At 43.0% G+C, this 233,624-nt stretch overlaps 2 protein-coding genes across 7 annotated transcripts; one reads left to right on the top strand and one right to left on the bottom strand.

Annotated features, from left to right (window-relative positions):
- The first annotated feature begins 34,325 nt into the window (after positions 1-34,325).
- NSD2 (nuclear receptor binding SET domain protein 2) lies at positions 34,326-186,061 on the top strand. 6 transcript variants are annotated; one of them, XM_073342742.1, is made up of 24 exons: positions 34,326-34,482; positions 37,813-37,948; positions 53,520-54,148; positions 80,775-80,940; positions 89,123-89,289; positions 89,698-90,189; positions 110,495-110,639; positions 111,684-111,761; positions 113,263-113,381; positions 116,084-116,156; positions 117,203-117,327; positions 132,789-132,920; positions 139,177-139,300; positions 140,290-140,490; positions 142,981-143,160; positions 145,498-145,654; positions 152,261-152,466; positions 157,671-157,774; positions 161,138-161,407; positions 161,659-161,775; positions 168,495-168,636; positions 169,378-169,484; positions 172,595-172,799; positions 182,301-186,061. In XM_073342742.1, exons 3-24 carry the CDS (start codon positions 53,549-53,551, stop codon positions 182,567-182,569), a joined length of 4,179 nt encoding a protein of 1,392 aa, XP_073198843.1. In that variant the 5' UTR covers positions 34,326-34,482; positions 37,813-37,948; positions 53,520-53,548; the 3' UTR covers positions 182,570-186,061. The 6 variants fall into 6 exon arrangements, with proteins under 6 accessions (XP_073198843.1, XP_073198842.1, XP_073198845.1 ...); XM_073342741.1 differs by lacking the exon at positions 37,813-37,948; XM_073342744.1 differs by lacking the exons at positions 37,813-37,948; positions 182,301-186,061 and adding an exon at positions 173,996-174,326.
- Positions 186,062-189,902: 3,841 nt separating this feature from the next.
- Positions 189,903-216,841, bottom strand: LOC140910822 (uncharacterized). The gene is made up of 9 exons (XM_073342748.1): positions 216,770-216,841; positions 207,350-207,808; positions 205,330-205,465; positions 199,094-199,182; positions 198,090-198,153; positions 196,805-196,893; positions 195,152-195,264; positions 194,086-194,242; positions 189,903-190,566 (listed from the first exon to the last, which is right to left on the bottom strand). Exons 1-9 carry the CDS (start codon positions 216,822-216,824, stop codon positions 190,415-190,417), a joined length of 1,314 nt encoding a protein of 437 aa, XP_073198849.1. The 5' UTR covers positions 216,825-216,841; the 3' UTR covers positions 189,903-190,414.
- Positions 216,842-233,624: the final 16,783 nt, after the last annotated feature.

The following is a 233,624-nucleotide window of genomic DNA, read 5'->3' as shown; positions in this document are numbered from 1 at the left end:
AATGACTGATGTTTTTAAAAGAAAGATTTTTCATTCAGATCACATCTACAGTTTTTGGAGGAGATTCCCAGAATACAGAGGCAACTTGCTTGTAAATATTAAAGGCAAAAGTTCATATTATACCTGGGTTGTAGAATTACTCTCCATATACAACCATGTTGTGAATGGCAGCGGACTCACTTAGGCCTTGTCTGTGCCAAGCAAAATTATCTGTGTATATCAGCTAAGCAGGCGCTGACCACAGTTTAGCTGAAAGTCTAGATGAGGATAAACTGTGTCCTTGACCACTTTAGAGATTGTGAGCAAAACCTGCTGGTTTCCATGCTGATAGACATAAACAGTAAACAATCACTCATCACATAAGCACACTGATTTGTTAAAGTGCCAAACTGCAACATTTTTTAAAAAGTTTATATAGATTTGACCTGAATCTCCACATAGAGCAGCTGAGTGTTGTCAGTACTGACATCTTACAAATGAGCAAGGAAAGAGAATATAATTGAGGGGGTATAAACATGCATGCTGTTAAAATCCTTTCAAACTGGGGGGAAAAAATGTGTTCATGCTGACATTTAGCTGTGTGTGGAAAATCGGACAGATTCCACTTCTGACCAGAAGGCGGAGTCTAAGGGAGCAAACAGAAGAGAGTAAGAGACATCATTGTGTGGAGCATTCTCATCCTAGCAACACCCTCTGCGTGAGTGGAAGAGGGAGTGGTGAAAGAACTAGAAGCAGATACTGTAGTTGAGCAAGAGTGGAGCAGCAGGGAAGGAGAAGAGGGTACCAGGCTAGATCGCTAGCAAGGAAGCAAGAATGTGGCAGTGATGACCACACTGATTTAGACCAGTGGTTCTCAACCTATTTACCATTGTGGTCTGCACACAACATATATTCTATGTTGCTACCTATACATCTACCCCCTCTCCCTCAAAAAAGGTTTAGTATTTATTATATGACAGCAATACAATTCAAATCGATATAGTATCTTTCATTTCAACACTTGCAAATATCTACCACAAGCATTTTAAATTGGCAAAATTAAGTCAAAACATTAACTGTTAAAATTAATTAATTTACTGTAAGGGCAGCATGGCATGGTGTATTGCCACCCTCACTTCCGCACTGCTTCTGGCGCTGTGGCTGGGCTGAGTGCCCAGAGAGTGCATCTGCAGAGCCTGCCTGCAAAGATGGGGAGCCTGGACTGCCTCCCATGCACGCAGCCCCCCTCCTAGAGACTGCCCCCCAGCACGCAACACCCACATCCAGGGACTATGTCCCAGTATCTAGCCCCCCATCCAGGGACTGCCCCCGGCCACCAGTCACCTGCCCCCAGCCACCTAGAGCCTGTCCCCATGCACCGGCTGCACCACCCTTCCTATGCCTCATCCCGCTGTACCCCACGCCTCTAGCCTCCTGCACCCCCATCCCTGCTGGTCTCCTACCTCAGCTGCAGGTAGCTCAGCCATGCAGCCCGCCCTGCCCGCCTGCCGCTGGGGTCACTGGACCCACGATTGTGCAAGGTGGATGGCCTCCTGACGATGCTGCTGGGCCCCATCCTGCTGGTGGGGAAGGGTTGACACAGGGCCTGATACTGCGCCACCCCATTTTTGCACACACCCCTGCTGGCTCTGTGCCCTGGGGAAGTGCTCCTCCCACCCTACCCTAGATACAGCTCTAAGAGTGTCACATGGGCCGCAGCTGTGTGCTGATCGGACCACAAGCAGGCCACAGGTTGAGAACCACCGATTCAGACTTTGAGAACAAAACAAGCTTCTTTAGTGATAAAAATCTACCCATTAGTTCTAGATGATAGGAGGAAGTCTGAGACTCAGGCAGTATTGCCAGCACTAAGCATTCAAATATCATCATCCAGGCCCAAAATATCATGAAATTGGCTTAATAATTGTGAGATTTAAAAATATAAGGGGTTTTTTTGTTTTGTTTTTTTTTATTTGCCTTCTGATTTTTTGAGTCTTTAGGGGTCAGGTTTGCAAACTTTTATCTGCAATCATGAGGACTAGAAACCTACTTTTTTAAAGAAAGCTGATATTCTCATGTAGTCCCTTGACTCTAGGAGATGGTACTTTAAGAAAAAGCACTTACTACCATGAGACTCGCAATAAAATCGTGACAGTTGGCAACACTGCTTAAATCCATCCTGAAGCAGGACTGGAAAAGGGAACAAATACCAAAAAAAAAAAGGGGGGGCGGGAATCTAACTCTGAGACTAAAAGAAGCCTATGGAACCCGTAGACACAGGGTCTGATTCTGCATTCCTTGCACCCGAAACTTCAGTGAAGCCATGAGGGGTGTTAGGGATGCATGGAAAGTAGGATGGGGCCTGCATACAGGAAGGGGGATGCGTGTGAGCCTGTGTTGGTTGAAGCAGCAGCAGAGATGTACCACACCAAGTTAAGAGGATTTTCACCATTGTCCAGGGCTATTCCAGAACTGGAAAGATGGAGAAAATGAGGTACTCCCCAGAGTCATCCCTGTAGCAGTGACGGACTGGGACTATCAGCATGAGGCAAGGAGAATTTTCCTAAACTGACTGGCAAGGACTGAGGCTGTTTATGACAGAAGGGAGGCAGAACAAAGCCAGACTAAACATTTTTGTTAAAATTACAAGTAAGGGAAACCTTAAGTATGGTTTTATTTGCTGAAGCTGGACAGCTAAAACACTTGTCCATGTCTCAGTTACTGTTACCTCCTCCTCGCTGGCTTCCCTGATGTCCTTATCACTCCTTACCAATCAGTCCAAAACACCACAGTCAAAATGACCTTCCTTGCCCAATCAGATCATGTCACTCTTTCCTTTGATCCATTGCATGGGTGTCCCCTTGTTCATCTTGTCAGGGTTAATTTTCAAATGCTAAATAACTCAGATGAAACCTACGTACATCAAAGATCTCATATTTTTATCTTGTCCCCCTGGAACTATCTAAGAATCCCCATCTTCTTCCATGCTCCCTCCAGCCCATGGAATGACCTCCCATTCCCCATCTGCAAGCCCTCCTTCCTCCCTCCTTATTCAAGTCAAAGATCTGCTTTTCCTAGAGACACCCTCCCCCGCAAGATAATGAAAAGCAGATTAACGAGATTTTAAAAACCACAGCAATGCTTCCTTTGGATTGTCCAATGTGTTTTGCCTTTCTGTGTCCATCTTCTAGATTGTAAACTGTCTAGGCCAGGGGCTGTCTGGATATCTGTGTCCTGTCCCCAGCAGTGAGCACACTGTTGTGTGGCAGATCTTGCAAACACTATTATGTACACTTCACTTTACTACTGTGAATATCAATGGAACTATTTGTGCTTGCAAAGATAAGCATGTGTGCAGGTATTTGTGGGATCAAGGTCTTGCTGCTTGGCAAATAAATTATAAGTGCTAGGTTGGGCTGGAGATAGAGTGAAATACTTTATCTTTGTACTTGAGACATGGAGAAAGTGATAGGCTAAGAGGTAGGTACATTATGGTAATTTTGAGGAGAAATCATTGGCAAGATAGGTCATGATTCAATAGCAAAATAATGAACAGGCATCACCACATCTAAGTCTTAGTGGTGTCTTGCCAGTGTCGTTTTTGTGGCTTATGTGGCTGCATTTCATGCCTTGCACACATGGGACACTTTGTCTGGCTTCTTCCCACTATCACCAACCTCTGTTCTCTCCTTTTCTCTCCCCATTGATTTTATTCCTTTGACTCTTAGTGGGTTAATAGCATGTGAGATTATAACCCCCATCTGTACCATTGCACTTACACCTGCACGCACCCTCTACAAACAATGGAGTAAAATTCTTCCTTCGGCTCATTTGTTCTCTAATTACCAGTATTAATTCCTAGTTATGCGACCACGAGCAACTGTCCTTTGCAGTGATACCTACACAAAATGTGACAACTGTTAAGCTGCTGGTATGCTAAGGCCACTGCCTGTCACACTGACCATTGTTTCCTTGTACTCCCTTATCTTTCTTTGTCCATCTGTCTCTTGTCTTAAGCTTTGATTGCCAGCTCTTTGAGACAGAGACCATCTTTTTGTTCTGGGTTTGTAGCGCAGTGGGGTCTTGGTCCATAAGTAGGGCTCCTAGGCACTATGGTAATACAAATAATTAAATAATAATGATTTATTTTGTCTACGAACTTTTATCCAAGATGGCAAGATTATAGTTGGAAGAAGATTGTTGTCATTGCCGATAGAGACAAGACACGCTCAGTAGGCACATGTGAGGTCCCAGTGAAGCATTCACCTAGAGATAGACTAGCCAGTCTTTGTAAGGGCTGAAGTCTGCTCTGAAAATGTGCAAAAGCTGGGAGCCCTACTGTAGGCAAGGCATCAGACCATAGCCAGCATTTTAAGCATTACCTGATTAGGGCAGTTCTAAATGACATGGTGGCAAACACACGAGTCACAACCCCGCACTTCGCTCTCATTGTTGTTACCACCAGCAGAGCAGCAAGGGTGGGAGATTTTTCAAACAGAAGCCTAGTGGAAGCAAGGCTGGAAAGGGGAAAAGTGTTTGTTCAATTAATAGCTTATGCTGAGAACACTGCAGCACTAAGCTACCCCTTAGTAGGGGTAAGGAACTTACAGTTTCCAGGACTTTCCAATCGCAGCTACCCCTTTGCATCATTTATGCAGACCACAGACCAGACTTCAGTACCATAATTTGCCTGGCAACAAGCTACCCTTTATCTCCCCCTAGTGGGTCATCACCATGAAAACAGTGAAGATATATAAAATTGCATTATGGTATACACAGAAATTTCTCTCTCTCTTGCTCCTGCCACTGGCTTTTGCTTGTCAGCATCTTTTACCTCTTTTGCTTTTATGTTGTAATCTGTCTCCCCAAACCAATTCAGTGTTGTCTCACTGCCCTTCTTCCTCATTCAACATTATCTTCTCTGCTTCTGTGTTCTTGTAGCTGTCAAGTTAAGAGCAGGATTTCAGTCATCGTTCACCTGCACATCCACCAATGTGATATATGCCATCATGTGCCAGCAATGCCCCTCTGTCATGTACATTGGCCAAACTGGACAGTCTCTATGTAAAAGAATAAATGGACACAAATCAGACGTCAAGAATTATAACATTAAAAAACCAGTGGGAGAACACTTCAATCTCTTTGAAGTTGATTACAGTCGATTAGGTCGATTAGAGACCTAAAAGTGGCAATTCTTCAACAAAAAGCTTCAAAAACAGACTCCAACAAGAGACTGCTGAATTGGAATTAATTTGCAAACTGGATACAATTAACTTAGGCTTGAATAAAGACTGGGAGTGGATGGGTCATTACACAAAGTAAAACTATTTCCCCATGTTTATCTCTCCCCCCTGCCGTTCCTCAGACATTCTTGTCAACTGCTGGAAATGGCCCACCTTGATTATCACTATAAAAGGTTTCCCCCTCCTCTCCCCCGCTGGTAATAGCTCATCTTACGTGATCACTCTCCTTACAGTGTGTATGGTAACACCCATTGTTTCATGTTCTCTGTGTATATAAATCTCCCCACTGTATTTTCCACTGAATGCATCCGATGAAGTGAGCTGCAGCTCATGAAAGCTTATGCTCAAATCAATTTGTTAGTCTCTAAGGTGCCACAAGTCCTCCTTTTCTTTTTGCGGATACAGACTAACACGGCTGCTACTCTGAAATCAGTCATCTATGTCTGACTGCCAGCATGCTGACATGAGAGCAGAGAAGTATGGCTGGGAAGAGCAATATAAGAATGGATCCAAAGCAAAGTATCCCAAGAAAGCTGGCCCTCTAAAATGGCCATCCTGTGCAGCCCTCAGATGTTCAAGAGACTTAGGAATTTGGGTGCATGGAAGCTCATAAGCCCTGAGCTAGATTTTTTTCCTGTGGTTGGAAATTTGGTCAACCTTAAAACTGAGTTCATCTGCCTAAGAAAATATTCCGGATTCTATCTTGTTGCTTGATTGATTTTAAAATTTGCTCTTCTGTCGCTGTGATGGGGTGTTCACACCACACCTGACGGGGTTAAGGTAGTGCAGATAGGGTCAATTAACCTTATAGGTTGCACTTGAAGGACAGTCTGGGCTGATAAGGTTTAATTGATGATGAAGCCCAGCTGAGCAGAAACAGTGAGGTAGGTAGACAAAAACCTGTGAGGTGCAAAAGCTATGGAATCCTGTCCCTGAGAGGGGTTGTAGGAGAGAAAGCCTATTGAAGGCAGAAGAAGAAGAAGCCCAGGGAATGAGTAGCAAGGGTTGAATCTGCGTGGACCTTAGCTGATGATGATAGGGTCCATGGACTACTCTGGGTTCCAATGAGCAGGCCTGGGTTCCCCTACCAGACACTGAGGAAGTGGCCCAGGATGGGAATAGGCATGGAAGACTGTCTGAGATGGTGACTGGAGGGACTGTGATACCCCAGAAGGGAAAGACTATATAGTGAGCTGGCTGGAGGGCTAAGTCATGAAGATTGAGCACACTGAGTTGAGAGAGACACACCATGGGATGAACAACTGAAGGAGGGGATGCCAGACCAGGATAAAGCTAGTCCCCAGTGTACCCAAATGGAGGTGAGGTGCCACTGGTGAGTGAACTCTGTTACAGTCACCAAAAAATTAATAGCAAAATACACTAGCCATCAGGGTCATGTCTAAAGTTGACTCTGCAGCAGCAACAGTTAATTACCAAAGACTATTCCCAGAACCATACTGATGCTAATTGGGAATGATGGATCTCTCAAATATCTCAAGACAAGATGCTATAGAAATTGATTTATCCGGAGCATGTTTTCTGTCAGTGAGACTGTATTCTACCCTTGCATAGTGATGCACAGTCGAAAGACCTCATTGGTGTAACTCCACGGAAGCCAACAGAGTTACACTAGGGATAAATCTGACCCTATGACATCAAGGGTCTTGCCCTTCTGTAACTACTATGATGCTGTTCTAAGTTTAACACTACTTGAAATGCAAGGTGAAGGTGTCAATGTTTGCCAAATAGAAAACAGGAATAACTTGGAAAGATTTGCTTTTCAAGCTTCTAAGGTATGACAGGAAGAGACTTAAAGAAACCGCCAACATTTTTTTATCAGTTCCCTATGTGTCTACAGAATCCTATCTACTTACTTCAGTGACAACCGATTCTTTATTGCTTTTTGCTCCTTTTATCACTAAAAAGTCATCATCCAATAAATAGATTCTAATCCTTGTTCATCTGCAGCAAAATAGTGTTTAGTTCCAGCTTTTTACACTTGTGCAAACCTATTGAGCTACACAGGTGTCACTGGGGGCAGTGACAGTGAAGACAGTGGTATTGCACAAAATAAATGAGGAGATAATCTGGCTTGCAGAACCTTTATTTCTCGTAGTGATGTGCAAGAAAGAAAGAAAGAGCCCAATTTGTCTGTTGGTTCCCAGGTTGTGTTGGTTGAGTTTGTAGTTAGAAAGACATACTCTTGCTTCCTTTTGAGAACATTTAATCTGGAAATCATTGCATAACTATACATATGGAAGCCTACATTGCTGATACAGGCCCTTTGATTAGATTGTATGTGAGCTTAGTTTTATTCCATCATTACTGAGAGAGAGAGAGAGAGAGAGAACGAGAGAAGTACTGTAGTCTAGTTGCCTGAGCACAGGAATGGGACCCAAGAATTTAAGTGTTCTAATCCGGCTCTGTCGCTAACATAAATTGTGGCCTTGAGAAAGTCACTTAACCTCTTTGTGAAATGAGACACAATCTGTTGAAATGGCTATCTATCATATAGGCATCTTGTGGTGATTAATGTTTGTGAAACATTTTGAATATGAATATGAGCTCTCTCAAGTATTAGCCATTATTATAGAGGTAACAATTATGGCTCCTGAGTTAAGACTGCACCAGGATTCATTATTACATTGATTAGTAAAATAGCTATAAAAAAAAAGAGTACTATGCTCTGCTCTTCCTACTGCAAGAATTTTCTTTTATTAAATGTTCTCCCGGGAATAATTCTATTTTTTCAAAACCAACCTCATCTCTAGAATGTTATAACTTGGCAATTTCAAGGCATATTAATACAAATCCAAATGCATGTGTCATAACGCATTGCAGATTTCATCCAACAGTAGAAAATGTATTCAGAATGCAATATCATCTTATCAGTATTCTAACACCATAAGCTTTCTAGCAACGAGCAGGGTACTGCTCATTATAGTACAACTGAAAATGGAATAACAAAGATTGATTTATATGACCCTCACTCAGCAATGTCTTAATTCTGAAATAATCTCTTAATGAAATCTTAAACATTGTGTAATGTTGATTTATTACTCTTAAAGGAAGATGCTCAGATCTATACATCAACAGACTAAACAGCTTGTAACAGAATGGTGCAACAGATCATGAAGACTGCAAGAAAATGCAGGTTGATCATGTGACTGTGCTCCAAACATTGTCTTACGCAGCCAATCCACAAATTGGGCTGCTCTGAAAGCAAGTGAAAAGCATTATGCAGACGTATTCTCTCAACTGCTCAGAAATCCACATTGACTATATATAATATTGGTGGGTTTAAGGGCACAGTACTAAATTAAACTACAAACCAATTGCTTACTATAAATCACAGGAAAACGTTTAGAAAAATCAGTCTTTAGGAAAACTGGGCCAGATCCTGATCCCTGCTATGCCCCTTTTACAGCCTCTTTGTGCCAATGAGCAGCACAAAATTGCTATCACAGATAGCTAAGAATTCTCCCCACTGTAGCTCACTCTATATGTTATCCCCACTTCACCACCGTGGCATGGGGTGCACGTTGGGAGGGCCTTCCTTGGGGGTGGGAGGACATGGTCAGAATGCTACAGTGATCTGACAGCCCTTACCATTGAGTGTTAAAACAACCATGCAAGCGATTTGAATCATTTTTAAAAAGGTTATGAGCTGAATGAAACCTTATTATGGGTTGAGTTAAAACCTCAGTGAGATGATGGGTATGAACACACCCTTCAATTAACATTACTGTAAAGATAAGTTAATCATAATCCTCCACATAAGACAAAAGGGTTATATGAACCCACCAGATGTTTTGGACTGTATAGACAGAGGGGTGTTTACTGAGTTTTTGTTTGTTTGTTTGTGTTTTTGGAAGGGTGGGGGAAAGAAGAGGCAGAACACAGAACCAGAAAGAAACAGACAGCCTGAAGAAATCCAGGCAGAATCCTATAAGCATGGTGTGACCATGAGAGAACCCTAGATACAGTTTCTGCCTTGGGAGGTACTGGTGTAAGCTAAGAAACTTGTCCTTTTGTTTTTGGTTCCTCCTGCATTTGGAGAAGCAGGACTTTGTACATTCCTTGTAAATAAGCAAGACTTCATCAGAGAAAATACCAGATTCCATCAATTTCTACTCCTAACTGGGACATCCATAGGGCTCCAAACTTTGACTAACTGCTTTGGTCAAAAAGGGTAACTATTATAACTGCTCGTGAAGCAGCTGGGTTTTTAAAAAACAGATAAAATTGATATTGGTTGGGATGGAAAGAAGGCTGGGGTTTTTAGTTTTTTTGTTTTGTTTGGGGAGGGAATGGGGAAAGGAATGTACTGACTCTCACAAAGGGAAACATCAACTAGATACACTGTTGGGGTGGATACCGGGGTCTAAGTTTGTTGCTTACAGCAAAGTAGAAACTGTCTGACTCTCTTTTATGTATTTGTTGAAAGGAAAAAAGAAACTGAGGGTGAATCAAAGTTAGGATACTTGTTCTCTTTAGCGATATGTAAACCGGTCACAAGAGTAAGATAAAACAGGACATTGTGTATTGATAGACACTAAATACTCTCCTACCAGGAAAAGATTAAGATCTCCACCAGCCCTAAATACAGAAGAAAATAAGAAAATTACTTTTATTCATTACTTAAATAGCACTGTAAGTGAATATGGCACATACCAATGCACATGAATACAATACGGCTAAACACAGATTCTCGGCTCTGTAAAACACTATCTAAACTAAAGCCCTGGTTCTGCAAACACTTACGTGTGTGCTTAACTCTAAGATGGAGAGTAGTCTACTGAAGACAATCCCATCCTAATTTAGCTGTTTAAAAAAAAAAAAATCACAAAAGCACTCCAACCTCTCAATAGTGCACACGTAAGTCAGGCCACTGCAGCATCCACTGTGTGATGCGGCCTTTGGAATGTAATTAATGAGACAAAGTGAATGAGTGTCTAATATCCAGGGACAAACACAGCTACAACATTGCATACAATAACATAATTAATGATTGTGCTAGGAGGTGCTGATAAAACAGGGACATATATCTTCCAACCTACCACCTAAACACAGTGAAGAATTGGAGAGTAGAACCAGAATTTATTATTATGATCATCAACAATGATTAACAGTATCTACTAACCCAAACAATCCAGATCCACTCATTGGGTTGCACCAGCTTCCGTTGAAGAAATCCAGCCTGTGGGCCAGGAGTGGTGGAAAGACCCCAAGGACTAGGGGTACAGCAGTACTGGCCACTAGCAATCCCCAGTCCACTAGGGGACATGGAGCCAGCTGATGAAAACCACAAAAGGGATGAACTATCTGGGAAGGAGGCAAGAACATTCATTACCCAATTTGGCATGTCTTCTGGGCAGCCTCCAGTGGCAGTACCACATTCGTTGCCCTTCCCTATTCGTTGATTTCTCCTCTGGCACAGGTCCTGGGTGCACAGAGGTGCAATTTTCACCCATGTCTCTACAGGAGTGAATCTGACCCAGTTTTGATAAAGCAATGTCGATCTACGCAGGGTCTGAATGAGCTCTCCCCTGATGAACTGGAGGAAAAAGACTTCATGAGCTGATCATATTTGAATAGACACACTTACTCTGCCTAGGTGCTTAGCAGATGGAACTGTTTTGGTTTTGGGTTATTGCTGATTATGTACTATATATATTGTATTACTTTTAAAAAAACCTTTGTACTTTGGGAAAATTTATGCACTATACCCAGATGTACAGACATTCTTTCCTTAACCTGCTGTGACAGGGTCGGGCCAGATGGCTACAGGAGAGTAATTTTTTTTTTTTGAAGCAAAAAAAAGGTATTTTTTTTATTTGCATAACATACTTACAAAACAAAACAACAGCATATGCAATGTGTAACACAGGAACCAATCACAATTGTTTTCTCATTAGCTTCAGGGGAGGGAAGTGTTCAAGCTTGCCTGGGCTCAGAGCGGGGGGCTTCCTCGACTCTCGTGGTCTTCCACCCTTCCGAGTTACCTGGTGGTCCAGAGCGAGGGGGCTTCATAGACTCTCAAGGTCTGCCACCCCCTCGAGTTACCTGGTGCCACACCCAAGTGTCACCAGCAATTCCCTCCTCTGAAAGCACCCAAAAAAAGGGGCAGGCTGTGGGATGGACAACCCAGGGGAGGGCATGTGCACCCACGTGTGAAAGGACCCCTTCAAGGTGGTGGGGTCCACAGCAGCAATGGCTGGGGCTAGGGTCCCTTACTCTCTCCCTCAATCAAAGGGTCAAAACAAAGGGAGCCGGACGGGGACACCGAGTAGAGAGCCTTGGACAGCGCCCACTGCTCCTCAAAAGCATCAAGGGAGTCGGTGGACGCCACCCAGAGGAACTCCGCTTGGATACGTAAACGGACCGAGGATCGGAAAACGGCCCCACAGTCACAGGAAACTCCATTGGCCAACCTCCTCTTTCTGGTTTTATAGATGGCCGTTTTAGCCAGGGCCAGGAGGAGGTTAACTAGGAGATCCCGTGACTTTGTGAGGCCACGGATGGGGAGTGCATAAATAAAAAAGTGAGGGGAAAAATGCAACCAAAAACGTAATAAAAGATTTGTGAGGAGCCGGAACAGGGGCTGCAGCCTGGCGCACTCCAAATATACGTGAGCCAGGGTTTCCCTCACACCGCAAAAGGGACAAGTATCTGGGATGGGGTTGAACCACGTCAAGTATGTGCCCGTGCTCACAGCTCCGTGAAGGAGCCACCAACTGATCTCCCCGACGGGCCTCGGAACCAAGGTGGAAATAGGCTGGCCCACCGGGGCTGCTCACCCTCCAAAGGTGGCAGAAGGTCTCGCAACTTTGTGTCAGGGCAGGACACTAGGGTGAGGGCATGAAGGGTGTGGAGCACAAGTGTGTATAGATGTTTCCTTGCGCGGTTTGGAAGCGTACCGGCTGCAGTTCATGCAGCCAGCTCGCCGTAAAGGAGTGAGGGGGTCGATTGGGTCTACGGGGCAGGGGTCCAATTAAAAGGTCTGGTGGGCTTGGGGTAGAGGGTGGGCGGGGTGTGCCCTCGAGCAGGACCCGATCGAGTTAAGCTCTGGCAGCGGGCGGCAAAGTGGCCTTCACCTCCTGAAGTACGCGCCGGGGGGTATGAGGTCTGGAGAGTCCCATGCGCCGAGCGAGCGTCAGGGGATCCAGCCAGTTTCCCTGGTCATAGTCCAGGAGGTCTGACTCTTGTGACTTCTGCCAGGATCAAGCTCTGGCACACCGAGAGGGACTCCGCCACCTGCACACGAAGCTAGGGGTTGTGTAGCAGCGGCTCCGTGAGGAGATCTGCCCCCTCGGTGGCCGCCACGGACCTGGTCGTTACAAACTGTTTCCAAGTCCAGAGGAGGTCCTGGTAGAAGACCGGCAGCCCAGAGAGGTCTCGCGTAAGACCTCCCGGACAGAGATAAAAGATCTGCCGGTCATATCGGAGCCCTCGGATGCGGCGCAGGATGGTGTGCGCCAGTATGCTCCACGCCGAACTGCCTGCACTATAAAGGCGCCTCTGTAGGGCCTGGAGGAGGAAGACGCAGACCTGAGTGTGCAGACACTTCAGGCCCTGTCCTCCTTCCTTCAGGGGTAGATGAAGAACCCCTACAGGGGCCCAGTGCATTCCTGACCAAAAGAACCCCAGAATCGATGTCTGGAGGTTGGTCAGGAAACCCGGGGCCGGGACCAGGGTGTTGAGCCGGTACCAGAGCTTGGACAGGACTAGTTGATTAAGCACCAGCGCTCTCCCACAAAGGGAGAGACATCGGAGTTGTCCCGTCCATTTCCGGAGCTGCTCTATCACCCTGCCCTCTAAATTTTCCCAGTTCTCTGGCGGAGAGGGATGCGTGGCAGAAAGGTAAACGCTGAGGTAGAGCAGCAGACCTACGCTCCACCGGATGGTCTGAAGAGCGGGTGGGAGGGAGCTCGCCTGCTGCCAGTCTCCTACTGCCAAGCCAGAGCTCTTGACCCAGTTGACCCGGGCAGAGGAGGCTGCTGAATAGATGGCCTGGCAAGCCTCCACCCGTGCCAAGTCGCCCGAGTCCTGGATCATGAGGAGCACGTGATCAGCCTACGCCGACAGGACCAGCTGCAGCTCCGGCTCCTGCAGCACCAACCCTGTCAACCTTCTGCGGAGGAGGCAGAGGAAGGGCTTGATCGCCAGAGCGTACAGCTGGCCCGAGAGGGAGCACCCCTGCCATACTCCTCGCCCGAAGCTGACCGGTTTGATCAGGGTCCAGTTGAGCTTAATCAGACACTCTGCGGAGGCGTACAGCACCCGGAGAAAACTCACAAACTGGGGTCCAGAGCCAAACGCTCGCAGAGTGTTCAGGAGGTATCCGTGATCCATCCTATCGAACGCCTTCTCTTGATCTAGGGACAGGAGGGCGAATGACAGACCGTCTCTACGTCCGAGTTTCAAAAGTTCCCGAACAGAAATAGTTTATCAAAGATACTGCGGTCCGGGATGGTGTAGGTCTGGTCTGGTCTGGGTGGATCACGTCCGTCAGCACAGACTCTAGCCGCAGCGAGATTGCTTTCGCTACGATTTTGTAGTCTGTGCTGAGGAGCGAGACAGGACGTCAATTTCGTAAATCGCGGAGGTCCCCCTTCTTCGGCAGTAAGGCAAGCACAGCTCACCTGCACGAAAGAGGGAAGACCCCGTTCTGCAGAGACTCGGCCCAGACGGTGACTAGGTCTGGGCCGAAGACGTCCCAAAACACGCAGTACAACTCCATGGTCAGCCCGTCCATGCCTGGAGACTTATTAGTGGGCATACGACGGAGGGCTTCCGAGAACTCGGCCAGAGTGAGAGGCAACTCTAGCCGGTCTTGGTCGCTCGCGCTGACCGTAGGGAGCTCTTCCCAGAGCACTCTGCAAGTGCCAGGGTCAGTCGGATCTGGGGAGAAAAGACTTGCGTAGAAAGCACGGGCCCTCCCGCACATCTCCACTGGTTCCATGAGGGGGTGCCGTCTTCTGCCAGGAGGCAGGTGACGTGTTTCTTGGCCCCCCTTGTTTTCTCCAGGGCATAGAAGAAGCGGGAGCCACAATCCATCTCCCGAAGGACGCGTATGCGGGATCGAACAAAGGCGCCCCAGGCCCAATGGTCCTCGAGGGCCCGGAGCGCCTCCTGCTTCTCCCGGCACGCTCCGCAGAGGAGCGGGTCCTCGGGGCTGGTGGCCAGACACCTCTCCAGCTCTAAGACCTCCCGTTCCAACTGCTCTATCGCCGCGTTTCTCCGTCGGCTGGTGCCCCGGGTGTAGTCGCAGCAAAAAAGTCTGGCGCGCACCTTCCCCAGGTCCCACCATCACCACGCCGAGGGAAAGGCACGCCGCTGCCCTCGCCAGGCCAGCCGGAATTCCTGGAAGGACGTCACGAAGCCCTCCTCCTCCAACAGGCTGTTATTAAAATGCCAGTAGGCCGGCCCCGGCCTCTCCGCACAGAGGGAGGCTGTCACAGTGGCTAGATGATGGTCAGAAAATGGGGCCAGCCGAATGCTGGAGGAGTGGGCTCATGAGAGATGGAAGTGTGATAAATAAATGCGGTCCAACCGGGAGTGGCTCGACCGATGGGCCTCCACCTGGACAAAGGTGAAAGTGGAAGTGTCATCCGGGTGGTGGTTGCGCCAGATGTCCACTAGGGGGTGATGTTCGACTATCTCCCGGAGGGTGTCCACAGCAGCCGGGCTCTGCTCGGTCCCCGAGCGGTCCTGTTCCTTGAGGGTGGTATTAAAGTCCCCTCCCAGGACCAGGCACTCGTGAGAATCTAAGGTGCTGAGGAAGGCGGACGCCCGCTGGTAGAATTGCAGCCGCTCCGGGCCTGATGTTGGGGCATAGACGTTAACTAGGTTAACCACAAGCGCCTCCATACGGACCCAGAGATGCAGCAGGCGACCCGGCACAGCCTCGGCGACACCTAGCACCTCGGGCCGTAGGTCGGGGGAGAACAGGGTCGCCACTCCAGCCTGTCAAACCGTGGCATGGCTAAAATAGACCCTGTCCCCCCACTCCAGCCGTCAACTGTTTTCGGCGGTCGGGTCCGTATGGGTCTCCTGCAGGAAAACCACAGAGTACCCTCCCTCCCGAAGGAAGGAGAGCACCTGGGACCCCCAGAGAGCCATCCTACTTTCACCCTACAACCCCAGGTGTTCAATGTTGTGATGGTCAGAGGTGTCATGGGGAGGGTCGGGGGGGTCCTCCCTGGCAGGGACGCTCGCATCTCCCAGCGGGCCGTGCAGCAGTCCGTGACCCATCCCGTAGGTGAGTAATTGTTCACGGAAGACGCGGACCCACCAGTAGGCCGCGGCATCCTGCTTCCCCATCCCTTTACCTTCCTCCATGAGGGCCCTTGTGGCCCAGAGGATTTGAGAAAAGTCCCCCCATCGCTGGAGAGCAAGTTGTACCTTGTTGCGGGAGCCACGGACATCCTCTAAACACTTCTGCAGCTCTCCTCACAGTTCATGGGGGGGGGGGGCAGTTTACGGTTTCCCGGTTGTTCCCCAGCGGGGCCCTTGTTGCAGCCCTGTGGTCCACTAAAACGGACAAGCAGGGTGCGGACCCCCGACGGGGTGCCTGATGGGCTGGAGCTTCTAGGCCCACCTCAAGCTCTGGGGTGATAGGGGGTAGTGGAGGGAAAATAGCAGCTCCTAATGGGTCGGGGCAGGAGAACACAAAGGCCACTCCCTGGGGTCATCAGTTGGGAAAGGGAAGGAGACAGTCCCGGGGGCGGCAATGACATTGCAGGAGGTAAACTGGATAGGGGTGGGGCAGGAGCAGGGGCAGGGGCGAGGTTCTGGGTTTCGGGAGGCAAGCAGCTAGATGGTGGTGCCACCCGATCAGGTTCAAGGGGGTGGGGAGGGAGCTCTCAGTGACACTGGGCGCGCGCTCTGTGGTGGATTTAGCGGCCACAGCATCAGCAGGTGGATTATCTTCTGTAGGGCCCCCGCCCGGGAAGGAAGTCAATTGCTCCGCACCAACAGGGGGTGCCCCTGGCGACTCGTGCCCTGGCCGCGTGGCGCCGACTGTCACCTGAGCAGGTTCGGTGGTTGTCAGCAGGGTGCCATCAGCGGCTGGGTCGGTGGAGGAGTCCAGGGGCTTCTCGGAGGTGGGATCGGGAGCAGCAGTTAAGGGGAGGGAGCATGGGGAAAAGAAGGGTGGAGTGAGGTCGCCCAGATAGAGATTTGCTGGCAAAAGGTCGTCCTCCCCCTGGGTGACCAGGGTCAGATCTAAGGCCTTGATCTCCTCAAACATGGAGGAGAGGACACTTTCCGCCGCCCCGGCGTTCTCCCTGCTGGCACCCGCCACGACGGTTGCCTCGGGGTTCATGGGGGCTTCGGGTAGCATCAGGACAGAAGGGGCTTCCTTGAGGGTCTCGGAAGGGAGGGTCTCCCTTGGAGGGGAGATACTACTCTCTGGTGCTGCCACGTCTTTCCCGGCTGACACCGATGGATGGGATGCACTCGTAGGCAAAGTGGAAGGTTCGGCATCGGTGCCTCCCTTCCTGGTCTTCCGGGGGCCTCCGCCTCGGGTAGATGAGGTGGAGCTCGAGCCCTCCGCTTGCCTCACTTCCCCTGGACTAGGGCCCAGCCCTCCATGGCATCATCTGGGGGCTGGTTAGCAGGGGTCGTGTCAGGGGGTAAAGGCGATGGCTCAGGGACTTGGGGGGGGGGAACAGTGGGGCGGCATAAGGGAGGGAGGATTCTCCCTGGGGCAGGCTCTCTCCTATGCCTGGTATCTCTGCCACACCCTCCTCCATAGGCCCCGCTAGATTGTCAGCAGCGAAGGCGGAGCTCTCCCGCTCGTCTGGGTGTTGTAGGGAGGTACCCCTTGGGCCTGAGCGGGAGTAGCGGTGGTCCGAAGAGGAGGGGGGCGGGTTCGGGTACCGGGCGGCCAGGGGCGTTGGCAATGATGGGGCCGATGTCCTGCCAGTTCTCAGGGATCCCAGGTGCCCCTCCTTGCCGGGCTAAGGGGCAGTCTCTCTGGACATGCCCCATCGCCCCGCAGAGGTAGCATCGGGCTTCCCCTGTGGAAAAGTACACCCGGTAACGGGCCCCCTGGTGGGGGACTAGGAAGGACCCTTCGAGTGCCACTCCGTCACGTGCTGCTGACGGCAGTAAAAGTTGCACTTGCTGGTGGAAGGAAAAAATGTGACGGAAGGTGGGGTCCTTGCAGCCCAACGGGAGAGGGCTGATAACAGAAACAGGTTTCCCCAGGGTGGAAAGGGCGGATAGCAAGGCAGCACTGGGGACAAAAGGAGGGACAGAGGTCAGGACCAGGCGGACACCCAGGTCCTCTAGCGGCTCTAGGGGGACAAACACCCCCCACACCGCCAGGCCCCTCTCCACTGCTTCCTGGGCGGCAGCCTCCGATGCTAAGAAGAAAACGACCTTCCCGCACATTTTGGAGGCTGCCACAATGGCCGAGGGCCTCACCACCCTCACCAACGCCCGCATGTAGATCTCCACGTGGGGTGAGGTGGGCACCAGGAGGCATCGGACACCGTGCTTCCTTGTCATGGTGGGAAAGGGGCACCGGCAACTATTGATGGTATTGGAGGCGGTGGGTGGGAGAGATGACGAGGCAGCAGGCGGGGGGACTGCCGCCGCCCGGGCATACATCCTGGGGGCTGAGGGAGGGACATCCCCAGAGCTGGTGGCGATGGCAGCGGGGGAGGACACTGTGGTCGGTGGCAGGGCTGCTGCAGTGGGGGTGGCCCCTGCCATGGAGGACCCGGTGGTTTTAGCGGGGCCCTTCCCCTTCTTCTTGCCCTGGCCTTTCCCGCCAGCTGGGGGGGCTTCCCTAGAGTCTGGGGAGGCGATGGGCATGGCAGCAGCGGAGGTCACCCCGGTGCCCTCCATTGCCGATGCCCCAGCAGGGGCGGTGGCAGGTGATTAACAGGAGTTGGGGTTAGGTAGAAAGGGACAAGCTGTGGGGTGGACAATTTGGAGGGGAGGGGGGCACATGAACCACCGTATGCTTGTCTACAGAGTCCTGTTTGGTTGGCTGGTGCTTCTGGCCCACACGGTGGAATCGGGGCGAGCAGCTGAGTCCAGAGGCAGATGTTAAACAGCCAGCAAAGACGGTGGAGGGGCCAGTGGTGAAGATCGTAGTGTGGGGGTTGGAGGACACAGATGGATCGGGGGGCAGCTCCGTGCCGCAGCCCGTGTCCCTACAAACACAGTTAAGACACGGTCAAGGCCTCCCCCAACGCGAGAACACAGTTAGAAAGTTACTCAGTCTTAGGCCCTCTCCACAGCGATTTCTAGATTCCCCGGGCGGTGTTCCTCAAGTGGATGGCTTTTTCTCTGTCTGTTCCGGGCTTTCTTTTTTGCATTCCAGAAATGCCGGAGCAAGTGATAAGAATCCACTCGATCGGAGATGGGTCCGCAGACAAACAGCACGCAGCTGGGTCTGGATCCTTCCACTCCCCCCCTCCAGGGAAGCGGGCTGGCAGGGCCCCCTCTCTCGGGGGGGGGGGTTTTCAGCTAGAGTGGCAGCAGCATCTGAGAGTGGGGGCCTAACAGCTGGCCGGCAGCCAGCCAGCACTCTAGCAACAGCAGAGAAAGAAAAAAAAAACAACAAAAAGAAAAGAAAGGGGGGAGAGCATCTGGCCTGGTCGGGGGGGAAGCCGAAAGCAGAGGCAAAAAGCAAGGAAAGCCCAGGCCAGAGGGCAGCAGTAGACAAGCAGGCTAAGTATGTCCCTTTTCCCTGGGTAAGAACAATCAGGAACCTTCTGCAGACAATTAAGACAGGCTGATTAGAACACCTGCAGCCAATCAAGAAGCTGCTAGAATCAATTAAGGCAGGCTAATTAGGGCATCTGGGTTTTAAAAAGGAGCTCACTTCAGTTTGTGGTGTGCCTGTGAGGCGCTGAGAGTGAGAATGTGGACTGTTGGAGGACTGAGGCATACAAGCATTATCAGACACCAGGAGGAAGGTCCTATGGTGAGGATAAAGAAGGTGTTGGGAGGAGGCCATGGGGAAGTAGCCCAGGGAGTTGTAGCTGTCACACAGCTGTTCCAGGTGGCACTCTAGACAGCTGCATTCCACAGTGCCCTGGGCTGGAACCCAGAATACAGGACGGGACCGGGTTCCCCCCAAATCCTCCCATCTCCTGGTCAGACACAGGAGTCGTCAACCTGGACTGTGAATTCAGAAAAATGGCCAAGCTGAGGGCTGCCGTGAAGTTCCAAGGCGAACAAATCCGCCAATAAGCGCAAGACCCACCAAGGTAGAGCAGAAACTTTGTCACACTGCATATATCATTTTAACATTAGCATTTAACATTAATAACAAATTTTAAATTTGAATGCAGGGGTAATGTTATCCTTATTTTATGAGTAAAGGGCAACAGAACTGTACTTAGCATGCCCCAATTGAGAGGTCACCTAAACAGAATCTCACTTGCTAAGTGGGGGTTAGAGATGCCAAACAAATGCCAGTGAAAGAAAGAGGGGGTGAAAAGGGATGCTCCTATCTGGTGGTATGGACTCTGCTTAAAGAGTCTCAGACCAGGTCTATACTACACATCTTTATCGGTATAACTACATTGCTCAGGAATGTGAAAAATCCACATAGTGACATAGTTATACCAACGTAACTCGCTATGTAGATAGCACTCGGTCAATGGGAGACCTTGTCCCATTGACATACCTCCACCTCTCAGGTAGGTGGAGCAACTCCATTGACGGGAGAAGCTGCACTGCTGTATGTGAAGACAAGCCCTCAGATACCATTTGACCTTCTCCTCACCAGTGTTTGAAGACATCTGTTTAGATTGATTAGAGATGAATCACTGATGAGCAGGTCTACGGCCTAAGCCTGAGACCTGGTGTGGGAACAGAGGTTAGCTTAAATAAGGTATTTTATACACACCATCACCTAATGTCCAAACAGTATAATACAGTTTTTAGCATTGTATTACAACAGTGGTGGCAGAGAATGAAGTGGCAGAGATAACAGAAGTAATAAGCCAGTTGCTGAGGCACATGGGAGCAGCAGAAATGTCACTTGATGCCTGCCCCCTCTTTCAGAGAAGGGAGGTGAACCCAACATGAGGGCAGTTCTGAACTCTGGGTCTTTGCTGACCAAGGACAACCAACTGTGAGTGGAGTGCCATGGAGGGAAAGGGGAGTGGTATGTAAAAGGGACATTCATTCATCAGACTTTCACACCACGATGTGGGAAACTGAGGCAAAGGACACTACCCAACATACTGTGTGGTGAGTGTTTGCTTATGGTTACATGCATGATGCTTTCGAATCATAGTTATGGTGCTTTTGCAAATAAGGGTTCTTTTTCAATAAGTTTTTTTATACACAGACTCAGTGCTTGTGCGCCGGGAAGTATTGCCTCTTAGAGGTGCCCAGGCATGGTGTTTAGTTTTCCCACATTACTAGGTAGGATCTTGAGTCAGTTATTAAGAGGCAAGTCCTAGGTACTGAATCCAGCTCTTGTTGCTGCCAACCAACTGGCAGAAGAGTAACATCCATTAAAATTTTAAAACCCCACTAGGATGTTTTACAAAACCTGTCCTGTGAGGAAAGTGTTTATAACCCTAGTTTGTGAGGGTAGCATGAGAATAAATAAAGTAATTTTTATAAAGTAAATGTTAAATGTGCTCATTTTTATCATTATTGCACCCTTAAAACAGAGTGGATATCCGAACTGCAAGAAAAGCCAGGCTTGTGAATAGGTAGAAGAGCGAGACGCTGATTTTCAGAGGTGCTGAGCTCCCACAACTTGCATAGGAGGGCACTGGGAGCTGCAAGTACTCAATGCCTCTACAAATCAGGCCTAAAAGCATGGAGATGTGTGAATGGAGCCCTCCCAAAGGCAGCCAGAGATTGAAGGATTTGCCCCCAGAGAATGCGTGAGTGAGAACTCAGAACAAACCTGTAAAGTACCAGTAAAAGAATACTTGATACAGAATATACATAGTAAACAGGTATATTTGCAACAGAATGATTTTTTTGAAAGAATATTTTACTCATACCTTTCAAAGGAGGAACAGAAATAGGCAGTTGGAGTTACAGGAAGTTTAAATGTGATTTCTTAAATGGGTAACTTATTAAGAACAGATATTGCTTTCTATTGTTTTTTAACTTTGGAATTATGTAAAGTGTGGCACTTTATATAAAGCATGTTCTATATTACATATAGTCACAGTCACAATTCATAGATGTCTTCACTTCACTAGAAGAGTAGGCAATTTTATTGTTTCCATCTTAGAATTCCTGCAAAAGAGTTTTGGTGAGTTTTAAAGAGAATGGGAGTTGGAACAGGCCCAATGAATACAAGTAGCAGCACTCAGAGGATGCATAGTTATCATTTGAAGCTAGTCTCAAATCTCTCAGTCCTGTGATCAGTGTGTTACATGAGGGTTGGGCTACTGATCAGATATCTGGTCTCCTCTTACAACTTTAACCTGATCTTCTGCACATAGTGCAGAATTTCATTTGAGCTTCTGGGAATCCATTCTATTACACAGAAAATAATTTCCCTTGATTCTATAACCTTAGTGAGAGTTGTAGCAAACTGGCAGTTCTCTCCTGCCTCAGACTCTTTTTGCCCAAAGAGAATAGTTTTTAGATGCTGCTGCTGCAGTTCCTCCCTGAAGTTGTATCTTGCTTCCACATCAACCAGGATATAGCTCTACCCAGTTTCTTTTCCAATCTTAAGCCAGAAAAAAGAAAAGCTCCCATTCCCTCAACATGCAGAACAGAGAAATGCCCTTCTGTAGTCTTTGTATACTCTGCTAGGGGCAAAATTCAAAGCATTAACAAAGAATTCTTCCATCTATCTAATGACAGGTTTCAGAGTAGCAGCCGTGTTATTCTGTATTCACAAAAAAAAGAGTACTTGTGATACCTTAGAGACTAACCGATTTATTTGGTGCCACAAGTACTCCTTTTCTTTATCCATCTATCTACTGCATCTCACTAGTTATGGAAAAACCTCTTCTGTCACTATAAAAGTGTCTGCATTACAGCACTGCTGCAGCACTGCATATGTAGTGCTTGTAGGGTAGACAGATCCACAGTCAGGCCAAAGTGAAAAGGAATTGGAGAGAAAAGGCAGAGAGCAAAAGGAGAAACCACCAGGGGAAAAATGATAGAAATGGATAGAGAAAAAGAAAGATCACTCCAAACTACACTGAATCTGAATCACTCCAAACTACATCTGAATTTCTGCCTCACGCATCTTTTAAGGCGTTCCATTGTCCCACCTTGGGGGTGGTGTGAAGCCACAGGGGGTAGCTCCAGCAGAGGATCCAGATAACCAAACCCGTTCAGCAAATGCAACATAAATTTGTTAGTCTCTAAGGTGCCACAAGTATTCCTCATTCTTTTAGCCAGATACTCTGGCCATTACAGAAGAGTTGAGAATCATGACCATACCCCTTTGGGTTGCTAGTGCCAATGAGGGTGATAGGAGGAACTGCAATTGTCCCCAGAGCCTGTGTGAAGAAGAGCAAGGTGTGGAGTCTTCTTGTGCACTCTCCTCCATAAGCACCCAAACAACGGCTGGGCACATTGACCCTAAAACTTTTTCTCTATTGAAAGAACGAGGAGTACTTGTGACAAGCACTCCTACTTCTTTTTGCTGATACAGACTAACACGGCTACCACTCTGAAACCTTTTTCTCTGTTGAGTACATTCTTAACTTTGATAGTAATTAGTTCTGCTGCTGGGTAAATGGGGGTCAGAGGCAATTTTTTTTGTAGTGGTGTATTTATATCACATGGCTATAGATTTGGAGTTACCAACACAACTATCATGCATCCAACGAAGTGGGTATTCACCCACGAAAGCTCATGCGCCAATACGTCTGTTAGTCTATAAGGTGCCACAGGACTCTTTGCCGCTTTTACAGATCCAGACTAACATGGCTACCCCTCTGAAGCTTAATTATCATAATAGATGCCTGCGGGTCATTCCTACAGCCCCTTACAGAGAGTGACCAGTAGCATAACCTGACTGGCTAACTCATTGCAGTTTTGTTGTAGCTGTGTGTGTCAGTCCCAGGATCTCTCTAATGGACACAGATACAACACTCCACCTTGTCTCTCTAACTCACTGGAGGCAGATTAGTGAGTGCTAAAATCCTAATCACCAGACAAGGATGGCTGGCAATATGCCTGCAGTGATTTGCAAAGAACAGGCTATGGCATACCTACTGTCATTGAAACAAACCAATATAGTTCAGAGGATTTAAAAACATCTAGGGTGAAGATGGGGATAGTAACATTTGGGGGGAAAGAGAAGAAAAATCCTACTTTATTCAGTAGTCACACCAAGAGGGAAAAAATGTCAGCAGTGGTGACCTTTCTACGGTATGGCCTACGTTCTCAAAAATGTCTGCCCTTCCACTTTGGGTGCCTAAATTTAAGATATCTTGAGCCAGATGTGATATCCACAGTTCCCATTAAAGTCAACTGTTTATGGAGGGTCTTGGTACTGCTGCAGAACAGGCCATAGGCATCTCAAATTGGGCCCCCAAATATTGAAGCACCCAAACATAGTGGATTCACTTGAAAATACCTGCCAAGACATCCTCCTAAGAAGAAAACAAACAGATTGAGGGAATGAGCAGCAAACCCTCAAAACAGGAAATTGATCAACATAACTACAACCAGTTAAATCTGATCATAACAACGCAAAGAACAATTACCGTTAACAGGGCACTGGCATGCTTAAAAGAAGAGTGAAATTAACCCTTACAATGGGTATACTCATCCTCACCATTCAGCACTGAGATAGCAAGGATGAACATATTTGCAAAATGAAGAGTTGCTCAACATCATTAAGGATTGCAGAAGATTGTAAGACAATACTATTGTCTTACAATCTATTTAACCCTTAATGTTTTATTCTTTGGCAATGGTATACAGTGGAAATACTGGTAGTCTCTTCTACTGATATAAAAAAGCAAAATTTTTCTCAATTACTTGTACGTGGAATTCACCCTGACTTATTTATTGCTAGACAAATACTATATTAAAATTAAAAGTGAGAGCATGTGTGTCAATAATTTAAAGTAAAATACATTATTAGGATGTAATGATCAAAACTACTGTTATAAATCCAGGAAATCCAGAGTTAAGGTTAAATTTAAAATAAATCCACACAAGCTACGGTATAGAAATGCTCAGTTAGGGCACCTAAACTGTCTTATTTTTGTCCTATAAAAGTGATGCCATGTAATAACCATTTTGATTGTTAATGCAAATAAACAATCATATGCATTGTTATTATTAGAGAATATTATTTTTCAGACTGAAGAAACTTTGTTATTAAGAATAATAGAAAAAAACTACCATTATTCCTATGCATGAGATAAAGGTGAATTTTAACTATATGAAATGTTTGAAGAGTATGTGTGATCTCACTACTGAGATCACTTGAGACTATAAAAAGATTTCATACCTAATGCTAAATTTCTTAAAATATTGATTTCTGGCTGAGTAAAGTGAGGTCTTACACTAGTTGGCATTTCTCTGGCTGTCATATGGTGACTTAACACTGCACGAAATTATCCCGAAGTGTACCATGGCCTCACCCACTCCCTCTGCACCTTTGTAAGGGATGGTGCAGTGTATATACAATTCCTTCTAGTGGTCTCACTGTGGCAGTGAAACTCTGCACCACCCATAGCATAGACCAATTTATTTTTTTAATGTTTCCAGAAAAATACGCAATCATTACACTTGTTTAAATCGGTTACTTCAATTGAACAAAGGAATACCTAGCGTCATACTGTCTTTATACAGTATAGCCATAAAACTGAAAGTAAGGAGTAATGAAACAGCAGATACTAACAAACAAAAGAGTAATTAGCAAATGAATGCTATTGCCTACTCAAGTCAGAAACCATTTAGCTCCAATGATCTGTTCTGCCACCAGAACATCAACCTGTTTTAAAAAAAAGATTGGCTAATTCAGAATCATAAGAAATGCAAATGAAAGAATGAAAACACTGAGAGCTCTGATCTGGAAACTACAGGAACTTGCAACTACTGAAAACAGATCAGGGGCCTTTTGCGTCAAGTATTTTAACCTCACCATTGAAAAACATACATACTATGCATCAGATTTGATTGACAATACCAAGAGCCTCTTCTGCATTGCTCTGTGTAGTGATTTAAGCCTGTGCAAAGTGAGTTCAAAATTCCTTTGAGCTCATTTTGCACAAGTGTAAATGACTATACAAGGCAGATGGCAGTGGAGAATCAGGCTGAACATCTATTGTATAATTGTATATTGTATAATTAGTGGGGGAAGCAAAAGTGGATGGGAATCTGGGAGGCAGTGACCATGAGTTGGTTGAGTTCAGGATCCTGACGCAGGGAACAAAGGTAAGCAGCAGGATACGGACCCTGGACTTCAGGAAAGCAGACTTCGACTCCCTCAGGGAACGGATGGCCAGGATCCCCTGGGGGACTAACTTGAAGGGGAAAGGAGTCCAGGAGAGCTGGCTGTATTTCAAGGAATCCCTGTTGAGGTTACAGGGACAAACCATCCCGATGAGTCGAAAGAATAGTAAATATGGCAGGCGACCAACTTGGCTTAATGGTGAAATCCTAGCGGATCTTAAACATAAAAAAGAAGCTTACAAGAAGTGGAAGGTTGGACATATGACCAGGGAAGAGTATAAAAATATTGCTCGGGCATGTAGGAATGTTATCAGGAGGGCCAAATCGCACCTGGAGCTGCAGCTAGCCAGAGATGTCAAGAGTAACAAGAAGGGTTTCTTCAGGTATGTTGGCAACAAGAAGAAAGCCAAGGAATGTGTGGGCCCCTTACTGAATGAGGGAGGCAACCTAGTGACAGAGGATGTGGAAAAAGCTAATGTACTCAATGCTTTTTTTGCCTCTGTTTTCACTAACAAGGTCAGCTCCCAGACTGCTGCGCTGGGCATCACAAAATGCGGAAGAGATGGCCAGCCCTCTGTGGAGATAGAGGCGGTTAGGGACTATTTAGAAAAGCTGGACGTGCACAAGTCCATGGGGCCGGACGAGTTGCATCCGAGAGTGCTGAAGGAATTGGCGGCTGTGATTGCAGAGCCACTGGCCATTATCTTTGAAAACTCGTGGCGAACCGGGGGAGTCCCGGATGACTGGAAAAAGGCTAATGTAGTGCCAATCTTTAAAAAAGGGAAGAAGGAAGATCCTGGGAACTACAGGCCAGTCAGCCTCACCTCAGTCCCTGGAAAAATCATGGAGCAGGTCCTCAAAGAATCAATCCTGAAGCACTTGCATGAGAGGAAAGTGATCAGGAACAGCCAGCATGGATTCACCAAGGGAAGGTCATGCCTGACTAATCTAATCGCCTTTTATGATGAGATTACTGGTTCTGTGGATGAAGGGAAAGCAGTGGATGTATTGTTTCTTGACTTTAGCAAAGCTTTTGACACGGTCTCCCATAGTATTCTTGTCAGCAAGTTAAGGAAGTATGGGCTGGATGAATGCACCATAAGGTGGGTAGAAAGCTGGCTAAATTGTCGGGCTCAACGGGTAGTGATCAATGGCTCCATGTCTAGTTGGCAGCCGGTATCAAGTGGAGTGCCCCAGGGGTCGGTCCTGGGGCCGGTTTTATTCAATATCTTCATAAATGATCTGGAGGATGGTGTGGATTGCACTCTCAGCAAATTTGCGGATGATACTAAACTGGGAGGAGTGGTAGATACGCTGGAGGGGAGGGATAGGATACAGAAGGACCTAGACCAATTGGAAGATTGGGCCAAAAGGAATCTGATGAGGTTCAATAAGGATAAGTGCAGGGTCCTGCACTTAGGACGGAAGAACCCAATGCACAGCTACAGACTAGGGACCGAATGGCTAGGCAGCAGTTCTGCGGAAAAGGACCTAGGGGTGAAAGTGGACGAGAAGCTGGATATGAGTCAGCAGTGTGCCCTTGTTGCCAAGAAGGCCAATGGCATTTTGGGATGTATAAGTAGGGGCATAGCGAGCAGATCGAGGGACGTGATCGTTCCCCTCTATTCGACATTGGTGAGGCCTCATCTGGAGTACTGTGTCCAGTTTTGGGCCCCACACTTCAAGAAGGATGTGGATAAATTGGAGAGAGTCCAGCGAAGGGCAACAAAAATGATTAGGGGACTGGAACACATGAGTTATGAGGAGAGGCTGAGGGAGCTGGGATTGTTTAGCCTGCAGAAGAGAAGAATGAGGGGGGATTTTATAGCTGCTTTCAACTACCTGAAAGGGGGTTCCAAAGAGGATGGCTCTAGACTGTTCTCAATGGTAGCAGATGACAGAACGAGGAGTAATGGTCTCAAGTTGCAGTGGGGGAGGTTTAGATTGGATATTAGGAAAAACTTTTTCACTAAGAGGGTGGTGAAACACTGGAATGCGTTACCTAGGGAGGTGGTAGAATCTCCTTCCTTAGAGGTTTTTAAGGTCAGGCTTGACAAAGCCCTGGCTGGGATGATTTAACTGGGAATTGGTCCTGCTTTGAGCAGGGGGTTGGACTAGATGACCTTCTGGGGTCCCTTCCAACCCTGATATTCTATGATTCTATGATTCTATGTATAGAGAAATGGAAGGATTTGCTTGTATGGTATAAGCTAAAAAAACCAGACTTTTCTTTTTAACATAAAATTTGTTGCATTCATTTATTAGGCAAATGGATTATATATTATCTAATCTACATTAGAGAAATTTGCACCAGTGTTAACTACACCTATGTAGACATATTACACAGCTGTGAAGTGAGGCTTCCATTGGTGCAGTTTACTCACATACCCAGATTACAGCCAAACTATACAGATATAATTAACACTGGCGCAAATTTCTCTAATATAGACCAGGCCTATGATTTGAATAAGTGCATACAACATTTTTGTTATAAGAAGTATCTCTCTATCTTCTTGAGCTTATCTTATGAAAGTAAAAATCCTTTCACCAAATCTTATACTGACAGAAGAGGGGGGAAAAAAACAAATGTAAGAATCACATTGACTGTAATGATCTTGTACATTTTAATACGTGCAGTATAAAAATGTGATTCTCTTGCTGTCAAGGTTCCTCCCCCACTCTGAACTCTAGGGTACAGATGTGGGGACCTGCATGAAAAACCTCCTAAGCTTATCTTTACCAGCTTAGGTCAAAACTTCCCCAAGGTACAAAATATTACACCTTGGACAGGCCGCTACCACCACCAAACTAATACTGGTTACTGGGGAAGAGCTGTTTGGACGCGTCCTTCCCCCCAAAATACTTCCCAAAACCTTGCACCCCACTTCCTGGACAAGGTTTGGTAAAAAGCCTCACCAATTTGTCTAGGTGACTACAGACCCAGACCCTTGGATCTTAACAATAATGAACAATCCTCCCAACACTTGCACCCCCCCTTTCCTGGGAAATGTTGGATAAAAAGCCTCACCAATTTGCATAGGTGACCACAAACCCAAACCCTTGGATCTGAGAACAATGAAAAAGCATTCAGTGTTTTACAAGAAGACTTTTAATAAAAAATAGAAGTAAATAGAAATAAAGAAATTCCCCCTGTAAAATCAGGATGGTATATATCTTACAGGGTAATTAGATTAAAAAACATAGAGAACCCCTCTAGGCAAAACCTTAAGTTACAAAAAAGATACACAGACAGAAATAGTTATTCTATTCAGCACAATTCTTTTCTCAGCCATTTAAAGAAATCATAATCTAACACATACCTAGCTAGATTACTTACTAAAAGTTCTAAGACTCCATTCCTGTTCTGTCCCCGGCCAAGACAACTACAGACAGACACAGCCCCTTTGTTTCTCTCCCTCCTCCCAGCTTTTGAAAGTATCTTGTCTCCTCATTGGTCATTTTGGTCAGGTGCCAGCGAGGTTACCTTTAGCTTCTTAACCCTTTACAGGTGAGAGGAGCTTTCCCCTGGCCAGGAGGGATTTCAAAGGGGTTTACCCTTCCCTTTATATTTATGACACTTGCATATCAATCTAGGTCTATGTCTGCAACTTACTAGTGTAACTGAGCACAGAATTTGCCCCCAAGAGTAGGTAGGCAATTTATTTGTAGAATTCCACTTACTGGTAAAAAGAAAAGGAGTACTTGTGGCACCTTTAGAGACTAACCAATTTATTTGAGCATAAGCTTTCGTGAGCTACAGCTCACTTCATCACGAAAGCTTATGCTCAAATAAATTGGTTAGTCTCTAAGGTGCCACAAGTACTCCTTTTCTTTTTGCGAATACAGACTAACACGGCTGTTACTCTGAAACTTACTGGTAAGTAACCTAGTTTTCCCACTTCAGTGTTTTCCTGTAGGAATCACCAGTGTGTTTCATCTCTCAAAAAATAATATTGTTTGGGAGTTTTATATTTCCATGTAATATTGTACAAAACTGAAGACACAAGAAAAGAGATGAGGAAATTCTATGTGTAAATACACAGATTGGGAGCATGGCAGTTATGTTAGGGTTGCATTCAGACTTCCATTTTAAGTCCTACTTTCTACTCAGCTGTAATAATTTTAAATTTGGAAGAAATTATTTGACTGAAAACATGCTATTAATATATGCTAGGAGATCTTGAAAATTACAAACAAACCCTTTCAGGTGGTACTTAATCCAAATTTAGCTATATTAAAATTTTACAACAGTGTCATGTTCCTTTGGCCACTTTTTTCTCAGCACAGGAAATGTTTAAGAACTCCAAATTTCATACTCGTAGGCAGGGCTCTATACACTTGATCATAGGGTAGTTTTCATAGAAAAGTCATTAAAAAGTTATTAATCTTCATCTTTATGGACAGGACCCCTCCAGCCACTTTGAAATTAAAGCTTTAATTGTTGAGTGATTAAAGCTTTAATCACCTGATGATTAAAAGAAAGGGAGTACTTGTGGCACCTTAGACTAATTTATTTGAGCATAAGCTTTCGTGAGCTACAGCTCACTTCATCGGATGCATATTCCACAGTATGCATCCGATGAAGTGAGCTGTAGCTCACGAAAGCTTATGCTCAAATAAATTCGTTAGTCTCTAAGGTGCCACAAGTACTCCTTTTCTTTTTGCGAATACAGACTAACACAGCTGTTACTCTGAAACCTGATGATTAAAGTTACCATTACTAAGCAATTAGCACTTAAAACTTTAAGTGCTAACTACTTAACTGCTAAATGCATTTCAAGTGAAGATGTACCATTAAACACATCTGTAAAAACTCCCACGAACATTAAAAGCTATAGAAATACAAAGTTAAGAGTTATATAAACTAGTGGTTCTCAACCTTTTTTGGACCAGGATCCATTTGTAAACATAGATGGTGAGGCCTGACCAGTGAATAGCTTAAGTAGAAAATATGCAACTGTTTTGGCCCCAACATCCTTATTACCCATTACACAGCAGCATCATCCCCTCCTACCTGCTGCTTTGTATACGCAGCCTTAGCCCTGTCACGAACCTTGCAATTGCTGTAACCTCTCCCATGGTTTACTTCCTCACCCATGGTTTGGTGCTCTGTGCATCCTCCCCAGGAGCAGGGTACCAGACCGCAGCAGAACACAGACCCAGAGCCTCCACCTCTGCATCCAGTTCTCTGTGGGGTACTGAGCCCAGCTGTCCCTGAGCTGTCCAACTTTACCAACTTTTCTGGAAAGGCCAAACGTGGTGTGCCAACCCCCCAGCTTCGTAGCACGCCTTGCTCAGCCCCCAAGAGAGCCCAGTGATTCTGCTAGCATGGGCAGTTCCGGCCCCACCACAAGCACCCAGTGTGCAAGGTGAAGTTTGCATGGGCACATGCAGGGTGCCAGAGGGCCAGGTGCAGTGGCTGCAAAGGCGCCCTGCACAGACTCTCCCCTTTACACAGCTCCTCTGGGACTCTAGCCCTTCAGGACTTTGCTTTTCAAGGCAGGAATAATCCCCCTTCCTACCCTGAAGTGCTTACCAGCTGCCCCAGGTCAGGAAGGAGCTGCTTGGGGGCAGCCCCCCTCTCAGAGTTGCTGCAGCCCAAGGCCAGGTGATGAACCCAGAGTGCTGAAAGTTGCCCAGCAGCATTTGTGGGACAGTGCTGGGGCTGGGCAGAAAACCTTGGCAGCTCCCTCTTGCCTGTGCTTGCCTTCCTCGCCTGCAGATTTCCATCTCAAGCTCTCTCACCTGCTTCCCGCCCAGAGTTGCAACATGTCCTCTGACAAGAGCAGTGGTCCGCTTGCAATGCAACTGGGTGCCAGGAGAGGCCACCACGCACATGACAGAAATAGGTGGGTGGGCCAGTAGTCCCTGCTACATCCCTTTCTGAGGCAGTCAGCTGCGGGGGCAAGGATGTGAGACCCCGGCTTTCCAGTGCAGTCTTTCCCAGAACTCTTTGTGCGTTGCATTCGATTGGCTAATCGGTGGCACCTGCATATTCAAATAACTTCATTGGTATGCATAGTGTTAACATTCAGTGAAGCACAAGCAGCATTTATTTAAAAAAATTAAATGAAAAATATGATCTATTTTTAAAGTTTGGTTGCAACCCTTTTATATATTCTTGCGACCCACTTTTGGATCGTGACCCATAGGTTGAGAAACACTGATATAAACCACTGACACCAACTTTAACATCCAGTTCACAGACCATTAAAAGAGGTAGATTCTCCTTGACTAGCAAACATTAAGGCCCCAATTCTGAAAAGACCTACAAGGTGCTTAATGTTATAACTTTGTGTCTGGATTTATGTTTCTACTTGAAAAACCAATCCAAACTTACATCAAAGTCATAGATTTTAAGGCCAAAAAGGACCATTAGATCATTTAGCCCAACAGTTCTCAGCTGAGGGGAAAAATGCATCCAACTTTCTAGGGTGCATTGGCAAGCCTTCTCACTCATTCACAGGATCACAATGCCACTCATTCCAATTTGGCACAGCTGGCTCGCTGACATGAGGGAGGTGGCAGCTGGGCTAACTTGAGTGAGTGGTATTGTGACCTGGCACAAGAGTTGTAATGTCTGTTCACACTCTTCAATGCTAATATTGAGAAATACTGTCCTGAAAACTTTGTGGCTATTAAGGTATGCGCTTTTAAAAGATAGACAGCAGTATCAGCAAGACTGATTTATTTAAAGTAGAATCCCTTTTATTGGAATCAATGTTTTACTGACTCCAGTTCCATCTTGATTACATTGGAAAGACCCATTTTATTAGGAGGAGGTGCCTCCTACTAAAATAAATAAATAGGGAGTGGGGTGTGATTCAAAAAAGGCTGAGAACCCCAATCTAGTCTGATCTTCCATATAACACAGGACACAGAATTGCATCTAGTTATTCCTGTAGTGTAGTTCTTACATGTTTTTTCTCCCTGTCAAGCTTTTTCTTGGAGTTTAATGGGAGTTGTGTATGACCTTTTAAATAATAATATAAATTTGTGCAAAATTTTACTTACAATTCCCACTGAGTTACATAGCAGCTGTGGGTTCTCAGCACCTTTGAAATTCATGTTGCTTTTATTTAGGTGTCTAAACTCAGGCAACCAAAGTTTGAAAATTTTGACCTGGGATAAACAAGTACTATGTGCTTTGCATCATCAAGTTTGATGGTTTATTACATTAATTCCTGTTTTGAGGTAATGGACATATTTATGATCTGGTATCAAGATTAGCTTTGTCTCCAATTATATTTTTCTAGCTAGAGGTAGAATTATTTTGTACCCCAAGGAAAGAAAAGAAAAGAAAAGAAAAAAAAAAAAAGGATAGCCGGATGTGCTTATATAGTACCGTGATAGGCAATATGGATACATTTTAGATAGTCATGAGTGCTTAAAATGTCTTGGATTTTTTTAAAATTAGTTGTACAGAAGGCAAGAATGTTTCTAATCTTTGTAGGAGTAAAAGTTAGGTAATACTGTTTTTGTGTACAATTCTCAAAAGAAACTATGCAATGAATGCTCATTCACACTTCGCAATTACTGCGACTGTTAGGCCTTGTCCACACTAGGATTTAAAAGGTGATGTTAGCCCTTAGTTAATATGTTTTAAAAGTCTAAGGTAGGGAAGTAGGGTTGCCAACTCTGACTGAAGTTATTCTGGGAGATTTCCCCCCCCCCCCCCAAACAGGAGTCATTTTCTTAAAATATCCTATTAAAATCTACCTGATTGCTTTCAATAGTCACTAGGAGATTGATGCTGATGCTGGGAGACTCCAGGTCAATCCATGCTGTCTTTAAGGTGTTAAATAGGTCAAGTTAAAGCGCAGGGACAGACTAGCTAACACAACATCCCACCTTTAAATCCTAGTCTAGACAAAGACAAAAAGGTAGAGTTAAGGTTGTTTGGATTCAAATGATGGAGACGATGCCTTCTACTTACTATTTACACCCAAATCCTCCACAGCTGTAGACTGATGTCTAAATGTTGGGAAAGGCAAGGCCTCAGGTATGAAATGGAGTGAATTTATAACCAAGGGTGAGAGGCAGCAGAGTGTTTACAACTCTTGATCTACAAGAGGATCCAGAAGAGGAGGAAATAGTAGGGAGGGAGCCAGAGCATCTGTCCTGGCAGGCTGAGCCGTGGGTAGCCACAGGAACGTTTAAAAGGGAAAGACTCCCTCCATCCCGCAGCAGAGAGGGAAACACTGTACGGGACTCAGCGCAGCCGCCGCCCAGAGGCCCAGCCTAGACAGGGACGGCAGCGCCTGGGGCCACCCCTTAGCGCGGTTTGAGGGCGCAGGAAGTGTGCGTGGGGGAGGCTATGGGGTGCTGAGGGGAGTCGCCCTGCCTTTGGCGGGCGGGGGGTGAACGCGTATGGGGGTTTCACAAGGGCAGCTCCTCAGGTCTATTGAGCCGTGACTCATGAGGTAGGCAAGACACCGCCCCTCCCCGGTTCTCGGGAGTCCCCACCCCCCGCACTCAGGGGTGCCCTGCGGCAGCTTCCCTATCCTTCCGTCCTCCAGGCCCCCGCCGTTTGCGAGCAAGGTCCCCTTACCGCCTGTCGCGGGGACTAGCGGCCTGAGGCAGAGCCTAACCCCGCTCCCGGCCGCTGGGCTGCGTATGCGGGCGGTTCCGTGCGGGGGGATTTGAAACAGCCGCTCCAAGGGCCGCGCGGCGGCGGCATCCAATCAGCGGCGGGGATTTTTCGCGCTGGTTCTGGCCGGAGGAGGGGGCGGGGCCGCCGCGCAGGATTCCCGGAGCCGCCGCCGCCGCCGCTGCCGTCGTTACTGCTGCTGCGTCTTCTCGGCTGCCGCCGTTCGCGGGTATCGAGCCACCGCCTCTCTCCTCGCCCGGCTCCTGTGCGAGAGGATGCGCCAGAGCACAGGTCAGCTGGCCGCAGCCCGGCCGGTGTCCCTGGGGCGGGGGGAGGCCCCGGGCACGCTACCGCAGGCCCCGGCTGGAGGCGGGAGCGGCGGCGAGGTTGCCTTGCTTGCTCGCGGGGATGCTGTGCCCTGGCCCCGTGCGCTGCCGTGGGGAGCGGCTGGCAGCGGGGGTGGCCCGCGGCGCTGAGGCGAGGCCCCCAGCTTCTCCATCACCCAGCGGCGTTATCCCCCCGGTCTCCCGATCCTCGGGAGAGCCCAGCTTTCTCCCGCTTAGCCGGCTCTCCCAGCCGCCTCCTGGGCTGAGGGGGAGGCTCCCCTAACCTCCCCGGTCCCCCTCGCTCAGCTCCCGCCTCCGGGTGGCTCTCGGGGCCCCCTGCAAGCACCCCCCGGCTTCCCCCCCGGTGCCTGCCCATCCTCCCGCCGGAGGCTGCAGCGGGATTACTGGTGTTAGCTGGGCCTCTGATTCTTGGGTGTTGGAGGAGCGGAAAGGGGCAATGCCGAGGCTGGAGTCCCGGCTGTTGCTGCTTCATTCTTTTTCTGGTTACCCCCCACCCTATCTCTTCATCGCTGCTGCAGGAGGCGAGAGAAAATGTGACGGGATGGGGTAAGGCGCCTGTCGGTGTCACCTCCCTTCCCAGGGTGAAAATCAATCAGTGCAATATATATGCACGCACGCACCAATGGGAGAAAGATCTACTCGGAGGCTTTAAAATACTTCGTTAAATGGTGGTGGTGGGTATAAATGTACCCCCCATTGCACTGACTGTGAGTGGAGTAATCATCTGAGGGCTGCTACTGCTGCCTTCCCTGTGGGTAGAACTAGGATTCCATGGCAGCAGGAGTGAGAGAGTAACTCTGGAAATGTATGGAGGGGGAAGCCATGTTTGATTTATTCCTCTACCAAAGACTGGTGTGATGATCCTTATACTTACCCCTGCTGCGGTTCATTCCGGACCTGTATGGGAGGCGAAGGCGATCCCTATTAGAGACGAGGAAATAAAATGTTACTGCCAAGACTTACATGCTCATTGGCTCAGTCTTTATTAAGTATAAGAGGATAGGTCTCTCGTAATTTGAATTGATACTTGTGTGTTAAAAGGGGCAGTGGAACTTGTGTTTCCAAGGCCATAGTTATAGCTCATCCGTTGTGGGTTATAGCTCTGGGAGTGGGGGAGGGAATTCACCACACTTCTTGATTTTATTCATACTTGGTTCTTTCAAAATATGTCTGCTAAAAGGAGGGACAAATACTATCAAAAGTATAGGAGCAGTAAATAGATATTGTATTAAAACAGATTTAAGGAAAAAAGGGCCATTTGCTAACAGACCAGTTAGACAAACATGAGGTAGGTATAAGGCACTGCCTGTTTCTTGAATATTTTCCTATTGCTTTGTGCATTAAAATTGGTTTAGAATTATTCTTAAATTTAAGATTGAATGCTGCCTATGCTGAGTAAACAGGGTCTCTTATGAAAGGGAGATTGAGTCTCTTCAAACCTAAGACAGCAGCCCCATAGTGTAAGTTACCTATGAAGTGTTTGTGTGGATTTTGCAAGATCAACTTGCTGGTAGTTCATGTATCATTGTTGTGCTTAGTAAAGGTCCCTTAAATGTGGGAAATACTATTAAATCTGATCAAATAAATTTGCTCTTCTTCAGTATCTAAATACTGTTGTAGTGGAATCTTTATAAACTAATTGTTGTAATTATTATTTATTGTGGTAGTGCCTTGGAAACAGAACAAATGTACCTGAATAAACTCTCCAGTACCATTTAATGAAATTATTTGACCTGTTGGATGTGCTTGGTGAATAAAACTGCTTTGGAGCAGTACTAGTCAGTGCTCAAATATGCACTAAAAACTAAAATGTGACTTATGTTGGATTTATGTGCCAGTGTAGAGCCACAAGGAGTGTTGATGAAATTTTTTAGGTCATATTAATTTATAATTAAATAGTCTTCACCTCTTGGGTAGAAATAAGTTATTTCTTGTTAAGAATATGGGAATAAACATTCACTGCCACCATTACACTCTCTTAGAAATATGCAAATATTGACAGGTTAATAAAACATACATTTATCCAATACCTTAATTAAATGGAAATGTCAAAAAGGTAGAAGTACCATTTTATTTCTGGTAATTGGAGTGTAGGGGAAGTACTAATACTGACAGTTCATAGTAGTTTTTAGAGTTGAAATTAGTCAAATTAAAAATATAACTATATTTAAACTACTCTCAAATAACTAAGAATCCAACAGTAATGATGTTCCAGAAAATGAAAAATGATAGCGTTTAATATCTTTACAATTATGTAAAGTTTCTTTGTCTTGGTATCATTTCAAATATCAGAATATTACCTTAAAAATTGTGTTAGGCCTATGAGACTCTGGCTTCTAAGACATGGGGTTTAATTATTTTAGGCTGGGAACTTAAAAGGGGCTATGATGTATCTTGCTTAAAAGGCTTACTGAGTTCTAAAATTATGCATTCAACAAAACAGTGCAGGCCTGAAAGAGAGAGCTGTTACTATGTCCCATTGTTTGTGGCTCATTCAACTTCTCACTTTTGCTTTGAATGTATTGTGTTTCTTTCATGCCACTAGTATTAATATGTATCTAAATCTAGGCCTCAGTCCTGCAATCTGATGTATGTGGACCCTTGTGCTCAAGTAAAAATACTTTATTGGTACTCCGTAGAGGCAAAAGGCTCCACCTGCCTTGGTCGGATTGCTGGAGAGTTGTGTGTGTTGCAAATATTATAGCAGCCCTGCCATCTCCAGTCATTTCTTCTTTCTGATGCTTACATAATTGCACAACAGAATTTTAAATTTAAAGTATGAATATTAAAGACTTGCAAACTTATGCAAATTGCAGGCATTTCCTCCACAGAACTCTGTAAAACATCTGACTTCTTATAGGGAAAAAACTCAAATCCCCAGAAGAGCTGAGCACTGCACTGTGGAACGCTTCTTAGCTGGTGCCAATGTAAGCAATATGCATACCCTGATATTCAAGAAGTCTTTCTAATGGAATAAATTTGGTATTCAATAGAAAATTTGACTGTTGGCGTATTTGTCTAAGCTTTTGTGCCACACTCATCGCTGTACTGTCCTGTGCCTATTTAAATCTTTTAACTTCATTACATTTTTGTAAGGAATAACAGGCTAAGACAAATGAGATGGCTGTGTGGCTTGGTGTATGTTCACCTGCGTAAGAGATCTGAATGTATAGGTGTCTTTTACCTTTTGACCAATGAAGAGTGGACATATTTAGGCAGAATAAAGTGGATAAGCACATCTAATTTTCTAACAAACATCTTATTTTCTTGTCAGTGGAGTGGCTTTGAAGCCTATGTGTGTCCTCACTGAAGAAAGCTTGACATCTCTGCTGTATAGTTGGCGAAGAGAAGGTGAAATATGGCACCCAAGGATGAATGGCCAAATGGGGAGGAGAACCAAATTAAAAAATGTACATATCTAGCAAATTGTGAATGGGTGGGTTTCATTTTATAGTTAAAGTAGAAAATGAATAGTTGGGAGGCCTTTGTGATTGACAACAGAAAGAAAACGGAAGAAAAGTGTATTGAAATGTAAGAAATGCCCCTTCAATCCATAGAGATATTGTCAACTTCAAAATCATACTTCTCTCACTTTTTTAACCTATAGTTATTACAAGTAGCACCTAAGATAAAGTATAATTATACAAAAATCAATTTTTATTTCAGATTACTTTGTGCATTTGACAAAAATTGAGAAAATAATAAAAATGGGAAAATGTGATAGTAAAAATTTTAAACTAGTTTTAACGTTTTGTTTGGCTGACTAGATTTCAAGTTGATAGTGACCCTTTTGAAATGAGCATATAGACTTTACCCTATTAACATAGGGGAACTTAACTTTTTTTTTTTAAAGGGGGGCTGTAATATATATGAAATTTTAGGATAGGTGGCATGCACTTGCAAACTGAATGCTGGGCTTTGTGTCATGTGTTCCTATTCTATACCCTACATTCTCAAAACAAAAAGGACAGACAGACAAAGTACTGAGATACCCAAGAATTATGGAGTGCAGATGTCTTGCACATCTCAATACCCTGTGCCTGTTGATGATAAATGAATGCGTACAATGTGCATCAGTGTGCTCACCATCAAATATCTTACCTGATAAATGTCAATTTCAATGTTAGGCTTAAGAAATCAATGTTTCTATAGTGTATATAAAAAGCTACCTCTTACTATGAAGGGAAAAATATAATAAGAGTATCCAATAAAAGAATAAATATTTTAAATATGTTTTCTCTTTGCCATAAACCAATAACTGTTAACTGTATTGCACCAAAAGTAAGTCTTCTGTGGTTGTGTTTTTTAGTGATTAAAAATAACAGAGTTGTATGGGAGTTATTTAGATAGGCCATGCTATAATGGGCCATAGCATTGAACGTAGACATTTTAAAGCATCTGCCTGAACATTTCATAGCAGTGTATTCTGTAATTACTTTGACTGGCTAAAAGGTCTGGAAAGGTAACATGTTAGCTTATATGTATTTCAAAGCTTTCTAATGTTGGGCAGAATTCCTTAGCCTTGGAGCACAGTTGACATATAAGCACTGGTGGTTGACATAATTTGAAACTAAGCAATAAACTATATAGGTGGTTAAAAGAGTGTAAAGTTACAAGGTTTCCCCAACAGGTTGTTGTCCTGTTTCTATTGTTTTTTCCCCCCTACACTTCAACTAACCTTTCTTTAACTTAACATAAGGTGATGTTTGGTACTAAAAATCAATTGAACTTCCACTTCTGTAGCACAGACTGTAGCTATTTGGTGTAATTCCTCCCATGGCAAACATTGGAGGGATGGGAGGAAAGCGAAAAATTATATGCATAGGGAGATATAAAGCATCAAATAGTGATCATATTAAAGATACCCAGATAGAAAGCCAAAGGGCTACTTGCCCCCATAACTGATTTTTTTTTTTTTAATTTTTTTTAAACTGCATGCTCTCTCATGGTGCCTGCTTAAGAAATAGCTACTAACTGAAAAATACAGAAGTCTTTTCTTAAGTCTGACTATTTAAACTTCTTCATAAAGAACTCTTAGGTTAAAAGGACCTTACATAATGGCCTTAGAATCTATAACCTGCTTTGTGTGTCTGTAGAAGCTACCTTCAATTTGTCTGCTGAGTGAAGTCTTTAAAGTAGCCACAAGTTCGATGCCTCTGTTATCTCAACAGAGAAACTGGCCTGCCTCTGAAACTTGCTTCAGTCTGTACCCCTTGTCAAAATTTTTTGTGGCAAGCTTATGTTAAGTGTTTACATCTCTAGTCAATAATTAAAAACATACACGACAAATTACAAACTTACACTTGAAAACAATAAACGATGTAGTTTTATTCAACATTCGAAGTACTGAGATCAAGAGTCCATTTTTCTTTTGCAACAATTGATAATATCACAAACAGAAAAATGAGCATTATCCTTTTGTCTTCGTCCTGTCTGTGTTTTATAATGAACCAGTGTTCAAGGAATAGAAGATGAGGGCTAAGTGAGATCTTAAAAAATAATATTTAAAATCAATTTGAAATATTATGGAAAAACTGATGTGATAGAAGAATAAAGGAATTGACTCTTAATTTTAAGAATCCTGGTAAACAAACCAGTACATACATATAATCTCCTGTCATAGTGTACAGACCCTGAATGATTTACTGCCAGGTTTGTGATAAGTAGTGAACAAATGTTTTTTGAAATGTTATTCTAGTGTGTATTAGTTTGAGGAGCAAAGGTTTGAGATCATGAAACTTGCCACCTTGATGATATACTATTGAAGCACTGTCCACACTGGCATTCAGAAAAGGCTAAATCAGAGTGTTATCTCTATAGAACTGAATGCCCAGGTTATAGTCTCATAATGGAGACAAGAAGCAGCATATAAATCCTTAAGAGATCAAAGCCAGTATGGGCCTTGATGAACAGTACAGAATATAAGGTTAGAATATGGATCACTACACTGTAAGTTCAAAAGTGGTAGCACCACAAACTTTGAATCAAATACTTTAGAAAAATTACAGCTCTAATTGAAGAATTTCCTATGAGAAATATGGATTGCCAAAAGTTGTGTTTTGGTAGTTTTTATGAGTGAACGGAAAACACATTTTTTTTTTTTTTCAACAGGCAAAATACTGCTGAACAAAAAACTGAGTATGATCAGTATAGTATTTGGGTTTTATAAAGGCATAATATAAAATCCCTGTGTAAGCTTCGAGATACTTCATTGTCAAAAGTTGTTAGGCATCACAGATCTTAATCTTACTGGGGTAGGGTCTTGAAGCAAGTTCTGAAGAAAACGTTCTCAGTACTTGTTAATGGAAATCAATTTTACTTTCTAAATTATCCTTTTTGCTGATGATGTAACCCATACTGAAAACAGACTATCTTAATAATGTATTTACAGATTTGTCAAACATTAGGAACAAGAGAGGAACAAAGTGTAGATCCACTACTTAGTGAGGAAGGAGAGCTAATAATGGACAGCACCAAGAAGTGTGAGATGTTCAGTGCCTGTTCTGCTTCATTCTCTGCTAAAAAGGTTAATTGTGTTAACGCAAGGGGAAGGAATATACACCAGAATAGGGGAAGAAGGGGTTAAAGAATATTTTGATAAGTTAGATGTATTCAAGTCAGCAGAGCCTGACAAAATTCACTCTCAGGTCCTTACAGAACTAGCTGAAACAATCTCAGAACCATTAGTAATTATCTCTGAGAACTTACGGAGGACGGGAGAGGTCCCAGAGGACGGGAGAGGTCCCAGAGGACTGTAGAAGGGCAAACATAGTATCTACTATTCATTTAGGAAGTTTTGACCAGTTTACAAAACCTTGCCATATAAATACCAGAAACGAAGCAATCATTACAACAATTAGCTTTTCTTTGAAGAGACATTATAAAGGAATATAGTCAGTGCTTTCTATTTACTAGAGTATTACCATATTACAAAGTGAGCATCATTACAACACGTGTGGTGTTTCTGGTGGCTTTATTAGATAGAGTGAAATCTCTATACACACATTTAACAGACCAGGCATGTATGTAAAATGTTAATTTTTAAAAAATAATTGGACAGATGTGCTGGGTTTTTGCAAGTGAATTACTTTGCCTGAGTATTGAATAAAAGGTAACCATGTATTTATCTGTCCTCTGCCTATTTTGCTGAGTACATAATTAGTGTGTTAACTTTTCCATTACAACTTCCTGTAGTGTGTGTGTGTATTTAATTTTGAACCATTCCTCTATGGTTGGGCTGTTTTATTTTCCCCGTGAGAGGCTCTCAGTAGTTGAACAACTCATAGTATCTATCTTGAAAAACAGGAACAAAGAGGACCCAGGGATTTATAGACCAGTCAGCCTAACTTGGGTTCCTGAAAACGTACTGGAAGAAATGATCAAACAATTAATTTGTAAGTACCTAGAGGATAATAGGCTGAAAAGTAATAGCCAGCATGGATTTGTCAAGAGCAAATTATACTAAATCAACCTAATTTCCTTTAATGATAGGGTTGCAGGCCTAGTAGATGTGGGGGGTGGAGAGGGGAGAAGCAGTAGGTGGGATAGATCATGATTTTGGTTACGCTTTTGACCCGGTCCCTTATGGCATTCTCATAAGAAAACTAGGGAAATGTGGTTTGGAGATGAAATTACTGTAAGGTGGCTGTACAACTGCTTGAAGAACCATACTCAGAATAGTTATCAATAGTTTGCTATCAACTGGAGGCCATATCTAGTGGGATCCTGCAGGGGTCTGTCTTGTCTGGTACAACTGTATTTAGTATTTTCATTAATGACTTGCAATATGGAATGAAGAGTCTGCTTATAAAATTATGGATGACTCCAAGCTGGGAGGGGTTGCTTGCACTTTGCACTTGCACATTCAAAATAACCTTGATAAATTGAAGAATTGATCTGAAATCAACAAGATGAAATTCAGTAAAGAAAAGTGCAAAGTACTACACTTGAGAAGAAAAAAGATCAAATGCACAACTACAAAATGGGGAATATCTGGCTCGGCAGCAGTACTGCAGAAAAGGATGTGGGGATTATGTGAATCACATATTGAACATGAGCTAACAATGTAATGCAGTTGTGAAAAAAGGTACTGTCATTTTGGGGTGACAGGCATGTCATATGTAAGACATGGAAGGTAACTGTTCTGCTCTTCTTGGCACTGGTGAGCTCTCAGCTGGAGTTCTATCCCATTCTGGACACCACACTTGAAGAAAGATATTGGGTATTACAAAGAAGATGATGATCAGTTGTTCTCTGTGTCCATTTGAATGTAGGACACAAGAAGTTATTGGCTTAATCTGCAGCAAAGGAGACTTAGGCTAGATATTAGGAAATCTTTCTAACTATAAGGGTAGTTAAGTAGTGGAACAGGTTACCCAGGTAGGTGGTGGAATCTTCACCAATGGAGGTTTTTAAGAACAGATTGAACAAACACCTGTCAGGGTGGTCTCAGTGTACTTGGTCCTGGACTATTAGATATCACTTTTCTTATTGGTTAGTAATGAGAGGTAAGTATGTTTGTGAATTTGAGGTACTTGTGTAAAAACCTACTCTGTTCATGTTGACAAGTATTAGAGAGCCCCAGTCAACAGCCTGATGGAAGTTAAGCAATAGTAAAAGAACAAGGGGGATAATCAATTAAATTATTAGAGCAGATTTAAAATTTATAAAAGGAAATGCATATACAATGTGTATTTGCCATTGGAAATCCCTGGTATAGGATGTTACTGATGGAAAACGCTTAGATTCCAAGAACTAAGCAAATAGAAATGTCATTCAGCAGTTGCATAACAAGACATGTATTAAGAGAAGGAGCTGCACCAATAGGATAACTCAGGGGTCCCCAGCGCGGTGCCCGTGGGTGCCATGGTTCCTGCCAGGGCATTTTTGTGCACCCGCAGGACACCATGCCACTGAGAAGCGTTGCCGTTTCTTGGTGGCATTTAGGCGGCAGCGCTTCTTGCCACTGCTTCTTCTCGGTGGCGGCATTTCAGCGGCGGGGTGTCAGGCGCCTGCTGCAGTCTTCTGTTGTTGAAATGTTGGAGACCACTGGGATGACTAATTTGAGATTAAATTTGTCTGTCATCCAAGGACCGGTAGAGGTTTAGCAATATGGCAGACACAATACTTGGAGCCCTTGTGAGAGAGTCACCTCATTGAATTCACTAGCGATCTCTTGACAACTGGAGGAGCGTCATTAGTGGGCTATATTATCCAACCCTCCTTTGCTAGAGGAAGGGCCGCTGTCATGTGGTGCTATTGTGGATGCCCAGAAAATAAGGGAAGCTTCAAGTACAGTCTTGAAAAATGTAGCAGATACAGTTATTTTGGGAGGTTATGGTGGGGAGAGAGAGAGGAGACTTCATAGTGTTTATCAGGTGCTGTACCCTAATAAGAAATCCAGTGTAGTTGCTCCCATGTAGCTTTGGGTGGCCAGGAATTAGGGGGGGAAATGGCATGCTGGTGTTGCCGCCAGAATGCGATGCTTGGATCCTGCAGGAGATGCCCACATCTTCAGTGTATGCCTTGTTTGGTATGAGTGTGTGGTCAATTTGAAGTTCCTTTGCTGGGCTGGAAAAGAGTAGTTCTCCTCACTCTCTTCTTGCTGTGTGGGTGTGATTGGGAGGTTCAGCTGTTTCACTATTGGTATTTAGAGTGGAGATGGGGCTCCTCTTTCCTTCCATTGTTTTATGGTCCGCTCCCTGGATTGTGCTGGTACCACTGTTGCTGTCCAGAGTCTTTCCTTTCTCTACAATATGGAGAATCTGATCAGTTTCAGTCAAGCTTCCTGTTGTTTTGAGCAGCAGGAGTTAAACTTAGAAGACTTTCTTAAGCAAAGTGAGAGAGAACTCTTCTTCCTTGTGATTTTGCAGAGATTATATTTAATCTTTCCTATCACACACTCTTCCAGTTCCACCCCCAGCAGTGGTTCTTTTGTTGCAATTGGTCAGGAAAACTTTGGGCAAAGTGACATTGATCAGATTTGTGTAATTATCTTTGCTGCACCAGAAAAGCAGTGTTAGTACTTGCAGAAGAACCCCCGCTTGCCATCAGTGCTTATTGATTCTGGGACTTAGTGTGGTCCCTCCTGTCAGTATAAGGAAATTAAGTTTCCAGTTTCTCCTTGCTTTTCATTGTGGGAATAGGTCTTGAGTCTCCTGAGTTAGGAGGAAATCTGAGCACTCTTTCCCCTTCTCTCTCAGGAAGTATCTTCTTCTTTTTATAGCTTCCTTACTTAAGCATAGCTGTTGTTAGGTTACTGAGACATGTAGCCTAACAGGCCACAGCTGTCAGCTCCTTCTCTCCAAGCTAGGCAGCTCTGGCAGTCACTTAAAAGGCTGTTTTTCTCTTGTCACATAGAGAAGGGTTTCAGCCCCTTTTTTGTTCAGGCAGGGATAAGCCGCATGTAAACCTTATTTCTCTTAAATGAAAATATACTTTCATATTAGGGTTTGAAACTCTGCTCCTTTTTTAAAAACAAAAAATTGGGGCCAGAACTGTATTGCTAGAACTACTTTCAATATTGCTTAGTACATCTTAGCACTTTTGATGAATATACTGTACTGTATATGTGCATATATTGGCCATTCAAACGTTCTTTTAAAAAAGGACTAAAAGACTTAATCTTTCTATGTAAATGCAACTTATAAAGAGAGTTTGGTAAACTTCAGTGTCTTATGCCTTCATAAGATTCAATTATCCCAGTTTTTATTAGGTTTTTTAATATAACCGGGCATTGCATCTCAAATACATTAGTGTTGTATGGTTCTGGTTAAGGATGAACTTTAAAATTCTTGCATTTAGGTGCCTATAACTTTCTTAGAACTTAACCCTTTGGACTAAAGTTTCCCATGTTTGTTTTCAGACAAATGGCACATTTCTTTTTTTGGTAAAATTTGTTTTGACTGTCTTATTTATCAGTGTGTGTCATGCTCTTTAACTTTTTAATGCATTGATTTGCATTTAGATAACTCAGATTATATTTAAAACATCAGTCTTGCATATATTTAGTATTCAATGGGTCAAATGCTTTTGTTGTGACAGGATAAATTTGGGTTAGAAAGAAATTGGCCAGTCTGGTGGGTTAGTTTTTTTTTTTTTTTTTTTGGTGTGTGTGCAAAGTAATTTCTATTGAAGTTAGCAGTAATTTTGCCTTCCTAACAATTGGGGAACGAGGTCCTATGTTAAAAATGTCCTGAGCTGCACACTAGTGCTGTACTGCAAGAAACATGGAAGTCTAAATGTTTCTTTGGCATCATGATTTTATATAGAAGAGAATCTGAACGAACACGTGTCCAGGATATTCAAATTTAGTATTTAGAAGAAAGTCTTATCCCATCCCTAATCCTTTTATTTCTACATGAATCATGTATGGATTCGTTTAATTCTGATCTGAGAACAAGCACAAATTTTGGATGATTTCAAGATGGACGAAAGAGGAAGAGAGAGAAATCTCTTAGGATTACAAAACTAGCTTCATCTTATGTTTTCCCTCTCAAAAGACTTCCTACAGAAAATCTGCCATCTGTTGGCTTTTTTTCAACTTCAATTCAAAGCCTGATTTGTAGATGATAAAGGTGGTGTTTGTGGATAAATGTTTTTAAAAGTTTATACACACTGATATATTAGAGGGCAGACAGTTTTTGTGTTGTTCATCTTAGAAGTTTACCTGAAGCTTTTGAGGAAGTTCAAGTGAAGTTTTCTTTTGATAACTTTCTTCCATTTCCTTGATTTGGCAGAAAAACAATCCCACTTGGCTAGCTCATAATTTCAGTGACACAGAAAAAGCATCTCTGAGATTGCTGCCAAGGTGGTAGAAAGAAATAATAAATAATACCATATAAATGCTCTTAACAATCTGGACAGTAAAACACAGGAATGTGTCTTTGACATGCAGAATAACCACATTTGGCACCTGACTTGCTGTCATATAATAGATGCTCAGCTAGTTAATAAAACTATTAAAATATACACAAAATAACTTACTCCATGTATGCAGAAACATTCCATTAATTATAAACGGTATATACAAAGCCTTTGCAAGAACATGCATTTGTCCCATTAAAATATGCAGAGACCTGTTTCTCTGTCCAAATCCCACTTAAAACAAACAAAAAACAAAAAAAAATCTCACTTCATTCAAAGAAAATGGTGTGTTCAGATACCAAAAATGGGTTCCTGTGAAAATAAGTATCCATTGTTTTCATACAGCAAACTACTAGGCCCCGGACTTTCCTGTCTTTCCTCCTTGCTGATGTGCTTGGTGGGTCATTGGTCAGTATCATATTAAGGCATTGACTTGAGCTTATTAGCTATTATTGACTTTTGTTTCAACCTCTCCAGTCTTCCTTTTCTACCCTATGCAGAGCACTCCAAGTTAGAGGTTGGGCTTGTAGCTGTGCTTGTACAACATGGTTTTCCAACAGGAGCAGAGTGATGGTAACCCTAATCACTGTATCGTATTATATTCCTTTAACATTGCTCAATCGGGTAACTCTTTCTGACCATCTCATTTCATTTAATATTATTACACTCTCATTCATAACCTCTAAGATCACAGCATTCCTGATGTATCTGCTACTGTTGACCCTCTCCTGTCCCTCCTTTTCTTCTTCCTCCAAAATGGATTCTGTGGTCACCTCCCTCAAGTCTTCTCAATTAATTGTTCTTCTCTCCATTATGCACATTGTTCCACTTAACTCCATCCCTGGCTAACACCTTAGATCTTGCTTCCTTGCTTCATCTATTCCTTAGCTGCTGAAAACCTCTGAATGGAAACTGGACACTAAGCAGATGATTATATAGTGAATAAAGGCTTTTTCTTTAATTTTCTTCCATTTTTCTGACGAGTCTTTTTCCCCCCCTCTCCTTTGAGTTCAGGGTTCACACACTTTGCCTCCTGTATGCTACCTTTTGACGTCCTCCTTCTCACCTTTTATCCCTATGTGCTGACTTTCTCAAGGCTTGTCTGCTTGGTGCTATAATGCACGCTGCAAAAAAGGGAGGGAAGATTTCTAAAATGCACCCTGAGCTCCCCTCTCCAGAAACCCCCAACAACCTGCAGGGTGGATTGGATTTAAATCATGATTTAAATCACTAGTCCGGAAGACTCAATTTAATAATGGTTTTCCACATAAAAGTGCGTTCTTGTTGGTTGTTATAACCTTAATACATATTCTTCACAACTCAGATAGATGTAGGTTTCATTTTTAGAAGGTACTCACTATACATTTTTAAAGTGATTTATTTTGAAAACTTTTCAAATGAGTTTTACAGCTATAACAGAAAATGAATGATTTTTTGGTTATTTCATTTACCAACGGTAATTGAAGCAGATATTTATGAAGTCATTGGGAGGTGAACTATCTCCAATTCAACAGGTTAATCATTAATATTTGGAGGATTTTCTTGCCATGCTCTATTCGGAGGAGAACATCACCAAACAGACATTTAAATTGTTTTATTTAACTAAAACAACAACGTTAAGTATTGTGGATTTTTTTTCTTTCAACAACAAACATATAATATTTTAACAAAACAAGCATATGTCCCTTGCGTCTCACATTTATCTCCAGACTTGTTCTCCTTGTCCAGATCTATTCCACCCCCACTAATCTGTTCATTGAACTTTTTGAAACTTTGCACTTTTAGAGAGAGGTAAGGGATTGACTCTGTGTACACAGATTTGCAGAGTTGACAATAGAGTTGAGGTCTGTTATTTCTCACCTCTCTGTCTCTCTCTCTATTTATTTATTTATTTTATTTGAAACATTTTTGCTGTTAACAAGCATGTTACCTCTGGAAACACAAATCCACAGTTTGAGAACTGCAAAACTAAGCCTCTCTGATAGTATCTTCTAGATGAGCACTGAGTCCCATTGGGTTGATAGAAAGATTAACCTAAATAATCTATACAGAAGCCTGTGGAACCCCGTAAGATTGGAGCCCTAATCCATGAACTATTGGAACTCTTTTTTAAAAAACTTTTCTTAAACATTACATGAATATATTGTCTCATACTATAGAATTAGAATTTATAATCCCTATTCCATGATATATCTTTGAGCTATAATGTATCTGAATTAAAACTACCTTTAGATAGGTTTTTTCCTCAAAAAGCATTTTATAAAAAAAAAATCCAATTTAAATTTTTAAAAATCTGATTTTTTTTTAAATCATTGATTTTTATCCACCCTGACTACCTGTCCTTGAACCTGTGTCTCTCTCAAACTACTCTACTGTCTGTGCTGTCTCCTTTCCATTTGCCTCTAAACTGGTTACAGTGACTTCCTTTTGTCTAATTCACTCCTTGATCCAATATACACTTTTTGTATAAATTAAATATTGAGAGAGACTGACTCTGTATTACTCTGGTTAGGACACTCATGAGATGTGGTGGGCTCAGATTCAAGTCTTTGTATTGTGTCTCCTGTGTCCCATGTGGAGCACTAATCACTAGGATGGGTGCATGCTGTCTAGGTTTTGAGCGGAAATTCCGTTGTGGACCTAAAATGCTGTCCTGATGAAAGTTTGGTTGAAACTACTAAAAGCTTTGGTTTCAGAGAATTGGGATTTTCTGATGAAAAATTGTTTCATCGAAAATTCCCAAATTGCTGTACTTTTCAACCCTTTCTTCCAGTTCTTGCAATATTTATATTTAAGTGGTGTGATGTTCAGAGATCTATAGTTTTTCCCTCTGCTGATGTGCATAGGCTTACTAGAAAGACAGCATAGTTTAATTTGATTATTGAAATAATTTCGAGCTGTCTGGTTTTGTAGATTAAATTTCTTTTGTCAGATGACTTTCTAGTTTAGAAAAATAAGCGAGAATGAGAATCCATATGTTGTTAAAAGAAAAATGTTAATGAATTAGTAGTGAGAACAAAGACAACGGGGTTGTAAAATACAAACCTCTTAATCCAATAGGCTACGCTACATAGTTGTTGATCAGATCTTTGATTAGTCACCAGAGGGAGCTCTTAGCTTCATGAAGGTCTCTGTATATGGCAGGTTTTCAGAGACCTTTTTAGTATGCTAAGGCAATTTAGATGTTTCAAATAAACTACTGGCTTTTTGTGCTATACAATTAGACTAAGAATTTGGGTGGGAAGTACAAGGTTAGTCATTTATAGTAAAAATAAGTGCTCAAAAAGGAAACGTGCTCATTGCAATAACTTTAAATTTCATAGTTTATTCTGTGATTGTTGTCTCTTTACAGTGAGACTAAAAATCTGGCTAAATTCACTATTTGGCTAAAATCATTATTTTTTGTAGGAACAATTCATGCTAAAAATTCCATTGAATCTGAGTATGACAGACTGAAAACCTAATTCACGTTAGTAAATTCCAGTTTCATTTTTCTGTCAAAAATTGAATCACTGTTTTTAGAGGAGAGTTTCTGACATGGTTTGGTTTTGTGTGTTTTCACAAATTTCCTGTACGGTTACCAACTCTTTAAATTTGCCTTGCAAATACTGCTTGCAGCAGCACTGATCATTCTAATAATTTATCAGGTACTATACTTAATTTGTTTGTTCACAGTAGTGCTTTCCAAATTGTCAGTTTCAAATTATAGCATTGGGAGAGTGCTTCTGTAGAGGAGCACTCTAGGGCTAGGAATTGATGTGTAGCTTTAGGGTTTACCTACACGCATAGCGGTACAGTTGCAACGCGTCTGGTGAAGACGCTCTCTGCCAGTGGGTGAGAAGCTCTCCTGCCGACATACAGCTGTCCCCGCAACATAAATTATGCCAACATAAGCTGTAGTGTAGATATACTCTTCAGACTCTGTCACTTGGAGTCGTACAGTGAGAGAGGTTATGGAGTATGAAATGGGGTGAAAACACAGCATTTCCCCTGACCTTAGGTGAATTTAACTTCCTGATTAATATAATTATTTTTAAATCTTTACACATGGAGTTTGCTTTTTTTAACCTTAAAAATTCTGTTGCCGTCCAAATCTGTACTGATTCTCACATCTCTCCTTCATCTTACTCCTGACACTTCTTTCTGGGTGTCCCACTACCATCTTATTTACAATGAGAATTTATCTTTTTGGATCATGTAGTCCAGCTAGTTCTTTGACTATAGTAGTAGAATGATGACTGTTCAGGTAGGCATAATTACAGTAGATTATCTGTACATTGGATTTATTCAAGAATGCTATAGCTTTTTAAAAAAGTTGTTTAGACACAAGAGATGGCATTCCTTTGTGTAGCCTAAATCAGGGGTTCTCTCAGCAAATTTTTTGGTGGCTTCAGAGTGCGGCCACCAACACTTGCTGGTGGCCGCTCTGAAAATTTTTCCTAAAATAATTAATTAATTTAGTAAAAACAAATAAATATGTACATACACATGTCCAAATCATATTAACTTACTTATGTAGGGTTTTTTTTCCAGACTCAATAATAAAGTACAGTGGTCTCTATTCTTTACTGGACCTAAATGGAATAAAAGCACAAATAAGGTGCTTTGCACATTTTTGTTTTTTTTTGTTGTTTCTTTCGCTTCTTTGGTTGCTTACTAGCTGGTAAGTCTGCTGGTATGAAACCTGATACTTGTATGTTAATATCACTTTGCACAGCCTCCAAGCTAGCTACTAAATCTGCTGTGAAAAGTGATATTAACAAACATACAAATATCACTTTTCACAACAGATTTACTCAACCCCAGCAAGCCCAGGGACAAATTAAGCCCTGGATGGGGAGGTGCTCCTCCAGCATTTGTGTCTCCAGAGGGGGGCCTTGTGGGAGGGGCCACTGCTTTGTCCAACCCCCCCCAATCACCACCCAAGAGGCTGTGGCCACAAGAAAAGCCTCTGCTGGCCACATGCGGCCATTGTGGCTGCATTTGAGAAACACTGGCCTAAATTATCTGTGCAAAAGGCCTCCAGTCCACACTGTCTTTATTTTTGCTAACTGTGGTATAACACTGACGGAATCAGAGACATCTACAACAAACAAAACAGTAAAAATGTGACTCAGTTCCACATGTAAACTGGCGAAACATCCCATAAAGACGAGATTTAGAGAAACAGTTTCTTGATACCTTAAACTATTGTTTCAGGGAACAGCTAGCTCTGCAGCACACAAGAGGAAAGGCTGTTCTCAGTGTAATCATAAGTGACATAAGTAATAGTGACCTCAGTATAACTCATCTCAACATCTTTGAGGAAAAAATCCCACTGAAAACTAGCACTATGGGACAGAATGTCACAAAGGAGGTATCTGCTGTCATGCATAAGTCCATCATTAATTGATCAGGGTTTAGACAAAAGTACTCTACGGTAGACCGCTATTCAGTGGTTGCCTATTATGGGTTTTCTTGCACCTTCTTTGAAGGTATCTGATACTGGGCTAGATGGATATGATGTGAATCTGATCTGTTATAGCAGTACCTATTTGATTTATGTCAAAGCAGAACTTGGTTACCTTGTGAATAGATGTTCTAATTCCATTCTTCATGAATTCATAGCTGTGTTGTGCTTTGCCTGTATTAATTATATATGAATCTATAGTTAGAATTCTGATCTGGGTTCTGCTAATGTTAAACTATGGTGTATGCATATAGAATAGCGGTCCCAAAACTGTAGGGTGGCCCAGGCCAACCCCCGGGGAGGTAGGGAGGGAGTGCCATCCAGCCCTTCTCCACTCCCAGCTCTGCTACGACCCTGCCCCCAGTCTCAGGCCCCAGCTCTGCACCCGGTCCCAGCCTTGGCCCCTGGATGTGGCTCCGTTCGCAGCCCCACTCCCAGCCCTGACGCCAACTGCAGCCCCAGCTTCGGTTCTCTTACCCCTGTCCGTGTCCACCCCCTCCTACCCCTTCCTCCTCGGGGGCTGTGGCCTGGCTCTGGCGAGGGAGAAGGGATGAGATGCTGAAAAGTTTGGGGACCACAGATATAGAGGTTTATGCTACAATAAAAGTATCTATTTCCCACTGTTCTCTAGAAAGAGAGAGAGAGAAAAGTAAAGACGGCGCAGATGGTTTGCCTGATGCTTTCTGTTTGAAAATGTAGGGGTTTTAACACTAAAGTATGCTGAGTTTTCCTTTTTAAATTAATTTTAAAAACATGTCAAAATCAGATTATGCAGCTGAAACTGCATTTGTGTATAAAATTCTTCAAATCTCCTTTGTTTTGGGGAATGGATGTAAAATCATCATTAAAAGCCTCATTTTAGCTATAGGTTGCTGGTTTAAATTTTGCAGTTTGGTCATTGGCCTGAGGGAAGTGATCTTATTGGCATCCATCCAGTTCCTAGTGGACAAATATCCACATCATAAAACCACCACCGTAAGTGGAATTAATTACTGGCAGTCTTAGCAGAGAAACCAAGGGTAAAGCATGAGGAATGAGCTACACTTTTTCCCAAGAGGGTGGTGCTTTGATGGCAGTGTTGGCCACCATTTGCAATGGCCACTAGTTTGTCCTTCCAATTCCCATGGTGTATCTGTTATGTGAATACACAGGCAAGTTGAGTCTATGGAACTTTTTAATCTGGCACACTTTACTAGAATTAAACAAATTTTTTTACATGGTTTTGTTACTAATACCATGTTATGTCTAAACTTTTATCTTTACACACTTTATAATGTTTTTGAAATAAATGGAACTGCTTGTGTAAAATATATGAGAAGGATTTGGGCTGTAGATGTTTAAAATTAATACTCTAAAATCACTTTGTTTTCCTATTTGGACTTTGTTAGAGAATGTTCAGTGAAATTAGAATGATTTATCGTCAATTACAACTTGTTAGAATTTTTGGTACTTAAGTACTGGCAATAAGTAATACATATTACAATGCTTAGGTTGCATATTCTGTAGAAACAAATCTACATTTTAAAAAAAGAATTATCTAAAAATATTTTGTAGGTTAAAACCTTACAGAAGCAGCTTTAACCAGACACTAAAAATGACAATTCTTTTAGCATATTCTTCTATATTTCTGTATTAAAAAAATCTTTTTTGTTTTTGTTTTGTTACAGCAGTGTAAGACTGGAAAGATCTGGGCTGAATGGACTTTAGCATCAAAAGAAGTTCTCCTCTGTTAACTCGAAAAATTGTTAACCACATAAAAATGAAGCAGGTACCAGAGATCCTTGGAAATGCCAATGGGAAAACGCAGAATTGTGAAGTGAATCGTGAGTGTTCTGTCTACTTAGGCAAAGCACAACTTTCTGCCACTCTGCAAGAGGGTGTCATGCAAAAATATAATGGCCATGATGCTCTTCCATTTATTCCAGCCGATAAATTGAAAGATCTAACTTCTCGTGTGTTTAATGGCGAGTCCGGGGCACAAGATGCCAAGCTGCACTTTGATCCCCAGGAAATAAAAGGAGTTGGAACACCACCCAACACTACTCCTATCAAGAATGGCTCTCCAGAGATTAAGCTGAAAATCACTAAAACCTACATGAATGGAAAGCCTCTTTTTGAATCTTCCATTTGTGGAGACAGTGGAGCAGCTGTGTCCCAGTCAGAGGAAAATGAACAAAAACCAGCAAACAAGGAGAGGAGAAATAGAAAAAGAAGCATAAAATATGACTCCTTACTTGAGCAGGGTCTTGTTGAAGCAGCGTTAGTATCAAAGACTTCAGGCCCCTCTGAAAAAAAGGTAGTAAGTGTTGTTTTTTAAAAAAAAAAAAAATCTTTTTGCCACTAGCCTTGTTTGTTAATCAGATTATTGCCGCTTGACCAATGAACGTACCAGGTATTTTTATTTCAAGTATTTTGAGTATGCACCTTCCCTTAAACAAGTGAGTCTTGTCGATGTTCTTAAACCCAGAGCCATTTAGATCTTTGGACCTTCACACTGTGCAAAGTTCCTAATACTCTGAATGTTTTCAGGCTATTACTCTTCTATTTTCCCTGGCTTCAAATGAAGTTGAATTACTTAAAAAGACAAATTTACTTGAAAAGACAAACTTAAAGACAAAAGCTTTCAATGGCTAATATAGAATTGTTTGTATAGAGAAATCAAGACTAACATTTATTAGCAGTATGGCCAAAAGACAGATGTTACTCTTTTTTTAAAAAATTCTTTTCAATTAAAGGTATAAAACTAAATGATTATATATAAACACTGAATAAATGATAGCTTTATTTTCTATCAAAGCCATGTTTGGGTCCTCTTTGCTGTCATCCTGGGCTTAAATCTGACTTTACAAGAACTTTTATATTTTGTTTCCTAAAAATTATTAAATTAACAGCATGAAAAGATTTACAAGTAATTTTTTTTTAAATTAGTATCAATTGGACTATTTTCATAAGTATCAGGAATGTTACTCGTGTTCATTTAAGAAATTTTAGATCTAATATACAGGATGAATAATAAACATTAGCACTAAAACATTTCTAAGAATTTTTGCTGACCAAAAAGCATAAAATAGCTTATTGTGTTATACAAGGAAGTACATAAATGTAGGTAAATCTACCAAATTAAGACTTGTAAATTCAGAGACTTAAAACTTTAAATTAAAATGTTACATTTCTCCAAAATACTATGTTAAAATGATCTCATTAGAAAGTTATTTCCAGCTACAAAAAATGCATAAAATGGTAAAATAAGACTGTAACTGGTATCTAACAATTAAGCACAAAGTGAGCACTGAATGCAATCTATCTTCTTGGCACAGTGATCGCTGTAGTTGTTTGGGACAGTGGGTCATGAGCCACTGATGGCTTTGAGTTTCTAGAAGTAGATTTGTGGACTACTTGAACGTATTCAGTAAGCATCTCGGTCTGAGAGAACCAAAAAATCTGACATTTCTTTCTTGTTGTAGCAGACCAACTGATGGCTTTTCTATAAACCATCTATACACAACACTTTGTGTCTATCAGCTGTAAATTTGGCCATTGGATCGTGTCCCCTGCAAATTTGATTCTGAAGTGATCCATTGATCATATTTGTGGATGACATTTAAAATTTGAGCTAGCAAAGCCAGGAGAACAGAACGAAATTGTAAAGTGACCTGGAGAGATTAAGAGCACTTCAGGCAACAAGGAACAGAATACTTAAGCTGGCTGGAATGGTTGCAGAAAGTGGCCCCTCGTACAGTTGAGCCCAGAGTCCCTTTTTTACTTGTCTTCACTTAACAATGCTTCCCATATTTAGTAAGCTGCCAATTAAATGTGCTGTTTAGTGTTTACCCCTTCTTACAGATAATTTAATGAAGATGTTCTTTAGGGTACTGAAGAGATGAGTTTTCTTTAACATCAGCTTGCTTCCTTCTCATCTCTCAATCAAATGTTACTGTTTTATAGCATGTTTCCTTTTAAAACTTATTATTTATGGTCCATAGTTCTGTTGTCCTATTGTAGGTTTTCTGTTCTTGAAATGTTAGATTCATTATTCTATTAGGAACTGAAATTGGATTTTTTTGAGTAGTTAACTGTCAATCACTTGCTTTAAAAAGTTTTTTTTTAACAATGGTATACTTCCTTTTTTCCAATCTGGTTCCACCACATCCTTGCCACTATTGTCCATGTATTAAAAAAGACTGTGGTTCAATAAGTTAACTAGCTAATACCCTTAACATCTTATGCGGAATATATAGACCAGGAGTTCTCAACTTTTTTTCATAATGTATCCAAATTCCATTCACATTTGTGATTCCCATAATCTGTCCTATTTGCAGCCCAATAATGTTCTCGTACCAACCACAGCAGTTGTTGAAAAGTAACACTAGAAAAGGATATGTGGCACGTTAGAGACTAACAAATTTATTTCAGCATAAGCTTTCGTGGGCTAAAGCCCATTTCATCAGATGCATGCAGTGGAAAATACAGTAGAAAGATATATACATACATAGAGAACATGAAAAAATGGGGGTTGCCATACCAACTCTAGCGAGAGTAATCGATTAAGGTGGGCTATTATCAGCAGGAGGAAAAAAAACTTTTGTAGTGATGATCAGGATGGCCCAGTTGACAAGTTGACCGTTGACAAGAAGGTATGAGTAACAGTAGGGGGAAAATTAGCATGGGGAAATTGTTTTTAGTTTGTGTAATAAGTCATCCATTCCCAGTCTTTATTCAAGCCTAATTTAATGGTGTCCAGTTTGCAAATTAATTCCAGTTCCGCAGTTTCTCGTTGGAGTCTGTTTTTGAAGTTTTTTTTGTTGAAATTTGTTAGTCACTAAGGTGCCACAAGTACTCCTTGTTCTTTTTGCTGATACAGACTAACACGGCTACCACTCTGAAACTAGAAAAGGATTGCATTTTTAGTTGACTTTAAGGTAGTGTAGCAGATTCAAACAAGGGGAGCCAGCCCCACATGACCAAATGGTTTTTGTGGACCACCAGAAATTGCTCCACAGGCCACTGTTGGTGTGGAGACCACTGATGGGGAATAACTCATGTGGACCTCACAATGAAAATATATTCAAATTTTCCATGTATTCCGTTACCTGCTTATAATCTATGTTGAACTTCTACAGTTATTTAATGTATGTACAGCACTTCACATTTTCCAAGTGCTAGTAAGTGCCGGCTGCTTGTTGTATAGAAGGTCTTGGAGGAAACAGATTGAACTGCTAAGAAATTACACTGTCTGGTGTTGCCCAGATAAATGGGACTTCAAAAGCAGTACTTCCCAACCATTATTTATTAACTACTGTTCAGAGGGCAGCATCAGAGCATCATAAAAGCAACTGGGCCAGATCTTATCACCATTGAGGTAATACCATTGACTTCAGTGGAGCTATGCCAGTTTACATCAGCTGAGGATTTGGCCCAGAGTATTTAACATAAAGTGACCTATCATGCATATGCAAAGTTCAAATGATTGCTTTGTGTAATTTGTGGAGAGGCTTCTGATTTAGTCACTGGTACTGTGACCTACCCCTTGTTAGAGTCCACCTTTAGTGCTGCAGAGTGTTTAAGACTCTAGGCTTCCCTAATAACTTTCTACTAAATAATTTGCTTTTCTCAAGGCCATCAAGCCTTTCTTGGTGGTTCCTAAGAAAAGCAACCTCTTGAAATAATGCTTCAGTGCCCTTTTTTTACACCGTGACTATGGAATGTCTTATGATTTTGAGGATTTAGGCACAAAGTGGCTATGGTTACTTGCTGACTTAGGTGGAACTGAAACAACACCTTAGGTAAGAAGTTAACAGTTGGTTCTTCTTCTAGTAGTGTCCCTATGGGTGCTCCATTGTCGGTGTGCCTGCGTCCCTCTGCTGCTGATCAGAGAACTTTGGTAGCAGTGTCTGTTCAGCCTATGCATACGCTCTGCCCTGGCTCTGCCATGAGACTGAACAGTGTGCCCAGGTGAATCCTTCTCAACTGTCCTTGGCTGGAGATGGAGCTTTAGCTGTCTGTTCGTGGATCGTTAACTTTTTTTAGAATCTGCAAATTTTTAGCTTTCTTCTGAAGCCTCTTTTCTTTCTTTACTTTGTTTACATTTTTATTTGGCTGTTGCTAAAAAAAGAAAAGACTTTGTTCTTTCATCAAGCCTGGTTGGGGGGACTCCCCTGGACATGGTATGCCCGGCTCCCTGGGCTTCAAGAAAAGTCTCAGTGGCAAGTAATCTATCCCTTTGACTGACGGACACTCTGTGTGTCCTCTGCCTGGGGGAGAAACACATCCCACAGAAGTGTGGTTTGTGGCAGCAACCGAAGCCCAGATCCAGAAGGGACAGAGAACTGAGGCTTAAACTCCCACTCATGGAGTCAGTCCTTCAACTAACCGAGCCATGGTGGGAGACCTCACCACAACTCTCTGCTTTGAAGGCAGGTGAGCCTAAAGGGATACCCGCCAGCCATTCACGTAAGGCCTCTAAGAAAAGGTCCGTGAGTCCCCATAGTGAGCCCTGATCGACCCGAAAACAATCAGTTCAATCAGTAATCCTGGGTACTGACGGCACTGTAACTGTCTAAATCCGGTACCTAGGATTCATGTGGTATTGTCCTGATAGAGTGTGTCGGATTGCCTAAGGACCCAGTGGGCAAGAGAAACAGAAAATCCATCCTAGGGAAGGCTCTTGCAGTATGGACATTGGTACTGCCTGTGGTACGCCAGGCACTATCAGGTCCATATCACTGGCTTCTTTGGTACGGGCATCTTGGCACCAACAACCACCACTGGTATTGATGCCTTTGGCGCCACCAGACTTCAGTGCATGACAGACTTTTCGGTGTCTGATGCTCCAGTACCGAGTTCACCTGGTGTCTTTGACTTGCCGACAACCTCTGCCGTGCACCCCACTTTTCGTTTTCTGATTCAGAAAGTGAGCAAGAGGATGTGGTCTCCCGCCACTCTTCTCACCTGCTGAATGATGCCCAATTTCACTGTGGACCTCAGTCATATCGTCATCCTGATCCACAGCCTCCCTGGTTTGGTCAGCTGTCGTACCAACCACTGCATCCTTTTCCATCACGGTGTCCCTATTGGGATCATTGGCAGGCTCAAAGACAACAGACCTCCCATAGTCCCAGTGTCACCTATCCGCAACCAGGGAGACACCCTCCTTCAGCTGCTGCTTCAAAGGCATCTGAACCCCCTGATCAGGCAAGAGAGAAACAGGAGGCTGAAGGTGAGGAGAAAATTACCCATCAAGCCCATTTCTCATCATCCTCACCAGATGAGACGGTGATGTCCCCTCTGCCATCTGTGGCAGACTGCTTTAAACTGTTGCAGGACCTGGCACAGCAGGTATCAGAGGCACTAAAGATACTACTACAAGAGGTGACCGAGTCACACCACAAGCTAGTGGATATTTTACGTTCTTCTGCCTCATCCAGAGTAGCCCTCCCTATTAACGAGACACTCTTGGACCCTGCCAAGATCATATGGCAGCCCCCTATGTCTGTCCCACAGACATGCAAGCAGGCTGACAAAAAAATATTATGTGCTGGCGAAAGACTCAGTTTCCTTTCTCCCACCCACCTCTCAATTCGTTCATAGTGGATGCGGTCAACTCAAAGGGCCCCCAATTTAAATCCACCCACTATGACCTGGACTGGAAGCACCTGGTTCTTTGGGGGAGGAAAACATACTCCTCGGCTGCTCTTCAGTTCCTCATTACAAACTATCAAGCCTTAATGGCAAAATACAATTACCAGAAAAATTTGAAACTGAACTCTTTTATAAAACAGCTTCCTGATTCGCATAAGGAACAATTCAAGGCCATAGTCAAAGCAGGCCAACTGGCGGCTAACACATCTCTCCAGTCTGCACTTGATGCAACAGCAGCACGCTCCATTTCTACTGCCATCATGATGAGACCAGCCTCCGCTCTAATGGGCGTATGAAGGAATGGGACCAACTGCCAGCACCAGTAATTCTTTATGCCGTGTTGTTGGGCACCACTAGGATGATCACTGGTAAGACTGATGTTTGAGGAAAAGGAGGAAAAATCTAAGCCAGCAAAAAATCTAGGGATTGTGGTCTGCATCTACTACGATGTTTGTCCATGAGGCTTTCAGATCCATGTGGGGAAAGTCCCAAACCTCTGACCTCAGTTGATATATTCTGGGATTGTGTCCTAATTTCCTGCTCTGTGGCTGACTGTGACTCTGCCACTTGATTCTTACATTCAGTGCTCCAGCAATGTTTCACCCAGTGGGAAAACTGCAATATTTTCAGATTCTAAGGCCGGAAGGGATCATTGTGATTATCTTGTGTGCCCTCCTGTACTGCACAGGCCATAGAATTTCCTCAAAATAATTCCTTGAGCATATCTTTTAGAAAAAACATCCAGTCTTGACTTAAAAATTGCCAGTGATGGAGAATCTACCATGACGCTTGGTAAATTGTTCCAAGGATAAATTATTGATAGTGAGAATAATTAATGCCCTATTTTCAGTCTGAATTTGTCTAGTTACAACTTCTAGCCTTTAGATTCTGTTACGACTTTCTCTGCTAAATTGAAGAGCCTATTATTAAATATTTGCTCCCCATATAGGTACTTATAAATTGTAATTGTCACTCCTTAACCTTCTCTTTGTTAAGCTATGTAGGTAGACTCGAGGAGCTCAGTCAGTATAATGTACTATTTTGTAATGGCCTTGCTTTGGGTGCTTTCCTGGTTAGGTAGTGGATGGTAATGACATCAACCATCTGTGGTTACTGACCATGTGCAACAGAGCTTATAGAATTTAGTATAGACAACTTTGTATGGATTCTTTCACCTGTAAGTAATGTCAGGCTGGATAAATTCTTGCAATTCAATTTCAGCCTCCTCTATTCAAGATAAACACTTCATTTTCTGGTGTCAAATGTGGTATTCAGTTAGAGCAGATGTTAGGGAGCTCTTGTAGCAGCATAGCTGTGGTAGCATACATGCAGTACACAATCATCAGCCATATGTAGCATGGGGAATAAAATCCCAGATCTTAATCCAAATCCCCCTACCCAAGGTTTTAATCACAGAATGAAGTGCAAATTTCTTTTGGTAGGTGGTAGTACTAGACCTTACTTGGTGTACACTGACTAACAATTAGAAGAAAGGTCTGGTTCCATGTGGGAGTGGTGAAGACCTGTAAGCCACTGTTACTCTTCTCCTGATGTTAACTTGGCCAGATTATCCCCGGAAGTTGAGAGGATGATAGACTTTTGGTCTTCCTCAGAATTTTCTCTCATCCATTCATCCATCTGTAACAGTATGAAAAGGTCTTACTGTCACAGAGATATGTCCAGTACTGCAGATACTTCGAAGATGTGATAGGTTTTTTTGGTTCTTGGGTTGTGGAAGAGTTTTTGTGTACTTTACTCATACTGTTTAATGCAGTTTTCCAGACTGTGGTTGTTTTCCCCCCAAACCTCCGCCCCTTAGTAGCCAAAGATGTAGCTTGCTGTGAAGAGGCACTTACTTCATATTTTCAAGGTTAACCATGCAGTCTGTAGAAATTTTTGAGGGGTAAAGTGTTCCATTCCTTTCAGAGGTGGTAATTTAGATGCCAGTGTTGGTACTTGAAATGTTAGCATTGTTAGCCATTTCACTGTTCATCAAAACAAAGAAGAGGAAGTATATTATATGGATCTACACAATCTACTCTTGAGTGACTGCTCATTTTGGGTAGGCCTTTAACAACACACAGCAAAATTTGGGCTGAGTGTAATAGATTTAATTTTCCTGAAGCGGGGCTCAGCTTTCAAAAGTTTGAGGAAATTCTGGTTTCGTGGATGTATTGTGATAACTATTGTTTTTGTGAATGCATCTAAAGATTGTTAATCTAATAAGCTCCTTTTATAAAAGGTTAACAATAATATGCTGTCTAAGTGGGGTTGGACTTCGGTTTCTCTGGAATCCTTCATTTGACCGGAAGGGATCAGTACAAAAGAGCATTGTTAATGACTTCACTAAATTCTGAATGTGTTGGCAGGAGAGTTAGGGTTAAAGTTTGTCCCTGAACTGTGCACTAATCTAGGTCACCAATCTAGGAAACCAGTTTTCTATTTTGGTCCCTTTTGACTATTCTTTCTATGACCACCTTAGGTTTTGCAGGTCTCTGTCTCCTTTTTCCGGCGCACCGACAGTGAAGGATCTTACCTATACTGTTCTTGTATTTTGTGCTTCTCCAGCAAAAGAAGCAGAGTGAAATTGATCTGAGGATCACAAGATGTTGCATTCAACTGCTGCTCTTGCTTGTACAGTACTTTAGGCATTAGCATTAAAGACAGGATCCTTCATAGAGAGGTTCTGGAATTGTATAGTTAAAAAAAATATAAAGGGATAAAATGAACAATGGTTCTTAGAGTGCTTGTCCATATATATTCCACTCTTGGTGATGCATTTGAGCTCCATGCTCTTGATCAAAGTCTTTTAGCCACCAGTGTCTGTTGAGACTGTGCCGCTTGTGCACTCATGCATATGTAAAACACCACCCCCCGCCCCTAAGGCATAAAGGGTGGAGTGGGGTCAGCAGGCACTCAGTTTCTTCTTTACTGTCTGTGACTGTGAGACAGAATTGAAAGCAATGTCCCTGTCTCTTGCGCTCTTGTGATTTAAAACTGATTTTTATATGTAGTTGCCTATTCAGTATAGATTACTAGTTAGTTTAGGATAGCTTTTCTTACTGGGTTTCTGTTCTTGATAGTTTTTCCTCTTTCATTACCTGGTACTAGGCTTCAGCCCTTACACCTGCTCAAAAGTTGCTGGGATTCAAATACAGCTGCTCACATGGGAGGCAGTCCCACTCTGTGGTGGATATAACATGTGCATGTTGTTTTTGGGTGAAGGATGTATCCGTGCCAAATGCTTGATTTGTTGTTCCTTTTTCTAAAAGAGCCCAAAACCTAAAGCAAACTCATTTAGGCTCTTTCTGCAGGACAAGTTGATGAGGCTAGCCTCTGATCTAGGTAAGCAAGATCCACCTGGATCTGAACAGTACTCCGCCAGAAGTGCTCTGTTGACTGAGTGCTATGATCTCCTCTAGACTCCCAGTTCCTGAGAAATATTTCTCTCCGGCTTCCACGTCTAAGCCTTTTTCATCAGCAGAAAGAGGTAGTATGCAGCTCCACTCTTGTAAAGGCCATCATCTGAGGAGACTGTTAAGCATGGGCCACCCCCTGGCTCCTCTCACAGAGGTAACACAAAGCCTGATGTAGGTCCTGCATTCCAATTTCTGTATACCAGTATTGGCCAAGGAGCACCCTCATGTTCTCAGCTACGGCCTGCTGGGCACTTGGTACCAAAGAGGTTCTGATGACCTCAGTATCAACCTTGTCTGCATAGTCTACCCTGGTACTGACCACCGTAAAATTCCTGCTTACGGTACTGACAATCTCAACACTGAGATTCAAAGTCCTGGGAGATCTGCCTTCTCTGAGTCTCCGCTGTTATGGACACAGTGAAAGTTCTCCAGAGGTACCAACCATGGATATTTCTCCAGCACTGAGTATGTCTGTGATATCTGAAATATTTTCCCAGCTCAGATCCTGGGACTCCGATGAAGTCGCTGCCTCCACTTAAGGTGGAATAGTTATTCTTCTTTGAGTGGATCCCTATGTGTGTTCCACTTCATGTCGGCATGTGCCTCTCAAGCTCTTAATCAGAGATGTTCAGCCTGCACATGCGCCTTAAATTACTTCATACAATATCAAGGTTGGAAGGGACCTCAGGCGGTCATCTAGTCCAACCCCCTGCCCAAAGCAGGGCCAGTCCCCAATTTTTGCCCCAGATCCCTAAATGGCCCTCTCAAGGGTTGAACTCACAACCCTGAGTTTAGCAGGCCAATACGCAAACCACTGAGCTATCCCTCCCCACATTGAGTTATCCCTCCCCGCATGCCACGTCATGCCAGACACCGAGGCTATGTAGGGGTGCATGAGTGAACCATCTTTGTCAACTACCTCAACCTGAGCCAGAGCCTTAGCGTGTCTGCCTTGAGCATTCCTTAGCCCAAAGATTCTCAATCTTTTTCTTTCTGAGGCCCCCCCATCATGCTATAAAAACTCCATGGCCCAGCTGTGCCACAACAACTGTTTTTCTGCATATAAAAGCTAGGGCCGGCTTCAGGAGGTAGCAAGTAGGGCAGTTGCCCAGGACACCACAGGGGGCCCCACAAGGCTAAGTAGCTCAGGCTTCAGCCCCACGTGGCAGGGCTTGGGGACCTGGGCTGCAGTCCTGTGTGGTGTGGCTTTGGCATTCTGCCCTGGGCCCTAGTGAGTCTAATGCCAGTCATGCTTGGAGGACCCCCTGAACCCTGCTCGTGTCCTGTCCAGGGGACTCCAGACCTCTGGTTGAGAACCACGGCCTTAGCCTATTTTTCCTTAGTTAAAATAATCTAGTAGCTGGTAACATAGTTGTTCATATAGTTAGTTTGTATAGGGGATTGTTGCATTGTTTTTGTTCTCTCCTCTTTGCCCCACCAGGAGACTGTTTTCTTGGAAGGACATGCCTGGCTCTCTGGGCTCCAAATGCTGCCTCTCCTGCCAAGAGGCTACTCCTGTAAGCCAGGGGTTCTCAACCTTTTTCCTTCTGAGACGCGCCCCCCCCCCCCCCCCAAACATGTTTAAAAACTCCACAGTCCACCTGTGCCACAACTGTTTTTCTACATATAAAAGCCAGGACCAGTGTTATGGGGTAGCAAGCAGGGCAATTGCCCTATGCCACAGGGGACCTGCAAAGCTAAGTTGCTCAGACTTTGGTTTCAGCCCCAGGTGTCGGGACTTGTTTTCAAAGTGGAATAAAATTTTTATCCTTTCTGCTGAGATGCAGTGTTACCATGGTTACCGAGATACCTGCTCATGAAGGATTTGTGCAGTAGCAAACTGGTGATTTAACAGCCTTGTCTTCTAAAAATAGAAACCGTTAAGAAAATGCTACTTGGCTACTGGAAGCTAAATACTGCAACAAAATTAAAACAAGGATAAACAAATGTATGTTGTTAAAATTTGATCATTGTTTGGTATAAAGTTCAAATTTGAGCAGCATTTGTGTTTTAAAAATATATTGTTTCATGGAATTCTCATTGTCACTTCTTAGTCACAGGATGATGATGGAGCAGCTCTCTCCTAGATCAGTTTTTTGAACCTCTGAAATGGTGGCAGCTTATTTTGACACAAGCTTTTGTGGGTCCTTTCCCCTGAAGAACTTACAGCCTAATCAAGAAGAGGAAGTGGATGAGATATTCTTCAAGTAGGTACAAAGATTAGCTAGCACACATGAGCTGGTATTAATGGGGGATTTTAACTTCCCAGATATGTGTTGGAAGATTAATACAGCAAAATGTAATATGTCCTGCAAGTTCTTAGCATGTCTAGGGGACAGTTTTCTGATTCAGAAAGTAGTGGAAACTAGAGGGTCATCCATTTTGAGTCTGGTTTTGACAAACAGGGATGAATTCATCGCGAATGTGAAGGTGGTCAGGAACATGGGATGAAGTGATCGTGATCTGATAGCATTCAAGATCCTAAGGAAAGGAGGACATGAGAACAGCAAAACAAGGACACTGGACTTCAGAAAAGCCGCTTTCAAACAACTCAGAGAAATAGTATGCGAGGTCCCATTGAGAAACCAGGTAGGAAGAATAGGAGTCGAAGTTGGCTGGCAGTTCCTAAAAGATGTAAACAAGAGGCTCAACATCAAGCTATTCTGATGCAAAGGAAAGACCAGAAGAGTCACAGGAGACCAATATGGCTGCAAAAGGAGCTTTTTAGCTATCTAAACATCAGAAGGGATACATACAGGAAATGGAAGGAGGGGCATGTCACCAAGGAAGTATACATGGGAATAGCACCAGTGTGTAGAGACAAAATCTGGAGAGGAATGAGTTTTAACATTTCTTGCCAGTTATGAGACAAGAAGGGGTTCTACAAAAATAACAGACTAAAAAGAAAGATGGTGTATGTCCACTGCTCAGTGAAGATGAGCTGGTAATGGAAGATAAAGTGGCGCTGCTCAGTGCCTACTTTGCTTCAGTCTTCACACAAAAAATAACTCTGCTAGTCTGATCACATGTTATAGATAAGTAAGGGGACGGGATGCAGATCAGGATAAGTAAAGAACACATCAGAGCTCTTCTAACTAATTTGACCAACTTAAGTCACAGGGCCTGATGCTGAAGGAATTAGCTGAAGAAATCTCTGAGCCACTGGCAATTATATTTGAAAACTGATGGATGAGAGGTCCTGGAAGACTGGAAAAGAGCTAATAGTATCCATCTTAAGAAGGGGGAGCCAGGGAACTATAGACCAGTCAGCCTGACGGTGATACCTGGGAAGCTACTAGACGGATGTGTAAAACATTCAGTTTGTGAATACTTGCAGGATGAAGGGGTGATCATTAGCAGCCAGCATGGATTTACTGAGAACAAATCGTTCCAAACCAGCTTGATTTCCTTCTTTGACGGGGTAACTGCAACATTTTGATACGGGGAAATGCAGCGGACATAATATACCTTGACTCCAGCAAGGGGTTTTGATACAGTCCCATATGACATTCTCATAAGTAAGCTGGAAAAAATGTGGACTCGACAGAACTACCATTAAGTGGATAAATAATTGGTTAAACAACTGCAAATGAAGAGTAATGATTAATGGAATGATGTCACTTTCGAAGGAGGTCTCAAGTGGGGCTCCACAGGTGTCTGTTCTGGGTCCAAACATCTTTATTAATGACTTGGATGTAGGAATAGAAAGCATAATGATCAAATTTTGGCAGAGGGTGGCAAACATTTTGAAGGATAGGGCTAAAATTCAAAAGGATCTTGATAAATTGGAGAACTGGACTGTAGACAATAAAATGAAATTCAACGAAGACAAATGTAAGGTGCTACACTTAAAAAAGAAAAAAACAAATGTGCAAATACAGAATGGGGGATAACTGGCTTGGCAGCAGTACTGCTGAGAAGGATCTGGGAGTTGTGGTGGATCACAACCTCAACACGAGTCAGCAATGTGATGCTGTTGCAAAAAAAAAAAAAAAAGGCAAAAGCAATTTTGGGTTGCATTAACAGCAATTCGTAGTGTGCAAGTTACAGGAGGTTATTGATAGCTTGTCGCTGGTTAGTCCTCTGCTGGAATACTGTGTCCAGGTTTGGTCACCAATGTATAGAAAGGATGTAGAGAAACTTGAAAGGATCCAGAGGCGAGTGACAAAGGTGATCAAAGGGGTGGAATGCCAGCCATATAAGTGAAGGCTGAAGGAACTGGGTATGTTTAGTTTGGAAAAGGGGGGACATAATAGTGGTCTTCAAGTACTTGAAAGGCTGCCATAAAAAAGATGGAGAAAAATTATTGTTCTTTGAGTGCTTGCTCATGTCCATTCCATATTAGGTGTGTGTGCTCGTTTTCCGTCAGTGGTGTACGTAGGGGACTGACGCCCCCAGGAGTGGCGCACACATGCTGTGATACAAGGCATGCCACCAGCTACCCCCACCCTCCATTCCTTCTTGCCGCCAGTGACGGTGCTGGAATGTCTGCTGCTTTGACTAGCTTTTCACTTCATTCAGTGTGTGTCTCAAACTTTTTCCCTGTAAAATATTGTATATAGTTAGTAGTTACCCTTAGTGTTAGTTCTAGTTAGTTGCTCCCAGACAGGACTCGGCCTAGGGACCGGGCATGTCCCGGTCCCCAGGCTTTAAGCCATGTGATTGTTGTAAGAGGCCTGTGCCCATCAGTGACCTGCATGTTAGTTGTTTAAGGTGTCTAGGCGAAGGACACACAAGCGACAAGTGTCACATCTGTAAATCATTTAAACCGCAAACAACAAAGGAGAGACACATCCTGATGGTGCCGGGGACCATGCCGACTCTGGAGTGGAGGTCTGACTCGTCCCCAAGCACTGCAGCATCGGTGCAGAGCTCCCCGTCAGGGCCATCTACAAGCTGACAGTGATCCCCGGCCAAGAAGCCCAAAAGGACTGCGTGGGGAAGATCTCTCACTTCCCATAAGGGAAAGAAGAGGGCCAAAGGAGAACCAAGACCTGTACTGGGCTACTCAACGCCTCAGTCAGGGAGTCAGCCCTCAGCTCAAGTCAAGCAGTCTAGCCCCTCTCATACTATGTCTGCCACACCGGACAGTGACGAGGGCCTCCATCAACTAGAAGTCCCGTCAAGCACAGGAGATCCTGACGCTACCGGTGCCACCCACACCGGCTCTGGCAGTACCCAAGTCTAGGGGTAAACCTGCCTTAGGACCGTTCTGCGTGCCCCGCCTCAGCGGCACCATTCCCAATTGCAGGGGATGTTCCACCAGCACTCACCTGCACAGAGCCGTCATGCCTCAGAAGTAGGGAGGCAGGCTCAGAGAAGCCCTCTTTGGTCTCTGGACCCTGGGAACCAACAGCGGGATTCGAGGCGAGGCTCACTGGTAATCTGGCACAGACCTGCAGAGGCACGCACCCCCCAGCATGAGCGTCAAGACACGGGTCGGTGTGTCTCCAATGCCTCGGCACCAATCATGCAACCGATTGGTTGCACAAACCCACTGGTCACTCGCCGGCACCTGTTGCCGAGACACGAATCCGCACGGTCGGTGAGATCCGACAACCAGCCTGCTCCTGCTCTCAGGCCTGCTCTAGGTCCTGGTACCAGTCGAGCCGCACAAGTCGTAGATTGCTGGTCTACTGACGCCGATATGCCGAAGATCCTCAAGGGCCCATGTGAGGCACTTGTCTTGATTGGACAGGTGGACGTCGAGGCACAGCAGCCAGCACTGTTTTAACTTCTGCGTATTTCTAATTTATTTTTTTAACATAAGTCTCATGGCCTTTATTATGCATAATAAAGTTGGACCTTTATTGTGCATCAAGATCCGTGTATTCTGTGGCTCTCTCCTAGAAACTTTGGAAATACTGCAGGAGCTTCAAAGATTTCTTTTTTTAATGGAAGTTTTATTGAGTAAAACAATAAACAGATATTTATATTCAGTTATTTGATATTCATTTTTCAGTATGTCATGGGTTATTTTTCTAGGTTTCAAAGTTGATATGCTCTTTAATATGATTGGGATTGTTTGTACCTCATAGCTGTTTTGGGCTATCTACAGACTTGGGAACTGATCACTATATTAGTTTTACACTCATTTATAAAGTTTTCTTCATAGCCATGAATGCTAGAAACATGCAGGTTTTTAAAAAGTGCAAGCTTGAGGTCTTGGGGAACAATTCTATGGCAAGGGATAAATTCTGGAACAAATTCACCAGCTACAAAATTAGGCAGGGGTAAAAAACAGGGCCCTTTATCTCTCACTTTTTAAATTGCCTTCTGTCTAAAACTAAACATGTTAATTATGAAAAAAGTCTCTCCTTTAAACAAAAATAAAAAAATAAAAATTCTAATCTTATATATTGTATTGTGTATCTTAAAAATGTTTAAGGAAGATTCCTCTGGGCCTGTATTTTTGTTTTTATTTCCATCAATACACATTTTTCATTCAGATCAAATCTCTAAGTGTTTTTTCATCGTTCCTTTCTGACCTTAAAATCTACAAATCTATTATCTGGTCTGATTTCCTATGTTCCACAGACCCTGCAATATCGCCCAGTATGAAGCCCATAATTTATGGTTGATCTAAAGTAGGGGTCTGCAACCTGTGGCACGCGTGCCAATTTTTACTGGCACGCTGCTGCCAGCCCCACTCAGCCCGCTGCCTGCCTGGGTGAACAGAACCCCAGGCCGGCAGCGGGCTGAGCGGGGCCTGTGGCTGGGACCCCAGCTGGCAGGAGCCAGGGGACGGAATCCCAGACCGCTGGCAGGCTGAGCCACTGCCAGTCTGGGGTTCTGTCTGCCACCCCACTCAGCCTGCTGACAGTCTGGGGTTCTGGCGGCCGGTCCCTTGCCAGCTGGGGTCCTAGCCATCGGCCCTGCTCAGCCTGCTGCCGGCCTGGGATACCAGCCGCCAGCCCCACTCACCTCGCTGCTGGTCTAGGGTTCTAGCTGCCCAGCCTCCTGCCAGCTGGGGTCCTGGCCGCCGCCCCGCCCAGCCCACTGCCAGTCTGAGGTTCCGTCGGGGGGCCCTGTAAATGTAAAATTTATTACTGGCACAGGAAACCTTAAAATTAATGAAGACTTGGCGCGCCACTTCTCAAAGGTTACCGACCCCTGATCTAGAGCATGTCTCTTAGAAGGGCCTCCAGTCTTGATTGAAAGACATTGTGATGGAGAATCCTGACCTCCCTGCCATTTTAGGAATTGGCTGGCTTTAGCCCTGCTTGGATACATGAACTACTTTGGATACAGATGTCTTTTGTTCCCATACTTATTTTTGTGTGGTGGTGTTGCCACATGATGATGTAATATCACATTCCCATATAATATCATTACCCTCGTGGACAAATTTGTTGATTTCTCTCCTCCTGTTTTCATCTACTTTAACAACTGTCTCTGACTAACTGGATATCCAGTACCAACTCTCTTTGCTTGGTGATGTTCTTTGCTGGGAGCAACTCGATTTCCTGCAGCATCTCTTATACCTAGGCATAGCCTTGTGCATTTTGTGGTCACAGAACTTGCTGTAGAATCCACTCATTGTTGCAGAATTGTGCTCCAGAATGTAAGTGTTCTCGTGTGTGTGTGTGTGTGTTGTTTTTAAATTATTTCTAAGCTCTTATGGTTGGAAAGGTCCTTTCTAAAAGTGAATGACAAAGTAATGAAATACTGGCTTTCTGATGCTGCAGTCAGCTTGAAACAATAGTTCTAAGGTGTCAGCTGGCCCATTCATATAACTTATGTAGACTCTGAAACCTAAGGACAATATAGATGTTAGCATTGTTAACTATGTCACTGCTCATCATTTTAGAAGAAACATTCAGACAGTATATTTATTCCACAATCCCAAACTACCTTTCATTCCTCTCTTGGTGTAAAAAAAGCTTTATTTGTCCCTTACTGGCTACTAATATGCTCAGTTTCCTCCCACCTCCACATACTCACAAGACAACTTAAATCATAGAATCATAGAATATCAGGGTTGGAAGGGACCTCAGGAGGTCATCTAGTCCAACCCCCTGCTCAAAGCAGGATCGATCCCCAATTAAATCATCCCAGCCAGGGCTTTGTCAAGCCTGACCTTAAAAACTTCTAAGGAAGGAGATTCCACCATCTCCCTAGGTAACACATTCCAGTGTTTCACCGCCCTCCTAGTGAAAAAGTTTTTCCTAATATCCAACCTAAATCTCTCCCACTGCAACTTGAGACCATTACTCTTTGTCCTGTCATCTGCTACCACTGAGAACAGTCTAGATCTATCCTCTTTGGAACCCCCTTTCAGGTAGTTGAAAGCAGCTATCAAATCCCCCCTCATTCTTCTCTTTTGAAGACTAAACATCCCCAGTTCCCTCAGCCTCTCCTCATAAGTCATGTGTTCCAGTCCCCTAATCATCTTTGTTGCCCTCTGCTGGATTCTTTCTAATTTTTCCACATCCTTCTTATAGTGTGGGGCCCAAAACTGGACACAGTACTCGAGATGAGGCCTCACCAGTGTCGAATAGAGGGGAACGATCACGTCCCTCAATCTGCTGGCAATGCCCCTACATATACATCCCAAAATGCCATTGGCCTTCTTGGCAACAAGGGCACACTGTTGACTCATATCCAGCTTCTTGTCCACTGTCACCCCTAGGTCCTTTTCTGCAGAACTGCTGCCTAGCCATTCGGTCCCTAGTCTTTAGCAGTGCATTGGATTCTTCCGTCCTAAGTGCAAGACCTAACTTCTGTGATAGTTTTATACATTTTGATACAAACATTTGTGATACTTCCAAAATTTAATATATATGAGCAGAATAAAATAATCTATCAAAAGTCAAAGAAAAACTAATTGGCATTATTACTTTTCAGATTATCCAAATTGCAGAATTTCCAGTCTCTTGCACAAGACTACTGCAGAAACTAGAACTAGAAGCCCTTGCCCATAGGTTAAAGGTGCAGCTTGGCATAGATTACACATGTCCACATGTTTATGATCATTTTATAAAGTAACATTTTCTATCCCATTGACATTCTGAAACAGAATTCTCCTATTTGGGAGTTGGACCAGATCCAGGTTAATACAGTGAGTGAAGTGTTACAGGTTGGATTCTTTACTCAACTGTAGCGTTAACTACATAGCAATGTCATCAAGTTGCAAGCTGTCATGTTTCACCTTTTCTGGGTTGAGAAAAAATAGCTAGTGATGTCACACATTCTTATGGATGAACCATAAGAATGGCAGTGGTTGCTTATCAAATTTCCGAGGAGTATAAAAACCAAGGTATTTGAAATGTGAAGGACTATGGGAGAAGGTAATTTAAAATTACAACTTTTACTTTTGAGCCCTCTCCTGCCCGTTTCTCTTCCATCTTTTTTTCATAAAGCTGGTACCCTTAAAGTATAACTTTCCACTTCAACTTAATTGTGATTATGGAGCAACTCTGTTTCTCTTAATTAAGAAAAAATGAATGAAAAGCAGCCCAACCACTTTTCAAATCAAAGGCTTCTCTTGGAGATTTATCCAGGAAGCAAGGTATATCTCTTTTGGGATTAGATGTCCACCATACCAGCTACTGGCCATCTGAAAGTGCTGCAGGACTTACCAGTACTGGGACAAAAGAGGCCCAGCGGGCAGCCATCTTCTGTATACTCCAAGCATCCTATTATCTTGTGATTTTTCCTCAGACTTCAAGTGCTTGCACATGTCCATTCCAATGTAGGTGTATGTGTGCCCTGAGCACAGCTGCCGGAATTTTTTCCCCAGAGGTATCCATTGGATCTGCTCCAGTGTCCTCTGGTGCCACGGACTCATAGCGCTGGTATAAAGGGCCCCGCCGACTCTGCTTTCCTTGTGTTCCTTCTTACTGCCTAAGACAGTTGCTGGAACCTCATTGCTCAGGCAGTCCTCCTAGTGGTTGTTTCTCCAGGTTTTTAGTGTAAACAATTGTTTTGTTTTAGTAATTTTTAGAACTTAGGCAGCTTTGGATGCCCCCACGCTTAGTGGGGTTGTCTGCTTCCCTGGTGCTGGGGCATGCCTCGGTCCCTGGCTTTCAAACCCTGCACCTCCTGAGCTATATCTATGCCTTTGAGCAACCCACATCCGAGCTGTCTCAATGGGGGAAGTTCATAGGAAAGATGCCTGCCAAGTCTGCAGGGACTTTAGGCCCCAGACCAAGAAGGACTAAGCTGCACGACCGAAGGTCCTCCTCCTGGAGGCAGCCTTAAGAACTGCCTCAGAGCCGTGTTTGGACTCCGCACCTAGCACCTCAGCCTTGGTGCAGAGCACTCTTCCAAAGGCTCTGGACTTTCGGCACCAATCGTCTTCCCCGGTGTCTAAGAAGAAACACTGTAAGCAGCAAGAGAAGAGCCAGAGTACGGAAGACAAAAGGAGATGGAGAGTGCAAGACCCGTGTCGGGCCGCTCTTAATCCCTGGCACCACATCATCAGGTGCCTGCAACTCTGGTGCCGCAGCAAGCCCCTTGGACACCTACTGGGAGCCACCTCTGAGCAGACAACACACCAGCCAGTTTGCAGTGCTGTCAACCCATGAAGCTTTTGCAGGGGCCAGGGACCTTCTTAACCTACTGGTACTGGGGTCCCTCGAGGATCAGGACTCAGGTGCCACTGAGCAACAGAGAGTTATCACCCAAACCTCAACCAGTGCTGCAGCTGCCGTCCAGGCGAAAACCCGTGTTGTCAGCCTCAGGGTCACCTCGGCGATCTTCTGTGGCATGGAGTGGCAACACACTCTCTCTGCACCGCAGCTCCTCATCTCCGTCTTGGAGCTTAGAGCGCCCCCAACATCATGCAGAGACACTAAAGACCTGGACTCTGGTACTGAGCACAGGACCAAGCCCCACAGGCTGCTGCACATGTCAAGGAATCAACAGAGGCTCCTCAGCCCATTTTAGCCGCCTCATTCTCCTCTCTGGACGAGGTGATAGTGAGACCAGGAATCTCCCCTCCACAAGACTACCACATGGCTTACCAGGACCTGTTAAAGCAGGTAGCTTTGAACTTGGGAGTCCAAGTGGAAATGGTCATGGAGACAACACAGTCTCCTGAACATTTTTTCACTGGTGGGGCCCTTTAGATTGACTCTCCCACTTAATGAAGCCATCATGGTCCCAATCAAGGCTCTGTGGTAAACCCCTGCTTCCCTCCCTCTGACAGCAAAGCACACAGAGCGCAAGTATTTCGTTCCCACCAAAGGGTTTGAATTCCTTTTCTTGCACCCTCCCCTGGGATCCCTGGTTGTAGCAGCGGCCAAAGAAAGGGATTGCCAAGGACAGGTGGGTCCTAGCCCAAAGCAAAGGATCCAAAGAAATTGGACATGTTCAGACAGAATGCATATTCCACATCCACTGGGGGCCTGCGGCTCCGCATAGAGAATTAGCAAGCCTTGTTGAGTTATGATTTTAATATGTGGGAGTCCATGTCATAATTCAAGGATGTACTCCCCCAAGACTCCAAACAGTTTTCCTCCCTAATTTGAGGAGGGGAAGACTGGCTCATGCCTCTCTGCAAGCAACCCCGAACGCTGCTGATTCAGTGGACAGATCAATGGTGAAAGTGGTAAAAGTGCGCAGGAGTTTTTGGTTGCAGTCCTCAGGGCTCCCTCATGAGGTGCGACAGACTATTCAGGACCTCCAAAGGCAACGTTGAAATTCCTGGGACTCTGTGTGCCAGCAGGGTTAAGGAAGCAGTATAGGCCACAGCAGACGGGCTGTTACTCTTCTCAACCAGCCAGATAAGACCAGCAGAGGAGAAAGAGCAGAGGGTTCAGGCGCAGACCTCTTCCCCCATGCTTCTTGGCAGGTCCTGCAAAGTCTGGCCCCAGACATTCAGGGTCTTTGAAATACTCATCCTCTTTCAAGTGCTTGTTCATGGTGTGTGACTTTTCTCCAGGGGTATCCATAGGGCCAGCTCTATTGCCTCTGGAGGTCCGTGCTCATGCACCGGAATAAGTAGTGCCGCTGGCCCTACGCCCTCTCACTTCCGTCTTACTACCCATGACAGTTGCTGGAACAATATTCTTTTGTGCTTCAGCAGTTTCTTCCATTGATTTTTTTCCAAACTCTTGTTGTAAATAGTTGGTAGTTCTAGTAGTGTGTCAGGTAGTTAGTCCCCTTTCAGGACTTTGTTCCCAGGATGGGGCATACCCTGGTCTCCGGGCTTCAAGCCATGTGCGTCCTGCACAAAACCTATGCCCACGAGTGATCACCACTCAAGTTGTCTAAAGTGCTTGGAGGAGACTCATGTAAAGGACAGGTGCAGGATCTGCAGGAGTTTCAGATCCTGCAGTCAAAAAGACAGGGACATTAGATTGAAAGCTCTGCTTATGGAAGCCACAGTGAGACTGGTCTCCAAGCCGAGCTGCTTGGACTTGGCACCGAGTACATCTGCCTCGGTGCATAGTGCACTGCCGGCATGGGCTCTCCCAACACCACTCTACTTCCCTGGTACCAGCAAAGCAGCACAGGAAGTATGCCTAAAGGAGACCAGGAAAGCTTGGGGGTGAGATGCGACCCACATTTGGGCCACTCACCAGCCCCTCAGAAGCATATGCCTGCAGAAGCTATGCCACCCACGGTACCTAGTCCGCTGAGAGATCCTCCAAGTACACCAGGCACTAGTAGAAGCAGAGCATACCTGAGGGAACCGTCCATGCCAAAAGCACCTCTGCTGCTTTTCTAGCATAAGTCCCAATTCAGGATATCTGCAGGGCAGCAACCTGGTTGTTGTTTCACACATTCACAACACACTATTCCATTTTCAGCAGGCTAGAGACAATGCTGGCTTTGGGTGCACAGTTTGTTAATCAACTTGAACTCCAACCCCACTTCCTGTACAACTGCTTGTGAGTCACCTTCATTGCAGGCACTGAAAGAAAAAATGGTTATTCACCTTTCTGTAACTGTTGTGCTTTGAGATATGTTGCACATGTCCATTCCAAAACCTTCGTCCCCTCTTTCAGAAGCGGTTGACAAGAAGAAACTGAAGGTGGATGGGGTCGGTGGGGCCTTTTATACTGGTGCTATGAGCACGTGGCCAGAGGGCGCTGGAGCTGACCCAACGGATACCACTAAGGGAAAAAATTCCAGCCGCTGTGCTCGGGGCATGCACACACCTACGTTGGAATGGACATGTGCAACAAATCTGGAAGAACAACACTTAGAGAAAGATTAGCAACTTTTATCCTGTCCCAAAACAGAAGAAAAGAAGTTTCTTCTGCTGTCTTCTTCCTACCTCCCTTAAAGGAGGAGGAAGGATCTAAGCATTTTTCCTCTGCAGGAAAGGCCAGTAACATCTTACTCAGGTGCTCCTTCTCTGCTCCACTCAGATAATTGGCAGAAAATTATTGGTGAAGATGAGCAGGGCAGTAAATTGTGCCTTACCTGTCCAGCTACAGGAGAACCTAAGGTACTTGCCCTGATACTCTGGGGGGAGGAGATGGTCTGAGCCCAGAGTGATGTATTAACTTTGCTCCTCTCAAAGGCAAAACAATGAGACCAATTTGGGGAGAAGGAGATCTCTGGTAGTCTCTCACTCTACACAGGTCCTTCTCCTTAGCAAAACAGAGAGTACACACTGCTCAAATTCAAGCTGCTTCTGCTTCAGTTGCTAATGTACTGGCTGTATGCCTATAAGAAATTAGATGGTAAGTTTGTGTCAAAGTACTTGAATTATTTTTCCCATACAAAATAAAATCATCTGGAAATAAAAGTTTTTACCTTTATTTTATTTTTGCGGCCCCCCCCCCATGTGCTTTTAAAAACACAAAAGCAACTTTGCCATTCTTCAGTTCTTTGTCAATATACTACCAATTTAAAAAACAGATTTTTGCTTGAGGAAAAACAGCTCAACTAAAATGTGAACTTCACGTATCCTTATCTCTTATATCAGAACACTAGGATTCCACAGATGTCAAGAATTTCACCTCGGTAGCAGTAGGAATGTTCATTATCATGACAGCCCTTTAAATACAGCCCTGTAACCATCTGAATGCCCAGACTAACTAAAATAGCATTAAGCTGGAATTATTAGGATGGAAATGAGTTAGACAGCTTGTGCCAATAATGTATGTTGTGTCTTAGGAGGTCTTGTAGAATTGCTGTTAACAAATATTACTCTGCTGTGCTTTCACACTGTTTTTTCTACTGATGTGATGTTAAAGAGAAGTCCTGGAGTGTTAGTTAAATTTATTTTAAAAAACTACAATGAGCTATACAGTTCATCCTTAAAGATACCATTACAGGATTTTGACTTTTGGATCTTGTGCCTTCAATCAGACTTATGCAAGAACTCTGGTCTTTTTTTGGACCTCCGAGGCACCTATAAGTTTTTTGTGGACTGGTCTGCTCCTCACCTTTGCCCAGCCCCCTGACCATGCTCCAATCAGAAGTGCTTCCAGAGGCTTCAGAATATTCTAGACCATTCTTTTTCCTTTCTGTAGTCAGTGAAGCAGCTCTCTGTAAGAACTGCCCAACAATAGCAGCTCTGGCTCTTGTTGCTCACTGCTGTTTAGGTGGACATGAGGTATCCTTTATCTATTTCCCTGGGCTATATCTACTGGCTGCTTAATACTCTAAGGCTGGGGCCATGTTTATACTATGGGGACTGTAGTGGCATAGCTACAGCACTGTAGCTAGTCAGATAGTGTGTACACAGCCTACAGTGATGGAAGGGGTTTTCCATTGCTGTAGGAACACCAGCTCCCCAAGCAGTAATAACTAGGCTTATGGAAGCATTCTTCCATTGACCTAGCTGTGCCTACACTGGAGGTTAGGTTGACATAGTTACAGCACTCAGGGATATAGATTTTTCACACCTCTAAGCACAATAACTGTGTTGACCTAAATTTTTGGTATAGACCAGGCCACAGAATCCTGTGTATCTGGTGCCTTTTAAGGAAGGGCAAACTAACTACCTTGTAATTTTACTTTTGAGATACTGGATACAGTTGTCAAAAGCACATTAAGTTCTATTTTTAAAGATTATTAGTAGGGCCCTACCAAATTCACAGCCATGAAAAACATGTCACTGACCATGAAATCTGGTCTTTGTGTGGCTTTTACCCAATACTATACTGGTTTTACAGGGGGGAGACCAGCATTTCTCAAATTGGGGGTTCTGACCCAAAAGGGAGTTGCATGGGGGTGGGGGAGGACAAGGTCATTATAGGGGGGTCATGGTATTGCCACCCTTACTTCCACGCTGCCTTTAGAGCTGGGCAGCTGGAGAGTGGCAGCTTCTGCCTGAGGGCCCTACTGTTCTGCAGGCCAGCAGCCGAACTCTGAAGTGCAGAAGTAAGGGTAGCAGTACCACAACATGCCCTACAATAACCTTGCAACCCCCCCACATCTCCTTTTTGGGTCAGGACCCCTACAATTACCACACTGTGAAATTTTAGATTTAAATAGCTGAAATAGTGAAATTTACTATTTTTAAATTCCTATGACTGTGAAATTGACCAAATGAACTGTGAATTTGGTAGGGCCCTAATTATTAAGCACTTACATCATTTTTGGAAATGGGTATTAGGTTTGTAAATCAGTTGCTTTTGAGAATTTTATCCATTATCTTTCAGGATTGCTATCCATCTACTTATTTTCAAATATTGAAATTGTATATTCTGGGTATTAACTCTTTCCTGCACCCGTTCTTTGGAATTTTGTACACATGTGGCTTTGATGTAATTTTTCATGTTGTTGTATTTAACTGCTAGGGAGCGCTTTTTATTTCTCACTTTTGAAAAATATCTGCTGGAATGTTCCAGGTCTTCTGAGATTTCTGGAGTTGAAGCATCCTCAGTGGGAGGGAACACTTGGGGCCGTCTTACAGGCCAAAAAGCTTGAGAGCAATGGGAACACAATTCTTACTGGAGGTATGGACCCAAAAGAGTTAGTCCTGAGATCTTCAGAAAAGCTTAATTAGAAAATGAGGAGCTATCCCGTTCATCACATGAAGGGTTCCCCTCCTCCCAACCCTGGAAAAGCTTTTCAAAAATAAGAAGCGTTAGGCATTATTTCACAACTAGACCAAAAAAAAAAAAATCAATAGTTGAAAAGTTAAGTATCATAATCTAAAATCATTATGGTGTAGCTAAGGTTTGTTAATGTTTGTGTTTAGGAAATCATGTCTTAGTCATAGATTTTTTAAAGCCAGAAGGTACTATTCTCATCTGACTTTCTATGAATATCCTGACTTAGTACTACATCTCAAAACACTAGGCTTCTTAATTCAATTTTAAACACCCTAGATACTTCATCTCATCTCTTCTCTCCCTTTTTGCTCAATTCTACAATCTAAAAGCCTAGAGCCTAGAAATTTTGGTCCACCTTCTGAACATTGGAATGGTGCTACAAAAGGCTAATGATGTCACATTTTACATAATTAAATAGTAACAGACCACTGGAAATGTGAATCAAAATGTAGCGTTTCTTTAAACATAGCTTTAGTTACTTATTATGCTAGATTTAAAAATGTGCACTAGATCTACACGTCTGTTGATACCGAATACAGGAGAATAATCTATTCTGGATAAAGTGAAAAGTTAGACACGGTAGAAATAAAACATGTAAAGAAAGGCTTATGCCAGCGTGTGAATAAATCTGTCTTTATTATAACTCGACTATACTATGATATGGCAAACCTGTTATATGTGTGTCATATAGTTACAAGGGGGAAATTGTTTTTAGTTTATTCTAAATGCTTTGCAGTTAACTTGGCAAAGAGCCTTAAACCAGAAGTATTTATGCTTTCCTCATATTATTTAAAATAAATAGCTTTGGGAGGGACCAGCTTAAATTCTAAAGATTTTACTTCTACCATTGAAAGCATTTTTTAAAAAAGTGACTAGCAAAAGGGGAAAAAACATGTAGGCTTTTGCTGTAGTTTGATGTTCTGACATATAAAGAAGACCTGATATATAGGAGTATTCTTTTTCCTTTTGCTTAGAAATGTAGGTCCTACGTCGGCTGGAAGAATCTACAGTAGTGTTTTGTTTTTTTTTAAACTTCATTTGACGTGCTTGTCTTAATATTTACTAAACTTTAGTGGACAACACTTTATACAAAGAAAGACTGTTGAAGATTTCACATCCTGTACTCTTCATTTAGGGTGTTAGAGCTCACAGTGAACATCCCTGGGTATATTTACATTGAAGCCTGGAGTGAGCTTCCCAGCCCACATACACAATCTCACGCTAACTCAGCTCAAGCTGGCATGCTAAAAACAATAGCATGGATGTTGTGGCTCTGGTGGAGACTCAGGCTAGCCACCTTAACTCAGACCCAGGGGACTGGGTGGGCTTGAAAGCCTGAGCTACTGCCCAAGCCACAATATCCACACTGCTATTTTTAGAATGCTAGCTCTAGCTGAACTAGCACAAGTCTGTCTATCTGGGCTGGGAGGTTTGCTCCTAGTTGCAGGGTAGACATAGTCTTTGAGGTGTCCCAGAGATCATCCAGCAAAACCAGGAAAGGAATAAATTTTACATTACTGATATTTCAGAGGTTTAAAAAAAATAATTCTGCAACCAACCAAAGTTCAGATTTTATTATATACAGAAAGGAAGAAAGAGAAACAAACAAAAATGCAAACGATTTAAAAAAAAATCCTTTTTCAATACCCTTTCTAATACATGTGAAATACTATCTATTTACTACCCTTTCGGGCAAACGTTATTGCTTTCTCTTCTGCCATGCTATTTTTTGTCACTGCTATCACCCCAATCTGCCTCTTTCACACAATAAAATTTACTTTATAAGCTGTGTTAGTTGATTAATTAGTATTTCTTATGTGTATACTATTTAATTAATCAAGGTACAGTTTTGAAGGGGGAAGTGTGGTAACACAGTGTATGTTTTTTCTTTTTTTAAAAGACTCCTGCTAAGAAAGATTCCACTCCAAGTACTGTGAAAGAAGACAAAGTCCATGTGTTGAAGTACAATATAGGGGATTTAGTGTGGTCTAAAGTGTCTGGTTACCCGTGGTGGCCGTGCATGGTTTCAGCTGATCCTGTTCTTCATTCCCACACTAAACTAAAAGGTACGTCTTCATTGCTGCACACATTTTCATGGACATAGAGACATTAAATTCTGGAAATTTCATTTCTTCATTTCGTCCATTCAGATAAATTGAGAAACCAAAATCCTTTGTGCTTCAGCACTTGTCTGGGCTACTTGTCAGTTAACGTCTTACTAGCTAGTAACATCAGATTGCATTGGAAAGAAGTGGTGTTCTGGGGAAGCTTAATTTAAACAGAAATTGGAAAAATAGTTTAGGGAATATGAAGGTAACACTTTCGATAACAATGAATTAATAGAAACAAAGGACTGAAGTAGGAGAGAAAATTCACAGTATAGCTCCTTATTTTGAAACTTGTTTTCAATATTTTAATGTTTGTGTTTTCAGTCAAATCAAAGAGAAGTTGATGTTATGACAGCAGTGAACAGGATAAATTCTTTTAGTGTCAGTATAATTATTTGTTGCTGCTTTTCATCAGGGCAGGAACATAGGTAAGGCCTTGCCTTGTAGCTTTTCTTATCAAACAATCTTCCTTTTCCCCGTGAAGCAAAAAAGGAAATCCTGTCTGCCTGCTAGAAGGATGGGTGGCTGGTTTGTCTCTTCCCTTACATTTTTCATTATGGAGTGACCAGTTCAGGCTCCTCTCTAAAATCCAGACAGTTTTATCAATCTCAAAACGGGTTGAAGTTTTAAAAAAAAAAATTCTATGGAATTCAAAATGAATTGGACAACAAGTTTCAGAATGATGTCACAAAAATTGTAGGGTTCAATAGAGTTTGAAAACATTCTAACTTTTGCTACTGTTCAGCAAGTTATGGAAAGGAGGAGAGAGAACCTAGTTTTACTAGGTTTCCCAGGCTGAGATCTGGTGTCCAGGACCAATTTTTAGTTGATTACAATATATTTGAAAAGTATTCAAGTCTCAGTAGAAACATTTTTGTAGGTTATAAATTTTCACAAGATTATATAGGAGACCTCTGAGGGAAGATTTAAAAAACTGGGTTTGTTTAGTCTAGAGAAGAGAACACTGAGGGGACTTAAGTTTTCAAGTACATAAAAGGTTGTTACAAGGAGGAGGGAGAAAAATTGTTCTCGTTAATCTTTGAGGATAGGATAAGAACCAATGGGCTTAAATTGCAACAAGGGCGGTTTAGGCTGGACATTAGGAAAAACTTTGTAACTGTCAGGGTAGTTATGTGCTGGAATAAATTGCCTAGGGAAGTTGTGGAATTTCCACCATTGGAGATTTTTAGGAGCAGGTTAGACAAACACCTGTCAAGGATGGGCTAGATAATACTTAATCCTGCCATGAGTACAGGAGATTGGACTAGATGACCTCTCGAGGTCCCTTCCAGTCCTATCTGTGATGTCAAATGGCTGCCGGAGGCCTATATTTTACATTATTGTTGGGCAGGGGGGGAATAGCCCTTTTTCTTGCACAAAGATGTCAAGTTTAAACCGAGAACTAAGATGTCTTGCCAGTAAAGAAGGAAAAGTTCTTTGAGTATGTTTTCAGCGTGGATCTCAGATTCCACTGTAGGTGTGCATACACCTGAGATCAAAATCTTTTGAATAGCAGTTTCTGTCAGGGGTGCATATGTCCTGTGCCACCTCATGCTTCTGGGTAAGAGCATAAAAAGCAGAGTGATCACAAACTTCCTTCTTACCGCTCAGGCAGTGAGGAAGAACACGAGTGCCTGACCTGCTACTCTCTTTAGAGACTTGAACTTGATTTTATCTATTGCAGAGGAACTTTACCTTCACATTTCCATTTGCTTTTTCCTCCAGTTGGACAAGTCAGTCCCCTCTGTATACATTCTTACAGCAGAGCCAGATGCTTTGTGCCCACTACCATGCTTCGTGGTAGATAGTAAATCCTAAGGGTTCAAACCCTTCCTTTCTGCAAAGGGCTGATTCCTTGAAGGATGAACATAGCTGATAACTCTTCTACTTAGGAGAGAGCCACATGCCAGATATATGGTCTGTGCACAAGTCTTTGTCCGCAAGGTCTGCAAATCCAGGGGATGTTCATGTTACCACCTGTTAGTAATCTGTGCAGGTCACTTCAGATCCAGAGGTAATTAACTATCAAAGTGAGGCTGAAAAAAATCACATCAGCCAGCACTCCCTCAAGCAGGCACCACACTCCAGGTTCAGTCAGTGAAAAGGCTAAGAGTACAGTGACCAAGCCAGATTTGGCAATAAAGCCAGCACCAGTTCCTCATGAAAAGGTGACTTGGTGAGACGCAGGCAGATGGAGCCTTAACATAGCTCCAGACAAGGACAGTCCCAGAAGGAGGACTTGAAACAAAACTCTTCCTATGTCCTCCACAAAAACTGGAGTAGCATGTGGGGTACAAGAATAGGTACTGACCTTGATTCCCCATGACTGTACCCTGCAGACGGCTGTTTTACAGCCTGGAGAACTCAGTGTTCTGTGTGGAGGACATCTTTTGCACTGAAGTGATGACTGGCACTGGAAATAATCACAATATGAGACAGCCGTTTGAAGAGATCTACTCCTCCTCTTGTTGAGCCACTCCTTTTCTCCAATGTCTAGTAGAGCTCCCTCTCCCACCTTTGAAGAGAGTCACTAGGGAGCACAGTAGGCTACTCTAACTGAGACATCCACCCATGAACGGCATTGGGCCAGCCAGCCTCAACCAGGCCAATATTCCTATAGCGTGCCACCTTGGCTATATTGGTCTTACTTTTGTCGCAAGTGTCTAGGAGCAAGACCGTTCACAGACATCCAGAAAGAGGAGGCGATATCATTCCCTAGTGGCATCAGTGGCTATACCACCAACACTTGAGCCAGACAATAGCTTCTGAAAACATGAGGCAAATGGAGTGACAGTGGCAATCCCCATCGCTACCCAAGGAGTCATCCTCATCATGAGATGAGGCATTGGCACTAGTCTTCATACCAGCAACTGACAACTTTAAAGTATTCCAGGACCTCCTGTCCCACACTGAGAACATCACATATGTTGAAGAAACACTCATATAGAAGTCCCATTGTTTTTTGATGTCTCAAGCTCTATAGCTCTGACCATGATCTCCTTTCTTATCAGCAAGATGTTCTTTGAGCTGGCTAAAGGACTGTGACAACCCCCTGCCATTCTTCCTCCCACTTCCAAATGAGTGGAGAAGAAATACCTGGTGCCTCCAAAAGACTTTGAAAACTTATGTACCCATCCAAATTGAGGGTCGCTCGCTGTGTTGTCACTGCAGGTAAATTCCAAGTTCACAGTGGCATAGTTAAGGACAATGATCTTTAAGAAGCTGGTCTTATTTGGATGCAAGACACATTCCTTGCCATATGGAGCTCCAGGCTGTGAACTACCAGGATATGTTTGCAAAACAACACTTTCTCATCTGGGAGAGGGTCATCCACTCCCTGTCAAAACTCCTGCAGGAAAGGAAAGTTATCAGAGAGGTCCAGATTGTTGCTAGAACATCTTTGCAGACCGTTATGGACACATTTGGCACAGCTACAAGATTGATGACCATGGCTGTCAAAATGAGCTCGGGCTCGTGGCTTCAAGTATCTGGCATACCATACAAGGTAGAAGCCACAGTAGAGGATTGGCCCTTTGATGGAATGGAGCTCGTTAGCCAAAGAACAAAGTACTTATTTCCTTAATGATTCAAGGGCCATCCTATTGTCCCTGAAAACCTATACACCTGGTCTCTATAGGAAACCATGGATTGAGGACACTGTGGTACTCCCATGGTTGACAGCCAGACTGCCCACAAAAGAAAAGGTCCAGGTATTCCACGCGATTAATCCAACACCATCTGAGGGAGCAGATTTGAGGGGAGCATCAAGAGTCACGTGTGCCAATCCAGAGCGTGTTTCCACCTCCATGAACCACCTTGCCCCTTTTCCACAGCACCCGGGTGTCCATCAAAGCTGACAAATGGGTAGTAGACGTCATTGACCAAGGCTACCATATCAGTTTCTGCCTCAGCTGGATCACTGGTTTTGGGGGGAGAGGGATATCTCAGTGGTTTGAGCACTGACCTGCTAAACCCAGGGTTGTGAGCCCAATCCTTGAGGAGGCCATTTAGGGATCTGGGGCAAAAATTGGGGATTGATCCTCCTTTGAGCAGTGGGTTGGACTAGATGACCTCCTGAGGTCCCTTCCAACCCTGATATTCTATGATTTCCCATCCTTTTTCAGTGATTCTTCTCATGAGAACCTATTACAAACAGAAGTGGCCTTTGCTTTATCTAGGAGCCATAGAAGAGATACTTACAGAATAGAAGGGAAGAGGCTGTTTCTCCTGGTATTTCTTTATCCTGAAGAAAAAAAGGAGTATTTATCCTATCCTAGACCTGAGAAGGCTGAATAATACATGTGCTACCTCAGATGCAGGATGATAGTGCCTGCCTTTGTCATTCCATATGTTCAGATTCAAGACTGGTTCGTGGCTTTCAGCTTACAGGATGTTTACTTCCACACAGCCATCCACCTGGCCCACAGGAAGTTACTAAGATTCACAGTGGGCATTAATCATTACCAGTGCTCTCCATGGCACTGAGAGTTTTCACAAAGTGCCTGTGAATAGTAGCAGCCTATCTGTGAAGGAAGAGCACTCACATCTACACTTGCCTGGACAGTTGGCTGATTGGAGGTGTATTTCAAAAGGAGACAATGGCAAGCTTCAAAAATGCCCTTTTCCTGTGTTAACAGCTAGATCTTCTGCTGAACTATGAAAATCATCTTATCTCATCACTGAGGATAAGATTGTCATGGAAGTCACAGATTCCGTGACTTTGAGACCTCCATGACATTTTTCTGCTTCAGCCCTGGGGTGACTGGGCTGGAGCTGTTAGCTGGTGGGGTCCCAGAGCTCTTTGGTGGTGGGGGCCTTAGAGCCTTCCCCTCCCTTGCAGCGGGGCTTGAGCTCTCAACTCCCGCATTCCCACAGGTTTCTATGAATTTTGTTTATTGCCCACGACCCGTCCATGACTTGTACTAAAAATAACTGACAAAATACTAACCCTGTTAATCACAAATGATAGTTCATTGGGGTCTTCAACTCCACATCAGTGAGAGCATACCTTCCCAAGACAGGTTCTTGTTAATGCAATCTCTGTTAATTGGGATAGATAAACCTGAGTATGATGGTACAGATACGTGTGGGGCTGTTTGGGCCATATGTCAGTGTGCATGCCACTGGCTAGGCTTCATCCTGTGACTCTGGCTCATATCAAGTCCATACTCCTGAAACACTCTATATGAGCAAAAAAGTCATGGTTCCCTCTTCCCATCATCACAGAACTGAGGTAGTAGCAGGAACCCAAGAACATACATGGAGGAGTGCCGGTGTCGGTTCCCTTCTTTATAGTGACTAATCACGACTATGTGAGGGAAAAATTGGGGAGCCAACTTGGACTACCTATGAATGCAAAGGACCTGGCCAATAGAGGACATGAAGCTTCCTGTAAAGGCCCTGAAGCTCAAGGCTATCAGGCAAGTTTGCATAGCCATACTGCCTGTTCTCCCGAACTCAAAAGTGCAGATCCTGGTGGCTAACATGTCCTGTTACGAATTACACCTGATAGGACACGCATACAAATGCTGCGAATTACACCTGATAGGTCATGCACAGTTCGAATCTAGGCTGAGGCACATAAAGTCCACAACTGCAGAGTTCCCAAAAGACACTAAGTTTATTATGCTCGAGCGTGGTGCCCCGCTGCTAGCCAGGAGGGGACCCTGAATACAGATTATACAAAGGTTATATACTTTTTAGCAAAGCATGTTGCCCTCGTGCATCGGAAACCTTAGCCAATAAACAAACCCTTGTCTTATCTACCACCTATCCCTGCTTGGTGGGGGATACTCGTGCTATACCAGTATGTTAATTACACAGCATGGTCATAAAGCCATGCATCAGTAACTTTTATTATCAGGATGGGAGGCCTCACATCAAGGCCAAGAGACAGGGAGTTAGAGACTGACAAAAACCAGATACTGGAAGTCAAGGCAGGCTAGAGACAAGGAGGATTTTCACAGGGATTCAGTATCTAAGGATCACTCCTCCTGGTGTATGATGTGCTGGCATTTAAACAATGGTGGGCCCCAAACCAAAATGGAGTCACATGTGCTAACTTTTCCTTAACAGTCCACAATGCACTACATAAATGAGGAGCTATATGCTTTTCTTCATTCTTTTGGTCTGGAAGCTATTGAACTGTGGTCATGCTGCCACTGAAATGGGATAACCCTAATGGCTCTTCACCTCTCACAAGATAGCAGCAAGTTGGTAGACTTTGTGAGAAGGCAGTCAGTTACCAGTCACGAGTGGTCACCGCAGAGCTCCATCATTGGAACAGATATTCCTTCATTGGGAAATTTCCAGGGTAGACATGTATGCCACCAACAACAATACCAAATGTCAGAACTCTTGTTCCAGATGGAGCATGAGCCTGGATTTGTTACTGGACTCCTTCTTTCTCAATGGTCCCAAGGCCTCCTTATGCCTTTCCACTGATTCCTCTGCTTCTCAGAGTGATATTCTAGATTAATTGAGACACATCAGCCTCATGACTCCCTACTGGTCATGGCAGTTTTGGTAGATGGATCTGGTATGTATGTCCATCTAACCGTCCATATAGCTCCCAGACTACCCACATCTGATTTCACAACACCACTGCAAGATACATCAACCAGACCTCAAATCACAGCTCAGGCGTTGGCTGGTTAAGTACCATGGACAGAGACTGTTCCCTGTCAATCCAGGAAATCCTGATAAAGAGCAGGAAGTAATCAACCAGAAAGACTTACTTATCAAAATAGGATTGATTCTCAATATGGACAGCCCAGCAGGGGCTGGACCCAGTGCAGGCATCTGTACTGAAGTTCCTCAACTACTTATTGCATTTTAAAGAGTTGGCTTTCACTTAGTTAAAGGTCTGTCTTGTAGTGATCTGTTTGCCATCGCTTAGTGCAGTCTTTTTCAATCATTTCCAGTGGTGTCCAAGTTTCTGAAAGGGCTCTTCCATACTTACCCATCAGTTAGAGAAGCTACTTCTGTTTGGGATCTCAGTATAGTTCTTCTGAGACTCTTGGAGCCTCCCTTTGACGATCTTTCAGAACGCTCCATCATCTCACTCTGAAGGCAATCTTCCTAGTTGCAATCCTGTTGGAGAGAAGAGCGAGCTATAGCAATTTGTTTGATTCTCTTTACACAACAGTCAATAGAGAGAAAGCGGTGCTGAAACTTCCCCCAAAATTCATCCCAAGCTGGCCTTGGAATTTCATCTGAATAATTGTTTACCTGTCTTCTTCCCAAAGCCACAGTTCCCAAAGCCTGCAAACTTAACTTCAGTTTAATAAAAGATTTGTGTGTCATCTGGGTGTAAGGAGAAACTTTCTATCCAGACCAATAACCCAGTGTTCTCTAGTTAAACTTATCCTACCTTATTTATTTTTAAACCAAACATTTTATTGTGGGAGGCAAAAGAAAGAGCCTTTCTAGCCTCTGTTTAGATCCTCTAAATTAATCTTAAAGTTAACACCTGGTTTATAACAGAAGAAACTGATTTTAACCCACTTATCTGGCACCCAAGTATGTGTGTCATACCTCTGGTTTTGAAGAGATCACCAAGTGCTATTCATTCAGTTACCATGTGACCAATTTACCCTTAACGTGTGTAGATAGATCAGCTCTCTGCTCTAAGTTTCCTGTGTGTTTGAGTGCCTCAGAAACATTAATTTAACCTCCAAGCATTCTTAAGGGGAGAAAAGTTAGAACTATGCACATTTTGTAGATGAGAAACTGGGATACAGAGACCAGCTTATTTGTCCAAGGTTACACAAGGAGTCTTTAGCAGTGCTGGGAAGAGAACCTAGATCTTTTGAGTCCCACTTTGGTGTCTTAAGCATAAGACCAACATTCCTTTTTCCAAAATAAATGGCCAGCACAATGATCATACTGCTGCTCTACCTGCGTCTGAAGGTTCTGTTTGGATTAACATAGGAATTGGAGTAATTTCTTTTACATGAAGCTTCATAGATTAGCTTACTAAGAGAGTCAAACTGTTAATCGGATTTTAGAATGAAAACTGGACAAACTATATTTGTCATTGCTCTTCATACTGCAATTTACTGAAGGATTTCAAAGTGTGAAAGTATTATAAACCAAAACCAACCCAGTAACTTGTATAAACTTACTGTTAAATTTTCAGGACAAAAAAAGAGTTTTCGTCAGTATCATGTACAGTTTTTTGGTGATGCCCCAGAACGAGCTTGGATATTTGAGAAGAGCCTTGTGTCATTCAAAGGAGAAGAACAGTTTGAACAATTATGCCAGGAAAGTGCAAAACAAGCCCTCATTAAAGCTGAGAAAATAAAGGTAAGAGGCTACATCCTACCCCCCCCCCCCTTTTTTTTTTTGCAGCCTTTTTACATTGTTATAGAAATGTCATCTGGTATCTAATCACTGGAGAAACACAATCTAGAGCGCTTTCATGACTGCTTGTTTTGTGGGATCTTCTAGTTTTGCATTTCACATTTAAAAACACAGAATGCATGATGGCTCAGTGAATGCTCATTACTTTTTGCAAATTGACAAATGTCACTGATTCACGCACAGAAAGATTTATTTAGTTCTTCCTCTATATCAGGACCATTCATACAGATGCTGGAATATTTGGAATATAGACATACTGTATACTCAACCTTCTTCTGATTGTTTTTAATTAGTATTGATGTTTTGTAATTAAAAGTAAACGTCTCAAACTGGCTTATATTTTTCTTGCAGATGTTAAAGCCTGTTTCTGGGAAACTGCGACCTCAGTGGGAGATGGGCATTAAGCAAGCTAGTGAAGCATTAGGCATGACAGTGGAAGAACGGAAAGCCAAGTTCACCTTTATCTACATTAGGGACAGGCCTCATCTTAATCCTCGAGTGGCAAAGGAGGCTGGTATTGCTGTGGAACCATTAGAGGAAATAGATGAGTCATGTTACTCGAATGAAGAAACCACTCAAAGTCTGAAATCGATGAAGGAGTCTGGCATTCCTGGCAAGAGAAGGAGGAGGACATCAAAATTGCTTGCGACTAATGACGCACAAGAAAGTGGTCAGTCAGAGACTAAGAATACTACCCCCCAAAAGGCATTTGAACAAGGAGAAGCCAAAAGAGGGATAGGCTCTCCCATCAGTAGAAAGAAAGCTGCAGCATCCACTCCACGAAGCAGAAAGGGAGATGCAGTGTCTCAGTTTTTGGTCTTTTGTCAGAAGCACAGAGATGAGGTTAGTGTTTTTTGTTACGCGAATAAGTGTAAGTGTTGTTCTATTTGTGTTCTGTTTTTTACACATATAGAAATCTCTTCCCTCTCTTAGTTGACCGAACACCTGAAAAGTAAGTTATATTTTTTTACAATGGCAGCCAAAACCTACAAGGAATTCCACAGATGTTTAAGAAGCTAATCCCTATTTCGAAAAGTTTCTAGTCTAAAGACACAGACAAAAAGTGGTGATGAGGTTAAGGAAGGAATAGAACATAAAATAAAGTGATTGTGATGGTATGTTTTGTTAGTGCCATTGTCTTAGTGCCGTTTTTTATTAATTTATGTTTAAATATTTATCCCCTACTGACCTTTTATTTAGTCATTGTTAGTTCCTCTTTACATTTATTTTTAATGCATAAACTCATGTTCCCAAGTACCCTTTCTGGCTTTCTGTTTATCCTTAACCCAACCATTCCCCATAAGTTAGTGGATTTATTCAATACTACTTGTACCCTTGTCTTCCAGTTTCCCAAATGCTCTACTTAGCTACCTAGGAGGAAAGGGAAATTGCAGTCTTTCACCCCACCCCACAAAAAAAAAGCTCTCAACAATTGTCCAAAGTCTGTGGAGGTCTGTAGTCTAATAGGATGTGGACAAAGGCCCTCCTTATACCCCTCTGGAGTAAGGATGATCTTGTGTTTAAATGATAATCTTGCCCAGCATCCCATAGGAAGTGTGGTGGAGCCAAAAATGAACCTAGCTCTCTTGGGTCCTAAGCTATTGCCTTAAACACATGAACATTATGTCTCTTCCTGCAACCCCTCTTCCTCATTCTGTTTGTTCTGTGCACTGAATGAGGCAGGTGTCCTCTAGGACAAATAATCTCTAATGTAATAAAGTTTTTATTATATTATCATAACATTTTATTTGACAGTTTTTTAAATGTAATTTCCTAAGCTTTTAAAAAATCAAAACACAAATTCCACTATGTGGAACCATATTGACCACCTGCAGTATGGGTCCTCACCAGGGCTTGAACCCAGGACCTTTATAGATCTCTACCATTTAAGATGAGGGAATAACTGTTGTCCTCTGTGTGGTCTAGCCGCTAGAGGGGAACATGACACACACTTTCCTAATGACTTAATCAGTTATTTGCTAGGCAGCTAAAGAATGCTGGGAATCCGAATTTCTGACTCTGGAGAGGAGAATACTCTAGTGCTTACAGGCAGCCTAATCAAGCACATAGATTTGGCACATTCATTCTGAAAGGCTAAGGGATGAGTCTTGGGTCTGCCATATTAGACAGCTGATTTCTATTTCCAGCTCTGCTAGAAATTCCCTTGTGCAACCTCTGTAAAATGGCAGGGAGACCTATTACTTTCCTTCCTCTTAAGGTTAGGGTGTGTGCCCTTGCCCAATAATAATAGGCTGTAAGGTGAATGAAATTAATAGCAAATCGGAAGAGCTGAGACTACAACTGATGGTCTTCTGATTCCCAGCAGAGCCCACCTTCCCATAGACTAAAAGATATTTAGCAGCTGCTGCTTTGTTTGTGTACCATCTAGAGCAGTTTAGGGAATGCCATGGCGATGTATAGGAAGCTCTGAGGAGATGGCAGCATGCTCAGTACAGCTGAAATCTTCAAAGATTTTAGCAGCAAGCAAAAGCTCTACTTAGTATGTGTAAATTATGATTATTTTTTTATCATCCCCCTGAGTTTTATAATTTGAACAAATCTGGTTAAATTTTTCACCAGAATAACAAAAGCACTCCTCTGACTTTAGGATCATCCTGAATGAGCATGAGAAAATTTAACCAGACAGTTAAAGTTCAGCAAAGTTTTATAAGTAACTGAAAACTGATTTATAAAGGAAATTGTTGGGCAACCTTAATTCTCTAGATGTTGCTACGAAATCTATCTAGAATATCTTAGCAACCAAATGGTTTTGGAATCCATTATATTGCAAATTACAACCATTTCTATATTTAGAGAAAGCCAACTGGGTTTTGAAAGCTTTTGATAGTGGGATGAAATAGTCTGCAGTTAGGAACATCTGGATTACTACTCTTTGAATGCTCTTTGAATCAGAAACATATTAAAAACAAACGCCCCCTTTCAAATAAAGCAGTTCTTCTTGGAGTGATAGTCCCAACTGTATTCCACTGAGGGTTTACGTATGTGCACCATGTGTCTGGAGCTGGAGGATTTGAAAGAAGTAGTGTCTGTTAGTCCATGCATGCGCCCTCGCTTTTCCTCATGGTTTCATCTGAGGTGATAAAGGGCAGGGCAGACCAACCGCATATTCTCACCATCACATGGCCTGGGTCAGCACTATAGTGTGCGTGTATATATAGAGCCCTACCAAATTCATAGCCATGAAGAATGCCTCACAGACTGTGAAATCAGATCTCCGTGAAATCTAACTATTGTAGGGGAAGGGGACAGGGCTGGGGGCATCCATCTGGGTGTTCCTACCGTGCCCTGGGGCCCAAGTAGTAGTCCCGGGGCTGGAGAGGAATGGGACTTCCTCTTCCCCTACCTGGCCGCTCTCAGACCCACCTCCAGGTACCTTTCCTGGCTGCAGGAAGTGCTGTGGCTGCACTACCTTCAGAGCCCAGCTTCAAAGGCAGCACAGAAGTAAGGGCAGCAGTCCCATGACCTCCCCCTCCCGTCCCCCAACATCTTTACGACCCCACCCCCACAATCCCTTTTGGATCAGGACCCCCACAGTTACAACACTGACATTTCAGATGTAAACATATGAAATCGTGAAATTGACTTTTTTAAAATACTACAACCATGAAATTGAGAAAATGGACCATGAATTTGGTAGGGACTTATGTGTATAGTGGGTTTTCTTTTTTTTTTTTTTGTAATGTTTAGCTGTTTTTACATAGTTTTTACTCATTTTAGTAGTTATTTAGAGTTGATTTGGGACTTCTGGCGGGAATCTGTTTATTTTTAAACCCTCCACCCCGTACCCATGCATGGGTACTGGACTATGCCAAAGATCCCAGGCTTTAAAATCTGAACCTTCTGCCAGCTGCACCTTCTTCCCATGTTCCGTCTTGATCAGCAACAAACATCAATGCTGGCTCTACTGCTTGGTAGAAGCCCATATTTCATCCTGGTGCAGAGTCTGCCAGTCCTTCCCAAGTCATACTCAAGAAGGCTAGGATCCCCGCCTCAAAAAGCACTTCATGGAAGTCACCATGAGACCTCAGTCAGACCCAGGCCAGGAAACCCGGTGCATGCATCAGCCTGAGATAGCCAGGAGCGTGTATCTGGCTACATAGATTCCGACTCCAGTGATACCACCACTATGGACCCCATGCCAGGGCCTAGTCAAGAAGTAAGGAAGCATTCACATAAGCATGGCACTAAGTCTTCCTCTAAACCAAAGAAGGGAGATGCGCCTTCCAGGAGTTCCAGCAATGGGGAAGCAGTGTGCTCCAAGACACACAAGCATTACAAGAAAATGCATGTACCAGCAGATCTGCCAGTGTCAGGTACCAAGCCATGACATTGCCGACAGTCTCCATTAAGGTATGGGACCTGTTGGCTCTGGGGAAGTCCACCGCTCCGGCTATGGAAAGGGTGCCGTTAATGCCAGAGAGGTCTGGAAAAGTGCCAGAGCCACACAAATTGTTTGCCCTGAGAGAACTGTGATCTCCATGCCTTCTACTCCCATCCACCTCTGCGGGATCAGATCTCCCACCCAAGACATACCACAGTCTCAAGGCATCTTTCATCACATCCTCCAGTGGTCCACACGCTTCCACCAGTTCCAACAGTACTGCCAATGGAACCGGGGTCTGAGCTTCTGTGCTCAGAGGATTCGGAAGAAGCACAGGGTCAGCCCATCCCTTACTGCCTCTCCGAGTACCTGAAGACACGGTCTACATTGTGGCAATATCCTCTTTTTCCAACCACAGAGGAGCCACTGGTTCCCTACACCCTGAGGCTTTGTGCAGCACCCACTGGATCCATCATGCTGGCCTTGTTGGGGATCCTATCCCCAATACTCATCCTCCGAATCTGCCTGTTCTGCAAGGGAGATGTCACCTCTCTCTCCATCTAGAGCACCCTCAATTAGGTGCGCCAAACTGATCATGGAGGAAGAACTGCTCAGTCCAGTTCCAGTGCATGGGCGCTTTCTGTCTTCCTCATCAGATGCTGCAGTGACTTCGGTTTCCTCTCACGCCCCAGATGACTTTCGGCAGTTCAAACATCTGTGTAGCGTGGCAGGTGACCTTCACGTCGCTCTGGAGGAAGTACAGAACACGCAACATCAGCTCCTGGACATGCTTCAGTCTTTGGTACCAGGTAGGATTGCCCTGCCAATCAACGATTCCATTCTTCAGCCAGCTCAAACAGTTTGGCATACTCCGGCCATGTGCACGTCTGCCCCCAAGGGGGTAGAAAAGCGATACTATGTACCAGCTAAGGGATCGGAGTTTTTTTTCTCATTTCCCCCACACCTTCCCCGCTCCCTCCATTCCCTTGTGATACAAGTTGCAACAGAACAGTCCAGACAGCAACACCCACGCTCCATTCTGGCTGATAAGGAGAGCAAAGAGTTGGACCTTCTGGGATACAAGGTCTTCTCCTCAGCAAGTCTCCAGTTTAGGATTTCAAACTATCAAGCAATATGACTTCTTGAATTATAGCAAACTGGAGGATTTAGTTGAGAAACTGCCATAACAAGATGAAACCCAGTTCCAGCCCATCTTGGAGGAAGGGAAACTATTAGAGAGGACAATGCTTCAATCAGCGGTAGATGTGGCAGACACTTCCTTATGCTCGATGGCTACGGGCATTTCATGTGGAGGAAATCATGGTATCATTGCTCTAGTTTCTCCAGGGAGGTACAAAATACCATTGAGGACCTCCCTTTCAATGAATCTCATCTTTTAAATCAGAAAACAGATGATTCCCTCCACACCCTAAAGGATTCAAAAGCCACACTTTTCTCTCTGGGTATCTACACACTTGCACCCAATCATAAATTTCTACCAACCACCACCCACACAACCATACAGGACTTCCCAGTTTTCCCCCATACAAGCTACCATGCAAATGCAGAAAGATTCAACAGTCTCACCTTCAAGTCTGCCTTCACAGCCTTCCTCCTCACACATGCAACCCTCTCAGAGAAGATATTTCTGAGGAACATTAGAGAGCTGTCAACTATCCCACTCTTCGGGGGGTCGGCTAGCACTCTTTCTACTAGCTTGGAGTTCAATAACGGACAAGTGGATGCTAAATATCCACTATGGCTATATGATCAAATTCATAAGGCAACCTCGTCTGCAACCCAATCTCTGGCACCTCTTCAGGGACCACTCTTACGACAGCATGCTCACCCCAGAGGTGGACTCTCTTTACTGCAAAGACGGGTAATAGAGCAGGTTCCTCTGGACTATCTAGGGACAGGCTACTACCTACTTTCTGAAAGGCAAAAAGAAGGGCAGTTGGAGACCAATCCTGGATTGCTGTTGTCTCGATCATTTCATATGAAACTTGGGTGAGTGGATGGTCACCTTAGCAGCCATCATTCCATTTTTGGAAGGAGGCATGTGGTTTACAGCTCTCTATATATAGGATACTTATTTTCACATCCACATCCATCTGGCCTACAGGACATCAAGCGATTCCTTATAACCATAGTAAGGAGTTGCTTGAAACTCCTAGGACGCATGTCATCTTGCACATATGTAGCACAACATGCGTGACTCAGATCTCTCCAAGCTTGGCTAGCATTTGTGTATCAACCGAGCAGGCACAGCCTAGACAAGGTAGTTACCCTTCCACCGGGGATTCTCAAGTCTCTTCATTGGTGGCTCAACCCACACTTGGTATGTGCAGGGGTCACTTTCTCCAGACTCCATCACTCCCTATGTCTGACCAACGATGCCTCGGCATGGGGTGAGGGGTACACCTTGGAGAGCACAGAATTCAGGGCCTCTGGTCTCTGGAAGAGCTGATGCTTAACATCAATGTGAGGGAGCTCAGGGCGGTCCAGCTGGCATGTCAGGCCTTTCACCCTCTCCTGGAGCGCAAGTGCATATCTGTCCTGACAGACCATACAACAGCAATGTTTTATATCAACAGACAGTGGGGAGCATGCTCCTCTCCCCTGTGTCAGGAAGACCTCAAACTCTGGGAGTTCTGCATAGCACACTCCATACTCTTGGAAGCGTCCTATCTCCCTGGGTCTCAGAACAAGCTAGCAGACCATCTCAGCAGGTCTTTTCACAATCACAAGTGGTCTGTTCGCCCAGACATAATAAACAGTATCTTCCAACAGTGGGGAGTTCTTTAGATGGATCTGTTTGCCACAAGGGGCAACAGGAAGTGCCTACAATTCTACTCCTTCCTGAACCACAGTCCGGGTTCGTTGGCAGGTGTGTTTCTTCTCTCCTTCCTACACTGTTGGTTCACAAGGTCCTCCTCAAGATCCAGAACAACGGAATCTCGGTGATCCTGGTGTCACCGGCCTGGCCATGTGAGCATGGTACACCATGCTACTTGAGCTATCGGTGGATACTCCAGTCACTCTACCGTTAGTTCTGGACCTCATCACTCAACATCACGGCGGTCTTCAGCATCCCAATCTCAAATCTCTCCACCTCACTGCTTGGAAGCTGCATGGTTAAACCCGCTAGAGCTCACATGCTCAGACCCCTTTGGGGAGGTTCTTCTGGGTAGCGGAAAACCTTCAACCAGAGCTACTTACCCAGCCAAGTGGAAAAGATTTGTGAATTGGTGCTTGCAGAGCCATATCTCTCCGACACAATCGTCGATCCCCTTTATCTTGGACTATCTCCTAAAGTTGAAACAGCAGGGCTTGTCTCGCTCCTCGATAAAAGGTTCATGTGGCTGCCATCTCAGCTTTTCACCGAGGAGAACATGGCCGCTCCATCTTCACTAACCAAATGGTGTGACAGTTCCTCAAAGGGTTGGACAGATTATATCCTCATATTCAGCGTCTCACCCTGGCTTGAGGCCTTAACCTGGAACTCTTGAGACTGATGGGGCACTCGTTCGAGCCCCTAGCGACATGCTCACTACTCTACCTTTCCTATAAGGTGGCCCTTTTGGTTGCAATAACATCAGCCAGAAAGGTGTCCGAGCTCAAGGCTCTCACATCTGACCCTCCATATACCATTTTTTTTACAAAGACAAGTTGCAACTGTGACCTCACCAGGCATTCTCCCGAAGGTGGTCTCTCATTTCCACGCCAACCAAGACCTATTCCTTCCGGTCTTTTCCCCGAAGCCTCATGCCAGTAGCTGCGAGCAGAGGCTCCACTCTCTGGATGTGCGGCATGCACTGGCATTTTATATTGAATGAACTAAGCCGTTCTGCAAGTCAAACCAGCTGATCTGTTGCAGTAGCAGACAGGATGAAAGGCCTCCCAGTGTCCACACAAAGGATATCATCGTGGATCACATCCTGTATCCAGGCTTGTTATGAGCTGGCAAAGGTCACTGCCCCCGCTCTGATTGCGCACTCCATCAGAGCTCAGGCATTGTCGGTGGTCTTCCTGGCCCAGGTCCCGATCCAGGAGATATGTAGAGCGGCAGTGTGGTCCTCAGTCCACACCTTCACTTCCTGTTACTCTAGATCACCCAGCAAGCCAGGGACGATGCAATGTTCGGCAGGGCTGCACTTCAGTCAGTGATTCCAGGAACTCCAACCGCAGTTCCTAGGTAAGGCTTGGGAGTCACCATATTGGAATTGATATGACCAAGCTTTCAAAGAAGAAAAAACGGTTACCTACCTTCTCGATGTGTTGCTTCTATCCATTCCAAACCCACCCGCCTTCTCCTCTGTCGGAGTATCTGGAAAGAAGGAACTGGGGAGGTGGCGGGTTAGCAGGGCCCTATTGCCATGCCATGAAGGTGCAACTCCAGGGGGCTGCAGAGCCAACCCAACGGATGCTGCTAGGGGAAAAAGTTTCTGGTGACACCTAATTGGAATAGACATGAGCAACACATCTCAAAAACAACAGTCACGAGAAGGTGAGTAACCATTTTTTCAGGATGATGAGCCTGGCTGCTGTAATCCCTTCAGTAGGGACAGGAGATAGGTTTTTGGCTCTTGACCTACAAGGAGTTTATTTCCACATAGCGATAAACCCATCTTACAGAAAATATTTACACTTTACTGTAGGAATGATATCAGTACAGAGTACTTCCCTTTGGCGTTTCCTTGGCCCCAACGGTGTTCTCAAAGCTCCTACTAGTAATCAATGTTTTCCCTTATTTTTTACGTCCGTGTGTGGAATGACTTTTGTTATGTGCACCAATATGGAAGTGGTGTGGTGGGGGTGAGGCTGAGGGGTTCGGAGTGTGGTGGAGGCTCAGGGCTGGGGCAGAGGGTTTGAGTGTGGTGGAGTGAAGGCTCTGGCTGGGGGTGCAGGCTCTGGAGTGGAGGCTCTGGGGTGGGGCCAGGGATGAGGGGTTTGGGGTGCAGGCTGCACCGGGCTGTGGCAGGGAGAGAGGACTCCCCCCAGCCCTCTCTCGCTGCAGCAGCCCGGGGTCGGGGGAGAGGCCCCTTTCCCCAGACATGGCAGCGCTTAGGCTGGGGCTGAGGCACCTCTCCCTGCCTGTGCAACCCTTGATAGCCTGCTGCCCAGCCCCGTGGCCACGCAGCTTAGAGGGAACTTAGTTGGTAATGGCCACTTACCTTCCTCAGGATTTTAGTCTTCCTGTACCTTGACACCTGGCTGCTCAGTGGTCTGTTCCATGAAGCAGTACTGTCATCCACTCAGATGGCCCTTTCTCTTTCCCAAGAATTAAGCTCAATGTAAGAGAGTCCATGTTGACCCCTGTACAGAGAATAGAGTTATTGACAGCCAGGGCATACCTTCCCACAGACAGATTCTGAACTTTCAGATCTAGTCAGGACCATTCAAGGGAGTCCTCGAACTTCAGAAAGAAACTGTCTGAAACCTGTCTGAAACTTAAAGGTCTACTTAAAGGTCTCACAAGATCTCAATTCAAAGCAGTGGCAATCTGTTCTTTGCTTCACTTATCCATGAAGACTACCTTTTTTTAGCTATCACGTCATCTTGTAGAATCAGAGAATTTGGGGCCTTGATATTAGATAGGCATTGGCTTTCTATGTAGATAGGACCAAGTAATTTTGGAAGTCTGTTAGACTGCTCGTTTCCATCACAAACAGATCCAGGAGGTCTCTGCCTAGAGACTGTCAAGGTGGATCTCTGTGTGTGTGTAGTTGCTTGTTATGATGTAGCTGGTGCTTAATCCCCACAGTGGAGTGGATACGTTCCAGTGTCCAAGGTATGTAAGGCTGCTACATGGGCATACAGTACATACATTTTCTAAACACTGTGCCTTGATCCATGCCTTTAATGCAGATGTAGTACTTGGTAATTCAGTCCTGTCTTCAGTTCTGGACTCAATTCTGAAGCTCCTTCCTCCCTATTGGGAGTCATCTGAAGTAGAACACCCATACAGATGCTACTTGAAAAAGAATATGAGGTTACTCAGCCTGTGCAGTAACTGTGGTTCTTTGATATGGGTTCTCCACTACCTGCCCTCCCTCCCTTCTGCTTTGCACTGTTCTCTGTGGGACATTGGATGGAGAAGCAACTGAGGGCAGTTCTGCGCAGTCCTGTGTAGCTTCAGTGTGCGATATGAGGATGTATATGCTGCATGTGCAGGCCAAACAGACACTGCTATTGGAAAACCTATGAAGGGTTCAAGAGGCACATGCGCACCTGAAGTGGCGCACCCATGGGAGGGACATCTTGAAGAACCACGGTTACTGCACAGCATGACTAACCTCTGCTTCCCCATTATAGTTACCTATAGACAGTAATCAAGTCACCCTTTAACCTTCTCTTTGTTAAGCGAAATAGATTAAACTTTGACATAACAAACATAACTCATAACAAGGCACGTCTTCTAATCCTGTAATCATTGTTTTTCTTCGAGTGCTGTCCCTGTGGGTGCTCCACTCTAGGTGTCTGTGCGTCCCAGCACCATTGATCGGAGATCGTAGCAGTGCTTGGTTGGGATGCAGGTGCTCAGTTGGTATCTCCTATCTCATTGGAATCTTCCTGAGCGCATGCATCCCGCACCCCCCTCAGTTCCTTCTCAACCATCCCCGGCTGAAGACGGGATTTGGGACAGTGCTACTTCTCTTCCCAGGTCTCTGTAGGAAAAAAGTAACAAAGAATATAGAAATAGTTACATCCCAGTTGTTTCCCTTCCTTTAGTATAGTTACATAGTCAGTTACTTAGTTTAAAAAAAAATAAAATTTCACTTCAGAATTGTCTCCTGCTGAGGCACTCTCCCCTGCCATTTCTAGTTCACAATGCCAGGGGCTTCAGGATTCAAAAAGTGTGTTTCTTCTCAGGACTCCATGCCACTTTCCGATGGGCACTCACATTGTGGGAATGTGGGTTTCCCTGGTGCACTTCACACAATGTGCCTCCATTGTATGAGCCTCAAGTCAAGGGCTTAACATGACAGGGACCTGCGGCTTAAAATGCTTCTGATGGAAAAATCCCTGCAGCCGCTTTCGGAGACGGGGAAAGTTAAACCCGCTCCTACGCGCTCCCCAGCCAGATCCGAGCCAGTGGGGAGTGTTGCTTCACCCTCTTTGGAGCAAAGGCAAGAAAGGACTCTGACAAGGGTAAAGGGTCTCCTGCGAGATCCTTACCCTCTGTGCTGACAGTGCCACAGGCGGGCGCCTCAGCTCTTTCTAAAGTCTCAGCCGCGGCTTCCGCAGAGGCAGGAACCCGACCTCCCGTACCGGGAAGGTTTCTGCGGCGCCGAGCGCCTCAGCGCTGAGAATAGCCTTGGTGCCAGCTGTGCACTCTGACCCGGTGCCGACAAGGACGTCCTCACCGACCCCCTCTGCGCTAAAAATAGCCACGGTGCCAGGAAGAATGTCGTCACTGAGCCTGCCTCCTACCTCAGCACCAGCAGCGGACCCCCTGCAGGGCACCTCCAACAGACCCGTGGCACCGCTGACACTTTCACTTACTAATGTGCCAGAGCACAGTCCAGGCTCAGCACAGCCCAGGGAGCAGGAGCAACAGTTCCTCACTCAGAGTGACTTCTCAGTGCCACCTGAGCCTAACTCTCCACTCCTGGATATGCAGGGCTCACTCTTCGAAAAGTCACTCTCACCACCTGAACTGGCTACCTTCACTGACAGCGAACCCGATATACAGCAGCAGGCGGAGTTCTCCCCACCTGCCTCTCCTCCTCCACTGGAACCTCTTCCACCTCAGGTTACGGTCCACAGCCACCTGCCTCAGTTTCCCTACTTCGCGCCCGCCCCCCCCCCCCCGTGGATGGCACCTGGGTTCTCCTACCCTATGCCTTTGCCACATCCTCCTACCACTCATCCTCAGGCCTCTTCTATGAAACCACTACCTGCTTCTGTGCCTCGATCTCCAGCTCCGTCCACTTCTAGAATACCTGAACCCCCTCCTTAGAACGTGAGCTACGAACCATATCCTGACTCACCGAACCCTAACTCTCCATCTGCTCCAGTCAGAGCCCTCTCCCCACCACCTCCACAGGATGTGGAGGACTGTAAACAATTTCAAGAGCTTTTCAAGAGTGAAGACATCCCCCTAGAAGAGGTTCAGGAGACACAACACAAACTCCTCAGAATCCTTCAACCCTCTGCACCCTCAGAGATCGCACTCCCTATAAATGAAGCACTCTTGCAACCAGCTGACACTCTCTGGCAAACTCCAGCTTCTTTATTACCTACCTGCAGAAAGGCCGAATGTAAATACTATGTTCCTGCTAAGAATGCTGACTTCCTGTTTTCTCACCCACAGCTGAACTCTCTCGTCATGGATGCAGTCGCACAAAGGGCGAAACAGCCACAATATCGGCCCACCCCGCAAGACAAGGACCTAAAACGCCTTGACGTCTTGGGTCACAAGGTTTACACGTCCTCCACTCTACAATTCAGAATTGCAAACTACTCTGTACTCCTCGCCAGCTATGACTTTGATAACAACAATAAACTTTTTGAATTTGCCTCCTACATTTCAGAAGATAGGAGAGCAGACTTTAAATTAACTCTGAGAGAGGGCCAATTGATTTCCAGAACGGCCCTACAAGCCTCTGTAGACATGGTGGACACAGCAGCCCGTACTACTGCAACTGCTGCGGTTTTGCTGTGGTTATGATCTTTATGACTTCCTGCATCTGGTGTCCCTAAAGATCTGCAGACCAAAGTGGAGGACCTCCCCTTTGATAAAGACAAACTGTTTTCCCAAAAAAGGATGAACTACTTCACACCATGAAAGATTCTAGTGCAACACTGCACACCCCGGGTATTCACCCATCTCTTCCCAGGAGACAACGATACAAACCTTACCGAAGACTGCACACACAACAATATTTTCGGCCTCAACCCAAACCATATGACTTAAATAAGAATCGCTGTAGACCCCCTAAGCGCAGACAAAATCAAGCTCAAGCAACCACCTCCCACCCATCCGGGAATAAACAACAATTTTGAAACGTTGGTCGAGGGTCTGCGTGACCACCCCTTGATTCCACAGCCTACTTGCCCATTTGGCCACCGCCACCAGAGTTTCCAATGCCTGGCAGCGTATTACACAGGATCTCTGGGTCCTCGAAATAGTTCAATCCGGTTACTCTATCCTATCCTTCCCCCTTTCCCGTCCCTCTTCAGGGACTCCTCTCACGAGCACCTACTTCGCGTAGAAGTGGCTCACCTTCTCCAGCTAGGCGCAGTGGAACCTGTGCCGACGCAACATCGAGGGAAAGGGTTCTACTCCCATTACTTACTGACCCAGAAAAAGACCAGGGGATGGAGGCCTATGCTAGATCTCCGCCAACTGAACAAATTTGTGAGGATACAAAAATTCAAGATGGTCACACTGGGCACAGTAATTCCTGCAGTGGCTCAAGGGAACTGGTTCACAGCCCTTGACCTACAGGAAGCTTATTTTCATAATAATTCATCCAGCTCACAGAAGCTTCCTATGATTCACAATCGGTCATGACATTTTTAATACAGAGTTCTTCCTTTCAGCCTCTCCACAGCAACGAGAGTCTTTTTCAAAACTCTAGCCATGGTCGTGGCTCATCTCTACGAACATGGGATCACGCTTTTCCCCTACCTGGACGATTGCCTCATCAAGGGCAACTCCTATGGCGAGACACTTCAAGCTACCCGTTTCGTCATATCCCTCTTTCACAGCTTAGGCCTCCAAATACACATCCCAAAATCCACCCTGACACCTACACAACAGATCAAATTCATCGAAGCTCATCTTGACTCAATCCAGAGCAGAGCCTTGCTCCCATATCACAGATTCCTTGCTATCATGCAGCTCATACGCAAGCTCTCTATTCGTCCCAGGACACAGGCAAGAATCTGTCTACAGCTCCTTGGTCACATGGCAGCCACCACCTTCGTGGTCCAGTATGCTAGGCTGCACATGAGATGTCTTCAGGGCTGGCTCAATTCCAATTTCAAACCCAACAGACACACCTTAGGGACGCTGCAGACTCCTCCTCCCAATGTTCTAGCTTCCCTACATTGGTGGACAAGACCAGAAAACCTCTGCACGGGGGTTTCTTTCCAGTAACGATCCCTAACGCTCATGCTCACCATGGGCGCTTCCCTAATCAGTTGGGGAGCGCATCTAGGGGGGCACAAGGCAGGTGGTCCACATCAGAGACGCACCTACACATAACTCTCTTAGAGCTCAGAGCAGTGAGGCGAGCATGCCTTCACTTTCTTCCCCTCATAAAGAACAAAAGACAACATAGCACATATGTACTACATCAACAGACGGGGGGAGCCCGATCACATTCGCTTTGCATGGAAGCCATCCGACTATGGAATTGGTGCATACAACATCAAATACAAATCATCGCTTCCTACCTACCAGGCTGCCAAAACACTACTGCCGACGCACTCAGCAAACACTTCTCAACAGAACACAAATGGGAACTTCATCCCGCAATACTTTAACAGCTCTTCTCCCTCTGGGGCACCCCATCAATACACCTGCGTTGTGGCAAGGAGAATTGAAAATGTCGGCTGTTTTGCTCCAGAGCGGGACTCGGGACTGCATCCATAGGAGATGCATTCCTCATCCCGTGGAACAACTCTCTCCTCTATGCCTTCCCAGCAATCCCTCTGCTACGCAGTGTTCTTCGGAAGATCGTAGCCGACAAGGCCTGGGTCATCCTTACAGCCCCAGCTTGGCCAAGACAGACGTAGTATCTTTATCTACTCCGCATGTCCTCCCGTCATCCACGTGCTCTCCCCAACAGGCCAGATCTCCTGTCCCAGGCCAATGGACGGGTTCTTCACCCACAGCTCCTAAAGCTCCATCTGACAGCCTGTTTCCTTCATGGTTCCAAACCCATGAACTAGCCTCTTCCGACCAAGTCCGATACGTCCTCTTGCACAGTAGAAAAGACTCCACTCGTAAAACTTATCTGCAGAAGTGGAAGAGCGTTTCGCCCTCTGGTGCTCACATAATCACTTAATGCCCAATACGGTGATCCTCCCTAACATTCTAGACTACCTCCTGAAACTAAAACAGGACGGATTTTCGCTCAGCTCCATCAAAGTACACCTGGCGGCGCTTACCACCTTCCATGACCTGTTAGAAGATTATTCACTCTTTACCCATCCCACCATAAAATGATTTCTCACTGGCCTGGTTCTTCATGCTCTCATGAAACCTCCATTCGAGCCTTTGGCTACCTCCTCTCTTCTCCATATGTCCATGAAGGTAGCTTTCTTAGTTGCAATAACATCAGCAAGGAGAGTAGATGAAATAAGTGCCCTGATGGCCCATCTTCCCTACACAATCTTCTCCAAAGACAGTCACTCTAAGACCATATCCTAAATTTCTCCCTAAGGTGGTTTCCACCTTAACCAGCCTACTTTTTATGCCAAACCTCACAAGACTCCCCATGAGACATCTCTGCATACGCTCCATGTCAGGCAAGCAATCGCCTTTTACTTAGATAGGACTAAGCCATTTTGTAAATCTCCACGGCTTTGTCTCCATCACCAAAAGATGGAAAGGTACGGCTATCTCTAAACATCATCTGTCCAAGTAGATCTCTGACTGCATCAGATCCTCTTACCGTATTCAAAATATTCAACCGCCCAAAGGCATTAGAACTCATTGCACTCAAGCTATGTTGACATCTGTTGCCTTCCTATATAACGTACCCATTTCTGACATCTGTAAAGCGGCTACATGGTCATCTGAACACACGTTTGCCAAACACTATGCTGTCACTGAAGATACCACGGCAGACACCATAGTTGGCCGTACAATACACTCTACAGTACTCACTGTCGCATCTCCAAAGTCCCACCGACCATAGAGGGTACTGCTACACGTTCATCTAGAGTGGAGCACCCACAGGGACAGCACTCGAAGAAGAAGGGGAAGTTACTCACCTTGCAGTAACTGAAGTTCTTCGAGATGTGTGTCCCTGTGGGTCTTCCACTCCCCATCCTCCTCCCCTCTACTTTGGAGTACTAGTATAATCGCTCCACGGTAGAGAAGGAACTGAGGGGGGTGCGGGACGCAGGCGCTCAGGAAGTTTCCAATGAGACGGAGATACCAACTGAGCGCCTGCATCCTGACGAGGCACTGCTACCAAAAATCTCCGATCAACGGTGCCAGGATGCACCAACACCCAGAGTGGAGCACCCACAGGGGCACACAACTCGAAGAACTTCAGTATTTCAAGGTGAGTAACTTCCCCTTGTGGCTCTTCTCTGAGCCCTTTCCAATTGATTAACATCCTTCTTGAATTTTGGGCGCCAAATTGGACACAGTATTCCAGTAGCAGTTGCACCAGTGCCAAATACAGGGGTAAAATAACTTCTCTATTCCTACTCAAGTTTTCCCTGATTACGTATCCCAGGCTCACAGTAGCTCTTCGGGGCACAGGATCACACTGGAAGCTCATGTTCAGTTGGCTATACAGCACTGCCCCTAAATCTCTTTGTGTCACTGCTTCCCATGATAGTCCCCCATTTTATAAATATAGTCTATATTTTTTGTTCCTAGATGCATACATTTCCATTTAACTGTATTAAAACAGATTTTGTTTGCTTGTGCCTAGTTTTATCAAGCAATCCAGATTGCTCTGTATCAGTGACCTGTCCTCTTCATTATTTACCACTTCCTAATTTTTGTGTTATCTGCAAACTTTATCGGTTTCTTCCAGGTAAGTGATCAAAATGTGAAAAAGCATATGGCTAAAACCAATCCTTTCGGGACCCCACTGGACACGCATGCACTTGATGATGATTCCCGGTTTACAATTATATTTTGAGATCTATCAGTTAGCCAATTTATAATTCATTTAATGTGTGCCATGTTAATTTTATATCGTTCTAGTTTTTTAATCAAAATGTGTAGTACCAAGTCAGATGACTTACAGAACACGATTATCTTCTCAACCACACCTGTAACTTTATTTTAAAAAATCAAGTTAGGTTTATGGATAATAGATCCTATCAAATTATGTTGATTATCTACATTACCCTCCTTTAATTATTTTATTAGTAGAGTCCTGTATCAGCCATTCCAGCATCAATCTTGTCCAGCATCAATATCCGGCTCACAGGCCTATAATTATCCAGGTCATCCCATTAACCCTTTTGAAAAATTGACCCAACATTAGCTTTCTTCCAGTCTTCTAGATCTTCCCCAGTGCTCCAAAACTTACTGAAAATCAGCATTAATGATCCAGCGAGCTACTCAGCCAGCTCCTTTAAAACCCTTGAATGCAAGTTATCTGGACCAGCTTATTAAAAATGTCCAACTTTAGTAGTTTCTGTTTAACATCCTCCAGAAATAACAGTGGAATCAAGAGTGTTCTCATCACCATATGATGAGGCTATACTATGTTTTTCCCCAAATACAAACCAGAAATATTTCTGTCTTTTCTGCATTACTACTGATCATTCTACCATTTCCATCTAGTAATGGATCAATACCATTCTTCTTGTTCCTAATATATTTTAAAAAACAAAACAAAAACACCTTGTTGTCCTTAACTTTGGCCATTAATTTCTCCTTGTCTCCCTTTGCTTCCTTGTCATTTTCTGCAATTCCTAACTTCAGAATTATATTGATTACTATCAACTTCCCCTTTCTTCCATGTCTTATATATTACTTTTTATAGCTGCCTTTGCTTCCTCTCTAAACCAGGTTCATTTTTTGTAACCAGCACAACCTAGTGGGATTGTGGCTTTTTGTGCAACTAATAAGGTATTCTTACGTGATTCCCAATTATCACTCAAGTTTTTTATTAAATTCTTCTTTCCAGCTGAATTAGCTCATAATTGTTTTCTGCTTTGTGAAATTGGCCCTCAATTATTGTGCCCAGGGATTGGACAGTAGTTGGAGTAAACTGCAAGGTCAAGTGATGTCTGCTTGAATATTGGGCCACCTATTTGTGTTTTTCAAGGAGTTTGATAGGTGGGCTTCTCTGAAAGGGAGGCATTGACTATTTCCATTGGTAGTGGGCATAGTTATTCTATGCTGGTTTTTACTAGAAGGGAGGGGCATGGATCTCACTCACGAATTGTGGCTCTAAAACTTTCCTGGGCTGCTTGAGTTTTGGCATATGTAGGGAGGCCAAACTCAGTAAGGGTGATTTGGCCGATGATACTCTCTGATCTGGGGTGGAATTCTTGTTACTGATTATCACCATACATGTTCAGTTGATCTCATAATGAAATATGCTGACAGCTCTGAAGAGCAGCCCATGCTTGGGTCTGATGTCTGGCCTATGCAGTTTGGGTTGATGAGAGCTTGTTCAGAACAGAGAATAGCTGTGCTGGACATAGCTCTGCTGGGTCGATTGCGGAGGAATTTCATACTTGTTTTGTATCCTTTATTGCAGTGGTGCATTCCTGTAGGAGTGATTTGTGCTGCTGGCAAATGGATTCAGAATGTGCTTTGTGCTGCTGGCACTCTTTCTGCTTCTGCACTTGATTTTGTGAACCTTAATTATCTCAGGGGGTGTGGGCTGGTATCAGTAGTAATGGATATCATGTGATTGGACTGCTGTGCTAACTCATTGACGCTTTGGCCTTGTATTTGTGTGGCTTGTTCTTTTAGGTTAAGTTGAAAACCTGGAGAGTCTCTGGGAGTGGACAAGCTTGGGTTGTTCACTGTGCTAATGGGTAGGAAGGAAGGCTCTGATCTTTGCCTTGATGAGGTGGTGGTGAGACCAGGAAAGTGAAACGTTGGCAACGTCTCCCATATCTACTCCTGAGCTGAAGATAGGTTTAAACCTGTGTCTAGTTGCATGTGTAGGTGCAGAAACTTCCGGGACAATCCCATGGTTTTCATGTAAGCCATGTACTATTGTATAACTTGCATTCTATATATGGAGATTGAAATAACAGGACAAGGAATTAGGGAGATTCCAGTACTATTGGGCAGTCATTCTGAGTTCTTCCAGGAAGTTGAGAAGGTTTCTATATGGACCTCTGTACACCACTAAGCACCTTAAGTGTGTGTTGTCCTTCTCCTCATAGATCATATAGATGCACTCAAATATTTTTGTCTTGGATGGGATAAATATTTTTGTCTTGGGTGAGATGTCTTCTGCAACTGAGATGGTTGGGAAACAGGACTGCTACTCTTCTCTCTCCCCCTCCCCACCCCCACCAGTGTCTGTCTTTGTCCTGGGTTGTATAGAGCAGGGGTTCTCAACCTTTTGTTTGTTTTTGTTTTGAGGGGCCCCCCACATGCTATAGAAACTCCAGGGCCCAGTCTCCGGGCTTCAGCTGCCGGGGCGGGGGATTTGGGGCTCCTAGCTTCAGCCACAGGGCGGGGTGCCCTCAGGGCTCTGGACTTCAGCCACTGAGCAAGGAGGAGGGCTTGGGGCATTAACCCTGGAGTTGGGAGCTCAGGGGCTTCTGTCTCTCGGGGCTCCCAGCTTTAGCCCCAAAGGTTGGGGGGCTTAGAGCTTTAGCCCCATGAGTGGCACCGCGGCTCGGAGCTTTCAGCCCTGCGAGAGCACTGGGGCTTGGGCTCTAGGTTTCAGCTGCAGGGCCCCACGGGGCCCTGAAACCAGCTTGCAGCCCCTTTGGGGCTGCGAAACACTGGTATATGCTGTGGGGTTGGGTATGTTAGGATAGGGTTAGAAGTGACATTGAACCAAATCTTAGTGATGTAAGCAAGGCTGGGTGCTTTATTGAAAATAAGATAATGAATGGTGCTGGTTTTATTGGTGGTTGATCTTGTGTTCATCAGCAGAAAATTTGGGTTGTTGTTTCCTTCTCCATTTAGTGATTTTACTGTTGGAGAATGTGGTTTTAGGGGCCTAGCCTTCGGGTGTCTCCTAGTGTGTGTGGTGCTTTTGAGGGATGCCTCCTCGGACCAGTGATAGCGGGGATTTGGGAAGATGAATAGTACTCAGTCTAGAACATCTGAAGGTGGTTATGATTCAGTTCTCCAGATCTGTAGACCAGAAGACTTGCATGTTTTTAAACCACATATTTGATTTCACTTTAGTATCCCATTTAATATTTTTAAGCTTTTAAATTTAGTATCCGCTTTTCCATTTTTGTTAAACAGACTTCTCTATGCTACCTTACTTTCCAAGAGTATACGATCAAATCAGGGCCACTATGCTTAAAACTCAAATGTTTTTGTATCCTAAGGATACCTGCCACACTTGGGCTTCTTCATACTTGATTAGATTAAACAAAGTATAAAAAGAAAATACAGAATGTAATCTAAAATATGTAAAGTGGTCTGGGAAAATGTTAACTAAATTATTGCCAGCATGTATAATAATTAATCTATCTGCCAAACTACTTCTAAATACTTCTAATTACTTTAGTGGAATCTATGAAGGCCATCACTTGTTTATTCCAGTAGTGTTCACCTAATTTTTTATTGTGGTATTTATTTAAATTTTGCTACCTATGAAATTACAAGGATTTTTTTCAATGATGTGGTTCGTCCATACTCAGTATTCTGAATGTTAAAAGGGGTCCAAGTTATTTTTTTAGAATTATTTACTGTACTTTATAATTCGTGCTGCTGAAATCTGTGTTGCTAAAACCTTATTTTTAGGGATAAATGGGATATGTAGGGATAAATGGGATATGTAGGGAATCTTCCAATCTGTACTGTAGTAGTTCTTTATGAATATAGTAGAAATTTGAAGTGGGTTTCTATGTGTTGAACCACTGTATTAGAATAATACAAGTATGTACAGCACTCTTTTAATGTTTGTCTCTTTAATGTATGCCCCATTTTTGCATAAACAGGTGGTTGCTGAACATCCAGATGCTTCAAGTGAGGAGATTGAAGAACTGCTTGAATCGCAGTGGAACATGCTTAGTGAAAAACAGAAAGCTCGCTATAACACAAAGTTTGCCATAGTGACCTCTCCCAAATCTGAAGAAGACTCTGGTAAACGTAAAACTGTGCTAGTGTACTCTAACTAAATTTGATATACATAGTGATGTTAAACTAAGCACATATTTGAGACCTGTAGGGAAAACAGCTATCATTGTTTTCTGGTTTTAATTCTTGGTGTTTGTGCCAATAGGAAAAGAATGCCAATGGTTACAATAAAAGCAATCCATGAAGTCTACATTCCTTGCTCATTGTTCTACAAAGTTGTTATATGTAAACATTCTACTGTTTAGAGATTGGTGGTTTCTCCTTCTTCTTCTGCCCATAAGCAGTTGCCATTATCTTCACTGCCCACTAAATGTGGGTGGTGGGAATGGGAAAGTCAGGCATTTTTGTTAATGTAAACGTATGGGTTAGTTCTTAAGAATAGTTTAAGAAGTGGTTTATAAAATATAACCAGTACTGTCCTTTCTTTATATATATATATGTATATGTACACACACACACACACATTCTTAAAAAAGTGTTACCTCATAACATTCATTAGCTCAGGAAGCAAGTGTTCCAAACTTTATTCTAAACCTTTCTTCCATTTTGGCATTTTATTGTGGTGTACTGCAAAGCTTTTAGGACAGCATAAGAAATTGCAACATAACTTTTTTGCTGTTAACTAAGATTCATGGTCTTGATAAACAACAGTTTATTTAGAATTTTGATATGATAATTTGAGTTCTTTGGAGTAGCTTCCTTGAGAAGGAAGAATGGAGGGTGTGTGGCATTTTCTTGACCCTTCTCAGTCCAGTTATAAATGTCTGGTATACATAGTGTTTTACAGCACTATAGGAAGGCCTGTTGTGGAAGTATTTGAAGCTACCAGGTGCTGCTTTGGGCAGTGACAAGAATGAGAGGGAGTGTGTGAAAGATCGTCAGATTTGAAAAAAAAAAATGTATAAAAATGGCAGTCAGTTTTGTTATCTTTGTGTGTGAAATAACATTTTGTGGAAAATTCACGAAGTTTTTAACAATTTTAAGTGTCAAATATTTGGATATCCTTTTTTAAAAAAAACAAAACAACAACAACATTCTGTATCTCTCAAGGTTCATCATTGAAGAATATTGGAGAGGCCAAACGTAAAGTGTTTCAAGACTCACCTAAAAGGAGATCAAGATCCAGAAGTAATTGAAATTTGTGTTATGTGCAATTAGTTCATCATTATAAGTAGCTATTGAGTGTACCTTTTATGTAATCACCCACGTATCATAACCTCTTTATTTCTTCTCAGATGTTGTCGTCTTTAACTTTAGAGTTTTAATGGATCCCAAATTAAATATCTAAACACTGTAGTACTGAATTTTGTTCAACTTCCTCAGTGTCATATTGCAAGAAATGTAATTGGAATTGTACCTGTACCAGGTGTTGCTAGTACATATCTTTGTGTACGTTTTCAGTTCTCTATAAATGAAAACATGTCAGTTCAATCATTCCCCCATCCAGACCTTACCAGAAAACGTATTGGGTTTTTTGTTTTGTTTTGTTTTTTAATGCTGGCTTTTTGTAAATAGCAGGTTCTCCTGGAGCCATTTTAATTTAAATTTGCAGATTCAGAGCTGCTTTGAATTTATAATAAAAAAGTCCTAAATCAATTGGATATAGAAAAAAACCCAATTTGACAACTATTTTTATTTTTAAGGTTGCCTGCCTTTATTTGAAATATTTATCAGAAATCAGTTCCCATTGAAACAGAACACTTCTGGCTGTAGAGCAAATTTAAAATGGTACTTTTGCAAAAGATTTTTAGATAATAAATTTATGGTCTGGGACTCTGTAATTTCTCCATGTTAAACATGCAATGTGGTCTCTCAACTGGAGGGTCAATGTTAAGAGTAAGTGTACTAGGTCCCATCATGCATCATAAATGAACCAGACCTCTTTCTAAGCCATTATCATACCAACTGTACCTCAAAAAGGTAGATAACTAAACTTAGTAAGTGGCTATGTAGACCAGTCACTGACCTTTTGTGTTTGAGCTTTACATTGAAATTAATCAAATGAATTATGATGTAAAGAATTCATGTACAATAAGTTAAGTAATCTTATTAAATCTTCTTTAAGGTTTTGGTTCACAAAACAGAAGTATAATGGAGTTTTTAAGGCCTTCTATACACTTGTATGTTTAAAGATAGGAATTGCCATGCAAGAAAAGGCCAATGGTCCATATGATGGGTGATATCCTGTCTCTGACAGAGGCCCCTTAATGGATGTCTCCAGTACCTGTATCTATATCCTTGGGAAAACTTAATAAAAGAATGAGGAAGACATTAAAAACTTTTGTTCAGTGGTAAAGCACAGTTATAGCTTTATAGAACAGCTCTTTTATTTGATAGGACACAAATGTGGAAAATTACATATTCAGATTTTAGACTAGTGCTTATGCAGATGGATCTGTCTTACTAAATAAGTTGATTATTTAGCAATTAGGAGTTTGGATACATTTTAGAACTAGCATTCAGTAATAAAAACTGGACCCTAGGCATCAAGGGGTTAATCAAATTTGTTAACATTTTTAATCTTTTTTTAAAATAATTTAAAAGAAATATAATTTAGATCAGTTTAAGATAATTTCGAAGTGAGCTTTAGATTTTTTTCATGTAAGTTTCCCCCATCCCCCACCCCAAGGTAACTTACATGGAAATAAAAGAAACCAAAAAAAGAGGACAAAGGAACCTTCAGAAGATTTTGAAGTTCAGGAAGCACCTAGGAAAAGACTCAGGATGGATAAACAGAATAATCGGAAGGTAATTATATCATTGGTTTGTTTAAGTCAATTATAGCAGCACCAATCACTCTGCCATAGTTAAGTTTGTCAGCATTTCCATTTTCAGGATTTAATATTTACTGGTTTTTAACTGCATCAAATGAAGCAACTGTAAAAATGTCTGTTTGGATGCACTTGTTAAAAAGATTTTGTTAATTTAGTGTTGAGGTGGAGACATCTGAAAAGAGGTCCTTACTAGTTATTTGAACCTAGCTGAAAAAATATACTAATAGAATTCAATTCCCATGGGCAAGGGCTCTGCCCACTGGTTTTCTTGCTTTACAATTTCATCCCTTTTCTGTGTGTCAAAATGTAGAGATGTATGTGTGAATGTTACCACCATTTGTCTGAATCAAAGACTGTGTCCTTAAAAATAAATAAAGTACAAATAAACACTTCTAAGAATCAAATTTAAACCTATAAAGCAGTTTAGGCTGGCATGGTGTCCTGAACTCCAATCTGTTATATATACACTGCAATTTCTAAATTTAACAACTTGTTGTTCAGATAGCAGGCCTTTAACTCGCTCCTCTTCAGTCTCTAGCTTGTTTGTCAGAATTAGATCATTCTCCTTCTTCTTTGAGAAGTGTCCATATGGGTGCTCCATTGTAGGGACACAGACACACCTACGGTGGAGCACCCATTGGGGGACACATCTCGAAGAACCATCTTTACGACACAAGGTGAATAACTTCTTTTATAGACTTGCCTAGATCACTAGGGATTCTGTTTATAACAGTGATCCCATACTTTGCAAACTTTTAGGCGTGTGCTTAACTTTTTGCATGTGGGTAGACCGAGCAAACTCTGTAGGACTAATCTTATGAAAACATAAGCACGTATGTAAGTGTTTTCCAGATCAGGCCTTAGTAATATAGTATATGAAGATTTATTGTAAAATAGCGTTGTGAATCCCCTGGGGGAAGGGGCATTGTGATCCAGTGTTTAGTAAGTAATTTGGGAGCCCTGAATACATACGTGAATGCTCTTGTTATGCCTTTAGCTCCAGAAGGTCTCAGACATAGCAGAATGGTTGCTTTCTTATTACTTTGTATGAATCGCCTTTTACCCGTTTCCTCTTCTTAGAAACCTAGAGTAGTTCCAGCTGTCCACTTTATCACCATAAACAATTTAAAGATCACTTAGCTGTCATCCACCTATGGAGTGGTGAAGAGCATTGAAGCTGCACTTCCCGTTCTTTAGTTTCAACTCAGTGGCAGATTTTTAATATCCTCTGTCCTGGGGAGTAAGAAGCTTTGGGAATGATCATGAACCTTTGCTCCTTGCGAAGGAGCAGTGTGTTGCTATTGCTATTCTGTGCCCTTAATTATTCTTTATGAAATTAAATGTTATAGAACAAAATGATTAGGTAATAATACATATTCATAGATTCTGTCTGAACAATTTGTAACTTATGGCGCATATAGAAATCACATCGGCACAATGGGAGCTGCATTAAAGGAGCATAAATATGTAACACAAGCAAGGACACTTTCAGTGAAGAGTGAATCAGACCATGGATCCTCAATCATCTTATTAAAAAATACATCAAGATATTTATGAACCTGATGGAACTATAGCTTCTAGTTGTCTCAGTGATAGGAAGTTTATGTAAACACAGGCTAACTTATTCAGCAAAGAATATGGCTTATGGATAGGCAAAACTGCTATTGGTTTCCATTAAGGTGGGTTTTTTGATCCAGCAGGGCCACTTCTTCCTCTGTAGTCTGGCGTTGAGGTATTCTACAAAAGTTTACCAACTCAACAATGGATTGACTGAGGAAAATCAATAAATACTTAAGCTTCCTTTAGAAAATCAAAATATATTTGCAGTTGGGTCCTTCCATAATGCCCGTCTTGTTGATCAGATCTGCATCAATTTAAGGTTAAGCAACGTTGGCTACTATTTGCATGATTTACTACCTCAGTGGATCCATAGCTCATAGTTAAGATATTCATGGCAATCCCTGTTGCTTAAGTAATTAAGGGAGGTGCCCTATTTTTGACCAGGTGCAATGTCCACAGTCAAACAGCTGAATGTAAGTTCCCAAATTTCTCAAAATACTTCTTGGCCTAAAATATTTGACAAGTTTCAGTCTGACACAAATTTATGCAATATCAATATTCCATTGAAAATAGTATTTTATAATGGAAATGCTGGCACAACCTTTAACAATAACAGTGCAAAAAAATGACACTGGTACAAGTAGTGACGTTGATAACAAGTATCCGAGACTTAAAATTCAGTGCAGGGTTGATCCTCAAATTTATATATTTCTGCTGCAGTTACGTTAGTAATGTAAAGGTTTTAACTTGACCAGTTTGGACAAAAGAATATTAAAGCTGACTGAAATGCTTTGTCTTCATATAGCATTTTCCTTTTCATGCAGGGGTTCATATTTCAGTTTCAGATGGATAGGTTAGACATTGAATATCAAGTTGGGTTTTTTTTGTTTTTGTTTGACAGTTTTATAGCCTCTGCAATTGGTGGTTTATAAAAAATAAACATGCCTAAAATGGAAACTTACCATAGCTGAATTACATTACAATATAGACCAGGATGTTTGCAAAGACATTGTCTTTCTAATAACAGAAATCCAAAAGTAATTGCCACCTTTATCCAATCACTCATAAATTAGGAGTTTTTTTTCTTTTTTCTTTTTTATTTTTATTTTGTGACAGAGGGAGACAAGCAATGACAAAACAGCAAAAACAAAGGTCACAGAAACCTTCTCTTCACAAAAGAACCAGTCAGGTAATGTGGTCAGAATAAGTTTTAATTAACTTTTTCAGTTAAATCATTTAAACTAAACAGGTTGTCTGAGACAGCCATCTAAACTTTGCTGAAGCCATATTGAGTTATATTCATTAAACCCCATTTTGAGGGGTTGCACTCTTTTCTGCACTGCCAGCATTTTGCAGTACTATATTTGATTGAAATTGTGTATTGCTGATTTAAAGCAGCAGTTCTGAAGTTCACCATTTGATGGCATCAAATTAAAACTGTTGCCCATTGATATTGTAAAGTAGCAATATAAACCTTGCTGTTCAAATGCATGATTAATTATACATTTATCCAATAAAATAAGTGTATATAGTAAATAGTGACCATCAAACTTAAATTCATGTGTGATTCAAGAACTTCTTTATAACAATTGGTTGATGGGAGGCAATGTGGAGAGTTGAGAGGGAGTTGTAAAACAATCTTGTGTGCTAAATGGTTCATTGATCAGATTTGTTAATCATGCACATGTTTAAGGTAACTTTTTTATAAGAAACACAAGAACACATGTATTTAATTCTTACATTCAGTTTCAAAAGTGTTAATACACTGCAAAAAGATCTAAACTAATATACGTGGTATTGTTGCTATTTTTAGTGTAAGCATCCAGTTCCTTTAAAAATAACTTTTTTAAAAGGGGATGTTAACAAAGTGAATCTGATTTTGCTGAGATCATGTAGGCCTTCTAATGTAGTGTTTGAGCAAATTAGTGTTACATCTCTTTTTAAAAAGTCATAAATTACAGAGTATTGTAATTTAAAAATATTTAGCAAGCTCTTTGGGAAATTTTTAACAATATTTTTAGTACATATTTGTTTAATTGGAGATCTCTTGAGTCTTCAAAACGCATCATTATTTCAAAAACTTAATTGTGCACTGCTTACTCAGTACTACGTAGGCGCCCAGAAGACATACCTACACAATTCCTTCCCTTATCTGAGGGAATATTTTAAATGGCTTCAGGGAGATAACGTTTTAAAGTTCCAAACTTCACTTTGTAAACCAAAATTATTTTACAGCAACGAAAAATCTGTCTGATGCATGTAAACCACTGAAGAAGCGAAATCGGGCTTCAGCAGCAGAATCTTCAACTCTTGGTTTTAGCAAGAGTTCATCTCCTTCAGCTTCCTTAACTGAGAATGAGGTAAAAAAAAAGTGGTGTTCACACACAGCCATATAGTTACAGAAAGTATCAGGTGTAAATCTTTTTTTAAAAACACAGAACAAAAAAAAAATGACAGATTAAATTCTCTAACCTTGCTCCTAGATGAGTTACAGTTCTGGCCTCTGTAAAACCTGTTAGTGTGTGTATTGCAAATTCATTTATTGTAACAAACGTCCACTTAGGGACTCGGATATTGTGTTTTTTAAATGTATTTACCAAAAAAGTTTTTGAATTGTAACCCTCTCTTAGAAGCAAAGTAAAATGCCAGTGTGTTGTGTTTTTTCTTCCATGGATTTTATTTAAGTGTCAACTATGTTAATTACATTGTGTAACAAAACTGTCATGTTGCCATAGGTTTTATATTGAAGTAAGTTTCTTGATCCTCTGTATTTGGTCTACACCAGTCTTGGACAGTTTTCTGAGCAGTGGCCTTTATTCTCTCAATCTTTTTCTATCTGTTCAATTGGGTACTATTTCTGTGGTGCAAATAACTTAATCTCCAGCATACTTAAACAGGCAGTGAAGGATGTATCTTTTTGATATTTACTTATCATAGTCTTAGGTCTGCCTATTTGGTATTGTAACTCTCTCAATTGACATACAATAAATTAAGTGTATATTCATATACAATAAATGGAATCCATTCTACAGGTCATCTGTACTGTTAAAACAGCCAAAGAATGGTAGCATGAGAAAAACCTATGCACGCTGTTCTAAAGGGGGTTCCAAACACTTAGCAGGAACAGACATAGGCAACCTCAGAAGTTCATATTAAAAAGTCAAATGTTAAAAAAAATCATGAAGGTTTTAGGTTAGTCAAAGTAGAGAATTAGTGTTTTGTTTGCAAGGCAATAGGACTTCAAGCTGCAGTTCCTTTCACTTCTCCCATTTCACTGTTTTGTTGAAAATCTAAGGTGCTCAGATACCATCATGAGTGCAATATAATATAATATCTAGACTGTTTTCTGTAAATGGCTTATTTTTACAAATCGGAATGATTGCACATTAACTGCTGTGTATAGTTACTATGATTTCCAAAATGTCATTCTCCCAGGCCCCCCCCCCCCCCAAAAAAAAAACCCACACAATAACGACAAACAAACAGCAACCAAAAAACACAACAACCCTCAGGAAGGAATGCCTAGGTAATACTAGTTCTCATCTTTATCTGAATCAGCTGATTTCCTTCTTTTGGCTTAAGCTTTCCACTTTTTTGGGGCAACTGTTGAGGCTTTCTGCCTAATGCTATATGTGTTTGTGGAATTTGACTTGTCAACCAAATCCACGTAAGGAGGAAATTGTCAATCTGTTTGGTTTAAAATGTACGTCTCTTGATGTTGTAATCTGGGAAGACATGTTCTCTGATTTCTAAATATCAATTAAAAAAATTCACTGTCCAGAGATCTTTTTTCAAAGGCTCAGTTGTTTTAGGACTTAAGAAAACCTAGGGTCAAATTCTGTTTCCACCTACAAATGATTGTGAGCCAAATTGTGCAAGCTCATGGGCTGAGTTGGAACCTCTCTGAAATCTCCGCTGCAAACTCTGCACTATGCAGTGCAAATGAGATAAGAGGAAAGGAGGAAGAGCAATACACACTATTGCCAGAGTTGTGCTTACACAATACAGGTTTGCAAACAAGGAAGTGAATTATTTTAATGTTTTCTAAGCGAGGTTGAAAAGAAATTTGACAACTTAACATTACTTAAACTTTTCACAAACAATGGAGACTTCAGAATAATAGTCGGTCATGTGCTGTGTCCTTACCTGGTGTAAATCATCACTGACTTTAACTTATACCAACTAAGGATTTAGCCTAGTGAGTTTTCTATGGTGATAGCGATTATGCCAGTAAAAAAGGAAAACATGCTAGGCATTTGCTTTTGAATTTATTAGTGATTCTTCTGTGAAACAAAATAATATGTAAATAAACTTCGGATCTTGTGGGTGGTTTAAAAAAAATGTGTAATATTACTTTAGCGGTTGCATGTTTGGCAATGTAGACATGTGGCCTAAGGGTGTTAATCAACAGAAAAATCTCCTGGTTGGTAAAAGAAAGGGAGCGTTTAAAAATAAATATAAAACAAAAGATGAGGTGATTAAGCAAAGTGATATTTGTTTTTATGTGAGAGTGGTGCAAAGCTAATTGATAGGATGCAATTCTTTTATATTAAATATATTTGATCTGCTTTATATTTTTTGTGGTCACTTTTATAGCTTAAAGTGTTGAGTTAGACATTGTCTTTTAAGGTGGATGAGAAAAATAACACATACCCTGCTTACGTATGCACACACATTCACAGTGCAATGTGGAAAAAATTCTGGCCTACTTGCTCTTTTCAGTAAATGACTGTAGATTGATTCCAGGACGGGACCAGATTCAAATACAACAAGATACTTTTCTGGGATTGTTGGAAGCTGCATTGAGCCCTCTTACATTTGTCTTCATTGCTACTAATTTTTATGAAGGAAGTATTTTAGTTTAAAACAAGGGAAAATAAACTAGTTATATTAAAAGGGACTTTTAAAAAGTTCTGTATAAAATTCACATGAATAATCAATTAAGTCCAAGATTTTCAAGTTAATAGTGACTTTGGGTACCTAACTTAAAATACCTTAAAGGGTTTTGATTTTTCAGAGAATAGATGCTTAGACTTTTGAAAGATCAGGCCCTTCAAGGTGTCTTAAGTTGAGCACCCAAAATCACTAGTCACTTTTGAAAATCTTAGGCTGCATCACCAGATGAAACTTAGTTTTTAATTCTTTTGTAGTTGTTAATGTAGATCAACACCTCAGAAATAAAACTACTGGTGAATCTAATTTGAGAGAGAAGTAGTTAATTTTCTGTATATGCACTTTGCATCAGAAATGTTTGTCTTTATATCCCATATGAAATGTTATTTTTGAAGTGAAAGTCTTAACGAATTACCTATTGTGGAATAGAATTAGAATTTTATTGTAACACTGCAAGGCTGTAAAGAATGAGAAAAGTCTTGTATATTATATAGAACAAACTGGTATAACACCATGAAAGTTTCATGATCTTTATGAGAAGACATGTAGTTATGTCATTGATCTCTTTTTAGAGGATAAAACAAGTGGTGTTTAGTTTTACTTTTTGGTTCTTTACATAAAAAATGGAGTAGATGGGTAAATTTTTATGTATTGCATGTTGGTTCCCTTAGAGTGCAACTGTTTTGTTTTTTGTTTTAAGCTCCAGGCCCCTAGGACTGGTAGATTATTGGCACACATCTTTCAATGTGTTTGCAGTGAGGCATACCTTTTTTCAACATTTCAATCAAATTTGATGGATATAGATTACATTCAGTAAAATGGGTATACTTTTTTTAATATTTCAAAACAGATAAAGTATCATCTTCATGCAGTTTAAGGTATAGGTACATTCCCAAACGTTGACATGGAAAAAAGCGTAAGAAGTATGGGACTTAGCGTATTCTAAGTTCTTAGCCAGGCTGTCATTTCACACACATGGGAACAATGAATTGAGTTGGCCATCACACAGCATTTTAAAGAAACTCATGAAAGGGTTTTTCCCATGCAAGGAGTTTAACGGTATTCTATTAATACTGCATAGTAAATTCTTTGTCCTCTTATGGAGAAAACTCTTAACTTAATTAACACGCAGTATCAAACAAGGTGGGTTTCTGTTCATAACTACAACATATAATGTTTAGAATGACATAATGTTCCAAAACATCGACTTCAAGTTGTACTGTTTTTGCATACAGTAAATAATTCTGTCACTATCAATTTGTGGCAGATTTGTTATATCATCTGTTTTTACTGGTGTTAGCAAATACGCACACAATGGAGAAATCTTAAGACAAGGTAAGATATTTGATTAAGAAGACAATCCCAATAAAACATGTGCAACTTATAATTAAAACACCACTTCAATTCCATTTATCTACACAGCAGTCTAATTTTACTACAGTATACAGATAGAATCCTCAAAATGCAATGATTAAAAACATATAAAGATACTATCTTAGGAGGAGAGATCCCAGAGGATAGGGAGAAATGAGTTCACAGGATTTTGAAGAAATTACTGTGCTAAAGAAAAGTAGTTCAAGCTGTTCTTGCAGGCCTGGAAAACTAAAATCTGTATTTCTAGCACTGTTTTTTCTAGCTATCCTAGATAATCCCCTCTGCAAAACAATATTTAAGAATAAAACAAAATGAAAAATCATTGGAGGCCCTCCACAACCTGCAAATCCAATGTCTACTGGAGTTTTTCTTGTCTTTGTCCTGTGCACATTAGCAAGAAATGTTGGGGGGGGGGGGGGGAATTAACTTTTTGATATTTTTTTTCCCTATTTCATGCCACCAATAAACATCTGAAATGGGAGATCATTGCAAGTAACAGAATTTTAGTCTTTTACTACTTAACATCACCCAAGGCCTGCAGTAACTGAAGAGATCTGCGTTGCCTGCCATACCTTACTGCTTTATTTGGATGCTTTCACGTTCACATGAGAAAGTTCTAAGCTTGAATGTTGTTCTTTGGCAACACGTTTTTTAAATAGAAAATTGAATTTCTCATGTATTATTCTCATCTTGTAAGCTCTTTGGACTTCCAAAAGTTGAGATTCTGTTTATAACATGTTCACATAATGTAGGTTTTTATTCCGCATCCATCACCATGGTGTCTTGAATACCTGTATGGAATCAATAATATTAAATAAAGTTCCATAGTTGTTGTTTATATTCCAGGAATATTCAGCAATGCATACCTTATCTGAAACTTCAAGCACTGCTAATGATAAAAGGTGAAACATGTCCTAGACTTTTTACTATCATAGTACCGTGTACACTTATGGCACAATATATTTAGAGAATAACATACCCAGTTTAACAGTTCGGGCCAAAACATAAATCTTCAGTTCAGGATCTCCTATACTGAAATAAAAGAAATTTTAACCATAACTCAGTTGGCTCTGTCAGTTTTTCTGTCTCTCTCCACAATAGATTTTTGTCTTCTGAATACAGTCTGTCATTTGCACGTTGAGCTATGATATTCCCATATCGGTTTTACTTAGATTGAAAATCTGATGAAGTGAGCTGTAGCTCACGAAAGCTCATGCTCAAACAAATTGGTTAGTCTCTAAGGTGCCACAAGTACTCCTTTTCTTTTTGCGAATACAGACTAACACGGCTGTTCCTCTGAAAACAGTTAAGCTGTTTCAAAAGGTGAACAAACAATTAAAGTAGGTTCTTTATGATAGAAAACATAGTTTTGGTTTGTCAGAAGTCTCAGGCCTGGTCTACACCTAAAAATTAGATTGACCCCGTTACATTGTTTAGGGCTTTGAAAAATTTTGTGCCCCATGCAATGCTGTCAACCTAACCCCCTTGTAGACTCAGCTGGAATTTTTAAGGTACTAGCTAGCTACTGCCTCTTGTAAAGGTGGGTTGCCTACATCAGTAGAAAAACTCTTTCCATCACTGTAGGAATCATCTACACTACAGTGGCACAGCTGCAGTGCCGTATGTGTACCACTGTAGCGTAGACATACCCTCATGCTCAAGTTTACACAGAAAACTATTTCCTGGATTACTATGGCACAGAAATCAAGTCTGTGAAGTTGCTTCAGGGCTTAAAGGGTGGATGTCCTTAGTCTTAAGAGTCGTGGAAGTGAATAGCCAGCTTTCAAGTCCAGACTTCCTGAAACAACTTCTAAACCTTGATTTCTGTGTGATCGTAATCCTACAAATGTGTTTATAAAGGAGAGGGAGGCTGCCTGATCGAGGATGCCACTTAAGCCAGCCCAGTGTCTTGAGAAAACTCATAAACTGTTTAGTGAGGAGATGGGGGAGGTCCAGGGATGTCTAGGGAAAGCAAGGCATTTGAGTTGGTCTTGTTTGTAATTCTGTAGAAATGATTTGTTTAACAGACAATAGTAGGAGCAAGTGAAACCTTTTTGACATACCCTGTTTTCATTTTAAATATCCATTTATTAAAAAAAATGAATTTGCTGAGTATTTTTTTAGATTGCGTGTGATTCTAAACATCAGTGCTTAGTTAAAATGGGAAATTGGGAGGGCTAGCTTTTCTGGTACTGGGAACGTTTTTCTTTAATTTCTTGGATATCTGTCTGATTATAAAATGTATAAGCACAATGTTAGAAGATAATAAAAGCAAGCAATACGTAACTAGGAAGTTGTGACTGAACATGTCTTGGGTACAGTGTGAGATCTAAGACCACATGCTGTATAGCATTTGGGGAAGTGCTGTTACACATGCACAGTGTTGGTATTATAACAGGCATTTTATGCAAAAATTAAATAATAAAAGCATGAAGGGTGAGTCTAAGGAAAAAATAGTTGAAACTAAAATTACACTTCTGGTGGCTTGGAAATCTGAAAGGAGACTGGCTATGTGAAGAGCTAACTCTACCTTGGATTCCATTCTGTCTGTGTATCAAAGGTGGAAAACAAATAGTAAAAACGTAACTAACATTTTTACAGTTTAAAATGCTGTTTGTTTTGAGCCTTACTATGCTAGAGAGGATTTGCATGTTGCTGGGAAAGCTTGTGTAAGTCAGGGCGACAGGAAGGAAAGGTTCATAATACTAATGCTATGCACAGAAAATGTACTTAACCCTTCCTAGCTCTGCATTTGCTAACACATGATGGACAATATTCAAAACTTGCTTCTGTTTCCTGACTTTCATATTCTTGCATCAGCAAATATTTGCGTTTTTTTCTAGGCCATTTAAAACTAAGTGATGTCTTGGTTTTGGGTGTTTTTTTTTAAGGAAAAATACATGGACAATGAGACATTCAAGAAGGCTCTATAAATACATTTTTAAAAATTTTTAAATTTGTAGATAATCATAAACCTAGGACAAAAAAATCTTAATGTTTAATTTCTTTAGGTTTGTTGTAGGCTAAGGGCCAGCTGAGAAAAACAAATTGCATTTTCTTGTCTTCCTTTATTTTATTTTATTTTAAATTCTTGGACTGCAGATTGGATAAGTGCAGCCTTCTTTTGCTTATCATTCTGGTACCTAGAATTCCTATACCCTTCTCTCCGCCCCCTCCCCCCCCCCTCCAACCTACAGCATTTGATGGTTTTGCATTGGCCCCTTGAGGTTTTTGTATTTAATATTTGGAGCTAACTGTTTAAAAAGTAGTATGTTTTTCTGTAAAGAAGTGTGTATGTGGAGGGAGTGTATGTTGCACATGCTTTTTTGTTTTTTTTTATTAAATGAAACTTCAGAAATAACTTACTTTGGTACGTGCTCATTTGAAACTCAGGCTAAGATTTCCTGTCTGCGCTGCCTGACTGCTTATCACAGTGTGTATGGAGGCCAAACTGATTAAATCAATATGTTCAGTTCACTTTATACATGAGAAATTCCTTTGTTCAGGTGTGGAGCCCATGTTAATACTTGGCGTACATCCACTTAGTTATTATGTGAAGTGGGTGTGTGCAGATAACCTTAATTTTAAAAAATCATTTGCTCTAGTTCCCTATGGTATGGTGAATTGGCTTGCTGCTCCATCGATATCCGTTAAATACAATGATGGAACTGGCATCAGATATTTGATACAAAAACATTGTGATAAATTACTCTACTTGTAAAAGGAATTGCTTTATCTCAAATTTGGATTAAATTCGTGTGGTATCTATTGCAGTGTCATAAATACTTATCCTCTGAGCCAAGACCCTTCTGATGAATGATTTTTAGTTGGCAAAATAATTATAGCTTGCAACTGATGGGAGTTTTAAATTAAGAAAATTGAAAAAACTGACTTTTTTTGTACATAAACACTACTTTTAATCTCCCTTTCCCATTTGTTCCAGAAGAAAACACACTGCCAAACAATTTCACTAGACACATTAAAATTAGAAAAACTAACTCCAGAAAATATACACTGGTTCTTGGGCCTTAAAGTTATCTCAGCTTGTAAAGACAAACACATTATTTCTTCCTTCTTCACTCTTCCCTAGTACCCCCCACAAAAATTGAATATGAGCATACCCTCATCTCTTCAACATCTGTTTTCTCAGGAAGGAAACTGCATTAGTCCACAGAACTGTCTCATTGTTTTGTAAGGTCCATTGAGGTTTTATTGTGCATTATTATGTACTCGTTCTGCACAATGCTGCTCAGCCAAAGTAATAGAATACTGTAGAAAATATTGGGCCAATATTTGCGAAATTATACCCATAAATATGGACTAATATGAACCAAAATTTAGGGTCTGTTACTGGTTTAGTTACAATAGGTTTGTGCATCAAATACTGTGGTAAACAAAGCATTCTTGTTATGTAAGGAAACAATAGTGAAGAGAGCTTTTATAAAAATTGTTTATGTAGCTTTCTTAGAAATATGTTTACCATTGTCAAAGACAATCTACTAGAACTCTGCCTTTGGTAACCCTGCAAAGGACTGTAAGGCAACTGAAAGGTGTATTTCAAAAAAGGAGGGTGGATGGGGAAACTTCGTAGGAGATGAGGCCTGAATATGCTCTTTCGTACACCAGTATAAATCTACAGTAACTTCACTGAAGAGAATGGTATTACACTAATACAAAATGTGTGGGAGAAGAGAATCAGGCTTACTGATGACATGCTTTGCTTGATTATATACTGTCATGTTTTATATAGCTTTACATAACTTTCAGTTGCTGAAAATCAGGAGAAACATGGCAATATTAAAACAAAATATTTTATAAATGCATCTGAAATTCTGCTTCTTTCAGTTTGACTCAGTACTACAAAGTCTGTCAATAACAAAACTATGGAGAAATTAAATTTTAAAAAGCAATGCACTTAAATTTCTTGAATAGACTCACTTTTTTAAAGATCTCATGTACTTAATCAATATTTAATGTATAGTATGCACAGGGAATATGAGATCTTCAGGCACTAAAGGAGAATTTGTTACTCTTGCAAGTGACTTAATTGAATGATTAATGAGGTCATTGCTATTTAGGTGCCAAGCAAAGTCCCAAAGTAAAATCTTGGCCCAATGGAAGTCAGCAGCAAAACTCTCATTGACTTAAATAGGGCCAGAATTTCACTCCTCCTTTCCCCCAGTTTCCAGTGAAGAAATTATATATTTGATTTCTAAAACTCCCTCCCTGTCAATTGACTATAAATCATTTGCTGCTTTGTCAGTACTATGCTGGGTAGATGCTCCAGAGGCCGTCCTTTCTAACAACTTGGGAGAGGAGGGGAGTTAGGGAGAGACTGTTAAAATCTTTTACTGATTACCTATAGCAACTGTAAGTTTTGATAGTACTCATGTTTCCATATAGGTTGATGACTCACATTTTATTTTGTACACAATGCACAAAAGAGTAATGGAACACTGAACTTTTAAGTAAGGCCACATTGAAGAAAACTGCCAATTTTTACAGTAAATATTTTAAACAAATGTCTACATTGACTTCAGCTTATTTTCCCATTAGTGGGGTGTTTTGTTTTTTTTTTTGTTTGTTTGTTTGTTTTTTTTAAGTAGTAATATTCTTTTGTAGGTGTAAAAGGACACATAATAAAATTAAAATTGCAGGCTACCCATAACTAAAAATATCTGGTCTTGCCACTATGAGTGATAGTCACCCTCAATTTTGATTGAACATCAAGAAAGAGAAGTTAATTGTATGCAATTTATGCCTTATTAAGGAGATTACTCTACTATTTAAATGAGCATGTATTCACAATCAGTGGACTTGGGGTAAATTCTAGTAAATAGGAACTTACATTTTAACCCTCCACAACCCACCCATCAAAAAAGTACCAAATATGCAGAGCACTGCAATCTAGAAGCTTGTGCTTGATCTTTTGCTTGATGCTTTCACTATGAAATATTTTAACAGACACATTAAAATAGTAATCTTCTTAGTTATGTTCCACTCTAGAGGTGACTGCATTACAGTGAGTGAACTGATCCTTAATTATACTTTTGTTAGTTTAAAAAAACAAACACTTTTGGATTAAAAAAAAGTGCTATGAAATTCTTTCATCACCCAGATTAATCTGAATCCTTCCCACAATATCAGACATTGCTTAGGGCATGAGCAAGGCACTGCCATCTCTGTCTAGCTTGGGTCACACTTTGCATGTGTCCCGTATGTCAAGTCCCATGAGTTTTCACTTCTCTGCTTGGCATAGGGTTTCTTTCAGTTGGCTCCTTTTTACATGTACCTCCTGCTGCCCAATAGCATGCCTGCAATAGCAGACACTTTGGCTTTATTCTTAATACATGTGCTAGATATTTCCATCCTCTTTTCTGGATAACTTTGGAGATAGGAAATTGCTGAACTAGCTAACAAATCTTGATGAGATGAGAGCTAAAGAATGTGAGAACATAAAGATTATGATGTGGCAGATATTTGTGAGATTCTTTACATATGAGAGGTTCATGAAGCATGGTTATGAGACATATTTCTCCACCTTCAGAATGACTTCCGTCTACCATCTTGCCATAAGTGGCAGCAAGACTATTGTTTCATAGCAGCAGCCCACATGAGGCACTTGGAGGCTTTGGTGCAGAGTGGGATATAGAGGTATTGTTACTGACTACATATGAGACTGATGAGTTTGGAGAGAAGCTTCGATGGAATTGGATTGTTGGAGAGATTACGTTGTGGAAGTGGTTAATAGTCATGTTTGGGTGAGTGTTTCGTTAGGTCTTTGCAGTCTGCCCCCAGTTTGGTAGTTGTGTCCTTTCAGTGACTATGGGCAAGTCTACACTGCAAAATTAAGTTGACTTGACTTACAGCCACTGCAGTAATTAAATCATTTTTGCATGTCCACAGTATGCTGCTTGTGACAGCAGTGCAAATCCTCACCTGAGCACATGCACTGATTTAACAGTCAGTGAAGGGCATTGTGGGGGCGGCTTCTGAAAGGCAGCAACAGTTGATGTAAAAAATGCAGTATCTACACCTTACTACATCACCCTAGGCACTATGCCTCTTGCTAAAATGGAGTTAAGTCGGTGTAGTGGGCGAGTTACATCAATGGGAGCTACATTTCAGAGTAGACGCTTAGAGTTAGGTCGATGTAAGCTGCCTTACATCGACCTAACTCTGTAGCGTAGACCAGGCTTACCTTAGAGTGACAGGGTTGAACAATGCTACTGTGCATTGAAAACATGAAGCACTTGGAGGATAGAAAGAGGGATTATGGGAAGCTCTGCCTGTCAGTTTGTGTGGTAGTTGTGGACGTAAGCAAGTTATGTGAAATTGTGTTGTGGACATAATGAAAAGCTGATATGTTTGATTTTAGTTCTGTTAGCTCTGGTCTACACTTCAAAATTATGTTGACGTAAGGCAGCTTACGTTGACCTAACTCTGTATGCATCTACACTAAAATGTAGCTTCCACCAATGTTACACACCCACTGTACCGACTTAATAACTCCACCTCCGTGAGAGGTATAGTGCTTAAGTCGATATAGTTAGATCGACGCAGTGTTAGTGTAGACACAATGTTGCTTACATTGACTCTTGTTGCCTTTCAGAAGCCGTCCCATGATGCCTCACGCTGGACAGTTAAATCAGTGCAAGCGCTCCTGGTGAGGATGCTCACTGCCAACACTAGGAGCACAGTGTGGACATGCAAAAGCAATTTAATTACTGCGGTGGCTGTATGTCGACATAACTTAGGTTGTCTTACTTTTGTAGTGTAGACTTGCCCTTACTTTCATGTATTGTTATACTATACAGGTATAACAGACCTGATCAGTGGACACTGTAGGGCCATTGTTGATGGGTTTGTCTCTGTTCAGATATATGATACAGTCTGGAAAGGTATTTGAATGGTGGTATAGTTGTGCTTTTTTTTTTTTTTTTTTTTTTTTTGGTTCTGTGTAGGCGGTCTCCCTCAAAACTAGATTTGGCTGAGAGTGTCTATGTTATGTTAGTATCCCAGGAAGGTGGTAAGATGCCTTTAGTATTGGTGTAGACTGTAGATTGCCTTGTTACCCTAAGTGGGCTGATTAAGTCCATCACCGCAGTTGCATGGAGGTGCGTGGGTTGATCCTTTCTGGTGGTGCCAGTGTTTATGCACATGACTGTTGTATTTCAGGGTCTATGCTGATTTCCTGTTAGCTTCTGGGTTGAGTTTAAGGTATAAAAACCCAAATAGTTTAGCACTTGCCCTCTGCTGTTTTGACATTGAAATATTTCATAGATTACAAAGCCAGGAGGTACCATTTGTGGTCATCTAGTCTGACCACCTGTATAACACAGCCTATGGAGTTTCCCCAAAATAATTCTTCGAGCATATCTTTAATTTAAAAAAAAAATTCAGAGAAGGTCTTATGCTAACATTGCTCTGGCTTAAAGAAAAAGGAGACTGGGAATGAGGAAGGCATTTTCCATGTGAGGATTCTGGAACATTCTTACCCTTTGATGCAGCAGAGGCTATGTTAATCTTTAAAGCACACTTCACCACTCATCTCTCAAGTTTTTGGGAATGCTTTTTGATGATCTTTCTTTGGGGAGCAACTAGTATTGCTGTATTTTATTAATTTTACATTTTGTAGTTTGTGGGGTTTTTTTTATTGTTAAATCATATAGAGCAAAGTTAGGTGCTCTGAAAGGAATCAAAACTTAACAGCTCCTGCATGTTTTGTTTAAAAATTATCAATTTGAGCCATCTGTAATGTGAACATACTAGGAAGTGAAAAAATGGGAATACAAAATTATTTAAATACTGCTCATACAAATTAAAAATGTGATTATCTTAAACATGGTCAGTGTGTCAGATAATTTAAACCAGGATGGAAATGGTTCTGTATTGCCACAAACTCCAAATACTGTCTGTCTCAAACTCATTTTTCAGTAAATGGCTGCTGCTAGTGGTGCACTCAAAAATTCCATTTTCAGCTTAAAACTATATGAAACATTATTTTAATTGATTACTTTTCTCAGAGAAACAAAGTTTCCTTTAACTATTTAAATGCTGAGATTTTTAAAACTGCTAAACAAAATTCTTCAGTGTTTTGAAATGGGGAAAAATCCTTTAATATGTGAGTATAGATATAAAACACACATACACAGTCCAAGAGGATTACAAGGACATTGTCAAACTATGTTTTTGTCTTTAAAATTACCGTTTTTAATCAATTATTTGTAAAACCCTACAGCCTTTCTGGACCTCAATTATAAGAAATTTCCTGTTATCCAAATCAGGATCATCTCTCTTACATCAGTTAACATTAACATTCATTGTTAACATTAACAAATGATTAGGGGTCTAGAACACATGACTTATGAGGAGAGGCTGAGGGAGCTGGGATTGTTTAGCCTGCAGAAGAGAAGAATGAGGGGGGATTTGATAGCTGCTTTCAACTACCTGAAAGGGGGTTCCAAAGAGGATGGCTCTAGACTGTTCTCAATGGTAGCAGATGACAGAACGAGGAGTAATGGTCTCAAGTTGCAGTGGGGGAGGTTTAGATTGGATATTAGGAAAAACTTTTTCACTAAGAGGGTGGTGAAACACTGGAATGCGTTACCTAGGGAGGTGGTAGAATCTCCTTCCTTAGAGGTTTTTAAGGTCAGGCTTGACAAAGCCCTGGCTGGGATGATTTAACTGGGAATTGGTCCTGCTTTGAGCAGGGGGTTGGACTAGATGACCTTCTGGGGTCCCTTCCAACCCTGATATTCTATGATTCAGTTATCCAAAACTTTATCTGAACATATTCGAAGAAACACCTTTTCCCCTTCTCCTTCCTCTCTTCCCATTGCAATATATGGATTTGAGCCTTTGTGTAAAACTTTAGAAGTTTGAAATAAAATGTCCTTGCCTACCAATTTTGTCTTTCTGCATTTAGCAAACCGCCCCCTCACCCAAGTTTCCAGGACCACAGAAACTCTCTACAATCCAAATGATCATATTTACAACATATTTACAACAGTTATAGTAGGTAAACATTTTGGGCCTTAGAGTGGAGACATCTCTTACCTGTTTGAAAGCATTTACCAGTTTTAGCAGTCTTCCTAAGAGCAAATATCTCTTACAGGTAGAAGTTGCAAATAGGTAGAAATATTTTAAGTGTGAACACTGTGTAGATAAGCTAAGATTATATAGATATCTGGATTTAAAAATGGGTTTTTTTCCTAATTTTTCGAAGATGATTTAAACAATCAGGCCTAAGGATCACCCTGCTCTAGGGAGCCAGCTGTGTCACCAGATGTAGAGCATGTACCCTAAAGAATAGGGTTTTTTTAAAAAAAATTCCAGTTACATCTGAGAGATGAGCTTGCAGGTGTTTTCCTGTCACTGTATTTCACAAGGGTAAATTTGAATATCTGTACCATAGATATCAAAAGGGCTTTAATTCCTGTTTTTGGAATAGGACTAGAACATTTAGGAAGTCAGCTGGATGTTTTGTAGCTATCGGAGTCAGCATAAAGGGCCATTTCATTTTCATGCAATGTCTCCAAGAGAATTCATTTGTGTATTGAAATATGTTAGCTAGGATGACAAGTACCCGAAGTCTTCAGCTTCGCTTTAGTGTAGGGCTAAAGTGGCATTGATAGCCTGCCTCCATAATGTTTTCATTGTAGAAATCTTCAGGAATGCTGCACTACTGTTTTGACTTGGCTTCTGGGTCTGATGCTTACTTTAAGAGGACAGTTTTGCAGTCCTTTTTATTTAGAAGTCTTCACAACATGCTCTTCACAACTGCTCTTCTGGGGTGAGGGAGGAATTGATTAGACTCCTGCTGGTAGGAATATGCAGAGGCCACCCTGAAAAAGGGGGAAAAATATTATTTACCATAGTAAAGGTGATTCTGAGAGTGTTGCCTCTGCTTATTCACACTACAGGGCTACCTACCTTTCCCTTTTCCTTGGAGCTGTGCACTCATGAGACTGAGATTTAGTGGAGCAAGTCTAGGTAGCTGGGGATGTCCTCACATGTTCTAGGCGGGGCACCAAAGTTCAGTTTTATGAAGTGATGTTTCTGCTGTACCAGTGGGGCAGTGCTTTTTCTGCAAGGTATCGAAATCTCAACAGCACTGATTGAGTCTAATAAGTGTGAATTTGCAGACAACGTTCTTCAAAGAAACACAGTTACTAACACGTGTTTTCTATGCCTTAGACAACACATTGACCATTCATGTGCATATGGTACAATATGTTACCTTTGACTAGTTATAATAGAAAAGTGATTCTAAAATGGCATGCAGCAAGAACTTGAGATTTTTATCTACAGTATTTGTTTAGTCTGTGAAAACAATGGTTAGTCTTTTTTATAGGGCATCCACCAACATGTAACTTCAATTTTTTTAAGAAAATTTACTTTTGTGTGGCAAAGCAAATAATAGTCTGACACAGTCTTAGTCTAGACTTCTATCTTCATGTTTCCTTTAGTAACTTTCTCTCACAAAACTGATTACACTCAGCCATTTTCCTCTGTGAATTTGATAGATTTAATGCATACATTTAATCTTCAGATCTCGGATGGTCAAGGAGATGAGCGATCAGAGTCACCCTATGAAAGTGCAGATGAGACTCAGACAGAAGCATCTATATCATCCAAAAAATCTGAGCGAGGAGCAGCAGCAAAAAAGGAGTATGTGTGTCAGGTGAGAGACATTAGTTAGTCATTTGTTACTGTTGGATTTTCTCTCTAGAAACATTTTTTTTTAAAGATACAAAACTGAGACTGGAAATAGGGTTTTGGGGACTCAGGGGGAGTTAATGCTTCATCCAAGCCTGAGTTATTTACATCTCTTCAGGGAGGAATAGTTTAGTGGTATGAGCACTAGACTAGAAGAGAGGGATTGTTGAATTCTAGTTTATTGCTCTATTTGACCATGGACAAATCATGTAGCCTTTCCACTTTAGTTTCCATAACTGCAAAACAAACATAATACCTTTCTCAAAGGAGGGCAGGTAACTAGTTAGTGTTAGATTGTAAACCCTACAGCTCAGAGACTTGTCTTTGTGTGTGTGTATTTGTAAAGTGTCAGTGACTACCACAGTGAGACCCGGATTATGGCCTCTGGGCACTACTGTAATATAAATAACACTTTAATGATGGTATTGGTATAGTCAGGCTTTTTTAAAAAAAATTAAATGCTGCTACCAGTATTTAAAAAGGGATCATTATTTGTGAAATGAGGTAGCGTACATCAGGGAATATCTGGTTTGTCTCCAAGGGCCAAACAAGCAAATTCTCTCTCTATCTCACTCTTTACATATAGTAATAATGAAATTACATTTATTTTAAAATGCTGAGGTGACTAACCACTTAAACTGTGCTGTCATTAGAGCGTGGTAGTTTCTAGTAGTTCTTCGAGTGCTTGCTCATGTAGATTCCATTTTAGGTGTGTGTGCGCCCATGTGCACAGTTATCGGCAATTTCTGCCTTAGCGGTATCCGTTGGGCTGGCTGTGGCGCTCCCATGTGGTGCAATTATCAGGTGCTACCAGCCCTGCGCCCTTTCAGTTCCTTCTTACTGCCCTTTAAGGTTGGTTGGAGCACCTTGTCTTACTTCACAAGAGCAGCAGCGTTTGTCCATTGACTGGTTTAGTGGTTGTTGTACGTAGTTTAATAGTTAGTTAGTTGATAGTGTGTGATAGTCAACAGAGTCCCACTTGGGAGTTTACCCTGAGCGGGGCATTCCCCGCTCCTCCCGGCTTCAAGCTGTGTGCGTCATGCAGCAGATCAATGCCGATCAGCAATCCGCATGATGGCTGTCTTAAGCGTCTGGGTGAAGGCCACGGGAAAGACAAGTGTACCATCTTTTGCCTACCCAGAAAGAGCAGGATATTCTCTTGAGGTCATTATTGATAGAGGCTGCTCTTCATCCGGCATCAGAACCCTCCACCGTGGCACCCACGCCCAATGCTTCAGCCTTGGCGTGCATCGCCTGCATATTCCATTTCGCCCGCGCCAAAGAACAGGCTGAAGAAAAGAAGGCCCTCAGCACCAAAGGAGAGAGGGGCCATGGGCAAAGGACTTGTGTCAGGTCATGCGCCTGCTATGGGGCTTCATGGGGGTACTGTAGAGGTCGGACCCATCAGGGCCCCCACTCCCACCCCAAGCAGCAGGGGTTCCCAGCCAGTGATGGGGCCTTGAGTGTCCGAAGTGGTCCCAGTGGCTGCGGCTCCGCAGGTGCCGCGCCAGGTGACTGATACGGCTCCGCTCGTGGCACCAAAGGGGAAAACCACTGGGGTGCTGCAGCATAGACTGGTGTAACACCCCAAGTTGCTGGATCGCAGGTGCAATTCCCTGTTGCTGTGACCTCGAGACCCAGCGCAGCAGCCTGTCTCGCCAGCCGGAAGGCCTAGATCTCCACCAATATCCCCTTCTACTAGGCAAGGGACTCCGGTCTCACGGCGCAGCTCCCCGTACTGACGACCCTCTGGCCATAGGTCGCCTAGATGCTGAACACCCTCTCCCATAAGGTCTCCTTGTCGTTGGCCTCTATCCTGGAGGTCTCATTCGGGATCTCGGCGTCATTCGTGTTCGCCTTGGTACCATTCCTCTGGCAGGCGGCGTTACTCCTGTCTCCCCTGTTGATTGCCTACCAGGCTCAGTAGGCAGACCTAGGCCTCAATGGACCCGCCATGGTCACCGGAGGGACAGTAGTCAGGGTTGGACTGATTTTTAACCCGTTGTCAAGACGTGGCGACTTCCCTCCAACTCAGGAGAGCAAGGTGGCTCCGGCCATGGTTCCAACACAGCAGGGGCTGTAGCCCCCCCAAGTTACGGTACTGGAACCCGTGGGAGGTGCTGATGATGCCGGTCCAGTACTCCCAACCCCTCCTGGCTGCATTGGGCCAGCTGAGGTACTGCCAGTGCGGTAATCAGAACACGGTTCCACGGTGGAAGCAGAGCCCGTGCACCCAGACCCTGGCATTGAGGGAGCCTTCCCCTGACAAGGGAGGGGGTGACACCATCTCTCAGGTGACACAATCGTCCTCATCATCCCCAAATGAGGCGTTGGCCAGACCCTCCCATACCAGAAGTCCCCCAGACGATTTTAAGGAGCACCAGGCCCTCTTTGAATGGGTGCCTGAAAATCTAGGTCTGCAGATTGAGAAGGTCACTGAGGAGGCAGACAACCTCTTCCGTGTCATCTGAGCCACCACACTGGCAAAAATTGCATTGCCCGTTCACCCAGGTGTGCTCAAAATAACCAAATCAGTGTGGCAAACCCCTCATCTATTCTGCCAACATGAAAGAAAGTGGAAAAGAAATACTATGTCCTTGCAAAGGGCTTAGAGTATCTATCCACTCATACCCACACAGCATCGTTGGTTGTGTCTGTGGTGAATGAAAAGGACAGGCAGGGTCACCGCTGTGGAACGCCAAAAAATGAAGTCAAAAGACTCAACTTATTCAGCAGGAAAGTTTATTCGACAGCCAGCTTACAGTTTAGGGTCTCTAAGCACCATGCCCTGCTGGGACGTTATAACTTTAAGCTGTGGGACTCCCTTAATAAGTTCACGAAGGCCCTTCCACAGGATTGTGTCCAAGAGTTTGCTGCATTGGTGAGCAAAGGCATGGTGGTGGCCCCGGGAGTCTTCCAGGTGGCCTGGGACGCGATGGACTCGGCTGCTAGGGTGGTCTTATTGGCAGTGGCCATGAGACGTAGCTCCTGGTTGCAGGCTTCTGGGCTGTCCCAAGAGATGCAGACCATAATCAAGGACCTGTAGTTCAAGGGTTCGGTGCTCTTTTCTGAGCTAACTGACTCTAGGCTCCGTGGGCTCAAGGACTCCCGAGACACCCTCCAATCCCTGGGCTTGCACACCCCTCAGCAGTCCAGGAAGCCGTTCCATCCTCTGCCTCTTCCGACGCAGTCTAGGTCCTGCAGGGCTCCCAGGTCTGGCTTCTACAGATGAAAGGACAAAGGGCCTAAGAGGCTACACCTTGCAGTTTATAGCCTACCATCCCTCCCACCCTCCTTCCCCATCCGTCTTCAGGGACCTTTCTCACAAGCAACTCCTCATTCAGGAGATCAAAAGCCTCAACCAACGTCAGAGAACTCAGGGCTGTTTGACTAGCCTGCCAAGCCTTCTACCTCATATACAAGACAGCGTGGTTCAGGTCCTGACGGACAACATGATTACGGTGTTCTTTATCAACAGGCAGGGCCGATCCTGGTTGTCTGCCCTTTGCCAGGAAACCTTCTGGCTCTGGGACTTCTGCCTACATCACAACATCCATCTCATGGCTGCTCACCTTCCAGGGTCCAAGAACGCTTTGGCAGATCGCCTCAGCAGGATGTTCTCGTCTCGCCACAAGTGGTCCCTTCATCTGGAGGTGGTCAGTTCCATCTTCCGCAGGTGGGGAACTCCCTGGGTGGACCTGTTCGTGTCCAGGCAAAACAGGAAATGCCACGTTGTCTTCTCGACTGGGGGCATGGACAGAGGAACCCTGTTGGACGCCTTTCTGCTCCTGTGGTCGGAGGCTCTGATGTAAGCCTTCCGTCCGGTGCCGTTGCTACCCAGGGTCCTCATGAAAATCAAATAGGACAGGGTGAGGGTCATCCTCAGGGTGCCGGCGTGGCTGCGCCACAGTCTGCTGGACCTCTCAGTGGTGATCCCATTCCAGCTACCACTCAGGTTGGACCTGTTCTCCCAGAACCATGGCAGTCTTCTGCACCCAACCTGGCGGTGTTATATCTGACAGCTTGGCTGCTGCGTGGCTAAACACACAGGAGCAGCAGTGTTCAGCCGAGGTTCAGTGCGTTCTGTTGGTAAATAGGAAGTCCTCCACCAGAGCGAACAACCTGGCCAACTGGAAACAATTCACCTGCTGGATTGCAGACAGGTGTTCATCCCGAGCGGGCTTCGCTGCAGCTTATTCTGGACTACATCCTGCACCTTAAGTTCCAGGGCTTGTCCCTCTCATCGATCAAGGTCCATCTAGTGGCCATCTTGGTCTTCCACCCGCCGTTCGAGGGCAGGTCAGTTTGTGCTCAGGATATCACGGCCAGATTCCTTAAGAGCCTAGAGTGCCTCTACCAGCATGTCAGGGACCCCGTCCCTCCGTGGAACTTGAATCTGGTGCTGTCGCAGTTTCCAGGTCCTCCCTTTGAGCTGCTGGCTCCCTCCTTCTCCTCTCCTGGAAGGTTGCATTCCTGGTTGCGGTGATGTCGGTCCACCAGGTATCCGAGATCCGGGTGTTCACCTTGGAGCCACCTTACATGGTCTTGCACACAGTCCAACTAAGGCCGCATCTGGCGTTGCTTCCCAAGGTAGTCTCATTCGAGTTTCATTTGGAGCCAGGACATTTACTTACCAGTCTTGTTTCCGAAGCCACATAGGTCTGAGGAGGAGTGCAGGCTACATGCCCTAAACTTCAGAAGGGGCTCTGCCTTCTATATTGACCAGACCAAGCCGTTCCATAAGTCAACGCAGTTATTCGTCATTGTGGCCGACAGAATAAAAGGTCGCCCTGTATCCACTCAAAGAATAGTTTCTTAGATCCCTGCCTGCATTCTCGTCTGCTATGACCAAGCGAAGGTGCCATCCCCGGCGATTGTCACCACCCACTCAACCAGGGCACAGGCTTCTTCGGCAGCCTTTCTGGCTCATGTGCCTATCCAGGACATCTGTAGAATGGCCACCTGGTCATCTGTCCACAATTTTCCGTCCCATTATGCACTGACCCAGTAGGCCTGGGATGATACTGGCTTCGGTAGGGCAGTGCTGCAAGCCGCTAAGCTGTGAACTCCGAGCCCACCTCCATGGATACTGCTTGTGAGTCACCTAAAATGGAATCTACATGAGCAAGCACTCAAAGAAAAAACAATTACCTGCCTTTTCGTAACTGTTGTTCTTTGAGATGTGTTGCTCATGTCCATTCCATTTCCCGCCCTCCTACCTCTCTGTCGGAGTTGCCGGCAAGAGGGAACTGAGAGGACACAGGACCAGCAGTGCCTGATATATCAACATATGGGAGCACCACTCATACTGGCCCTACGGATACCGCTAAGGCAGAAATCTCTGACAACGCGTGCACACACCTAAAATGGAATGTTTCAGAGTAACAGCTGTGTTAGTCTGTATCCGCAAAAAGAACAGGAGTACTTGTGGCACCTTAGAGGCTAACAAATTTATTAGAGCATAAGCTTTCATGAGCTACAGCTCACTTCATTGGATGCCCCCCACTCTCCTGCTGGTAATAGCTCACCTTTCCTGATCACTCTTGTTACAGTCTGTATGGTAACACCCATTGTTTCGTGTTCTCTGTGTATATAAAATCTCCCCACTATATTTTCCACTGTATGCATCCGATGAAGTGAGCTGTAGCTCACAAAAGCTTATGCTGTAATAAATTTGTTAGTCTCTAAGGTGCCACAAGTACTCCTTTTCTTTTTGCTAAAATGGAATGGACATAAGCAACACATCTCGGAGAACAACAGTTATGAAAATGCAGGTGAGCGCTTTTTATTCATGTGCCAATGCTGACAATTCAGGCATGGAAGTATCACAAGGCCTAGCATGTTAAGTTAATGATTCCTGGTAAGGAGAAAATAAGGTTGCTTTTAACCTTACATAGTCTGCAATTTCCACATGTAGGAAAATTGTTTAAAATCTTTTTGTATTTAATAGATTGAATCTACATTATTTAGCGCTCTGTGTGTGTGTGTGTGTGTGTGTGTGTCTAGAGGGCGTGCATGTAAATATTTTGTGTTTACTAAATACATCCTAGATATTTGTAGGAATGGAAAAAACATTTCTGCTTGGAAACTAGATAATCTGATGGTTGTAGCTCCACTTCAGATAGGAAGAGTGAGAGGAGAAGTGGGTGAGAGAAATAATGAAGAAAATAATTAATCCTATATGCGTATTTTTAACGCTCAATACTTTTCTGATTTAAAAGCTGTGTGAAAAACCAGGTGATCTCCTGCTGTGTGAAGGCCTATGCTTTGGAGCTTTTCATGTAAGCTGCCTTGGGCTCCCTGGAAGACCAGCAGGAAAATTCATTTGTCGTGAATGTACATCAGGCAAGTCTTGTCCACTTCTGTTAATAAAAAGCCATAGTAGTCATATCATTTGTCCTAACAAATCTTGTTAGCTCAGAGTATGTATATCTGAAGGAACCATTTTTCTTCTGGTGCCAGGCAGGATGGGAGCTCACATTACCATTAATTTTGTCTCTTCATGTAAGTGCTAGAATATCCAGGTACCCAGCATTTTTAGTTGAAACTACGTGCACCCTGAGCTAGTTTAGCATGTGCAGTGCATAATCATAACACCTGCAGAATACTTGTCATCATATGTAATTCCAGAAGACTCAAAACCTGTGGAAAGCATAAGTCCTACAATCAGGTAAAAGAAGTAGGTTCAACAATTCCTGTTCTTTTTTTTTGGTCTGTTTTTCCCCTTAATCTTCTCATTTTTCAATCTCCTTTTCATCCTATAAAAACCCTAACTGTACTTCTTGCTATTAATCTTGGTTGCTTTTTCTCCTGTAATAATTACTACTGGTTTATAATACTTAAACATGACTTAAAAATTATTATAGTCCTGTTGCATCTTCAAACAGAAAACATACTGAACCTTGTTGAAGAAAACTGTGAAGCATAATAATGAAGTTTTCAAGACCTGGTTTTCAAGTGGCACAGAAATAAGCTTCATAAACTTTCTCACATTGTAGGCTGATCTTAGCTTCTGCAGAATCACAGACAACCAATGTTATTTACTTCATTGTTAAAAACAATTGCCCTTATTGTACTCCTGTGGTCGTTAGAGGTTCGTTAAATAAGAACATGTAAGCAAGTCAGTGATTGAGGAGTTGGAGTTTAACTGTGTACAATTTAAACAGTAATTGATTTATATTGTAGTTATATTTTATTTGATTTGTTTTGGGATGGGTAGATTAGAAGCCCTTTAATTCTCAAAGTTATATGTTCCCCCCCCACTGCCAAAAATAGCCTAAGTACAGAAACTCAAGTAAGAAATAGGATGTTACTTTTCTTACTTTTATTTTTAGGTGTTCACACGTGTTTTGTGTGTAAGGAGAGAAAGGCAGATGTGAAACGCTGCATTGTATCCCAGTGCGGTAAATTCTACCATGAAGCTTGTGTGAGAAAATTTCATCTTACTGTGTTTGAGAACAGAGGTTTTAGATGTCCTCTCCACAGCTGTGTGAGCTGTCATGTTACTAACCCCTCAAATCCAAGAATATCAAAAGGTATTCCTTCATTTTTTTCAGAATTTTTTAATGAACTTTGAGTTGCTATTGTTTTTGTTGTACATAAAGAATTAAAGGTACCTCTGCTAATTGAGCTATTAATCTTGTTCAACTCATTGAACATACTTTATTATAGTGATGTGGTAGGAGAACTCTGGTTATAATTAAAGAGGCGCTTTCACTTGAAGCCCTAGTTACAGTTTTCTGAAAAAAAATTATCTTCAGATTTATGTATTTCATGATGGATCCCTGATCAAAAGTAATTTTTTTCCTAAGATGAGTAAAATTCCATATGGCTACTTCTTCTTTATGTACTTATTTTATCTATAACAATAAAAATTAGGGCTGTCAAGTCATTAAAAAAATTGATTGCACAATTAATCACACTGTTAAATAATACAGTGGTCACAAACCGGTTGATCATGATTGACTGGTCGATCCTGGAGACTCCCAGTGGATCGCTATCTCCAGCCACTAAAAGTCCGGCGGTGTAGTGGGGCTCCCTTCCTGCCCTGGCCCCACACTGTTCCCGGAAGCGGCCAACATACCTCTGCAGCCCCAGGGGAGGAGGGGGAAGGGGTCTCCGTGCACTGCTCCTGCCTGTAAGCACCACCCCTGCAGCTCCCATTGGCCAGGAATGGGGCCTATAGCCAATGGGAGCTGCAGGGGCAGTGCCTGCAGAGGGGTAAGGCGCGGAGCCACAGACATGGCCCGTCCCGTTCCCCTCACATACACACCCAGGTGTCGTAGGGGCATGTTGGTCCCTCCTGAGAGCAGCGTGGGGCCGGGGCAGGCAGGGAGTCTGTCTTAGCCCCGCTGTGCCACCAATCGGGAGCCACCCAAGGTCAATGCCACCTGGCGGGAGCCTGCACCTGAAACCCCTGACCCTCCTCCCAGAGCCAGGATCCCATACCCTCTCCTGCACCCCAACACCCTCCCCCAGGCTCAGTAAAACAGAGCAGAAGACATACAATTCTCCCCCAAGGAGTTCAGTCACAAATTTAATTAACGCATTATTTTTTTAACAAGTGTCATCCACATGGAAGCATGTCCTCTGGAATGGTGGCCAAAGCATGAAGGGGGGATACAAATGTTTAGCATAACTTGTAGCTAGCATTGCAAGGTATTTACAGGCCAAACTGCCATGCAAACGCATGTTCTCACTTTCAGATGATGTAAATAAGCAACCAGCATTATCTCCCCAAAATGTAAACAAACTTGTTTGTCTTAGCAGTTGGCTAAACAAGAAGTAGGACTGAGTGGACTTGTAGGCTCTAAAGTTTTACATTATTTTGTTTTTGAGTGCAGTTGTGTAACCAAAAAAAAAAATCTACATTTGTAAGTTGCACTTTCACAATAAAGAGATTGCACTATGGTACTTGTATGAGGTGAATTGAAAAGTACTATTTCTTTTGTTTATCATTTTTACAGTACAAATATTTGTAATAAAAAATAGTAGTGTAAAGTGAGCACTGTCAACTTTGTATTCTGTGTTGTAATTGAAATCAATGTATTTGAAAATGTAGAAAAATATCCAAAAATATTTAATACATTTTAGTTGATATACTATTGTTTAACAGTGCAATTAAAACTGCGATTAATCGTGATTAATTTTCTTTAGTTAATCGCGTGAGTTAACTGTGATTAATCAACTGCCCTAATAAAATTTTTTTTTTTCCCACCTTGATAATTCAGAACAACTCAAGGAGGAGTGTGTGCTATGTGTAAAGTAGAAAAATGGTTGGAAAAAATGTTAAAATAGACTGAAATGCCATAAGGCACCTATGTAGTATACCACTTTTATTACTGCTTCAGGCCCCATTCCTTCAGCACTTGCATATATAGTCTTGTTAGTGTTAGCTGAACTACTCATACGAATGAGTACTTACGTGAGTAAGAGTAGCAGAATTTGCCCTTTCGTATGTGCCAATTATGTGCAGATCTCCACACATATATTCAATATTGAGTGTATTATTTGGAAAACTACATGTAGAAGTACACGCATAATTATCTGTCATTATATGTATTCTTACTTGTGCCTTGTCAAGTTGTGCCAGTCATGTGTCAAAATAAATACTGAAAGGTAGACATCTCTTTCCTAAACAGCCTAGAAATTAAATATGACAGATATGGGAGAATGCAAGTGAGAGAGCGTTGGGAATATTTATATAAATAATATAGAGCAATGAAATGCTTAATTTGGAGACCCTTTGGTGAAGCTCTTCACATTAGAATGTTACAGTGCCTTTAATTCAGTGTGGGATCTCATCTTCCTTAAAAGCAAAACTCTGTGCAGAAAACCTGCATTAATTCAATATTCTGATCGAATTTAAAGGCACAGTTTTTAAAGATATGGTGTTTGTTACATTTTGTATGTATGTTTATAGGCTACATTATGCAGCAATAAAACACATTTTTTTGCATGATATCTGCAGCCCAGTTAAATCGCAAGTTAAGAAAGATAACATAGAAGTATTCTTCTTTTGCTAGGCAAAATGATGCGGTGTATTCGCTGTCCTGTCGCTTACCATGCTGGAGATGTTTGCATTGCTGCAGGGTGTGCAGTGATCACTTCCAACAGCATTGTTTGTACCAATCATTTCACTGCCATGAAAGGAAAAAGTCATCATGCGCACATCAATGTGAGCTGGTGCTTTGTGTGCTCAAAAGGTAAATCGATATACAAATCTTTATTTTATTATTTTACTAAAAGTATAATCAACATCTAAATATTCATTTTTCACTTTAATGTATTTTATTAAGATATTTAAAGAAAAACACCAGACACATGGTGTAACTTCAGATTTCTTCAAAGTGTTGTTGAAGGTGTTGGAGTATCTTGTTAGCTGCAGGTGGCAAGTTCTTTAGGTTTTTTTGCTTGCACTTTGTCCAACTACCCTTTGATTTAATTGTTAGGCAGAGAAGCTTAATGAGTGCAGCCAGTGTGCACAGTGCTGATTAGAACATGGAGGAAGCAAACTACCACACCTGATGACAAATTAAATAAACACTGTGGAAGCTTGTTAAGCCACAGTTTGCTTAGCTTCCCACTTGAAAATTCATGCACGCTGTGACAGGGTGCAACCTGGAAATGTGGTATGTCTCACCAACCTGGGCTTCCTCTCACACTGTGTTGGTGTGACAAGCTGTAGACCTCCCCAGGTACTGCACTTAACACAGACGTCCAAAGGCAGGGACACACACAGCTGCATTACATGAATACTTTTGCTAGCCACTCATGAATCAACAATAGAGAGGCTCCAGCCAATTCCCCACACATCCCAAGTCCTACGACCCAAGAACATAAGAATGGCCATACTGGGTCAGACTAAAGGTCCATCCAGACCAGTATCCTGTCAGCTGACAGTAGCCAATGCCAGGTGACCCAGACGGAGTGAACCTAATAGGTAATGATAAAGTGATCTCTCTCCTGCCATCCATCTCCACCCTCTGACAAACAGAGGCTCGGGACACCATTCCTTATACATCCTGGCTACTAGCCATTTATGGATTTAACCTCCATGAATTTATCTAGTTCTGTTTTTAAACCCTATTAAAGTCCATAGCTGTACCATCTTGCCCTGATCAGAAGGCTGACCAGTGTAAGTTTATTACCCAGTCCACCACCTCAATGTGGAGAGGACATGCACCAGCTCTCGTTCCTGAGTAGATTTCCCAAGCACTTCAAACAAAACTCACTGTTTTAGGTAAAATATAAAACAGATTTATTAACTACAGAAAGATTTTAAGTGACTATACGTGGTAAGCATACAGATCAAAGTTGGTCACCTAAGAAATAAAAGTAAAATCGCAATCTGAGTTCTATAAACTAGACAGGATATGAATTAAGTAGTTTCTTACCCTGATGGTATAGTTCCTTAATACACAAGCTGGGATTCTCCTTTCCAGCCTGGAACCACCTCCCCAGTTCAGTCTTTGTCTCCAGATGTGTTTCCAGGTGTTGAGTTGTGGGGGGAGAGAGGAGAAATGATGATGTCACTTCCCCTCCTTTATAGGATCCTCCAGCTTGCTGGAAAGATCTTTTGCTATGAGGTGAGTCAAGTAGTCTCCATTGTCTACGTGTTCTTTCTGAGAGGTCTCCATCGTATATAGTTCCTGGGGTAGTCCTTGTGCGCATGTATTCCCCTTACTGGGCCATCAACGCTGTCTGGCTTCTCCATTGTTGTACCTGAAAGGCTGGCTGTGGGTGTTGCCCAACATATTTCAGTAACACACACATATAGCAAAACTTCATAATTTCTCATACAATGATAGCACATACAATCCAACCAGATATTAATGTTCAACAGATCAAGACTTTTAAAATGATACCTCACAAAGCATGCTTTGCACAAAACACATCATAATTATATCACCATGGTGAATATGGGGTTGCCAGAGTGTTGCTTTGGGGTACCGAATGTGACACATGTAAAATAGTGATGTGATATCCCTCTCCTCGATAAAATTTTATTGGAAAAATTCTGTAGATACTAATTTTTATTAAAATTTTATATACTGTTAAGCATCGTCATAAATTAAAATGGAATTGTTAAAATGGAGTAATTACAATTTGTGATGCATTATCCTAGCTTTTATTTCACTGTTAGTTCACGTGCTAATTTGTGAGACAAGGCGGGTGAGGTAATATTTTTTATTGGCCCCACATCTGTTGCTGTGAGAGACAAACTTACACAGAGCTCTTCTTCAGGTCTAGAAAACTCACTCAGAGTGTCACAGCTAAATAGGACTATAAAAACACAGCATATTGCTAATTTGTATAATTTAGTAATCCAAGTTGTCTGTTCACCCAAGTAAATGAGGATTTCTGTGGCTTTTTCATATGAATGGGTGATATTCATTTGTTGCAGATCAGTATGTTCTAACCAGTTTTTTTAAAAATGTAGTATGCAGTTACATGCTATTGTGATTTAAATCAGACTGAAATGCTAAACTTTTTTTCCCCCTTGAAACTTAAACTTTCAATCTTTTTTTTTTTTTGTACAGGAGGAAGCCTGTTGTGCTGTGAGTCATGTCCTGCAGCGTTTCACCCAGACTGTTTAAATATTGAAATGCCAGATGGTAGCTGGTACTGCAATGACTGTAGGGCAGGAAAGAAACTCCGTTTCCAGGATATCATTTGGGTCAAACTGGGAAATTACAGGTCTGACTAATGGACTTACATTTTTTCATTTAATATAAATATAATATAATATAAAATTACTTTTGCTGAAAGTAACTTGAAAACAAGTTTTGTGTGTGGAAATCTGTTAAACTAGGGGGTTGCATGCGTTGGTGCTTTTTGAGGCCAAGGTCACAGCATGAACCAAGGGTTCCTTGCTTGACTCCTTTTCTCCCCCACAACTGTTCTGTGTGCTACCCTGTCATCCTCTTCTATTTCAGGGTCTCCCAGCAACTAGGGGCTCTGTGTGCCCCTCAATTCTCTGCCCCTCCTCCTGGCCAGGAGCTGTTTATCCCATGCCCTTTTTCCCCATACTCTTGTGACCCATTCTCCCCTTGCCCCATGCAGGGGCTCTGTGTGTCCCCTCTCCCTTACCAGGGATCCCCATTTCCCCCATGCTAGGAGCTGTGTGTGTCCCCCATTTCCCTTGAAACTGCTCCTATCTTAGCCTACCTGTGTCTAGACTAGAGTGTCACCCACTGCTTCTGTAGGCCAAGCTCATGGCACACATCAATAGTTCCTTGTATCCCTCTCTCATTTGAGTGATGTTCCCTATTGTATTCCACTAATGGTTATGCACATGCACCCTGAGCTTTTGAAAATAGTATTGTCCGTTGGTCCGCACATGTGCCCTTGCTCTATCTCCATGGTTTTGATTGAGGTGATAAAAGGCAAGGTGGACTGACCAGACCCCTCAGTTCCTTCTCACCACCATATGGTCCGATTCAGAGAGTTATCTGTTCTCTAGTCTCTTGTGACGCACCTTCCTCAATACAGGAAAAAAAGACTGTTTTATGCTTGTATACAGTTCAGTGTTTTGTTATTTTTGTAGTAGTTTTAGTGTTAGCAGTAGGTTTTAGGATTTTAAGGACTTTGGGATACTGTTTTACTGGCCCCCTTCGTTCCCCAGCACCCACGCTTGGGTACTGGATTATGCTGAAGACTCCAGGGTTCAAGATCTGCACTTCCTGCCCTTGCTCATTTTTGATCAGTGACGAGCACCAATGCTGCCTTTACTGCTTGGGGGAAGTCCACGTTGCATCAAGGTGCAATATCTGTCTCTCCTTCCCAGCCCATACCTAGAAAGGCTGGGCTCTCCGCTTCAAGAAGCACCTCATAGAGATTGCCATGAGGCCGTGGTTGGATCTAGACCACGGAACCCCCCTGTACATCGGCTTGAGCAGTCGAGGAGCACGCCTCCTACTGCGGAGTCCCAATCTGGTTCTCCCGGTGGTAAGGACCCCATGCCAGGGACTAGCCATGAGGCAAGGAAGCATGTCATAAGCGTGGCAGTAAATCTTCCTTAAGGCCCGAGAAGGACTTTGCATCCTCTAAGTCATGGAAAAGCAGTGCGTTCCCAGGCTCACAAGCATGGCAAGAAGTCGCATAGAACGCTGGACCTGCTGGTCCTAGTTACTGAGCCGTGTGCGCCTTCTGGATCGGTACCACCAAAGTCACAAGAATCATCGGTTCTGAGGCAGTTCTCCGTTCATGAACTGTTTGTCCTGGATGAGGTGATATCGCCACGTCTCCCAGTGCATTTGCCTCATAAGAGACCCCACTCCCTTGCATTGGACTTGCTGCCTTTAGATTGTGTTCCTGAGCGCACCCCTGTGACTCACTTGGTTCTGACAGCACTGCAATTCAAACAAGGCTGTGACTTCTCAGCATTGGAGATGGAACACCAGGTCCGCCTCTCCTGTACTGCTGACATAAATACCAGAAGGTTTAACCTACTCAGTAGCAATATCATCTCTTTCCTCAGCACAGGAGCCACTGGTACCCCATTCTGTGTTGTCCACTGCAGCAACTGCCAGATCTTTCTGGTCGGCTGTACTGTGTCTTGGCCCCAATATCCCCCCCCTTCAGAACTTTCCCGAGAGGAGCGCCCCATCTCGCCACTCGGGCCTTCATCTATTAAATGTTTGGAACCAGGGTTGGGAAGATGCACCGGCTAGCCTGACTCCGGTGCCGCCGGATCTGGAGCTGTTCCCATTGTCTCCAGATGCAGCAATGTAAATTCCTTCCTCCCCATCCCAGCCAACTACTGCCAGTTCCTGGAATTGATATAGAGGGTGGCTGATGCCTTCCACATTTCACTGGAGGAGGTGCAGGACAGCCAACATCAAATACTTGACATTCTTCATGCATTGTTTCCAGCTAGGGCGGTGCTACCAATCAACAGTGCCATTCTTCAGCAGGCACGCACTGTCTGGGATACCCTGGCCACTTGCGCGCACACCTTGAAGGGGGCAAAAAAAGATATGCTCCTCTAAAAAGGATCTGAGTTTCTGTTTTCTCACGCCTCACCCAATTCCCTGGTTATTCAGGCTGCTACTGAATGGGCTAGGCAACAACACCTGCATTCCACTCTGACAGATAAGGAGGATAAGAGATTTGACCTCCTAGGTCATAAGGTCTTTTCTTCAGCCAGCCTTCAGTTTCTCATCTCTAATTACCTGGCATTACTGGCAATATATGACTTTTTGAATTATGGCCAGTTAGACCTTGTGGACAAGCTTCCCCGGCAGGATCATACCTGCTTCCAGGTTATTTTAGAAGAAGGCAAACTGGTCGGCAAGACAACACTCCAGCCGCAGTAGATTCGGCGGACACATTTTTGCGCACTGTGGCCACAGGAATTGTCATGAGGAGGATGCACTAGTCTCATTTCCCAAGGGAGATACAGAACACAATTGAGGACCTCCCTTTTGATGAATCTCACCCCTTTACCCAGAAGACTGATTCCCTGCTCTCCCTTAAAGACTCTAGAGCCACCCTGCAATTGCTTGATATTTCTACACCAGCTCCCAAGTACAAATTCTATTGTCCACTCCAGCACAATAGTACAGAGCTCCTCAGTTCTTCCATCTGAGCCTCCCCATAAGCATTGAAATATCCAGTGGCCCCATCTGCCTGGTCCGTCAGCACAGTCTTCGACATCACACACTCCATGTTTGAGTAAGCGATATTTCTGAGTGCCTTTTAAGAGAGCTATCAACCACCTTGCACCCCACAGTTACCCACCCTCTTTGGGAGCTACCTAGCACTCTTTTTCTACCAGTGTGGAGTGAGGTCTTGGATGTCATTCAGATATGGCTATACGATCATGTTCATGATGATACCTCCATCCATATCCCCTGTCCTGATCCCACCTTCGAGACCACTTTCATGACAGTATCCTCGCCCTAGAGATGGACTTCCTCTTTCAGAGAAGAGCAATAGAACCTGTTCCCACAGCCTTTCAGGGTGCAGGGGTCTTCTCTACCTATTTCCTGGTACCCAAGAAAAAGGGAGGATGGAGACCAATCCTAGATCTCAGTCGTTTCACACACTTCATACACAAGCCAAAGTTTTGTATGGTCACTCTTGCAGCCATCATACCCTTGCTAGAAAGAAGCATGTGGTTTATTTCTCTCAATATGCAGGGCACTTACTTCCATGCAAATATCCATCTAACCCTTTCTCTACTTGGCCACATGATGGCGTGCACATACATCACCCCATTCGCTCACCTTCACTTCCGCTGTCTACTGCTGTGGCTACAGAGAGTCCATTCCTGAGGCTCCATTCCATGGACAACCTATTGACTGTCCCCCACCCCCAAGGTTCTTTCCTCCCTTTGGTGGTGGACAGACCCAGCTCAGGTGTGCACCGGGATGTCTTTTCTTCTGTCCTCCCCAAGCACAACGCTTGACAGATGGGGTGCCCATGTGGGTGAACACATTATACAAGGGAGTTGAACCGTTTGGGAATCCAGGATGCACATCAACGTCCTGGAACTTCAGATGATGAGAGCAGCATGTCATGCATTTCTCCTCTCCCATCTGCTCCCGTCATGTTCGGGACCACCGCCACCATTTACTACATAAAAAAGCAAGGGGGCATAAGGTCACCAGTGCTTTTTTGCAGAAGCAGTTCTCTTCTGGAAATGGTGCATCGCACACAATATTCTGTTGTCAGTGGCTTATCTCCCAGGGACTCAGAATATGATTGAGGATGCTCTCAGCAGGAATTTCATGGCCGACCACAAATGGGAGCTGCACGACTCTGTGGTAACGGGCATTTTTGACCATTGCGGGACTCGAAACAGGGATCTTTTTGCCTCCCACGCTAACACCAAATGCTTCCAGGACTGTTCCAGGGATGGGATTGGAGCCTGTTCCCAAGGTGATGTCTCTGTCATTTGCTGGTCGAATCATATCAGTTATGCGTCTCTCCCCCCCCCCCCCCATCCCACCCCCATACCCTTCCTGCCCCAGGTCCTCCACAAGATTCAGCAGGAGAGAGCCATGGTCATCCTGATTGCCCTATTCTGGCCTCACCAGTTCTGGTTTCCTCTTCTTCTCTGTATGTTGAAGCATCCTCCGTTTCCACGACTGACGTTCCCTGAATTGCTCACACAACACAATGGCAGGATCAGACATCCTGATCTGCACATGCTTCACCTGAGAGCCTGGTTTTTGGATGGGCATCTTCGCTAGAATGAGTGTTCATCGGCAGTACAAGACATCCTGTCGAGTAACAGGAAAGGGTCCACGAGGTGGTCCTACAAAACCAAGTGGAAATGTTTTGCCTCCTGTTCCCATGAGGCCGCAGACATTCCTCTCCTTTTAGTCTATCTCCTGTCCCTGAAGGCGTCTGGACGCACTCTCAACTCCATTAAGGTATACATAGTCATAGTATACATAAGGTATACCTATGGTCATTAGTGCTTTCCACCCCCCTGTGGAACGGCACTCTGTTTTCCTTAGCCCATCGACTGCAAGGTTCTGAAAGGGCCTCATCTGAACATATCCTCCTATTCTCCCTGTCGTTCCCCAGTGGGACCTTAACCTTGTCCTCACAGCATTGATGAAATCGCCCTTCGAACCTCAGCCTCATGCTTCTGTTCTCTTCATGAAAGTAACCTTCCTGGTAGATATTACCTCTGTGAGAAGGGTGGATGAACTGGGGGCCATGATGGCGGACACCCCCCACAACCACCACATTCCATAAAGTTCCACCACATTCCATTTCATTCCATGAAATTTCCCTGCGCTTGCATCCCAAGTTTCTTCTGAAAGTTGTTTCTTGCTTTCACTTCAGCCAACCCATATGCTTACCTTCCTTCTTTCCAAAGCCGCACACCTCAGTGGAGGAATGCTGCCTTCACCCCTTTGATGTCTGTAGGTCCCTGGCCTTTAACCTGCAGAGGACGAAGCCGAGACTATTTGTTGCTATAGAGGAAAGGATTACAGTGCAGGCCAGCTCCACTCAGAGGATTTCTCAGTGGGTTTTGGGGTGCATCACCCTGTATCGATTATTGGGACTGTCTCCACCTCTTGGGGTATGAACCCACTCCACAAAAGTGCAAGCATCAACTATATCCACACTTCACAATATGCCACTCATGGACATATGTAGGGAGACCACGTGACATATGTAGGGAGGCCACGTGGAGTTTGGTACTTACCTTGTCTTCCCATTATGCCCTGGTGCAGGACTCTGCGATGGATGCCTCATTTAGCGTGGCTGTTCTCCGTTCCATAGTTCTGTCATCTTCCTCACACCTTCCTCCTAATTAGGTACTACTTGGCAATCACCCTCAGTTAAATACAATAGGGACAATCACTCTAAGAAGTTATTTACCCATAACTGGAGGTTCTTCAAGATGTGTGGTCCCTGTCTGCATTCCAATCGTTCACTCTTTACCCCCTGCTATGCAATTTGCAGTGAAGGAACTGAGGGTGCAGTCGGTCCACCTAGCCCTTTATTGCCTCTGTCGAAACCGTGAGGCAGAGCAAGAGTTCATGCGCAGACCAAGAGACACTACTACTTTCAAAAGCTCCGGCTTGACTCAGGGCACATGTGTATAACCGTCAGTGGAATATAGATAGGGACCACACATCTCAAAGAACCTCCAGTTGCAGGTAAGTAACCTCCTCTTTCCTCCCAAGGTCTTTGTGTGCCGTTTTCATATCCCCCTCTATTTGAGACATATGTAAATATGTATTGTTAAGATTATATAATCTGTAGCTGGCTAGATTATATCTTTTCAGTTTGGAAGAGAAGGCTTTCAGGGTGTCAGCATTTTAAACTCCATTGGAACAATGAGTAGAACTGAGTTTGAGGGGCAGAGTGTTTTGCTGGAAGGTATTAATGGAACCATCAACCAGTTCTTTGATCTATAGACAATTAAAGACCTGGTTAAAGCTGTTGGTTTTGTTACTCAGATGTGAGCAGCTCGGTGTCCCCCAGTTTTTCCTTGTTGGTTTTTGACTTTAATCAAAATCAATAAGATGTTCTACCCATTGATACCTAGAACATTCCTTGAAATTTGAGAATTGATTGGATGCAGTGTTTAAAATGCCACTGCACTGAGAGCAGGGCCACTTTTGGGGGGGAGGGGGTAGGTTTAAAACTGCTCTATTGTGTTTTGTTGTCAAGTGACTTGCACCCTTAAATCTTGTTCTACGTGACACCCTATTCACAGTACATTAAGTAATAATAATTGATTACTATTAAGCTACTGTTGCTAAATTGTCTTTTGGAGGAAGGTTTAACTAAAATGCCATCCTTTTTGTTTTATTTGTACTTCTGTGATAGATGGTGGCCTGCAGAAGTTTGCCATCCAAAAAATGTTCCCCCAAATATCCAGAAAATGAAGCATGAAATTGGAGAATTTCCAGTGTTTTTCTTTGGTTCTAAGGATTATTACTGGACACATCAAGCTCGTGTGTTTCCATATATGGAGGGAGACAGAGGAAGTAGATACCAAGGAATTAAAGGAATTGGGAAAGTCTTCAAAACTGGTATAGAGCTTTAATCAAACAATAATTAATCTTGTGGAGTGTATGCTTTGCTTTTTTTAAATAGGATACTGGGCCCAGGTCTGCTTATGTAGTATCTCACGTCACAATATACAACAGGAGAATTGTTCAGAACACTTTAGTTACTATTATTACGCTGAATTAAAAGCTTTGTTTCTGAGACTTCTAGCAGAGTATAACCTAAGCAGTGCATTGACAATTTTGCTTTTCTGATAGGCAAGCATTAAGCATAAATGACCATCCACAAAACTTTAAGAAAATTCTTTAAATATATTGACATCCTATGAATAAAGAGTGTTTTAACCATGGTACCTCCTTTTGCTGTACATTGTACTTTACAAGGATGTGTGTATAACAGAATGCTGTAACATTGAAAAACAGCAGAGGCGTAAAAGCTGATAATTATGAAGTTAGAATAAATACTACTTACTTCACTCATGCAAAGCCATTTTACATTGGCAGTTAATCTGTGAATCTGATCGTTCTTCAAGTGATGGTTCCTACACGTATTGCACATGTGGGTACACATATACCTGAATCTGGGTGCTTTTAGCAAGTAGTGTCCATTGGTCTCCACATGCGTAGTTGTTCTCCTAGTGCTCAATATCAAGAATGTAAAGGGCAGTGCAGACCAATGCCTCTCCTGTTCCTTTTCTTATTGCCACACGGCCTGAGTTGGCATCCTCCATGTTTGCTTTGATCTTCCTATACTGTGAACCTATGAATACAATTTGTAAATAGCTTTTAATAGTTTAGTTTTTTAGTGTTTTCATAGTTAACATAGTTTGTTCTCCCTGTAAAGAGGGACTGGGGTTCAAGAATTGTCTCCCCTGCTCCTGTTCCATCGTCTTCAGCGATGACCACCAGCGCTGCCTTTATTGCCTTGGGGAAGCCTATATCGCCACCAAGTGAAACATCCTTCCCTCCCCTCTGGACACAAGCTCTGGTGTCAAGGCAAAAATTATTAAGCCTAAGAAACTCTCACAGTTGAGTAGGGGATGAGAACATAGGCAGGTACATATCTGCCTCTAATAGAAAGGATCCTTCCCCATGTCGGTCAAAGTCAGGCAAGTTCTCGTGAATGGGCCCTGAAGAATTAGTTCCATATAAACCTAGCCAAGAAGGAAAGGTGTGAAGGAAGAAGTATCCAAAGATACTAGCTCCAACTCCACCCCACAACCTAATGAGCAGTACCTAATGATTCCATCTGGAAGTTCAATGCTGGGACCCCATCTGATGGCTCTGATGTTCTCCATGAGGTTTCCCCTAACATTAGACCACCTTATGATCTGATCCTCTGGTACTTTTCTTAGGAGTCCTCAAACACCAGGGAGGGACTGAAGCCTTTACCTTGCTGGAGGAGATATTCACCTTGTTCGGCACACAGTCTCCCCTAATATTGGGCCCAGCTCTTCTTAGAGATGTCCCTACACCTGGGAAAAACATATTGAGGGGAAGAGTATCCTGCCTTCTTGCAACCACAACCCAGAACATCCTCCCACTGGTACTGTCAGCATCATTGATCGAATAGGAGCCTATCATTTCATCAAGAAAAATCTGATACTACAGATGGGGTTTCTCCCCTAAGAGAAACAAGCCCAGTCGGAGGCCAAGGATAGTATTGGAACTATCCGCTTCATTCCAAATATGGCTACACAGGGGGCTTCTGGTACCCAATGCCTTGAGGCCTCCCCTCTGGTTGAGCTTTCTGGTCTTACGGAAGCTTGTGAGATCCATACAGCAGGCACCCTGGATCTGTGCAGGAAGCACACCGACCCTCCGTTCCCAACTGATGCCAGTTGGCTCCATCAGAATTTGAAGAACAGATAGCTGAGCTGGACCCAACAGTTCTGATGGTTATGTTGTCCTCCTCACTGGATGAGGCGATTGCATCCTCATCTCCCTGTCCACCCAATGACCACAAGCAACCAGGAGTTGTTGCAGAGGTCCAGGACACACAATAGGCCCTACTGGACATCATCTGGCTCTTCAAGATTGGCCCTTCCAGTTAACCAAGCCACTTTGGAACCCACCAGATCAGTATGGCACACCCCTGCCTCTTGTCCCATACCCTGAAGAGAGCCTGGAAACAATATTTTGTGCCATCTAGTGGGGAAGAGTTTTTATTCATTCATCTGGTGCCCTACTCCTTAATGGTGCAGTTGGCTACAGAAAGGTCCAGGGTGCAGTACTCCAAGACTGCTCCATTAGACAAGGTCACTAAATGCCTCAGCCTTCTGGGTAGGAAAGTATTCTCTTTGGCTAGTCTCCAGTTCAGAGTTGCTAACTACCAGGTGGTGGTAACAAAATATGGTCTCCTAAATTATGTCAAATTTGCAGACTGTAAAGACAGACTTCATAAACTCCCATATGAATCCACATGTAAGAAGCTTCTTTTCTTTTTCTTCCTTTATGCTGCTTTTCCTGGTAAGGGTCGCGGTGGCAACGTGGAGAATAGGGTGGGCCAGACCCCCCTTTCCTCGGCAACAGGTTCAATTTGCTGGGACTAAGGGTGGTCCATTGTGCCTACAATGCATTCCTCCCACTCATTTGATCTTGTTATAGCCAGATGATGTTGGACAACATAACTGTCTTCTGTGTAATCAAGCAGGGGAACAGGATACCTCCCCCTGTGTATAGACAGTCGACCTCTGGAATTAGTTAATCAGATATTACATCACTCTCTCACCAGCATACCGATATGGTCTCAGCAGACATTTTTCAACAGACCTCAAATGGGAGATTGACGATTCCTTTTTTAACGAGATGTTCAGCTCAAGGCATGGTATTCGGATGGACATCAGATGTACAGCATTCATGTTCAATAGTAGTTCAATCCAGTGTCAATCAGATCAGGAAGGAGTCCGCCAGGAAATATTATTGAGCCAAATGGGAAGCATTTCTCCTCCTTGGTCACAACATCATCAGTTGTTTCCAGTGTTCCCTACTATCCTAGTTTACTGATTGACCCTTAAGACATCAGGTCTCTTTATCAGTTCCCAATGGGTCAATCTGGCAGTAATCAGCGCTTTTCATCCTCCTATTGTGGTATCAGTGGATGTTACTTACCTGTAACTGGAGGTTTTTTGAGATGTGTGGTCCCTATCTGTATTCCATTACCCACGCGATAGCCAGATTTGCAGTAAGAAAAGGAAGTGGAGATATGTCAGTCTGCATTGTCTAATTATACTCTGTTTGGAGCACAAAGAGAACTACTACTTGTGTGTGGACCAACGGATGCGGCTTAGTAAAAATTTATGGACTCAGGCACATGGAGTACATGTGTACCTAGAGTGGAATACAGATGGGGAAACCATACATCTCAACCTCCCATTACAGGTAAGTAAACTCTAGTTTTCTTCACTTGCAGTGTAAAGAAAATTGTTTCAGCAGTCTTTGCATATTAGTCATCTGTGTAAATACCCATGTATGTTAGCTTTTGAATGTACAAGAATGCATTCTGTGAAAAACAGTTCAAGCTGGTTGGGTGGAGAAGATACACTCTTGGGTACAAAATAAATTGTGTCATTTATAATAAATACCAGCATAAGCTTGGCACACCATCTGGAGTGGCTCACGACAGTGAGTGCCAGCCTCAGGGCAGACTGTCAAGCCCAGGGCAAAACCCCCAAACTGTTATATGTTCTGTAATTGAATTTCACCAACCCAGAAACAAGTGTGAACTCCTAAAGTACTATAACACTCTTACCGTGGAGTCACAGACAGTCCCCTTGGGTATTCCAGTCTATCTTGCTACCCAGAAACGCTGGACCTTGCTTACACCAAAAATCATATCAATATTCAGGTTACTCCTAGTCCCAAAAGACTAGTCGCTTACCCGTGTCAACTGTACTTCAGATCTCAAATCAAAGAAAATGCTTGTAGCCAATCCTATAATTAACTAAAGATTTATTAACTAGGAAAAATAAATGAGAGTTATTTACAAAGTTAAAACAGGTAAAGATATACACACACAAATGAAATACAGTCTCAGGTTCCAAAAGTTGGTCGCAGCTGCTATAATATACATGCTTTATATGTCCTTTAAGGCTAACCCAAGCTAAACGGCTGGGGACTCCTTGCTTGTGCTTAGAAATCCTTGCCCCTCAGAGTTCAAGCAGCGGATGACCACAAGTTTCTTCTGGTCAGGCATTTTTATTCCCCTCCCACAGAGTTAAGACTGACAGATTTCAAGCATCTGAGCTGTCTTATCTTCATGTGAGTGGGAGGGCAATTGACATAGTCTTTATCCTTTTATGTTACACAATGGCTCATTTGATTTCAATGGACCCTCTTTTCTGCAGCCCCAGAACTTTACAGTAGTTAATGCTTCTTTCCTGTTTGGTGAGTTACAGAATTATAGAGATTTATAATGCGAACATTTGCTATTGCTCTATAACATTGGGTACAGATAAGTGAAACTAATATATGCGGCATCCTACGAGCATAAAGTCTAAACACATTCTTCTTACTCTGATATCTATTTGAACAATATTAACCAGACTGGTTTCCAGCTATGCATTTGTTAGTGTTGATTGGGGCCTAGTGCCATGGCACGTCTGCCAGCATCACAAAGCTAAACCAAAATTTTACAACCACTACAATAAAATCCTTGTCCCAGATATCATACACTGATTAATCGTGTAAAATTCTCATGGTTCTAACTGCTCAAAGTCAATCCAAACTGGATCTTGAGGATCTCAGCTGTTTACCTCTAACCTATATTCCACTTTGAATTTAAGATCATACTGTTTCTTCTGCTTGCAATGGAGGGTGCAGGACTTCTTCCGGAATGGATATCTTTATCTTTTAAATTGGATTGTACATTGTGGCTGCATAAAGAGACAAAGAACCATACTCTTACTGAAGCATCTACATATCCCCAGCTTAGGAACAGAGTACTCATGTTTTACCTTTCCACTCAGCATTCCCAGTATGTCACTGAACTAACCCAGTTGTTTTTATTTCTTACTCTTTTATTTTAGCAATTCTTATAATATCCTTACTATAGAGAGGTGTTTCTATACAGATACTTAGATTTGTTTCTGTAGAAGGGGATTAAAGCGTCTAGAAGGAGAGGTAGAAGATACTATGGGATTAACTAAATTAAAAAACCTGGAGGGGCATGGCGGGCTACGGGGAATAATAGTCTGTCTACAAGTTCTAATGATATAACTGTTTTTTAGCCTTGCAAGAAGCTGAATCTCGATTTCGAGAAATAAAACTTCAGCGAGAAGCCAAAGAAACCCAAGAAAATGAACGTAAACCTCCACCGTACAAACACATAAAGGTAAGGTTTGAGGAACTCTGCTGTGGAGGAGAAAAAGGTGGACAAATTTTAAGTTGCAGAATTTATTTTGACATGTATGGATATTGAACTTAAAATAACTTTTAAAAAAAATGCATTTCTCTTAATATTTGATCTCCAGCAGTGCCCTAGGGAATCTAGTCTAAATTGGACACAGTTCATGATAAACTCAGTGACGGTCCAATCTTTGGACCAGAGGTGCAGATATCTTTGGAGAATGAAAGAAATAATTTGATCTGTCTTTGGGGAAAATAATATTGAAATGTTGGTGTGAGCAGCAGTGTTTTGTTTGGATTGGATGGGCAATGTGAGATGGGAATACCACAAAGGAGAAGGTTGCAGTTGAGGCAAGAGGTAACCATCAGGACTTGGAGAAGGACCTTGGTGATAAATTTAAAAGAGATGACTTTTCAAAATCTTGGAGAGGAGTAAGATGCAGGATTTAAGAAGAGCTATGAAGGTGGGGAAAAGATGAATCTGACACTGAAGTTACAATCCTAGGTAGCTGAGAGGACAATGGCAGTGCCTACAATTAAGAGGAGGGAATGAGAAGAGAGCTTAGGAGGAGGAATAAGCCTTTTTTCATCATGCTAAGTTTGAAATGATAGCAAGACATCTAGAAAAAGATTGAACACAGGAAGCGGTCACCATGAGAGATGCAGATTTGGGGGAAGTCAGCATGTAAATTATGAAGCTGAGGGAGCAGTTGTGCTCGCTCAGAAACAGAATTGAAAGCGTCTGGAATGTTTAAAGTAGGCATCTGAAAACAGAATTGGGGTTGCTAACTAGTAGTTGAAGAGAAGACACTGAAAGATTCAATGGAAAGGTAGGAGGAAAAGCAGAAGAGTATACAGTCACAAAAACCTGGGGAGAGAATGATCATCTCTGAGGAGCAACAGGTGGATTAAGGAAATGTACAGAGAAAAGATCTCATTATCTCATTCCTTGTGACCAAGTTTATGACCTTTAGTGAAAATAGAAAAGGTCACTAACCAAGTGAATTTTATATTCAAAGATAAGAGCCTTCAGTTAACAGATGAAAAGGGTCGTATTGGTAACCTAAGGACAAAAACAACAGATCCTAAAGACAAGAACGAGAGATGGCAAAATATATCAGGGAACTCTATAGTGATGATAAGCCTGAAAAACCTCAGCTAGATGTGACTCAAGTAAGCCTGCCAGTAATGGATGATGAAATCATGTCATAAATAAAAAGACTTCTGAATGGAAAAGTGGTAGATTAGGATGGAATACCGATTGAATTTTTAAAAGCATAGGAGATACAAGCTTGAAAGGCCTGTCAAGAGGTAATGAAGAATGTTTATGACAGGAGAATTGCCAGAAAACTTTTTACAACCTCACTGTGTACAAATCCCAAAAAAGACCAACACTGTGGATTGTAAAGACTACAAAACAATCAGCCTAGCATCGCATGCTTCTAAGATACTTTTGTGAGTTGTTAAAGACCAAATACAAGGAAAGATTGGTAAGGAAATAAGTGAACAATAATAGTGTCAAATATGGAACGAGCACAATAAACACCATTATGAACTCTAAGCTCTTATTAGAAAGATCCGTTGATGGGGAAAATAGTATATTACGTTTTATTGACTTCCAAAAAGCATCCGACAGAATCTACAACTACAAATTGCTCAGCATATTAAGATCTCTGAGATTGATGGATATGAGCACCAAATAATAAAACAATTGTACTTGAAGCAGAAGAGAAATATAATGGGAGATTAAAAAAATAAAAATTTGAGAGATCAAGAGGAGAAAATGTTGTTTCATGTCACTGACTTTATTCAACATTTATTGAGAATGTTTGATTAAATGAGTCAAAGAAACAAAAGGTATTAAGATGAATCGATAATGGGCGAATTGCATTTGCTGTGCAGATGACAGTGCTTTTGGCTGATTCTGATGAAGTTCATGAAGATTATATATGAATATGGTCTAGAGTTGAATGTGGACAAGACAAAAACTATGGTGGTATACAAGGATACTGGGAAAATGTGCACACTTTCCAGTGAATGATGCAGCTGTACAGCAAGTGAAAAATTATTCCAATTTAGGAGGTGGCATTACAGACCATGAAAATAGGGATACTGAAATCAGCACCACAACAGTAAGACATTCTGGAAGAATAAACATCTGATGAGAAGGGACATAAATCTAAAGACTAAATTCCATCTCTCTTAAAAACTTAGATTTGACCTGTGTTAAATCACAGCTGTGAAACATGGGCATTCAAACAATTGATAATTTAAAAAACTACAATCCTTTGAATTATGGTGTTGTAGAATAATTCTGAAAATATCATGACTAGACAGCATAATCTGAGAAAAAGTACTGGAGATGATTGGAACTGAGCAAATGCTGGTCAGTGATCTTATGAAAAGAGACAATTTAAAGAGCACGATTTAGGAAATTTAGTGGTTGATGTATGTTTTATGGGCACTGGAAGGTAATGTTGTGACGGCAGAAGAAACATGAAGCAGAAAAAGATGATCTTGGATGGACGATGTGGTATCCTGGGTGTATCAAAAGGACTATTCATTCACAAAGACATTAGAAGAGGATAATACAGAATGGGCTACCCTGGTTGGAAATCTCCAGAAATGGAGATGCTATCTAAGGCCTGGTCTGCGCTTGGGGGAGGGAGGAGGTCAGATCTAAGTTACACAACTTCAGCTACGTTATTCATGTAGCTGAAGTCGACATACTTAGACCTACTCACCGTGGTGACTTCACTGCTGCCACTCCCCTGTCAACTCTGCCTGCTCCTCTCGCAGCGGTGGAGTACAGGAGTCGACTGGATAGCGCTTGGGGTCAATTTATCATGTCTAGACTAGACCTGATAAATCGACCCCAACTGGATCGATCGCTGTCTGTCAATCTGGCGGGTTGTATAGACATACTCTAAGAAGGAAAAACAGTTTCAATGGAGTGAAGAGTGAAAACTGGATTACATGGGGGTGTTTCTAGACAACACGGTCAAAGAGCTCTGAGGCGTTTGAGAAGGGTGTGATGGAGAAGAATTTGGATAAATAACTAGGGTCAGGAGGGTATTAGACCATGTTTGAATATAAATGTAAGGGAATGGAAGAGAGGGAGTGAGAGAGGTCAGTAGCTAGGATGAAATGGGACAAGAGTTAGAGATGAATCAGAGATATGACTAAGTCCAAGACTGATGATGGAGAGCATGTAATGGGTTGTGAGATGGGGAGGAGAGCTTGTACTGGATAAACTCGTATACTTGAATATATATTAACCTATAAATGTTTTTTTTTTAATCTAACAAGTGTTTTAAAATAATATTTGAACTATTTTTGTTTTATTCAGGTGAACAAACCTTGTGGTAAAGTTCAGATTTATACTGCTGACATTTCTGAGATTCCCAAGTGCAACTGCAAACCCTCAGATGAAAATCCTTGTGGTTTTGATTCTGAGTGTCTAAACCGGATGCTGATGTATGAATGTCATCCACAAGTTTGTCCAGCTGGAGAACGGTGCCAAAATCAGTGCTTTACCAAACGCCATTACCCTGAGACAAAGATCATCAAAACTGATGGCAAAGGATGGGGTCTGGTCGCTAAGAGGGACATAAAAAAGGTAGGAATCATGACATTTCTCAGTTCCTGATTATACAAATTAATATTCCATAATTACTTTGGGGGACATTTTATGTTGCACATAAAAGAAAAACATTTCAATCTTTATCTTTGAAAGGAATTTATTTGCTCAATCATGAACATCAATATAAAAAGAGTACTCTTCATTCCACCTTAATGAAGCATTGGTAGCTTGTGACGCTGTTGGTGTGCTTGGTATGTTCTTACTAGTGACATTCTTCTATCCGTCAGGGAGAGTTTGTGAATGAATATGTTGGCGAACTAATCGATGAAGAGGAGTGTAGGGCAAGAATCAAATATGCACATGAAAATGACATCACTCATTTCTATATGCTCACTATTGATAAGGTACAGTATTCTACAATTTTTCTTATTTGAATGTAATTATAATTTTAATACACTTTTGACTTCCTTTCCTAAGAAAAACAGTATGGAAGATAGTAGGCCAGAAGGGTTGACCTATCAATTATGCTTTGGTTTGTAGCCTCACACTCAAAATTCTTTTCACTTTGTGGATGTTTGCTTTATTCAACACTTAGAAAAGAGGTGATAAGCATTTCTGGAAATGTCTATAGAAGATTCTTGTCATTTTTACTTTCTTGCCTGCAGCAAAGCACAGCAAAAATAAGCATATACCCTTTTAAAGTCATAGGGGAAAATTTATACGTTTGTTAGGTATAGTAAGTCTGTGAATTAAAAATTAAACTGGTCACTTGAAAGGGGAGGGAGGAATTGTAACTGGCAGGGTAGGTCAGGTTTTTTGGTCTTCTAATCTGAGTTTTCAGCCATTACCTTTGTCTCTGTTTGTTTAAAGCAGGGATCTGCAGAAAGACACCCAGGAACACCATGCTCTTCTGTAGAAGCTTTTTCCAGAAGTACTGTCTGCATATTGCTCACTTCCAATCATCTTCACTATGCATAGTAGAGTTCTCAGTGTCTCTGCAGATAATCTTACTTTGTCCTGTAGGATTTAGTTACTATCAAAGAAGTAGCTCATCACCTAATGAAGGTTAAGCTATAACCATCCAGTTACTTTTCAGAGTAACGGCCGTGTTAGTCTGTATTTGCAAAAAGAAAAGGAGTACTTGTGGCACCTTAGAGACTAACCAATTTATTTGAGCATAAGCTTTCGTGAGCTACAGCTCACTTAAGGGGTAAAAATCGAACACACCACTACATAGTTTTAAATATCAATACTGGAAATTTGTAATTGACCCTTGATGTAGCCAACAGCCTGTAGTCATTAGAGTCAGTTTTTCATAGAATCATAAAATATCAGGGTTGGAAGGGACCTCAGGAGGTCATCTAGTCCAACCCCTTGCTCAAATCAGGACCAATCCCCAATTAAATCATCCCAGCCAGGGCTTTGTCAAGCCTGACCTTAAAAACTTCTAAGGAAGGAGATTCTACCACCTCCCTAGGTAACGCATTCCAGTGTTTCACCACCCTCCTAGTGAAAAAGTTTTCCTAATATCCAACCTAAACCTCCCCCACTGCAACTTGAGACCATTACTCCTTGTTCTGTCATCTTCTACCACTGAGAATAGTCTAGAACCATCCTCTTTGGAACCACCTCTCAGGTAGTTGAAAGCAGCTATCAAATCCCCCCTCGTTCTTCTCTTCTGCAGACTAAACATTCCCAGTTCCCCCAGCCTCTCCTCATAAGTCATGTGTTCCAGTCCCCTAATCATTTTTGTTGCCCTCCGCTGGACTCTTTCCAATTTTTCCACATCGTTCTTGTAGTGTGGGGCCCAAAACTGGACACAGTACTCCAGATGAGGCCTCACCAATGTCGAATAGAGGGGAACGATCATGTCCCTCGATCTGCTGGCTATGCCCCTACTTATACATCCCAAAATGCCATTGGCCTTCTTGGCAACAAGGGCACACTGTTGACTCATATCCAGCTTCTCGTCCACTGTCACCCCTAGGTCCTTTTCCGCAGAACTACTGCCTAGCCATTCGGTCCCTAGTCTGTAGCGGTGCATTGGATTCTTCGTCCTAAGTGTAAGACCCTGCACTTATCCTTATTGAACCTCATCCGATTTCTTTTGGCCCAATCCTCCAATTTGTCTAGGTCCCTCTGTATCCTATCCGTACCTGCTACCGTATCTACCACTCCTCCCAGTTTAGTATCATCCGCAAATTTGCTGAGAGTGCAATCCACACCATCCTCCAGATCATTTATGAAGATATTGAACAAAACCGGCCCCAGGACCGACCCTTGGGGCACTCCACTTGATACCGGCTGCCAGCTAGACATGGAGCCATTGATCACTACCCGTTGAGCCCGACAATTTAGCCAGCTTTCAACCCACCTTATAGTGCATTCATCCAGCCCATACTTCAACTTGCTGACAAGAATACTGTGGGAGACTGTGTCAAAAGCTTTGCTAAAGTCAAGAAACAATACATCCACTGCTTTCCCTTCATCCACAGAACCAGTAATCTCATCATAGAAGGCAATTTGATTAGTCAGGCATGACCTTTCCTTGGTGAATCCATGCTGACTGTTCCTGATCACTTTCCTCTCCTCTCCTCTAAGTGCTTCAGGATAGATTCCTTGAGGACCTGCTCCATGATTTTTCCGGGGACTGAGGTGAGGCTGACTGGCCTGTAGTTCCCAGGATCCTCCTCCTTCCCTTTTTTAAAGATTGGCACTACATTAGCCTTTTTCCAGTCATCCGGGACTTCCCCCATTCGCCACGAGTTTTCAAAGATAATGGCCAATGGCTCTGTAATCACAGCCGCCGATTCCTTTAGCACTCTCGGATGCAACGCATCCGGCCCATGGACTTGTGCACGTCCAGCTTTTCTAAATAGTCCTTAACCACCTCTTTCTCCACAGAGGGCTGGCCACCTACTCCCCATGCTGTATTGCCCAGCACAGCAGTCTGGGAGCTGACCTTGTTCGTGAAGACAGAGACAAAGAAAGCATTGAGTACATTAGCTTTTTCCACATCGTCTGTCACTAGGTTGCCTCCCTCATTCAGTAAGGGGCCCACACTTTCCTTGGCTTTCTTCTTGTTGCCAACATACCTGAAGAAACCCTTCTTGTTACTCTTAACATCTCTTGCTAGCTGCAGCTCCAGGTGTGATTTGGCCCTCCTGATTTCATTCCTACATGCCCGAGCAATATTTTTATACTCTTCCCTGGTCATTTGTCCAATCTTCCACTTCTTGTAAGCTTCTTTTTTATGTTTAAGATCAACAAGGATTTCACCGTTAAGCCAAGCTGGTCGCCTGCCATATTTACTATTCTTTCGACACATCGGGATAGTTTTTCCCCTGTAACCTCAATAGGGATTCCTTGAAATACAGCCAGCTCTCCTGGACTCCTTTCCCCCTCATGTTATTCCCCCAGGGGATCCTACCCATCAGTTCCCTGAGGGAGTCAAAGTCTGCTTTCCTGAAGTCCAGGGTCCGTATTCTGCTGCTTACCTTTCTTCCCTATGTCAGGATCCTGAACTCAACCAACTCATGGTCACTGCCTCCCAGATTCCCAACCACTTTTGCTTCCCCTACTAATTCTTCCTGGTTTGTGAGCAGCAGGTCAAGAAAAGCTCCCTCCCTAGTTGGCTCCTCCAGCACTTGCACCAGGAAATTGTCCCCTACATTTTCCAAAAACTTCCTGGATTGTCTATGCACTGCTGTAGTGCTCTCCCAGTAGATATCAGGATGATTAAAGTCGCCCATGAGAACCAGGGCGTGCGATCTAGTAGCTTCTGCGAATTGCCGGAAGAAAGCCTCATCCACCTCATCCCCCTGGTCCGGTGTTCTATAGCAGACTCCCACCACTACATCACTCTTGTTGCTCACACTTCTAAACTTAATCCAGAGACACTCAGGTTTTTCTGCAGTTTCATACCGGAGCTCTGAGCAGTCGTACTGCTCCCTTACATACAGTGCTACTCCCCCACCTTTTCTGCCCTGCCTGTCCTTCCTGAACAGTTTATAACCATCCACGACAGTACTCCCAGTCATGTGAGTTATCCCACCAAGTCTCTGTTATTCCAATCACGTCATAATTCCTTGACATCACCAGGACCTCCCGTTCTCCCTGCTTGTTTCCAAGGCTTTGTGCATTTGTATATAGGCACTTGAGATAACCTGCTGATCGCCCCTCATTCTCAGTATGAGGTAGGAGCCCTCCCCTCACAGACGTTCCTGCCTGTGCTTCCTCCCGGTATCCCGCTTGCCCACTTACCTCAGGGCTTTGGTCTCCTTCCCCCGGTGAACCTAGTTTAAAGCTCTCCTCACTAGGTTAGCCAGCCTGCTCGCAAAGATGCTCTTCCCTCTCTTCGTTAGGTGGAGCCCATCTCTGCCCAGCACTCCTCCTTCATGGAACACCATCTCGTGGTCAAAGAATCCAAAGCCTTCTCTCCGACACCACCTGCTTAGCCATTCGTTGACTTCCACGATTCAACGGTCCCTACCCCGGCCTTTTCCTTCCACGGGAGGATGGACGAGAACACCACTTGCGCCTCAAATTCCTTTATCCTTCTTCCCAGAGCCACGTAGTCCGCAGTGATCCGCTCAAGGTCATTCTTGGCAATGTCATTGGTGCCCACGTGGAGAAGCAGGAAGGGGTAGCGATCCGAGGGCTTGATGAGTCTCGGCAGTCTCTCCGTCACATCGCGAATCTTAGCCCCTGGCAAGCAGCAGACTTCTCTGTTTTCCCAGTCAGGGCGGCAGATAGATGACTCAGTCCCCCTGAGGAGAGAGTCCCCAACCACCACCACCCGCCTCCTTCTCTTGGGAGTGGTGGTCGTGGAACCCCCAACCTCAGGACAGCACATCTCATGCCTTCCAACCAGCAGAGTCTCCTTCTGCTTTCTCCCCCCAGACGTATCATCTGGTCCACTCTCTGCAATGGTACCTGTGGAGAGAACATGAAAACGGTTACTTACCTGTGTCTGCATTGCTGGTACCTGGACATTCCCCCTTCTTCTTCTGGAGGTCACATGTTGCCAAGCTTCTTCACTGGCCTCTTGGCTCCACTGTGCAACCTGCTCTAAATCTTTAGAGCTTTGTGCCCGTAGAAGCATATCCTGACTTTTGTCCAGAAAATCCTCAGATTCTCGTATGCAATGCAGGGTCGATATCTGCTGCTCCAGACCTTCGATCTTCTCTTCCAATATGGATACTAGCGTGCACTTTGTACAGACAAAGTTGCTTCTGTCCTGTGGAAGAAAGACAAATATGGCACATCCTGTGCAGGTAACAACAGCTGAACCCCCGCCCTCCATATCACCTTCCTACTATGAGCTTCCTCAGAGAAGCTGACAAGATGTAAGCCTCACTGGGCTCAACCCAGGCGAACTCGAAGGCAAACTCCTGCTGTGTGCTGCTCTGCTGTTCCCCGCCGCTCAGCTGGTTCACGGAGCTCTGGCTATATTTGAACAGCCAGGCTTCCCTGAAACAAACAAACAGATACCCCCAATACCCGCCCCCTGCAGGCTACCACCTAATCAGGCACTCGCTCAGGCTTTCAAACTGCCCTCCCAGCAAACACACACTCGGATATTCACTCAGCAAACATGCACTCGGATACTCACCAATCCCAGGCAAACTCCTGCTGTGTGCTGCTCTGCTGTTCCCCGCTGCTCAGCTGGTTCGCCGCTGCTTCAAAAATATCCATACATTTGCGTGCCCAGCATGTGCATGCAGATGTGATAACTGTATGCAAATGACCAGTTAAGCCTGTAACTGGCCATTTGCCGACAAAGTTATTAGATTTACACACACACAGGCAGAATAATTACACACATGCAATATAAACTGGCCCTAAATTACAAGGATGACGTTTTAATAACGTCTTTTAAATACTTTCCTTTTCTGATATGTTGCTTTTGAAATAACAGCAGAATGCAACAAATTAGTAAGTAATTTTGCCTCCCAACTCAGTAAAGTGTAACATAAAGTCTTCGTCCGCTGCCCAGCTTCAAAAAATTAAGAACTCTGAATCTATTATTCCTGTCTTAAACTATTGTTCTACCTGAAAGATATAATGGTACTGTGTTTTTCACATAAGTTTTTGATGGGTCTGATCTCATAGGATGCCAAAAGACTTACCTAAATATAGAGGACTCTTAAACAGCTCTTCAAGGAGTCATGTTTTCAAAACTATTTTGGGCTACTTTCATTATTTCATTTTTTTATTGTATGTGGTGTCTTTGGGGTTGTGGAAATTAAAAGACCACTGGGTGTAAGGATGCAGTTGCTTAAAGACAGGTTTCAGAGTAGCAGCCGTGTTAGTCTGTGTCCACAAAAAGAACAGGAGTACTTGTGGCATCTTAGAAACTAACAAATTTATTAGAGCATAAGCTTTCATGGGCTACAGCCCACTTCATCGGATGCATAGAATGGAACATATAGTAAGAAGATAGATAGATAGATAGATAGATATACACACACGCCTACAGAGAAGGTGGAAGTTGCATATCTATCTATCTATCTACTTACTATATGTTCCATTCTATGCATCCGATAAAGTGGTCTGTAGCCCACGAAAGCTTATGCTCTAATAAATTTGTTAGTCTCTAAGGTGCCACAAGTACTCCTGTTCTTTTTGCACTTGCTTAAAGACAATTTACTAAACATTTTTTTTGGCTTGGACAAGGATAATTTTTTTTAAGAAGTCTGTGAGGAACTTGTAATGCCTGCAAACAAGTGGTTAATTGACAAATACTATTTAATATGGTATTTTCAAAACATAAGTGTTTCAAATATAGAGTTAAAAGTAAACTGATTAATTTGTGTTTTTATTTTTTGAAGCTTTTACCTGTATAAATCAGCATGCTCACAAGCAAATCTGTCCTGCTATGTGACTGTGATAGATGTTGGAAAAATGTGAGCAAGATCATGAGTATTGCTTTGGGAGTGTCTCATTCCAGTTTATGAGAGACACAACAGTTTTCAGTACAACATGTAAAGTTGAAATGTTTGCATGCTTTTGGGTGAAAAGAGCATTCATATCCTTCAAAAATTACATGAACACTTTAAAATAACTTATGTAATTTCTTCTGATGAATAAAATTTTCATCTTATTACTCTTTAATTTCCAGGACCGTATTATTGATGCTGGCCCCAAAGGAAACTATTCTCGTTTTATGAATCACAGCTGCCAACCAAATTGTGAGACTCTAAAATGGACAGTGAATGGAGACACTCGTGTAGGCCTGTTTGCTGTGTGTGATATTCCTGCTGGTGTGTAGGCTTGTGTTTTAATACATGAAGTTTAAACCTACTGCTACATAAATCTTTGTTGAATTTCTGTCAAATGAGACTTGATGTGAGACAGTTATGGTTTGATTTAACTGATTAAATTCAGAACAAGTGTTCTTCAGGGAGCTCAGTTTGTTTTCTTTTCGTAGAAAAGAGAATGTGGATTCATTCATTTCCTTTAGTAAGCTCATCCTTATTATTGCGCCTTAGACAACCCTAGAAAAGGATGCTTTTTATTATTGCTTATTATTTGTATCATGGTAGCTCCTACAAGCCCCATTTAGTATTGGGGTCCCACTGTGCTGTGCTCTTTTACCAATACATAGCAAAAGATGGTCCTTGTCTTAAAAATAATTTTGTTCTTTGAGATGAGATTTAGCATGTGGGTGTAACAATCAGAGTGGGGAAGGGAGGATGTAACAAACAGTAATAAAAACATGTTTACATAGGCCAGCTGTGTGCCCACCTGGATGGTTTCACATCAGTTTATATAAAATGTATAATTGAATAAGATAAATATTAGAAGTCTGTACTGGACGTCTACCTAGTCATTATCAATGTTTGTGAACTATACAGAGGGAAAATCTGATCAGAGACCAGACACTAAAATGGGAGAAGCAGAGTAGAACATTTACTTGTGGATTAACTGTTGATGTATTTTGTTGTTCTGTATTTCTCATTTATTAAAGGGAAATGATAAACAGTCTCTTATCTTTTGTTCAGGGACAGAGCTGACTTTTAACTACAACCTTGACTGTCTGGGCAATGAAAAAACTGTCTGTAAATGTGGTGCCCCAAACTGCAGTGGATTTCTTGGAGATAGACCAAAGGTATGTAAAGTGTAGTCTGAATTTAAAAGTATCATCCTTCAAAACTAAAACTAAGTTAAAAATATTGTAAGTATTCAAAAATGCATGTGGCAGTATGTATGTTTTAGTATATGGGAGTTGGAGGGGGGTTATATTGTATGAAAACTTTAGCAAATAAAGTAACATCCTCTAAAAACGATCAGAGATCTGCGGCCTGAGATCCATAGCAATTGCTATGTGGGAAATAGTACCATATATCCCTCCCTCTTTCTGAGGGGTGTGTGTGTGTGTATACGTGTATGTACATTATGCTGTCCCCTTCCTTCATGGGAAGGTGTGAACATTATGTTGCCATCAGATTTTTCTATGCAGAGGTTCAGTGGGACTGGTGAGGTTTCTGCTGCTGCTTGCCTCCCCTTTGAGGGGTGCTGAAGACATACCCCTACCAGGAAAAGACTGAAGATTTTGCCATTGGATAAGATAACCTCTCCCTCTCAGTCGTCTCTCTTATCCCCACATATCTTAAAATATGTGAACGGGAACTGATTTCCTGAGGGAATTTCCTCAAAACTTTCTAAGCACCCTGAAATTTCTTCAGGAGACATCCCCTTAGTAAAACTTAACTTCTCTCTATGTAGAAGTGGGGAGAAGCTGAGTTGGCTCAGCTATTAGGGGAGAGGCATTGATAGACCAACTGTCATTAGATCCTGAAATCAAGTGGAAAACATAAGTAGGAGGAGGCACAGCGAATAGCCTTCCACTGTTGCATGTCTCCTTTAGAGTGTGGCAGAAAGGAAAGGATGTTAGAAGCAGTCAGAAATTGAGCTGAGAGCTCAGGCTATTGGTGATTGAGGAACTGGCAAGAGCATTGTGAGTGGGGGGGGGAGAAGATGCTGACTTTTTTTTTCTTTTTTTAAAATCACTGCAACAAGCTTCCCACGTCAGTTTCACATTTTGAAATGTATCTTCATAAAGAAAAAACAATAGACTTTCTTTCTTAAAATGGAAGTTTAGGTCTCCAATAGTTGCTTGGCCCCTTTTTAAAGTCCACCATAGCCCAACAGGCTATTCTGACATAGTTTACCAGTACTTCCTCCTCTGAAAATTATAATTTTGTGCACTAGATTTCTCAAAGTTATTTCAGTAAAAGCCCATATGAATTTTTCTGAACGAGCAGTTTTGAAGTATTTGAAATGTAACTGACATCTGTGTTTTTTCTATACTATATACAGGAATGGCATCTTAATCACCTCAAATTTGGTCAAAAATTGTAATCTGGGCACAGGCCAAATGCAAAAATGAAGTGAAAATAACCTGTATTGCAGTTTTTAGGGGGAAATGGCAGAGGAAAGGAAAATCAAGCTCCTAAAGGAAAGAAAGTTTTAACCTTAACTATGGAGAGGCTACTGTCTAATATTTGGTCCTTGATATTGCTCAATGCTAGACGTTTCAGAGGGAGGATGTAAAACCTCCACAGTGCCCCTAGTTATACATTTTTAGAAGAGTTTTTTCACTCCAGCTTGTGATCAGCTCACACACAGAACCCTGCAGAAATTAAACATCATGGGTCAGTTTTGGCAAGGTTTCTGGTTTGCTTGGTAAGGTGGGCTTATTTGAACATGTTTTAATGCAGCCAAATGCGAGGTTATATGTACAGCCAGGATCAAAATATGTAAGTCGCTCATGGGAGATAACCATCTGAACATGGGCTCTCAGTGTGATGCTATGACTGACCACAAATTTGATCCTTGGATGTATAACCTGGGGAATATCCAGTAGAGATGCAGTATTACCTCTGTGTACAACATCAGTGAGACCATGGAATAATGTGTCAATTTCTGGTGTCCTCTCTTCAAAAACATTTTGAAAAACTGGAAGAGGATCAGGAAAGAACTGTAAGAGTGATCTGAGGTCTGGAAAACCTACTCTACAGTGAGAGACTAAACTAAGCTTGGTCTATTTAGTTTATTAAAGAGAAGATTTATAGGCGACTTGATCATAATCTGAGTGGAGGAGATTCCTAATAATAGAGGAGCCTTTAAGATAAAGGCATAACAAGATTCAGTGGCTGGAAGTTGATGCTACATACATTCATATTGGAAATAAAGTACAAATTTTTAACAGTGATAATAATAAACCATTGAGACAACACATCTTGGAATGTGGTGGATTACTATCCCTTGAAGTCTTTAAATAAGATGGAATGTCTTTCTAAAAGATATATGCTCTAGCTCAACCAGACATTAATGGGCTTGATGCAGGAAGTACTGGATGAGTTTATGTGACCTAGATTTAGCAGATCAGATTATAAAATTGACCATTTTTCCTTTAAAATCTGAGACTGTTGTAACTTTTTTTTTTATAGCTATCATAACTGCAGATGTTCTCCTTAATTCAAGTGACTGTCTAAAAATATTTTTATGCAACATACAATTAGCTGGCAAACTCACTGGCTATGTTTCTAGGCTATTGCAGCAAATATATAAGAAAGTTTTGAATTTTTTTAAATCCATTTTATTTTTGTTGCCTTTTTAATATTGAGTGCTCCTCTTGATCTTATAACGTGGAAAGGATTATGTAGGAATACCCACTTAGTTTCTCGATATCATTTATTTTATATGCTGCCACTCTTCTGCTTTGTAAAATGTAGTTCTAACATTTTTTTCTATGTATTCTTTTGGTACTGCTAGAAAAACTTGACAGCCCCAGAGACTGAAGTCCTCTATCTACCAAACATGCACACATGGGTGGCAGTAGGGCAGGCTTCTTCATAGTGTCCTACTAATGCATTGTCTCAGCTTTGACTTTGCAAGGACATCATCTCGCGATAAGAGGGTATCCCAGTAGTGAATCAAACCTTGGCCTCCCTGTTGTGACTACCCATGAGGAAGTCTGTTAATGCCAACATATGGGAACTGGGAGCCCAAACTGTCTTAATCTCTTCTAGCACAGAAACCTTGCATGCTGCAATCATCCTTCTTTCCCTTCTCTGGCCCTTTCTAGTACTGCAACTTAATTTTTTAAAGATCAAGTGACCAGATCTGTTTACCTTTTTAAAATGTTTCTTTCTGAGTTATTTCCAAATATTTTTTCAAAATTGGGATCTAAAAACTTGTAATTTCCTTCTTTAGAATTCTTCCACTAATTCTTCAGAGGAAAAAGGCAAAAAGACCAAAAAAAGAACTCGGAGACGTAAAACAAAAAGTGAGGGAAAGAAAGAGTCTGAAGATGACTGTTTCCGTTGTGGGGATGGAGGTCAACTTGTATTGTGTGATAGGAAATCCTGTACTAAGGCATACCATCTCTCCTGTCTTGACTTGGTGAAACGTCCTTTTGGTGAGTAAAGCATTTGTGAAGGGTGGGGAAGGAAGGAAGCTATATATAGTAAACTACTGTATTGAAATATGTCTAATACAGGGCTTGCAAAAATATTCATTTATACACTGCACCTTTTCAGGACTGGTCCCTGTTCCGAAATCAAGGGCTTTTTGTTGTTATAGTGAGTGCTATATTTGTAAATGGGGTAGGAGTCCTTCCTGAAGATGAAGATCTAGTAGTACTCTCTCTCATGCCCTTCTGGGAAAATTACCTTTAGTTTAAAGAACCCAGGCAGTGGCACTCATGTCACTCAGTTAGGCCAGGGTTCTGCTGTCACACAGATAGTGAAATCATCCTCAGAAGAACTCATAAACTCAGATAGTTCAAAGATGCATATGCTAAAGGAAAAGCAGCAGCATCTGGGCTGAGGTAAGTACAAGGACTTTTGGAGTGCTGGGTCTCAAGTTCTGTTTCAAATGTGGTTGAGTGAGGTCTGTTACAGATATCTGGTCCCAGAACTGAACCTGCTACGTGAAACATGAAAAGGAGAAGCAAGCAAAGCCTGTCTATTCAAAACCAAGTAAAATTATGATCAAGCCAATCTCCCAGAGCACGAGGGGTTGGGTGAACATGGAGTTGGTGATGTGGGAACTCTGCCTGTGACCAAAGCTTGGAATGAAGGAACCAGTTGTACCAGAAGACAATTGGTGCCAAGACACCACAAATACCAGTTGCTGAAAATGTTAACACTAAGGATGGTCTAAATCTATTCAGTATCTTGGTTCAGAGGAGGGTCATTTCATGGTTTTACCTTAACTCCAAGGAAGAAAAATACCCTTGAACTCAGTAGACCTACTGTCTGCACTCATTGTTTCTAAGGATATGTCTACACTACAAAAATAGGTCGATTTTATAGAAGTAAATTTTTAGAAATCGATTTTATACAGTCGATTGTGTATGTCTACACTAAGCGCATTAAGTCTGCAGAATGCGTCCTCACTACTGTGGCTAGCATCGACTTACGGAGCAATGCACTGTGGTAGCTATCCCACAGTTCCCGCAGTCTTCACCACCCATTGGAATTCTGGGTTAAGCTCCCAATGCCTGATGGGGCAAAAACATTGTCGCGGGTGGTTTTGGGTACATGTCATCAGTTGCCCCTCCCTCCATTAAAGCAATGGCAAACAATTGTTTCGCGCCTTTTTTCCATGCAGACGCCATACCACGGCAAGCATGGAGCCGACTCAGCTCAGCTCACCATCACTGCTGCTGTTGTGTCCTGGGTGCTGCTGTCAGCAGACAGTGCAGTACGACTAGCTGTCATCATCCACCGCTTCCACTGCAATTCTGCTTTCCTGCTCTTGTAAATGAGCTCAGTCTCGATAGCACATTTCTCCATGTTGTCGTCATCCACCGCTTCCTCTGCAACTCTGCTCTCCTGGTGCCATGAATCGACCTCGCAGGTCCTCTTGTCGTTCTGTATAAATATCTATTCTCATGGCATCCGTCATCATCCACCACTTCCGCTGCAACTCTGCTCTCCTGCACACACCATACCACGGCAAGCATGGAGCCCGCTCAGCTCACCACTGATGTTAGCATTGTAAACACCTCGCGCATTATCATGGAGTATATGCTGAACCGGGCTAAGAGACGCCAGCATGAGGACATGGACACAGACGTTCCTGAAAGCACGGGCTGTGGCAATTGGGACATCATGGCAGCAGTGGGGCTTGTTGATACAGTGGAATGCCGATTCTGGGCCCAGCAAACAAGTACAGACTGGTGGGACCGCATAGTGTTGCAAGTATGGGATGATTCACAGTGGCTGCAAAACTTCTGCCTGTGTAAGGCCACTTTCCTGGAACTCTGTGAGTTGCTTTCCCCTGCCCTGAAGTGCAGGAATACCAAGATGAGAGGTGCCCTGATAGTTGAAAAGCGAGTGGCGATAACCCTGTGGAAGCTTGCAACGCCTGACTGCTACCAGTCAGTTGGGAATCAGTTTGGAGTGGGCAAATCTACTGTGTGGCTACTTGGATCACAGCAGCCCCATGTAATCATTGACGTTCTGTTATCAAGGGTAGTGACTCTGGGAAATGTGCAGGATGGCTTTGCTGCAATGGGTTTCACTAACTGTGGTGGGGCGATAGATGGAATGCATATCCCTATCTTGGCACCTTGTCAACCAGTACATAAACCACAAGGGAAGGGGTACTTCTCAATGGTGCTGCAAGCACTGGTGGATCACAAGGGACGTTTCACCGACATCAATGTAGGATGGCCGGGAAGGGTGCATGACGCTCGCATCTTTAGGAACTCCAGGCTGTTCGAGCAGCTGCAAGAAGGGATTTACTTCCCAGACCAGAAAATTACCGTTGGGGATGTTGAAATGCCAATAGTTATCCTTGGGGACCCAGCCTACCCCTTGCTCCCATGGCTCATGAAGCCGTACACAGGCAGCCTGGACAGTAGTAAGGAACAGTTCAACTATAGGCTGAGCAAGTGCTGAATGGTGGTAGAATGTGCCTTTGGACTTTTAAAAGCTCGCTCACGCTGTTTGCTGACAAGGTAAGACCTCAGCACAACCAACATTCCCATTGTTACTGCTGTTTGCTCCATAATATCTGTGAGAGTAAGGGGGAGACGTTTATGGCAGGGTGGGAGGTTGAGGCAAATCACCAGGCCTCCGATTTTGAGCAGCCAGACACCAGGGTGATTAGGAGAGCACAGCAAGGCATGCTGCACATCAGAGAGGCTTTGAAAACCAGTTTCATGATTGGCCAGGCTTCTGTGTGGCAGTTGTGTGTATTTCTCCTTGATGCAAACCTGGCCCCTTCGTTGATTTTAATTCCCTGTAAGCCAACCACCCTCCCCCCTTCGAAATAAAGTAACTACTGTTTTGAAACCATGCATTCTTTCTTAATTTTTAAAAAAAGGGAGATAACTGACAAGGTAGCCCAGGTGGGGTGGGGTGGGGGAGGAGGGAAGGACAAGGCCACACTGCTTATTGTAGCCACACTACAAATCAAACTGTTTGAATGACAGCCTACGGTTGCTTGGGCCATCCTCTGGAGTGGAGTGGCTGGGTGCCCGGAGCTGCCCCCCCCTTTCTCTCCTCCCTCCTCCCCTCCAGCGTTCTTGGGCGCCTGGGTGAGGAGGATATGGAACTTAGGGAGGAGGTCAGGCGGTTGTACAATGGATGCAGCGGGGGTCTGTGCGCTTGTTGGCTTTCCTGCGGCTGCACCAGATGCTTCATCATGTCCGTTTGCTCCCTCATTAGCCTTAGCATCGCCTCCTGCCTCTGCTCCTGTCTCCGCTCCTGCCTCTGCTCTTTGTGCTCATTTAATACGTTCCTAGCCTCTAACACTGAATGCCTCCATGCATTCAGCTGTGCCTTATCAGTGCGGGAGGACTGCATGAGCTTGGAAAACATGTCATCGCGAGTACATTTTTTCGCCTTCTAATCTGCGATAACCTCAGGGACGGAAATGATAGGGGGAGCCGAGAAACATTTACACCTGGGGAGAGATAAAAAGGTAGAGTAAAATTTTAATATGTTGCATTTCTGAGAACAAAAGGGAGTCTCTCTTTCACAGTGAATTAAGCAATTCACAGCAGACATCACATGTGCTTTAGGTACAAAGTCACATTTTGCCTTTTATATTGAGCGCCTGCTGGTATAGTGACACATCACATACGGCTGGGCAACAGAATTCGGTTTCCATGCAGCCATGGTAAGGCAAAGGGTATGCGGGGTTGGCTTCTTACGCATAACATGTGGGAATGGTTTCAAACTGCAGCTCCATCCTTTCCCATAGCAAGCAATGGGTTTGGTTTCACATTTAAAAGGAGGGGTTGTGGTTTTCGAGTGGATGTGCAGCACACACCTCTCCCCACCCCACCACGTGTCTATTCTCTGGGATGATCCCTTTTAGCCAAGCACAAACAGCCCAGCATGAACGTCGTCCTTTTACTGTTCCCTTACAAAAATTCCCCTATTTCATTCAGGTGACCATGAATGATATCACTCTCCTGAGGCTAACACAGAAAGATAAAGACTGAATGTTGCTTGAATGTGACCAAAACCCAGGACCATTCACTGCCATGCTTTGTGCTGCAATGATTCCAGATTACTTTCAGAGTACCTCCAGGAGAGCTTCATGTAGATGTCCCTAGAGGATTCCTGCTCCATCCCCAGACATGTGAACAGACTTTTCCAGTAGCTGTACTGGCCACGAATGCATCCCAGTTTTTCAGGGCAAATCAAACATTAAACACTATTGCGTTTAAACCCTGTACTGTAGTTACAAATGTGAACTCACCAGAGGTGCCTTCTCCAGCTTCAGGGTCAGAGATCCCGCCTTCAGCGGTTATTGACTCCAGGGTGATGAAAAGGTCCTGGCTGCTGGGGAGAACGGATTCATCACTTGCCTGCTGCATGTTCTCCTCCTCCTCCCTTGCAGGTGTCCACGGACAATGGTGGGGTAGTGGTAGGGTCCCCTCCTAGCATGGCATGCAGCTGATCATAGAAGCGGTATGTATGGGGCTCTGACCCGGAGCAACTGTTTGCCTCCTTTTGTCTTTTGGTAGGCTTGCCTCAGCTCCTTAACTTTCATGTGGCACTGCTGTGTGTCCCTGTTGTAGCCTCTGTCCAACATGCCCTGTGAGATTTTGGCAAATATATTTGCATTTCTTCTTTTTGAACGGAGTTCAGCCTGCACAGATGCTTCTTCCCATACAGCAATCAGATCCAGTGTCTCCCTTTCGGTACATGCTGGAGCTCGTTTGCAATTCTGGGGGGACTGCATGGTCACCTGTGCTGCTGAGTTCACCACACTGACCGAACAGGAAACGAAATTCAAAAGTTTCTGGGGATTTTCCTGTGTACCTGGCTAGTGCATCGGAGTTGAAAGTCTGTTCTGAGCGGTCACAATGGAGCACTCTGGGATAACTCCCAGAGGCCAATACCGTCGATTTGCGTCTGCACTACCCCAAATTTGACCCAGCAAGGTTGATTTTAGCACTGCTCCCCTCGTCGGGGAGGAGTACAGAAGTCGATTTTAAGAGCCCTTTAAGTTGACTGAACGGGATTGGTTGTGTGGACGCATTCATTTTTAAATTGACCTAACACAGCTAAATTCGACCTAACCCCGTAGTGTAGACCAGGCCTAAGTTGATGTTCCAGCTTACGCTGCCGGGGAATTGAATACAAGATTGAACAGCTCTGGGAGGATGGTTTAGCATGATCCTACTCAACACAGTCTATCATGCAGGATGGCATTGTGAAGTTCATGTACATCTAGTTGTTCTTAGGCCCTTGAATCCATCTGGCTGCTCATGGCCACGTAACAGATCAGTTCCAGGAATTGGATATTTGTTCCTTCAGACTAGGGTGGATAAAAATCAATAATTTAAAAAAAAAAATAAAAGTGCAATTTTTTAAATTTAAATGGGATTTTTTGATTGTTATTTGAATTATAATTTTTTCTTTTTTAAAATAAGCCTGTTTGAAATGAAATCTGAATTTAATACAAATTATGTTAAAGACTAAATTTTTTATAATGTCTTAAAACATTTAAAATAAAAAATAAATATGCTGAATTCATAACCCTCTATCGAAAACTTTGAGTTATAGCCCACTTTTCTATATAAAAAAGAATTGGGGGAGGTGGGAATCTAACTGTTGACCTACTGTGCCATATTTATAAAGCTTACGTAATTTAGGGGACTTCCATTTTTGTGAGACTAGGAACTTTTGCTCCAGTCATTTTCCCTTAGACATGTTTGAACATTTTCCCAGGCTAACCTGAAATAATTAGTTTAGTTTAATTCACTAACTACAGTTAATCCCTCTATTTAGTAAATCATTTAATTGTAAATGTGAAACATATTTTGGACACATAAACTTTAAATGTTTTGATAAGAGAAGTTTTTTTGTTTAATAAAATAATTGTATATGCTGTTTTATGTGTTCAGTTGAATTCCAGTTACTGTCATAATGCAAATTATGAGCAAAATGTTAATTATCTAGTAAACAAGTAACATATAATTTACCATTTTCTAACATAATAAAAATGTACAATTAATAGGAATTTGAAAATATTAAGCTATATAATTACTTATAGTTATTTTTTTGCTAACTAAGAGGGTACACTATGTACCTGTATCTAGTGTAAAGATTCTATTTAGTTATAAATCAACATGTTTTAATGGTTATATCAACAAATGAGAATGTACTTTCTTTAGAAAATAACTGAAGTACAAATGGAAAAGTTGACTAAAATGGATGATTTAAATTGAGGCTTTCCACTTGGTGATTTAAACAGCAGATTTAAATCAATCCACCGTGCTTTGTAGGCTAATGTAGTGCCAATCTTTAAAAAAGGGAAGAAGGAGGGTCCTGGGAATTACAGGCCAGTCAGCCTCACCTCAGTCCCTGGAAAAATCATGGAGCAGGTCCTCAAGGAATCAATTCTGACGCACTTAGAGGAGAGGAAAGTAATCAGGAACAGTCGGCATGGATTCACCAAGGGCAAGTCATGCCTGACTAATCTAATTGCCCTCTATGACGAGATAACTGGCTCTGTGGATGAAGGAAAAGCAGGGGACGTGTTGTTCCTTGACTTTAGCAAAGCTTTTGACACAGTCTCCCACAGTAATCTTGCCAGGAAGTTAAAGAAGTATGGGCTGGATGAATGGACTATAAGGTGGGTAGAAAGCTGGCTAGATTGTCGGGCTCAACGGGTAGTGATCAATGGCTCCATGTCTAGTTGGCAGCCGGTATCAAGTGGAGTGCCCCAAGGGTCGGTCCTGGGGCCGGTTTTGTTCAATATCTTCATAAATGATCTGGAGGATGGTGTGGATTGCACTCTCAGCAAATTTGCGGATGATACTAAACTGGGAGGAGTGGTAGATACGCTGGAGGGGAGGGATAGGATACAGAAGGACCTAGACAAATTGGAGGATTGGGCCAAAAGAAATCTGATGAGGTTCAATAAGGATAAGTGCAGGGTCCTGCACTTAGGACGGAAGAACCCAATGCACAGCTACAGACTAGGGACCGAATGGCTAGGCAGCAGTTCTGCGGAAAAGGACCTAGGGGTGACAGTGGACGAGAAGCTGGATATGAGTCAGCAGTGTGTCCTTGTTGCCAAGAAGGCCAATGGCATTTTGGGATGTATAAGTAGGGGCATAGCGAGCAGATCGAGGGACGTGATCGTTCCCCTCTATTTGACATTGGTGAGGCCTCATCTGGAGTACTGTGTCCAGTTTTGGGCCCCACACTTCAAGAAGGATGTGGATAAATTGGAGAGAGTCCAGCGAAGGGCAACAAAAATGATTAGGGGTCTGGAACACATGAGTTATGAGGAGAGGCTGAGGGAGCTGGGATTGTTTAGCCTGCAGAAGAGAAGAATGAGGGGGGATTTGATAGCTGCTTTCAACTACCTGAAAGGGGGTTCCAAAGAGGATGGCTCTAAACTGTTCTCAATGATAGCAGATGACAGAACGAGGAGTAATGGTCTCAAGTTGCAGTGGGGGAGGTTTAGATTGGCTATTAGGAAAAACTTTTTCACTAAGAGGGTGGTGAAACACTGGAATGCGTTACCTCGGGAGGTGGTAGAATCTCCTTCCTTAGAGGTTTTTAAGGTCAGGCTTGACAAAGCCCTGGCTGGGATGATTTAACTGGGAATTGGTCCTGCTTCGAGCAGGGGGTTGGACTAGATGACCTTCTGGGGTCCCTTCCTGATATTCTATGATTCTATGCTTCAGACAGTTGGTTCCAGAAGACAATGCTGACATAGCCACTCCTGGAAGATGATCACTTTCCTTGTGGTTGATAAAAACCTTGCACATTGGTTAAAAACCTTGCACAATGAACACTGATCAAGAATGTGCCCCTCCTGTGCCTGACTGTCTTGGTTGTTATGGATATGGTGCTATCCAAGGTGGGCATGGAATAGGAACTAACACAGGACTGGAAAAGACCTCCTGTGCATAATCCCATTTATAAATTTAACAAGCTCCATCTGAAAACTAGTTAGAAGCTGTTTGCCCCCACTACTCCTATTGGAAGACTACAGAAAGTCACTCCTCTGATGGTAAGAAACTTTCTAATTGCCACCTAAATTTATTCATGGCCAGTTTATAGCCATTTGCTCTTGGTTCAGTACTGTCCGTTAGCTTAAATAGCTTATCCCCTCCTGCGCTTTATCCCCCTGATAATATTTATAGAGAAAAATCCTATCCCCTCAGCCAAGGCTAAACATCCAAACCTTTTCTATCTCCTCTTGTGAGACTCACCATTCCTCTGATCATTCTACTAGCTTTTCTCTGCACCTATTCCAGTTTGAATGAATCTTTCCTGGACATGGGGAGCAGGATTGTACCCAGTATTCCAGATGAGATCTTACCAGTGCTTTGTTCAATGGCATTAATACCTCCCTATTTCTACTGAAAATAATTCACCTCATACATCCTAGGATCATATTTGCCTATTTTCTGGCCACATCATGTTGGTGGCTCATGATCATCCTGTGATCAATCAACACACCCAGGACTTTTTCCTCTTCTGTTATTTCCAACTGATTAGCCCCCAGCTTATAGCAGAAATTCTTATTCGTCCCTAAGTGCATGACTCTGAGAGAAATTCTAAACTTTCAGGAAAGTGAGCAGATGGGGACAGCAATGAATGCTGCTGAATCTTGCTTATTGCCTACTATGGTTAGAAATGACTGAGAGGTGGTTGGAGCTGTACCACATAATATCCTGAAGTAGAGTGCTGAGGACATAGGGTGTCTACAGATCCCCCCAGGACACTGCAAATGGATAGTTTCAGTGGTATCTGCATCACCTGCAATGGATATCCATGTAAGAAAATGCTCAAAGAAGAATTAATTTTCCCTACATTTAACTCTTCACCACTTGTTTATTTTTGTTTTTGGTAGTCAGAAACTTCAGAAAAGGGGAAAGAGAGATGTGCACACAGAAATGTGACACAAAAATAGATTTAGAGATGTCTGTCAGTTCGGTGCTGGAACTTCTGGGATGGATAGAGGTTTCCAGATACCACAAATTAACCAAAGCAAAAGAGCAACAGCATGGAGTTCACTGACTTTATTTGATTTCCACATGAACAGAAGTTCTCATTAGAAGGCAGAAAGCTTTTATTATATTGGACTGGAACTCAAAAGATACTGCAAGTAACCCCCTGAATAATTTATACTGATTTGACTCTGGTGCTGTTTAAGTAAAGTGGCGTCAAGTGTGCTGTTCAATGCAGTCTACTGAGCTTACCTAAAAGTACTCTACTATTTTGCTTTTAACAGAGTAATTAGTAACAGTTAAAATCTCCAGTTATATTTTTCTTATAACTATCCACTTTTTTAAAGCAAAGTCAGTATTTATCATGCAGACATAAAAACACTAAAGTTATACTTTGCCTTTTTGCAACATGAAGTTTATTCTCCTGTTAACAAAGAAAATCTCAATTTATCTAATGTTCTTCCTCTTTAATTACAGGAAAGTGGGAGTGTCCTTGGCACCACTGTGATGTTTGTGGCAAGCCTTCTGTTTCTTTTTGCCACTTCTGCCCAAATTCTTTCTGCAAGGAACACGAAGATGGGACAGTACTAAATTCTACATTAGATGGACAGTTATGCTGCTCTGAACATGTTCTTGGGGTAGATTCTGTTGAAAATCAGAAGACTGAGAAACCCCCCCAAAAATTGACCAAGTTGAAGCCTAAGAGAAAGCGAAGAAACAGATGGATGAGAGCTGAATGCAAATAATAATGAACTGCAGTTTCCACTGCCAACACTATCTTGTAGATAAGTTGTGAATAGGGCCAGGGAAGGACACAATTTTACATATATTCTGTAAAGGTTACATTTGGGTGAAAAGCATTTTTTAATCGACTGAGCCAACCACAGCAGTCTTCTGCTGCATCTGCACTGATAACGAACTATGGCATACATAGTTCAGAAATTTTTCAGGACAAACCAAACTTTTTACTCAGCATTACAGTTACACTTGAATTTTACAAATGTAAAAGGTTCCCTCCAATGTTTTTCCGTTTGGAGGCAAATTAAAATCAAACCAGGTAGGCATATAAACTTAGTTCTTGAGATAGTATTTGCCAGCCAACAGGTGTTTAAAATAGTGTATCCTTGAAAGATGTTATTAGTTCTCAAGTTGTTTTAAATAAGAAATGGCTTAGTATGCAGTCCCAAAGAGATCTGCTTGCCTTGTATTCATTGTGGAGGAAGTGCTCGAGTGCCATGCAGAACCCAGGAGAATATCTCAATATAACCACAGACTTTACAATTTGTTCTTACTCTTAACAAAATGGCTGTCTAATTGGTTTTAAATATCCTTCCACCAAGAAATATGGTGCATGGTGGAAAGAAGCACACTGTACTAGCAAGGGGAAACCTTGCAAGAGATTTTTTTTCTATGCTCTTTTTTTTCCCTCTATTTAATTTCAGCTAAACAGAAATACACTTGATCTTGCAACACTATACAAATCCAGACTTAAGTGATATTGTCTTGCAATCAAGGCCCAATATTTAGGATAATTGTGTTTTTAATTTGTAAAAAAAAGCTGTTTTTTCTCAAATTCTGTGACCATTTTTTGGTTCAGAGGCAAACATTTCTCCGCAGTTTGCAATCCAAACACTGCATCATGTTAGTGCAAAAAAACCAAAATATGAAATGGAAGTCAGTTAAATGAAAAAGCCAGAAAAAATTTAAAAGTAAAATAGACTTTAAACTAACACAAATGACCTAATTAAATATAAAATTTAACCTGATTGTGTTCCTTTTTCAACAGCTTTTATGAAAATGACTACTTGACTCAGATAGGGCAGATTACTTGAAGTCATTTCTTACTGGTTTAGGAGTTCACCACCTGGCTTTTTACAACTGCTCCATTATTTCAGCAAAGCTGTTTCAATTTTTTGACTCCCATAAGATTTTCAAAATTACAGTATACATACATACCCTATTTAGGCTAAATGGAAATTATTATAGAATTGGGGGAGGGGGAGAGGTAAAGAAAAATATCTGAAATTTTACCTACTATTTGATGCTATTTTTGTCTACTTGCGATATGGTTAAGCAATGTTACAAACAGGTTTTGACTCATGCAATCATAACTCAGCCCACATAAATGCAATGTACACTCTTATGCCCATTTAATAATTTTTATATGTTCTAGCTTAGTTTGCCTTTAATAGTGCGGAACCTCTGTGTAGCTCCTTTTTAATGAAGCATAGCTATATCATAAAAATGTATATTTTTTTCAGGGCTTGATTGCAGATCTAGCTTTAATTATTGAAATCGACAGCTGTTCCCCATATATGAAAACTTCGTGACTGTCATTTTATTAGAAAATTTTAATTGAAACAATTCTAAAATGTATCTTTACCCCATGGTGAAATCTGAAATCTTTTTATTTTTGTTTTGTGACTGAGCAACTGCTTTGTTTTTTTTAATCAAAATTTATAAACACTGTTGGAAGGTTAATTCTTCCTTTTTCAACTAATCCTTTGCTTGAAGTAACACAGTTCAATGTAGGAAAAAGTGTTACATTAGTGGTTGAGATTTTTACTTCACTTTTAACAAATCAATATACAAAGACTTGCACATGATGTAAAAATTGAAGGTTTCTCAAATTTGTTTGTGAGGAACGTTCTTTCTTCTGAGGTCCATTCTTATATTGCCAAGGCTGAAGCAGAGACAGGTACCTAAAATGAAAACCAAAAAGGTATGCTGTATATTCTTTCAGGATGGGGAAGGGAAGTTAGATATCTTTTGAAGGGGGGAGGGGAGGGAGCAAAAGCAAAAAAGTTTTTCCTGATCACTTCCAAGCAAAATGCAGGAATTTGGCATAATAAGAATGAATATTTCAATATTTGTTTTCTTTGGATAAAATAACCTGTGAGGAAAGGTTTATAAGTATACTTTTTTAAATAAGTTATTATAAAACTTACCTTGAATTCTAGTACTTTAAAATTTTTATATTGTTCATAGGTTTGTAGCTTTGTATCACCTCATTGCTGTACTAGTTCCAGTGTTGGAATAGTTGTGGTCCTGTTCCTAATGGGCAGATGTCCCCATCACAGAAACCACCATCAGAACTGGTATTAATTGTCACCATTGCAGAGACCAAAAACTGAATGATTGTGGGATCTGCCAATTTACCCTCTTGGTCAGGTTCTGAAGCACATTAGTGCAGCAGTGTGCACTGCTACCATTCATGCTGTGCTTGTCTGTGGATAAATAAAGACTTCAGTCTCCATGGCTGTCAGTTGCAACACTTTTTCAAAATTTAGAGAGTGATTTCCTGCCGTCTGTGGTTTAATCTTTCTGCTTTCTTCCCAATCCTAAATTATTTGGGCCAATAGTTACCTGCATCCCTGAGAAGAATAAACTCTAGAGCTTGCTCCTCTAGATGTTTACTTAAAGTTACTTAAATTAGTTAATTATGGAAAATCCTATTCCTTCTATTGATTACTTACTCTTGAAATTGATATCCTTTTCAAATATGGGTCAAATTCTCCCCTGATTCATATCCCATGCAACCTTACTGAGCTCAGCAGGGTTGCTTTGAATGCAGCTCAGAGTATAATTTAGTCTGTGGTTCAGTAAGATATTTTAAAACATCTTTTTTCATGAATACTTTCTACACCTTAAGTCTTAAAAAACAGACGGTCTCCTGTAAAGGGACACAAGAACCTTTAGTAGCCAACGTCTACAAAGATTGGGCATCCAGTTGTAAAGTACTCTAAATACCAATTGCAACATAAGCATGTCATGAAATTATATCAGAATGTTTACATTTCATCTCAGCCACTGAGGTGTATAAGCTAATTTTTTTCCAGTGAATTGTGCTACACTTAAGTTGGTATACAATAGGCAAATTAAAATAGGTTGTTGCTTCCTGATCAAATGAGAGACAGTATAGAAGTATGGTTTCAGTTAAACATATCAGAAGTATTTTTATACAGTCTGGAAAATATAATCAATTGAATTGCATTGCTGGTTTGTTCTATAGTTTGCATTCATGGTAAGTTTTTAGGGGCTTTTATTTTAATAATTTTAAATACTGGAGTTACTTTAGAGAAGTATTAATGGAGATATTCTATATTGCTGAGTCATTATTCCTTGACAACCCTTTGAGAAATTTCAGTGTCTTATTAAATATTAAAGTTCATTCCTAGTTATCTTATTTTTGAAATTGCCAGAATTTTTGAAATTCTTGTTTGGAAAAGTGAATATAGTGCAGGCTCTGTTCTTACCGTAATCTTTTAAAAAACAATTAAATGGTGTATATTGTGGAAATGCGTGAGTGTATTGCTGTATCAGTAAGGCTCAAAAGGACTGTGGCTTCATAATGAAAATTTATGCTTCAGGATTTTTTTTAAAAGGTTGACTGGAATTAGCACCATTTTAAGCTTTTATCTAGGTATTAGTGGTTGTGCTTTAGACTTCGCTGTTATGTCTTTCAGTTTGTTATAGGCAGAGCTGGCAGTGCAGCCCAACACTTCCCATTATAAGGAGGAATTTGCCTATTTCTGTAGTCAGTTGCTTATAACTTTGCAAAATTTTAATCATTTTCCATGCCAGGTTACTGTCAGGTTAATTTTTATATTTTTTAAGTTTCAGCAAAAATGGTCCGCTATTCCCAAGAACAAGATTAGGAAAAATTATGTTGTTTTGCCCATGTTGGAAAAAAGATTTTCACATTTTTTTCATTGAGAAATTTGCACATTCATTCTCTGGAGCAGGAACTTCAGATTGGATACGGAGGGGTAGCCTTTGTGTCAGGAATGTGCCTTTTGCTTTTCCTGTGAAAAATCACCCAAATTTGGCCAGGTCATAAGTCTTTGAAAGATTTCCTATTGCTTATGCTCAGTAGAGAGTTGTTAGAGTTTGGCAGCTAAATTCTGTGCAGATTGCATGTACTGGGCATGCTTCATCCCAGGGTTGCAGGGACTGAACAGGAGAACTACCCTGCAATTGCTCCTCGTGGCTACTGCTGTGGACCAGGCATAGGATCTGAGCAGGGAGTCCATCTCCCCTGTGCTTTCAGTGTCACCCTGCTGAGCCCAGGCACTATGGAGGAGGAATTGGGCCTATTCAAATGCAGAGGGGGGACAAGATCAGCCAGACCTGAATGGATAGAGGAAATTGGGACAAGCACCATTGAGAGAATAAGAGATTGGGGTGAGGGGGCTGATCAAGTGAGCAGTAGTGGGGAGAACTGAGATTAAATAGAGGTGGGGAGGACTAGGATTGTGAGTGGGTGGAGGGAAGGTGAGATGAGATGAGATGAGAATGGGGAAAACTGAGATTGTCTGGGCACAGAGCCTGCTGGGGAAACTAAGATGCAGAATTGCAAATAGATTTTTATGCTATGATACTTAACAACGCTGGATGCATAATGTGTACCAAAGCTCTCCAAGTTCCCAGTCCTGTTTCATGAGGTTGAATTCCTACTCTAAGGATCTGTGAAAAGCATTGTTTTAAATTTTTTCTATATTTTTCTAATACTTAAATTTGAACCAGTTCCATTTTATACCTACACAGCAATGTCAAATTGTCACCACTTTTGTTTCACATAAGTTTTTAAAGATGAAACTAGCAGTATTCAGACTCTTAAGTATATTGAGGTATTTTATACTCTGAATTGAGTACTAATACTTGAAAAAAGTGGAAAACAAGACTTGAAACAGAAAATAATTGAGCAGAATAACATTGACTATTTTCTATGTAAAACTGTTTTAAACTAGACTTTCTTACAACCCATTTGAAATGTTTATTGTATGAACTAATTCAGTATTTCAGTTACTTTCAGGATCAGGCACTTAATATGCATACCTTAAGGATTTTTCATTTCAAGGAAATGTAATAGTTGTGTAATATTGTAAGAGTAAATACACTCGTGGGGCATTTTCTGAACTTGACCATTTTTTAAAGATAGAAGAATCTTAGGACAACTAAGTATACCAACACTTCACTGGAGTTACTGTGTTGCTGCTCAGCATATTTATTTATTTTATTTATATAAAAATGCTTAGCAGTAACATAACTTTTAAAATTTATATATAATTTAAAATTAATGGAAAATTTATTTTTAGGGCTATAATATAGATCTTTGTGGCTTTGATACAAGTTAAAGGTTTTGTAACTCTTGGAAAAGAAAGGAATAATGGTAAAGGTATCTGGCCAAACTCTGCTCCAGTCAGAATGATTGTGAATTAATTGTGTGCCGATAGATAAAACTAGTGCATGTGGAATGTTGCTGTTTGATGATGGCTCTTTTGGGAAAAAATGCATCACCTGACATCCCTGGTTCCAAAGCAATTTCTCACTAAGGGGTCATTCCAGCTCCCTATAGTCCATCAAAATATTCCCATTGACTTCATTAGGAGTTGGGTCAGGCTCTAAATATGAAAAACTGTGCCTGCCTAGAACTGAAGAGCTGTAAATCTGCTCACTTATACTTAGCGGCAAAGAGTCCTGTGGGACCTTATAGACTAACAGACATATTGGAGCATAAGCTTTCGTGGGTGTAAGCTTTTTGTCGGATGTATTCACCTACAAAAGCTTATGCTCCAATACGTCCGTTAGTCTGTAAGGTGCCACAGGACTCTTTGCCACTTTTACAGATCCAGACTAACCCGGCTACCCCCGATACTTGTCACTTATACTTAGAATCCTTATTCCCATTTGCAGTGGCTAGTGTATGAAAAATCCGTACTTTTTTTATTTTACAGTGCTCCAGTGTCTGATGGGTGTACTACAGTAACACATAAACCAAGGTCTTTGCCCCAGTGAGTTTACAATCTAATTTACAATGCACTTCAGGTGGTAGAATCCAAAAATGCCTCAACTGCCCTGCTCTAATTTACTTGAAAACAGAAAAGCTCCACAGTTCCTTCCCATGTACTTGAGTCATTTGGCAATGAGTCTGGCATGCTTTCTGGCTCCTTTTCTTCCCTAGGGTAGAATTGGTGTTTTTATAGGTGTTCAGTGCCACGTTACTTCTCTGATTATATAGGAGAGGATGAGGACCCAATATAGAACCAGGCCCTTACTCCTGACTGAATTGAGCTAAATTACTTGTAAAATCTGTTCATTGACTAAAAACTGAGATGGTTAGAAGGATGCAATCAACCTATAAATTCAGTCACCAATATTTTAAAACTTAGTATTGTTAAAAGTAACACAATGTGAGAGACCAGGATGTGGGTTGTGATGACTACTGCTTGGAACAGGAGTTAATCCTAGTGGTTATTGCAGGAGTTGGTAGCCAGGAATAGAAGTCTGGGGTCAGAGCTGGAATCAGAGTTGAGGGTCAGAGCTGGGTTACCTGGAATGAGGCAAGTCTGGGTCCAGAGCAGGAAGGTTCTGGCTACAGTTCTGTACAGTTCTGGCTGGTCCTATGACAGATGTGTAGAAAGCTGCTTTCAATTACTGTAGTGCTTCCCAATGTTTTCTGAACAGACGTCTGATTGAGATGGAATGGAGGAAAGACCATCGCTACCTCCTCACACTTTAGTTGTTGTATCTGCTTCTGTCTGTCTGTTTTCTCTCTTGCTCCTGTCTTCTTATCTTGTATTTTCACCTTTTGGGTATGTGTATGTGGCCAAAAAAAAAAAAGACTTTTCTCAGTAGTGAGTCTCAGAGCCCAGGTCAACTGACTCGGGTTCACACTTGGGGGCTAAAATATAGCAGTGTAGATATCTGGGCTCGGACTGGAGCCTGGGCTCTGAAAGCCCAAGTCAGTTGACATGGATTCTGATATTTGCGGCTATGGGTCTGTTTTTGCAGTGTAGACATACTTTTTGTTGCTCCTTCTCCCCAGTGCTATGTGCAGTTCGGTGGCTTTGAGGGTCTGCGTTGCATATAGAGCTGAGTGCCGTGAAGGAGAAAGAAATGACTGTTGGGCTGCTTGCCATATGAGGGAGCCCTATAATAGCGAGCAGCTTCTGCAGCCAGTTCCATTGGGAACTAGCAACAAACACTGGAGAGGTGTTTTTCCATAATTGCCCATCACTTTCCCTGCAGATATCCTCTCACAGGTATGGAAGACGGATGAATCTGGGATCATGCAGCTTTCTCTGCCCCACTCCTGCCTAGGGGAAACAGTCACGTTTTTGGAGTGGAAGAAGAGATTCTATATGTTCTTAAGAGGAATTATGTTTGTGTTAAGTCCTGCCATGGTAGGAATAGCTAGCATATACTGTAAAGAGACCATGTTATATGATGCTACCACATGCTCACTCATGGTATTGTCTGTTGTTGAAATTGAGAGGATTGCCATGACACACACTTTTCTTCCTTCGCGGTGGGAGTGATGATGTGCAAGGATGCACCTATTCTTATTCTTGAATTAAGCCAGACCTGCACAAATCAAATCACTTTCTAAGTTTCATTTTTGTTCACATTTTTGTTAATCGGCTACAATTAAATATTTTGGCTACACAAACAAATCCCCAAGGATTAATAATGTCTTACATTCTGCCCAGACACACACTACTAAATAAATATCTGTCAAATCACCAGACATGAGAAAAGAAACTGAGAGAATGCTTGTGATTTTTACAACTCTGTACAATCCTAGCCAACTACCAGCCGGCATATACTGGTTCTGTGCGCCCAGTCACACCATAAGTTGTGTGTGGTCTCACTCCTTTTGATAGTAATGGAGATTTTAAAGTTTTCCTGCCATTTTCTTGCCTTTGTTTCAGAATTATTACAGACACAAGGAGGACTGCACCTGGAAAAATGAAGAATGAAAATTATTTTTAGGAGGGAAGGGAAAAAATGTCAGAGGTTATTTATTCTGAGCTTTATTGATAAAGCAGTCTCACACTCTGACAACTTAAGGCTTTATTTTCATTTAAATTAGTGCAAATTCATTTTGGGTAGGTATAATTTCAATTCTCATAACACAACTTTGAAGGTGCAATTCTACTATGAAAGGTGACTGTATAAAAATGATCTTATTCAAATCTCCTTTTTGATATGCAGTCTCATTGGCAGACTTTAATGACAAAATTAACTTGGCTGCTCTTTCACTGTTCTGTGCTAGTAGAAAGAGGGCTGGCTTCTATTTAACATACATCCCCAGAATTCTTTTTCTGAGTTGGTTATACGTATTCACATCTATTGAAAGACTTGGCTGAGAAATTAGTTTGACCTGCAGAATCCCTATAATCCTGTAATGAGGCACAAGGAGGAAAGAACCAAGATTGACTGATTCTAGCCTGAGTGTGCAGGATTGTCAGAAAAAAAATTACTTCTAAACTGAGCATGCTGGACACGGAAATAATTGACAGATATCAAGCTCTGCAGTGCTATTTTTAGTTGCTTTTTGGCAGAACCACACTAGAGAAACTGATCTTAATGACACATTTATGCTCCTCTGCTGTGATGCACCAACATGCTCACCCAGGGCAGAAAGATGTCCAACTTTTAGATTCTGAGTGAGCAAATGCAAGCCCGTAGTAAATGTGTGGGTTTACATCAGCTCTGAATTTGTCCCATAAACCTTTATGAAATATTCCCTAGTTCTTGTGAATTTGGTATTTTTCTATTTAGTCCTCGTTCAGGCTACTTTAACTGAGTGTTGAATGGTTTTCTTCAAAAGCATTTCTGATGGAAAAGCCCAAGAGTGGTAGGAGGTGAGGCCAACCTGGACAGTCTTTTTCACACAAGCCTTTTTTTAATATATTTTCCTGCCAAATACCTATTTTAACTGCTACTTTCATGACAACTTTTGAACATACAGGGCTCCCGACTCTTGAAATGCTATTTTGACTCCTGGTGGAACCAGCATGGCAAGGAGCTGAAGGAGGAGACGATCCAGCCTTCAAATGATTTCCTGTCTCGGCCAGGCAAAACCCCATCTGACTGGCTGCCTTCACCACATCCCCACCTCCTGGGGAAGAGCAGCTAATCAGGTCTGCTGCAGGAAGCAGGCAAAGCTCTCCCCTTTCCTCTTGGAAGCTTAGGGGAGGTTTGTGGGGAGGAGGAAAAGGAGTGGCTGACACCATTCTCTTAAGGCGGGTTGGGAAGGAAGCAGTAGAAGCTCAGCAAGTCTGGGCATCTCTTCTCCCTCAGTGAAGAGCGGGTCATTCTGCTCCCTGCACACACATTTTGTGCGCCCGTCCCATCCCTGGAACACCATGCCTAAGAAGGGGATCACTGTAAATGCTGTCCAAGGCCTGGGTGGGGAGTGGAAGAGAAGAACCCTTGGAGGAGCACTGAGGGACAAGAGGTAGGGGGAGGGAGAGAAGAGGGCAGAATTATTCGCTGAGCTCGTGATGGCGGAGATTGGGGCTGGAGGGGGGGACACAGAATTAAGTAGAATGTTTGGGAAGAAGCTGGGAGCTCCACACCATCAGGTGGCCAGCAAGAGCTCCTGAAATAGGGGCCAAAACAATCTTATATAAGTTGGGAAAATTGGCAATGCTGTTACTGCCATTTCTTTGAATATGTATCAGTGTGGATCCCACTGTAGATGCACATATACCTGATGCACGAGATCAGATTTTTTATTTTTTATTTTTTTTTATGGCAGTGTCCACTGGGGCTGTGCAGGATAGGGTGGCTGTGACCCTCCCTGAGTTCCCTCTTATTGCCCATGGCAGCAAGACAGAACCTCATACATGTATGACCTGCTAGTTCTTAGCTTTGGCTAAATTTCATCAAACCCTTCATAAAAACCCTCATAACTTTTTTGACTTGGGATCGATGATGACACTTTTCCCCTCAAAACACCCACACGACAGCAGGGAGGAACTTGGGAAAATAATTAAGGAAGGCCAAATTGGCTTTACAGGCAGTAATGGATGCCTCTGACTTGGCAGCTAGGTCTGTGGCCTTGGCGGTGATGCTGTGTAGAGCATCATGGTTCTAAGTATCAGGCATGCCTAGGAAGGAGTAGGCCATGAACGAAGACCTGCCCTTTGAGTGTGTGGAGTTACTCTAAGTATACTGAACGAGGAGTACTTGTGGCACTTTAGAGACTAACAAATTTACTTGGGCATAAGCTTTCGTCGGCTAAAACCCACTTCATCAGATGCATGCAGTGGAAAATACAGTAGGAAGATATATATACACAGAGAACATGAAAAAATGGGTGTTGCCATACCAACTGTAACGAGACTAATCAATTAAGGTGGGCTATTATCAGCAGGAGAAAAAAACTTTTGTAGTCAAAGAAACAATGGAATCAGGATGGCCCATTTCCAACAGTTGACAAGAAGGTGTGAGTAGGGAAAAAATTAGCATGGGGAAATAGTTTTTACTTTGTGTAATGACTAGGCATCACTGATGACAATCAGTTTCATTGAAAATTTCCCAACCAGCTCTGTGCTCCATAATCCCCTTAGCTTCACAACTGTCTTTCTATTGGCCATCACCTCAGCACAGAATCAGCGAGCTACAAACCCTTAAAGCAGGACCTCCCTACGCATCCTTTCATAGGGACAAGGTGTTTCTGAGACTGCACTCTAACTTCATCCCTAAGGTGGTCTCTAGAGTTTCACCTGATTAGTTGAGTAAAGCACCAGTGTTCTTCCTGATGTGCGCAAGCTACATTTGATGGATGTTTGCAGAGCCTTATTCTATTACCAGGACAGGACTAGACCTTTTAAGTCTGTCTCCTCATCTCAGTGGCTATATCTAGCTTGTTGAATGGCCAAGCCATCTCATCATAGAATTTCTAAATGGATCACAGTGTGTCATTAGGTGTTCAGCCTCTTTTCCTCTGATTATTAGGGCACCCTCCACCAAGGCACAGGCAGCATCCCAAGGCACAGGCAGCATCTTTGGCCTGCTTCAGAAATGTGCCAATATGTAACAGCTGTAAAGAACAACCCACCGACTTCTGTCAAATGTTACACCCTCAATAGGCAAGTGGTGACTAGAGATTGGACTACAACCCCGGAAGCTATTCTTATGTCTTTAAAGCTGCTGTCCCATACTTTTATCATAATGTACTATTGTGTTTTCAGACAATATTTTAGGGATATTAAGAAATCTAATGAAAATAGGCTAAAGAATCCTAGGAGGGACCATAATTAAGGGACACAGATTTAATTCCTCTGAAAACAAAAATGCAAGGAACAAGCAGTGGCCAAAAGAAGAGAACCCACACAAGAAATGAAGATGTCAGAAAACTAGTCAAGAATATACCACCAAGGGAACACCTCCACTTGTTTAATCAAGAAGTTACCCAAGTTGCAGGTGGATTGTATTCCACTTTTACTATAACATAAATACTACTCACCTGCTGAAGAAACGGCTAGTAATACAATGGTTAGAGGAGCCAGTTCACAAGAGTTTCCTGCCTTATAAAGAAATGTTTCCATACAATACTGTGGTTGAGTGCTCCCAGCTGGGCAGAAGGCATTAGAAGGACACGCAATTGGGTTCACATCTGGGCTCTAAGGAATTGAAAATACAAAATAGGTAGCTTCATCAGACAGGTAAGACTGTATTATTTGTTAAGCACTGACACTGCTCAGCATGGTGCAGGACACTAAATAAGCCAGGAGCAGTGGGGGCTGAAGCTGGGTGCCCCAGCACCCCGCCCCTGAAACAGAGCTGCACTGGGAGACCCTCCCGCCCATACACAGCCCCTAGCTGCACCCTGAGCGGTTTTCAAACTTTTTGAACCGAGTCCCCCCTTTGAGTTATATTTTTTGGTTGCGTCCCCACACAGCCCAGACAGGCTGGGTGACCACCTGAGTGAGTCAGGGGGTGGAGGTGGCGCTCCCTCCCTGGACCCCTAAATGAAGTAAAACTGTTTATATCCAAGAGTCCACCCCAGCCCAGAACCCTGAGCTACCCCTTCCTCCCCCACCGAGCCTTGGTGTTTTTATAGCATGTTGAGAGGGACCTCAGCAAGAAAAAGGTTGAGAACCCCTGCCTGAAATTTACAGCAAATGAGTCTATTTAACCAACCTGAAGTTACCACTTTTCAAGTCATGCATGGGTACACTCAGGATGGCACCATTACTTGTAGGATTTAGAGCAACAGGTCTGTTACACTGCCTTGCCCATATTTCAAGTAACACAATTAATGGGCCACTCTCCAGTCTTTAGTTTCCCACAAAACTCCCAATGGAGGATCAGTGGAAGCTTCATGTGTGGAGCAAGGATAGGTACATGACTCTAGAGGTGGCTAACATTTGTGACTACTCCTCTCTAACATGGCTGTGTTTACATTTTTTTTAAAACGAAAAACCAAAAGAATGCTACAAAGGAAGGGGATTGAATAAAAATGGTGTTAATTGTAACAGATCAGCTACATTTGGTAAGACAGACCACTGCTGCGGCTTAGAGAGACTTACAGGACAGTAATAATTTTCTGGGCATTTGTCACAGCTCTCCTTGCCCCTTTGTACTTGGTATTCTCCTATATTGCAGATCTCACATTTGCTGTCGCTGGCGCCTTTATATGTACCTACAAATCAAAAGAAGCACAAAATGAGGGGTAGGACTAGATTACTGGGGCTTTTGGTATCAGTGCATGGTTGACCTGTGCTTTAAAGGAGTGAGAGAGGAAAACTGATGAAAACATTTAATGCACGAAGCAAAAATTGGGCTCTCAGTTGGTCTCTCTATGGTGATGGGCAGAGAAAACTAAAAGAACACATGGGCTTGGGGAAGAGGGAGGAAACCTGCATTTTTAAACTTGGCAAATAGAGTAAGTTTGAGACATGAGTTCAGTAGAAAACAGGGAAATACTATTCTGCATTTTCACATATTTCAAAACCAATGATGAGAACAAGTTGCAACGTTCTACGCTGGATCCAAAGTTCAGAGGTGTTTGTCTATAATTGTGGTTTGAATCCATTTCTCCTATCCAACTGAAAGTTGATAGCTGTTTAAAAATTGTTAAATGATGATTAATTTTTTTCATTTTCTGAACTTCAATGTTCATAAGAACTATGGGTCTTTAAAATTGTGGGGCTGTATGTTTGCTGCATTTAATGTTTAATGTATCTTGTGTGTTTGAAAGCACTACTTCACTATGGAACTTCCTGGTGATTTTTAGCCCTGCTACAGGGGCTGTAGCATAATGCCGTATCACTGACTCGTATGTTGCTTGGTGTTTATATGAGACAGTATTGAATAGAGGCTAGAAATCACGTTTTTCTAATTTTCCCCTTCATGAACTGCTTGTTTATAGATTTAAGCCAGGTCTACAATGTGAGTACTGGCATAAGAATACCGGCATACTATCCCAGCAAAGCTCTTCTAGTGGATGGAGCACTTAGTGACTGTGCTTTTGCCCATACAGCTTAATTCATCTCTTGTGAACAAAATAAATTATACAGGCAAAAGCACTGTATTAGGGGTTTTTTGCTGGCACAGCTGTATCAGTCAGGGATTACATGTCATCACACTCTGTGCCACTGCGTATGCACAGAATTCATGTCCCCCGCAGATTTCTTTTTCTATAGATATATAGAATATAGATTCTGTTGGAGAGGTGCTGCAATTACAACTTTCGCCTACCAAGGGCTGCTGTGATGCCAGAAGAGACAGCAGCCAGCTAGTGGATAGGGAGGGGAAAGAGGCTGCATTCCTCACAGTGGGGCCAGGTAAGGAGGCATGGGAGGGACAGAGTGGGGTTCTTGGGGGTGTTGTGTTACACTGGGGACAGACGGGCTCAGGAGCTAGTGGGGTGACAGCATTGAAACAGGGACTGTATGGGAAGGGGGCCAAAATCCTGATGTACTGGTGCTGAAAGCAGTTTTCCTGCCAGCGTGGTAGAAATAAAAGTTGCAAGAACTCTTCTGCATTAATGATGAAATGGTGTGTCCTGCAAACACTAGCCCATAAACCCATGTCAGCATTGTTGCTGAGAATAGGTGCCAGCTGCTGGCCAGTTTGCAAATAGAGATCAGCCAAAACCATCTGCAAGTTTTATTCTCTAAATAAAGCTCATTGTCCTCAGCCAGAATATCAGCTGCATTTCCCTTCTTTTAATTAATTACCTGGCAGACAAGGTGCACATTCTTCAGATGCTTCTCCAAGGGTCTCTTCTCCAGTGGGACACATTGTACACTTGCTGCAGTTGGTAGTACTTTGGAGAGAAGAGGAGAGAGGAAAAGAAATCTACAAATATAGCTGAACTCTAGCTGAATCATCTGATACAGCATGTAAACTGCATGACGCTGAGCAAAAGCTGACTAGGTCTAAACTATTTGGATGTTAATGCTAGCTTTATTTCCCCTTCAGGCCTTAAATTAAGAGCTGAGGCCTTTGTCTATATTAGGGTTTTAGCCAGCTGTTTGGCTGCATTGGTACAAACTTCTAGTGCAGACCCCTGTAGCTGAGGTAAGCTACACCAATGCAAGTCGCAATTTACAGCACATCTACAGTAGGGATTTATATTCCAGTGGCTGGCACCCTACTGTAGACAAAGCCTAGGCCTAAAGGTACACATCAAAAGAAAACGAAGGAAAAGGGGAGTGGCCTTATGGGATGTGAAACCTTCACAGAACACTAATCAGTTCTGATAACTTCTCAGCATCCAAGCTCATCACAAATAGAGTTAATCACCAAATGCCCCAGTTTTCTTAAAACAAAAGGCCAGTATTTGCCAGCTCATGATTACTTATTTTCTTTCTCACCCTTCCTTCCCCCTGAGGAATTTGATAGTGAATTCTCAAGTTCCTCTCCATCCAAAATTATTCTCATGCCTTTGCACCGAGGAGTTTATCTGCTGCCCTCTTCACCTCTTTTGTTATCCATGGAGTTTAATCATTAATATAAAACCACATCTTGGACTGCGGTGTGACTGTCAACTGATGGGAGTTTCTAATTCTATTCACTTTTGTTGGCTGCTTGTCTGCCACACGACAGTGTAGTCTGGGTAGAAGGGGAATCCTGAACTGAAACCTCCCATGCAGCAGCTAAATATGTTGCCATTGCACCATCACTGGGCCAGCCTCATGGCACAACTGAAATTCATGTATAGGGTCACCATTCACTCATCATCGCTGACCCACTGAATTTTTAGGATCTTTTACCTTAAGTCAGTGTTCACGACAGTGTCAATTTCAGTTAAGGAGAACAGAATATTGGAATATTTAAGAGACTCACAGGCAGATCCCCCTTAAAACATTGCTCAGTACGGAGATATTCATCGATCAGCGTGAAAAACAAGGATGCCTCCCTTTTTGCCAGTTGAATTAGTGTCTTGAACCATTTGCCAATAGTAAAAGAATCCTACTACCCTTTCCCACACCCCTGAAAAATGATATATGTATTTCTTACTTGCAGAATGATCCATGTGGACAGGGCATGCAGAATGCTGAATTTTTCTGGAAGCTGAAATACCCTAAAAAAACAGAAAAGAGGAATCTTCCCTGTAATGGCACCAGTCACTCAATTATCAAGGTTACAAAGAGTTAAGATGAGTCTCAGCAATGACATGTAAAATCTTGTTGTGTGTTCTCCTGACAGTGATTTGGGGGAGAGGGGTGTTTGAAAAAATTTTTAAGGAGCCTAAAACCAGGGGAGAATCATAATGACCTTGCAATACTAGTGTGACATCTAGGAGGCTCAGACACTCCACTTCAATCTAGTGCTATTGCCAAGATTTAAAACTCTGTCAGGAACTGCAAAGTGACACTTTGTGCACCTGTGATGGGTAGGCAGGCCCTGCAGAGCTTCTGGTATTGCACAGAGTGCTCCATCCCCATTTTACATTGAATCAAGTGAAGGTGAAAAAGGCTATTGACAAAAGTGCAGGTTTGGGTATAGGCTATCAGCAAGTTCTCAAGGATGTGCAGTTGCTGTCCTACCTTCCCATACAAAAGCTATAAGGAGGGATGTTTTGCCTGGACTGAGGAAAGGCAACTGTGCTTCTGACCTAGTCATCTGAAGTAGGAGGAACTTACTCTAATCGGGGTACATGAACACCTGGCCTCCCCTCCTGAAGAAAATCAAGAGGACCTGAAGAGAGAGAGAGAGACCCTACAGGAACGTTATCACAGGCTAGTACAGGTGTGAGGGGGAGCATAAGCTATTTTGTTACACACAAGAACAAGGTGATATGCATGGTTTGATGGCAATTTTCCCATCAAATTAGAAAAATATATTAGAACAGTCAAAGGAAATGGAATCCATAGTTCAGGTTTTTGGTCTGAAAAAACAATCCTGTTACTAAATGCTACTTTTTCTTTTAAGTAATCTGTTACTGTAACCAGTTATAAGAAAAATCTTGTACATTCTGGCATCACAGCACACCTTGGAAGTGCGTAAGAGTCAAAGCATACCTTTTCCACATGGTCTGCAAGCTGCTGCCCCGGACTCATTGGAATAAGAGCCAGGCTGACAGGGTAGGCATGCAACACTTTTCACTAAACTAAAAAGAGAATTGAATCAAGTTAGTTCAGTTTTATCTATGTTTCATGAGGAAAAAAGCTTCAGTCAAATTTAAGCTGCTTAAATGAAGGCTTCTGAGCTTGGCAGACCTATTTGTTTGCTTGTATCTGGTGCATCTCTAGGAAATAAAGAAATAGTTTAAGGAGGATGAGGCAGTTCCGGGGGGGAAACCCAACTGGAACTAGCCTGAGCTTTAAACATTCAGTTAAGAAATGAAGTTCTCGATTGCATTAATACGAGAGATTGTTTATGCATTTCCTGCAGTTCGCTGCAAGCTTTACAGATAAGTATTGGGAGAACAAGATTACAAAGTCCCACCCTCAAGGTAGTTAGGCCAAGATTTTAAAATGGGTGCCTGAAGTTAGGAGCCTAAGTCCACACTGAGGCTTGTGAGAGGCCTGATCTTCAGAGGTGCAGAATGCTCAGCATCTACCATTGATTTTTATGGGAACTAGTGGATATTCTGCACCTTTGAATATCAGGTCACTTCAATAGAAGCCTCAGCAAGGATTTAGTAGTCTAACTTGAGGTATCCAGTTTTGAAAATCTTGGCCATACAGCCTAAATGAGACCTGAACAGGAGCTGGGGATGGTAATGAAATATGTTCTCTCCTTTTTTTAGGAGAAGAGGTGCATATACTGGCTAATGTGTTTCTTATAGGCAGATCCAAATCATACCACTTTTCTAAATGAGGAATTTCCTTCTCAGTTTGATCCCTCTCCTCCATGACCCCTTAGGTATCTTTTCCCATCCCCTATTACTAATGCCACCTTGGAACTTGCATTCTGATCAGATATATCATGTTGTTACTGATTCTGAGGCCTGGTAGAATTCATTGCATACCTGGCTGGGGGAAAGAGGCACTGAATGCAGGTTCACATTGCAGTGGACTAGCAGCTAGCTCCAGCTGAGATTTGTATTAAAGGTAAAAATTAGGAGACATAGATTCAGTGGCAGAAACATTTGTTCTTGGAACTGTGAGATCCTTATTAAGGCATCACTGGTAAAATTGAGAAACCTGGTAATCTCTTAATCTCTAGCTCAGGAGTCCAATTGTGGCCATTGTAATAGCTTAATTGCAAGAATCTAGTCTGGCCTTTGAAACGGGACCAACCCCCTGCTTTAAATTAAAGTCACCAATAGAACAAGCTATGCAGAGCCCTCCACCATCCATGGGGGTTTCATAAACTGTGTTGAAGGAAAAATTAGCTGCTCAACCATAATCAGCTGAAGCTTTTGGCACCCAGTGACAGGACTTCTTATTAAAGTATTCTAATGCATTCTATAGCTCTGAGGCTGCCTGTACACATTTGTATATGTCTAATGTGTGTAAATGGCCAATACATGCTTCCAAATGAAATATTTGCACACAGCTGATCAGTGAGTCACAACCCACCATGCACACGAGGAAAAGGTCTAATTTCTACAGGAGACCTAAGATAAAGCAGATGAGGCCAGACAAATTACAGCTGCAACCAAGTCAAGACTGCACTATACCACAGATCCCACTTAGCCTATGAAGTCTGGACAACCTGAGGACTGGTTTCTTGGGCCAACACATGTATTTGTAGGCATTTTGATAGTCACGGTAGCACCTTGCAATCATTAATTAAGCCTCACAGCACGTAGTTGAGCCAGTGACATACTATCCCCTTTTACAGATAGGAAAACTAAGATGCAGAGAGAGAGTTTGAAAGACTCCTTTGAGTTACCCAGGAGGAAATTTGTGGAAGAGCTGGAGCAAAAAACCCACATCTCTTGGTTCCCAGCCTTAGCCCTGATCTACACTACAAGTTTAGGTCGAATTTAGCAGCGTTAGGTTGATTTAACCCTGCACCCGTCCACACGACAAAGCCATTTTTGTTGACTTACAGGGCTCTTAAAATCGATTTTTGTACTCCCCAACAAGGGTATTAGTGCTGAAATCGACATCACCGGGTCGAATTTAGGGTAGCATGGACACAATTCGATGGTATTGGCCTCCGGGAGCTATCCCAGAATGCTCCATTGTGACCATTCTGGACAGCACTTTCAACTCAGATACACTAGCCAGGTACACAGGAAAAGCCCCGGGAACTTTTGAATTTCATGTCCTGTTTGGCCAGCACAGCAAGCTCATCAGCACAAGTGACCATGCAGTCCCAGAATCGCAAAAGAGCTCCAGCATGGACCGAACGGGAGGTACTGGATCTGATCGCTGTATAGGGAGATGAATCTGTGCTATCAGAACTCTGTTCCAAAAGACAAAATGCCAGAATATTTGCCAAAATCTCCAAGGACATGATGGACAGAGGCTATAACAGGGACCCGCAGCAGTGCCTTGTGAAAATTAAGGACCTCAGACAAGCCAACCAAAAAACCAAAGAGGCAAACGGCCACTCCGAGTCAGAGCCCCAGACATGCCGCTTCTATGATGAGCTGCATGTAATTCTAGGGAGTGCCCCTACCACTACCCCACCCCTGTCCGTGTACACCTGCAGAGGTGGAGCCACACGCAACAGGCATGAGGATTTTGGGGATGAGGAAGATGAGGAGGAGGATAGCGCACAGCAGCAGGTACTGGTGAGTGTACCTTTGTAAATATAATACATGGTTTAAAAGCAAGCATGTTTAATGATTAATTTGCCCTGAAGACTTGGGATGCATTCACGACCAGTACAGCCCCTCCTTTTTAAATGGCCAACCCAACGGGTGCTTGGTATGGGAAAGGAGGGCACTGCTGTTTGAAACCATTCCCACATGTTCTGAAGGTTGAAGAAGCCAAAAGACTGTGGCTTACCATGGCTGCCTGCAAGCCGAATTCTGTTGCCCGACCCTGTGTGTGTGTGATCTCTCACACCAAACCAGCAGGCCCTCAATATAAGAGGCAAAATGCGACCTTGTACCAAAAGCACATGTGTTATGTAATGTTAACAGCTTGGTTCACCGTGAAAGAGTCTACCCATTGTTCTCTAAAATGTGTCTTTTTAAATACTACTCTCCCTTTTTTTCCCCCCTCCCATAGCTGCAAATGTTTCAATGCTCCCACTATCATCTCTGTCCCAGAGGCTAGCTCATATAAGAAGGCAAAAAAACCGCACTTGTGATGAAATGTTCTCTGAGCTCATGCAGTCCTCCCGCACCAAAAGAGCTCAGCAGAATGCGTGGAGGCAAACAATGGCAGAGTCCAGGAAAGCAGAAAACCAACGTGAGGACAGGAGGGACGAGCAAGATGAGAGGTGGCAGCAGCATGATGAGAGGAGGCAGGATGCAATGCTGAGGCTACTGGGGGATCAAACTGATATGCTCCGGCATTTGGTGGAGCTGCAGAAAAGGCAGCAGGAGCACAGATCGCCACTGCAGCCCCTGTGTAACCACCCACCCTCCTCCCCGAGTTCCATACTCTCCTCACCCAGATGCCCAAGAATGCGGGGAGGGGTGGGGCCAGCCTCCGGGCACCCAACCACTCCACCCCAGAGGACTGCCCAAGCAACAGAAGGCTGGCATTCAATAAGTTTTGAAGTGCAGTGTGGCCTTGTCCTTCCCTCCTCCCCTCATCCACCACCCAACCCGGTGCTTCCCTTCTCTCCCACCCCTCCTGGGATACCTTGGCAGTTATCCCCCTATTTGTGTGATGAATTAATAAAGAATGCATGATTTTGAAACAACAATGACTTTATTGCCTCTGCAAGCGGTGATCGAAGGGGGGAGGGCAGTTGGCTCACAGGGAAGTAGAGTGAACCAAGGGGGTGGGATTTCATCCAGGAGAAACAAACAGAACTCTCACTCCGTAGCCTGGCCAGTCAAGGAACTGTTTTTCAAAGCTTCTCTGATGCCCAGCTGTGCTCTTCTAATCGCCCTGGTGTCTGGCTGTGCATAATCAGTGGCCAGGCGATTTGCCTCAACCTCCCACCCCACCATAAATGTCTCCCCTTTACTCTCACAGATATTGTGCAGCACACAGCAAGCAGCAATAACAATGGGAATATTGGTTTCGCTGAGGTCTAACCAAGTCAGTAAACTGCACCAGCGTGCTTTTAAATGCCCAAATACACATTCTACCACCATTCTGCACTTGCTCAGCCTATAGTTGAACAGCTCCTTACTACTGTCCAGGCTGCCTGTGTATGGCTTCATGAGCCATGGGAGCAAGGGGTAGGCTGGGTCCCCAAGGATAACTATAGGCATTTCAACATCCCCAACAGTTATTTTCTGGTCTGGGAAGTAAGTCCCTTCCTGCAGCTGTTCAAACAGACCAGAATTCCTGAAGATGCAAAGGTCATGTACCTTTCCCGGCCATCCCATATTGATGTCAGTGAAACGTCCCTTGTGATCCACCAGTGCTTGCCGCACCATTGGAAAAGTACCCCTTGCGGTTTATGTACTGGCTGCCAAGGTGGTCTGGTGCCAAGATAGCGATATGTGTTCCATCTGTTGCCCCACCACAGTTAGGGAACCCCATTGCAGCAAAGCCATCCACTATGACCTTCACATTTCCCAGAGTCACTACCTTTGATAGCAGCAGCTCAGTGATTGCATTGGGTACTTGGATCACAGCAGCCCCCACAGTAGATTTGCCCACTCCAAATTGATTCCCAACTGACCAGTAGCTGTCTGGCCTTGCAAGCTTCCAGAAGACTATCGCCACTCACTTCTGAACTGTGAGGGCTGCTCTCATCTTGCTATTCTTGTGCTTCAGGGCAGGGGAAAGCAAGTCACAAAGTTCCATGAAAGTGCCCTTACGCATGTGAAAGTTTCGCAGCCACTGGGAATCATCCCAGACCTGCAACACTATGAGGTCCCACCAGTCTGTGCTTGTTTCCTGGGTCCAGAATTGGTGTTCCTTGGCATGAGCCTGCTCCATTGCCACCAGGATGGCTAAATTGCCAGGGTCCGTGCTTTGAGAGAAGTCTGTGTCCATGTCCTCATCACTCTCGTCACCACACTGCCATCGCCTCCTTACCTACTTTTGCAGGTTCTGGTTCTGCACATACTGCAAGATAATGTGTGAGGTGTTTACAACGCTCATAGCTGCCACAGTGATCTGAGCGGGCTCCATGCTTACTGTGGTATGCCGTCTGCAGGAGAGTAAGAGAGCAGAGTTGCAGCGGAAGCGGTGGCTGATGATGGATGCCACAAGAATAGATATTTATAGAGAATGACGAGAGGATCTGCGAGGTGGATTCAGGAGAGCAGACTTGCAGTGGAAACGGTGGAGAATGACGATTAGCACCGTGCACGTTTCCCAAGGAAGAACACACGTACCCGAGAGCCCATGACAGACAACATGGAGAAATTCGCTATTGAGACAATAGCAGCAGAGCAGAGTTGCACCGGAAGCGGTGTATGACGATGGTTAGCAGCACCCAGGAGGATCAGAATGGATCCCCCAAGCCGCAAGAGAGCAGAGTTGCAGCAGAAGTGGTGGATGACTATGGTTAGCAGACCTACTACACCGTCTGCTGCCAGCAGCACCCAGGACACAACAGCGGCGGTGTCGGTGAGCTGAACGGGCTGCATGCTTGCCATGGTATGACGTCTGCACTGAAAAAAGGTGCAAAACAATTGTCTGCCGTTGCTTTCATGGAGGGAGGGGTGACTGATGACATGTACCCAAAACCACCCGTGACAATGTTTTTGCCCCATCAGACATTAGGAGCTTAACCCAGAATTCTAATGGGCGGCGAAGACTGCAGGAACTGTGGGGTAGCTACTCACAGTGCACCGCTCCGTAAGTCTTTGCTAGCCACAATAGTGAGGACGCACTCCGCAGATTTAATGCGCTTAGTGTGGACATACGCAATCGACTATAAAATCGACTTTTATAATATCAACCTAATTTCATAGTGTAGACATACCCTTTGTTTTTGATTAAGTAAAATCTTACATTTTCTACTGTTGGGAAACCCCATTAACACTGCTCCTGCAGCCCAACTGGGGGCAGCAAAAGAGATCCTATTCCAGGAAATTACTATTAATCCTGTTTATTTCTGTAGTGCCTAAGGGCGAACCAAGAACAAGAGCCCATTGGGCTAGGCACCTGTACAAACACAAAGTAGTAGACCCCATTGTAATGAGAGAGACAATACACAATCTGTGCCTAACCAAAAATACAATCCCAATCACAACAGTGGTCTAGAGACTTACTTAGTGTAATATCCTTGTGGGCAAAGCAGACATGACCGTTGTCCGGCTAGAGGCTGATAGTGACCAACTGGACAGGATATGCAATCAATAGGGTCTGCACAGGAGCCCTCTGAGCAGCAGAAACAACCCAATGTCTCTAAAGCAGAATAAACATTTTTTTAAAAATGACATTTGTATCCAAAGATAAAACACCAGTTTTTAAACCACAGATCAATATCATGAATGTAGAAATATCTTTGTCTAAGTGGGCCTCAGACAAAATATATTAAAAAAAATGTATCCTCACATAACACTAGGGTGACCAGATGTCCTGACTTTATAGGGACAGTCCCAATTTTGGGAGCTTTTTCTTGTATACACACCTATTACTCCCCACCCCCGTCCCGATTTTTTACACTTGCTATCTGGTCACCCTACATAACACGGTAGGATAGAAAAGAAAAAATATTGAATTTAATATTAAAAATCAGATTTTAATAATCCCAGAGTACTTGAATCTGCTCAGATTGGCACAAGAACAATTGCTGAACAGAGAGTATGTTATAGTCCAGGGCCTCAAATCTGTTGTCTCCATTGTGGAATCTTTGTAGTTAACAAGGCTATTTTTAATTTGAGAGACCAGGAAGTTTTTCCTCACTCTCACTCTAAAAAATAATTTTAAAAAATTACTTTTTATCATTGATTAATGTAAGTTTAGCAGGAAATAGAACTGAAGCAGAAACCCCCAAAGCAGAGAATTCTCCCTTAAGAAGAAACAGTCTTCTGGGCACGCGAAACTACATTACTATTCCCACATCATAAACATTCTATCAGTCTTAACTCTACAAAACCAGTTTAATCTACTTAGAATAATTATGTAGGATTTGCCATGCTAGCTCTTGGTTCATCAAATCTGTTATCGTTCCTCTGGCAGGAACCAATGCCTGCTACTTTGCAACAGAGCATGTGGGATAGGAAAGATTATAATGGACCCAATTGTGCGAAGTTGTATACGGTGGTATGGGCAATTAGTTCTTGACCTCTGCAGAGATTGTCTCATGCCTCGAAGCATCAGAGCTGGTTATCCCTCTCTTAGCATGCCCTGATACATGCTTTATTATCGATCCTAACATCATCCAGTCTGGTTTTAAAAATAAAACTATGGTATTTATTCAACTGATCTCCTTCTCTAGTGAATTCCATAGGTTGACCACATGTGGTATTAAGGAGAATTTCCTTTTGGGTGATTTTTTCATTGTGGAACATGAATCCTTATTCTTAATACTTTAGGCATTAGCAGAGAGCAGGTATTCAGCATTGTGTAGAGATGGAGATGAGGTCCCCACCAACAGGCTAGTTAGTGGAGACATTTGCCATCTGTTTCTGGTCTTTATATTCATTGGAGCTTTTTAATTCATTCTTATTGCCTAAAAAAGTGAGCTTAAAAATGGGAAAGAAAGCGCACACTCACCCTTAAAGGTGACCTGGAAAAGGGGAAGCAGGTTGCCCTTTCTTGCTTCTTTAAAGGGTATGAAAGGAGTCTGCAAAGGCTTATTTTTCATGTTTGATAGTTTTTACTTTAGAAAATCAGAAATGTCAAGTCTCTGAGGGGCTTCCAGTGTAACAGAGGTGGACTGGGAGCACTCTCAGCACTTAATTGAAGGGGCAGGAATACTGAATCTTTAACAGCGGTTTCTTTCCAATTGTTTGGAGCAAATAGTTTGAAATTGTTTTTGTTCGTATCTACCATACTTAGAATCACTTCCCCTCCCCATTAGCTACGTTTCACCGGCATTGTGTTTTTAGGTTGTAATCCTACCACTTCTTCAATCAACCACAGTGTCCTCTAGGTTAGACAGGGTGAACAAGGCCTGATGTCCTAATGTAAAAAATGAGTAGGGGGAAAAATCTGAGCCCTTTTTTGTAGCATGATACAGCAATAAAAAATAAAATCACACACCCAGTTTTTGTCCCTTTTGTAATCACCTCAATAGACAAAGTAAGAGAGCTGCAGCTGGGAGGGAAAACTTTTGAATCTTACCATTGCTGGGAAATGTTCCTGGTGAACAAGCTGTACACGCTGTCGTGTTCACTGCACTGCAGTTTGTGGAATCCATGGTGTTTACGAATGGAGTGGCTGATGGAACCCCAGCAGATGCTGTCACGTTTGGAGCAGTAGACAGCATGCTGGTAGGTGTTGTGCCATCGGGGGTAGCTGATGTTACCCCAGCCAACTCTGTCACAGCTGATGTTCGTCCGGGAGAAACCTGAAGAGTGGTCCCATTTGGAATAGTGGATACGGTTGTGGCAGATGGCACCCCTGTAGTTTCCGTGGGGTTTGCAGTGGTTGACAGCATTTCAGCTGTTACTGTCACAGCTGTAGTTGATACCGTAGAGACCCTGACAGTGGTTGCATTTGGAGCAGCTGACGAAACACCAGCAGATGTCAGTGGTGATCCCGTAGAGACCTGGGCAGTGGTCATTTGTCCAACAACAATACCTAAGAGGGGAAAAAGTCGTTGTTAGTGGCTCAGATAGTGTACTCCATGTGGGGAGACAACTCGGTGGAGTCTCATTTATCTAGCAGTTAATCCAAATCCATTTGCTTTTTTGATGTTTGTTTGGAAACATTTTCTCCATTATGCTCAAGGAGTGATGCAGAGAGAAGCAAACTAGATAAAAGTATATACAATAATTAGTGGTCTAGAGAAGGTAACTCGGGTGCTTCTATTTTCCCCATCTCATAACACAAGGAGACCTTCAATTAAGCGACAAATTCAAAACTGATAACAGAAAATATTTTTCACAAAGTGCATAGGTAGACTGTGGAACTCATTGCCACAGGAAGTTGTTGAGGCCAAGAATATAAAATCCAGAAAGTGACTGGATATTTATAGGAATAACAAGAATATCTAGAATTGTAATAACAGGTATTGAAGGGAATATTGAACCTCATGTTTCAGGGCTCATGTCAATCTCTAAATCTCATCCTGATCTCTAATAGTTAATGGGAGGTGAATTATCCTCATCTGCCCACTGTGGGGTTTCTTACACCTTCCTCTGAAGCCCACTGTTGGAGACAGGTACTGAACTAGGTGGACTTGTGGTCTGGTCCATTCCATTTTATTCCTTATATTGTTCTTATCACAGGATATCTGAGTGCCTTCCACTAGTGCATTAAGGGATGTGCCTAACATCTGTAACTTACATGGTTCATTCTCTCTCATATCCCCTCCCCAGGGGGAGAATTGTGTGTACAGCATAGTGTTTTGGTAGGATTTTTAATGTCCATGCTGCTTGGTGTTTACATTGGAGAAGGCAGGTCACGGAAGTGCATTCTACACTTGGAGTTGAAGGTGATGAGGTTTATGATGGACCTTAGTTCCTGGGGGAGTTCATTCCAAGATTGGACTGGCCTCCTGAGAAAGCTATGTCTCATGCATAGATGAGGTTTACCCTTATACTAGAAAGTTCCATTGTACCTAAGGAGCGAAGTTGTCAACCACAGTCGTCTTCATGGTGCTTTAGGTGATCTTTTTAGATATCCCAGACCTGGTCATTGAGTGCTTTGATAAGGCCCAAAACGTTCAGATTTGATTGAATATTCTCAGGGAGGCCGGTTTAAAGAGAGTGGAGAAGAGGTTTGATGTGCTTGCGGTAGCCCACTGTGCTGAGCAGATGAACTGCAATGTTCTGTACTTTGTTGGAGTCTCCAAAGGGCTGGTGATTTCTTGGCGAGCCATATTTTATTGCTGTAGTCCCGAGGAGGGGTGACAAAGATGATCAGCTCATTGTCTGCCAGAGTGGGATGGAGAGTCCGATCCAACCAGAGATGATAGAAAGCATTACTTATAGATGCTGCTGTGTGAAAGCTTAATGTCAGTGAGGAACCCAAGAGCACTCCTAAATTATGGACTGAACTACTAACCAATCATAAATATGTGCTTGAACTGAAGGAGTCCTCCCCATGGCATGGCATGAAACTCTTCAAAGTGTTTTTCCCTGCCCACCACTTTAGCAATTCCTATTTTCCTAGAAATGGGATGAGTCTCATACTGGATACTGTGGAAGTATCTGCAGGCAATCCACAGTACCTGGGGCAGAACAAATAGCACTCCCAGCATTATATTTGAATTGCAGGAGCTGTTCATTGGAGGATGATCCATTTTAAAAAATATAATCTACAATTCTGCATGCAAAAAGCCTCCTTTTTCCTCACTGGGTCACCTTTAGGGCATCATAATTCTGAACTATATCACCATCTGTACAATGCTTGGATCAGCATCTGAAAGGTTCTATTCTGTAAGGTTCCTAATGCTTTTGCTTTTACACTGCATAGCTTCGTGTGTTTGGAGAGGTGGATTCCTCAGAATCTTGCAGGAATGACTGCAGTTCAGTTTGCTTTGCTGTTACATGTAATAGGTTAAAATATGTCTCCTTGTTAAAAGTGAAATCTACAAGACTTTGACCTGGGAGTAGCCATTTTGGCCCTGATACCCATCCTTGAAGGGGAGAAAGACCCATTAAACTAAAAAGCAAGGAGAGTAGCAAGATTATTTAAATTTAGCAACATAATGATTAAGGCATTTCAAAAAAACAACAACAGCTGTCACATCAGTGTAGAAGGAGGGAGTGCAATAGATCAGGAAGTTGGCGTGGGGATTTTTTAGGTACTTTTTACAATAACTAACTGCTGCTGCTGAAATTGTGTGAACTGATACCTCAAAGTAGTAAAACACAATTATGAGACTAATGGATTTCTTTGTTCCTGCCTCCTCAACGCCTTAGCCAAAGAATCATCATTGTTACATCAGTGTCTGGAAGCTGGATCGGGCATAGATACAAAATGTCCAAAAACTGCTCACAAGTTATTGTGCTGGTGTTAAGAGAAATTAATTAAACATAAACAAAATTCTTGTCATAAACTCAGCTCTTGATAGCAGATCATATCCAGTACTAAGATATTGTTGAAGTGTGTAGTACAAAAATAACATCTTAATTTTCAGAATAAGCCAGTGATTCACACACCGTAATTTTACTTATTGAATTTTCCTCTGCTTAACCTGATGTTTACCCACCTTGTCCTAATCAGCACCCATTTCGGAGGCTCCAGCATAAAGGGAGTGTGTGGAACTTAAATGTAAGTTGCAGTGGAAAGGACAAGTTTAAACAACATTTAAGAACTGCTGCAATGTTCAATTTCAAGGAAGTGAATGGATCAGTTTGCATCAGAGGTATAAGCTATGGAAATAACAGGACATGTACACCATGGGGAGGCTGCATGGTTTAGTGGGGATGGCACTGAACTGCAAGTCAGGAGACCAGGATTATACTTTTAGCTCTGCCACTGACCTGCTGAGTGGGACGAGGCAAGACACTTCACCTCTCTGAGCTTCTTTTCCCCTCCACCCTTTTTCCGTCTTGCCTATTTAGATGGTGATTTTTTTTTTTCAGGGCAGAGACTCTCTCTTACTATGTTTTTGTACAGTATGTGGCATAATGAGGCTGCAATCAGCTGGGACTGCTGGGGCTATTGTAATGCAAACACCACCATCCTCATGGGAATTCAGCTGGTTTGCAACCTAAAGACATTTGAGAAATACGACTAAAATACAGAATTTAATTTCTACAACAGAATCATACAACTGAACAAATGGGTCCATTGACGGTTAACCTTTAAGACTCTGGACTTTTAGTCATATGAAAACTGTTAAGGAAACTCTTCTGTGCTTTACAGAGGTTAGAGTTACACTGACACTAACTTCTTTCAGAGTAACAGCCGTGTTAGTCTGTATTCGCAAAAAGAAAAGGAGTACTTGTGGCACCTTAGAGACTAACCAATTTATTTGAGCATAAGCTTTCGTGAGCTACAGCTCACTTCATCGGATGCATGTGAGCTGTAGCTCATGAAAGCTTATGCTCAAATAAATTGGTTAGTCTCTAAGGTGCCACAAGTATCATAGAATCATAGAACATCAGGGTTGGAAGAGACCTCAGGAGGTCATCTAGTCCAACCCCCTGCTTAAAGCAGGACCAATCCCCGATTTTTGCCCTAGATCCCAAATGGCCCCCTCAAGGATTGAACTCACAACCCTGAGTTTAGCAGGCCAATACTCAAACCACCGAGCTATCCTTACTCCTTTTCTTTTTACTAACTTCTTTGTTGATTTGGAATCTGAGATCTACAATTTAAAAATATTTAAGCCAAGGAGTACCTAACATCTTAACCATTCTCCATGCGTGCTCCGTATTGATTGTTGTTTGTCTAGCCTGTTAAGATTGTAAGCTCTTAATGGCATGTTTTCCTAGGAGCATATTCAGTGCTTAGCACATTTGGGGTGCTATGCAATAAAAGTTTCTGTAGCAAATTAGATTGCAGTGTAACCAAGGCCATTTAGGCTTTCTCAGTACTGAGCCGTTTTTTCCTATTAACTTCATATTAAATTTTTAAAATTTATATACAGAAATAACAAACTGTAGGTAAACTTCTCATAATACATACACTTTTTATAATAGATTAACCATTTGCTACTTCACCTTAGCTATATTTGAAACATTTAATTATATAAAATATTAATGTAATCATATATATGTATATATAGCAAATGTAATCAAAATATAAATCAATTATTTGTATTACACAATTTACAAACACAATTTGTTTATAAAACTCCAACTGGTTAAAGTAAAATTATTAAAATAAGATAAAGAATAGAAGCAAAGTTCAGAGGAGGGGCATACAGACAGGGAGGGAAGGGAGAGGGTAGAGAGGAGGGGGGGTCAGAAACAGGGACCATGCATTTAATAGGATCATTCAGATACTTCCAGGAAAGCATCTCACATCTGAGAATTTTTCTTGTTTATTTCTGTTACAGTATACAGTTCTTTCCATGGTGGCCAAGCTTATAATGTCTATGCTCCTGTCTTCAATTGTTGGTGTTTTTTTGGATTTCCAGTTTTGTGATACTAGGCTTTTAGCGATTATTAGTGCTCTGATGAGCCAAAGCTTTTCAGATTTATTCAACTTCTAATTAACACCCATTAGTTTTAAGATTATATGTTTCTCTTGTAACACGATTTTATTTGATAGGAAGAAAATTATCTCTGCAATTAAGTTCTGCCCAAAACATAAGGGTATCGGAGCATTCCCAGAGCATATGGGTTAAGTTAGCACATGTTTTGAATAGTGGGCGAGGGATCCATGCATCATCCATATGATTTTCTGCTGGATTAATCTTAAATGGAGGTCGAAGGAACAGTTTGGAGAACTGGTTAAAATGTGTTTCCACTGGTTAGCAGACAATAATTGGCCTAGTTCCTCCTCCCATTGCTTTTTTTTTTTTTTTTAGGGAATCCGTGTTTAATTCAAATTTGCTAGCCAAGTGTGCATAGAGTGTTGCCATAGGTCGTGGCAGCCTGAGTAATATTTGGAGAAGTGAAAGCAGTTCAGGTAGTCAAGGGTAGCGCAGGCAATGGGGCCAAACAGATGGGAGATGCCATGTTTCAGATGGATATATTGCCACTCCTCCTTAGTCTCCAGCCTGAACCTTTCTTTTAATATTGTAAAAGGGAGGAAGGTGTCATTTCCAGTAAGTCACTTTCCTAATACAATCTGGCCAAATGATGGGGTTTTACATAATTTTGAGGTATCCCAGATAGAGGCCTTGATACATAAAAAGGGGTGATTTTTAAGTTTAGTCAACAGTGGACACCAAGTATATTTGGCTGCCACAATAGTTGGTGGTTGTTCTTTAGGGAATCAGTAATAATCCCAAGGCAGCACACTGGAAAGGGGTAAAGGAGCAACCAATTCGGCTTCCAGACAGAGCCAATCCAGGCCTCTACAGCATGAGGGAATGAGCCACTGTGCTGCTTGGCTGAGAACTATTGCCTGATGGTAAAGTTCAAAGTTGAGAAATCTGAAATCACCTGCTTTGACAGAGAGCTGTAATCTCTGTAAGGAAAGCCTGGGTTTGTTACCAGCACCACACAAGAAGCACTGAACATGGTGTCAATTTTGGTAAAATAAAAGTGAGGAATATGGATAAGGAGGGAATTCAGAATAAAAAGGATCCTGGGAAGGGCATTCATTGTGATTGTTTATTGGTCCCCAAAGGCAGAGAGTTGGTGCCTGCCATCTATTGAAATTGTTTGATAAGGGCATGATTAATGCAGCTAGGTTAACCTTGACTACGTCTCTAATTTCCTTAGGGAACAGGATACCAAGATATCTGAGGTTTGTCTGTTGCCATCTAAATGTCCCTTTAGGAGTCACTTCCAACTAGATCCAATGAGATCTTCATTGCTTCTGACTTATCCCAATTTATCTTGTAGCCAGAAAATTTGCCAAAGTTATCTAATGTTTGCAGGATATTTGGAATGGATTGATCTGGATTTTTAATAACTAGGAGGATGTTACCTGCATAGGGAAGGATTTTTGTCTCTTGAGACCCTGATTTGATCCCTTGAATCCCTTGGTGTTCCCTAATTAGTATTGCAAGTGGTTCTAATGCTAGATTGAACAGGGGACGGGGGAGGGAGCATCCCTGTCTGATTCCCTGAAACCAATCAAGGACGGGGTTTGTGAATATTGTGCTATTTGTTAGGATACAAGAGTTGTGTTTGGAATATAACAGCTTTATCCATGAAATAAAGGATTTATCCAGGGTAAGAAACAGACATTGCCAGTTCACTCTGTGAAAAGCTCTCTTTGCATCAAGTGAAATGATTTAATGATTGCATGGAGATTTCTAGAGTGTTGAATGCCATAACATTAATCAACTAACGTGTGTTATCTGAACCATGCATATTTTATTAAATCCCACCCAATAAGAGTGAACCATATCTCTCATTTTTTCAAATCTCTTAGCCAATATTTGTAAAAGTATTTTTATATCAATATTGATTAAAGAGATGGGTCTATAGCTATTACACTTTTGTGCATCGTTACCTGGTTTATGTATTACAGCAATTAGGGCTTCCCTCAGAGTAGGCGATAATGTACCTTTCTTGAAGGCATCTTCATAAATGTATTAGAGCTCAGAGGCCAGAATTGCTTTGAAACTTTGATAGAATTCTATCAGTGGACCATCAGAGCCGGGGGTCTTGCTAGGACTCATTTCCTCCATGGCCCTGATTATTTCCTCTGATGGCTGCTCTTCTGAGATGTGTGGGATTCAATGCTGATCCTAATCAGAAACAGCAATTCTGCAGTACCTTTAAGGAAGGGCACTTTGGTGTCCATACCTTGACCAAAGACCTAGGCATGAAGTCCCCCTCTTTTGACTCAGTTTACCTTAAAATCTGAAGTCAATTTTCTCCCCTTGGGAACACAAGCCAATGAGCTGCCCTGGTTCCAATTCCAGTTTTGTTAAATGGGTTTCACAGTAAGCTGAGTGGTGCATTGGTATGTGCATTGGCTCTAGCATGCTATTGGGCTCTCCTGGAGTAAGTTTTCAGAAGGAACCATTATGATCACGTAGTATGACCTGCTGCAGAACAGCTCCTGGATGTTTGTCTTGCCATGGAAGTTTGTCTTCAAGCCACAAGTACTGAAGTAGATTTAAGTTCCCTGGATTGCACAGGACAGTTGACATTTTTAAAATGAAATCTTTTGTTGAAAATAGCTATTTTATTCCAAAACTGCACGGGGGGGTAGCAAAATTTGACAAAACTGCTGCAGTTTAATTTTTCACAAAAATTGTGCTTTTATAAAAGTAGTTTTTATCCAACATTCTAGAAATTTGGTGCTGAAATGGTTATTGAAAATTTTAATTTACCGAATTTGGTGATTTATTCTGCTTTCTAGATGGAAGGAATGATTTTTTTAAAAAGATCACTAAAAATACAGCTGAAAGACCTCCAGAAAGTGTTGAAGATGGGACAACTCATGTCAGCTAGGCCCCCAACATTGACCAAACAGCCTTTATTTGTCCTGGAAGTTCACTGAACTCTTTCAATTACAGAGCCAAATTCTTCCTGATTTCCAGTATTTGCAACCATTGATTTGTAAGGCAGGCATTCTTTAGCCTACAGTTTGCAAATGAAGCCTGGTGGTTTGCTGAATTTCCTACCTTTGCCCCCCTCCCCATACATTGTCTGCAAAGCTGGAGAAAATAATCATTCAATCCAAGTGAAATAAATCAAAACAGAAGCTACATATCTCGGGGAGTATAAAAAAAACCCCTTTGTTTTACTAAAAAAGAAAAGGAGTACTTGTGGCACCTTAGAGACTAACCAATTTATCTGAGCATGAGCTTTCGTGAGCTCACGAATGTTCATGTTCAAATAAATTGGTTAGTCTCTAAGGTGCCACAAGTACTCCTTTTCTTTTTGCGAATACAGACTAACACGGCTGTTACTCTGAAACCTTTGTTTTACTAAAGAATGAAAAGGTGAACAAGTGGCTTCTGAGTGGGAGAGCATCCATATTTGCTTAACTCCTGGCAGAGCAGGGACTGCAAGTCTTGCTCATTTATGTGTTGTATCTTTGACAGACAGATAAAACTACAAAGTTAGTTATTTGAGCAGCTTAACACCCTGGTACGTCGCTTTAAAAATGCAAGCCTGCCTGTTTCAGTGGAGTAGCAGGATGTATTATTTGTTTGTATTCCAGTAGTGTGTTGGAGCACCAGTCATGCCCCAGAGCCCCCTGGTGCTAGACAGTACAAAAAGACTGTCCTTGCCGCAAAGAGCTTACAATCTAAAGGTATAGGCCTCCACCATGCGGACAGACAACGCCACTTGGCATAAATATGATACATATTGTAAAGAATACAAAGTTCTTGGAATCCCAACAGTAAAAATACTAAAACTAATCTAAAATATTTGTTTATAGACTTAAGAGGGACACATTCTGCCCTCAGATACATGAAAGCAACTCTCATTGAACTCGTTGGGAGCTGTGTATCTGAGGGTGACATCTTGCCCATAGCATGTCATCTGTTGTAACAGAAAGATAAGTATGTAAAAACCTCTTGCAGTATGTTCGATATCTATGCTTTACTTTGCAGAAAGACTCTGATTATTCTGTGTACCTTGGAGCTGCAAGGGTCATTTTCTAACACTTCCTCCTGCTTTTTTGTAATTCTGCAAGCAAAGTACTTTCCTGATTATTCAGGATTTAGTTCAACTTCTAAGTCTTTCTTCCAAAATATTTAAACTTAGCTGAGCAATGGGTCCAGCCATATTTGTTTTTCAGGGCCATTGTGCCAGCTGAGTGTTGCTGTATATATTTATATCCAATTGCAAGACTAAATGTTTTTAATCATGTCTTTGCAGCCTGTTTTCCTTTCCTCTGTACCCTCACCCTTTCCCCTGCTGTTATACATTGCTTCAGAAACCAGGAACTGTATGAAAATGCAAAGCCCCTTCTTATCCCAATGCAACAGTTTAGAATCATAACTAGTATCTTTCTAGACCAGAAAGAACAAGTGTCACATTTTTAAAAGTAGTTACTCACCCATCAAACAAGCTGCACCTAAACTCCAAAGCAGAGACCTGGGACATGAACCCATTTTCCAAGTGAGTCACGGCTCCTCACCAAGTGAGAGCAGCTGCTAAGCTCCTACAGCTAACTGTTTGTCCTTTTTTTAGTTTTTGTTCCCAATTCCATCACCTGACTCTGATCATGTGGTTGAGTCAAACCAACCCCCCACAACAAACTAAGCAGGATTTACTTTTGAGAAGTGTCTTGTGTTTCAAAAGCATAAGTTCAAACTAAATATCGTGCAGAAGGGTTTCTGTTCACTCTGAGTACCTGCACTGAAATACATGTACGAGAGAAGCTCCCTGGAAGAAGCAAAGAGCAGAATAAGCAGCTGTTGGATCCAGCATACAGAGTTCAGAGGGGCTATGAGGCTGGCTGCTGTCCAGCCCCCAGGATCTTAACCTCATCGACAAGCATTACATCACTTTTGACATACTCAGGATTTCCCATAACAGGACAAACAGAAACAGCCGGAAGAAGTTCCCTTTGTAACTGACACTAAGGGTGATGTAACTAAGGTCATATGATTTCTGTGGCCAACCTCAAACAAGTTTACTGGCATGACAAAAGTTGCCAGAGTTGATACATCAAATATTTGTGAGTAGCACAGACCTTACAGTGCTTGGTAGGTGAGAGGTTTAATGTAACAAATCCATGTCCCATTGCTGCCCCATTTCTGATTCAGGCGTTGGGTGCAAGATTATTATTATTATTGTTTGAGGCTGGTTTCTGCTGTGTCTCTCTTTTCTTTGTTGTCTTATACTCAGTTCTAGTAATTAGGGGAAGTATCTTATATACTTTCATTTTATATATTTAACTAGAAAATCCCACTGTTTCAACTTTTCTTTTGCCATATTGATTCCAAAATCAATCCTTGGATTTCTTGGGTATTTGTCTCCCAGTTTCTAGTATTGCATGATTGCAAGCACTGGTTCTATATTTGGAAAGGGTCTATCTTGGTTTGTGTAATTAAACTGTAGTATGGTTAGTGTGAAACTTCAGTGAAGGATCAATAGCAGTTTAGCTTGTTGTGGTTTTGTTTTTTAATCTGTTTTTCCCAGTAAGGAATCATTTAGAGCTAAATATAGTGTCTGAGCACTGTTTCTTTCTTACTTTGTTCAGCACCTCAAAAGGATTCAGGGTTTGGGCTCTGATACTTACCTACCTCTAGAGTCTGCCGTACATACTGGGCTGCAAGTTTTTATGAGAAAAAGTTCTCAAGAGATTTCTGGTGTTTCCTGTTGAGATTTCCCCCCCAGCAAAATTCTTGAGAGCAGTCTCACATGGTATTTAATCACTTCTGGTCAGGTTAGGTGGAAACCAGAAATTGAAATGTGGGGTAAGGGGAGAAATACTCTGAACTCTGCCTTTAAAAAAAAAAAATCAGTTTTTTAAAAGTTTTGTTTTATCTGACCTCTGTTTGTGTTCTTATTCCTTCCGCTTTTAAAGAGAGAGACACAGCTGTTTTTGGCTCCAAAAGTTACACTCACATATAGCAGCTCTGTCATGCCTGCCTGCAGTCCAGCTGTGATCTTGTGCCTGTAGCTGGGCTGTGAGGCATGGGCAGCTGGGGTTCTTCCTCCCAGCTGACAGGGGTGTGATGGGTTCCCCCCTCAGGGGGCCACTTGGAACTGGGGTACCACTGAGCTCGCCTGACCCACCAGCCTGGGCTCCCTTTACACTGCGCTGCTGTGACAAGCTGCAGACCCATTCCCAGTCTCTCACTTGAACCTGCACACATACAGGTAGGGGCATACCCAGCTGTTGGAACATGCAAAAAGGCTTTCTGACTAGCCCCTGCATGGGAAGGCTTCAACTAAGGAACTGCCTTGTTACTCAAGTGCACACCCCCCTCTGGAGTACAAACCCAAAATTGTACCATCTTACGCTGCACAAAGAATTGTACAGCGTAAGCTCATGAAATTCACCCCCTCCCTCAATGTGGAGAGGGAGATGCAACAGCTTTTTGCCTCCCAGTTATGAATTCCACACACTGGGTTTTAGAGAAAACAAAAACAAGTTTATTAACTACAAAAGATAGATTTTAAATTATTATAAGGGATAGCAAACATATCAAAGCAGATTTCCCAGCAAATAAAACAAAATGTAATCTAAGATTAATATACTAAAGGAATTGGTTACAAGTAGTAAATTCTCACCCTAAATGATGTTTCAGGCAGATTGCAGAGACTTCCTTGCAGCTTAAAACTCCAGATATTCCTTTCACAGGCCAGACACCCTCGAGCCTGGGTTCAGTCCTTTCTTTCCCAGTTCAGTCTTAGGTGTTTACAGCAGTCATCTTCAGCAGGGAGACAGTGAAAAACAAACTCAGATTATATCTTTCCCCTGATTTAAATAGCTTTTGCATAGGGCGGGAACCCTTTGTTTCCAAACTTAGTTCCCAGGACAGTCAGTGGAAAAACATGGGTATTCCAAGATGGATTCCAGTATCAGGTGACTTGGTCACATGTCTCTGTAGGGCCATAGCAGCCATGACTTGGAGGCTGTTTACAGCATCCCCAGGAAAGCTTCCCAAGAAGGTGGGAGATCAGCATCTTCAAAGACCTGTTGTTCTCTCTAATGGCTCTTCCTCACAGCGAGCCATTTAGACTGATTGCATTCTGTCTGGGGGCATTTCCCAGGTGTAAACACACTTGTAATTTATGCATAGTCAATATTCCTAACTTCAGATACAGACATGATACATGCATACAAATAGGATAATCATAACCTATCCAATGATATCTCACATGCCTTATCTTGCACAAAATACATCATAATTATGCCATACTCATATCATAATATCTCTATGAAGAATATGGGGGGCGTAGTATCATAAGGGGCACTAGGTTCCAGGCAGTCCCAGTGCTCCCCCAACTTGCACCAGACCAGCCTGAAGCCTTTGGGAGGTGGCTAAGGCAGCAGCTGGTGAGTAAGATGACCAGGTACATGGGGTGTGGGGAGGAGGCAGGAACAAAATGGAGTCAGTTGGGAGGCTTCTTGGGTGGGGGAGGCAGAATGAGGGAGGCAGCCCCAAGTTCCCATTGCCCCATAAAACCCCTCCCCAGCCTCTTGTCCCATCCACAACCCACCCCGACTGCCCTACACTATCTCCGAGCTGCCCCTGGATCCCCCTCTCTCCCACCAATAATACAGCAACCAACCCACTCACCCTCCCAGTGGTCCTTGACTCCCTACAAAACCCTGATCCCTGTTGGCTTCCCAGCTGCCTCTAGCTCCTGCTCCCTCCCACTAACTCCCCAGCCCTTTTTGCTTCTGAGGAATCGGTTCCAGCCTTCCCACACCTGCTGTCACAGCTCCCGAGGGTAGGAGAGAGGAGGGGAAACCCTATGAGGTAAATAATTAACTTGTTCTCCTATTAGGAGGGTGTCACGGTGGAGCCGCACAAAGCTTGGCCGTGCTGCAATGGCTTGTAGACACTTTGGAATAATGGCTCTTCAAACTTTTCTGTTTCTGCTAGCACTGCCCCGCACTGAACTCTGGCCTATTTGATTCCTTCTCTACGCTACTGGTTCCCTGGATTTCCCTGCAGAACTGGTGTGTTGTTTAAGAGCTGCATTAAAAAGGGCAGTGGTCCCTTTATGCTCATTGGAAGGTGCTGCTGCTAATTAATCATCTTCTGGGCTTGGTTTAAATCCCTTAGGAAGTTTGGCAGTGAAAGGCTAGCTCTTCCATTTACAGTGGCATAACAAGGCCCCAGAGGGCCCTGATGCAAGACTAGGTGCGGGGGAGGGTGCTTCTCAATTCCAAAATCTAAATTTTTTTTACCCCCTGTTACCTCAAGCGGAATAAGGCAACACTTTAGAAAGGAAAACTTTAGAAATGGTAGAGGGGAGATAAAAGGAAATCCCCTTTTCTCAGAAGGACAGACTCCACTTCCTTCCATCTATGTCACCGGTGGATTTAGCTTACAATAAGGGTATTCCTTCCTTCCTGTGTGATGTAATAAAAATGAAGAAACGACAAGGTAATATGGTTCAAACCTTAAGTGTATTAAGGGCAAAGGTACAGAAAACTGGGAAAAATGGGGAGGGGGGAAGAAACACAAACTTAACCATACAGTTTTCAGAGAAGCAGCCGTGTTAGTCTGTGTCCGCAAAAAGAAAAGGAGTACTAGTGGCACCTTAGAGACTAACCCATTTATTTGAGCATGAGCTTTTGTGGGCTACAGCTCACTTCATCGGATGCATTCAGTGGAAAATACAGCGAGGAGATTTATATACACACACAACATGAAAAAATGGGTGTCATCATACACACTGTAAGGAGAGTGATCACTTAAGATGAGCTATTACCAGCAGGAGAGCGGAGGCGGGAGAAAACCTTTTGTAGTGATAATCAAGGTGGGCCATTGCCAGCAGTTAACAGGAACGTCTGAGGAGCAGTGGAGGGTGTGGGAGGGAAATAACCCCCCCCCACACCACTCCTTTTGTAGTGGTAATTTCCCCCCCACACCCTCCACTGCTCCTCAGACGTTCCTGTTAACTGCTGGCAATGGTCCACCTTGATTATCACTACAAAAGGTTTTCTCCTCCGCCCCCGCTCTCCTGCTGGTAATAGCTCATCTTAAGCAATCACTCTCCTTACAGTGTGTATGATGACACCCATTTTTTCATGTTCTGTGTGTATATAAATCTCCTCGCTGTATTTTCCACTGAATGCATCCGATGAAGTGAGCTGTAGCCCACGAAAGCTTATGCTCAAATAAATTGGTTAGTCTCTAAGGTGCCACTAGTACTCCTTTTCTTTTAACCATACAGTGATTCAGTGACTGGCTTTATGTGCTTGAAGCTCAGACCCACAAAACCTCCTTTGGCCTTCAGAAAAACAATAAATGAAACCCCAATAGAGAAACCTTTTCTACGATTTAGGCGCAGTGGACACTATACACGGACGCGAGGCCCAGGACCTTCTACTCTCCGGCTAATTGGAAGCCTTTGAGGAGGACCAGTGGGGAGTCCCGACGACTGCTGGATTTTGTCGCAGGCGGGGAGACCCTCTGGGATGATGGATACCAGGAAAGCAGTACCCTCCACAGGTAAGATGGATTCGGTTCGCTGTGGCGGGGATTGTGATGACAGGCGTTTGCTTCCTCAACCTTGCTGCGGGATAGATGGTACTCTTCTCTCTAGCTCTGGAACGTTGGGGAGACCCGACCATGCATGCGCTGCCGTGGGAATGGACAGCACTGCACAGGTGCTGAGCAAGATCTAATATAATCTCTAAAGAGGGAAAAGTTTTGAGGGAATAGAATGTTGGGGGTCGTCTCTGGCGGGAAAAGCTGGTTTAGTTCGGTTTGAGCCAGAGGACTCCAGTGTCTAAGTTGTAAACAAGTTCGCTTACAAAGATGGAGTCCAAGGGTCATAGTTCATATGCTCCATATTAGGTTTTATTAAAGCCAGTGATTCACTTAACATTACTTCAAAGATACATTATTAATACAACTAATTGAACATATTAAACATATACCAACATTTTTTTTACTTCTTTATACCTAACACCCCAATATACCCCACTGCTCGGCTACATTCCCATTCCCCCTCATAACTCTCCCCACAACACTCGCCACCAACAACGCGCCCCTCTCCACTGCCCTGGGACCTTTCTGCCCATTCACGGGTGCCCCTCAGCTGGGTACCCTGCTTTCATCGGGGCTAGGCCAGCTCCTCCTGGTCCTGGCTATGCAGCAGCTTTGCTCACAACCATGACCTGCCCTGCACTCATACAGCACAACCTTGTGACCTGGCACATGGGGTTGCAGTGCCACTCACTCAAATTTGGCTGGGATGCCCTCATGATGGAGGGCAGCTGGGCCAAACCTGAGTGGCACTGCGACCCACATGCATCTGGTTGCAGTGCCATTCAGATTTGGCCCAGCCGCCCCTGTCTGACAGAGGGGCCATAGGGCCAAATTTGAGTGAATGGTGTTGCGACCCCATGTGCAGGCAAAGTGCTGGAGCACTGCTCCAGCTGGCTGGTCTCCCTTAAGCTCGTGCGTCCTGGTGCAACTGCACCACTTGCACCATTGTAGCTACACCACTGTCCTTTAAAGGGGAGGAGGAGCAAACATTGGCTTCTTACATTTCCTACTCCTGATTACAAGACCATTTGTTACTGGGGATGCAATTCAGCCCCTTTCTCTTCCTCTTCTATGGTAAGTGTTAATGCCTAGCAACTGTGATTGTGTCTGCAACTGTGGAAGAACTTTCTTGTGTTGCTGTGTTTGCAGAATGTTAAATACCGATAGCTACAGTCCGCTTATTAGAGCATGATCAAGCCTGCAGCTTGACCACAGGTTGGAAAGCAAACAGCCCTGTAGGTTTCCTTGGAAATCCAAATGGAACCTTCTCCACAGACAGGCTCACACACACAACTTCCTTTAGTGTTGTCTAGGGAAGGACAAGTTCTGCGCTTAAAGATCTCCAAGGTCTAAAGGGGGAGGGTGAAAGGCTAGAATGAAGTTGGCTAGTTTCCTAGGGGTGCAAACACTTTTAGCTCTTATTTATTCTCTCACCCTTTTCAAGCAGAAGCTTAGACTTGCAAATGCTTAGTACCTCATGCACACACCTAGTGTGAGGTTTCACACTCTCAGCTCATTATGAAGGCACTAGTCACCAATCCCTAGCTGAAGCTGCATTCTGAAATGGGCTTTTAATGAAGTGTAAAGTTCTGCTTTTCCTCCACATGTAGGTGGCCTTTCAGTGTGAAGTCTCACAGTGGGTTAGCTTTTATGGCCTTGGAATTTTCTAAGTAAGTTGTTTGATTTCTTTTTATAAATTTTTAGTGGGAAGCAGCCAAATGCATATCTTCTGTGGGGTAAACCCTTTTCTAGCGTACACATAAAAACTTGGACAGCAGCTACACCTTTCAGTCAGCTTTTGTCCGATAACAGGGAAGGTTTATTGTTTCAGAGAAGTGCAGCTGCTGATAGATGGAAACTTCTCTCGCAGTAGCTGTACTTCGAGGTATAGTTCAAGGATCCTCTTCCCCCACAACAACATTTATTTCCTAAACAGGCAAGATTGCTACACACACAGTGTACTCAACGCACAACCACAAAAGCATGGAAATGAAAGTTAAACTGTCTTAGAGTATATGCCCCCTACTCCTCAATAGGCTAGCACACACCTGTCATACACCCACAGACCATATATAATGTGTGTGGCAATCTTAACTCTTTCATAACAAAGTCCTTTACCAGCAAGACCCCTGGAGATATTTTTGCAAGTCCCTTCGTTGTCTTAGTCATAGTCTTCTTAATTATTTGTATTATCATAGCACCTAGGAGCCCTAGGCATGGACCATGACCCCATTTGGCACTTACATGGACCAAGGAAACTGATACTCACCAGATCTTCAGAAATAAGGTTCTTGATCTTTCAAACCAAATGACATGATCTTGAGCAGCACAACAAGGGCTATGCTAAGAGTTAGGCAATTTCATTTCAAGGCCTTGTCTTCATTTAGGACATCTTATGTTTAAAAAGAAGGTATCTTACCTTATGGAACTGGTGTTCTTCCGGATTTGTTCTCTCTGGGGTATTCTCTTTGGGGTCCCCATGTGCTCCCTATGCCCTGGACTGGAAATTATTCAATAGCTGTATCTGCAGGTTGCCTCTGTGCCTCATTGTTCTCAAGGGCATAACGGGCAGCATGGACCAAATGCCTCTCCAGTTCAAATCACGTGATCACCCCAGCAGAGAAGAGAGAGGGCGAGTGGTGAATAGCAGTAGGGACCACATATCTCAAATAACTCCAGTTAGAATCATAGAATCATAGAATCATAGAATATCAGGGTTGGAAGGGACCCCAGAAGGTCATCTAGTCCAACCCCCTGCTCAAAGCAGGACCAATTCCCAGTTAAATCATCCCAGCCAGGGCTTTGTCAAGCCTGACCTTAAAAACCTCTAAGGAAGGAGATTCTACCACCTCCCTAGGTAACGCATTCCAGTGTTTCACCACCCTCTTAGTGAAAAAGTTTTTCCTAATATCCAATCTAAACCTCCCCCACTGCAACTTGAGACCATTACTCCTCGTTCTGTCATCTGCTACCATTGAGAATAGTCTAGAGCCATCCTCTGTGGAACCCCCTTTCAGGTAGTTGAAAGCAGCTATCAAATCCCCCCTCATTCTTCTCTTCTGCAGACTAAACAATCCCAGCTCCCTCAGCCTCTCCTCATAACTCATGTGTTCCATTCCCCTAATCATTTTTGTTGCCCTTCGCTGGACTCTCTCCAATTTATCCACATCCTTCTTGAAGTGTGGGGCCCAAAACTGGACACAGTACTCCAGATGAGGCCTCACCAATGTCGAATAGAGGGGAACGATCACGTCCCTCGATCTGCTCGCTATGCCCCTACTTATACATCCCAAAATGCCATTGGCCTTCTTGGCAACAAGGGCACACTGCTGACTCATATCCAGCTTCTCGTCCACTGTCACCCCTAGGTCCTTTTCTGCAGAACTGCTGCCTAGCCATTCGGTCCCTAGTCTGTAGCTGTGCATTGGGTTCTTCCGTCCTAAGTGCAGGACCCTGCACTTATCCTTATTGAACCTCATCAGATTCCTTTTGGCCCAATCTTCCAATTGGTCTAGGTCCTTCTGTATCCTATCCCTCCCCTCCAGCGTATCTACCACTCCTCCCAGTTTAGTATCATCCGCAAATTTGCTGAGAGTGCAATCCACACCATCCTCCAGATCATTTATGAAGATATTGAAAAAAACCGGCCCCAGGACCGACCCTTGGGGCACTCCACTTGATACCGGCTGCCAACTAGACATGGAGCCATTGATCACTACCCGTTGAGCCCGACAATTTAGCCAGCTTTCTACCCACCTTATAGTGCATTCATCCAGCCCATACTTCCTTAACTTGCTGACAAGAATACTATGGGAGACCGTGTCAAAAGCTTTGCTAAAGTCAAGAAACAATACATCCACTGCTTTCCCTTCATCCACAGAACCAGTAATCTCATCATAAAAGGCGATTAGATTAGTCAGGCATGACCTTCCCTTGGTGAATCCATGCTGGCTGTTCCTGATCACTTTCCTCTCATGCAAGTGCTTCAGGATTGATTCTTTGAGGACCTGCTCCATGATTTTTCCAGGGACTGAGGTGAGGCTGACTGGCCTGTAGTTCCCAGGATCTTCCTTCTTCCCTTTTTTAAAGATTGGCACTACATTAGCCTTTTTCCAGTCATCCGGGACTTCCCCGGTTCGCCACGAGTTTTCAAAGATAATGGCCAGTGGCTCTGCAATCACAGCCGCCAATTCCTTCAGCACTCTCGGATGCAACTCATCCGGCCCCATGGACTTGTGCACGTCCAGCTTTTCTAAATAGTCCCTAACCGCCTCTATCTCCACAGAGGGCTGGCCATCTCTTCCGCATTTTGTGATGCCCAGCGCAGCAGTCTGGGAGCTGACCTTGTTAGTGAAAACAGAGGCAAAAAAAGCATTGAGTACATTAGCTTTTTCCACATCCTCTGTCACTAGGTTGCCTCCCTCATTCAGTAAGGGGCCCACACATTCCTTGGCTTTCTTCTTGTTGCCAACATACCTGAAGAAACCCTTCTTGTTACTCTTGACATCTCTGGCTAGCTGCAGCTCCAGGTGCGATTTGGCCCTCCTGATAACATTCCTACATGCCCGAGCAATATTTTTATACTCTTCCCTGGTCATATGTCCAACCTTCCACTTCTTGTAAGCTTCTTTTTTATGTTTAAGATCCGCTAGGATTTCACCATTAAGCCAAGTTGGTCGCCTGCCATATTTACTATTCTTTCGACTCATCGGGATGGTTTGTCCCTGTAACCTCAACAGGGATTCCTTGAAATACAGCCAGCTCTCCTGGACTCCTTTCCCCTTCAAGTTAGTCCCCCAGGGGATCCTGGCCATCCGTTCCCTGAGGGAGTCGAAGTCTGCTTTCCTGAAGTCCAGGGTCCGTATCCTGCTGCTTACCTTTGTTCCCTGCGTCAGGATCCTGAACTCAACCAACTCATGGTCACTGCCTCCCAGATTCCCATCCACTTTTGCTTCCCCCACTAATTCTACCCGGTTTGTGAGCAGCAGGTCAAGAAAAGCACCCCCCCTAGTTGGCTCCTCTAGCACTTGCGCCAGGAAATTGTCCCCTACGCTTTCCAAAAACTTCCTGGATTGTCTATGCACCGCTGTATTGCTCTCCCAGCAGATATCAGGAAAATTAAAGTCACCCATGAGAATCAGGGCATGCGATCTAGTAGCTTCCGTGAGCTGCCGGAAGAAAGCCTCATCCACCTCATCCCCCTGGTCCGGTGGTCTATAGCAGACTCCCACCACTACATCACTCTTGTTGCACACACTTCTAAACTTAATCCAGAGACACTCAGGTTTTTCTGCAGTTTCGTACCGGAGCTCTGAGCAGTCATACTGCTCCCTTACATACAGTGCTACTCCCCCACCTTTTCTGCCCTGCCTGTCCTTCCTGAACAGTTTATAACCATCCATGACAGTACTCCAGTCATATGAGTTATCCCACCAAGTCTCTGTTATTCCGATCACGTCATAGTTCCTTGACTTCACCAGGACCTCCAGTTCTCCCTGCTTGTTTCCAAGGCTTTGTGCATTTGTATATAAGCACTTGAGATAACCTGTTGATCGCCCCTCATTGCCAGTATGAGGCAGGAGCCCTCCCCTCACAGACATTCCTGCCTGTGCTTCCTCCCGGTATCCCGCTTTCCCACTTACCTCAGGGCTTTGGTCTCCTTCCCCCGGTGAACCTAGTTTAAAGCCCTCCTCACTAGGTTAGCCAGCCTACTGGCAAAGATGCTCTTCCCTCTCTTCGTAAGATGGAGCCCGTCTCTACCCAGCACTCCTCCTTCATGGAACACCATCCCATGGTCAAAGAAACCAAAGCCTTCTCTCCGACACCATCTGCGTAGCCATTCGTTGACTTCCACGATTCGACGCTCCCTACCTAGGCCTTTTCCTTCCACGGGGAGGATGGACGAGAACACCACTTGCGCCTCCAACTCCTTTATTCTTCTTCCTAGAGCCACATAGTCCGCAGTGATCCGCTCAAGGTCATTCTTGGCAGTATCATTGGTGCCCACGTGGAGAAGCAGGAAGGGGTAGCGATCCGAGGGCTTGATGAGTCTCGGCAGTCTCTCCGTCACATCACGAATCTTAGCCCCTGGCAAGCAGCAGACTTCTCGGTTTTCCCGGTCAGGGCGGCAGATAGATGACTCAGTCCCCCGGAGGAGAGAGTCCCCGACCACCACCACCCGCCTTCTCCTCTTGGGGGTGGTGGTCGTGGAACCCCCAACCTCAGGACAGCGCATCTCATGCCTTCCAACCAGCGGAGTCTCCTTCTGCTTTCTCGCCCCAGACATATCATCTGGTCCACTCTCCGCAACGATACCTGTGGAGAGAACAGTTACTATCATGTAAGCAACCTTCCTTTCTTTTTCCAGTGCTGATCCCTATGAGTGTTCATGATGGGTTGACTCCCAAGCAGTGCTCTTTGAAGAGGAGGGTGCCAGGAAACATGCAGTACTATACATCCTACTATAGGATCTCTGAGCCAAAGGAGGCACTGGCAGCCAAAGCTTGCCTGGTAAAGATGTGCATGAAGCCCCAAGTAGTTGCTCTGCATATCTAAAAAAGAGGGGGATATACTATAAGAAAGCTATGGATGTCACTTGGGTTCTTGTAGAATGGGCCCTGACAGTTTCAGGAGGAGGGTTTTCATCAGATCATAGCAAAGGATAATGCAGGAGGAAATTCACCTAGAGAGCCTTTGAGAGGAGATAGATTTGCCTTTCATTCTTTCAGCAATAGCAGTGAACAACCTTGGACACTTCCTGAAGGGTGCTGCTGTTCTATTCAGGTAGAAGGCTAGAGCCCTGCGCATGTCCAGAGAATGAAGTCTTGTCTCCTACATACTGTGGTGAGGCTAAGCGTAAAACCCCAGAAGGTGAACGGGCTGGTTAAGTTGAAGTTCAGAAGGTGCTTTGGGTATGAACTTTGGATGCAGTCACAACAAAACTTTGTCTTCATGTAATGTCGGTCTGTCCTAAGGGCTCGGAGCTCCCCAGCCCTTCTAACAGAGGTAATTTGCTGTCAAGAAGGTGACTTTGAAAGACAGGTGCAGGCAGGAACAAGAAGGTAAAGGTTCAAATGGAGGTCTCATGAAAGCAAAGAGGTTGAGGTCCAGATCCCAGATGAGCTGGTTTTGAAACCAGGGGGAATATCCATATGATGGCTTTTAGAAATTTTTCAGCCAGTGGGATGTGCAAATGGGGTAACAGAGGTGCACACCACCATGTAGCCTAACAGAATGAGGCAGGATTGGGCTGGTCGATGAGATCTCTTATGGCAAGGAATCAGTCATGAGGTAAGTAGGCCCTGGCTGTGACCAAGTTCAGGTCCACCCTGACGAATTCGATTTTTTTGCCTGGGTGTCAATACAGACTTACTTACAGTGATGGTGATCATAGAATCATAGAATTTCAGGGTTGGAAGGGACCTCAGGAGGTCATCTAGTCCAACCCCCTGCTCAAAGCAGAACCAATCCCCAACTAAATCATCCCAGCCAGGGCTTTGTCAAGCCTGACCTTAAAAACTTCTAAGGAAGGAGATACCACCACCTCCCTAGGTAACGCATTCCAGTGTTTCACCACCCTCCTAGTGAAAAAGTTTTTCCTAATATCCAACCTAAGCCTCCCCCACTGCAACTTGAGACCATTACTCCTTGTCCTGTCATCTGCTACCACTGAGAACAGTCTAGATCCATCCTCTTTGGAACCCCCTTTCAGGTAGTTGAAAGCAGCTATCAAATTCCTCCTCATTCTTCTCTTCTGCAGACTAAACAATCCCAGTTCCCTCAGCCTCTCCTCATAAGTCATGTGTTCCAGTCCCCTAATCATTTTTGTTGCCCTCCGCTGGACTCTTTCCAATTTTTTCACATCCTTCTTGTAGTATGGGGCCCAAAACTGGACACAGTACTCCAGATGAGGCCTCACCAATGTCAAATAGAGGGGAACGGTCACGTCCCTCGATCTGCTGGCAATACCCCTACATATACATCCCAAAATGTCATTGGCCTTCTTGGCAACAAAGGCACACTGTTGATTCACCCAGCTTCTCGTCCACTGTCACCCCAGGTCCTTTTCTGCAGAACTGCTGCCTAGCCATTCGGTCCCTAGTCTGTAGCGGTGCATGGGATTCTTCTGTCCTAAGTGCAGGACTCTGCACTTGTCCTTGTTGAACCTCATCAGATTTCTTTTGGCCCAATCCTCTAATTTCTTTAGGTCCCTCTGTATCCTATCCCTACCCTCCAGTGTATCTACCTCTCCTCCCAGTTTAGTGTCCTCTACAAACTTGCTGAGGGTGCAATCCACACCATCCTCCAGATCATTTATGAAGATATTGAACAAAACCGGCCCCAGGACCGACCCTTGGGGCACTCCACTTGATACCGGCTGCCAACTAGACATGGAGCCATTGATCACTACCCATTGAGCCCGGCAATCTAGCCAACTTTCTATCCACCTTATAGTCCATTCATCCAGCCCATACTTCTTTAACTTGCTGGCAAGAATACTGTGGGAGACCGTGTCAAAAGCTTTGCTAAAATCAAGGAACAACACGTCCACTGCTTTCCCCTCATCCACAGAGCCAGTTATCTCATCATAGAAGGCAATTAGATTAGTCAGGCATGACTTGCCCTTGGTGAATCCATGCTGACTGTTCCTGATCACTTTCCTCTCCTCTCCTCTAAGTGCTTCAGAATTGATTCCTTGAGGACCTGCTCCATGATTTTTCCAGGGACTGAGGTGAGGCTGACTGGCCTGTAGTTCGCAGGATCCTCCTCCTTCCCTTTTTTAAAGATGGGCACTACATTAGCCTTTTTCCAGTCGTCTGGGACTTCCCCCGCTCGCCATGAGTTTTCAAAGATAATGGCCAATGGCTCTGCAATCACATCTGCCAACTCCTTTAGCACTCTCGGATGCAGCGTATCTGGCCCCATGGACTTGTGCTCGTCCAGCTTTTCTAAATAGTCCTGAACCACTTCTTTCTCCACAGAGGGCTGGTCACCTCCTCCCCATGCTGTGCTGCCCAGTGCAGCAGTCTGGGAGCTGACCTTGTTCATGAAGACAGAGGCAAAAAAAAGCACTGAGTAAATTAGCTTTTTCCACATCCTCTGTCACTAGGTTGCCTCCCTCATTCAGTAAGAGGCCCACACTTTCCTTGACTTTCTTCTTGTTGCTAACATACTTGAAGAAACTCTTCTTGTTACTCTTAACATCTCTTGCTAGCTGCAACTCCAGGTGTGATTTGGCCTTCCTGATTTCACTCCTGCATGCCTGAGCAATATTTTTATACTCTTCCCTGGTCATTTGTCCAATATTCCACTTCTTGTTAGCTTCTTTTTTGTGTTTAACATCAGCAAGGATTTCACTGTTAAGCCAAGCTGGTCGCCTGCCATATTTACTATTCTTTCTACACATCGGGATGGTTTGTCCCTGTAACCTCAATAAGGATTCTTTAAAATACAGCCAGCTCTCCTGGACTCCTTTCCCCCTCACGTTATTCTCCCAGGGGATCCTGCCCATCAGTTCCCTGAGGGAGTCAAAGTCTGCTTTTCTGAAGTCCAGGGTCTGTATTCTGCTGCTCTCCTTTCTTCCCTCTGTCAGGATCCTGAACTCGACTATCTCATGTGATGTTGCTTATACCTCCTGACATGACCAAACCATGGGCAGCCAATTGTCCAGATATGGAAATATCAGTCTTCCTTGTCTGCAAAGGTATGCAGTCTCCACCACAAGTATTTTCATAACTACTGTTGCGGGCATGGAGAAGAGCACCCTGTATTGAAAGTGCTTTGAGCCCACTATGAAGCGCAGGACGGTCCTGGTATGTAGGGTGCATGTCCAAATGAAAATATGCATCTTTCAAAGTGAGGGGTGCAAACCAGTCACTTGAGGTGAGAGAGGGTTTTATACAGGCCAGTGTGGTCATTCTGAACTTTGAGTGTCATAGGAAGATATTCAGTTCTCTGAAGTCCAGAATGAGTCTCCAGCCCTGCTTCTTTTGCGGGGTGAGGAAGTAAAAGTCCTTCCTTGTGTGCGGGAGTGGTACAGTCTCTGTTGCCCCCAGTTGGAGAAGGGAGTCTGCCTCTTGTTTGAGAATTATTTTGTGGGAGGGGTCTCTGAAAAGGGAAAGGGGAGGATGCCCAGGACCCATTTGTCCATTGTGATAGTGGTCTACATTGGAAGAAAATGCGCCAGGCAGCCACCAAAAAGGGGACGCTGTCAGATGCCACGTCAAAATGACTTTCTGAGCAGTAGCTGAGACTGCAGGATAATGGTGCAGGCTGTTTACCCCACTGGGTCCTCTGTCATTTCTAGGGAGGTTTATATGTCCTTTGTTGGAAGAAAGAGGGAGGCAGAGGAGACCTTGGAGTCTTTCTACGGGGAGCCAGAATATATATCCCCAGAATGGAGGGTAGTTTCAGCGGTTGAGGGTGTGCAGTGACATCTGTTTTGTCACTGAAGAGGTTGCTATCCTCAAAGGGAAAGTCCTTCATGGTAGTTTGGACCAGGGAGTGCCACTAAGGGATACTTATTGTGATTTAGTGTCTGCTAAAAATGAGGCAAAGCTCAGAAAATTGCCCTTTGTTTACTAACTTTGTCACCACTGAACTGCCCCAAATTCAGTTCAGTAGCTGAGATGAGATATTTTGTACCTCATCAAACTCAGTCAACCAGCTCTTACAGAAAGATTTGTCTGAGGAAAAACAAGTTAGCATTGACACAGCAATAAAACAAGATCTGAGAGAGACAATGCACTGCTTTCCATGCACAAAGCACTTTACAAACATCTCCTTAATCCTCATAACAGCCCTGTGAGGCATTATCCCTATTTTAAAAAGTGGGAGACTAGGACAGAGAGGGAAAGCAACTTGACCAAGATCAGAGCAAGTTTTATTTCATATCCAGGATTAGAGTTCAGGAACTCCTGCAGTCCAGTCACTAAACACAAGAGCTATAATTAAATAGTTCAGGAAGTATAAGATTTGAAACATCATGGCTGGATACCTGAAGGGTTAGGTCAATGTTTAAAATCCAGCTGAGGTAATGAGTAGGTACTTGGAGGCCTACTTGGAATGAGGCTGTTCGCCTAGTCCATGCATAGGAAAAGCTACCACCACAGCTGCCAACCTTGTCAGAAGTCTTGGGTGGGTCAGGAAGGACTGTATGAATTTTTGAACGCTTTGGTTTGGCGATACAAGTGGTGCCGCCAGGTCAGGCATGAGGTGGTTGCAGTGTGGGAAGGTTTGCATTGCTGTTTTACCTGTTCTAGGCAATCTCTGTTGTTAATCTGGCACCCTTTACAAGGAGATTTACGTAGGAGCTGCGATTTTTGGTTTTAAAGCTCTTAAAAAAAAAAAAGTTACTGCACCTGCCAAAGTGACCACATGATGGTACTGCACGGTCAGGAGTGTTTCAATCACTAAGATACCTACTCCTGGGGCGATTCTGGGTGACTGCGCACCTGCAGAAAACACCCCCCCACACACCTGCAGAATTCCTGTTTCCCTGCAGAAAACGGCAGGGAAGCAAAGGGAAGATGTGCTGGGCGGTGGGGGTGGTAAGGAGGCAACCATGGGTGCAGTTTTTTTGGGGGAGGGGGGCGGATTGCCCCCTCCAACCAGAAGTGAGGCATGGGGGGGGTAAATGGGGTTACAGGCCACTGCCTCCACCCCCCACTCTACTTCTGCAAGCGCAGAGCTGCCCAGCTGAGGGAGGCTGCGACTGGGCTCTGCTGA

Source organism: Lepidochelys kempii, chromosome 4, assembly GCF_965140265.1.
Source record: "Lepidochelys kempii isolate rLepKem1 chromosome 4, rLepKem1.hap2, whole genome shotgun sequence".
NCBI lineage: Eukaryota > Metazoa > Chordata > Testudines > Cheloniidae > Lepidochelys > Lepidochelys kempii.
Note: the sequence above shows the minus strand (reverse complement) of the source record. Positions and strands in the feature narration are given on the sequence as shown.

Bases quoted from the DNA above. Each gene is read 5' to 3' on its own strand.
- LOC140910822 (XM_073342748.1), bottom strand. From the start codon at position 216,824: ATGGGTTCATGTCCCAGGTCTCTGCTTTGGAGTTTAGGTGCAGCTTGT. The intron at 198,154-199,093 runs GTATGCTTTGAC...CTGTTTTTTTAG, and splicing joins TTGCAGACCATGTGGAAAAG to GGTATTTCAGCTTCCAGAAA. The intron at 194,243-195,151 runs GTAAGTCTCTCT...TCAATTCCTTAG, and splicing joins CAGAAAATTATTACTGTCCT to AGCCCAGATGTGAACCCAAT.
- NSD2 (XM_073342741.1), top strand. From the start codon at position 53,549: ATGGACTTTAGCATCAAAAGAAGTTCTCCTCTGTTAACTCGAAAAATT. The intron at 117,328-132,788 runs GTAAAAAAAAAG...TTTAATCTTCAG, and splicing joins CTTCCTTAACTGAGAATGAG to ATCTCGGATGGTCAAGGAGA. The intron at 172,800-182,300 runs GTGAGTAAAGCA...CTTTAATTACAG, and splicing joins CTTGGTGAAACGTCCTTTTG to GAAAGTGGGAGTGTCCTTGG.